This window comes from Pleurodeles waltl, chromosome 10 (assembly GCF_031143425.1).
Source record: "Pleurodeles waltl isolate 20211129_DDA chromosome 10, aPleWal1.hap1.20221129, whole genome shotgun sequence".
Taxonomy (NCBI): Eukaryota; Metazoa; Chordata; class Amphibia; order Caudata; family Salamandridae; genus Pleurodeles; species Pleurodeles waltl.
Genome location: NC_090449.1, coordinates 14,092,943 through 14,381,300, shown reverse-complemented (window position 1 = coordinate 14,381,300; position 288,358 = coordinate 14,092,943). Strand labels below are relative to the sequence as shown.

The 288,358-nt window shown below is 50.6% G+C and overlaps 1 protein-coding gene across 1 annotated transcript; it reads right to left on the bottom strand.

Moving 5' to 3' along the window:
- Nucleotides 1–65,427: 65,427 nt before the first annotated feature.
- Nucleotides 65,428–216,954, bottom strand: SLC6A8 (solute carrier family 6 member 8). Its single transcript, XM_069209413.1, has 13 exons — nt 216,181–216,954; nt 196,472–196,603; nt 161,638–161,899; nt 140,797–140,929; nt 119,136–119,270; nt 117,452–117,555; nt 109,532–109,656; nt 109,302–109,414; nt 104,796–104,933; nt 96,921–97,023; nt 83,031–83,131; nt 82,704–82,874; nt 65,428–75,632 (listed from the first exon to the last, which is right to left on the bottom strand). Exons 1-13 carry the CDS (start codon nt 216,449–216,451, stop codon nt 75,495–75,497), a joined length of 1,926 nt encoding a protein of 641 aa, XP_069065514.1. The 5' UTR covers nt 216,452–216,954; the 3' UTR covers nt 65,428–75,494.
- Nucleotides 216,955–288,358: the final 71,404 nt, after the last annotated feature.

The window sequence follows — 288,358 nt, the reverse complement described above, 5'->3', positions numbered from 1 at the left end:
TCTTTAAGGGATAGGTCTCCTTCTGTCCATTCTCACCATACTTCTGTTTCAAGGCATGTCCCACCCACCCACCCTGATGACAGATTGTTAGAAAGGGAGCTCAATAGATTGAGAGTGGAACAAACCAGACTGAAGCTCAAGAAGCAACAGCTGGATTTGGATAGACAGTCCTTAGAAGTAGAGAAGGAGAGACAGAAATTGGGTTTAGAAACCCATGGTGGCAGCAGCAGTATTCCCAATAGTCATCCTGCAAAAGAGCATGATTCTAGGAATCTGCACAAGATAGTTCCCCCTTATAAGGAGGGGGATGACATTAACAAGTGGTTTGCTGCACTTGAGAGGGCCTGTGTTGTACAGGATGTCCCTCAAAGTCAGTGGGCTGCTATCCTATGGCTATCATTTAGTGGAAAAGGTAGGGATAGTCTCCTTACTGTGAAAGAAAGTGAAGCCAATGATTTCAAAATTCTTAAGAATGCACTCCTGGATGGTTATGGCTTAACCACTGAACAGTACAGGATAAAGTTCAGAGAGACCAAAAAGGAGTCTTCACAAGACTGGGTTGATTTCATTGACCATTCAGTGAAGGCCTTGGAGGGGTGGTTACATGGCAGTAAAGTTACTGATTATGACAGCCTGTATAACTTGATCCTGAGAGAGCATATTCTTAATAATTGTGTGTCTGATTTGTTGCACCAGTACCTGGTGGACTCTGATCTGACCTCTCCCCAAGAATTGGGAAAGAAGGCAGACAAATGGGTCAGAACAAGGGTGAACAGAAAAGTTCATACAGGGGGTGACAAAGATGGCAACAAGAAGAAGGATGGTAAGTCTTCTGACAAGGATGGGGACAAATCTAAAAATGAGCCTTCATCAGGCCCACAAAAACACTCTGGTGGGGGTGGTGGGCCCAAATCCTCTTCTAATCAAAACAAAGAAAAGAAACCATGGTGCTATTTATGTAAAATAAAAGGCCATTGGACAACAAATCCCAGTTGTCCAAAGAAAAGCACCAAGCCTCCTACCACTACAACCCCTACTGCTACACCTAGTGTCCCTACTAATAGCAGTGGTGGTGGGAGCAAACCTACTAATAGCCAATCCAAGGGAGTAGCTGGGCTCACTTTTGGTAACTTAGTTGGGGTTGGTCTTGTTAGGGAGACCACAGAGGCTGTGTTAGTCTCTGAGGGGGCTATTGATTTAGCCACCTTAGTTGCTTGTCCCCTTAACATGGATAAGTACAAGCAGCTACCCCTAATAAATGGTGTTGAGGTTCAGGCCTACAGGGACACTGGTGCCAGTGTTACTATGGTAATAGAGAAACTGGTCCACCCTGAACAACACCTACTTGGTCACCAGTACCAAGTAACCGATGCTCACAACAACACACTTAGCCACCCCATGGCTGTTGTAAATCTCAACTGGGGGGGGTTACTGGTCCAAAGAAAGTTGTGGTAGCCTCAGATTTACCTGTAGACTGTCTACTAGGAAATGATTTGGAGACATCAGCTTGGTCAGATGTGGAGTTGGAGGCCCATGCAGCAATGCTGGGCATTCCAGGGCATATTTTTGCTTTGACAAGGGCTCAGGCCAAAAAGCAAAAAGGACAGGGTGACTTGGATCCTGGAACAATGGACCAAGTGCTCCCTAAAGCTAGGGCTAGTAGAAGTAAAACACTACCTACTATCCCTCCCTCTACAGTGGATTCTACTTCTGAGGAAGAAGAATTTCCACCCTGTGCAGAACCTACACCAGAGGAGCTGGAAGCAGACACTGCTGAGCTTTTGGGTGAAGGGGGGCCTGCCAGGGAGGAGCTGAGTGTGGCACAGCAAACCTGTCCCACACTAGAGGGTCTAAGACAGCAAGCTGTCAAACAAGCTAATGGGGATGTCAGTGACTCTCACAGAGTTTACTGGGAGGACAACCTCTTGTACACTGAAGCAAGGGATCCTAAACCTGGAACTGCCAGGAGGTTAGTGATTCCTCAGGAGTACAGAAAGTTCCTCATAACTCTAGCCCACGACATTCCCCTAGCTGGACATTTGGGACAAATGAAAACTTGGGACAGACTTGATCCCTTGTTTCATTGGCCTAGAATGTCAGATGACACAAAAGAATTTTGCAAGTCCTATGAAACCTGGCAAGCCAGTGGCAAGACAGGTGGCACTCCAAAGGCACCCCTTATTCCACTGCCTGTGGTTGGGGTTCCCTTTGAAAGGGTAGGGGTTGACATAGTTGGCCCCCTTGACCCTCCTACTGCTTCAGGCAATAGGTTTATCTTGGTGGTAGTGGACCATGCCACAAGATATCCTAAAGCTATACCTCTAAGGACCACTACAGCACCTGCAGTGGCAAAGGCCCTCCTGGGAATATTTTCCAGGGTGGGCTTCCCAAAAGAGGTGGTATCAGACAGGGGAAGCAATTTCATGTCTGCTTACTTAAAGGCCATGTGGAAGGAGTGTGGTGTGACTTACAAGTTCACTACACCCTATCATCCACAAACAAATGGACTGGTGGAGAGATTTAACAAAACTCTCAAAGGCATGATTATGGGACTCCCTGAAAAACTCCGCAGGAGATGGGATATCCTTTTACCATGCCTCCTTTTTGCCTACAGGGAGGTACCCCAGAAAGGAGTGGGCTTCAGCCCCTTTGAACTCCTCTTTGGACACCCTGTGAGTGGTCCACTAACACTTGTCAAGGAGGGTTGGGAACAACCTTTAAATTTAAAAGCTCCAAAGCAAGATATAGTGGATTATGTACTTGGCCTCAGATCAAGGATGGCTGAGTACATGAAAAAGGCCAGTAAAAACCTTCAGGCCAGCCAAGAGCTCCAGAAGCAATGGCATGACCAGAAGGCTGTTTTGGTTCAGTACCAACCAGGGCAGAAAGTGTGGGTCTTGGAGCCTGTGGCCCCAAGAGCACTCCAAGATAAATGGAGTGGACCCCACACAATTGTTGAGAAAAAGGGTGAAGTCACCTACTTAGTTGACTTAGGCACTGCCAGGAATCCCCTTAGGGTGCTCCATGTCAATCGCCTGAAACCCTACTATGACAGGGCTGATCTCACCCTGCTCATGGCAACTGATGAGGGACAGGAAGAAGAGAGTGACCCTCTCCCTGATCTCTTCTCTTCCACAGAACAAGATGCTCTAGTGGAAGGTGTAGTTTTGGCTGATTGTCTTACTGCTGAGCAGAAAGACCATTGCATAAATCTCCTGGGTCAGTTTTCTGAACTCTTCTCTACTGTGCCAGGTACCACTTCTTGGTGTGAGCACACTATAGATACTAGAGACAGCTTGCCTGTCAAAAGTAAAATCTGTAGGCAGCCTGACCATGTCAGAGACTGCATAAAGCAAGAGGTACAGAAAATGTTAGAACTGGGAGTGGTTGAGCACTCTGAAAGTCCATGGGCTTCTTCTGTGGTGCTTGTACCAAAACCTCATTCCAAAGATGGAACGAAGGAAATGCGGTTTTGTGTTGACCACAGAGGTCTCAACCAGGTAACCAAAACTGATGCTCACCCTATACCCAGGGGAGATGAGCTCATAGATACACTGGCATCTGCCAAGTATCTAAGCACTTTTGACTTGACTGCAGGGTATTGGCAGATCAAATTATCAGAAGATGCAAAAGCAAAAACTGCATTTTCAACCATTGGAGGCCATTACCAATTCACAGTAATGCCTTTTGGATTGAAAAATGCACCTGACACTTTTCAAAGGTTGGTGAACACAGTCCTGCAAGGGCTGGAAGCTTTTAGTGCAGCATATTTGGACGATATAGCTGTCTTTAGCTCCAGCTGGGATGATCACCTGGTCCACCTATGGAAAGTTTTGGAGGCCCTGCAAAAGGCAGGCCTCACTATCAAGGCTTCAAAGTGCCAGATAGGGCAGGGGAAGGTGGTTTATCTGGGACACCTTGTTGGTGGGGAACAGATTGCACCACTTCAGGGGAAAATCCAAACTATTATAGATTGGGTTCCCCCTATTACTCAGACCCAGGTGAGAGCCTTTTTAGGCCTCACTGGGTATTACAGGAGGTTCATTAAGAACTATGGCTCCATTGCAGCCCCTCTTAATGACCTCACATCCAAAAAAATGCCTAAGAAGGTATTGTGGACAGCTAGCTGTCAGAAAGCTTTTGAGGAGCTGAAGCAGGCCATGTGCTCTGTACCTGTCCTGAAAAGCCCTTGTTACTCTAAAAAATTCTATGTCCAAACTGATGCATCTGAATTAGGAGTAGGGGCAGTCCTATCACAACCTAATTCTGAGGGCCAGGATCAACCTGTTGCTTTTATTAGTAGGAGGTTGACCCCTAGAGAAAAGCGTTGGTCTGCCATAGAGAGGGAGGCCTTTGCTGTGGTCTGGGCACTGAAGAAGTTGAGGCCATACCTGTTTGGCACTCACTTCATTGTTCAGACAGACCACAAACCTCTACTGTGGCTAAAACAAATGAAAGGTGAAAATCCTAAATTATTGAGGTGGTCCATATCCCTACAGGGAATGGACTATACAGTGGAACATAGCCACTCCAATGCAGATGGACTCTCCAGATATTTCTACTTAGACAATGAAGACTCATCAGGTCATGGCTAGTCTTATTGTCCTTCGTTTGGGGGGGGGTTGTGTAGGAAAGTACCATCTTGCCTGGCATGTTACCCCCATTTTTCACTGTATATATGTTGTTTTAGTTGTATGTGTCACTGGGACCCTGCCAGCCAGGGCCCCAGTGCTCATAAATGTGCCTGAATGTGTTACCTGTGTTATGACTAACTGTCTCACTGAGGCTCTGCTAACCAGAACCTCAGTGGTTATGCTCTCTAATTTCTTTCAAATTTTCACTAACAGGCTAGTGACCAATTTTACCAATTTATATTGGCTTACTGGAACACCCTTATAATTCCCTAGTATATGGTACTGAGGTACCCAGGGTATTGGGGTTCCAGGAGATCCCTATGGGCTGCAGCATTTCTTTTGCCACCCATAGGGAGCTCTGACAATTCTTACACAGGCCTGCCACTGCAGCCTGAGTAAAATAACGTCCACGTTATTTCACAGCCATTTTACACTGCACTTAAGTAACTTATAAGTCACCTATATGTCTAACCTTTACCTGGTAAAGGTTAGGTGCAAAGTTACTTAGTGTGTGGGCACCCTGGCACTAGCCAAGGTGCCCCCACATTGTTCAGGGCCAATTCCCCGGACTTTGTGAGTGCGGGGACACCATTACACGCGTGCACTACATATAGGTCACTACCTATATGTAGCTTCACAATGGTAACTCTGAATATGGCCATGTAACATGTCTATGATCATGGAATTGCCCCCTCTATGCCATCCTGGCATAGTTGGCACAATCCCATGATCCCAGTGGTCTGTAGCACAGACCCTGGTACTGCCAAACTGCCTTTCCCGGGGTTTCACTGCAGCTGCTGCTGCTGCCAACCCCTCAGACAGGTTTCTGCCCTCCTGGGGTCCAGCCAGGCTTGGCCCAGGATGGCAGAACAAAGGACTTCCTCTGAGAGAGGGTGTTACACCCTCTCCCTTTGGAAAATGGTGTGAAGGCAGCCTCTGGAAATGCTTTCATGGGCACACATGGTGCCCATTTCTGCATAAGCCAGTCTACACCGGTTCAGGGACCCCTCAGCCTTGCTCTGGCGCGAAACTGGACAAAAGAAAGGGGAGTGACCACTCCCCTGACCTGCACCTCCCCTGGGAGGTGCCCAGAGCTCCTCCAGTGTGCTCCAGACCTCTGCCATCTTGGAAACAGAGGTGCTGCTGGCACACTGGACTGCTCTGAGTGGCCAGTGCCAGCAGGTGACGTCAGAGACTCCTTCTGATAGGCTCCTTCAGGTGTTGCTAGCCTATCCTCTCTCCTAAGTAGCCAAACCCTCTTTTCTGGCTATTTAGGGTCTCTGTCTTTGGAGATTCCTTAGATAACGAATGCAAGAGCTCATCCGAGTTCCTCTGCATCTCTCTCTTCACCTTCTGCCAAGGAATCGACTGCTGACCGCGCTGGAAGCCTGCAAAACTGCAACAAAGTCGCAAAGACGACTACTGCAACTCTGTAACGCTGATCCTGCCGCCTTCTCAACTGTTTTCCTGGTGGTGCATGCTGTGGGGGTAGTCTGCCTCCTCTCTGCACTAGAAGCTCCGAAGAAATCTCCCGTGGGTCGACGGAATCGCCCCCCTGCAACCGCAGGCACCAAAGAACTGCATCACCGGTACCCTGGGTCTCCTCTCAGCACGACGAGCGAGGTCCTTTGAATCCAGCAACTCTGTCCAAGTGACTCCCACAGTCCAGTGACTCTTCAGTCCAAGTTTGGTGGAGGTAAGTCCTTGCCTCCCCACGCCAGACTGCATTGCAGGGAACCGTGACTTTTGCAGCTACTCCGGCCTCCGTGCACTTCCGGCGGAAATCCTTTGTGCACAGTCCAGCCTGGGTCCACGGCACTTTAACCTGCATTGCACGACCTCCTTAGTTGTCCTCCGGCGACGTGGGACTCCTTTGTGCGACTTCGGGTGAGCACCATTTCACTTCACTTCGTAGTGCCTGTTCCGGCACTTCTGCGCATGCTGCCTGCTTCTGAGAGGGCTCCTTGTCTTGCTCGACGCCCCCTCTGTCCCCAGACGCAATTGGCGACATCCTGGTCCCTTCTTGGCCACAGCAGCATCCAAAAACCCTAACCGCACGATTTGTAGCTAGCAAGGCTTGTTGGCGGTCTTTCTTCAGGAAAACACTTCTGCACGACTCTCCACGGCGTGGGAGATCCATCCTCCAAAGGGGAAGTCTCTAGCCCTTGTCGCTCCTGCAGAACCTTCAGCTTCTACTGTCCAGTAGCAGCTTCTTTGCACCCACAGCTGGCATTTCCTGGGCATCTGCCCATCTCCGACTTGCTTGTGACTTTTGGACTTGGTCCCCTTGTTCAACAGGTACCCTTGACCGGAAATCCATCGTTGTTGCATTGCTGGTTTGTGTCTTTCCTGCAGAATTCCCCTATCACGACTTCTATGTCCTTTGGGGAACTTTAGTGCACTTTGCACTCACTTTTCAGGGTCTTGGGGTGGGCTATTTTTCTAACCCTTACTATTTTCTAATAGTCCCAGCGACCCTGTACAAGGTCACATTGGTTTGGGGTCCATTCGTGGTTCGCATTCCACTTTTGGAGTATATGGTTTGTGTTGCCCCTATCCCTATGTGTCCCCATTGCATCCTATTGTAACTATACATTGTTTGCACTGTTTTCTAATACTATTACTGCATATTTTGGTATTGTGTACATATATCTTGTGTATATTTGCTATCCTCATACTGAGGGTACACTCTGAGATACTTTGGCATATTGTCATAAAAATAAAGTACCTTTATTTTTAGTATATCTGTGTATTGTGTTTTCCTATGATATTGTGCATATGACACTAGTGGTACTGTAGGAGCTTCACTCGTCTCCTAGTTCAGCCTAAGCTGCTCTGCTAAGCTACCATTATCTATCAGCCTAAGCTGCTAGACATCCTGTACACTAATAAGGGATACCTGGGCCTGGTGCAAGGTGTAAGTACCCCTTGGTACTCACTACAAGCCAGTCCAGCCTTCTACAGGGATGGGCTATCCGTCACAGTTGTGACAGAGTAAGCCATCTGCTGAAATCCAAATCAGGCCCCAGTGATTTGCCCAGAATCACAGGATGTTGAGCCGAAGCCGATATTCAAACCTTGTTCCCCAGCTCCAAAGTCAGCAGCTCTGGCTGTTCCACCACATCCTCTCCCCTTTCTTGATACAGACCACTGGAGGGGCCTGGCCCGGCAGTTCGGGTGGGCTGTTCCCATGAGAGAAGGGTCAGTACTGATTTGCAGTAGGTGGGTCTCTGTCTAGGGTGGCGCACTCGGTGGAAAACAATGGTTTGGAATTTACACCCAGAGTGATTTCCAGTGGCTTCGACTGTTTGTGGGCAATCCTCCCATCACCATTTGAGTGACTTTTGTCTGCCAGCCCTCAGGTTCAACAGTTTAAGCCTATATTGTGGCTCAGCCATAAGCTGCACATTCTCTTTATTTGGAGGGGCCGTCTGGAGTCCAGCTGTGATCCATCTGGGACTTAAGGGGCTAACGCAGTGCATGTGTTTGATATATCAATCCATCAGGAATTATAAAGCAGGAGAAATCCCTCGTGAGGGACATATTCTGGGTGAATATTGGCTTAACAGGTTTACAAGGTTCCATGCAATCACAGAGTCCAGTGTTAAGATCTCACTTCAGCTAATTCTTTTTGGGGTAGAAACCTAAATTGTAACTTTACCTACTATGCTTCTACTTCCATGGCCATAACCAGGTTATGTATTGCAAAGTCCTGGATCTGGAGGGACCCCCCCTCAACATTTGAGAAGTGTCATGTTAAGGTGCTTAGAAGCTGTTTTGTATGAAGCTATGGGTTGAGTCAAATCTACCTTTGCAGATCCCTACTGACACTGTGGCGCTAAATGCAGGATGCAAAGAGAGTGAAACGCATTCACTTTATCATCTACTATCATGTAACATAGAATGTTGAAGTCTCTTATGTATATTCATAACTATTTTTCTTCACACAAACAAGATTCCGGGCCAAATTTATGAACTTTTGGCACAGGGTGCAAGGTGAATTGCTGCGCTCCGCTGCGTCAGAGGGAAAGGGCAAGAATATGCTGTTGTTAAGCGATACAACATATTTCTGTCCTTTCCCACTGCGCTGGCACCCTTATGCCTGCCTGCGCCAAAGCAGGCACCCTCGCACCATGGTGCAAGGGTGTCCGCGTTGTAGGCAGGATTGTTTTTGTGCAGAAATGGACACCATCCTGCTCAAATACAATCCTGGGAGGCGCTTTCCTCTTACTATAGAAAGAGGAAAAAACGAGGACAAATAAAGATGCTTCTCCTCACTGTGCCTCCCTTACACCCCCGCTGGGGAGGCACAGGCTTCTGACCTATTCCCAGGTTTACAAAATCTCGTAAATCTGGGAATGTGTCAAATGCCACGGGTGTAACTGGGAACACCCACCGTAACGCCCATGGCACGCCTCCCTGTCACAGGGTGAGTCAAGGCGGCATCTTGCTCTGTGTTGCCTCACTCCATATCTACCAGGCCGTGAAAGCCTCATAGGGGGCTTTAAATGACCTCGTAGATATGGCTCTACAGTGTGCGCCACATGAGCGTCAAAAAAGTGGCGGTCTGGTGGCGCACGGGGTTTGTAAGTAAGCCCCTGAGTATGACCACAATCCGTACAGAGCAGTTGTGGGCCGTCCTTGTACGCACAAGCGTTAATACTCAGATTTTTCTGTTCGGCGCTACACCTCAAAAAAGGTCCTCACTGCTCACAAACCTTGTACTGTACAAAAAAATGGAAATGTGAGTGCTGCCAGACTAATCGCTGGAGCATTAATATGGATATTTTCACAATGCCCCAGTGATTATTATGGCAATGCGCCTCATTTCCACATTTTTGTTGAGTATGACCAGATCCCATGAGACATCTCAGGCAGTTGTTCACCTTGGTCAATTACTCCATATTGATAGAGTGAGATAGGTGGTAACCAATGCCTTAAACTGAGTAGGACTAACTAGTGGTTAATTTGTAAAAAACCTAGGTTCCAGGGCCCTTCATGTAAGGCCACTGCAGCCTGCCCTACACATTGCCCCTGCCTTGACCTCCGCTAGGAATGGGACCATCCCTCTTCTCAGCAGGCAGTCCCCAATCGGGGAGATTAGATGAAGCACCCACTGCCCTGCCGGTGTAGTGGCATGAACCGAGGGCAAAGGTAACATTCGGCCAGTAGCAGCTGCAAGGATAATGTCTGGCCAATGACATTTGTAAGGGTAATGTCCGGCCAGTGACAGTTGGAAATGTAATGTTTGACCAATGACAGTTGTAAGTGTAATGTCCGGCCAGTGACAGTTGGAAATGTAATGTCCGGCCAGTGACAGTTGTAAGTGTAATGTCCGGCCAGTGACAGTTGGAAATGTAATGTCCGGCCAGTGACAGTTGTAAATGTAATGTCCGGCCAGTGACAGTTGTAAGTGTAATGTCCGGCCAGTGACAGTTGGAAATGTAATGTCCGGCCAGTGACAGTTGTAAGTGTAATGTCCGGCCAGCGACAGTTGGAAATGTAATATCCGGCCAGTGACAGTTGTAAGTGTAATGTCCGGCCAGTGACAGTTGGAAATGTAATGTCCGGCCAGTGACAGTTGTAAGTGTAATGTCCGGCCAGTGACAGTTGGAAATGTAATGTCCGGCCAGTGACAGTTGTAAGTGTAATGTCCGGCCAGTGACAGTTGTAAGTGTAATGTCCGGCCAGTGACAGTTGGAAATGTAATGTCCGGCCAGTGACAGTTGTAAGTGTAATGTCCGGCCAGTGACAGTTGTAAGTGTAATGTTCGACCAATGACAGTTGTAAGTGTAATGTCTGGCCAGTGACAGTTGGAAATGTAATGTCTGGCCAGTGACAGTTGGAAATGTAATGTCCGGCCAGTGACAGTTGGAAATGTAATGTCTGGCCAGTGACAGTTGTAAGTGTTATGTCTGGCTAGTGACAGCTGTAAGTGTAATGTTCGACCAATGACAGTTGTAAGTGTAATGTCCGGCCAGTGACAGTTGTAAGTGTTATGTCTGGCTAGTGACAGTTGTAAGTGTAATGTCCGGCCAGTGACAGTTGGAAATGTAATGTCCGGCCAGTGACAGTTGTAAGTGTAATGTCCGGCCAGTGACAGTTGTAAGTGCAATGTTCGACCAGTGACAGTTGTAAGTGTAATGTCTGGCCAGTGACAGTTGTAAGTGTAATGCCCGGCCAGTGACAGTTGTAAGTGTAATGTCCGACCAGTGACAGTTGTAAGTGTAATGTCCGGCCAGTGACAGTTGTAAGTGTAATGTTCGACCAGTGACAGTTGTAAGTGTAATGTCTGGCCAGTGACAGTTGTAAGTGTAATGCCCGGCCAGTGACAGTTGTAAGTGTAATGTCCGGCCAGTGACAGTTGTAAGTGTAATGTCCGGCTAGTGACAGCTGTAAGCGTAATGTCTGGCCAGTGACAGTTGTAAGTGTAATGTTCGACCAATGACAGTTGTAAGTGTAATGTCTGGCCAGTGACAGTTGTAAGTGTAATGCCCGGCCAGTGACAGTTGTAAGTGTAATGCCCGGCCAGTGACAGTTGTAAGTGTAATGTCCGGCCAGTGACAGTAGTAAGTGTAATGCCCGGCCAGTGACAGTTGGAAATGTAATGTCCGGCCAGTGGGGTTTGTAAGTGTAATGTCCGGCCAATGACAGTTGTAAGTGTAATGTCCGGCCAGTGACAGTAGTAAGTGTAATGTCCGGCCAGTGACAGTAGTAAGTGTAATGTCCGGCCAGTGACAGTAGTAAGTGTAATGTCCGGCCAGTGACAGTAGTAAGTGTAATGTCCGGCCAGTGACAGTTGTAAATGTAATTTCCGGCCAGTGGCGTTTGTAAGTGTAATGGTCAGCCAATGACAGTTGTAAGTGTAATATCCGGCCAATGACAGTTGTAAAGGTAATGTCCGGCCAATGACAGTTGTAAGTGTAATGTCCGGCCAGTGACAGTTGTAAGTGTAATGTCCGGCCAATGACAGTTGTAAGTGTAATGTCCGGCCAGCAACAGTTGTAAGTGTAATGTCCGGCCAATGACAGTTGTAAGTGTAATGTCCGGCCAGTGACAGTTGTAAATGTAATGTCCGGCCAGTGGCGTTTGTAAGTGTAATGTTCGGCCAATGACAGTTGTAAGTGTAATGTCCGGCCAATGACAGTTGTAAATGTAATGTCCGGCCAGTGACAGTTGTAAGTGTAATGTCCGGCCAATGACAGTTGTAAATGTAATGTCCGGCCAGTGACAGTTGTAAGTGTAATGTTCGGCCAATGACAGTTGTACGTGATATGTCCGGCCAGTGACAGTTGTAAGTGTAATGTCCGGCCAGCGACAGTTGTAAGTGTAATGACCCACCAATGACAGTTGTAAGGGTAATATCCGGCCAGTGACAGCTGTAAGTCTAATGTCTGGCCAATTACAGTTGTAAGGGTAATGTCCGGCCAGTGACAGGTGTATGTGTAATGTTCGGCCAGCGACAGTTGTTCACGGTTAGGTGATCCGTCATACCACATACGTTGGTGTCGCGAATGCATCTTCTTAATAATTTTATTTCTTTTAAATCTGGAAAGGCAAAAATGAGGAACGCGTGTAAAGAAGTACCTAATATATATAAAATAAAGAAAAGAAAAGGAGTAGAAAGAAGAAAAGGAAGGGTTGCAGGTGAAAAAGAATAGATTTAGGGAGGGACTGAATAGTTGAGGTGGGACAGAAGAGAGACAGAAACAGTAGTGTGTGGTGATAAATGGGAAGCAGGAGAGATAGAGGTACAACAGTGATAGACAAATGCGAATGAGAGTGTAGGAATATGGCTGTACTATATGGTAAGTTTGGGTCTTATTGTGCAGTACACTCTCATTTGTGCTCTTGGGTCTAGTCGGAGTTATTTACTTAACCTTCAGCTCAACCCCTTGGTAGCTATGGCACAGAGCAGCAAGGCTAAGCGAAGGAACAATATGTAAAGCATTTAACTGCACCAAACAACAAAATAAGAAAGTCACCAAATAGGAAATAGACATGTGACCAATTTGTTAAAATAGAGCATATTATGAATTTTTAGTGTCCTTGTTGACTAAAATCCACCAGAGGGTTCAGTAGATAAAAATTTGTAAAGTATTAAAAAACTTTAGCATCATGCGCAAGCAAGCATTGGCAAGTCAAAACTTTGAAAACTTTGTAAAAGTTTGTAACACTTAGTTCAACGACTCTGACCCAGGTTCGGTGACCAAATCCAACAGGATAGGGATCTAGAAGTCTAGAATAGAAACTTTGGAAAGTTACCTGGCCACCAGAGCATTTTTAAAGTGAGTTCCAAACTTTAGAAGACAACTGCCATTGACTTCAATAGAGTGCTCCTGATGCTGAGGGATGCAGGCTTAAAAATGTTCAATGAATGCTCCTGATGCTGTGCAGTCTACAGGGGTGAAGTCCAGTCTTCGTTCCACAGGTGAGGGAGGGCAGCTCTGACCATGGATCCCGGGGTCCCACTAAGTCTTCTAGGCAGGGGTCCAAGGGCTGTCGATGTAGACCTCTCATTCTTGCAACACAGCAGTTTTGGTGCAAAGCTTTGGTGGGGCTAGTGTCCCTTCGGTTAGACCAATTCGGCCAACACCCACAGGTCCAGCAGACTCGGGTGCAACTTATGAACTATTTCCAAATTGTCTGCTGGAGTGCCCGGTGTCCAGTAGTAGAAAAACAGTTGCAGTGGCTACCAGGAATGCAGTTTGGGCTCTATCAGCTTTAATGCCCCCAGTACTGTTCTGGGAGGTCAGCTACACAGACCCTCGGGTTCACTGCTTTAGATTGAGGCCAGGAATCAACTTTGCCCAGGGCCAGGCACGCAGTTTAGGGTCCAAACTGTACTAGCCCAAAGTTCAGCAGGTGCAGTCACTCCGGCATTGCAACCTCGCTTTGTGGGCTTCCAACAGGTGCAGAGTGGTCTTCTTCTCATCCTTCTTCCAATTCCAGCAAGTACTAACTTCTCGGGTGCCAGGGGTATCCATTATGTCTCAGTAAAGTGCCCTGAGGGGACAATGCGGTCACTAGCCAATGGGCTAGTAGGTTCCGTCCTGTCTGGTGACACATTTCCGGTGACGTGTGGCTTCTGGCTATCCCAGATTGCACTTGTATGCCACAACCAACATGGTTGATGTCTTCCTCGAGTGTGAGGACTTGGTAGGCCACTCCTAGTGGAAAAATGGTTCTAATGCCAGTTTTCCCTTCCTTGGCCCTGACTCTTCCTGCGCAGGAGTGTTGTCACAGCAACCCTTCAAAGACTGCATCACCCTTTGATGCTTGCCTTTTGGCCTAACTCTCTTTGGAGCCCATCCTGTGGGTCGCACCTTCAGTGCATCAACTTTGTCCTCTGCCTGGGAGTTGCTCACACGTCTCCCCAGGTGGGCAGAAACCTGTCTCAGTCCCTGAGACTCTGTGAAGTCACTGTGGCTACTTTCGTAAAAGTGGCCTGCATTAAATTGGACATAAATGTTGACTGCACCATTGAGTCGCATTTGATGCACACTTTAATTTGATACCTTGCATGGCATAGCTAGGTAGCCTCTGTCAGACGTTAGATGCATTGGAGTGTCAATCGTTAACTCTGCATTTACTGTATAACGCTACTTAAGTGTCCTCAGCAAACACCAACACTTTAGGGCCTGGCTGTATAGACATACTGAAAATATATGTCTATCTTAGTATACAGCTCCTTGCCATAGGACTACATAGGCCTGCCTTAGAGGAGACGTATATAAATAGTAAAGGGACTTTGGCATTAGTGGTAATAGCAAAGGCAGTTGTTCAGTGCATGCACAGCCTCTTCAGTCTGCAATGGCAGCTGAAAGTTGTGTTTTTACTTTGTCACACACAGAGTGGCACAGCCAATGCTGCAGCTCTTGTGTGAGCAGCCAGCCTTACATGCCCTTGGTACCTGGTACCATGTGCTAGGGACCTATAAGAAAGTCAGCATATGCCAATTGGGGGTATCCAGTTACATCTATCATTTGAAAAGGGGAAAGGACACTGTCACTGAGGTCTGGACAACAGGCCTCAGTGCCATTTTAGATTTGAAAACCAGCAGCTAATAGCCCAAAATGGGGAAAAAAATTGGGGGAACCTGCAAAAAAGCCTGTTTTCTTACAGAGAGTGAAGCTCAGAAAGTGGAAGTGAGGCACACAGAAAGTACATGATTGAATGAGAGAGGTCGGGACAATATCTACCCAAGGCCATCTTCTGTGCCATCGTGTGCAGTGGACAGTGAGGGCCTGATTTAGATGTTGGCGGTAAAGGTTACTTTTTCGATGAATACCCCATCCGCCGGCTTTGTGGTCCGTCCACCCGAATTAGATGTTGGTGGTCCCATAGACTATAACCTGCTCGAGTCCCGCTGACTCCGCCAAGGATTCCCATCCTCTGTGGCAGCGCCATAGGAAATGCTGGCTGGCGGTGAGACTCCTGTCACAGTTACCGCCGTGCAGATTTGGATGTACCTTACTGCCAGGCAAAATGTGGCAGTCCAACCTCCACTTCTAGCTTGACAGATTGGGGGTGGGAAAGGGGTGAAAGCTCACCTTTTATCCCCGTTACACTTCTGTTTTAAGCAGGAAATGAATGGACAATGCCCTCAGTCACTGCTGCCACTGGAGCACAGAGAAAACATGATCCCCCACCTGTCAAGACGGGGCCACTCACCCGAAAAGCAGGATGTCTGAAGGGACGATGGTATGCCCCCGACCTCCTGGAACACCTCTCAGCACTTCCTGGTGGGCACAGAAACCCCGGCAGGTGTCCCAAAAGGAAAGGGGGAATGGAAGAGAAAGAGACAAAACACTGCCACATCTTGCCGGTCCAGCCAGGCACTGTGTATCTTCGGGGAGGCAGGTTGTTGTTGACATTGTGATAGTAGAGATGGTGCACTCAACTTCCTTGAAACTGAATCTCTCTTCCTGATATGGGCACAGGAGCGGTAGAAGAACACCAGGATGCTCCAGCACTTATCTTGGATAATAATAACTGTTGGCACAATTACTGACAATGCATTACCAAAAACCCAAACTGAGTACCATAGCAATAAGTACTACAACACTAGGGCTGGCTTCAAAGAGATTCACTGTTGCACACTACCATTAGAACTGTGGTTGCACTTATCATGCACAAGAAAGACAAACAAGGGCATTAATTACATCACGCATAACTTTCCTGCATGCATAGGGTTAAACTAAAAGGAACAAAAACAATCCAAAAAATACAAATGTCCACTCTGGGTTTAAACAGTTAGGGTGGCATAGTTTGATTTGGTTTCACTGTGTGTGTGAAAAACCCTTCAAAAGCAAATTCCTCAAACCTGAAACAGAGGCATGAATGGCACAATTTAAATCCAAGAGTTATGCTATTAGAGAAAGAAAAGTCACGTGAATGCTCTTTTAAAATTGCACTGTCACTTTTTGTAGTACTTGAGCTCAAGCAGATTTCCTGAAGCACATTTAGGCAAGTAACTACAATAATAATGTAGAATGTTCAGAAATGCATTTGTCTGTTCAAGATAAGCACTCTGCCAAAATACGAGGTCTGAAATACACCAACTGTTCTAGGAAAGTGCAGCGCTCAAAGAACAAACTCCCTGGAGAAAACTAATCACATAGCTGCAGTTTTGTCCGGGGTGCTGGAGGAATGCCTGGTGTCAGCTGGTACAGGAACGAAGAAAAGAATTGCCTCAAAAGTCCTGAATACGAGGATGACAGCAAGGGCTGGACTGCCAAATCAGATGCTGAGATCAGGAAGCAAAACAAAGCCAAGCAGGGAGGCATGCTTCACTCTGCTATTTATAGCCAATCAGGAAAGCAGTTAAGTTTCCACATGTGGATGAGTCACCACACCCAATTAGAAGCACATGTCTACACCACCCACAATTAGAAGCACATGTCTACACCTGCTCACATTAGCAAACAAGCATTGGTAAAACAAGCAATGATAAAACCAATTGTGTAACACAGCACATTAGGTTTACTTACAAACATGAAGCTTTAACCAAGAACAGAGATATGATTTAACCCTAATCCCTGGGGATGCTGACAGATAACGCAGGAGGCACCTCCGGGATTCCTGACACTACCCCCCTGTCGCTGGACTCAAAGGTAGGAATCCCACATTGGCTGTGCACGTTGGAGGGTCGCTGCATATGAGCTCGGACCACTGGAGACATATACTTGTCACAATCATTTTTTTAAATTACTGTGACATGCATATATCGGGGACACAAGTGGGTCAGACATGGATGGGGATGCACTGGTACACAAAACATATCACACACATACACGGCTGTCATTTTGGTGTCAGTATTTATTGTCAAATGAATGCTGGCACCACGATGACTGTACAATCACACCTGTCAACTGTGTCCAAGTGTGCACATTGCAGGGGGACCTGTACCTGTTGTGTTGTGTGCTTCGCGTTGTGTGTATGAATCAGTACGTGTAGGAAGCTGGCTCTGTATATACTATATCAAAGTGAGATATAGTATGCACAGAGTCCAGGGGTTCCCCAAGAGGCTTGACAGAGGCAATAATAGATAATACTAATGCTCTATTTGTGGTAGTGTGGTCGAGCAGCTAGGCTGATCAGAGGGTAGTGTTAAGCATTTGTTGTACACACACAAACAATAAATGAGGAACACACACTCAAAGACTTAACTCAAGACCAATAGGATTTTATATAGAAAAATATATTTTTGATACTTTATTACTAGAACCACAATACTCAGTTCGGAAGTAAATACTGTTGCAGGTAAGAACTTACCATAGACATCAATGTAACTTTGTTTCACTTTAGTCAAGTAAACAGTTTTTTGAGAAAACAGAGAATATCTATTTAAAAGTGGACACTGCATTTTCAGAACAGTTCCTGGGGGAAGAAAATAAAGTACAGCTTTAGAGGTAAGTACACGACTTACAGTTTCATTCTCCGGGTTTTAGGTAGTCAGTCATTGGGGGTTCAAGTTAACCCCAAACACCCACCACTAGCAACACTGGGCTGGTCGGTGCAGAGGTCAAAGTTCAGCAATTTTAACGTGGGCTTCAATGGAGACAGGGGGTACTCGGAATTCAGTCTACCAGCAGGTAAGTACCTGTGGCTCGGAGGGCAGAGCAGGGGGGATTAGAGGAGCACTGGAGGGACCCCAAGTAGGCACTAATCCCACACCCTCAGGGTCACTGGGGCGGCCAGGTTCAGGGTGCAAATAGGGCATGGGTTTCCAATGAAACTCTATGAGGGGACCCCGGGGGTCACTCAGGCGCTACAGGCGAGGTCTAGGAGGGTGTCTCGGGCACACCACCGGTTGGACAGGGTGTCGTCTTCTCCAAGGCCTGGGGGCTGCGGGTGCAGTGGGTCCTTTGGTGTTGGTTATCTTCGTCCAGGGGAGTTACGGTCAGAAGGGTCCTCGGGATTCCCTCTGCAGGCTCCGTCGTGGAGGGGTGGAGAGGTCAACCCAGGGTGGGCTCTTGGTCACCGTGGCCTGGGGGTCCTCTCTGGTCAGTTGGGCCACCGGGACTCTGGCCGTGGGCGTCGGGTGCAGAGTGGTTATGACTCACGCTTCTGGAATGAGTTGGGAGTCCCTCGGAAGAGGTTTCTTCTTCTGTTCTTCTTTGGACAGGGCCATTGTCCATGGGAGTTCTTGATCCTCTGTGGTGCAGGCAGTCTTCTGGAGGGTTTTCAGAGGTTGCTGGACCTGCAGGATGTGTCGCTTTTCTTCTGCAGGTTCTTTGAAGCAGGAGACAGGCCGGTAGGGCTGGGGCCAAGTCACTTGTTGCCTCCTTTCCCTCTCTGCTGGGGTTTCCGCTAAGCAGTCCTTCTTCTTCTGGTGAGGTCGTCGAGAATCTGACTAGCTTGGTTCACGGAGCCCTTAAATACAAGATTTAGGGGCGTTTTTAGGGTTCAGAGGGCAGTAGCCAATGGCTACTGTCCCTGAGGGTGGCTACACCCTTCCTGTGCCCACTCCCTTTGGGGAGGGGGACACATTCCTAACGCTACTGGTCCCTGTCCTCCAAACCAACATGGAGGATTCTGCAAAAGGGGGTCACTTCAACTCTGGACACCTTAGGGGTGTTCCTGGCTAAGGTGGTGACTCCTCCTTATTTTTCCTAATTATCCCTCTGGACGTGCCGCCAAAAGTGGGGCTTTGTCCGGGGGCTGGGCATCTCCACTAGCCGGAGTGCCCTGGGGCATTGTAACACGAAGACCGAGTCTTTGATGCTCACTGCTAGGTGTTAGTTCCTGCAGGAGGGTGGTGTGAAGCACCTCCACCCAGAGCAGGCTTTGTTTCTGGCCCCAGAAAGCACAAACGTTCTCACCTCAGGGGGTCAAAAACTCATCTCTCAGTGGCAGGCTGGCACAGACCAGTCAGTCCTGCACTGAAGGATTAGGTCAAATACAGGGGGCATCTCTAAGATGCCCTCTGTGTGCATTTTGTAATAAATCCAACACTGGCATCAGTGTGGGTTTATTATTCTGAGAAGTTTGATACCAAACTTCCCAGTATTTAGTGTAGCCATTATGGAACTGTGGAGTTTGTTTTGACAAACTCCCAGACAATATACTTAATATGGCCACACTGTACTTACAATGTCTAAGAATGGACTTAGACACTGTAGGGGCATATTTCTCATGCAGCTCTGCCTTTGCCTGTGGTATAGTGCACCCTGCCTTAGGGCTTTAAGGCCTGCTAGAAGGGTGACTTACCTATGCCACATGCAGTGATTTGTGTGCATGGCACCCTGAGGGGGATGCCATGTCGAATTTGCCTTTTTCTTACCACCAACACACACAATCTGCAATGGCAGTGTGTATGTGTTAGGTGAGGGGTCCCTTAGGGTGGCACAACATATGCTGCAGCCCTTAGGGACCTTCCCTGGTCACAGGGCCCTTGGTACCACTGGTACCTTTTACAAGGGACTTATCTGTGTTCCAGGTTTGTGCCAATTGTGGAAACAATAATACAATTTTGTGAAAGAACAATGGTTCTGGGGCCTGGTTATCAGGGTCCCCGCACATTCTGTCAAGTCAGCATCAATATCAGGCAAAAAGTGGGGGTTAACTGCAAAAAGGGCCATTTTCCTACAGTACGTGTATGTGTGTGTGTGTGTGATGTGATTGGCTGGGTGAGGTGGAGAGAGCTGGAGTGTGTAATGTGGTTGCATCAGTATGTGTGCCACTTGCACATGGCATTGATGTTGTTGTGTATGTTGTGTATTGTGTTGCTGCATGATTGTTATTGTTTGGAAATCATTGTGATGTGTGTAGTTGTGATGTGTGTGAGTGTGTGTGGATGAGTGTGTAGCTGTATTGGCTGTTGCAGTAGTGTCATGTGTGGGTAGAGTGTCAATAGTGCGTGTATGTTGTGCCATGGATGTATGGCAATGTGTGTTTTTAGCATGTAGTGTTATGTTGTGGTGGAATGGCAATAGATAATAGTGTGTATGTGGTGTGTTGTGTGTGATGCAGGGAGACACATGTGGCTAAGGTACAGTTTGTGTGTGAAACTTACCTATATTCCATAGCACTGCCGTTGTACGATGTTCATTGAGTCCTGCGACAGCCTCCTCCGTCAGAAATCTGCCGCCAGTACACCCCCTGCAGGACTGTAACATCTGAATATGGCCAGTGGGAACCCGCCAGCCTGATGGCAAGGAAGAGCAATCCGTCATGGCGGTCGGCGGCTCAGCCACAATACATCTAAATACAGATGTAGGAACACCGTCTTCTTGACGGAGTACTCGGATCTGCCGCTGCTTGGTGACAATACCATTAAAATCAAAATAAGGCCCTTAGTTGGCAGAGGGGTGGTGAGTCTTCTCATCAATCAGTCTGTGCAGCAATATTAGCTGCTAGCCAGGACACAATGCTGAGAAAAGCACTGATAAAGACCAGCTTGTGTAGCGCTTTGATACGGCTGTGCCATTAGAAAGGCGCTGGCACTCCAGTCATCACTGCTTACAAAAGGAGGCAAGGACTGGACAAATACCTTCATTGTGTGATTTAGAAATGTCTGACGCATTCCAATGAGATAAGCTCCCCATTGACCCACCTCGTGAGACAAGCCCCTGATCCAACCAATGAGACAAGCCCCTTGCTGACCCACCTGATGAGACAAGCCCCTGAGGACCCAACCATGAGACTAGCCCCTGCTGGCACACCCTTGAGGCAAATCCCCTCCTGAGCCAACCCATGAGACAAGCTCACTGGTGTCCCAGCCTATGAGACAAGATTACTGCTGACCCACTCATGAGACAAGGTCACAGCTGATCCACTCATGAGACAAGCCCCCTGGTGAACATCTTATGAGACAGGCTTCTACCATCCACAGTACATACTGTGGGGGGTCCCCTCAGGAGTGTCAGAGGAGCGGTCCTTAGGAGGGGGCATGGTAATAGGCACATCAGAGCCAGCATTCATATATGTCCTGAGCAGGACACATATGAGCAGCAGAGAGAGATCCCATCACGCCATATCCTTACTATCTGCCTGACGATACTTCCTGGGGCTGCAGAGAGATCCCATCATGCAACATCTTTACTGTACACCTGATGGTCCCACCTGGGGCCACAGAGAGATCCCATCACGCAACATCTTTACTGTACACCTAATGGTCCCACCTGGGACCACAGAGAGATCCCATCACGCGACATCCTTACTGTACACCTCCTGGTCCCACCTGGGGCCACAGAGAGATCCCATCATGCGGCATCCTTACTGTACACCTCCTGGTCCCACCTGGGGCCGCAGAGAAATCCCATCACGCAACATCCTTACTATACACCTGATGGTCCCACCTGGGGCCGCAGAGAGATCCCATCACGCAATATCCTTACAATACTCCTGATGATCCCACCTGGGGTCACAGAGAGATCCCATCACGCAACATCCTTACAATACTCCTGATGATCCCACTTGGGGTCACAGAGAGATCCCATCACGCAACATCCTTACCATACTCCTGTTTGTCCCACCTGGGGCCGCAGAGAGATCCTATTACGTAACATCCTTACTGTACACCTCCTGGTCCCACCTGGGGCCACAGAGAGATCCCATCACGTGACATTCTTACAATACTCCTGATGATCCCACCTGGCGCCACAGAGAGATCCTATCACGTAACATCCTTACTTCATGGCTGATGATCACACCAAGGAGCAGCAGGGAGCATGCCCAATTAATGGACATTATTCAAACCAGCCTCAGTGTATGTCTCCAGAGACCAATCAGCATGGCAGGGGATCAACTTTTACAAATGTTTATTTGATAACTACCCATAGCATGTCCTCTAAGGTGTCCATTCAAAACCAGCAGCCGAGCAAACATGATGGAAGCAGTCATAGTATATGCTGCATGGAGCTGCAGACGAGCAGCCATGATGGAAGCAGTCGTAGTATATGCTGCGCTGAGCAGCAGCCGAGCGGCCATAATTGAAGCAGTCATAGTATGTGTAGTATTTGCCGTGTAGAGCTGGAGGTGAGCAGCCATGATGGAAGCAGTCGTAGTATATGCCATACAGAGCTGCGGACGAGCAGCCATGGTGGAAGCAGTCGTAGTATATGACATGCAGAGTTGCAGATGAGCAGCCATGATGGAAGCAGTCATAGTATATGCCGCAGAGCTGCAGATGAGAAGGCATGATGGAAGGAGTCGTAGTATGTGCTGCGTGTAGCCACAGACGAGCGGCCATGATGGAAGCAGTCGTAGTATATGCTGTGTCAAGCTGGAGGCGAGCAGCCTTGATGGAAGCAATTGTAGTAAATGCTGCTTGGAGTAGTAGAAGAGCAGCCATGATGGAAGCAGTCGTAGTATATGCCGCTTGGAGCAGTAGAAGAGCAGCCATGATGGAAGCAGTCGTAGTATATGCTGTGTGCAGCTAGAGGTGAGCAGTCATGATGGAACCAGCCGTAGTATATGCTGGGTGGAGCTGTAGACGTGCAGCCATGATGGCAGCAGTTGTAGCATATGCCGCGCAGAACTGCAAAGAGCAGCCATGATGGAAGCAGTTGTAGTATGTGCCGCATGGAGCTGCAGACAAGCAGCCCTAAGGGATGTGGAATTCCTATCACCCGGCGCCCGGGACATATTGTTTGGGGTGAAGGGCAACACGTTTTCATGTTTATTTTGTCCTTGGACAAGTAGGCCCTATCCCTTGCAGCACAAACACTTTGCCTGCCAGTTTACAGAGAAGGGAACTCCCTGAAGTTGAAGTAATATTTGTGTCCATTTGTTAATCCTGCTCAAACTTTTATTTAAGGTTCATTGATGAAAAGCCTTCATTATTGGGGTGAGCACTGTAAATAAACATTTTAAGGTCACACTGCACTACTAACAGTTTAACAATATGAGGCTAAGTATAATGCTCACAGAATTCTCTCTGATTAGATGCAAATGTTTTTAGAAGCTTTTAAGCAAGAGTTATGATTCATTGCTTTCAAAATAAAATGTTCCCAAAAAGAATGCGTAGGAAGTAGGAAATGTAAGGTGCTATTTCTTTGAAGCGTCACATAGTTAAATGTGTTGATGCAGGCTACTATTTCCAAAAGATACTCCTACTGGAAAATCAATGTAACCGTTTTCAGCAAGATTATGGGAAGAATGAAAATAAACAAGCACTGTCAAAGCCAACCTATCCGACATTTCTTGTGAGTCTTTTGGTTACATCAATGCGTGTCTTGTTTTGACATGGCTTTAGTTACACGTTACTGTTGTGGGAGCTGCCAGGCCTTCACCGTTGTAACAAACACTGTCAAAAAGAGAAAAACAAAGCTTTTGGTTTCAAAAAGCACACATTTCCACCAGTGGCGTAACAGAGACCCCAGAGCCCCCCTCGAAGGGGCCCCCTCAGCACAGCACCTGCCCTGAGTGAGTCTGGATGGGGGCCCTCCGTGTTCTTTACAGGGGGGCCCCCTCCAGTTTCGTTACACCACTGATTGCCACAGTAGTTTCTGGCACTGAACAAACCTTTGTGTGACAATATGCTCCTTGTGAAGAGCAGAATGCAATCACTCACAGTAAAGCCAGTAGACAGAGAGATAAATAGAAGTATAACAAAACAAAATGTCTTTGTTAACGCCAGCCCTAATTAAGGACCATATTCTTAAAGAAAGTCACAAACGTACACCCATGGTATTTGTCTTTGAATTAGTGCCTTTCATGAATTCAGAAGAACTTACAGAAGTAGACCAGGAAAATGCACTCCTAGAAAATATTTGTGAACTGTATTTTAGCACGAGCAAATATGCATGTGTAGATTTGCGCATGTGAAAATCTATTGAGCGTTTACAAGTTAATTTTCCCTCCAACCACTTTTTTGCCCAACCCTGAAAGAACTTCTACTTCTGCCATTGTCAGGAGTAAATTTCCAACCTTTCTCATTATGGGAAAATATTAGAGAAGAGTTGGTGATAATCTTTACAACATGCAAGTTAGTAGGTTTGCAAACTTAAAGGCATTCCAGCCCTGGAACTATTGCTTACTGCTTCTTCCAGCCCCAGGATGTAGATCTGTGGAAAGGTGGCAAAATAAGGAAAGTGCTGTAGTAGGATTGAAAGTGTAAGTATTCAAGCCCTACTATAGTAATAGCCTTGGCATAATCAGAGAGGCTATTATCAGAGCTCTTCGCTAGAGAGATTGCTGCCATAATTTGTCGCCACACTACATAGCACCAAAGGGACAAGTAGATTTAAGAAGCAACCTGTCCCATGGACAAGTAGATATTTTATGAAATTCCACACCCATGAGCTATGATGGAAGTAATCGTAGTATATGCCGCATTGAGCTGCAGATGAGCAGCCATGATGGAAGCAGTCGTAGTATGTGCTGGGTGTAGCTGCAGATGAGCGGCCATGATGGAAGCAGTCATAGTATATGCCATGTGGAACTGGAGGCGAGCAGCCATGATGGAAGGAGTCGTAGTATATGCCACTTGGAGCAGCAGAGGAGCAGCCGTGATGGAAGCAGTCGTAGTATATGCCGTGCGGAGCTGCAAACGAACAGCCATAATAGAAGCAGTCGTAGTATATGCTGCATGGAGCAGTAGAGGAGCAGCCATGATGGAAGCAGTCGTAGTATATGCCGTGCGGAGCAGCAAACGAACAGCCATAATAGAAGCAGTTGTAGTATATGCCGCTTGGAGCAGTAGAGGAGCAGCCATGATGGAAGCAGTTGTAGTATATGCCGTACGGAGCAGCAGAGGAGCAGCCGTGATGGAAGCAGTCGTAGTATATGCCGCTTGGAGCAGCAGAGGAGCAGCCGTGATGGAAGCAGTCGTAGTATATGCCGTACGGAGCAGCAGAGGAGCAGCCGTGATGGAAGCAGTCGTAGTATATGCCGCATGGAGCAGCAGAGGAACGGCCAAGGTCACCCTCCAGATCATAGGATGTGGCTTGCTCTAGTCATTGAGGCGTCCTGTTCGCTGCCTCACCACAGTTTGTAAGGGTTGTGAAAAGCGGGACCTGGGACTGGAGTAATGAAGGTTATTTGTAATAAATAAGGATACTTGACTGTCAAGAGGTGCGGACATTCCATGGATATTACCTTTTTTCAAAAAAATCCTAGCAGATGAGAATTAAATAAACAATTTGGACTGAGCTGAAATTGAACACTTCAAAATCTAACCTGGCTCTGGCTGGCTGTCTGGAGAGCATTTCTAGGTCCGCAGAGCTGCTTGTTAAACATTTTTCAGATGTCTGTGGTACACGAGCTTCGCCTCAAGGACAGGCAAGGAGCCTTGGAGGGGCTGCAGCTGTCTGCGGACTGACTGTCTCAGCACTATTGCTCAGCCTTCTCTCTGTATGCTTACATCAGTTTCGAAATCTGGTAACTCACTGCTATAACCTACAAACTTTGATAACAAAACGTGGTGCCCACTGCTGTGGTGCCATGAAGGCCTTGGAGGCCGGGGTGCCAGGGCTCTCTCAGAGCCTCTGGGCGCTACCAGCTTTGAGAGCAGAAAGCACAGCTGCGGGGGGGGGGGTGGGGGGGGCATGGAGGTGGGGGGCTGCTTAAGCAGGCAGGTGTGGTATTTTCTTTTCACTTTTGGGTCAGGGGGGAGAGGCCATGTTACAGGAGGCTCCCCTTCCTCCCCTGCCTCAGCCCAGCAGCTTACAGAGGGGCAGGTGATTTTGGGGGGCATTCATGACATAATATGAGTAAAAAGTGAATGGCAGAGGTGTTTTTCACGCTGGGGTTCTGAGTGATATCATAGACAACTCCAGCCTCGCTCCGGTCTGTTTGATGTCACTCAACGCCCTTTGTGAAACATTTCCCGTAACTCAGTTACTCGTCTGTAATTGTATACGTGAGACGCACTCATTGTTTATTCATTCACTTTTCTAGGTAATGCCGCTCACCCCTAGTGCTGGTGACAGTACAAGGATAAAACACCAACATCTCAGGAGCAGGTATATATGTGCCTGACTCCTGAAATAGGGGTGTCAGCCCACCCGCGGCAGATGGGGTCACCCCAGACCAACCCCACCACCCCCTGAAAACAACACAACAAAGTCCATGGTTCGGGCATTGCCCCTGGCCTGCTAGAAGACGATGTTGGCGCACTCTCTATGAAGATCCCCCCCCCCCAGCAAGAAGTACACTATTTCCGCCTCAGAGGGCTCCCCATACAAACATGAGAAGGGCAGATTTTGCCCAGATTGCCCTCGGTGGGTACTTTGCTGCCCTCTGGAGGAGGGCAACACTCCTTCCACAGGTGAGGGATTCCACAGCAGGGGCAGCAGGGGTGCGCAGCCCTGCCACCTGCAGCCCCGGGCCAGACCGCACAGATGCCCCCAGCAGGGCAATACTTCAAATTCCAAAAACACAAAACACAAAAAGAGACGCGCGTGGCCGCCGCTGGTTACCGCCGCGGTCTCCAGGCCCCGGAGGAGGAACAAAGGATGCGTGAAGGAGCCCTTCATTACTGCAGCTCCGGGCCTCGGGCGTCAGCATCCTGGGGACCCACGCGAGGGCAGGCACGCCTCCAAGCACCCCCCGCCTTACCTGCCACTGTGCTCTACGTGCCACAAGCATTGGCAAAGCCAGTCATTCTGGGGACTGCTTTATGTGCAACATTAACAAGCATTGGCAAAGCCATTCATTCTGGGGACTGCGCCACGAGACACATTAACAAGCATTGGCAAAGCCACTCATTCTGGGGACTGCTCTACGTGCAACATTAACAACCAGCCACATTAACTAACAAGCATTGGCAAAGCCATTAATTCTGGGGACTGTTCCACGTGTCACATTAACAAGCATTGGCAAAGCCAATCGGTCTGGGGACTGCTCCAGGTGCCACATTAACAAGCTTTGGCAAAGCCAATCATTCTGGGATGACTGCCAGGGTTTGGCCTTATCAATGTTTGCTTTGTTTAGCCATTTTTTCAATAAAAACCTTGTTGGTGAAGCTGCCAGGCCCTTGCCATTTAAAAAAAAAATTGTAAGAAAAAAGCAAAATTATTTTTTTGTCTAAAAAACACACACTGCCATAGTAGTATCTGTCACTGAAGAGGTCTGCTTTGAGTGTGAATGTGCACTTATGAAAGAGTGCAGACTCACAGAGAAGCTAGCCAATGGCTGAAGTGGGCTGGCCCATTGCACCAATGCTGTACACTGTAGTGCAGTGGTTCCCAACCGTTGGACTTCTGTGGACCCCCACTTTACCATTACTGGAACCTGGGGACACCCAATGAATCTTTTTTGGAAGACAAGGACACCCCCCCCTCACTGAGTCATTACTGGAAGCCAGGACCCCCACTGGGAAACTACTGAAAGCCGGGGTCCCCGGCCTAAACATTGTCGATGATTTGAACCACAAAACCATACACAAAAAAATACAGAAACAAGTGCTCATCAAACAGATACACAAATTCTAACACATTTTATTTAATGTGCAAACAAATATAAAAAATAAAATATTTAATTTTAATAGGAAGGTTGGAGCTTTTCTAAATTCAATCGAAGCTACACATCGCCCATACTATATTCTGTTTGATGCACCCGCACTGCTCCAACACATCATTCTGAGGATACTGATTTAACTTTTAGCCTCCAATTTCCAATTCCATTACATTTACAGTACATTTTAAAATTTTCAATTGTACATTTAGCCACTTTATTTATATACACTTTATTTATCTGTTAATATTAGTTAATTTTCTAAGCAGTCACGGACACCCTGAGGAGGCTTCACAGACCCCATTGGTCCCCGTACCACAGGTTGGGAATCACTGGTGTAGTGGGAGAAAGAAATATATGAATGGCACAATCACAGACCAATAGTTAAAGAGGGCATAGTGAAGGCCCCTGTAGGTAAACTACAGTTATTACTAAAATCAAACGTTCTTGGCTAACAACAGAGTTCAAAAATTACAGCTTTCAGCCACTGAAATCCCTTCCTCTAGCAAGGAGGTCAGGAATTTTAGACAAGAGCAGGAACACTGTCAATCACTCCCATCAAAATGACATTTTTCCGATTAGAGTGCTCCCCAACCAACATGAAACAGCCCATGTTTCAGCCTGTGTGCACATTCCTCCTGGAGCCGGAAAGCCAGGAACCATTAGGCACTACAAGCAACACACGTGCCCCTGCTCCTCTGGTACTAACATCAGTAATCTTGCACAATATTCAAGGATCTGGTGTACGTTCAAGAACTAGCAAAAAATATTTCCCCAGTTACAGGGCTCCACATAACAACATAAAAAAAGTCTCTGTCTGCTGGACGTCACGCAAGATGGCTGCTGCTCTTTAGAGCTCCCTGGGGCTTCAGCACTTCCTGGAAGGAACAAGATGTTTTCACATTAAAATGATTAATTTCTCCAGTATTTTGGAGCACAAGAGCCCTGCTGCTGCATAAATATGTCTGTATCTTACAGACACATGGAGTTTTTAAGTCATTTCAGAGACTTCAATGTGACACCCACTCATGTCACCCTGAGAGTCTGAGGTAATTATGTATCTGAGTCATTTGCATTCCACTTCAGAAGCCTCTGCACAAATTTAAACTTTCACTGAGAGGTTTCTATTTGACTTTTAAATGCTTGCCTGGATGTCAGTCTACAAATTTAATTTCCTCAGCAATGAAAATATTTATTACCTTCTGACAGCAACTTTAAATATTGACCTCTCTCTCACTCCTAGATCAGTGGCTTTTAACCTTTTGACCCACTGAATCATTACTGGATTCTGGAGACCCCTACTGAGTCATTTTGGAAGCTGTGTACCCCTGTCCTAAGCAATTTCTAAGATTTAAACCACAGAATAATACACAAAGAATACAAAAATAGATACACAGCAAAGAAATGCTAATATATTGAAATATTATGTTTAATTCACAATGAAATATATGAAAATGTTTAAACGTTTCCAGTTTTTCTTCTTTATATGTATATAGTTTATGAATTTTAATATTATTTGATTTTGTAACACAGTCGTGGACCCCGTGATTAGGCCACAGACCACAGGTTAAGAACCACTGCCCTAGATTGGAGCACAGAGGCTGCTGTGCTCTGAAGGGATGTAGCAACAATCCTGAAGTAAGAGATTCAAAAGCAGAAACAAACAGGAAGAACTTTGTGCCACAGGCCTGTCACGAGGACACAAGTGGGCTAGATACATGTTCACCCAGGCCATCTGAGTTAAGATTCGTCTGCTCGACAGTGCAAGCTGCCTGGGTGTGAAAGACTTATTGTGGGTGTAGCTAGAACTTACAGTGGGCAACAAGCCATCCCATACAGGACCATTGGTTGGATTTATTGTCACTCTCTTTGCCATGCTTCTTAATTGAAGGACTTGCTTTCCATATTGTGTTTGCCCCACCCCTGGGGAGTATCCTGTGATTGGCTGGCTTCTAACCTACTTGTAACTTTTAGAGAGCTATGTTTTTGTTATTGGTTAAGCACTCCTATAGAGTGCATGTGTTTTCCAGCTGGCTCCCTCATGTGCTTCTCTTCCCCCGGCGGGCTGAGTTGCTCTTTCTGTGTGCTTCTCTGGCTCCGCTCATGCTCCATGTTACATGTCTCCTGTGCTTCTCTCATCACCCTCTGAGTTGATCTCTCTCTAGTGTTCTTCTCCCTTGCCCTCCATATAGCTGTCTTCCTTATGTACTGTTTTTTTCTTCCCTATCTGCTTTTATTTTTACATTAATCTCCCCAAACATTCCCCCAGTCACTTTTTCATTGCCCCCCAGACCACACAGTTGTTATTTATTTATTCTTTTGAAGGGCCAGGCAGAAGTTTGCAGCCAGCCCCTCCTCTTTAAAAAATGGTGCACACACACACATGGTGACACCTGCGTGCTTACATGATGGCACATACCCACAAACACGTCTTGACCACACCAATGGGCCTTTTTCCCCTTTTGACCATGCGTCACAGCATCACCAATAGGCAGTGGTGAAACTAGTATGTCCCAATGGTGAGCCCTATTGGCTTTGCCATCACTTGCTTGCAGAAGAGGCTGATGCTGTGTGGTGTGGTATGATCCTGTGTGGTGTGGTGCTGTGTGATGCTGTGTGGTGTGGTATGATCCTGTGTGGTGTGGTGCTGTGTGATGCTGTGTGGTGTGGTATGATCCTGTGTGGTGTGGTGCTGTGTGATGCTGTGTGGTGTGGTATGATCCTGTGTGGTGTGGTGCTGTGTGATGCTGTGTGGTGTGGTATGATCCTGTGTGGTGTGGTGCTGTGTGATGCTGTGTGGTGTGGTATGATCCTGTGTGGTGTGGTGCTGTGTGATGCTGTGTGGTGTGGTATGATCCTGTGTGGTGTGGTGCTGTGTGATGCTGTGTGGTGTGGTATGATCCTGTGTGGTGTGGTGCTGTGTGATGCTGTGTGGTGTGGTATGATCCTGTGTGGTGTGGTGCTGTGTGATGCTGTGTGGTGTGGTATGATCCTGTGTGGTGTGGTGCTGTGTGATGCTGTGTGGTGTGGTATGATCCTGTGTGGTGTGGTGCTGTGTGATGCTGTGTGGTGTGGTATGATATTGTGTGGTGTGGTGCTGTGTGATGCTGTGTGGTGTGGTATGATCCTGTGTGGTGTGGTGCTGTGTGATGCTGTGTGGTGTGGTATGATCCTGTGTGGTGTGGTGCTGTGTGATGCTGTGTGGTGTGGTATGATCCTGTGTGGTGTGGTGCTGTGTGATGCTGTGTGGTGTGGTATGATCCTGTGTGGTGTGGTGCTGTGTGATGCTGTGTGGTGTGGTATGATATTGTGTGGTGTGGTGCTGTGTGATGCTGTGTGGTGTGGTATGATCCTGTGTGGTGTGGTGCTGTGTGATGCTGTGTGGTGTGGTATGATCCTGTGTGGTGTGGTGCTGTGTGATGCTGTGTGGTGTGGTATGATCCTGTGTGGTGTGGTGCTGTGTGATGCTGTGTGGTGTGGTATGATCCTGTGTGGTGTGGTGCTGTGTGATGCTGTGTGGTGTGGTATGATCCTGTGTGGTGTGGTGCTGTGTGATGCTGTGTGGTGTGGTATGATCCTGTGTGGTGTGGTGCTGTGTGATGCTGTGTGGTGTGGTATGATCCTGTGTGGTGTGGTGCTGTGTGATGCTGTGTGGTGTGGTATGATCCTGTGTGGTGTGGTGCTGTGTGATGCTGTGTGGTGTGGTATGATCCTGTGTGGTGTGGTGCTGTGTGATGCTGTGTGGTGTGGTATGATCCTGTGTGGTGTGGTGCTGTGTGATGCTGTGTGGTGTGGTATGATCCTGTGTGGTGTGGTGTGGTGCTGTGTGATGCTGTGTGGTGTGGTATGATCCTGTGTGGTGTGGTGCTGTGTGATGCTGTGTGGTGTGGTATGATCCTGTGTGGTGTGGTGCTGTGTGATGCTGTGTGGTGTGGTATGATCCTGTGTGGTGTGGTGCTGTGTGATGCTGTGTGGTGTGGTATGATCCTGTGTGGTGTGGTGCTGTGTGATGCTGTGTGGTGTGGTATGATCCTGTGTGGTGTGGTGCTGTGTGATGCTGTGTGGTTTGCCACCATGGTCAGTATTTGTTGTTCAAATCTCTCCACCTTGGAGCACCGAGTCCCCTCCTTTATCCTGATAGACATCATCATCACAGCCTGACACTGCCAGGTGGACTTTAGAAATGATCCTTCATCCTCAGCTGAAGGAAGCCATTGGATTCTTTTCTCTTGGGGGGGTTACCAGCCCCTCCCTCCCAGTGCAACAGCTCCTTACCCCAGCTGCTGGTGGCTGGAGTGCTTGCCTCTGAGTCACTGGTTACCAGTACAGGTTTGCCCAGTGGACATTACAGGAACTGGAGGTGTGTGGGGAGGTGGAGTGTGGGGGGGGGGGGGTAGATGCAGTTTTTAACCTGTTCCTACGAAGAAATGAATCTGCAGCTAGTGATGGGGGTGACACAGTAAGTCTTCTCTCTATAAGTGACTGAGTAACACTGATTTATATATTGTGCTCATGCCCTTCGAACATGCGTATTTGAGTCGGTTACCTTATATGATTTACTGACTTACAAAATTACACCATGGACCTTTTAAATAAAGGGTTCAGCCCCAATGTGTAACCCACAAATGTAGTGCAGTGGGAATTGTTACAGAGTGTCATTGTATCTCAGGAAGTACAGTGAAATGATGCATGTAAAAGGTCCAGGATATATTAAAACAAACAAAAGATACGATTTTCTGGGCAGTTGTTTCAGTTTCTTTTACAGATTATGGGGGTCATTCCGACCCTGGCGGTCAAAGACCGCCAGGGCCGCGAATGACGGAAGCACCACCAACAGGCTGGCGGTGCTTCCCAGCCCATTCTGACCGCAGTGGTAAAGCCGCGGTCAGAAAACCGGGTCCGGCGGTTTCCCGCAGGATTTCCCCCGGCTGGGTGAATCCGCCATGGGGATTCTGACCCCCTTACCGCCAGCCTGTTTCTGGCGGTTTACACCGCCAGGAAGAGGCTGGTGGTAATGGGTGTCTAGGGGCCCCTGGGGGCCCCTGCACTGCCCATGCCACTGGCATGGGCAGTGCAGGGGCCCCCTAACAGGGCCCCAGCCTGCTTTTCACTGTCTGCCTAGCAGACAGTGAAAAGCGCGACGGGTGCAACTGCACCCGTCGCACACCTGCAACACCGCCGGCTCCATTCGGAGCCGGCTTCAGTGCTGCAGGCCCCCTTCCTGCTGGGCCGGCGGGCGGTAACAATGTTAGTGCCCGCCGGCCCAGCGGGAAGGTTGGAATGGCTGCAGCGGTCTTTTGACCGCGGAGCGGCCAAATGGCGGTTCCCGCCAGGCGGGCGGCGACCGCCGGGGTCAGAATGACCCCCTCAGTGAGAACAAGAACTGATTGCTTTGCCACTAGCAGATAAGGATGCCATTGGGCTTAACAAGAGGTTGCTATTGCTGCCTCCTTTGTATTGGTTGACACATTTCGGCCTCCTGTATGGTAATTTTTCACATCATCAGGACACCCACCACAACACCCATGGAGCGCCCCCTGGTGCAGTTTAAGGCACCACAGTGACTTGCACTGCATCGCCGTACACCATCTCTACAAATGGGCTTTGCGTGGCCTTTTAGATATGGGCCTGCACTATGCGCTGTGGGTGCGTCACAAAAGTGCCACACAGGCGGCACGCGGGGCTTGCAAATAAGCTGCCCGTGTTTGCTGATTTCATCTCCATTAAAGCGGAAAAGTACCAAACATGGCTCTGGAGAGCAAGCTCCGCTGCCTCGAGCTAACTGTAGCCAGTTTCTATCATATTTTGGCTCTTGCCCCAGAATACACAATATTCATACGTGTGCTGCGGGTTTCCTGTGACATGGAATGTGACCACAGTGGGCAGACTGAGAAAGAAATGTGGACAATAATATACTACCGACCAACACTAGTTAACACATTGCTAAGCAGATTTCCTTTTTCGTCAGAGGCATTGTCTCATTGAAGGTACAATCTGGAATTCTCAGTCCACTCAGATCAATTGTAAGAAAGTGTATTCACCTGAGGGGCACAAGTTAGTTAAAAATCAATAAGCTAAGAAAGTACAGCGAACTAAAGTGTTGCCAAAACACAAGTAGTGGAACACGTATGCTGGTCAGGAAATGACACCTCGCTCAGCAGTCATTGTTGAAAGACATCAAAAGAGTCCACATAGACTTGAAGAGAGACTTTGGTGTGAGCAAACCCTTCATCCAGTTAAAACTACCTTCACGTTCATTGGTGGACAAAGCAATAGTTTCAACAGGTATTATCAAAGGTTTAGAGAGGCTTGTAGGCAGCGTCACACTCCACGCACTCTCAAAATCCCCTGATACTGTACACATTTGATCTCAAGATTTGCACGGCGGCCTCACGTCCTCGCCTCCATACTGAATATTGATGCTAGATTGAGGCCAGTTTTCTGGATAAAGCAGTTTTATGTGCTGCGTGAACAATCTCATGTTGTCTTCTTGTGGAGGACTCACCACTTTAGTGCTGATTTGGGATGATTTTGTGGTGGAAAATCTTGTGTTTAAGTTTTCAGCTCGGCTCCTAAGGAATTGAGCTGCATTTATTGCTGGAAATGTGCCCTTTTCATGCAGGTCTAGACCTCTGAAAGTAATGCTGCTGCGGGCTTCCCGGGATCTGTAGTGTATGCGCCATGGTTGGTATTCATGGATTCTATACCCTGGCGCCCTTGTCAGCAATCTCTCAGCATCGGGAAGACTTGTACCGTGGCCTTGACGTTGGTGAGAAAAGTCACTCAACTCTACCAGAGCATCCAACATAACACCAATGGTCGGATTGAGCACGATGTGAGAATGCTGTCAAGGCCGGCAGGTTACCGTATTTATACTTTTTTTGCGCCGCATTTGCGTCGTTTTTTTACGCAAAAACGGCGCAAACTTGCAAAATGCCATTGTATTTTGTAGGTTTGCGCCGTTTTGCGCCAAAAAGCGGCGCAAAAGCGGCGCTAAAAAAAGTATAAATACGGGCCAGAGCGTCTAGAGTCATGTGTTTGGTCAGCAGCAGTGGTTGTGAAGTGCTCGTGTAGTGGAGAAAAGCTTTGCCCAGCAGCCTTTGTACTCCCCCCACTGGAAGCAATCCAGTAAATGTAAAGGAACCATTCAATCACACGAAAACTCTCTTCAATATCTTTATCGCTCCGCCTCAGTTCTATGGTACAGGAAATATAACTTCTCAAAGAACATTTCAAAGTGATTTATCCCAGCAATTTCCCGCTGCTAACGCCACATGATGATTGCTACAGTGGCAGCAGACACACCTGGATAGCCATTGTGAAGCTGTGTCCTGACTCCGAACTATAATAGATGGAGCGTCAGAAGCCAAGACAATCAAACATTCCCGAAGAAAGTCCTCATGAAAAGCACGCTGTGTAGACATTCTTTAACAAAGGTAATGATTTCGGTGCCATCAAGGTCAAGTAAGGGGACAAAAACAAAGTGCACATCGGATTCCTTTGCAACAGCAGCACGCACAGGACAAGCACTGATTTCCCGGTAAATGTGACTGATTCATCATCCACATTGTTGACATTTATTTTCCAATATGGCCTCTGTAGGTTTTCCCTTCATGCCCGCAGTCGTCTGATCTGAAAGTCAGCACTTGAGTTGTGACTGGGAAGAACGTGGCCCATATTTAATCCGTTCAGTTCTTTCACATCCACTTTAAGTGACCTGTCAACATAAAGCCGTCCACACTTCCGTATTTTGCACGCGGAACACGCCACACGTCGTTTCCTGTTCTGCAACATACATCACATGTGCATGGTTTCCATGCAGGGAGTCTTCTGCAATTCTTTTTGTAGCTGTAGAGAATCTATGCTCTCTGATTTTTTCCGCAGAAACATTTATTGCCCACATTTCTCCTTTCCGTGATGAGTAACATTACAATCTGACTGCTGCAATGCAAGTCTTAAGCTCTAGGTTTGGTTTGCACCCGGCGTGTTACCCGTATAACTGTGGAGCAACCCAGTTTTTTATTTCCAACTATCAGCCATCTATAATCTTAGCAAAAATACAGCATTTGCTCGAGATCCCATCACTCAGGGATGTCCACCTCTTTAGAGATATAGCAGTGGACAGCAAGGTTTTGTGTGAGAAGGGGGGAGACTGTTACTGGCAGTATGCACAGTACTGTTAGTTAATCAACACAGAAAGATGAACAGCATTACTCCCTTCGAGTACCACTGCTTCAATGGCCTGGCTCTCTCCGGCCCCATCTGCTTCCGTTCAGTACCCTGAGCCATGGACAGGCAGTGCTAGCGGGGCAGTGTCTGTTCATTTAAAGTCTCAGTACCCCCCTTTAGAAATGCCTGTCCATTTAAAGTGCCAGTACTCTCCTATTAGAAATGCCTGTCCACTTAAAGCACACAAGTACTCTCCTATGGCAATTGTCCATTAAAAAAAATATAAGCACTCTACTATTAGAAATACCTGTGTATTTAATGCACCCATGCTCTCCATTAGAAATGTCTAGAATTATCTGTTCATTTAAAGTACCAGTACTCTCCTACTGGAATTGTCTGTCTGTTTAAAGTACGATCACTTTTCTGTTGGAAATACCTGTCCATTTAAAGTGCCAGTACTCTCCTATAGGAAATGCCTGACCATTTAAACTACCAGTACTCTCCCACTTAAATTGTCTTTCCGTTTAAGGTACCAGCCCTCTCCTATCAGAAATGTCCACCATTTAAAGTACCAGCACTCTCCTACTGGAATTGTCTGTCTGTTTAAAGTACGATCACTCTTCTATTGGAAATACCTGTCCATTTAAAGTGCCAGTACTCTCCTATAGGAAATGCATGTCCATTTAAAGTGCCAGTACTCTCCTATTAGAATGTCTGTACACTTAAAGCACACAAGTACTCTCCTATGGCAATTGTCCATTTAAAAAATATTTAAGTACTCTACTATTAGAAATACCTATTTATGTAATGCACCCATGCTCTCCATTAGAAATGTCTAGAATTATCTGTTCATTTAAAGTACCAGTACTCTCCTACTGGAATTGTCTGTCTGTTTAAAGTACGATCACTTTTCTGTTGGAAATACCTGTCAATTTAAAGTGCCAGTACTCTCCTATAGGAAATGCCTGACCATTTAAACTACCAGTACTCTCCCACTTAAATTGTCTTTCCGTTTAAGGTACCAGCCCTCTCCTATTAGAAATGTCCACCATTTAAAGTACCAGCACTCTCGTTATTCAAAATATTTGTCCATTTAAAGTACCAGTACCCTACTATTAGAAATGTCTGCCATTCAAAGCATACAGGTACTTTCATATTACAATTATCTGTCCATTTAAATCATACAAGTACTCGCTCAGTAGAAATGTCTATTCTTTTAAAGTACCAGAACTCTCTTCCTATAAATATCTGTCCATTTAAAGTACCAATGCTCTTCCATTAGAAATGTTTGCCATTTAAAGTACCAGTACTCTCCTATTACACATGTCTACCCTTTAAAGTCCCAGTAATCTCCTATTAGAAATGTCTATCCATTTAAAGTACCAATACTCTCTCATTAGAAATGTTTGTCCAGTTAAAGTACCAGCCCCCCTCCATTAGAAATGTCTGTTCAGTTAAAGTACCAGTACTCCCCTATTAGAAATGTTTTCTATTCAAAGCATACCAGTACATTCCAATTACAATTGTATGTCCATTTAAAACATACATGCACTCTCCTATTAGAAAATATCTGTTTATTTATTGTACCCAAGCTCTGCTATTAGCAATATCTCTCCATTTAAAGCATACACGTACCCTCTCATTAGAAATGTCTGTTGAGTTAAAGTACCAGTACTCTCCTATTAGACATGTCTGTCCATTTAAAGTATCATTAGAAATATCTGCCATTTAAAGTACCAGTAATCTCGTATTAGAGATGTCTGCCATTTTAAGTATCAGTACTCTCCTATTAGAAATGTCTTTCCATTTGAAGTACTAGTACTCTCCCATTAGAAATGTCTGTCCATTTAAAGTACCAGTACTCTCCCATTAGAAATATCTGCCATTTAAAGTGCCCGTACTCAGCTACTGGAAATGTATGTCCATTCAAAGCATCAGTACTTTCCTATTGGAAATGTCTGTCTATTTAAAGTACCAATACTCTCCTATTGGAAATGTCTGTCCGTTTAAAGGGCCAGTTCTCTTCCATTAGAAATGTTTGCCATTAAAGGCCCATTACTCTTCTGTTCGAAATGTCTATTTCAACTGCAAGTACTCCGATTAGTAATATCTGTCCATTTAAAGTACCAGTGCTCTCCCATTATAAATGTCTGCCATTTAAAGTACCAGTACGCTCCCGTTAGAAATATCTGTCCATTTAAAGTGCCAGTACTCTCCCATTCGAAATGTCTGTCCATTTAAACTACCAGGTCTCTCCTATTAGAAACAAACACGATCTGCTGCTCCGGGGTAGGAAAGGGTTTTTCTGGTTGCAGTTCCTGCCTGCAGGGTCTTCATGGGAGCAGGCACCATGCTTAAACTCCCCTGCTAGATTATGCTTTGAATGGGCAGGAACTGTCAAGCACTGAGTACCTTTAATTGATCTTTTATTCAGCGCCTGCACTTCTCGGCACTGGTGCACTATTTTTAATGAACAAGTATCTGCATGTGTTGTAGCGCACAGGTACTCTGAGACAGTGAGTACCTGCATGTCATGAAACACACTGGTACTCTGGGACAGTGAGTACCTGCACGTCTTCAGCACACTGGTACTCTGAGATAGTGAGCACCGGAATGTCTTGTAACACACAGGTTCTTTAAGACAGTGAGTACCTGCACGTCTGCAGCACACTGGTACTCTGAGATAGTGAGTGTCTGCATGTCATGTATCACACTGGTACTCTGAGACAGTGACTACCTGCACATCTGCAGCACACTGGTACTCTGAGACAGTGAATGTCTGCATGTCATGTATCACACTGGCACTCTGAGATTGTAAGTACCTGCATGTCATGTAGCACACTGGTACTCTAAGACAGTAAGTACCTGCACGTCTTGTAGCACACTGGTACTCTGAGATAGTTCATCCTTGCACACCTTGCAGCACACTGATACTCTGAGATAGTGAGCACCGGAATGTCTTGTAACACACTGGTACTCTGCAGTGAATACCTGCACGTCTGTAGTAGACTGGCACTCTGGGATTGTGAGTACCTGCATGTCTTGTAGGACACTGGTACTTGAGATAGTGAGTACCTGCATGTCTTGAGGCACACTGGTACTCTGAGATAGCGAGTATCTGCATGCCTTGTACCACACTGGTACTCTGAGACAGTGAGTACCTGCACATATGCAGCACACTGGTACTCTGAGATATTGAGCGTCTGCATGTCATGTATCACACTGGTACTTTGAGATTGTGAGTACCTGCATGTCATGTAGCACACTGGTACTCTGAGACAGTGAGTACCTACACGTCTTGTAGCACACCGGTACTCGGAGATAGTGCATCCTTGCACGCCTTGTAGCACACTGGTACTCTGAGATAGTGAACACAGGAATGTCTTGTAACACTGGTACTCTGCAGTTAGTACCTGCACGTCTGTAGTACACTGGTACTCTGGGATTGTGAGTACCTGCATGCCTTGTAGGACACTGGTACTTGAGATAGTGAGTAGATAGTGAGTACCTGCATGCCTTGTACCACACTGGTACTCTGAGGTAGTAAGTACCTGCATGCCTTGTACCACACTGGTACTCTGAGATAGTGAGTAGATAGTGAATACCTGCATGACTTGTACCACACTGGTACTCTGAGATAGTGAGTACCTGCATGCCTTGTACCACACTAGTACTCTGAGATAGTGAGTACCTGCACGCCTTGTACCACACTGGTACTCTGAGATAGTGAGTACCTGAATGTCATGTAACACACTGGAACTCTGAGATAGCGAGTACCTGCACATCTTCTAGCACATTGGTACTCTGAGTTAGTGAGTACCTGCATGTCTTGTACAACACTGGTACTCTGAGATAGTGAGTACCTGCATGCCTTTGAACACACTGGCACTCTGAGAAAGTGAGTAGCTGCACATGTACTATACTGGTACTCTGAAATAGTGAGTACTTTCACCTCTTGTGGCACACTGGTACTCTGAGATAGTGAGTATCTGCACATCTTGTAGCACACTAGTACTCTGAGATAGTGAGTACCCGCACACCTTGAACCATACTGGTACTCTGAGATAGTGAGTGCCTGAATGTCATGTAACACACTAGTACTCTGAGATAGCGAGTACCTACACATCTTCTAGCACACAGGTACTCTGAGATAGTGAGTACCTGCATGTCTTGTACCATACTGGTACTCTGAGATAGTGAGTCCCTGCATGTCTTTTAGCACACTTTACTCTGAGATAGTGAGTACCTGCACGTCTTGTACCACACTAGTGTAGGAGGCTGGACTGGCTTGTAGTGAGTACCAAGGGGTACTTGCACCTTGCACCAGGCCCAGTTATCCCTTATTAGTGTATAGGGTGTCTAGCAGCTTAGGCTGATAGATAATGGTAGCTTAGCAGAGCAGCTTAGGCTGAACTAGGAGACGTGTGAAGCTACTACAGTACCACTTAGTGTAATATGCACAATATCATAAGAAAACACAATACACAGTTATACTAAAAATAAAGGTACTTTATTTTTATGACAATATGCCAAAGTATCTTAGAGTGTACCCTCAGTGAGAGGATAGGAAATATACACAAGATATATATACACAAGAGCAAAAATATGCAGTATAGTCTTAGAAAACAGTGCAAACAATGTATAGTTACACTAGGATGCAATGGGGAAACATAGGGATAGGGGCAACACAAACCATATACTCCAAAAGTGGAATGCGAACCATGAATGGACCCCAAACCTATGTGACCTTGTAGAGGGTCGCTGGGACTATTAGAAAATAGTGAGAGTTAGAAAAATAACCCTCCCCAAGACCCTGAAAAGTGAGTGCAAAGTGCACTAAAGTTCCCCTAAGGACAAAAGAGTCGTGTTAGAGGAATAATGCAGGAAAGACACAAACCAGCAATGCAACAACTGTGGATTTCCAATCTAGGGTACCTGTGGAACAAGGGGACCAAGTCCAAAAGTCACAAGCAAGTCGGAGATGGGCAGATGCCCAGGAAATGCCAGCTGCGGGTGCAAAGAAGCTTCGACTGGACAGAAGAAGCTGAGGTTTCTGCAGGAACGAAAAGGGCTAGAGACTTCCCCTTTGGTGGACGGATCCCTCTCGCCGTGGAGAGTCGTGCAGAAGTGTTTTCCCGCCGAAAGGACGCCAACAAGCCTTGCTAGGCGCAAATCGTGCGTTTGGCGTTTTTGGACGCTGCTGGGGCCCAGGAGGGACCAGGAGGTCGCAAATTGGACCTGAAGAGAGAGGGGACGTCGAGCAAGACAAAGAGCCCTCACTGAAGCAGGTAGCACCCGGAGAAGTGCCAGAAACAGGCACTACGAGGATGCGTGAAACGGTGCTCGCCGAAGTTGCACAACGGAGTCCCACGTCGCCGGAGACCAACTTAGAAAGTCGTGCAATGCAGGTTAGAGTGCCGTGGACCCAGGCTTGGCTGTGCACAAAGGATTTCCGCCGGAAGTGCACAGGGGCCGGAGTAGCTTGCAAAGTCGCGGTTCCCAGCAATGCAGCCCAGCGAGGTGAGGCAAGGACTTACCTCCACCAAACTTGGACTGAAGAGTCACTGGACTGTGGGGGTCACTTGGACAGAGTCGCTGGATTCGAGGGACCTCGCTCGTCGTGCTGAGAGGAGACCCAAGGGACCGGTAATGCAGCTTTTTGGTGCCTGCGGTTGCAGGGGGAAGATTCCGTCGACCCACGGGAGATTTCTTTGGAGCTTCTGGTGCAGAGAGGAGGCAGACTACCCCCACAGCATGCACAAGCAGGAAAACAGTCGAGAAGGCGGCAGGATCAGCGTTACAGAGTTGCAGTAGTCGTCTTTGCTACTATGTTGCAAGTTTGCAGGCTTCCAGCGCGGTCAGCGGTCGATTCCTTATCAGAAGGTGAAGAGAGAAATGCAGAGGAACTCGGCTGAGCTCATGCATTCGTTATCTAAAGTTTCCCCAGAGACAGAGACCCTAAATAGCCAGAAAAGAGGGTTTGGCTACCTAGGAGAGAGGATAGGCTACTAACACCTGAAAGAGCCTATCAGCAGGAGTCTCTGACGTCACCTGGTGGCACTGGCCACTCAGAGCAGTCCAGTGTGCCAGCAGCACCTCTGTTTCCAAGATGGCAGAGGTCTGGAGCACACTGGAGGAGCTCTGGACACCTCCCAGGGGAGGTGCAGGTCAGGGGAGTGGTCACTCCCCTTTCCTTTGTCCAGTTTCGCGCCAGAGCAGGGGCTAAGGGGTCCCTGAACCGGTGTAGACTGGCTTATGCAGAATTGGGCACCTCTGTGCCCAACAAAGCATTTCCAGAGGCTGGGGGAGGCTACTCCTCCCCTGCCTTCACACCATTTTCCAAAGGGAGAGGGTGTCACACCCTCTCTCAGAGGAAGTTCTTTGTTCTGCCATCCTGGGCCAGGCCTGGCTGGACCCCAGGAGGGCAGCTGCCTGTCTGAGGGGTTGGCAGCAGCAGCAGCTGCAGTGAAACCCCAGGAAGGGCAGTTTGGCAGTACCAGGGTCTGTGCTACAGACCACTGGGATCATGGGATTGTGCCAACTATGCCAGGATGGCATAGAGGGGGCAATTCCATGATCATAGACATGTTACATGGCCATATTCGGAGTTACCATTGTGAAGCTACATATAGGTAGTGACCTATATGTAGTGCACGCGTGTAATGGTGTCCCCGCACTCACAAAGTTCAGGGAATTGGCTCTGAACAATGTGGGGGCACCTTGGCTAGTGCCAGGGTGCCCTCACACTAAGTAACTTTGCACCTAACCTTTACCAGGTAAAGGTTAGACATATAGGTGACTTATAAGTTACTTAAGTGCAGTGTAAAATGGCTGTGAAATAACGTGGACGTTATTTCACTCAGGCTGCAGTGGCAGGCCTGTGTAAGAATTGTCAGAGCTCCCTATGGGTGGCAAAAGAAATGCTGCAGCCCATAGGGATCTCCTGGAACCCCAATACCCTGGGTACCTCAGTACCATATACTAGGGAATTATAAGGGTGTTCCAGTAAGCCAATGTAAATTGGTAAAAATGGTCACTAGCCTGTCAGTGACAATTTGGAAGTAATGAGAGAGCATAACCACTGAGGTTCTGGTTAGCAGAGCCTCAGTGAGACAGTTAGGCACCACACAGGGAACATATACATGCACACCTATGAGCACTGGGGCCCTGGGTTACCAGGGTCCCAGTGACACATACAACTAAAACAACATATATACAGTGAAAAATGGGGGTAACATGCCAGGCAAGATGGTACTTTCCTACAACTAGTACTCTGAGATAGTGAGTACCTGCATGTCTTGTACCACACTGGTACTCTGAGATAGTGAGTCCCTGCATGTCTTTTAGCACACTTTACTCTGAGATAGTGAGTACCTGCATGTCTTGTACCACACTAGTACTCTGAGATAGTGAGTACCTGCATGTCTTGGCCTTATAGATATGGTTGAGAGGCTTCGCCGCCAAAGCATAAAAAAAATTAACGCTTTAGTGGCGCAAGCCTCACATAAATATGCCCCTTCGTTTGCATGCTTTAGCGCATTAAAGCCAGACTATTGGCTTTTCCAACATTTTTTTTGTTGATGCTTTTATTATCGGTAAGCAATTATTTTTTGCCAATGGAGGACAACATGCTTGTGTTTTTAATGTCACATTATATATAATTCCAAGGAGCAGTCGAGCGCTTTACCTATCAGCTCTTTATGATGGCGGAAGCGTCTTAGGTGTGAGGTACAGGACTTAGAACATTGTTTTATTGGGGGGGGGGGGGGCGCTAAAACCATATTACAGACCTCAGGAGGTGAAGAAGGGTGAGAGATGCCAACAGGTTGTTAGACCGTTTCTCCAGGTAGGGGGCCGGAAGCGAGACCCAGGGCCAGTTAACATGCTGCCTGTTCCACCAGTGCCCTCATTAACAAAACAGAAAGGTGCATTTGTAGTTTACAAGTCACCCACTCATGGCCCCCACACCCAGCTACCAAGCCCGACAATGCAGTTACTTAGTGAGGTTGGCACCCACCCCTCCCCCTCTCCTCACTCTTGGACCACTGGTCAGGCAATATCTCGATGGACAGTAGCAGAGACTTAGGGGTATATTTATTAGGATTTTACGCTGTGCCTGTGTCACAAAAGTAACGCAATTTTATCTATTTACTGGAAAATCACTTAAAAGTATCCCACAGCACTGCTTTGCACTACATAGCGCAAGGGGGCGTACCACGGGTAGTGCGTGGGCGTTCCCATGCAACCACCCAAGGTTTATGATGCAAAACCCTATTTACTAAATAAAGGAGCGCCAAAAAATGGTCCCATTCCAACTAGGCGCTATCACAGAGAAATGCTTTTATTTCTCCTTTCTTTCCCAACTTTGCATGTAGGTGGGAAAAGTTTCAAAGTGTGTCTACGCATAGTATTTTGTGCTAGAAGGGGACCCTTCCTGTACAAATCGTATGCTAGACTTGCGCGCGCACCCTTGCACTATGGTGAAAGTTGTGTCCGTGAGGCGCGGCAGCTAACCGGCGCCAAGGGGAGGGGAGGAGCGGGCCAGACTGCTATCACTATGGCTCTCTCGTGCTCTCTCCTCACGCAGCACTTTACGCTGCACTTTACGCTGCTACACTGCGCTGCGTGACTATTTGGTAAATCTGGGCCTGGCCACGGTCCCCACCAGAGGCGACCCATCGGAGTGGCCAGGAGTGTGCCCTGAGTCACGTGACCACACCTGCGCGGACTCCGCCATACAGGGCTTACATACGGGGTGCACACTGGATGGGTCGGTGCTCCGGGCACCTCTCTTGGTGGGCGGGACTTCTTCCGTGCAGTCATTTGCATAATTACACTATTTTATTATCCTTCATCGTCCAGGTACGCGCGGCCTAAGTCTTTACCCACATCATTTGCATATTAATGTATAGTTCTGAGGTGCGAACATGACAGTATTTAGGCACTGCCCCCTCTCACACGTCCTTGAGCCACCCCTGGCGGGCGGCGACCACCCTGCCTCGAGGGGCCCTGCTCAGGTTTCAGCCCTCTCACACCTCGGCTCTTAATTTAGGTCTGTGAGGGGCTGACCTCGGGGCCCTCCTCTGACTTCTGGCACAGCTGGGGGGCCCTGGGGGCGGTGCATCCGCTCCTGGCACCGGCCGGTGCCCATACAAGCTTCCCCAGCAGCAGGTGGCCACGCTACGCCCAGGGCACATGCAGAGAGGCCTTACAGGGGTGACGGCTTTCTGCTGCAGTTAAAGTGCCCTGGCGGGACCTTTGACCCCTGACCTCAGGGCACTCATTTATAGATAGTGGGTGATGATCTGGTGACTCACGCTGCAGGGCCATATTTTAGGCACCCTGCTGGGCCATATTTACAAGGCCATGTAAAGCCACCCTCATGTCCTTGTAGATATGGAATGAGGCACCCTATGGAATGAGGCACCCCAGCACAAGCCACTGCCTTGCCTCACCCTGCGATAGGGATGTGGGTGTTCCTCATAACACCCTTGGCGTTTGATGCATTCCTAGATTTACAAGATTTTGTTGCGCTGGGAATACATCAAAAGCCTAAGGTAAGGGAGGCACAACGAGAAGAAATACCTTTATTTATCCTCGCTTTTCCCCTTTTCTTTGCCTGCTTCAGAGGAAAACGCAGCTTGTGACTGTTTTTGTGCAGGGAGGTGACCCTTCCTGCACAAAACAACCATCCCCGCAGCACAGGCATCCTTGCACATCGGTGCAAGGGTGCCGGTGTTGGCAAATGGCAGCCCATTGTGCACCTGTGGACAGGAAAGGACAGGAATATGCCATATCTTATCGATACAGGGCATTCCTGCCCTTTTCTTTTGACGCAGGGCAGCACAGCCAGAAGGCTTCCAGCGCTGTCTTGCACCAAAAACGTGTAAATATGCCCCAGTGTTTTGGGCACAGGAGAGTGGCTGCTCCATTCGGTGTACCCTGCTGACAGAATTTTGTCACCCCTTTTGTGTCCTCTGTCTCTTTCTGTCCTAGCAGTGTCATGTGCTGATATGTGGATCCCACACTCTGTGCCATACTCAGCCAGGCGATCAGTGCCCCTGAAGTTATCTCGCTGGCACATGGTGCCCTGCACGGACTATTGGCATTAGGAGTAAATGCCACTGACTTACCATTTAGGTTCATGTCCAGGGAAATACCCCACTAAACTGCCCTTTAGTAACATATTCTGCATTAAAAGCAACAAGCATGTGACATGCTTGATTCATGTGAAAGGTATCCCACAGACCACCAGTGGTAGTCACAAGCCCCACCCACCAATTGGTCTTTGTGTACAAACTCATCCATGGTTCAGTGAGTGAAGGGATGAACTCCCAGTGTTTACACTGGGGTCAGTGTGAAGGGATGAACTTCCAGGGTGTATACAGGGGTTAGTGAGGGGAGGGATGAACTCCCTTCGTTTACACTGGGGTTAGTGACGGATGAACTCCCAGGGTTTACACCGGGGTCAGTGAGGAGGAATGAACTCCCAGGGTTTATACTGGGGTTTGTGAGGAGTGATGAACTCCCACTGGGGTTAGTGAGGGAAGGGATGAACTCCCTGTGTTTACACTGGGGTTCGTGAGGAGTGATGAACTCCCACTGGGGTCAGTGAGAGGAGGAATGAACTCCCTGTGTTTACACTGGGGTCGGCAAGGAGGGATGAACTCCATGTGTTTACACTGAGGTCAGTTAGTGAGGGGTGAACTCCCGGTGTTTACACTGGAGTTAGTGAGAAGGGATGAACTCTCTGTATTGACACTGGGGTTAGTGAGGGGGGATGAACTCCCTGTGTTTCCACTGGGGTTAGTGAGGGATGAACTCCCTGTGTTTACACTGGGGTTAGTGAGAGTGATCTCCCAGTGTTTACACTGGGGTTTGTGAGGAGTGATGAACTCCCACTGGGGTGAGTGCGGAATGATGAATTCCCTGTGTTTACACTGGGGTCAGTGAGGAATTAACTCCCTGTGTTTACACTGGGATCAAAGAGGAGGGATGAACTCCCTGTGTTTACACTGAGGTCAGTTAGTGAGGGATGAACTCCCTGTGTTTACACTGGGGTTTGTGAGGAGTGATGAACTCCCACTGGGGTTAGTGAGGGGAGGGATGAACTCCCTGTGTTTACACTGGGGTTGGTGAGGAGGGATGTACTCGCTGTGTTAACACTTGGGTTTGTGAGGAATGATGAACTCCCTGTGCTTACACTGGAGTTAGTGAGGGATGAACTCCCTGTGTTTACACTGGGGTTTGTGAGGAGTGATGAACTCCTTGTGTTTACACTGGGGTCAGTGAGGAGGGATGAATTTGCTGTGTTTACACTGGGGTTAGTGAGGAGGGATGAACTCCCTGTGTTTCCACTGGGGTTAGTGGGGGATGAACTCCCTGTATTTACACTGGGGTCGGTGAGGAGGGATGAACTTGCTGTGTTTACACTGGGGTTAGTGAGGAGGGATGAACTCCCTGTGTTTCCACTGGGGGTAGTGAGGGATGAACTCCCTGTGTTTACACTGGGGTTAGTGAGAGTGATCTCCCAGTGTTTACACTGGGGTTTGTGAGGAGTGATGAACTCCCACTGGGGTTAGTGAGGGGAGGGATGAACTCCCTGTGTTTACACTGGGGTCGGTGTGGAGGGATGAATTCAATGTGTTAACACTGGGGTTCGTGAGGAATGATGAACTCCCTTTGTTTACACTGGGGTTAGTGAGGGATGAACTCCCTGTGTTTACACTGGGGTTTGTGAGGAGTGATGAACTCCCACTGGGGTTTGTGAGGGGAGGGATGAACTCCCTGTGTTTACACTGGGGTCGGTAAGGAGGGATGTACTCGCTGTGTTAACACTGGGGTTTGTGAGGAGTGATGAACTGCCACAGGGGTTAGTGAGGGGATGGATGAACTCCCTGTGTTTACACTGGGTTCGGTGAGGAGGGATGAACTCCCTGTGCTTATACTGGGATTCGTGAGGAGTGATGAACTCCCACTGGGGTTAGTGAAAGGAGGGATGAACTCCCTGTGTTTACAATGGGGTCTGTGAGGAGGGATGAACTCCATGTGTTTACACTGAGGTCAGTTAGTGAGGGATGAACTCCCTGTGTTTACACTGGAGTTAGTGAGAAGGGATGAACTCTCTGTATTTACACTGGGGTTAGTGAGGGATGAACTCCCTGTGTTTACACTGGGGTTAGTGAGAGTGACCACCCAGTGTTTACACTGGGGTTTGTGAGGAGTGATGAACTCCCACTGGGGTTAGTGAAGGGAGGGATGAACTCCCTGTGTTTACACTGGGGTCGGTGAGGAGGGATGTACTCGCTGTGTTAACACTGGGGTTTGTGAGGAATGATGAACTCCCTGTGCTTACACTGGAGTTAGTGAGGGATGAACTCCCTGTATTTACACTGGGGTCGGTGAGGAGGGATGAACTTGCTGTGTTTACACTGGGGTTAGTGAGGAGGGATGAACTCCCTGTGTTTCCACTGGGGTTAGTGAGGGATGAACTCCCTGTGTTTACACTGGGGTTAGTGAGAGTGATCTCCCAGTGTTTACACTGGGGTTTGTGAGGAGTGATGAACTCCCACTGGGGTGAGTGCGGAATGATGAATTCCCTGTGTTTACACTGGGGTCAGTGAGGAATGAACTCCCTGTGTTTACACTGGGGTCAATGAGGAGGGATGAACTCCCTGTGTTTACACTGAGGTCAGTTAGTGAGGGATGAACTCCCTGTGTTTACACTAGGGTTAGTGAGGACTGATGAACTCCCTGGGTTTCCACTGGGGTTAGTGAGGGATGAACTCCCTGTGTTTACTCTGGGGTTCGTGTGGAGGGATGAATTCCCTGTGTTTACACTGGGGTTAGTGAGGGGAGGGATGAACTCCCTGTGTTTCCACTGGGGTCAGTGAGGAAGTAAACTTAGACCAAAAGTCTAGCTTTACTACGAGTAAAGTTAGACTTGAGGTCTAAACTTAGACTTTTGGCCTACGTTTACCTTCCTACCCCCAACAACAATGTCATCAGTGAGCTCAGAGGGACGTCAGTGGTCACTTCTACCCTTTATGTGGCCTAGGTTCGTATCTAACATTGATCAACATTCTTTTTTTATTAAATATACAGAAGAGGTTGTTGTCCATTGTACGCCCTCAATGTATTTGAAGGCGAAAACGAAGAAAAAGAAGGGTCGGTAAAATAACACGTTTGCCTAGGATCACACTATTTAATTAAGTGGGGAAGCCAGGATTGATTCCAGGTTTTCTGATTTCACTTAAAGCAATTCTGCTACTAGGTGGCTATATTTTGTTTCCTTTTACATCAAAGGTTTATGCTTTATTTTTAATTCTAATTCGTTCTGGGCTTGAGAGCTACAGAGGACCTCGAGGTGAGCCACAGCCAGGCCTCTGGCTCAAACCTGGCTCGAGCGATCAGTGGCCCGCCTCCTCTACTTAGTGCCCCCCCTTACCAAACGAGCCACATTCCTCGCACCAGTACTTAATTTGTAACTAAAAACGTACGGGTGCCCAAAGCCCTCCTCTTAAATACTCGGCTGCTGCAATTAAATGTGCAAACACGGAATATGAGGCAGCGTAATCCTGAAGCCATTTCAGGCCTCTTTAATCCATTTACAGCCACTCCCGCCCCCTTCAGCTCACTCTTGCAGCTTTCTGCTTTCTCCCTTTGTGACGCTTTTTCGTTTTTCTCTTCCTCCATCTTTCCCAAATGTGTCTTTTGCTCACAATAAATGCTTGAGACAGAAAATTAAGCGCCGGCCCTCAAAAATAAGTGCCGGTGCCCAGCACCGGACACAACAAGCACAAATTAAGCACTGCCTCGCACTGAAATACGTAGAATTTTCACAGCCAAGTTTACCACAGCAACGAGATTCCCAACAGCCACTGCAGCTTAACTACAGGACTCAAAGCCCATCTTACCAAACCAAACACATTTCTCACACTCACTGCAGCTCAAACTGAAAACTCCGGGCCTGTATTACAAAACCAGCCACTTTACAAACACCCACTGTAGCTTAAGTGCAGCACTGAGAGCTCATATTATCAACCCAACTACACTCCTAATATTTACTGCAACTTAACTACACCCTTATTACCAAATACACTACACCCCTAACACTCACCATAGCATCAACACAACACTCAGTGCCTCTGTTACTAAACCAACCACATTCCCAACTCCCAAAACAGCTCAACACAAACTAAGGGTCCATATTACCAAATCAACCATCTCCACAACATTCAAATGAATAAATTAACTAACACTCACTGAAGGTTAAACAGGCCTCTTAGAGTGCCTTTTGCTAAATTATCTGCTTTCCCAAAACCCACTTCAGCTCTAAAATAACACTCAGGACCAATCTTACCACCTCAAACACAATCCTAACAACCACCCCACTTAGACAGAACATTCAGTGCCTACATTAAAAGTCACCTACATTCCCACACTCACTGCTGCACAACTACAACATTAGATGTGCAGTTCATTCACATCCTTAATACTTACTGCAGCTTAAGTACAGAAACTAAATGGACTACAAAACCACCCACATTCCCATCACCCACTCCAACTAAACCACAACCGCCAGAGCCCATATTACCAGAGGAACCACATTCTGAACACACACTGCAGCTCCCTGCCATCAATGACCCACATTCCCAACAGCCTCTGCTGCATAACTACAGCACTCAGAGCCCAGATGTGCAATCCAGTCACATTGTTAATTATTACTGCAGCTTAAGTACAGAGATCATGATATCAAAAGCAGCCACATTCCCAACACCCACTGCTGTGTAGTATAAGAGCTGAAAGCTCATTTTGCAATAACATTCTCATCATGCACTGCACTTCTGCCTAATTACAGCATTTAGAGCTCAAGCCATCAGCTTTACAGTGAAGCCATCTGATTAAAATAAGAGGTTTCAGCGAGATCCCTGTATCAGAGCAGATTTTCCTGTTTCTTAGAGAAGGTACCAGAACTCAGTCTGGTCTAGGCCCCACCCTTGCTCAGAAGCTCCACCTACAATGGCCACGTCCATTTGGCCATGACTCCCTACAATCCATGTTCCAAGTGGATCACACCTCACTCTCACCCCAAGGCCCAGAATTACAAAACTGTCACGCAACGCAGTGCATCAGCCAAAAATGCTGTGCTGTGTTGCGTGACAGGAGGGAGCAGGAGAGCGCAATATCTACAGAGACAAAGCTATGTCCTCCGCTCTTCATAGCGCCGGCACAGATTTGTGCTGCAGTCCGCCACGCACACACCTATGCGCCACAGTGCAAGGGTGTGTGTGAGAGACTAGCATAGGTTTTGTTCTGGAAGGGTACGCTTCCAGTACAAAATACTATGCCTAGATTTAATTTAAACGTTTGCTTCATTGTAAGTGTGCTGTACCGGCAGCATGTATGCAAAGTCGGACAAGATATGAAAATGAAAGCATTTCTCCTTTTAACACCTCCATTCAAATGGTGTTAATTTTTTGGCACAAAACCCTGTTTCTAATGTTAGTAGAAAGAGTTTTGTGTCAAAAAGCATGGGTGGTTGCATGGGAACGCCCACGTACCACCCATGTAATGCTCCCTGGCTCGAAATAATGCAAACCAGTGCTTCACAGTGTTTTGGTTACTTTTAGGGCACTTTACAGCACCAAATAATTTTGTGCTGGAAAGTAAATTAGAAAAAAAACATTTTGATGTTAGTGTTTTGTTCCCCAGGGGTATAGTAAATGCTCCTCTTGGCTACAGACTGTTGCTCATCCAGACATCAATTCAGGCCCCCCCACCAATGTTAGAGACTGGGTCTCTGGTTGGCAGAGGCATGCACCCTGTTCAAGTAGGGGCCACACTCCTAGTCAGGGTAAGTCACAAACACACCCCAAATTATCCAGTGCTGACCCCATTGTAGCGTGACACGGAGCAGGCAAACCCTGGGTACAGGGGATACCACTTTACCAGGGTTGTACCAATAAATTAAATGTGCTGATTGGGAGAAGCCAATGTTACCATGTTTAGGGGAGCAAGCACAAGCACTTTAGCACCAGTTAGCAGTAGTAAAGTGTGCAGAGTCCTAAAACCAACAAAAACGAGATCAGAAAAATGGTAGGAGGCAGGTACAAAGCTGGGAGAATACCACCCTAAGGCTGTCGGGTCTAACAAGGCCCCCCATAGAGTTCTCTCCACAGTTAGGAGACCTCTGATTTGTGAAGTCTGCTCCACCTTTGTCAGTGCACAATTGTAGGGGCTCTCACAATGCCGGGGTAGTTTATATGGGGTAACACTGTTTTCTGGAGGAATGGTTGACAAACCCTGTCCATTTTTGGGGTTTGAGTCAGACTGGGTGATGACGTGAACCCATGAACTTCTGATTTTGCTGCATATATAGCCTTCCAGACTCCAACCACTGCCTGATTGCTGAGCCCTTCACACTCCGGAGAGAGGACCTTTGGAATGGACTGTATATGGCACTAGAGTGGACATTGCTTGGTGCCTCCAACGCCTACAGAATGCATCGATTAAACTTATTCATCAAAGTCAGTGGTGCAATCACCGGTCGCCTGTACTGGCTCCATGCATGACCTTGAAGGGCCTTACAATACTGCACAAGACGCACCAGGGCAAGGCTATGGCTTCCTGATCAATGTGTTTCAACTCTGTTGGCCTGTGTGGAGCCTACATTCTTCAGGTCACTGTCTTTTTCCGGTGGAGTCTGTTGTTAGGGTTTGATCCGTGGACACTACTTAAAGTTTTCCTTGCAGCAATATATTACTTGCTTGTTGGTGTACTTAGAAGGAATATGACAACACTTCATCTTACAAACGAAGAAGCCGTCACCAGAACTCTGTAAGGTAGCCTGTGCATCCAGTAGGGGCCGAGAAGCACTGTAACAGTAGAGGGATAGTGAATGACCTCTCCCCCAAGATCTGTGGTAGGCACCACATATCTATCAGATGGATGGGTGAGACCAACACAGGACCTTCTGAGTTAACAAACACCCTTCTGTTGGGTATGTCTTGGAAGTAACTATTCTCCTTCCTCGACTACCTGCACATGTGAGTCCTACCTGTGAGTACAGTCGTGGACCTCCCTACTGCGCATTCACCATATTGCAAACGTAGGCGCCATAAACTTAGTACTTAAAGCAGAAGACGTTCTGTTGGCATTCAGCAACTGTCTGCTAGTAAATTCACCCCAAAGCCATGTCCTGTTGGCAGAAAATCCTCCAGCTCTGCATTGGGTCACTCATGGGTTGGAGCCGACACACCCAGAAACCCCTAACCATGGATTGCCAGAGTAGCATGCTACTCACCATAAAGCACTTCGATGCCCTGTCGCGGTAGTAAGCGCCATATAAATAAAATTTCAATACTACAGTCAACTCCCTATTCCAGTGGTTTTCTACTTTTTGACTTCTGTGGAACCTCACTTATCATTACTGGAATCCGGGGACCCCCCAATGAATTATCATTGGAATCCCCAGACCCCGCACAGTCTCATTACTGGAAGCCCGGGACACCGGCTTAAAATTTTTCGATGATTTGAACCTCAAAAAAATACACAAAAATGTAGAAACAAGCAGTTATCAAACACATACAAAAATGATAACGCATTTTATTTAATTTTCAAACAAATATAAATAAAAAATATTTACAAAAATAAATCAATAGGAAGGTTGGAGCTTTTCGAAATTCAATTGAAGCCACACATCGTCCATAGTATATTCTGTATGATGCCCCTGCGCTGCTCCCAGAAATCAATCTGAGGATGCTCATTTAATTTTTAGCCTCAAATTTCAAATTCCTTGACATCTACAGCACATTTTACAATTTTCAATTGTACATTTAGCCACCTTATTTATATACATTTTATTAACCTGTTAATATTATTTAATTGTCTCTGCAGTTGCAGACCCCCTGAGGAGGCTCCGTGGACCCCCAGGGGTCCCTGGACCACAGGTTGGAAACCACTGCTCTATTCTATCTGAGGTGTTCAATCCATCCCATTTCTGCTGGTGTCAGCAAAGTGAAAGTCTCCCAGGTAAACCATGGCTGTCTTACAGAATACATGCATTCCTGGCAGGCTGAGAAATAAATCTCCAGCGGGGTAAAGTCACTTGAAATGTGGGCACGAATGTGGAGGTTAGTACCCTCACTTTAAGGGTATATTCCCAGTGCCCAAATATTTTGGCTCAAATTCCACCATTCCATATGGTGATGGGAAATTTAAACCATGGATATTTCTCTTGGCAGAGGCACCCTCTTTAGTAGAATCACTCCCATGCTGCCATGGTGCAGACCACAAGATAGACTGGACTTCTCACCACCAGCTTAACTCGGTGGGACCTCCTCAACAACAGCGACAACAGATTTATACGTAATTTGCCAATTACATGCACAGAAGACAAGTGACTCAAACCAAAGATCTCCCACACACTGGAGTATGTGGTACGGTGCAACACCAGGACCCAGCCCCCCAACAGAGCCCTGAGTATTGATGCTGTAAAACAGTCTGGATTACGCTGCAGACGCTGGGAGTAAAGACAGACCTGCTCCGCCTGGACCCCCATGGAGTGCTGTTCCAGGGAGCCCCCCGGCAGGAGCTGTAGCTCCGGGTGATGGGAGATGTTGGAGTTAAGGAGGTGAATCAGCAATAAAGATACTTTTCAATCTTGTTTTTATCTTGTCACATTTGCTATGTACTCAAAGACAGAGATCGAAGGTCATGCTCTGCCTTCTGACAAACTGCAGCTTATTCTTTTATATGGACATTTTCTTTTCTCTGGCTGCAAAGTGAAACAATTTTGTAAAGTGAATTATCTGACAATCTTGCTTAGCTACAGGGAGTATGAAAGGAAACGCTGCGTGATGTCAGTGTTTTTTCAACAGCCAACAGTTGTTACCTGTAGAATAACTCTAAAAATAATTCAAAATACCCCAGCAGTTAGGGAAGCTCAAACTAAGTTCGGCTGTGGGCTGCAAGTGCGCCTTGGAGTTGGAGGTTGGGTTGTTTTTGGTGCTTCAGTGCGTCTCTGAATAGGGACTTGGGTAGGTTGGGTTGGAGCCCAGCCAGCTTTTTGGGCCCTACTGATTAAGGAAGTAGGCTCAGGGTCGGATTGGGACACAAAATAGGCCCTAACATAAAACTCACCCCATCAGTCAACTAGATAGCTAAAAAGATGACCCATGTTTGCAAATTGGGGCAGTTTTGAACCTGTAAAGGCACGCTGTATAAGTTTCTTGCAAGTCATGGAAGACCTCATGGTTTTGAGCTTGCAGTTGGCAATATTTGTTTTGTTATCAGGGAAATCAACACTAAAAACCAGCCCAGCATACCATAAAACAGGCCCACGCACAGACAAAAGTCCGGTCCACATTTGACCTGTCAGGCCAGCCCATGGGGCACTGTCTGATTGCCCGATAGGCCAGTCCGATCCTGAGTTGGCCTCCGCCTTTGAGGAAGGGTTAAGGCATACAGAAGCCTCGGCCTCATCCTTTGACTTCCACCAAGCTGCAGGTTGGGCTTGATAAGGGTGAAAGCAGCTCCCAGAGCAGGAAGGGGGTACCAACAAATCCCTGAGGGGGTGCAGTGTGCAGTGTTGCCGAATCATGGCTCATGGCTCCTGCTCGGGCTACTGGGGGGCTGCTTGCACCACGCTGAGGTGTCTGCTGAGGTTAACACCAGCCCAAGGGGGGCACATGCCATTCTAATGCATGGGCAAAGTGGGCAATTGCCCAGGGACCCCACTTTCCAAAGGGGCCCCTGGAAAAGTGAACTTTCTTTTTAACATCGGTCTATTCTAATTTGTTATTGAAACATCTCTGCCTACCTTTTCTTCTGGCTCTCTCTCTCTACCTAGCATCATCTTTAGGATTTTTGGGGTCTCAGGCAAGACATATTTTAACAATCTTTACCATATAATTTAGTGTTGTTGGCATCATGTGAGCGTGAGCTGGCAGCACATTGGTAATAAAATTCAACGTTTTTCTGAGCAGGGGCCCCTAAATGTTGTCTTTCCCCGGCCCCCCCAAATCTTTGAAATATCCCTAAGTAGGGGGAGACATAGCAGCCTTCATGTGAGTTGAGACAGGAGCAGTGAAAGGCTGATGATGTATAGAAAGCCAAACACAAGGAAACAAGATTAATACAAAACAACTGTGATTTTTAATAAATGTATCAGGAAGTGGGTTTGGGAGCATGAGCTGTGCACAGTAGTTTATTTGTGTGATTTGTAGAATACAAGAGACCACATGGACCTCATGTTTATGAATGTGTGATGTAATTCCGTCTTACACAATCAACAAAGGCCCCCGTGTGATGGTGAGTGGAGCCGTACAAGCAGGCGATTGGGTTGAGAAAGCAACGTGCTTGAGAAACCAAGAAAAACATCACCTTGGCTACCATCCTGAATTCTTAAAGTCACTGGCTTCTTGTGCTCGTTACTGTCTCCCATTCATGAGGTTGTTAAAGGTCTCCCTCTAGACAACTCAAAATATTGACCTCTGGTGCAACACAGAATGAAACCCCCCCCAGCTGCAGAACGTGTTGAGGGGCCTCTAGGACCCCTATATACACATTCAAACATGTTGATCCGAATGGCCCCCTGAAGGGTGGAGGTCCCTTGTGCCACAGGGGCTGAGGGGCTTGGTGTTCCTTTCTGTGCCACAGCTGTAACAGAAGCAAAGTGTGTCCAACCTCTTGACTCCTAATGGCTGCTCAAGGGGAACAAAGGTGGATTTTCCATCTTTCCTCACACAGGGAGGGGCTGAATGATGACGTCCACTGGGCAGAATCATTCCAAGTACAAAAAATCAGCAGGTAGGGACCAATACACACGTTGATTTAAGAAACCAGTGCTCGATCCTGATCTCTAGGGTCAATTTCTTTCCCTTATTTATTTAAATTATTTTGATAACAAAGGTCAGCAGTGGTTAATCGGTAGACATTCTGTAACATAAATATATCCATAACATAAAAATACACATGACATCACAAACAATTATGACAAGAGACCAACTCCCTGAGTAATGGCGGTGCATCAAAGGAGGGATGTGCCCCTCGGTATTTCTTTACAATGTGGTCACTATCATGGAATTAAAGTTGTAATCCACTGAAAATGCAACGGCTGAGGGCCTTGGCTGCACCCAGCTGTCTAATACCTATCCATTTATTTCCACAGGTATTGTATAGTGCATGATTCATTTCTTAATGCAAATACATTGACTTGTAAGCCCTCAGTCCCGCACAAGATGTGTTGACGCGTTTCGGCCTCTCCAGTCGGGGCCTCATCAGGACTCGAGAAGGGCAGTTCTGCCTCTATTATTCTGTAGGCATCAAAAATATTTGCAATTAGCCACATGAATTTGCCAGAGGGTACTTCATCTTCTAGTCTTAGGAGGCACAGCGTGACCTCTGAACTTCTGGTGCTCCTATTGTCTGGCACGCTACTGTTATCGGGAGAAAAATTCCCTTACTCAGCTGGCACGCAAATGCGCCTTTTGTCAATCCCGTCGGGGTCTATTGCTCGTGCCTCCTCGCATGTACCCAGTATCCACTGGGCAGAAGTCTCATCACGATCCCCCATCCGGTACCCCTGTCCTTGAATGATGCACATCTGGACAGTGTATAGATTGTAGGCACGACTAGTGCAGGACAGGAGGGCTGCATGGACGATCACGGCAAGATTTTTTTTTTTTTTTAAGGTGGTAACATCCCATGCACCCACTGCTGTTTTTGGTGTCTCTTTGGGATTTCATTTTCACCCTGTAATGTTGTCACACAAACAGTGTCGCATGTGGTACCATTTTAATGAGCTACAACTGGTGAATGTTGACTGCCCGACCATTGTTGTGCTGCTTGATTAACCATCCGATTATAACCCATAGATAATACTCTGCGAGTTATGAGTGATAATATCAATGAGTCATTTCTGGGACATATTCATGCCAGCCGATCTTTTTCATAATCGTATTGTTTCCATGTCTGATTATCAGATTCTCATTGGGACATGACATGTGCACCATTGATGTATGATGAACCCCCTTTCCAAGATGGCTGCTGGATTGCCCCTTTGGCTCGATACTTTTTAGACGTGCCTTTTGGAAACAAAGAAAAGCTCACAGCTGACGCTAGTCTCAAGATGGCGGCCATACTTTGAACACGAGATCCAGTCTAGTCTTTTTAGGAGCCAAAGTGTTCACGAGTCTCAGCTGATCCAGTTTAGGCAATCGGAACAAGCTTTAAAAGCCTACCACCGGTTCCTGCCTTTACTCCGGTGAGGGCAGAGGACAGGGTCGGTCTCTGGCAAGATGCTCTACGGGACTCAAGTGAGTCTCTCCCCTTGTGGGACAGGCGGTGCGAATGACTGCCTTTTTAGATTGTTTAATCCTTGGGCATAGTTTAGTTTGCTTCACTTTCATTACCTTCCTTTTCAAACTTTTTATTCGAGATGCGAAAGGGGCGTCGCCTCTGCCACTCGATTGAACTTTTTAAGCAATCAAGCTGGTAAGCCAGGTTTAGCCTTGTTAATATTCTGCCTGCTGCTCTTTCATGACTGACCGCATGAGGATTTCTTTGCTGTATGTCACCACTTTGCTTTGTGAGAATTTCCTCATTTGATTGTTTCTCTGCTTCTTTGCAGGCCAGCTTTTTTACAGAACAGGTAGACACTACACATTTATTTTGCAAGGGGTGTATTACATAGGGATATCCATTAAACACAACCCCCTGAGAGGAGGTTAGGTTTCTGGTCCTGAAGAATTGTCATGATCTATGTGGGACATTAAATAGGCAAGAGACATGTTGACTTTATTCCATTCATACACCTGAGTCAGAAGAATTATTACGCCCATTACTGACTCGCTCTGTTGCTTTTAATCAGGACAGCGGCTCCTACATAATAAACTGATTTGGGATCGCCCGAAAAGTCATATTTAATTTACCTTTCCTACACCAATCTACTCACTCTCATAACACTAGAACTCCACTGCACCTCACCATTCACATTGGCAACCAGAAAAGATCTCCGGCAAAGAGCCCCCCAGTGGGGTCCATTGGGCACTGTAGCCCGGCCCAACGTGGAGCTGCCCGATGATGAAGCATGATACCCCTCGGGTCTGTGCGGGCTCTTGCTCCTGAAAGGGGCTACCCCGTGTGGAGTTCTGACCCGCAAGCAGTGCTTTTGGTTTTTGTAGGACCTGCATAGTTACCTTTAGTTATGCTCAAGGGGAGCACCCTGTGCCCAGTTCTGGCTTGTTGCCGGCACCATCCGTGCAATCTTCACCGCCCTCGTGTTCATTTTCCAGCGCTGAGGTCCTCATGCTGGAGCATGCAGTACAGGGAAACTCCCTTCTGACTGACATTCTGTTCCCTTACACCGATGCATTTTATTACAAGATGGAGGTTCATCTTATGCACTCTCTTTTCTTACTGTTTATTTTATCAACTCAATGTAAAGTACTGCATTTCCCATAAGGAGCTGATTTTATCTGAGTGAGACTATTGGATTGTGACTGTGGTTTTCGCTATTCTGTAGTTTGTTGCTGTGACTGCCACCGCTGGTGGCGTGGAGGTTTTCCAAGGAGAATCTATGTAGTTTGTTGCAAGGCCTACCTGTCTACTGTTGTTTCAGGAGTGAAAGGGGGCAATAGGCAGGCTGCTTTCGCTGCAACGGGTGAAAGTGTTTCTTATTTGTCTATAAGTGTGCTGGCAGCGTCTCTTCCTTTAAATGCGTTGCTATGCGTAGTCCAGATTCGTTTGGTTGGAGGCGTGTGAGCGGTGCGTCCCGTTGGGGCTATATTGCTTCAGCGCAACGGGCCAGAGAGAACGGTCCCACTTTGGTCTAACTGGCATCAATCAGGGGCAGAATTACAAGAAAGTGGTGCATCGCTCTGGTTTTGCCACTTCTCCTGCGTCGCCTGCGCCCCACCTAACGACAGCGGCGCATCAGCTGTAATGCGCCACTTTTCTTGCGCTCCCCTCCCGGCACCTAACAACGCCGTGGTTGCACTGTATTTACAATACAGCGCAGCATGGCGGTTGTTAGCAGAACAGAGTCAAAAATGTTTACGCTATTGTGGCACTTTGCAACACTTTTGTCAAAAATGTTCACATTGGTGCAGCAAAGCACAGGGAGGCCCTTTGAATATAATGGGTGCGTCATTTTAATTCCTGTTCTCAGCAGGCATTAAAAATTACAGGAAAAATGGCGCAATGAAATGTAAATTTCACTGCGCCATTTATTCAGGCCTCCCTGCGTCGGAACGCCCCCGTGCATACATGATGCCTGACACAAGTGTAATGTGCCAGAAGGGGTTGTAAATTGGCCCAATGCAACCATCGCCGTAGCGTAAAAAATAACAAAGCTATTGCGGCGCTAAGGTGGCACAAGGGCTTGTAAATTTGCCCCGTAGTTCTTTCAAGCTACACCTTTGGTCCCACCCCGTGCTCACTGACCCCGCCCCCACTGCACTCAGGCTCACAGTTCCCAAACTTTTGTTAATGCACTTCCAACGCTGGGTCCCACGCTTCATCTGAATCTTTTGTCTGCTCAGTAGAGAATTCCAGCAGGAGGACTCGGGTCTCCAGCATCTTATCTTGGCAGGAAGCCCAGGCTCTGTCCACCCCTGTCCTGGGGGCTCGCCCCCTCTGCTCAGAAGAGTCATAACCTTGGGGCATTCTGCCTCGTTTTGGTCCTCACCTGGACTGCAAGGAATCTCCTAGAGGTGGTGGTGGGAGTCGTTCCATGGAGTTGAGGTGCTACAGCGACGCAGGATCGAACGGGGGGTCACCCCCCACAGTCACAACACTCTATGGGCTTTATCCCCCTTTGATTTCTTTGCCACATTTATCTTATCATCCTCAGAAGCACAGTAACAATAAATCATTCATCTCTTCAATGCATCCTTCACTGTGACCTGCCCCTGGATTCATGTAGGAATCATACCATAAGGAAGAGAAATCCATTCCACCGTATGAATCCAACAGCCACCACGTCCATGCTCAGCCATGTGTCGCTGCATCACCAGGTGCTTGCTTTTGGACAATTGCTTGCTCCCTCAGCCACAGTCAAGGACTGAGATGTACCACTTACCACAGAGAGACCTTTATCTGTGGCCACATTGTGAAAAGAGCTTGAGACCACCTTTGAAATCCAATTAGACATAGAAGTGTCTAAAATTCACAGAGGTTCCTTTTAAATGGTTTCCCCTCTGACTCCTTGTTAACTGTGCCACATTCTCTGTTTTCTTGATCATTCATTGTGTTACATCTTTTAGGGAATTGAACCCCCATAAACAAAAGGGTTAAACAAAAAAAAAAACCGAACACCTGAGAATATATCTCTTCTTTAAGACTGCAGTATTGTAAGAGCGATAAACAATAAACACAGGTTGTAGCTGAACATTTTCTCTTTGCGTAAAAAGGCAACACAGTATTTCTTTCAGTCGCTAGCGTGCGCTTTAAACTCTTGCCAGCCACAACAGTGTCTTTGAAATAAGATGTGGCGCTCGCCAGCTTCTCAAACGAAATTGGGAATAGCCAAACCCAGCGGGACGCGTCCTCTCAAGAGCGCGATACGCTGCTCGCGGGCCTCTACACAAACTAAAGCCCCTCTGCCACCTCGCACTGCCCTAGATCCATTGTCTTTTACGCTAAGGCGGCGTTAAGGAGGCCTTTCTCCCGCAACGTATTTACCAAGTGGCAGAATACATGCATTGCGCCACTTTGCAACCTCTTGCATTACATTATGCCTGCACCAGGCACCCGGTTCCCCCACAGGGAGGCCCAAAACAATGGCGCAGTGAAATTTACAAGATTTCACTGAGCCATTTTTACCGTCATTTTTTACGCCTGCTCAGACCAAACGTTAAAATGACTCACCCACATTAATCAATGGGCCTCCCTGTGCTTCGCTGCACTAGCGTCAACATTTTTGATGCTAGTGAGGCAAACTAGCACAATAGACTCAAAAATGTTGATGCTATTGCCCTAACGACCGCCGTGCTGCGCCTTATTGTAAATACGGCACAACTATGGTGTTGTTAGGTGGCGGTAGGGAGACGCAAGAAAAGCGGCGCATCGGGACCGATGCACACTTCCTTGTAAATCAGCCGCTAAGTTTTATGATATATTTACAAAAGTCGGACCTAGTACCACCAAAGAGGATGGCTTCATCTGTTTTTTTTGTTGTTGGTGGATTCAGACAGTGGAGTGTTAATTTTCCCGGGTTCAAAGCTACAAGTAATGAAAAGGGACTTAGGAAACACAGTGGGTAACCATCAGACAGCCATGAGGGGTGGCGGGCCTCCTATTCTTTCCAATCCAGGTATTATTTCCAGGGCCCCTCTATTACAGGACCCTCCCAGGTTAAAGCTAAGGCTCTTACAAAGAGGTTTATCTAACTCACAGATTATTCCTTTGGATATTGAAGCACATGGAGAGGTAGGGTGGTGGTTAAGCCATGTGGCGGCCTGGAACCATCGGGCTATCTTCCTGAGTCACGCAGATCTATTATTAGAACCAAAGGCAGGTCTCTGGGAGGAGTGCCACCTTCTGGACTGGAGGAAGATGGTTCAGCAAGGGGTATTTTAATGCAAATTAATTGTTTAGAGCTTCTGCAGTCTCCTTTGCAATTCAGAGTGTGCTAAAAGGAAAAAGAAACCTACTGTACTCCTTCGGATGGATAATCTGACTGTGGTCAGGTACGTCAACAAGTTAGGAGTGACAAGGTCAAGCCCACTAGCAGAGTTGGCTGAGGTGCTGTAGGAGTTTTGTTTCCACCACAGAACTTCTTTGAAGGCGGAATATCTTTCAGGACAGTCTAGCATAGTAGTGGACTGGTATTTGCTGAGTCTTGGTTTTCAGAGAATTACTGAGAAGTTGGTGGCTGATCGATATACATCTCTTTGAGTCCAGATTGACAACGCATGTTTTATAGTTGGAGACCAGATCCAGAAGCTTTCGCTGTGGATGCTTTTCTACAAGATTGGTGAAGACCCATTATGCATTTATTTACCTTTTGCAGTGATTTCCAGGTGTCGGCGAAGGTAGAAGTGTTTACACCACTGTGGACGAGTCAGCCTTGGTTCCCCATTCTGCTGGAATTGCCAGTGGATTGCCCAATGCTGCTTCAAGTCTTCCCCCGGATATTGATGAACCCTTATGGACACAGTCACAGTATAACAACTCAAGACAGAATAGGTCTGCAGGCTTGGAATCTTTCAGGGTATTCACAGATGTGCCAGGAGCATCGGTGGTGGTGTAAAGGTATATCAGTGCCTCCTGGACCAAGGGCACAATCAAGGCATATTACTCAACCTGGGAGTACTGGAGTAGGTGGCGTATGGAGCAGGTTGGAGATTGCATTTCAGCGGATGTCACAGTGGTTTTACACTTCTAGGTGCATAGCAGTCAGACAGAAGTCTTACAGAACCATTGATGGACTCAGGTCGTCAGTATCCTCTGGGCATGAAAGGGTGGATGGTAAGCCAGTGGGGCAACATCCTTTGGTGTGGATGTTGATGAAGAGGAAATGATACACAATTCTCTCTACACCCAGGTATTCAACTATGTGGGATGTAAGTCTGGTGTTCAGGTTATTTGAGTCACGGGGGACGACAGCTCTTTGCCTGTTGATTGGCTGCCTGCTAAGTTGGTGACACTTCTGTCACTCTTGTCCTTCAAGAGGGCGTCAGATGTCGGAGCTCTGGATTTTTCTGACATTAAGGCTTTCTCCAGCGGGCATTTGTTTTAACATTACAGACATACCAAGAACATGTCCACGTTCATGCAATGTCCAGGTTTTGAATCACATCCTAGGCTGAATGTGTGGTAAGGTGTCTTCAGCTGCATGAGAACATCACTGACGATGTGAGGACTTTAGCCCCACGGTGCTCAATATTCTCTGCAGAAGGCATTTGCGACTGAGGGTTCAACTACACTGAGAAGATGGGTTAGGGGAATGATGGCTTTAGCAGGAATAGATACAGCTGGTTTTGGGGCCCATTGACCTTAGGAGAGCTGTGCCCCCCAAAGCTTTTTGGGCTGGAGCTAGGTTGGGTGATATTCAGAAGTCTGCAGATGTGTCTGGGGTGTCAGCTTTTAAGGCCTTTTATTGTAAACATGTAGAGCATGTGCCAATGACTGTGGTTAATATGCTTTGAACGTGCATCATATCAGCCTCTGGCTTGTAATGCAGCTGCAGATTCTCCTGGCCAGTTACAATGGAAGGTCCTGGTTTTATTAAAGGCAAGGAGCTGGGACCAACCCTCCAGGGAAGTGATGTTTGATGTGTGTTTCTGGTTAGTTCTAGTGCCAGTTTCAATCAGTCAAGCCTCAAGCTGAGATGAAGGGACGCAGAAGGCTGGTCTTACCTCCGGCAGACATTTCAAGCAGGGAATGGTAACCAGTGGAGTAAGTGATGAGCCTCCTACTGGGAGTGCGTCTACTTCTCATGGTGAGGTTTACACACCGCGCTTGATCTGTGTGAACACATCAAGAGGGGAGGAAGTTGCGTAGGATCTGCCCTATTTATACTGTGGACTTCCTGTGGTTGCATGAATTGTCATTTCCTGTCAGAACCAACAGGATTATGGGAAACATACTTTAAGTTGCTGTGATAACAGTCAGAAAAGAGGCTGCGTAATACTCACCCCTTGCCTTTGATCAAATCAGGCCTCTCTGGCACAACTGGCTCGGGGGATCGCCAACTGATCTGCCCTGCAGTGAGCAGGGGAAGGCAACTCAAACTCATGCTTTCATACTCTCCCGCTGCAGTCAGTGGAGCCAGTCACATCCATACAGTCACTCCACTTCAGACGGGAGGTGGGGCGCCCGGTTTTAAGGTATCTATTTTTTTTAAACATTTCCATCTGTATTTATTCATATTTATTTTGAGAATAAATGGAGTCATAAAACGATATATTTACACTTTGTTGATCTGATGAACATGCGCCCATACTTTGCTGCCTGTCGCAGTTTACAAAGTGAAACGCTATACCCACAGGTAAATATCAGCATTATAATTAGGGATCCTGGTTTTATGATATTATTTTTTTTAAACATTTCTGTCTGTATTTATTCATATTTATTTTTTGGCCATCTTACTGGTATTTATCCATATTTATTTTGTGGTTTGCAAATAAGTGGAGTCAAAAATGGTACATGTCCACATTTATTTAATGGATAAACATGCACTCGTACTGTGATGGCTGTTGTGTTTTAGCAAATTCAACAGCCAACTCTACTAAAACAATATTCCCACAGGTAAATATTAGCAATATTAACATATGCCTGTATTTAAAGATATCTTAATTTGTTTTTAACACCCCGTGCTGTCTATCTGCTCATCTGTTCTCTTGGAATTCACAACAGACTGCATGGAAAGTTACACAATATTAGCACAATTTTCAGTATTTTTCTGCTTTTACAAATAAATACAGAGAGGAAACACCTTGTTTTTTTGTCTGTATTTATCTTTAAAAATCAGTAAAAACAGAAAGCTTGGAGCCTCAGCTGTAGGCCAAGAGGCGGGTACCGCCTGGAGTCTGTGCCACAGGACCCCCTCCAGTGAGGAGTGATAAATGAACTCAGTGGCTACAATGATGACCACACAGTCCCCAGCAGACAGTACCAGATGAAGCCCTCGCCACCCCCCACAGACTGAACCCCACCACCCACACCCTGCACACCTTGTGGTGGAAAAGAGAAGAGACACACCAAAGGGAAGTTCTGAAAATCACATTCTTTATTACTGCGGTATCATCTCTCATTATTGCATGTTTGAGTGAATTTTGCGCGCAATCACAGTGTAAAAGCGTGGAGCCTTTTATGTTTGCTTTCTTCATTATAATACAAAGAGGTATGATTCAAGCTCCTATGGGAAGACCATGATCTGAGTCCGCATGAGACAACGCAGCGACAACGACAAGGAGGCACCACAATGTGCGGATAGCTCCTCGAAGGTACACTGCAGGCGCCCCATAGAGGAAGAGCGCATATAGGCAACAGGAATGGGGGTGACGGCTTGTCATTGTATGCTACACAATGGCACGTGTGGGGAGTTAGGGAGCACATGCTTTGAACACGGACACCACACAATGTACACAGCCTCACGCAGGAAACTACAGACATCTACTCAAGCGAGGCAGGCATCTGGGCGAATGGTGAATTGTGTCCATGTGACCTCAGCAGTTCTTTTTGGTGATGTGCCAGCTGTACTGTGGCCAAATGGCTCTTGAAGGAAACACGTTTCCTGACCGGCAGGTTGTATGAGGCTGACCCAGTCCCCTGCCACAAACAACAGTGACAGGTGAGAGACTCTTCCCCAGACCACCCTGTCCTCTAGAGATGTTGGCCTATCAGCACAGTGTTTGATTGCATCAGAGGCCACCTTAGTAGTACCCACTGACACTACAGTCGTTGACTTCTGGTGAAGCCGATGGTTGTATACTGTGGCATGATTTACCCAAGAACTCTGCTGTAGTCGTATCTGCTGCAGAAGCAGGTAGGTAAAGCCGATGATCGTATATGGTGGACTCCGGCCAGCTATCCACAGAAGCCTTGATTCACACAAGAATTTTTCTGTACTCATGTCTGCTTGCGGAGCGGGTAGCTCTTTTAATAAATAGGACATAAGAGCGGTAGCATATACGCATAATGTCCAGTGCATCCCGCCAGTGATAAACCAGAGGAGACGTGGGCCTGATTTAGAGGTTGGTGGATGGGGTCACTCCGTCACAAACGTGATAGATATACTGTCCGCCGTATTACGATCCCATTATATCCTACAGGAATTGTAATATGGCGGAAATTATATCCGTCAGGTTTGTAATGAACCGGTCCGACAAACCCTATATCAGGCCCTTGGTGTAGGGCTCTGGGTGAAAAGTTAAGGCTCACAACTACGACTGGGCTTGCAGCACTGAGTGATGAGAAGCCACGTGCTAAACATTGATGAGAACCAGCGGCTAGCAAGACCACGTTCAATGTTATTCATGCTCGTGATAACTAAAGCTACATTAATCTCCCACCTAAGACTAAACTCTAAAGACACAAAACTCCTCAACTTCCTCCAGTAGTTTAAGGTGCATAAGTGATTGGCAAAGTCTGAGCACAAATGGTTGTATTACTCTGGCATGCATTGATAGAAGATGGCTTCAATGCTAAGACAGTTTTTACAGTACCCTTCGGAGGCCCAGCTCTGTGCTTCCCACTAACCCAGTGCACGTTGAGTCACAGGGGTTGAGACGTGTGATGTAGTGGACGCAGCTGAGGGAGGCTCATAGTATAAGACTGGGGGACACATTGTATTACGCGAGAGCAATCAATCGACAGAACTGCTGAGAGGTACCATCTCAAGGACCTAACTAGGCATTTGCATAGCAGTTTGCATCATCGGTCGCCATGTCGAAGAGGGCAGACTTGACTGATCAGCTCCCGACCAAATCCAAAGGGCTGTGACATTGTCGCAACCATACTCGGACCAAATAGTGCATCGGACTGTGTGACGACGACAGGAATAGATCCAGTCACATAGCCTTCAGCATCTTCATCAAGCAGGAGTCTTGTGAGATCTCCAACTTGTGGCCTCCAGAAGAGGTCACTTTGTAGCACTGGTAAACTTTGGAGTAGAAAGAAATTATATTATTCAAGGTACATTGTCTTTGCTTGTCATTCCTATTTTATGTGGTTTTCAATGGACAGAACTGGGTTTGCACAAATTTCAATAGATATGTTATGTAAGGCTATGCAAAATTGCATTTAATTCACAAAGTGTGTTAATGTCCCAGAACTTGGCCAGCAGATTAAATTTTCCACTAATAATTGTTTTGCAGAATTCTTAGTAGGTGTATCTGTCATTTCTCCTGCAAAGTCCTTCTTTTGATGCTTTGAAATTTCATAAAGTTACCCAAGTTTTCACAACACCTACATATATAGCACATGCAGTGATTTCTCCAGGACCCCGGAACCTTCTGCCTTAATGTCACTGGTTTGCATCAGAAATGTCTGGCGGACAGAAATGTAGTGTTAAGGGATCCTTGACATTAATACGTGGCTTTTTGATTTTAGCGCCGACGTAAATGAATAATCAAGTATATTTTATAATGGCACACTAGGTCTATAAAACTAATTTTATCACAAATCAGTATCAAAATGGAACAGCCTTTGACTCTCTAGCTCCAAATGCAGCACAAATCTTGTTTTACGAGGTGGGGCGAACAATGAATCATTATAACCTGCTGGAGAAGGGAGATCCTGGGCACTAGACCGAGAGTGGTGAGAAGCTCACAGTGAATTGGTTAAAGGCTGAAGAAGCAATGACCGCTTTGGATGATGACACAAAACCAGCCTGGTTTACATTTTGGAATGTCATCAGAGGCATCTAAAGTTAAATCTTCTATATTTGTTAGAAAATCTTAGACACAACAACCACGTGTTCCATGCTCAACTAAAGCAAGGGACACAAATATTAACTCTCAGGTCCTGGAGGCCCAAGACTTCAAGGCTCAACCATCAGGACTCACAAGTCCTGCAGAAGCAAGCCGTCAAGGAACGACATTCAAGAACTGAGAGTCCTGCAAAACCAATCTCAAGGAAGAACTTGAGCCCTGGAGTACCAAGGCATGAAGGAATAACATTTAGGGCTTGGGAGTCCAAGAGAACCAATTTTCAAGGAACAAAAGTGAGGACTTGAGAGTTTTAGAGAACCAATCTTCATGGAACGTCTTTCAGGGCATGTCAGAGAACCAATCTTTAAGGAGGGGCCGGCAGGATGTCAGGGTTTTGGAGAAGCAATCTCCATGGAACAACACTGAGGAGTTTAAAGTTTTAGAGAAGGCGCAACAGTGAAGAGTTGAGAGATTTAGAGATCCAATTTTCAAGCGACAACAGTCAGAACTAGAGGCTTTTAGAGGTCCAGTCCATAAGGAACATCAGGACTTAAAAACCCGGGAGAACAAAGCTGTCGTGGAATACCAGAGCTACCCTCCCCTCCAGTCTAGAAGATATTGCCGAGCCTCACACCCTTAAAAGAGAGTGTCTGAGGCGGAGAGTCTGAACTATGTGATGTACATTGTTTGACTGGCTGAAGGAATTGGCGTCAGACACTCCAGGTACAAAGATGAGAAGAGAGGAGGGGGCTTGACATCAACTTCTTGGTCAATCCGTCCAAAAACCTGTTCCTGGAGTCCTTTCTTTTTTGTCAGTCAAGCCTCACCACCCTGTCAAGATCACAAGACACAAAAGAGCAAAGATCGCAAGACACAAAAGAGGCCCTGAAGAGTCCTGAAGAGAGATGCTGCAGTCACCCTTAGAAATGGATTTTGGAGATTGGAAAGGTGACTAGAGATTGACAAAGAAGTCTGAGTTTTATTTTGCAGTTTCTCATACGATGAGCCTCCAACTCTCAAAGGTGGAGCCGGGACAGTTTTGTTGTCATGAAAAGTGTGCAAATCCAGCAAAAAGAGTACACAAGTGGGTTTCTAGCCGGACTGGACAATGTATACCAGGTACCACTAAATGTAGTCTGTACTCAGTGCCACACCTGTGCAATATCCCTCTAGGGATAACCCACCCTGCATTTCCTTAAACCACCGCTTTCACCAAGACAAACGAACTCAGGAGAGAATAAAGCTTACTCTTTGCCAACTGATTGGCATGTCCCTTCTGAAGGATAACAGACTTCAAGGGGGTGAGTGAGTGCCTCGGCACCTGATAAGACATTTGGTGAGCCCCCAGTAAAGTATAGAGTGTCAGTCAAATAGCACCTCACCAACTGATGAGATGCAAAGTGTCAGTCAATGAACGTCGCAAACCTCTAATGAGATGTATTGCGTCAGTCAAAAGGTGCCTCGCCGTCTGATAAGATACTTAGGCCCGAATTTAAGAAACGTGGTGCTGCATCCAGGGCCGTGCCTCTTTTCTTGTGCCCCTTGGCGCCCCCCTACCACTACCATGTGTGCGCCGTATTAAAAATAGAGGGCGCACAATGGCGCAGGGTAGGGGGAATAGCGTCAACATTTTTGGTGCTATTGATGTACTAGGCAGGATTAGCTAATCTTGCACCGAACACAGGGGCCCATTGAAAATAATAGAAGCCCCTTTTTAACGCCTGCTCTGTGCAGGCATTACAAATGGCTACTAAAAATGGCGCAGTGGAATCTCTTAGATCCACTGCACCATTTTTGCGGACCCCCTAATGGGGGAACGCCTCCCTTGCATACATTATGCCTGGCGCGGGCATAATGTGGCGCAAGGGGTTACAACGTGGTGCAGTGCATGCGTTTCACCACCTTGTAAATATGGTGCGGCCATCTGGCCTCGTTGGGCCACATTAGCATCATAAAAAATGATGCTAATCTGGCACAAGGAGGTGCTTGCCATCCTAAATCTGGGCCCTAGTGTCAGTCACTGAGCAGCAGCTGGTTGGTGGAGACGACTGGCACCGACACTGAGGTATCCAGTTGCTCCATATCAAGGGCACATGGCTTCTCCAGTTCTAGTTTTCTCTTTGCATGTCTGCACTGGTCCAAGCAGATTTAGATTTGTATACTTTTCAGCCCTATTTATACATCAGAATAAAAAGAAATAAAAAGAACTGGGGGAGCTCCTCACTCACGAAAGGGGTTTTGGGGGCCCTTTGGTCAATCAGTGGGCCCCCTGTCTGTGGACAAACTTTCAACTCCATTAGTTGGAGATAGTGCAGTGCTTGTAAGCCTGACGCCTATTGGCTCGTGTCAATGTTTGTAAGCCCCTCACCCATTGGTCCGGGCTTGTAAGGCTCATGCCCATTGGCCCAGTGCTTGTAAGCTAAGCTTCCTTCCTATTGGCTGTTTGCATCTTGTGGTTTTGGACTTTATCATGCTTTCATTCTTCTCAGTGACATTGAACCCTGCTGGCCGCAGTCCAGGGCAGAGGCATGGCTCCTTATGCTGTCATGCCACCGTGTTATCACCCTGTAGAAGCTCTGTGTCCTTGTGATGGCCCCCGTTTCCTCCCTTCAGGTCTACATCCGCAGGAACATTCCATCACACATCAACATGTTCACAAACGTTACAGCAATATACAATCAACAAAAAAATACATGTGACGTAATTTTATCTTCTTCATTGTAGCAGGACTCGAAAATAAATTGTTCATGAAAATACAAGTATTAATCTCTGCCGTTGTGCACCACAAACCACCCTGTTTACTAAAAAGATTTCTTCCCCCCAAAATCCCCTTGGTAAGCAAGGTTTTGTGAGCTGCTCTCCAGGCCAAGCTGGCGAGGTTCTTGGTTTCATTTTATTTACATATTTACAGCTTTATTTTTACTGAGACACACCCATCTCAGCCAGGATATTGCTACAGCACCAGCGATAAGCGTAGACACCCTCCCAACCCCGTTTTAAAAAACAATTTATCTATGGACGATCAGTTTATACAGCTCAGGAAGGGACAGTAACACTGACCTCAGCGTTTGAAGGTGCTGACAAAGCCTATGCTAGCTAATCGGGGCATCTACCATCTTATGGTAGAACTACAAGTCCCAGAGTGCAAAGCGAAAAGCAGGGCTGGGCGAGGTAAACGGACCGTGGCCTGGTCAAGACCTCGGCGTTGGCAGTCCGGGGAGACTTGGGGTAGCCCTTCCCAAAAACACCTGTTTTTTCAGTACCTCAGAATAGAAGGTTGAGAGGGGAGATCATTTGAGTCTGAGCCTGGTGCAGGTTCAAACTCTCAAAATAATACTTAGTAGAAATGCATATGCTTGAAATACTCCGTGAGACGCCATAATTAAGGAATTATACACCCGTGCCTAATTGTAGGTGCCACCACGGCGCTGGCACCGAAAAGAAAATCAGAAACCACTTCACGCGCGAATGAGAATTTGTACAAAAACCGAAAAATATATATAAACAAGGAAAATAGAAGAGGAGACATGTTATAAAATGAAAAAATAGCGTTCTCCACTTCCTCCTCCCAGCGGAAGTGTGTAGGACCCGCGAGAGAAGCACCCACCTCAAAGGGGCAGCACTGGGCACACCATGTCGCGATATGTCACAATATCCGGCGCCTCTGCTGGGCAAGGGTTCTCTGTCCACCTGGCCAGCTGGCACCCAGTGGAACGCCCTAGGGCATGGCAGCGCTGCCCCCGGCTGGCACTGGCCCTTGGCACGGGTCCTACAAACTGCCACTGGAAGAGCAATGTCGTATATAAATATATAATTCTCTCTGTACATATGTATATCTGCATATATAGATAGAGCTATACATACTTGTAGTAATAGCCTCTTCCTATAAAAAGAAATGTGCAAATTCTTCCTTGGCTACAGTATGGCAGGAGGCGGGGCCCACACCCGCATCCGTCAGAAAAGGGCATCTCCAGGGCTCTGGGTAAGACCCAGAACAAGCCTCCAGGATTAATGTCCAAGCCTTGCTATGTGGTGCTTTGAAATAAAAGTTTTTTTTTAGTGGGAGGGGGGATGGGTTCCCCCTCTGTTGGAAAGGTCTACACAGTCGCCATTTTGAACTGGGGCACAAAATGTAGAAACATCAAAGTTGCCTCACCTGGATGTCTGAATGGGGCCTCTGCTACTGCGGTGAGTGGAGTGTGCGCCCTAGCCTACGTACACGGATGCTGGCTACCCCAGGCCTCTGTCAGGTAACGTGCAGAATGGCCTACGGGGTCACTCATCTCGTCACGAGTGTCAGCACGTGCAGGGAAACAGCTGTGGCCCTGGCCAAGGGTGCAACTTGTTTTTTTGAGGCACTCCCTACTCTGGCATGGATAATGGTAGAAGTTTACAAATAGACTGATATGATCCCATGACCCTCCTCTCCATGTTCCCCATTGGCCCATCACTGAAGGACCCATCCTGGTGCCAAAGACCTGATGCGCCCTCTGGAGTGTGCCAGAGGGAAGAGGAATAACTGCTTGCTGCCCTGGGTCAGCTGCCAGGAATGTGCCCTCGCCCCCTGTAAGCAGACCCCAGAGCTATTCCGGCCATGGTTAAGAACCATCCCAAAGGTGTCAAGATAAACGTCTTTCCAACTAAAAATATACCCAGCAAGGGGGATCCGAGCATCCAAACAAAATATCTCAGATGTACTTAGCTATGCGGCATGCGGTGCCAGCCAGTGCCCACATGGCACAGCATGTACTGGTCTCAGAAAGAACCAAATATCTTGGCCCATCAAGCTGAGACGGAGTACATGGGGTGCACCCTGTCCTCTGAGGACTGGGCCCAGAGCACCTATTATATGGACACATGTGCCCCTTGGCACACAGAGGAAGCGTCAAGCTTGGCACAGACCCCATCATCCGCAGAGCCCTCTTACTGAAGGTATATCCCATTGGTATGCCCACGTGCAACCCGCCTTGCACCACAGGTTCTGATGTCACGGAGAGGTCACATTGAATGACAGTGTGCTCTTCAGTCGTGGGCTAGTGAGATCACAAGGTGGCCGTGGATCACTTATGGATACATCTATCCACCAAACCTAGGATGCATAATGTACTCCCAGGTGTCCCATGCCAGGCGTGGCCGGCTCACCCAATCCGTTGTATTCTTTCTTGCGACCTGCACACCTGAATTTGTAAGGGACAAGCACGCCTGCGCGCACCAGAATGCGCATTCAATCTCAGGACTTGATCAGAGTCACAACTGACGTGGAGCACCTTAAAATGTGTGGGTGAGTGAAAGTACCCCTCCTTTGACAAGTAAGTGACCCCTGACTCCCAGAAGCGTGCGGTGCAGACCGTGCTGGGAACACAGCGCCTGCGTAAAGCACCGCTGTTGACTGACTCTGCATCGCAAGGCGTTCTGGGACGACTGATGGTGGGCTTTGGTACTGTCTTCATGAGACGGGTGTACCTGAGCTGCTGCCTGTAGTGCGAGGCAGGCGGCCTCAGTCTGTGGAGAACTTCAAAAATATTTTCATGGCAGACTTCAGTCTGTAGCGGAGCCCACAGTTGGCAAAGTGGCGGCCTCGTGAGAGGTGGGTGCAACTCTCTTAGGAACAAGATGGAGAGTTGGGAAACCAATGCACCAGCCTCAGGCTCACAATCCTCAACCAGATGCTGCCTTCCGGCTCCCTGCAGGTGGCGAGCTTTGGTGGCCCCATTCTGAGGACATTGGGCCAGCCGCTGACCCTTGCAAGCCGCCGCCCACTGGCCACCTTCAGCCTGCGACCTTTGGGCCCATGGACATGCCAAAGAGGAAGTGGACATTCTCCTGGACCGCAGAGCATTCTCCAAAGCCTCTTGTGCACTTCCCATGTACCTGGGAGGTGCACGCGCTCCCGTCTGGGACAATGAGCCAGAGGTGACCAGGGCAGTCAGTCAAAAGACTTTTCCAGTGACCCGCACACATGGGGCCATCAGTCAGCGGTGGGGGTCTTTGGTAAGCCCAAGGGATCCTCCAGGCAGTGCGGGACGAGCCATTATCACCTCGACTTTCTGGCAAATCTGTTTCATTTTACTTGGAGACTTCCAAGATGTTGGCCACTGCTACTTTTTCTAAAAACTTTGATGGCCCTCCAGCAACTCTCCAACTGCTGAAAACAACAATAAACAACTGTGTGGAGGGTCTAGAGGCCTGGAGGCAAAACCAGTTTGATTCTGGAAGACGGGGAGCAGATGAGCAGGCCGCATGGAGAGCCATGCTTGTGGTCGCGCCGCCCCGCCTTTAGAAAACGCCTAACTGCTGATGACGTAGCGCCTCCCCTCTCCAGATCACACCAGATGTAGGCGCTTTCCCGTGCAGCAATTGGAGCCACAACAGAAGGCAGAGGGAGTGATATGCATTCCAGGTTGAGGCAGAGGCAATATGGGGGGCTGTAAGTGTGGTAAAGTGGGCAGCAGTGAATCCGAGGCCTCCCCTGGTGATCAGGGCCCATGGCTGGCAGGACTAGGTTCCATCGCACACACTTTTCTGTTGCATTATCTGAATTCCTGTGGCCTTCTTCCGACGTCACGTGCTCCCTCTCTGTCCTCCATCTACCCCCTCTTTGCACTGTCAGAGGCGCCATGTGTCCTCCTGTGGGCTCCGCCATCTTGTGGTTGGCGGGAGAGAACCGACCCTCTTCCTGACACCCTGGGGTCTGCAAGAACTCCACCGCTAAGAAGGGCCCCTGGCTGTGCTTTTTCAACGTTGTTTTTTGTAATTAAAAAAATTAACAATCTAGTGTTTTTCCTTGGGGACAAAAATGAAAAGGCTGTCTCTTACCCCCCAGAATACTGGGGCCACTCACGGTACTACTGGTTCCTTCAAGTTTTTTTTTTTCTTCAAATCAAACACTGAACAGTTTTCATAAAATAGCAGCAAAATGCGTCAGCAGGCGAGTCGGGATTAGGCCTGGGCCTGCCATTTCAGAAGTACAGGAAGTGGGTGTCCTGGGGTACAGATGAGGGGAGACAGGGGAACCCTCACACACACACACACACACACACTCAGCGCAGGACCAGGGCTCTGGAGGTTCCAGGTCCCACTTGGCACAGCCACACCACTCCGAGCCCCCCAAACCTTGGCTCTGAAGCAACTACCTGTGGACGGAGAGTGTGGGGTCGCGGTGGCACACCTAGACACTGGGGGCACAGTGTGTGGCGCTGGGGTGTCGGCTCAGGGTGCACGGGAGAAGGGTGGGGAGCCGCGTCACTCATGAGATGTGGGGGGCACAGTCACAGTGCTTGGAGTTCGAGGGGTGTTGGTGGGGTTTCGTGACAAGAGTGGCCCCGTTTTCTCAGTTTGGATGTTGGGTGGGTGATGGACACTCGCAGAGGCGCGGGCCCTGTGTGCCTTGATGCCTCGTCTTGCTTCACATGACGCTTTCGAAGATGATCACCTTGCTGTCGGGTAGGGAGTCCACCCTTGTCAAACCCTTGATGTCCGTACAAGGCGCTAGGTACTCCAGATGGTGGGCGCTCCAGATGGGCTCTGTCAGAGTTTGCCAACGCTGAAACAAGGTGAGAGTGAAAGGGTGAGAATCTACAGCAGTCTCGCTCCCGCCATCCTAGGTGAAGCCACCCAGCGGCCCTCCCCGCCCCCCTCCTCTGCCGTGCACAGCCCTCCCTGATGGCCCTCGACCCATGCACCACACTTCTATGCTCTGCAAATGACCAGCAGGCTGTAGATTCACTCAATGTATCCTTTTTTAGTGATTCCCATCTGTGACTGTCCCTCAAAGATGAAGAACTACTTCCTTCTCTGACGTCAGAGGGTGTTGAAAGAATCTGAGATTCAGACAAGTATTTTTAGGTCTGGGTTTTGACAACAAAACTGACCTATAGTTAACAATATACCTGGAATGTGCCCTGGCTCCGCCCATTTAACCCAGTGGCTTCGATCTCTTTCAGACATTGGCTTCCGACTTTGTCAATCACGTCTCGGTTCAGCCCAGAGGATGATTCGTCTCTCACCAAACGTCATTAAACCCAGACTGATTAGCTTTACCAATGCTTGTTTTCTTTAGCATTCTATGCTGCTGGCAGTGTGAAGTGTAACTGGGCTGCTTCAGGCTTCACCTTAGGGTGTGAGGTAACTCTAAGGCAGAGCATCATTCCTGCCTTTCCCGGAACCACACCCCCACCTCCTCTCCGACCATATTCACCACCAGTAACTTAAAATCAACACAGCAGCCAATGAAAGCAGAGAGGAGGAGGACGAGGAGGCTTGTGCTCCTCAGAGGTGGATTCCTGCGGGAGGAGGGCGCAGCAGGGACAGAGCTTGTGGTGCACAGAGGTGGATTCCTGCGGGGAGGAGGGCGCAGCAGGGACAGAGCTTGTGCTCCTCAGTGGTGGATTCCTGCGGGAGGACGGCGCAGGAGGGACGGAGCTTGTGGTGCACAGAGGTTGATTCCTGCAGGGAGGGCGCAGGAGGGACGGAGCTTGTGGTGCACAGAGGTGGATTCCTGCGGGAGGAGGGCGCAGCAGGGACGCAGCTTGTGCTGCTCAGAGGTGGATTCCTGCGGGAGGAGGGCGCAGCAGGGACGGAGCTTGTGGTGCACAGAGGTGGATTCCTGCGGGAGGAGGGCGCAGCAGGGACGGAGCTTGTGGTACACAGAGGTGGATTCCTGCGGGAGGAGGGTGCAGCAGGGACGGAGCTTGTGGTGCACAGAGGTGGATTCCTGCGGGGAGGAGGTCGCTGCAGGGACAGAGCTTGTGCTCCTCAGAGGTGGATTCCTGCGGGGAGGAGGGCGCAGGAGGGACTGAGCTTGTGGTGCACAGAGGTGGATTCCTGTGGGATGAGGGCGCAGCAGGGACGGAGCTTGTGGTGCACAGAGGTGGATTCCTGCGGGGAGGAGGGCGCTGCAGGGACAGAGCTTGTGCTCCTCAGAGGTGGATTCCTGCGGGCAGGAGGGCGCAGGAGGGACGGAGCTTGTGGTGCACAGAGGTGGATTCCTGCGGGAGGAGGGCGCAGCATGGACGGAGCTTGTGGTGCACAGAGGTGGATTCCTGCGGGGAGGAGGGCGCAGGAGGGACGGAGCTTGTGGTGCACAGAGGTGGATTCCTGCGGGAGGAGGGCGCTGCAGGGACGCTGCGGGAGAAGGGCGCAGCAGGGACGGAGCTTGTGGTGCACAGAGGTGGATTCCTGCAGGGAGGGCGCAGCAGGGACGGAGCTTGTGGTGCACAGAGGTGGATTCCTGCAGGGAGGGCGCAGCAGGGACGGAGCTTGTGGTGCACAGAGGTGGATTCCTGCGGGGAGGAGGGCGCTGCAGGGACAGAGCTTGTGCTCCTCAGAGGTGGATTCCTGCGGGGAGGAGGGCGCAGGAGGGACTGAGCTTGTGGTGCACAGAGGTGGATTCCTGCGGGAGGAGGGCGCAGCAGGGACGGAGCTTGTGGTGCACAGAGGTGGATTCCTGCGGGAGGAGGGCGCAGCAGGGACGGGGCTTGTGGTGCACAGAGTTGGATTCCTGCGGGAGGAGGGTGCTGCAGGGACGGAGCTTGTGCTACTCAGAAATGGACTCCTGCGGGAGGAGGGCGCAGGAGGGACGGAGCTTGTGGTGCACAGAGGTGGATTCCTGCGGGGAGGAGGGCGCAGGAGGGACGGAGCTTGTGGTGCACAGAGGTGGATTCCTGCGGGGAGGAGGTCGCTGCAGGGACAGAGCTTGTGCTCCTCAGAGGTGGATTCCTGCGGGGAGGAGGGCGCCGGAGGGACTGAGCTTGTGGTGCACAGAGGTGGATTCCTGCGGGAAGAGGGCGCAGCAGGGACGGAGCTTGTGGTGCACAGAGGTGGATTCCTGCGGGGAGGAGGGCGCTGCAGGGACAGAGCTTGTGCTCCTCAGAGGTGGATTCCTGCGGGCAGGAGGGCGCAGGAGGGACGGAGCTTGTGGTGCACAGAGGTGGATTCCTGCGGGAGGAGGGCGCAGCATGGACGGAGCTTGTGGTTCACAGAGGTGGATTCCTGCGGGGAGGAGGGCGCAGGAGGGACGGATCTTGTGGTGCACAGAGGTGGATTCCTGTGGAGAAGAGTCCTGCACGGACGGAGCTTGTGCTCCACAGAGGTGGATTCCCGCATCCTGCGGGGAGGAGGGCGCTGCAGGGACGGAGCTTGTGGTGCACAGAGGTGGATTCCTGCGGGGAGGAGGGCGCAGCAGGGACGGAGCTTGTGGTGTACAGAGGTGGATTCCTGCAGGGAGGAGGGCGCTGCAGGGACGTTGCGGGAGGAGGGCGCAGCAGGGACGGAGCTTGTGCTGCTCAGAGGTGGATTCCTGCGGGAGGAGGGCGCAGCAGGGACGGAGCTTGTGGTGCACAGAGGTGGATTCCTGCGGGAGGACGGCGCAGGAGGGACGGAGCTTGTGGTGCACAGAGGTTGATTCCTGCAGGGAGGGCGCAGGAGGGACGGAGCTTGTGGTGCACAGAGGTGGATTCCTGCGGGAGGAGGGCGCTGCAGGGACGTTGCGGGAGGAGGGCGCAGCAGGGACGCAGCTTGTGCTGCTCAGAGGTGGATTCCTGCGGGAGGAGGGCGCAGCAGGGACGGAGCTTGTGGTGCACAGAGGTGGATTCCTGCGGGAGGAGGTCGCTGCAGGGACGGAGCTTGCGGTGCACAGAGGTGGATTCCTGCGGGAGGAGGGCGCTGCAGGGACGGAGCTTGTGGTGCACAGAGGTGGATTCCTGCGGGGAGGAGGGCGCAGCAGGGACGGAGCTTGTGGTGTACAGAGGTGGATTCCTGCAGGGAGGAGGGCGCTGCAGGGACGTTGCGGGAGGAGGGCGCAGCAGGGACGGAGCTTGTGCTGCTCAGAGGTGGATTCCTGCGGGAGGAGGGCGCAGCAGGGACGGAGCTTGTGGTGCACAGAGGTGGATTCCTGCGGGAGGACGGCGCAGGAGGGACGGAGCTTGTGGTGCACAGAGGTTGATTCCTGCAGGGAGGGCGCAGGAGGGACGGAGCTTGTGGTGCACAGAGGTGGATTCCTGCGGGAGGAGGGCGCAGCAGGGACGCAGCTTGTGCTGCTCAGAGGTGGATTCCTGCGGGAGGAGGGCGCAGCAGGGACGGAGCTTGTGGTGCACAGAGGTGGATTCCTGCGGGAGGAGGGCGCAGCAGGGACGGAGCTTGTGGTACACAGAGGTGGATTCCTGCGGGAGGAGGGTGCAGCAGGGACGGAGCTTGTGGTGCACAGAGGTGGATTCCTGCGGGGAGGAGGTCGCTGCAGGGACAGAGCTTGTGCTCCTCAGAGGTGGATTCCTGCGGGGAGGAGGGCGCAGGAGGGACTGAGCTTGTGGTGCACAGAGGTGGATTCCTGTGGGATGAGGGCGCAGCAGGGACGGAGCTTGTGGTGCACAGAGGTGGATTCCTGCGGGGAGGAGGGCGCTGCAGGGACAGAGCTTGTGCTCCTCAGAGGTGGATTCCTGCGGGCAGGAGGGCGCAGGAGGGACGGAGCTTGTGGTGCACAGAGGTGGATTCCTGCGGGAGGAGGGCGCAGCATGGACGGAGCTTGTGGTGCACAGAGGTGGATTCCTGCGGGGAGGAGGGCGCAGGAGGGACGGATCTTGTGGTGCACAGAGGTGGATTCCTGTGGAGAAGAGTCCTGCACGGACGGAGCTTGTGCTCCACAGAGGTGGATTCCCGCATCCTGCGGGGAGGAGGGCGCTGCAGGGACGGAGCTTGTGGTGCACAGAGGTGGATTCCTGCGGGGAGGAGGGCGCAGCAGGGACGGAGCTTGTGGTGCACAGAGGTGGATTCCTGCGGGAGGAGGGCGCTGCAGGGACGCTGCGGGAGAAGGGCGCAGCAGGGACGGAGCTTGTGGTGCACAGAGGTGGATTCCTGCAGGGAGGGCGCAGCAGGGACGGAGCTTGTGGTGCACAGAGGTGGATTCCTGCGGGGAGGAGGGCGCTGCAGGGACAGAGCTTGTGCTCCTCAGAGGTGGATTCCTGCGGGAGGAGGGCGCTGCAGGGACGCTGCGGGAGAAGGGCGCTGCAGGGACGGAGCTTGTGGTGCACAGAGGTGGATTCCTGCGGGGAGGAGGGCGCAGCAGGGACGCTGCGGGAGAAGGGCGCAGCAGGGACGGAGCTTGTGGTGCACAGAGGTGGATTCCTGCAGGGAGGGCGCAGCAGGGACGGAGCTTGTGGTGCACAGAGGTGGATTCCTGCAGGGAGGGCGCAGCAGGGACGGAGCTTGTGGTGCACAGAGGTGGATTCCTGCGGGGAGGAGGGCGCTGCAGGGACAGAGCTTGTGCTCCTCAGAGGTGGATTCCTGCGGGCAGGAGGGCGCAGGAGGGACGGAGCTTGTGGTGCACAGAGGTGGATTCCTGCGGGAGGAGGGCGCAGCATGGACGGAGCTTGTGGTGCACAGAGGTGGATTCCTGCGGGGAGGAGGGCGCAGGAGGGACGGAGCTTGTGGTGCACAGAGGTGGATTCCTGCGGGAGGAGGGCGCAGCATGGACGGAGCTTGTGGTGCACAGAGGTGGATTCCTGCGGGGAGGAGGGCGCAGGAGGGACGGATCTTGTGGTGCACAGAGGTGGATTCCTGTGGAGAAGAGTCCTGCACGGACGGAGCTTGTGCTCCACAGAGGTGGATTCCCGCATCCTGCGGGGAGGAGGGCGCTGCAGGGACGGAGCTTGTGGTGCACAGAGGTGGATTCCTGCGGGGAGGAGGGCGCAGCAGGGACGGAGCTTGTGGTGCACAGAGGTGGATTCCTGCGGGAGGAGGGCGCTGCAGGGACGCTGCGGGAGAAGGGCGCAGCAGGGACGGAGCTTGTGGTGCACAGAGGTGGATTCCTGCAGGGAGGGCGCAGCAGGGACGGAGCTTGTGGTGCACAGAGGTGGATTCCTGCGGGGAGGAGGGCGCTGCAGGGACAGAGCTTGTGCTCCTCAGAGGTGGATTCCTGCGGGAGGAGGGCGCTGCAGGGACGCTGCGGGAGAAGGGCGCTGCAGGGACGGAGCTTGTGGTGCACAGAGGTGGATTCCTGCGGGGAGGAGGGCGCAGCAGGGACGGAGCTTGTGGTGCACAGAGGTGGATTCCTGCGGGAGGAGGGCGCTGCAGGGACGCTGCGGGAGAAGGGCGCAGCAGGGACGGAGCTTGTGGTGCACAGAGGTGGATTCCTGCAGGGAGGGCGCAGCAGGGACGGAGCTTGTGGTGCACAGAGGTGGATTCCTGCAGGGAGGGCGCAGCAGGGACGGAGCTTGTGGTGCACAGAGGTGGATTCCTGCGGGGAGGAGGGCGCTGCAGGGACAGAGCTTGTGCTCCTCAGAGGTGGATTCCTGCGGGGAGGAGGGCGCAGGAGGGACTGAGCTTGTGGTGCACAGAGGTGGATTCCTGCGGGAGGAGGGCGCAGCAGGGACGGAGCTTGTGGTGCACAGAGGTGGATTCCTGCGGGAGGAGGGCGCAGCAGGGACGGGGCTTGTGGTGCACAGAGTTGGATTCCTGCGGGAGGAGGGTGCTGCAGGGACGGAGCTTGTGCTACTCAGAAATGGATTCCTGCGGGAGGAGGGCGCAGGAGGGACGGAGCTTGTGGTGCACAGAGGTGGATTCCTGCGGGGAGGAGGGCGCAGGAGGGACGGAGCTTGTGGTGCACAGAGGTGGATTCCTGCGGGGAGGAGGTCGCTGCAGGGACAGAGCTTGTGCTCCTCAGAGGTGGATTCCTGCGGGGAGGAGGGCGCCGGAGGGACTGAGCTTGTGGTGCACAGAGGTGGATTCCTGCGGGAAGAGGGCGCAGCAGGGACGGAGCTTGTGGTGCACAGAGGTGGATTCCTGCGGGGAGGAGGGCGCTGCAGGGACAGAGCTTGTGCTCCTCAGAGGTGGATTCCTGCGGGCAGGAGGGCGCAGGAGGGACGGAGCTTGTGGTGCACAGAGGTGGATTCCTGCGGGAGGAGGGCGCAGCATGGACGGAGCTTGTGGTTCACAGAGGTGGATTCCTGCGGGGAGGAGGGCGCAGGAGGGACGGATCTTGTGGTGCACAGAGGTGGATTCCTGTGGAGAAGAGTCCTGCACGGACGGAGCTTGTGCTCCACAGAGGTGGATTCCCGCATCCTGCGGGGAGGAGGGCGCTGCAGGGACGGAGCTTGTGGTGCACAGAGGTGGATTCCTGCGGGGAGGAGGGCGCAGCAGGGACGGAGCTTGTGGTGCACAGAGGTGGATTCCTGCGGGAGGAGGGCGCTGCAGGGACGCTGCGGGAGTAGGGCGCAACAGGGACGGAGCTTGTGGTGCACAGAGGTGGATTCCTGCAGGGAGGGCGCAGCAGGGACGGAGCTTGTGGTGCACAGAGGTGGATTCCTGCGGGGAGGAGGGCGCTGCAGGGACAGAGCTTGTGCTCCTCAGAGGTGGATTCCTGCGGGGAGGAGGGCGCAGGAGGGACTGAGCTTGTGGTGCACAGAGGTGGATTCCTGCGGGAGGAGGGCGCAGCAGGGACGGAGCTTGCGGTGCACAGAGGTGGATTCCTGCGGGAGGAGGGCGCTGCAGGGACGGGGCTTGTGGTGCACAGAGGTGGATTCCTGCGGGGAGGAGGGTGCTGCAGGGCTGGGGTTGCTGCATGCCGGGTGCCAGGAGAGAAGCAGTGGACTCCATGGAGATGCCCCCCTGGACCAGCACTCACCTCCTTCAGGGTCCCCTGGGCCCCGGCGAGCTTGTAGATGAAGGTGAGCGGGACGCAGAGCATGGAGGACATAGCGAAGGCCCACCCGATGGCCTCCCCCCACCAGGGGTACGTGTAGGTGTTGTTGTAGGTCAAAGGCTTGTAGTTCACCAGGTGGAAGATGAAGATGGCCTGAGGAGAGAGAGGACAAGTGTTCAAAGCGAGGACACGTCTCCTCGGTGCGCAGCATCTCTTGCAGGCCAACCAGTGAGCCACTTGCCAGCGCCTTGAGACCCTCACGGGTGAGTAGTGCGCTTTACAAATGCTCTGATTGATTGATTGACTCACCATGCAGACGGCGGGAGTGATGTAGGACCAGCACCACTTCATCCAGGGGAAGGGGCGGTACCCAATCATGCGGGCGACGTCATCCATGAAGCGGTCGGCACCTGGGCGGGAGAGAAACCAGAGGGTTGGTGGTCTGAGGGAGATGGATGGATCCGTCCTCATGTCTATGCACGGGCTCAAGTCCTGGGCGCAGACCACCTTACCGTCCACCCAGACCCTCTAGGAAGTCCTCACTGTGGGGCCCCTGGGCACTTTTAGGGGTATCATCAACAGATCTGGAGATCCCCCAGGACCTAAAGGCAGGCATGGCATGACAAGGCAAAGCAAGGCAAGCTAACGTACTGCATGACAAGGCAAGGAAAGGTAAGGCAAGGTAAAGTAAGGCAAGGCAAGGTAATAGGAGGCAAGGTAAGGCAAGGCAAGGTAGGGTAGGGTAAGATAAGGTAAGGCATGACAAGACAAGGCAAGGTAAGGCAAGGTAACCTAAGGCAAGGCAAGGTAATAGGAGGCAAGGCAAGGTAATAGGAGGCAAGGCAAGGCAAGGTAATAGGAGGCAAGGCAAGGCATGGCATGGCATGGCAAGGCAAGGCAAAGCAAGGCATGGCATGGCATGGCATGGCAAGGCAAGGCAAGGCAAGGCAAGGTAATAGGAGGCAAGGCAAGGCATGGCATGGCATGGCAAGGCAAGGCAAGGCAAGGCAAGGCATGGCAAGGCAAGGCAAGGTAAGGCAAGGCAGGGTAGGGTAAGATAAGGTAAGGCATGACAAGGCAAGGAAAGGTAAGGCAAGGTAACCTAAGGCAAGGCAAGGTAATAGGAGGCAAGGTAAGGCAAGGCAAGGCAAGGCAAGGCAAGGCAAGGCATGGCATGGCATGGCATGGCATGGCAAGGCAAGGCAAGGTAAGGCAAGGCAAGGCAGGGTAAGATAAGGTAAGGCATGACAAGACAAGGCAAGGTAAGGCAAGGTAACCTAGGGCAAGGCAATGTAAGGTAAGGCATGGCATGACAAGGTAATGGAAGGCAAGGTAAGGTAGGGTAAGATAAGGTAAAGCAAGGTAAGGTAAGGCATCACAAGGCACAGCAAGGTAAGACAAGGTAAGGCAAGGTAACCTAGGGCAAGGCAAGGTAAGGTAAGGCAAGATAACCTAAGGCAAGGCAAGGTAATAGAAGGCAAGGTAATAGGAGGCAAGGTAAGGCAAGGCAAGGCATGGCAAGGCAAGGCATGGCAAGGCAAGGCAAGGCAAGGCAGGGAAGGGTAGGGCAAGATAAGGTAAGGCATGACAAGACAAGGCAAGGTAAGGCAAGGTAACCTAAGGCAAGGCAATGTAAGGTAAGGCATGGCATGACAAGGTAATGGAAGGCAAGGTAAGGTAGGGTAAGATAAGGTAAAGCAAGGTAAGGTAAGGCATCACAAGGCACAGCAAGGCAAGGTAAGACAAGGTAAGGCAAGGTAACCTAGGGCAAGGCAAGGTAAGGTAAGGCAAGATAACCTAAGGCAAGGCAAGGTAATAGAAGGCAAGGTAATAGGAGGCAAGGTAAGGTAAGGCAAGGCAAGGCAAGGCATGGCAAGGCAAGGCAAGGCAAGGCAAGGTAATAGGAGGCAAGGTAAGGCAAGGCAAGGCAAGGCAAGCTAACGTACGGCATGACAAGGCAAGGAAAGGTAAGGCAAGGTAACCTAAGGCAAGGAAAGGTAAGGCAAGGTAACCTAAGGCAAGGTAATAGAAGGCAAGGTAATAGAAGGCAAGGTAATAGGAGGCAAGGTAAGGCAAGGCAAGGCAAGGCAAGGCAAGGCAGGGTAGGGTAGGGTAAGATAAGGTAAGGCATGACAAGACAAGGCAAGGTAAGGCAAGGTAACCTAGGGCAAGGCAAGGTAAGGTAAGGCATGGCATGACAAGGTAATGGAAGGCAAGGTAAGGTAGGGTAAGATAAGGTAAAGCAAGGTAAGGTAAGGCATCACAAGGCACAGCAAGGCAAGGTAAGAAAAGGTAAGGCAAGGTAACCTAAGGCAAGGTAAGGTAAGGCAAGATAACATAAGGCAAGGGAAGGGAATGTAAGGTAAGATAAGGCAAGGTAACCTAAGGCAAGGCAAGACGAGGTAAGGTAACCTAAGGCAAGGTGAGGCAAGGCAAGGTAAGGCAAGGTAACCTATGGCAAGGCAAGGTAAGGCAAGGCAAGGTAAGGTAATCAAGGCAAGGCAAGGTAAGGTAAGGCAAGGTAAGGTAAGGCAAGGTAACCAAGGGCAAGGTAAGGTAAGGCCAGGCAAGATATGGCATGGCAAGGGTAGGCAAGGGAAGACAAGGTAACAGAATGCAAGGTAAGGTAGGGTAAGATAAGGCAAGGTAAGACATGACAAGGAAAGCTAAGGTAAGGCATGACAAGGCAAGGCAAAATAACAAAAGGCAATGGAAGGTAAGGTAAGGTAAGGCAAGGCAAGGTAAGGCAAGGCAACCTAAGGCAATGCACGACGAGGCAAGGTAAGGTAAGGCAAGGCAAGGTAACCCAAGGCGAGGCAAGGTAAGGTAAGCTAAATCAAGGTAAGGCAAAGTAACTAAAGGCAAGGCAGGGTAAGTTAAGGTAAGGCAAGGCAAACTAACGTAAGCCAAGGTAAGGTAACCTAAGGCGAGGCAAGGTATGGGAAGGCAAGGCAAGGCATGGGAAGGCAAGGCAAGGCACAGGAAGGCAAAGCAAGGCAAGGCACAGCATGGCAGGTAAGGCAAGGTAAGATAAGGTAAGGTAAGGCAAGGTAACCTAATACAAGGCAAGGTAAGGTAAGGTAAAGCATGGTAAGGCAAAGTAAGGCAAGGCAAAATAACGTAGGGCAAGGTAAGGTAACGTAAGGCAAGGTAAGGTAAGATAACGTAAGGCAAGGCAAGGTAAGGCAAGGTAAGGCAAGGTAAGGCAAGGGAAGGCATGGCCTGGCATGGGAAGGCAATGCAAGGTAAGGCAAGGTTTTGTCCTTGTTGTTGCTCAGTCATGACTGGTGTGGTGCCTGCAGCATGCCAGCATACCACAGGTGTATCTGCCAACACATGGGTGGTACAGGTAACCAGACCCTCTTGCCCAGGTGACATTGGTGCGGTGCCTGCCTTTGCCCTCACAGGCAGGATAAACTCACCCTCACAGTTAGTGTAAACTCACCCTCACAATTAGGATAAACTCCCCCTCACAGTTAGCATAAACTCCCCCTCACAGTTGGTGTAATCTCACCCTCACAGTTAGGATAAACTCCCCCTCACAGTTAGGATATGCTCGCCCTCACAGTTAGTGTAAACTCGCCCTCACAGTTAGTGTAAACTCGCCCTCACAGTTAGGATAAGCTCGCCCTCACAGTTAGGATACAGTCACCATCACAGTTAGTGTAAACTCGCCCTCCTAATTAGGATAAACTCACCCTCACAGTTAGGATAAACTCGTTCTCACAGTTAGGTTAAGCTCGCCCTCACAGTTAGGATAAGCTCGCCTCACAGTTGGTGTAAACTCACCCTCACAGTTGGTGTAAACTCACCCTCACAGTTGGTGTAAACTCCCCCTCACAGTTAGGATAAACTTGTCCTCACAGTTAGGTTAAGCTCACCCTCACAGTTAGGTTAAGCTCGCCCTCACAGTTAAGATAAACTCGTCCTTGCAGTTAGGATACAGTCACCATCACAGTTAGTGTAAACTCCCCCTCACAGTTAGTGTAAACTCCCCCTCACAGTTAGTGTAAACTCACCCTCACAGTTAGGATAAACTCGTCCTCACAGTTAGGTTAAGCTCGCTCTCGCAGTTAGGTTAAGCTCGCTCTCGCAGTTAGGTTAAGCTCGCTCTCGCAGTTAGGTTAAGCTCGCCCTCGCAGTTAGGATAAGCTCGCTCTCGCAGTTAGGTTAAGCTCGCCCTCGCAGTTAGGATAAGCTCGCCCTCGCAGTTAGGTTAAGCTCGCCCTCGCAGTTAGGTTAAGCTCGCCCTCGCAGTTAGGATAAGCTCGCCCTCGCAGTTAGGTTAAGCTCGCCCTCGCAGTTAGGTTAAGCTCGCCCTCGCAGTTAGGTTAAGCTCGCCCTTGCAGTTAGGATAAGCTCGCTCTCGCAGTTAGGTTAAGCTCGCCCTCACAGTTAGGATAAACTCGCCCTCGCAGTTAGGTTAAGCTCGCCCTCGCAGTTAGGTTAAGCTCGCCCTCGCAGTTAGGATAAGCTCGCTCTCGCAGTTAGGATAAGCTCGCTCTCGCAGTTAGGATAAGCTCGCCCTCGCAGTTAGGATAAGCTCGCCCTCGCAGTTAGGTTAAGCTCGCTCTCGCAGTTAGGTTAAGCTCGCTCTCGCAGTTAGGTTAAGCTCTCCCTCGCAGTTAGGATAAGCTCGCCCTCGCAGTTAGGTTAAGCTCGCTCTCGCAGTTAGGATAAGCTCGCCCTCGCAGTTAGGTTAAGCTCGCTCTCGCAGTTAGGTTTAGCTCGCCCTCGCAGTTAGGTTAAGCTCGCCCTCACAGTTAGGATAAGCTCTCCCTCACAGTTAGGTTAAGCTCGCCCTCACAGTTAGGATAAGCTCGCCCTCGCAGTTAGGATAAGCTCGCCCTCGCAGTTAGGTTAAGCTCGCCCTCGCAGTTAGGTTAAGCTCTCCCTCACAGTTAGGATAAGCTCGCTCTCGCAGTTAGGATAAGCTCGCTCTCGCAGTTAGGTTAAGCTCGCTCTCGCAGTTAGGATAAGCTCGCCCTCGCAGTTAGGTTAAGCTCGCCCTCGCAGTTAGGTTAAGCTCGCCCTCGCAGTTAGGTTAAGCTCGCTCTCGCAGTTAGGATAAGCTCGCCCTCGCAGTTAGGATAAGCTCGCTCTCGCAGTTAGGATAAGCTCGCCCTCGCAGTTAGGTTGAGCTCGCCCTCGCAGTTAGGATAAGCTCGCCCTCGCAGTTAGGTTAAGCTCGCCCTCGCAGTTAGGATAAGCTCGCCCTCGCAGTTAGGTTAAGCTCGCCCTCGCAGTTAGGTTAAGCTCGCCCTCGCAGTTAGGATAAGCTCTCCCTCACAGTTAGGATAAGCTCGCTCTCGCAGTTAGGTTAAGCTCGCTCTCGCAGTTAGGTTAAGCTCGCCCTCGCAGTTAGGTTAAGCTCGCTCTCGCAGTTAGGATAAGCTCGCCCTCACAGTTAGGATAAGCTCGCCCTCACAGTTAGGATAAGCTCGCCCTCGCAGTTAGGTTAAGCTCGCTCTCGCAGTTAGGATAAGCTCGCCCTCGCAGTTAGGTTAAGCTCGCTCTCGCAGTTAGGTTAAGCTCGCCCTCGCAGTTAGGTTAAGCTCGCTCTCGCAGTTAGGTTAAGCTCGCCCTCGCAGTTAGGTTAAGCTCGCTCTCGCAGTTAGGATAAGCTCGCTCTCGCAGTTAGGATAAGCTCGCCCTCACAGTTAGGATAAGCTCGCTCTCGCAGTTAGGATAAGCTCGCCCTCGCAGTTAGGTTAAGCTCGCTCTCGCAGTTAGGATAAGCTCGCCCTCGCAGTTAGGTTAAGCTCGCTCTCGCAGTTAGGTTAAGCTCGCCCTCGCAGTTAGGTTAAGCTCGCCCTCACAGTTAGGATAAGCTCGCCCTCGCAGTTAGGTTAAGCTCGCCCTCACAGTTAGGATAAGCTCGCCCTCGCAGTTAGGTTAAGCTCGCTCTCGCAGTTAGGTTAAGCTCGCCCTCACAGTTAGGATAAGCTCGCCCTCGCAGTTAGGTTAAGCTCGCTCTCACAGTTAGGATAAGCTCACCCTCGCAGTTAGGTTAAGCTCGCTCTCGCAGTTAGGATAAGCTCGCCCTCGCAGTTAGGTTAAGCTCGCCCTCGCAGTTAGGATAAGCTCGCCCTCACAGTTAGGATAAGCTCGCCCTCGCAGTTAGGTTAAGCTCTCCCTCACAGTTAGGATAAGCTCGCCCTCGCAGTTAGGTTAAGCTCTCCCTCACAGTTAGGATAAGCTCGCCCTCGCAGTTAGGTTAAGCTCGCTCTCGCAGTTAGGTTAAGCTCGCCCTCGCAGTTAGGTTAAGCTCTCCCTCACAGTTAGGATAAGCTCGCCCTCGCAGTTAGGTTAAGCTCGCCCTCACAGTTAGGATAAGCTCGCCCTCACAGTTAGGATACAGTCACCATCACAGTTAGTGTAAACTCGCCCTCACAGTTAGTGTAAACTCGCCCTCACAGTTAGTGGAAATTCTCCCTCACAGTTAGAGTAAACTCCCCCTCACAGGTAGGATAAACTCCCCTTCACAGGTAGGATAAACTCCCCCTCACAGTTAGGATAAACTCCCCCTCACAGTTAGGGTAAACTCCCCCTCACAGTTAGGATAAACACCCCCTCGCAGTTAGGTTAAGCTCTCCCTCGCAGTTAGGTTAAGCTCGCTCTCGCAGTTAGGTTAAGCTCGCCCTCGCAGTTAGGATAAGCTCGCCCTCGCAGTTAGGGTAAGCTCGCCCTCACAGTTAGGTTAAGCTCGCCCTCGCAGTTAGGATAAGCTCGCCCTCACAGTTAGGATAAGCTCGCCCTCACAGTTAGGATAAGCTCGCTCTCGCAGTTAGGATAAGCTCGCCCTCACAGTTAGGGTAAGCTCGCCCTCACAGTTAGGATAAGCTCGCCCTCGCAGTTAGGTTAAGCTCGCTCTCGCAGTTAGGTTAAGCTCGCTCTCGCAGTTAGGTTAAGCTCGCCCTCGCAGTTAGGTTAAGCTCGCTCTCGCAGTTAGGTTAAGCTCGCTCTCGCAGTTAGGTTAAGCTCGCCCTCGCAGTTAGGATAAGCTCGCCCTCGCAGTTAGGATAAGCTCGCCCTCACAGTTAGGATAAGCTCGCCCTCGCAGTTAGGATAAGCTCGCCCTCGCAGTTAGGTTAAGCTCGCTCTCGCAGTTAGGTTAAGCTCGCCCTCACAGTTAGGATAAGCTCTCCCTCACAGTTAGGATAAGCTCGCCCTCGCAGTTAGGATACAGTCACCATCACAGTTAGTGTAAACTCGCCCTCACAGTTAGTGTAAACTCACCCTCACAGTTAGGATAAACTCCCCCTCACAGGTAGGATAAACTCCCCCTCGCAGTTAGGATACAGTCACCATCACAGTTAGTGTAAACTCACCCTCACAGTTGGTGTAAACTCACCCTCACAGTTAGGATAAACTCCCCCTCACAGGTAGGATAAACTCCCCCTCACAGTTAGGTTAAGCTCGCCCTCGCAGTTAGGATAAGCTCGCCCTCGCAGTTAGGATAAGCTCGCCCTCGCAGTTAGGTTAAGCTCGCCCTCGCAGTTAGGTTAAGCTCGCCCTCACAGTTAGGATAAGCTCGCCCTCGCAGTTAGGATAAGCTCTCCCTCACAGTTAGGTTAAGCTCGCCCTCGCAGTTAGGTTAAACTCGCTCTCGCAGTTAGGTTAAGCTCGCCCTCGCAGTTAGGATAAGCTCGCCCTCGCAGTTAGGATAAGCTCTCCCTCACAGTTAGGTTAAGCTCGCCCTCGCAGTTAGGATAAGCTCGCTCTCGCAGTTAGGATAAGCTCGCCCTCGCAGTTAGGATAAGCTCGCCCTCGCAGTTAGGATAAGCTCGCCCTCGCAGTTAGGTTAAGCTCGCTCTCGCAGTTAGGTTAAGCTCGCCCTCACAGTTAGGATAAGCTCTCCCTCACAGTTAGGATAAGCTCGCCCTCGCAGTTAGGATACAGTCACCATCACAGTTAGTGTAAACTCGCCCTCACAGTTAGTGTAAACTCACCCTCACAGTTAGGATAAACTCCCCCTCACAGGTAGGATAAACTCCCCCTCGCAGTTAGGATACAGTCACCATCACAGTTAGTGTAAACTCACCCTCACAGTTGGTGTAAACTCACCCTCACAGTTAGGATAAACTCCCCCTCACAGGTAGGATAAACTCCCCCTCACAGTTAGGTTAAGCTCGCCCTCGCAGTTAGGATAAGCTCGCCCTCGCAGTTAGGATAAGCTCGCCCTCGCAGTTAGGTTAAGCTCGCCCTCGCAGTTAGGTTAAGCTCGCCCTCACAGTTAGGATAAGCTCGCCCTCGCAGTTAGGATAAGCTCTCCCTCACAGTTAGGTTAAGCTCGCCCTCGCAGTTAGGATAAGCTCGCCCTCGCAGTTAGGATAAGCTCTCCCTCGCAGTTAGGTTAAGCTCGCCCTCGCAGTTAGGTTAAGCTCGCTCTCGCAGTTAGGTTAAGCTCGCCCTCGCAGTTAGGATAAGCTCGCCCTCGCAGTTAGGATAAGCTCTCCCTCACAGTTAGGTTAAGCTCGCCCTCGCAGTTAGGATAAGCTCGCTCTCGCAGTTAGGATAAGCTCTCCCTCACAGTTAGGTTAAGCTCGCCCTCGCAGTTAGGATAAGCTCGCCCTCGCAGTTAGGTTAAGCTCGCCCTCGCAGTTAGGATAAGCTCGCCCTCGCAGTTAGGTTAAGCTCGCCCTCGCAGTTAGGATAAGCTCGCCCTCGCAGTTAGGATAAGCTCGCCCTCGCAGTTAGGTTAAGCTCGCTCTCGCAGTTAGGTTAAGCTCGCCCTCACAGTTAGGATACAGTCACCATCACAGTTAGTGTAAACTCGCCCTCACAGTTAGTGGAAATTCTCCCTCACAGTTAGAGTAAACTCCCCCTCGCAGGTAGGATAAACTCCCCCTCACAGGTAGGATAAACTCGCCCTCACAGTTAGTGGAAATTCTCCCTCACAGTTAGAGTAAACTCCCCCTCACAGGTAGGATAAACTCCCCCTCACAGGTAGGATAAACTCCCCCTCACAGGTAGGATAAACTCCCCTTCACAGGTAGGATAAACTCCCCCTCACAGTTAGGTTAAGCTCGCTCTCGCAGTTAGGATAAGATCGCCCTCACAGTTAGGATACAGTCACCATCACAGTTAGGATACAGTCACCATCACAGTTAGTGTAAACTCGCCCTCACAGTTAGTGGAAATTCTCCCTCACAGTTAGAGTAAACTCCCCCTCACAGGTAGGATAAACTCCCCCTCACAGTTAGGATAAACTCCCCCTCACAGGTAGGATAAACTCCCCCTCACAGGTAGGATAAACTCCCCCTCACAGTTAGGATAAACTCCCCCTCGCAGTTAGGTTAAGCTCTCCCTCGCAGTTAGGTTAAGCTCGCTCTCGCAGTTAGGTTAAGCTCGCCCTCGCAGTTAGGATAAGCTCGCTCTCGCAGTTAGGTTTAGCTCGCCCTCGCAGTTAGGTTAAGCTCGCCCTCGCAGTTAGGATAAACTCGCCCTCACAGTTAGGATAAGCTCGCCCTCACAGTTAGGATAAGCTCGCCCTCACAGTTAGGATACAGTCACCATCACAGTTAGGATACAGTCACCATCACAGTTAGTGTAAACTCGCCCTCACAGTTAGTGGAAATTCTCCCTCACAGTTAGAGTAAACTCCCCCTCACAGGTAGGATAAACTCCCCCTCACAGTTAGGATAAACTCCCCCTCACAGGTAGGATAAACTCCCCCTCACAGGTAGGATAAACTCCCCCTCACAGGTAGGATAAACTCCCCCTCACAGGTAGGATAAACTCCCCCTCACAGGTAGGATAAACTCCCCCTCACAGGTAGGATAAACTCCCCTTCACAGGTAGGATAAACTCCCCCTCACAGGTAGGATAAACTCCCCCTCACAGGTAGGATAAACTCCCCCTCACAGTTAGGATAAACTCCCCCTCGCAGGTAGGATAAACTCCCCCTCGCAGGTAGGATAAACTCCCCCTCACAGTTAGGATAAACGTAGAGTCTGAGCAGGAGGGTCAGTGTGGACAGGATGATCTGAAGAGAGAGCTTTGGGCTTAGAACCAGGAAGCACCAGGACCCGACTGGCTCCAAGGTCCCCGGGCTGCAGGGGGTGCAGGGTGGGGGCATGTCTGCTCAGGTCTTCAATGGAAGAAGCAATCTTCTATCAGGCAGCAAATGTAGTGAGGTGAAAGAAACCAACATGTAGGGTAATTAGGCAGGCACTGCGTGCAACGTGGTGCACACTAGTGTGAACCCTGCACACACTGTGCACACGCTCTGTGCACACTAAGGAGTTCACATATGTCTTAGCCGTGTGCCCACATGTTTCTGTACATGCGCTCTCTGTGCACTAAGGAGTTTATACATGTCTTATTCGTGTGCCCGCATGTTTCTGTGCATGTGCTGTGTTTGCACTAAGGAGTTTATATATGTCTTAGTCATGTGCCCGCACGTTTCTGTGCATGCGCTCTGTATGCACTAAGGAGTTTATATATTTCTTAGTCGTATGCCCGCATGTTTCTGTGCATGTGCTGTGTTTGCACTAAGGAGTTTATATATGTCTTATTCGTGTGACCACGTGTTTCTGTGCACGCGCTCTGTGTGAACTAAGGAGTTTATATATGTCTTATTCGTGTGCCCTCATGTTTCTGTGCACGCACTGTGTGAGCACTAGGGAGTTTACATATGCTTTAGGGGTGTGCCTGCATGTTTCTGTGCACGCCCAGTGTGCGCACTAAGGTGTTTACATACACGTTAATGTGAACGCAATGTGTGCACAGTAAGGAGTTTACATCTGGATTAGTAGTGTACCTGCATGTTTCTGTGCACACAGTATGTGTGCACTAAGAGATTTAGCCACCACAAGGGAAAGCAGACGTGTATTTAGTGGCCACATGGTAATTCTGACTGAGGCCACATGCTTGTACACAGCTTGTGCCAACCAGTGTGTGGTCTATAGTGTGTTCTGACAAGGCCAGAGTGAAGCCCGTACACAATCTGGGCCACGAGTATCTACAATGTAGCTGTGCACAACCAGTGCCTGCGTGTAACTAATGCTGGATAGTGTGGGCAACTGAACACACAATCTTCTGGTTGGCAATGCCAGAGTTAGGGGTGGCCAAAACATCCACTCTGCCGGCAAAGTTCGCAGAGTTTTGCCCACTCTGTGCCCTGCTTGGCGCATGGAGTTCTGGCAAAACTCCACCACTACTGCGTGGTGGACTTTTTTCTTGCGTGTGAGAATTTGCATCCCCTAGCTTCATTTTAGGGCTTAGAACGCCTCAGGGTGAGATTTCTCAACACGGGCTGTCATAGCAGGTCGCGACCTTTGGCGCTGCGAACGCTGCAGCTGAAATAGAAAATCTACTCGACCAGCAGAAAGAAGCAGCGCTCTATGGCGTGTCGTGTGGTGCCATGACGTGTCAGCGTGAGCTGCGCGGTGCACCGAAACCTTGCAGAGTTTATATGTAACTACGTGGAATTCCGCAGAGTGAAACTCCATGAGTTAAGCTCACCCCTAGCCAGAGCGCAAACTTAATACACTCAATCTCACCTTCACCAGTGTATCAAGGACAAAAGATACACTCTTCTCTAGTCTGAACTCACTGCCCTACCAGTGTACAAGAACCAACCCAGCAGCCTCCCCACCCAGCAGCTTCTCCACCGAGCACCCCCACAGTAAGCACCCTCCTCACTCAGCAGCCACATCACCCAGCTGCATCCTCACCCAGAAGCCACATCACCCAGCAGCCAAATCACCCAGCAGACTCCACAGTAAGCACCCATCTCACTCAGCAGCCTCTTCACCCGTAACCACCTCACCCATAAGGCACTTCACCCAGCAGCACCTCACCAAGCAGCCTCCACAACTAGCAGCACCTCACCCAGTAGCATCTCACTCAGCAGCACCAACAGGCTGGCGGTAAAAAATGTGGAATTATGACCATGGCGGTTACCGCCATGGTCATCCGCCACTTCTCCGATCAGACCGCCATGGCGGAGACGACCGCCGGGCTGGAGACTTGGATCTCCAGCCCGGCGGCCGTCACAAGACCGCCGGCGGTATCATGACCCGGCTGACGGCCATGGATTTCATGGGGTTTGTAACCGCCATGAAATCCATGGTGGTGAGCACTATCAGTGCCAGGAAATTCCTTCCCTGGCACTGATAGGGGTCTCCCCCACCCCCCTCCCCGAGTCCGTCCCCAACACCCCCCACCCCCCAAAGGTGGCAGGACCCCCCTCCCCACCCCTGCCCCCGACATCACAACACAGAAACACCTGACACGCACGCAGGCACCACCAACACACATTCCCGCACACACACAAACAAACATGCCAACAGACACACACACAGTCATACACGCACACCCACATTCAGACATACATGCACACATCCATACAGACATACATACAGACAGACATGCACACATTTCCATTCACACTACACCCCCGCATGCATACACGCACTCACACACCCCCTCTACATACTCACACGCACACCCCCATGCACCCACACATCACACAATACCCCCCCACTCCTCTCCCCTAACGGACGATCAACTTACCTTCTCCGTTGATCTTCCGGGAGGGGACGGGATCCATGGGGGCTGCTCCGCCGCCAGCACACCGTCAACAGAACACCGCCATGGCGAATCACAGAACGTAATTCAGTGGGCAGTGTTCTGATGATGTGGCGGTGGAGCAACCTCCACTTCCCCGCCGCACGCCAGTATGGCTGCTGGCGGCTCTCCGTCCGGAAAAGGACAGAGGGCAGCCAGCAGTCATAATACGCCGAGCGGAAAACCGCCACCACTGGCGGTCTTCAGCACGGCGGTCCCTCGGCGGTCTTGTGAAAAGACCGCTGAGGTCGAAATGACCCCCTAAGTAGTCTCAACCCTCAGTAGTCTCAACACTCAGTAGTCTCATACTCAGTAGTCTCATACTCAGTAGTCTCAACACTCAGCAGTCTCCACAACCAGCAACCTCCACAACCAGCAGCCAACTCACCCAGCAGCCACCTCACCCAGCAGCCACCTCACTCAGTAGCCTCCACAACCAGCAGTACCTCACCCAGTAGCATCTTATCCTGCAGCCACCTCACTCAGAAGCCTCCGCAGTAAGCGCCCATCTCGTCTAGCAGCCTCTTCACTCGTAGCTGCCTCACCTAACAGCCTCTACACCCAGCAACACCTCACCCAGCAGCCACTTCACTCAGCAGCCTCCACAGGAAGCATCCATCTCATCCAGTGGCCTCTTTACCCATAGCCGCCTCACCCAGCAGCCACCTCGCCCAGCAGCCACCTCAATCAGCAGCCTCCACAACCAGCAGCCACCTCACCCAGCAGCACCTCACCCAGCAGCCTCCACAACAGCAGCACCTCACCCAGTAGCATCTCACCCAGCAGACACCTCACCCTGGAGCACCTCACCCAGCAGCCACCTCACCCAGCAGCCACCTCACTCAGCAGCCTCCACAAACAGGAGCCACCTCACTCAGCAGCCTCCACAACCAGCAGCACCTCACCTAGTAGCATCTCACTCAACAGACACCTCACCCAGCAGCACCTCACCCAGCAGCAACCTCATCCAGCAGCAACCTCACCCAGCAGCCTCTAAAACCAGCAGCCTCTAAAACCAGCAGCCTCCATAACCATTAGCACCTCACCCATCATCATCTCACCCAGCAGCACCTCACCAAGAAGCCACCTCACCCAGCAGCACCTCACCAAGAAGCCACCTCACTCAGCAGCCACCTCACTCAGCAGCCTCCAGAACCAGCAGCATCTTACCCAGCAGACACCTCATCCTGCAGCACCTCATCCACCAGCACCTCACCCACCAGCCACCTCATTCAGCAGCCTCTACAACCAGCAGCCACCTCACCCAGCAACCACCTCACCCAGCAACCACCTCATTCAGCAGCCTCCAGAACCAGCAGCACCTCACCCAGTAGCATCTTATCCAGCAGACACCTCACCCAGCAGCACCTCACCCACCAGCACCACACTCAGCAGTCTCCACACTCAGCAGCCTCCACACTCAGCAGCCTCCACACTCAGCAGCCACCTCACCCAGCAGCCACCTCACCCAACAACCACCTCACCCAATAACCACCTTGCTCAGCAGCCTCCACACCCAGTAGCATCTCACCCAGCAGACACCTCACTCAGCAGACTTCACATCCAGTAGCACCTCACCCAGCAGCACCTCACCCAGCAGCCTCCACATGTCACCCAACCTACCGTAGACCCAGGCGATGACCACGCACTGCCAGAAGGCCTGCCACAGCAGCGTCATCCCGCTGGCCGAATAGTAGTCGAAAAGCTGGAAGACGTACATTCCTCCCTGGGCACAGGACAGAGAGGGAGAGGGTTAGCACAGGGGACAAAGAGAGGTAGCGAGGGGACAGAGGGAGATAGGAGTAGCACAGGGGACAGAGAGAGGTAGCGGGGGACAGAGGGAGATAGGGGTAGCACAGGGGACAGAGAGAGGTAGCGGGGGACAGAGAGGGAGAGGGCTAGCACTGGGGACAGAGGGAGAGGGCTAACACTGAGGACCGAGAGGGAGAGGGTTAGCACTGAGGACCGAGAGGGTTAGCACAGGGGACAGAGAGGGAGAGGGTTAGCACTGGGGACCGAGAGGGAGAGGGTTAGCACGGGGACAGAGAGGGAGAGGGTTAGCACTGGAGACAGAGAGAAAGAGGGTTAGCACTGAGGACAGAGAGGTAGCGGGGGACAGAGAGGGAGAGGGCTAGCACTTGGGACAGAGAGAGAGAGGGTTAGCTCTAGCGACAGAGAGAGATAGCGGGGGGCAGAGAGGGGGAGGACTAGCACTGGGGACAGAGGGAGAGGGCTAGCACATGGGACAGAGGGAGAGGGCTACACTGGGGACAGAGAGAGAGAGGGTTAGTTCTGGGGACAGAGACGGGTAGCGGGGGGACAGAGAGGGAGAGGGCTAGCACTGGGGACAGAGAGAGAGAGGGTTAGCTCTGGGGACAGAGAGAGATAGCAGGGGGGACAGAGGGAGATAGGGGTAGCACAGGGGACAGAGAGAGGTAGCGGGGACAGAGAGGGAGAGGGCTAGCACTGGGGACAGAGGGAGAGGGCTAGCACTGAGGACCGAGAGGGAGAGGGTTAGCACTGAGGACCGAGAGGGTTAGCACAGGGGACAGAGAGGGAGAGGGTCAGCACTGGGGACCAAGAGGGAGAGGGTTATCACGGGGATAGAGAGGGAGAGGGTTAGCACTGGGGACAGAGAGAAAGAGGGTTAGCACTGAGGACAGAGAGGTAGCGGGGGACAGAGAGGGAGAGGGCTAGCACTTGGGACAGAGAGAGAGAGGGTTAGCTCTGGCGACAGAGAGAGATAGCGGGGGGCAGAGAGGGGGAGGACTAGCACTGGGGACAGAGGGAGAGGGCTAGCACATGGGACAGAGGGAGAGGGCTACACTGGGGACAGAGAGAGAGAGGGTTAGTTCTGGGGACAGAGACGGGTAGCTGGGGGACAGAGAGGGAGAGGGCTAGCACTGGGGACAGAGAGAGAGAGGGTTAGCTCTGGGGACAGAGAGAGATAGCAGGGGGGACAGACGGAGATAGGGGTAGCACAGGGGACAGAGAGAGGTAGCGGGGGGACAGAGGGAAATAGGGGTAGCACAGGGGACAGAGAGAGGTAGCGGGGGACAGAGAGGAGAGGGCTAGCACTGGGGACAGAGGGAGAGGGCTAGCACTGAGGACCGAGAGGGAGAGGGTTAGCACTGAGGACCGAGAGGGTTAGCACAGGGGACAGAGAGGGAGAGGGTTAGCACTGGGGACCGAGAGGGAGAGGGTTAGCACGGGGACAGAGAGGGAGAGGGTTAGCACTGGGGACAGAGAGGGAGAGGGTTAGCACTGGGGACAGAGAGAAAGAGGGTTAGCACTGAGGACAGTGAGGTAGCGGGGACAGAGAGAGAGAGGGCTAGCACTGGGGACAGAGAGAAAGAGGGTTAGCTCTGGTGACAGAGAGAGATAGCGGGGGGCAGAGAGGGGGAGGGCTAGCACTGGGGACAGAGGGAGAGGGCTAGCACATGGGACAGAGGGAGAGGGCTACACTGGGGACAGAGAGAGAGAGGGTTAGCTCTGGGGACAGAGACGGGTAGCGGGGGGACAGAGAGGGAGAGGGCTAGCACTGGGGACAGAGAGAGAGAGGGTTAGCTCTGGGGACAGAGAGAGGTAGCGGGGGGACAGAGAGGGAGAGGGCTAGCACAGGGGACAGAGAGAGGTAGCAGGGGGACAGAGAGGGCTAGCACTGGGGACAGAGGGAGAGGGCTAACACTGGGGACCGAGCGGGAGAGGGCTAGCACTGGGGACAGAGAGGGAGAGGGCTAGCACTGGGGACAGAGGGAGAGGGCTATCACTGCGAACGGAGAGGGTTAGCACAGGGGACAGAGATGGGTAGCAGGGGGGACAGAGAGAGAGGGTTAACACTGGGGACAGAGAGGGAGAGGGTTAGCACAGGGGACAGAGAGAGAAAGAGGGTTAACACTGGGGACAGAGAGAGAGAGGCTTAGCACGGGGACAGAGAGGGAGAGGGCTAGAACTGAGGACCAAAAGGGAGAGGGTTAGCACGGGGACAGAGAGGGAGAGGGTTAGCACTGGGGACTGAGAGGGAGCGGGTTAGCACTGGGGACAGAGAGGGAGAGGGCTAGCACTGAGGACCGAGAGGGAGAGAGTTAGCAAGGGGACCGAGAGGGAGAGGGTTAGCATGGGAACAGAGAGGGAGAGGGTTAGCACTGGGGACAGAGAGGGTTAGCACTGGGGACAGAGAGGGAGAGGGTTGGCACTGGGGACAGAGAGGGAGAGGGTTAGCACGGGAGACAGAGAGGGAGAGGGTTAGCACGGGGACAGAGAGGGAGAGGGTTAGCACGGGGACAGAGAGGGAGAGGGTTAGCACTGGGGACCGAGACGGTTAGCACAGGGACTGAGAGGGAGAGGGTTAGCACGGGGACAGAGAGGGAGAGGGTTAGCACGGGGACCGAGAGGGATAGGATTAGCACTGGGGACAGAGAGGGAGAGGGTTAGCACTGGGGACAGAGAGAGAGAGGGTTAGCACTGGGGACAGAGAGAGAGAGGGTTAGCACTGGGGACAGAGACGGTTAGCACAGGGACTGAGAGGGAGAGGGTTAGCACGGGGACCGAGAGGGAGAGGGTTAGCACTGAGGACCGAGAGGGTTAGCACGGGGAGGGAGAGGGTTAGCAAGGGGGACCGAGAGGGTTAGCACGGGTACAGAGAGGGAGAGGGTTAGCACGGGGACCGAGAGGGTTAGCAGGGGGGACAGAGAGGGAGAGGGTTAGCACTGGGGACCGAGAGAGAGAGGATTAGCACTGGGGACCGAGAGGGAGAGGGTTCGCACGGGGACAGAGAGGGAGAGGGTTAGCACTGGGGACAGAGACGGTTAGCACAGGGACTGAGAGGGAGAGGGTTAGCACGGGGACAGAGAGGGAGAGGGTTAGCACGGGGGACCGAGAGGGTTAGCAGGTGGGACAGATGGTAATAGGATTAGCACTGTAAACGGAAATGGGCGTTTTGTTCCAGATCCTGGGTGCACAGATGTGAAAGGCCTGCTGTGTTGTATTTTCTTGTTTGCACTTCTCAGTCTGCACCCCTGGCTGTGGGGGTGTCATGCACCATCGGTGATGGCGAACTTGTCTGCAGGATAAGCTGGAGTGCTGGTCGCGATGGCTTTGTGAGTGATGCTGCTGGTTTTTAAGATGGCGCACCGGCAGGGGGAGCCAATGGAGCCCCATCAGGATGGGGGTGATGTGATCATATTTCTTCGGGCCCTGGATGAGACGTTTGGGATAGATATCTTGAATAAGCTGTTTTCATCGAAGGGCAGCTGACAGTAATTGTCACTGATTGGATTTAGTGAGTTAAGGCTTCCCTTGGACAATGCTGTTTCTGGCTAAAAGGGCTGACAAATATATGGGCAGACAGTGAGCATTCTTTGCTGCATAATTTAGAAGAACCATACCACATAATTTGGTCATCCATGCCACATAATCCTAGTAGCACTGACAACAGTAAACCTGCGTGGAGTGGCTTAGGGGCTGTCATTATACTGATCACAGTCAACTTTTAAATATTTCTTATTTAACGTGGTTTCCAGTGTATTATGAGTTCGTATTCATTTACATATATGTTGTATGGGCTGTAAGTGTGTATGGACCCTGAGGGAGGTCACAGTGTATGTGACACAGGTCTTGGACCAGGTGACCAGTGTGTGCTAGGGAGAGATCCACAGACAAGGATTGCGGTCCCTACTTCATATTTGAACCACAAAGTGGTGGGTTTTTCAGAAACCAAAATGGTTTGCCCTCTATCAGACAAGGCGGAACTGGAATGAAAATAAATACACCTTTTTAATAATAAATAGGGAGTGAAAGGAGGGTGGCGAGTGTCACATTACATCTCTATAAATAGAGGAATTAAAAACATTCAAGAGTACTTTGTGTTACGCGCATTTTACACTGCTGTGGAAGGCCCGTACTTTCACCACAGCCCCCTTTCTGTGCTCATTTATACAACTTTTTTTTAATTAACTTCACAATAGCTTTCCCGTGAATGAACTAACAGGAAGGGATACCGCAGAAAACCCTCCCTCCCTGGCTGTGGCTTAACAAAGTCCACCAGCTGCTGAAAGCTCAAGGTTTTGTTTCATTGTTTTCTTGACAGAGGTCAGAGGTCACAGGAAAAGGGTCTGAACTCTGAAGTGCCTTAAGAAAAGAATTTAGCTGTAAATTATGAGCAGGAGGGCAAGAGTGACCACAGTCCAGGGGGGGGGGGACGGAAGCGCCCATCTGTGCAGCTTTCTGGGGTAAGGAGGAAGAGCTTATCTGACCCTGGAGCAGGGGTGGCATGCTGACATTGCCTTTTTTTATTTACTGAGTCTGTAGTACTGCAGAATATGATAGGCACGTGCACAAAAATATCACTGTTTGGGATTCTATTTAAAAGATTATTTTAGATTGGTCAGGTCAGGCTTTCATGTCTCTGTGTCTGAAGCACAGACAGGGTTCACCTGCGAGGGTGGATGGTAACATCCTGCTATCAGTGTGCAGGATGGGCCATGCCCTGTGGACTTAGCACAGAACTAATTAATACCTACATCTCTGTCCAGGTGCACGCGTGCCTGCCTGCATGTGTGTCTGATGTAAGCACCAAAATACATGACACATGATCAATAATTAAACGTTTTAGATTCTACCATGTATCTTTCACATTTTTCTATTTATTGTTTTGGCAACCTTGCATAAATTGTAAAACTTTCACAGATGGTGAATTCTTTAGAGGGGCCACTGTCCTGAAAAAAGGACAACCTGGGGGCCGTGTAAAGGGTGTGAGTGTTGTCAGAGCCCTGGACCTCTAAAGCTGGAGGTTAAACTGAGCCCCCTCCTCGCTGGCCCATTAGGACATTTTTGAGGTGGCAGCCTACTAAACTGCTCCTGTCTGGTTTACTGAAGACATTATAGGGACTTTCAAAAAGTTGACCTCGGAATGTATTCCACCCCTTGATTCCCACTGGCTTTGTGGTTTGTAACTCACACTTTCTGGCTTTTCATTTACTGGCTTTATTTGCTTTAGGTTCTCCAGGTTCAGTTCTTCCCTCCCATTGCCTAAACCGTGTTTTCTATATCCTTCCATGAACTCGTTTTCTGAATGCACGAACGAAGCCTATTTTTGTTATTTCTGAAGCGTGTTGGAAACAAATACTTTAATGTGATCAAAACACATCATTACATGAGGTGATGCAAGTTCCACACATTTTCGTCTGTGCACTGTGTAGTTTTATTAGTAAAACGGTATGTCTGTGTAAATATAATTATCATTTCAATTGGAAATGTGTTGTCTGTAATGGCAGTGCAGTACCACTCCAAGAATACTTCACTCTACTTTTTACCACTCCGTGCCACTGCTCTCTGAACCACTCCATGCCAATCCACTCCACTCCACGTCACGCTACGTGTGTCTACTCTACCCTGTACCACTCTATGCCAAAGCACTCTTTACCACTCTACACCACTGCACTCTTCGCCACTGCACTATACATCACTCCAGCCTAGGACACACCAATCTACTCTGCACAACTACACTGTGCCACTGTACTCTACTACACCACTGCACTCTTTGCCACTGCACTCTGTGCCACTGTACTCTACCCAACTCTGCAGCACTGCACTCTGTGCCACTGCACTCTACACCACTGCACTCTATGCCTCCCGACTCGAATCTATGCCACTGCTGTCTCTGACGCTGCATGTCTGCGACGCTGTACGCTGCTGAATTCAATGGCACTGTACTCAATGGTACTGTACTGTACGCCACCAAATGCCAGTTCACTCTACACCACTGCACTCTTCGCCACTGCACTACACATCACTCCAGCCTCGGCCACACCAACCTACTCTGCACAACTCCACTGTGCCACTGTACTCTACGCCGCTCTGCAGCGCTACACTCTGTACCGCTGCACTCTACACCACTGCACTCTGTGCCTCTCAACTCTGCGCCTCTCCACTCCGCGCCACTCCACTCTACTATGCATCACTCTAATCTATGCCACTGCAGTCTCCAACGCTGCATGTCTACCACGCTGTACACCGCTGAATTCAATGGCACTGTACTCAATGGTACTGCACTCTACGCCACCATACTCTGCAACACTCTATGCCAGTGCACTCTATACCAGTCCACACTCTATGCCACTCCAGTGTATGCCACTGTATGCAACGCTACACTATGCCACTCCAATTCACAACACTATCACTCATCTCTACAGCACTCTACTCCACTCTTCGCCATTCCACTCCACGACAGTCCACACCATTCTCTCCTAGTTTTTAGCCACGCTGAACAGCAGCCACTCGGGTGTACAAAATGGCTAAAACACATTGACAAAGCCAATAGCTCTTGCATAGGCGAGGCCTATTGGCTTTGCCAATGCTTGTTGTGTTAGTCTCTAGCAGCTTAAGTCCTGTACTCATGTGTTTGCAAGCCTGAAATCGGTGATCTGGTTATATCTGTGAATATCCCAATAATCTATAATGTGTGGTGTGTGATTCCAAGCTCGTGGTACAGATGGAAGTGCCAGGGCGGTCTGTGAGGCGAGGGAACGTGCACCCAGCTGGAGACTAAGGTGTGGTGGAATACTGAGAGTTAATCCGGAGATGCTCTGGAAATCAGCCAGGCCACCTATTTACAGCACAGCAATCTACTTTTCCCGATTTAAAAAGGATGTAATCCTGCAGGATTATGAAGCATTAATGTAGGAGTTAAGTCACACACGGTTCCTAAGATTTCATTCATGAAGAGATCTTTACAAATTAGACTACAGCGGTTGACAGACAGGGCCAGCTAACATATTATTATTAGGGCTCCCGGTTTTATCGCATTTAGGGGGTTATTCTAACTTTGGAGGAGGTGTTAATCCGTCCCAAAAGTGACGGAAAAGTGACGGATTTACCACCAGCCGTATTACGAGTCCATTATATCCTATGGAACTCGTAATACGTCTGGTGGTATATCCGTCACTTTACCGTCACTTTTGGGACGGATTAACACCTCCTCCAAAGTTAGAATAACCCCCTAAGTTTTGAACATTTCCAACTGTATTTATTTTTTGGCCATCTTATTTCTTTTCATCCATAATAATTTTGTGTTTTGAGAATAAATGGAGTCATCAAATGGTACATTTCCTCATTTAATGGAAAAACATGCACTCATACTTTGATGTCTGTCGCATTTAGCAAATTAAGCAGCCAAATATGACAAGCACTATAGCCACAGGTCAATTTTAGCATTATATACAAATGTATGATAACAAATTTAAGAACATCTCATCCTTGCTTTTAACTCCCCTTGCTGTGTATCTGTTCAGTTGGCCTGGAATTCATGAAAGACAGCATGGAGAGACACAATTTTTGGTAGTTTTCCACCTTTAACATATAAATACAAACAGGGAACACATTGTTTTTTGTGTATTTATCTGTAAAAATCAGTAAAAACGGAAAACTGGGAGCCTTAATTATTATATGTGAGTGTTTCATGCTGTCTGCAAAGATGGAGTCTTGTCGTGAGAACCTTACCTCCGTCAGCATGCTGAGGTCGATGAAGAACATCAGGGCGCAGCACAGAGCCACCCCCACTTCCCGCTGGAACCGGAAGTTGTACCTGGCGGGTATTAGATCCAGGAGAGCTGTGATGAAGCCTTCCACGCCCACAAACTGTCAGGAGAGATGGCACAGGGTCAGAGGCAATGCACCAGGCATCAGATATAGGACCAGGTTGGTGATAGGTCCTCTTCGGACACCCTCTGTAAGTCCAGGATGGACGGGCTCCCAGAAAGGCCCGATGGCGACGGGGACTGAGTTTGAGAGAGCAGTGTTAGGACTGGCTTGGAAGGCCCTACTCTGGCCACAAGATCTGGGGACGGGGATTCACATTCATGGCCCTTTCTTTGCAACAAGAGAATTTTGCTATATCCAGGTGTATTTATATTCAATCGTGCAAGACGACACACTCTGAGTAGCTGCCCAAAATGGATCGATTAGGCGCAACTGTATAACTAGCAACAAATGTATGTTATGTGGCTATCTCAAGCTAAAACAGTAACTATATCAATTGTGTGACTATATAAACTATGTAACAATGTCATGCTACAATAACTTTCCAACTTTATTAGGTATGTATACATAAAACAATTGTGCTATACTTAATCTAGGACAGCCATGTAGTTCTAATAAGTATGCTAATTGTGTAAATAAAATAGCCATACATTTATAAATTGTTCTTTTGTGTGGAGTGCCGATGCCTCTCTACTGTAGTGTAACGCGCAGCCTGACCAGTGACTCAGCTCTGACGTTGTAAGTACACCTATCACTATTGAACTCTCAGCCCTGGACACTTCTGCACTGACTTTCTAACTACATTTACTCTCTGTTTATCATATAGCTATAATAACTCAAACATACATTCGTGGTAATAACCACGCCACTTTCCATGCTATATTGCTGTACTGACTGTGTTTGTACGAACTACAAGCTGGATTTGCACCAGTGGCAGCATTTATGAATGCTAATTTGAGTTCATGCGTCACAAAATGTGAATTTACACTTCTAAATTGAGTTACTCGCGTGTAAAATTACAACAGTGTAGTTTAATTTTATGCATGTGTAAATCTTCTCACAGCGGGGTGCCTAGGCGTGGACCCCTGCGAAAAATAGTGTACACCCACAAATTTGCAAGTTTGCTCCAACTGTATCAAAGTTTCTCGATCAATTGGAGTTCAAGAAATATAACTTATTCAAATACAAGAATGAAGAGGTTTTTCTAATGAGTATTTAAGTATGATAAGTCTTGGGATGAGTCACAGTGTCAGGGAAAATTGGATATTTGGTCTTTTAGGTTCAGTTCTACTTTTGGGGTAATTTTCAACTTTTCTGTGATTAATAAAAACTTCCACTTGGAAAATATCTATCTGGTGAAACATTTTTCTTAATCATACTTGACATAAATGTGAATTTGCGAATTTAACTCTTTTTATATCCTCATAAGGAAAATATTATCCCTGGGAATGTATTCATTCCATGTGTGATCAAACAAGTTACAAAACATCAGTAGAATCTACAAGTATTCAAATTGCATTTGCAAGGGCACAGTTCTGTCACTCCTGATTGTGTAAAATGGGATTGGGATTTTCTTCTCACAGATGTATTGACCCCTCAGTAAGCACAGTTTTTCCAATGGTGCCATCTTACGTCAATGGCTTGGCCCAGGTATGTGTGCGGAAGACCTGTTAGAATCAATACCATATAAATGAGGCAATGTGCCCTGATTTAGAGAGCTGGTGCCCTGTCAGATGGAGCCAGACATGATAGAGTGAAACAGTACCCCGATGAGGCGCTGGGGGGCAGTGCTCTGGGAGAGAGACCTGTACCCTGGAAGGGAGAGACCATACCCTCACAGAGAGTGCCTTACTCTGGCAGAGAGAGCCCATACCCCAATGGAGAGAGCCTGTACCCGGACAGCGAGAGCCTGTACCTTGGCAGAGAGAGCCAGTACGCCCGTATAGAGAGAATGTACCCAGGCAGAGAGAGATGTCCCCCCCATACTGAGAGCCTGTACCCAGGCAGAGACAACTCGTACCCTGGAAGAGAGAGCCCGTACCCTGACAGAGAGAGAGGGTACCCTAGCAGACAGAGGGTGTACCCTGGTAGAGAGAGAGCGTAACCTGGCAGAGGGAGCCGGTACCCTGGCAGATGGAGCACAAAGCATTGAAGAGAAAGCCAGTACCCTGAGCGAGCCTGTACCCTGTCAGAGAGAGAGAGAATATGCTAGCAGAGAGAACGAGTACCCTAGCAGACAGAGGGTGTACCCTGGCAGAGGGAGCCGGTACCCTGGCAGAGAGAGCCCGTACCCTGGCAGATGGAGCACAAAGCATTGAAGAGAAAGCCAGTACCCTGAGCGAGCCTGTACCCTGTCAGAGAGAGAGAGCATATGCTAGCAGAGAGAGCGAGTACCGTAGCAGACAGAGGGTGTACCCTGGCAGAGTGAGAACCGGTACCCTGGCAGATGGAGCCCGTACAAAGGCAGAGAGATACCATACCCTGGCAGAGAGAGCCCGTACCCTGACAAAGAGAGAGGGTACCCTAGCAGACAGAGGGTGTACCCTGGTAGAGAGAGAGCCGGTACCCTGGCAGAGAGAGACCGTGACCTGGCAGATGGAGCACAAAGCATTGCAGAGAAAGCCAGTACTCTGAGAGAGCCTGTACTCTGTCAGAGAGAGGGCATATCCTGGCAGAGACAGACCATACCCTGGCAGAGAGAGCTCGTACCCTGACAGAGAGAACCCTTACCGTGGCAGAGAGAGCCCATAACCTGGAGGAGAGGACCCATACCCTGGCCGAGAAAGCCCACACCCTGGCACAGAGATACCATACCCTGGCAGGAAGAGCCTGTACCCTGACAGAGAGAACTCTTACCTTGGCAGAGAGAGCCCATTCCCTGGCAGAGAGAACCCGTTACCTGGCAGAGAAAGCCCATAACCTGGCAGAGAGAGCCCATAACCTGGAAGGGAGGACCCATACCCTGGCAGAGAGAGCCCATAACCTGACAGAGAGAGCCTATACCGTGGCAGAGAGAGCATGTACCCTGGCAGAAAGAGTCTGTACCCTGACAAAGAGAACTCTTACCGTGGCAGAGAGAGCTCATACCCTGGCAGAGAGAGCCCGTAACCTGGCAGAGAGAGCCCATGCCGTGGCAGAGAGAGCCCATAACCTGACAGAGAGAGCCTATACCGTAGCAGAAAGAGCATGTACCCTGGCACTGAGAGCCCATACCACGGCAGAGAGAGCCCATAACCTGACAGAGAGAACCCTTACCACGGCAGAGACAGCCTGCACCCTTTTAGAGAGCCCGTATCCTGGCAGATGAAGCACATAGCATAGCAGAGAGAGCCCTTACCATGGCAGAGAGGGACAGTACCCTGGCAGAGAGAACCTATAACCTGGCAGAGAGAGCCCATACCTTGGCAGAGAGAGCCCATACCTTGGCAGAGAGAGCCCATAACTTGGCAGAGAGAGCCCATACCATGGCAGATGGAGCCTATACCCTGGCAGAGAGAGTCTGTACCCTGGCACTGAGAGCCCGTACCCTGGCAGACATAGCCCATATCCTCAGAGAGAAACCCCTTACCGTGGCAGAGAGAGTTTGCACCCTAGCAGAGAGAAACAGTAACCTGGAAGATGGAGCACATAGCATGGCAAAGAAAGCCCTTACCCTGGCAGTGAGAGCCCGTAACCTGGCAGAGAGAGCCCATAACCTGGCAGTAAGAACCCTTACCCTGGCAGAGAGAGCCCGCACCCTAGCAGAGAGAGACTGTACCCTGGCAGATGGAGTAAATAGCAAGGCAGAGAGAGACCATACCCTGGCAGATGGAGCCCATACCCTGGGAGATAGATATTGTACCCTGGCAGATGGAGCCCGTATCCTGGCACAGAGAGCCCGTATCCTGGCACAGAGAGCCCATACCCTGGCATAGAGAGCCCATACCCTGGCAGAGAGACCCCTTACCCTGGCATGTGGAGTCCGTACCCTTGCAGAGAGAGCCCATCCCCTGGCATATGGAGCCCATACCCTGGCAGAGAGAGCCCGTACCCTGGCAGAGAGAGCCCGTACCCTTGCAGAGAGAGCCCGTACCCTGGCACAGAGAGCCCGTACCCTGGCATTTGGAGTCCGTACCCTTGCAGAGAGAGCCCATATCCTGACAGAGAGAGCCCGTACCCTGGCAGAGAGAGCCCATACCCTGGCATGTGGAGTCCGTACCCTTGCAGAGAGAGCCCGTACCCTGGCAGAGAGAGCCCATACCCTGGCAGAGAGAGCCTGTACCCTTGCAGAGAGAGCCCATACCCTCGCAGAGAGAGCCCATACCCTGGCATATGGAGCCTGTACCCTTGCAGAGAGAGCCCTTACCCTCGCAGAGAGAGCCCATACCCTGGCATATGGAGCCTGTACCCTTGCAGAGAGAGCCCTTACCCTCGCAGAGAGAGCCCGTACCCTCGCAGAGAGAATCGATACCCTTCCCCTTCACCTACCTGGCTATCCAGTCCAAGAACCAGAAGCATGAAGAAGAAGAGGGCCGACCAGAGCGGGGCCACGGGCATCAGGGTTACAGCCCGGGGGTAGGCGATGAAGGCGAGGCCGGGTCCTAGGGAGAGACATGGGTGAGAGTCAGTTCGGGGCAGGGCAGGGCCTGGTGGAACAGGCCCCTGTCAGGACAGTACTGGGCCACATTCATCCCTGAAGCCCCCACAGCTGCGCCTACCGGACTCGGCCACCTTGGAGATGTCGACGCCCTGCTCCGTGGCCATGAAGCCAAGGATGGAGAAGACCACAAAACCGGCAAAGAAGCTGGTCCCACTGTTTATCAGCGCCAGGACGAAGGCATCCCTGGAGGGGGAGAGGAGACAGAGGGTGGGAGGGGTTAATAATGTCACTCTACAGACAGACATCACCCTAACTGCATCCCTGGAGGGGGGGAGGAGACAGAGGGTGGGAGGGGTTAATACTGTCACTGTACAGACATCATCCTCACTGCACCCCTGGAGGAGGGAGAGAGGAAACAGAGGGTGGAAGCGGTTAATACTGTCACTGTACAGACAGACATCACCCTCACTGCATCCCTGGAGGGGGGAGAGGAGACAGAGGGTGGGAGGGGTTAATACTGTCACTGCACAGACAGACATCATCCTCACTGCATCCCTGGAGGAGGGAAGAGATGAAACAGAGGGTGCAAGGGGTTAATACTGTCACTGTACAGACAGACATCACCCTCACTGCATCCCTGGATGAGGGGAGAGAGGAAATAGAGGGTGGAAGGGGTTAATAATGTCACTGTACAGACAGACATCATCCTCGCTGCATCCCTGCAGGGGGAGGGAGAATCCAGAGGGTGGAAGGGGTTAATACTGTCACTGTACAGACAGACACCACCCTCACTGCACCCCTGGAGGAGGGTGAGGTGAAACCGAGGGTGGAAGGGGTTAATACTGTCACTGTACAGACAGACATCATCCTTACTGCATCCCTGGAGGGGGAGAGAGGAAACAGAGGGTGGAAGGGGTTAATACTGCCACTGTACAGACAGATATCACACTCACTGCATCCCTGGAGGGGGAGAGGAGACAGAGGGTGGAAGGGGTTAATAATGTCACTGTACAGACAGACATCACCCTCACTGCATCCCTGGAGGGGGGAGAGGAGACAGAGGGTGGAAGGGGTTAATACTGTCACTCTACAGACAGACATCACCCTCACTGCATCCCTGGCGGGGGAGAGGAGACAGAGAGGGTGGAAGGGGTTAATACTGTCACTGTACAGACAGACACCGCCATCACTGCATCCCTGGAGGAGGGAGAGAAACCAGAGGGTGGAAGGAAGTATTACTGTCACACAGACAGACATCACCCTCACTGCATCCCCGAAGGGGGGAGAGAGAAACCAGAGGGTGGAAGGGGTTAATACTGTCTCTGTACAGACAGACATCACCCTCACTGCATCCCTGGAGGGGGAGAGAGGAAACAGGGGTGGAAGGGGTTAATACTGTCACTGTACATACAGACACCACCCTCACTGCATCCCTGGAGGGGGGAGAGAGGAAACAGAGGGTGGAAGGGGTTAATACTGTCACTGTACAGACAGACATCATCCTCACTGCATCCCTGGAGGGGGGAGAGAGGGAACAGAGAGGGTGGAAGGGGTTAATACTGTCACTGTACAGACAGACATCATCCTCACTGCATCCCTGGAGGGGGGAGAGAGGAAACAGAGAGGGTGGAAGGAGTTAATACTGTCACTGCACAGACAGACATCACCCTCACTGCATCCCTGGAGGGTGAGAGAGGAAACAGGGGTGGAAGGGGTTAATACTGTCACTGTACAGACATCACCCTCACTGCATCCCTGGAGGGGAAGAGAGGAAACCGAGAGGGTGGAAGGGGTTAATACTGTCACTGTACTGACAGACATCACCCTCACTGCATCCCTGGAGGGGGGAGAGAAACCAGAGGGTGGAAGTGGGTATTACTGTCACACAGACAGACATCACCCTCACTGCACCCCTGGAGGGGGGAGAGGAGACAGAGGGTGGGAGGGGTTAATACTGTCACTGCACAGACAGACATCATCCTCACTGCACCCCTGGAGGGGGGTAGAGTTCAGTGAGGGTGGAGTGGGGGGGAGCTAATGTTACTGCCCAGACAGATACCACCCTCAGTGCATACCTGGCGGGCGGACTTCAGAGGGGTGGGCAAAACACCAGACCTGGCTTTTGTGACCCTCTAGAGGGGGGCTGAAGGCCTCCGAGTGGATTAAGCCTTTCTAGATTTGAGCAAACGGCTGCTGAATACCATGGAGTCAGGACAGTAAATACCCATCTTTTGGCCTCCAAACACGTAAACGATGTTTATTTAATCAGGCAACACGGCGGAGCCCTCATTAATGAGGTGATTAGATGCCCCATTCTCCAGTCCTGGGCTTTCAGTTCACAACATAATGCATTGTGGTAGTTGTAGTCTTATTTATCACGAATAATCACAACTGCCCATTCTGCTGGGTAACAAGTGTTTCTGAAAGGAGAGTTCAGGACTGGAGTTTTCTCTCTTTTGTGAAGAGGGGTCCTCGGCTAACCTCACATCGGAACTGGTGGCGTTTGTGTTGTAGGCAGAGCTTGAATGCTTGAAGTTAAACATGACAACATTACAAAGCGCCAAATAATCACCAGACAAAACACCACAACACGTGCTGCCTTTATTTTTATATTGGACACTACAGACCCAGCATCTCTTCAGTGCCCCATCTCTCCACAGCCCCTCCATCTCTTCACTGCACCATCTCTTCACTGCCCCAGCGCCCCTTAACTATCACATCTCTCTAGATCCTCCTCAACTCTTCACAGCCCCATCTCTCCAAAGCCCCTGCATCTCTTCACTGCCCCATCTCTCCACAGCCCCTGCACCTCTTCACCGCCCCCTCTCTTCACTGCCCCATCTCTCCACAGCCCCTGCATCTCTTCACTGCCCCTGCGCCCCTTAACTGTCACATCTCTCTAGATCCTCTACAACTCTTCACAGCCCCATCTCTCCACAGCCCCACCTCTCCAAAGCCCCTGCATCTCTTCACTGCCCCATCTCTCCACAGCTCCTGCACCTCTTCACTGCCCCCTCTCTTCACAGCCCCATCTCTCCACAGCCCCTGCATCTCTTCACTGCCCCTGTGGCCCTTAACTGTCACATCTCTCTAGATCCTATACAACTCTTCACAGCCCCATCTCTTCACAGCCCCATCTCTTCACAGCCCCATCTCTCCATAGCCCCTGCATCTCTTCACTACCCATCTCTCCACAGCCCCTGCACCTCTTCACTGCCCCCTCTCTTCACAGCCCCATCTCTCCACAGCCCGTGCATCTCTTCACTGCCCCATCTCTCCACAGCCCCTGTGCCCCTTAACTGTCACATCCATCTCTTCACTGTCTCCACATCCCCTGTATCTCTTCACATCTCTACACACAGACCCAGCTTTGGTACTTCCTATCTCCACAGCCCAAGCATCTCTTCACTGCCCCATCTCTCCACAGCCCCTGTGCCCCTTAACTGTCACATCTCTCTAGATCCTCTACAACTCTTCACAGCCCCATCTCTCACAGCCCCATCTCTCCACAGTCCCATCTGTCCATAGCCCTTGCATCTCTTCACTGTCCCATCTCTCTACAGACCCAGCATCTCTTCACTGCCCCATCTCTCCACAGCCCCTGCATCTCTTCACTGCCCCATCCCTCCACATCCCTGGCATCTCTTCACTGTCTCCACATCCCCTGTATCTCTTCACTGCCCTTTCTACACACGGACCCAGCATCTCTTCGGTACTTCCTGTCTCCACAGCCCCAGCATCTCTTCACTGCCCCCATCTCTACACAGCCCCTGCATCTCTCCACAGCCCCATCTCTTCCCAGCCACATCTCTCCACAGCCCCTGCATCTCTTCACAGCCCCATATCTTCACTGCCCCATCGCTTCACAGCCCCATCTCTCCATAGCCCCTGCATCTCTTCACTACCCCATCTATCCACAGCCCTTGCACCTCTTCACTGCCCCCTCACTTCACTGCCCCATTGCTTCACTGCCCCTGCGTCCCTTAACTGTCACATCTCTCTAGATCCTCTGCAACTTTCACTTCCCCCTCTCTTCACTGCCACATCACTCCACAGCCCCTGCATCTCCCCACAGCCCCATTTCTCCACAGCCCCATCTCTTCACAGCCCCATCTCTTCACAGCCACATCTCTCCACATCCCCTGCATCTCTCCACAGCCCCATTTCTTCACCACCCTTCGTCTCTTTACTGTCCCACCTCTCCACAGTCCTTGCATCACTTCACTGCCCTTTCTATACACAGCCCCTGTATCACTTCACTGCCCTTTCTATACACAGCAACTGCATCACTTCACTGCCCTTTCTATACACAGCCCCTGCATCCCTTCATCGCCCTTCTACACCCCCTTTATCTCTTCACTGCCCTTTCTACACCCCCTTCATCTCTTCACTACCCTTTCTACACACAGCCCTTGCATCCCTTCACTGCCCTTTCTATACAAAGCCTGTGCATCTCTTCATTGCCACACCTCTCCACAGCTCTTGAATCTCTTCACTGCCCTTTCTATACACTGCCCCTGCATCCCTTCACTGCCCTTTCTACACACACACACACCCTGGATCTCTTCACTGTCCTTTCTACACACAGCCCTTGCATCCCTATACTGCCCTTTCTACACCCCCTGCTTCTTTCACTGTCCTTTCTACACACAGCCCCTGCTTCTCTTCCCTGTCCTTTCTGTACACACCCACTGCATCTCTTCACTGCCCTTTCCACAAACAGCCCCTGCATTCCTTCCCTGCCCCACCTCTCCACAGCCCCTGCATCTCTTCACTGCCCCACCTCTCCACAGCCGCTGCTTCTCTTCACTGTTCTTTCTACACACAGGCCTATAGCTCAGGGGTAATTTGGGGTGGGGGGGGGACACCGTGATATTTCTGGGGAGACAGAGGTGTCCCTATTATACCCTCCACAGGGGCTTGTAAGGGGGGGGGAGGGACACTGGCAGGCAGGGGACACCGTGATATTTCTGGGGAGACAGAGGTGCCCCTATCATACCCCATGAGGGGCATGTAAGGGGGACACTCTTGCAGGCAGACAGGACACATAGATTGGTGTTTCTCCAGAGACGGCCGCCTCCAGCCCCTGGCACACAGAGGGCTCCGTTGATTGGAGCCTACAGGGGCTCAACATGTTTATTCTCGTGTCCCTTTTCGGGCCCCACTGCGGAGAAAAACCTCCCCTTACTTCCCGAGAGCGTTAAGTTCAACTAGGATCTCAAAAGCATTCATCAGGCTGTGTGGGAGTGGAAGAGGAGTGGGGGAGGGAGACTGTCTTTGGGCCCATCTGAGCTAGAGGGCCCAATGGGGAGACATGGCAGAAGGAACACATCGGATTTACCAATGAACAGTCACAGGGGCCACATTCCAGCCCATCATTTTTCACTCACCATCTATCTTTAGAATGGAGCAGCCATATGCAAATCAGACTCAGTCCCCCAATAGGAACACTCCCTTCTAGACCACATCCCCTCTCAACAGGAATAAAAGCAGCCTTTCTTTCAGCCTCAATGGTGAGGTGAGCTTGAGTCACCCGGCACAGTGAGCACAGAATACACATCTGGGCATGTCTGTTACACCTAGGGCATTGCACTGAGGAATAAGCATTGGCAATGCCAATAGGCCTGGCTTATGAATGAAAGTGCCTTTTGTGTCATTTACGGTTTTAGGCACTTCGTAAGTCATTGTGCACACATTAGGTCATTCATTTTTGCACTTCGCATTCATTCATCTAGCCACTGACCTATTCTTGCATTCACCCTCTGACACAACTGCAATGAAACTCACACAAACGCAATGACATATGCAAGAGTAATTTAAAGAAACAAGTAGAACAAAAGAAACATGCAGCCATCTTAACAGGGTGGACATTTCCTTGTAATAAAAAACTAAACGTAGCAGCTAGTGTCCATCCTCAAGAGGGATTGTAAATAGTCTCTCTTTGTTGTAAAGTTCCAACATGGCTGCCACATTTAGAAGCATCTGTTGGCCATCTTTGTATGGTAAAATGCTAAAGACCACAGCATTCCGCAGTGGTCTCCTGGTTTAGGGAAAGTGGCCACATGGGATGCGGCACACTGCAAATGAAATGAGTAGCAAGCAGGTCACCCATTACTGCTGCCTGCAGAGCTGCGGTGCCCTCATAAGAAAGATTCAAATAAAAAGAAGCTAATAAATGAAAGGGGAAATATGAAAGGAGGAAATTGAAGACTAAAGGACTGGCCACACCAGCACTGAAACCGAAGCACACTCATTTCAGGTGGATGTGCACTTGTGATCAGAAAATGGCGTAAAGCACAGGGCAAGAGAGCCAATGACTAATGTAGACTTAACCATTACCCCATGCGGTAACCTGTCATGCAAGGAAGCAGAGTGTAAATGACAGTCAGACAGACCAATGGCAGAGCAGAGCTGAGCCAAAGGCCCTCTATGGATCCATATGTGTCTGTATATGTATAGATATGGATGTATGCATTACTTAATGTTGTGTTATTGCAGATTTCTGGCAGACAGCTATAAAGAGATTCTAGCAAAAATGATTACAGTGTAAACCTTCTCCTGCTAGCGCATGTAAGAGGGTGTAACCAACATCAAAATCCTTCCCTATAAAGGTAATCTGTGGCATTCCATGTGGCCAAATACTTACCTGTAGGCTCTAATACAGAGTAATAACAGTCCACCCTTAAATGCCTATTGACTTTAACATATACTTTTCACAACAAATATGTCAGGCTTTATCATAATATTTCATAATAAACAGATCAAGGCTATAGCCATTATCTTTGGCTTTCCACCATAACCAACTCACTCCTGCCGTGTCAAGAATAAGCTTTGCCACAAGCCAAAAAGTGCAGTAGAAGCAGTCTTGTTGGCGGAAGAAGACAAATAAGGCACAATCAAATCATGTACTCAGGGGAACAAACATGTGGGTGGAGCCTAACCCCCCCTCTCAGTAGTACTATAAAAGCTATTTTTATTGATCCATAAGGTCAAGGGACAGTTGCGCTGCCAAACCAGACCTAAAAATCTATATAGGTTAGTGTAGCCCTGGGCATGCCATACTGCTATAAACGCAAACGTGGACTCTGAAGTCTAACAATTAATGATGGGCGGGTCCTTTGACTGCAAAACATTCCTCATGACTGCCTTCTTCCCTTCTGTGCTGGTCACAGAAACACTAACAACTTGAGTTATTTAGCTATCTAAGACACATTACAATGTCATGTGTGTGGCCTTGAAGTTCAAGCCCAGCAGCCATACTGCTGCTGGCCCAGGCAACTTTTTACTGTGAAAGCACACAACGTCTGTCCAATCAAAACATGTATTTCTGGCTACCAACATGTGAGCGGAGCCAAAGCCCTTCTCGGCGCTACTCCTGAGGGCGCGTGTGCGGTTGATTACATTACATCAAAAACAAAGATGACGAGTGGAAAATGTGGAGAGGCGTCAACAACTTTCAGTTGCTCAGGCCCATGTTACAGGTCGCTGTTTTTCACCTACGGTTCCATCCAGACACAAACCAGCTTACGCCCTTCTGCAACAGGAACACTACAGTCCGGACGGCCAGGTCCCTTCTGAAACGGAACCAAGGGCAGATGTACCAAAGGATTTTACCCATTCTGTGTCTATGGGAAAAAGCTTTCGTACATATGGCCCCAAAATGAACCAAAATGCGGATTTGTTCATTGCCAATGACCGCACCTCAGTCATTGATGTACCACTAAGGAATTGGATGAAATGCATGGAATGGATTCTTTAAGAGCATATGTCTAATCGCAATAACCAATAAATGGGCCACTAACTTTGGGCTCCCAGGTAGTGTGCTATCCACCGTAAAGCACTTCAGCACCTCGGCAGGGGTAGTTAGTGCTATATAAATGCAACTTCAGTCTAGGCCCTCGGCCGAACCCAGACTGAACCACCACTACGTGCCGCTGCATCGATGCCTTTCTGCACGCCTTGAATGGACCAAGTTATTCATAGCGGTACAAGTGCTACGAATACAAGAATTAATGAATGAATGAATGGGAGCACTTACTTGTAGCAGTCGTTGTTGAAGCGGTTGTAGCTTCCCAGTGCTGTTAGGGCCCCGAGGCCGATTGCATAGGAGAAGAAAATCTGTGTGCCGGCGTCTATCCAGACCTGGGGGAAACGTGGTAGGGAGAGGGACAGAGTTCACAAAAGAGTGCCCACAATGCACAGGTGCATCAGCCTAGCTAGCCACTGACTCCAGCCCAGCTCTGCCAGTGCTATGAGGAACTGGTTAGATATGTTCCTGACCTTGCCCCAGCACTACCAGCCTTTAGAAGGTACTGGTGTGGAATGTGAGTGCATTCATCCCAGCACCACCAACATTGCACACGGTATGGCTTGTGCTTTAGGCATGCGACTGACTGAACCCCAACCCTTGTCTTTTCAGAGGAACTGGTAAATGGTCAATTGTATTTATATAGCACTTACTACCCCTGAGGAGGCGTTGAAGCACTTTGTGGCGAGTAGCAAGCTACTCCGGAGCTAAAGGTTAGATGTAAAAAGGTAATAGATTAGAAAACACGCTTCAAGTTTGTGCGCTTGAGATTTCATGTAGATACTCAGGGGCTTTGAGCGGGGTAAATTATTCAAAGCGGGTCAGTAAAGGGAAGGTGTGAGATCAGAGACATCTTAAGGATTTCGGGGCCTGGGCCCAAATATTTGTTAGAGGCCCCCTGTTCGGAACAACTTTGAATTTATGATCCAATGTCAGCTCTTTCCTGCCCTCCTTGCCCAGGTCACTGACAGTGACAGACACACTGGGCCAAAGTCTAACTGTGTCTACATCTAATACTCAGGAATAGGGATGTGTACTTTCAATATTGTAACACGGCAGCAGCTCAACAATATCACTGCAAATCATCTCTCTGACCCCCTCCCATTTCTCATATGTGAGGCTCTGTTTCGATCTAAAAGAAACCTTTTATGTATGTTGCATGCAACATAAATATAACATTTCTCAGCAAAATGTCTATAATAGATTCCCAGACATCACCCACATTAAAAATAAATTAAAGGAAAACTGTATTTAAAACAATCTGTTTACAAATCCTTCAAGGTCATCAGGGCAAGACTCTCTGCAGAACAGACATGGCTTTATCAGGAGCTCTGGAGGCTGGAGCCCGGGCCAGACCCCACTTTGTCTAGGCTTTAAAACATCTCAGTGTGAGATGTTATATGGGGTGATGGATATGTGTGTGTATTAATGGGATGTGTTGCATACGAGCACTGTCAGAAGCAGTGTCTGACCTCAGCTTCCTCTCTCCCAGTCCTGTAGGTATCTATCTGACATGTTACTGACACCACACCAGCCCAACTAGCCTTTCAAGGGGGGGCCAATGCAATATATGGAAGGGTTTGTCCATCCCTGGTTAGCTATGAAGTGGATAGGTCTGACATGTGACTGACTCTGACCCAGCCCCTTTGGCATTTCAGAGACACTTGTCAGACAGGTGGCTGACTCCACACCAGCCCTACTAGCCTTTCAAGGGGACCAGTACAATGTGTGGATGAGTCTGTCCACCGCTGGCTAGCTATGAAGTGGATAGGTCTGGCATGTGACTGACTCTGCTCCACGGCCACCGGTCCTTCCCATCTTCCGCTATAGCCAGTCCACCTCTGGTGAGAGCGGTGCCCTTCATGTGAGGCTGTGCCAAGAGGAGGGTCCTGAGCTCACGTGGGCCGTGCCTTACCTGTGCGTTGGCCAGTTTGGACCAGTCTGGCTTCAGGTAGAAGATGATGCCATCCAGGGCCCCGGGCAGCATGGCCCCCCTGATCAGGAGGATGAGGAGCACCACGTAGGGGAAGGTGGCGGTGAAGTACACAATCTGTCAGAGAAAGGGAGAGTACATCTCTTAGAAAACGTGCTCAGCATAGGCCTAATGTCAGCAGATAACTTAGGTGCAGAAAGGGAACATTGTTTGCCCAGGATCAAACAATTTGGTGACCAACCCCTGGAACATATCTCCACTGACAACAATTTCACCTTACTAGAGGGCTGGTAGGGCGGAGGTAGAGTCTAACTTCTCTCTGGCTCTAGCGGGACTTCAACAGCCAGCCACGATATCTACACAAGCACCAGTTCAATTGCCCATTCAACCCTTCTCTCTCCTATCCCTCTCTGCATCCATCAGTAGGGTGGCCTATACTTCACCCTTTATTATATATAGCCTTATAGCCCTCTGTAGCGGGCTGTACCAGCCACTAAAGGCCCACTCCAGCGTTAAAGCCGTTAGCGAAGGCCTTTAACAAGGGAGCGGGACTTTAATGCCTGTATAGCCCAGCTACAGCAGGCTATAAGACTATTAGAAAATTCTGCCACTAGAGGGCAGAATGTTCTAATAAATAAAACAAAGGCTTACGGAGACCGATGGGGTTGAAACCCATTGGAATATTGGAGCACGGGGATTTTACTAGGCAATAGAAGCCCAGAGCACTCCATTTTTTTCACTAGAGCTCCTAACATTCTAATGTTCTAAAACATAGATGTTCCATGTAGGAAAGTGCCACTGTTGGCATGGTTACCCCCCATGCCACTCCCCGCCCCTTAACACACACACACTTTTTGCCTAGCGTTAAGCTTCTGGGGAACCCCTGGACTCTGTGCACACTATATCTCATTTTGATATAGTATATACAGAGCCAGTTTCCTTACATTGGTGGATGAGCGGTGGGGTCTACCACTTTGCATTTGCTGGGCTACTCAGCCAATACCTGATCACACAACAAAATTCCAAAATTGCCTTTAGAAAATTGATTTTTTTAAATTGGCATATTTTTCTAACTTTGTAAAAGTCCTACTAGGGCCTTGGTTAAGTCCCCTTAGCATCTCTTTTGTGATTTAAAAGTTATTTTTAAGTTAGGATTTAGTTACTAGAAGTAGTTTTTAGTTTCTAAAAAGTAATCCCCACTTTTAGTAACATAATGATCAGCTCAGAGGAAATAGTGGTGGAACTCAACCTCACCCCTTACCTCCATCTTGGGGTGGCAGAGTTAAGGTCCCTCTGACAGCTGAAAAAGATTAAAACAGGTTCCAACCCTACCAAGGTCAAGCTCCAGGAGCTCTTGGCAGAGTACACCAGGCACCACCCTGCCGAGGAGGAAGAACTCCACTCAGACAGGGAAGATGTTAGAGATGAGGACAACCTCTCTCCTCCTCACTTAACTAGGGAGACAAGGGTCCCAAGATCCCTGTCTCCAAGGATAGAACTCACTGGATTTTCCGCAGGGGAGTCCAGCTCCTCTGGGAACATTGGGGACAGCCACAATGAAGAAGACATCCGTTTAGCAAGGATGGCCAAAAGGTAAGCCTTGGAGCAGCAATTCCTGGCTATAGAAAGGGAGAGAGCAGAAATGGGCTTAGCACCCATTAATGGAGGCAGCAATACAACTATGGTCAGAGAGAATACTGACATCCTAAAAATCCCCAAAGGGTGTGTCTCAAAAAATGAAGAGAGTGATGATATCACCAAATGGTTCACAGCCTTTGAGAGGGCCTGTGCAACCACAGAGTTAAACAGATCTCACTGGAGAGCTCTCATTTGGGAAATGTTCACTGGAAAGTGTAGGGAAAGACTCCTCACACTCTCTGGAAAAGATGCAGAATCCTATGACCTCATGAAGGCTACCCTGATTGAGGGCTTTGGATTCTCAACTGAGGAGTACAGGATTAGGTTCAGGGGGGCTCAAAAATCCTCGAGCCAAACCGGGGTTGATTTTGTTGCCTACTCAGTAAAAACACTAGACGGTTGAATAACTGGCAGTGGAGTGCATGACTATGATGTTCCTTCATAAAGAAATTATAAAGCCCACCTGTTAAGTAACTGCTTCAATGACAAGTTGCATCAACATTTGGTGTACCTAGGTTCACTTTCTCCCCAAAAATTGGGAAAGAAGACAGACCATGGGGTCAAGACTAGGGTGACCAAGACTTCAACAGGGGGTGACCAAAAGAAAGGGGTTACAAAGCCTCCCCAGAGGAAGGGTGGTGAGACACTAAAGGTCAAAAACAAAGAGTCTTCACAAGGGCCCCAAAACCCTGCTCAGGAGGGTGGGCCCCAAACCTCTTCACAGTCCACAAATGGGTACAAGTGTAAAAACTTTGATCCCAAGAAGGCCTGGTGTCAGAACTGTAAACAGCATGGACACCAAACTGGAGACAAGGCCTGTCCCACGAAAAATCCCACAAGCACTGCTCCAGTTAGTACTGGAATAGCCAGTCTCCAGGTGGGATCAACAATGGGCCCAGAGCACAGTGAAGCTGTCTCTGAGGGTGGGGTGGTTATAGCCACAATGGCTGCCTGGCCGCCTAACATGCAAAAATACAAGCAGCAACTCTTAATCAATGGGACAAAGGTAGAAGCCCTGGGGGATACAGGTACCAGTGTCACCATGGTGACAGAGAAACTGGTTTCTCTAGGACAGTATTTGGCTGGACAAACATATCCAGTCACCAATGCTGACAATGACTAACGTCCATCCCACGGCTACGATAACTTTAGAATGGGGAGAGGTTACTGGCCTGAAACAGGTAGTGGTCTCTTCTGCAATTCCAGTAGAATGCTTGCTAGGGAATGATCTGGAGTCCTCAGCTTGGGCTGAGGTAGAGCTCAAAACCCATGCAGCCATGCTGGGTATCCCTGAGCTGGTGTGTGTAAAAACAAGAGCACGGAGCAGAGCACAGGGTGAAAAAGAAGTGTTGGAGCCTGGAATAATGGCCCAACCTTCCAACAGAAAAGGTAAGAGGACTGGGGGACCAGCCTCTGTTCAGCAAAAGAAACAGGACCTATCTTCCCAGGAAAATGTTTTATCCCCTGAAGTCCATGGAGCTGGAGCCTTACCAGGTAGAGCTCTTGGGCCCAGGGGGGCCCTCAAGGGAACAGCTGTGCCAGGGACAAAAGACTTGTCTCACTCTTAAAGGCCTGAGGCAGCAAGTTGGTGTACAGGAGAAGGGAGGTGTCAGTGGCTCCCACAGGGTCTATTTTGGAGGCTGGACTCCTTTACACTGAGGCTGGAGACCCCAAACCTGGTGCCACTAGGAGAGTGGTAGTGCCTCAGGAGTTTAGAGAGTTTATCCTCGCTTTGGCCCACAACACCATCCTTAGCTGGGCATTTGGGACAGACCATAATGTGGAGCAGACTTGTCAACCACTTTTATTGGCCCACTATGTCCCAGAAAGTGAGGGAGTTTTGTAGCTCCTGTGTCACCTGTCAAGCCAGTAGCAAGACAGGTGGCCACCCAAAGTCCCCCTCATTCCACTTCTGTGGTGGGGGTTCCCTGTGAAAGGGTTAGTGTGGACATTGTGGGTCCACGTGAACCACCCACAGCCTCAGGGAACCAGTACATACTGGTAGCAGTGGATCATGCTACCAGATACCCTGAAGCAATTCCCCTTAGGTCAACTACTGTCCCTGCAGTAGCCAAGGCCCTGAATGGTATTTTTTAACAGAGTGGATTTCCCTAAGGAGGTGGTTTCTGACAGAGGTACATGATTCACGTAAGCTTACCTGAAACACATGTGGAATGAGTGTTGGGTGACTTACAAATTCACCACACCATACCATCCACAAACCAATGGACTTGCTGAGAGATTCAATGACATTGAAGGGCATGATCATAGGGCTCCCTGAAAAACTCAAAAGGAGATGGGATGTATTTCTACCATGCCTGCTTTTTGCCTACAGAGAAGAGTCACAGTAGGGAGTGGGGTTTTCCCCCTTTGAGCTTCTGTTTCGCCATCCTGTAAAGGGACCACTAGCACTTGTTAAAGAAGACTGGGAGAGACCTCTCCATGAGCCTGAACAATATGCTCTGTGCTTAGCCTCTGCTCTAGGGTGGCTGAGTACATGGAAAAGGCATCGAAAAACCTTGAGGCCAGCCAGCAACTCCAGAAGTTGTGGTACGACCAAAAGGCTGCACTAGTTGAATTTCAGCCAGGAATGAAAGTCTGGGTTCTGGAGCCTGTGACTCCCAAGGCACTTCAGGACAGATGGAGTGGCCCCTACCCAATCCTAGAAAAGAAGAGTCAGGTCACTTACTTGGTGGGCCTGGGCACTAGCAGGACCCCCAAGAGGGTGATCTATGTTAACCGCCTTAAGCTCTATGATGATAGGGAAGATATAACCATGCTGATGGTTACTGATGAGGATCAGGAAGCAGAGAGTGAACCTCTCCCTGACCTCCTCTCAACTGACCCTCAGGATGGATTAGTAGATTGTGTGGTTTATTCAGACACCCTCTCTGCCCAACAGCAAGCTGACTGTAGGCAAGTCCTGCAACAGTATGCTGAGACTTCTCTTTGACTCCTGGACAGACACATCTGTGTACCCTTGATGTGGACACAGGAGACAGTTACCTGTCCCAAACAAAATATACAGACAGTCTGACCAAGTCAAAGAGAGCATCAAAGTGGAAGTCCACAATATGCGGGAGTTAGGGGTAATAGAGCACTCTGACCAGCTTGCCCAGTGCTCTTGGTCCCCAAACCTCATACCAAAGAAGGCAAGAGAGAACTGAGGGACTGTGTGGACTACAGAGGACTCAACTCTGTTTCTGAGACAGATGCAACCCCCATACACAGAGCAGACGAGCTGATTGACAAATTGGGTGCTGCCAAATTCTTAAGTACCTTTGACTTAACAGCAGGGTACTGGCAAATTAGGATGGCACCAGGAACAAAAGAGAAAACAGCATTCTCTACACCTGATGGGCATTATCAGTTCACTGTGATGCCCTTTGGCTTAAAGAATGCCCCTGCCACCTTCCAAAGGTTGGTGAGTCAAGTCCTTGCTGGCTTGGAGTCCTTTAGCACAGCTTATCTTGATGATATTGCTGTCTTTAGCTCCAACTGTCAGGATCACCTGGTCCACCTGGGGAAGGTTTTGCAGGCCCTGCAAGCAGCAGGCCTCTCTATCAAGGCATCCAAATGCCAGATAGGGCAGGGAACAGTTGCATACCTGGGCCACCTGGTAGGTGGAGGCCAAGTGCAACCTTTACAACCCAAGATCCAAGCAATTCTGGACTGGGAAGCTCCAAAAACCCAGACCCAAGTCAGGGAATTCCTTGGCTTGACTGGGTACTACAGGAGGTTTGTGAAGGGGTATGGATCCATTGTGATTCCCCTCTCCTCACTGAACTGACCTCAAAGAAGATGCCAAAGAAGGTAAACTGGACCCTTGACTGTCAAAAGTCCTTTGACACCTTAAAAGAAGCGATGTGCTGAGCACTAGTTCTAAAAGTTCTAGATTATTCTAAGCAATTCATTGTTCAGACAGATGCCTCTGAACACGGGCTAGGAGCAGTCCTGTCCCAAACCAATGGTGATGGCCATGACCAGCCTGTTGCTTTCATTAGCAAGAGGTTACTCCCCAGGGAGCAGCGTTGGAGTGCCATTGAGAGGGAGGCCTTTGCTGTGGTTTAGTCCCTGAAAAAGCTGAGACCATACCTGTTTGATGCTCACTTTGTTGTTCAAACTGACCACAAACCTCTCAGATGGCTAATGCAAATGAAAAGTGAGAACCCTAACATTTTGAGGTGGTCCATATCCCTACAGGGAATGGACTTTGTAGTGGAACACAGACCTGGGACTGTCCATGCCAATGCAGATGGACTTTCCAGGTTCTTCAACTTAGATAATGAAGACTCTCTTGGGAAAGGTTAGTCTAATCCTCTTTCGTTTGAGGGGAGGGAAAGTGCCACTGTTGGCATGGTTACCCCCCCCACACACACATTTTTTGCCTAGTGATGATGTCAACTTTGATTGAAAGTGTGCTGGGATCCTGCTAACTAGGCCCCAGCACCAGTGTTCTTTCCCAAAATCTGTACCTTTGTTTCTACAACTGGTACAACCCTGGCACACGGTTAAGTCCCTTGTAAAAGGTACCCATGGTACCAAGGGCACTGTGGCCAGGAAAGATCCCCAAGGGCTACAAGCATGTATTATGCCACCCTGAGAGACCCCTCACCAAGCACATGTACACTGCCTATGAAGACTGTTTGCTGGTGGGGGGAAAAGGCAAAGTCAACATGGCACTCCTCTCAGGGTGCTATGCCCGCAAACCACTGCCTGTGGCATAGGTAATTCACCCCTCTAGCAGGCCTTACAGCCCTAGGGCAGGGTGCACTATACCACAGGTGAGGGCATAGCTGCATGAGCAATATGCCCCTACAGTGTCTAAGTCCATTCTTAGACATTGTAAGTGCAGTGTAGCCATATTGACTATATGGTCTGGGAGTTTGTCATTACGAACGCCACAGTTCCATAATGGCTTCACTGAATACTGGGAAGTTTGATATCAAACTTCTCAGCACAATAGACCCCCACTGATGCCAGTGTGAGATTTATTGAAAAATGCACACAGAAGGCATCTTAGAGATGCCCCCGTATGTTTACCAAACTGCTAGTGTAGGACAGACCGGTCTGTGCCAGCCTGCTACTTTCAGATAAGTTTCTGAACACATAGGGTGAGAGCCTTTGTGCACTCTGTGGTCAGAAACAAAGCCTGTCCTGGGGGGAGGTGCTTCACAACGCCCCCTACAGGAACTGTAACACCTGGCCGTGAGCCTCAAAGGCTCAAACCTCGGGATACAGTGCCCCAGGGCACTCTAGCTAGTGGAGATGATCGCCCCCCCCCCTCCTCCCCTCCCGGACAAAGCACTACTTTTGGCAGCAAGTCCGGCAGGAAAATTAGGGAAAACAGGGAGGAGTTACCACTCTAGCCAGGACCACCCCTAAGGTGTCCAGAGCTGAGGTGACCCCCTCCCTGCAGAATCCTCCATCTTGGTTTGGAGGACAGGGACCAATAGGATTAGGGTTGTGCCCCCCTCCCCAAAGGGAGTGGGCACAAGGAGAGTGTAGTCACCCTCAGTGACAATATCCATTGGCTCCTGCCCTCTGACCCTAAAACGCCCCTAAATCTAGGATTTAAGGGCCTCCCTGAACCCAGCTCACCAGATTCTTGGCGACCTGACAAGAAGAAGGGCTGCTTAGCTGAAACCCCCAGCGGAGAAGAAAGAAGATGACAACTGCTTTGGCCCCAGCCCTACCGGCCTGTCTCCTGCTTCAAAGAACCTGCAAAAGAACAGCGACGCGTCCAGTGAGTCCAGTGATCTCTGCCAAGCTCCAGAGGACTGCCCTGCACCTAAAAGGACCAAGAACTCTTGAGGACAGCGGCGCTGTCCAAGAAAAACCAACCAAGGATTCCAGCCTCACTCGGAATGTGGGAGTCCTGACCACTCTGCACCCGACGCCCACGGCCCATGTCCAGGTGGTTCACCCAGCTAGAGAGGATCCTCAGGCAATTGCAAGCCAGTGCCCACCCTGGGTTGACCTCTCCACCCCTTCAAGCTCTGGACGAAGATATCTCACACATAAAGGCATACTACACCTGCAGCCCCCAGGCCTTGGAGAACCCGACCTCCAGTGCAGCAACATTCAGCAGGTGGCCCTCCTCCCTGTTCAGTCTGTAGTCTGCCTGATATGACCCCCTGGACCTTGCCTGCAGCCTCTGAGTGACCCCCAGGGTCCCCCCCTAGACAAACATTGGAAACACGACGTCCTGTTAGCACCCTGAACCTGGCTGCCCCTGTGCAGCTGAGGGTGTGCGTTTGGAGCCTACTTGTGGCCCTCCAGTGCTCCTCTAACCCCCACTTGTCTGCCCTCTGAGTTGCGGGTACTTATCTGCAGGCAGGCCTGATTCCGAGTACCCCGTCTCCATAGGTGCCCGCGTTAGGGTTGGTCATCTTTGACCTCTGCACCTGGCCGGCTCTGTGTTACTGGTGGTAGGTGTTTGGGGTTAACTTGAACCCCAACCTGTGGACTTCCTAAAACCCAGAGACTGAAACTGTAAGTGTAGTACTTACCTGTAAATCGAACTAACGTTTCTTCCCCTCTGGAACTGTTTCTGAAAATTAAAGTGTTCATTTTTAAAACAGATTTTTGCCAATAAATCAAAAACTGTATGACTTATTGATTTCAAACAAAGTACTGTTGATACAGGTGTGAAATACAAATCTATTGAAGTACTTGCCTGCAACTTGAATCTTGTGGTTCTAAAAATAAATTAAGAAAATATTTTTTTGCTATATAAAAACCATTGGTCTGGTTTTGAGTCATTGGGCGTGTGCTTCATCTATTGTCTTTGTGTGTACAACAAATGCTTTGCACTACCCTCTGGTAAGCCTAACTGCTGGACAACACTACCACAAAAGAGAGCATTAGTATTTTCTACTTTAGCCTCTGTTAAGCCTCTTGGGGAACCCCTGGACTCTGTGCACACTATGGGGGTCATTCTGACCCCGGCCAGGGTCGGCGGGAGCACCGCCGACAGGCCGGCGGTGCCCCGCAGGGCATTCTGACCGCGGCGCTTCGGCCGCGGTCAGAAGAGGCAAACCGGCGGTCTCCCGCCGGTTTACCGCTGCCCTTTGAATCCCCCATGGCGGCGCAGCTTGCTGCGCCGCCATGGGGGATTCTGACACCCCCTACCGCCATCCTGTTCCTGGCGCCTGAGATAGGTGGGGTGATGGCAACCACGGAGAGCCACGTGCGCTCAAGGGTGCCAGAAGGGGGCGCCATTTCATGATCACTAGATGTAAGGGTGTGTCTAGGAGCTGTCAAGGGGCCACTAGGGGGCCCGTGGGAAAGCCCCTCCTCTCCATCGGCCTGCCAGTGTTGAAGATGTCTTTAAAGCAAGCCTTCGCCGGTAGTCGGTGTTGGGGTCGGGAAGGCTCGATGCCCTCGGAAGCCGCGAGGGGTCCTGGTTGCACCAATTTATTCCGTGTGGGACGGAGGAGGGCGCGGGAAGAGGCAGCAGAATGTCACAGGTCAAGGGTAAAAGGTCAAAGATAGAATGACGTGCATGCCAACATTTCAAAGGAGGAAAGTGGGAGATGTTAAAATACATAATCAGGAGAAATAATACTTCTCCCATGGACTTCTATTGAAGGAGAGGGAATTTCAGGAGGGAAACGGAAAAAATAGTAATTTTGGCATAGAAAATCGGGAGTCTCCCGTCTGAATCGGGTCTGTAGTCATGTATGTAATGAAAAGGCCGCCTCTCGAGGCATCGTGGGCAGATGGGAGAACAGAGATCTGAATCCTAGCGGGGGGGGTCAGTCGGGCATAGTGTATGATGCAAAAGAATGTGTACATGGTACGGGTGCCCGTCTGTAAAAAGACGTGCAGTGCGTGTCACGCCAGGAGGTTGGCGCCTATAGTGTATGATGCACAGAATGTGTACATTGTACAGCTGCCGGTCTGTAAAAAGACGTGCAGTGCGTGTCACGCCAGGGGGTTGGCGCCTATAGTGTATGATGCACAGAATGTGTACATTGTACAGCTGCCGGTCTGTAAAAAGACGTGCAGTGCGTGTCACGCCAGGGGGTTGGCGCCTATAGTGTATGATGCACAGAATGTGTACATTGTACAGCTGCCTGTCTGTAAAAAGACGTGCTATGATGCACAGAATGTGTACATTGTACAGCTGCCGGTCTGTAAAAAGACGTGCAGTGCGTGTCACGCCAGGAGGTTGGCGCCTATAGTGTATGATGCAAAAGAATGTGTACATGGTACAGGTGCCCGTCTGTAAAAAGACGTGCAGTGCGTGTCACGCCAGGGGGTTGGCGCCTATAGTGTATGATGCACAGAATGTGTACATTGTACAGCTGCCGGTCTGTAAAAAGACGTGCAGTGCGTGTCACGCCAGGAGGTTGGCGCCTATAGTGTATGATGCACAGAATGTGTACATTGTACAGCTGCCGGTCTGTAAAAAGACGTGCAGTGCGTGTCACGCCAGGGGTTGGCGCCTATGGTGTTTACATGATGCATGATGCACAGAATGTGTACATTGTACATCTGCCTGCGGCCCCTCCCAGCCCAGGGGGCGCCCCAGGCGTGGGTGTGGGGTGGGGCGGGGCTGAGCATCCTTCGGTGAATAGCGCTTCTTTCCCTTTCGGTCGCTAGGGGCGGTGCAGGGGGGAGCCGCGCAAGGTACGAGCAGCTCTGCACGTCCGCAGCCCCCCCACAGGCACCGCCCCTCCGACCATAGGATGATGAAGGGGAAGGGGGGCAGCCCCATCGTCTCCAAGACACGCCTCGTGCAACCCCTGGGCAGCCTTCTATTTTTTTACAGTTTTATTTAGCAAACTATTGGAGCGTGAGTGCCAAGAAGCCGCCCGTTCATAGAAGTTCGATGCTTTCTAGTCCCGTGTCTGCCAAGGATCCGTTCTTAGAAGTGAAAGGTTCCTTGTCCCCATGGCTGCTTGCGAGCCGCCCATTCATAGGAATGCAAGGCTTGGTTTCCCCGAGTCTGCTAGGGAGTTATCCCTTGTTAGGCATCAAGGTTTGTAGCTTCGTGTGTACCACAGAGCCACCCATTCTCAGAAGTGAAGGGCTCAGGAGCCATGTGACCGGTAGAGGACCTTCCATTCATAAATATGAACGGCTTCATAGCAGTCTGTCTGCAATAAGGCCATCAAAGAAGTGAAAGGCTCTGCAGCCCTGTGTCTGCTAGTGAACCAATCGTTAAAGAAGTGAAAGGCTCTGCAGCCCTGTGCCCGGCAGGGAGTCATCCATTCTTAGAAGTGAAAGGCTCCACAGCCTTGTGCCTGGGAGGGAGTCATCTATTGTTGGAAGTGAAACGCTGGACAGCCTTGTGTCTGCTAGTGAGCCATCAGTTCATAGAAGTGAAAGGCTCTACAGCCCTGTGCCTGCTAGTGACCCATCAGTTCATAGAAGTAAAAGGCTCTACAGCCCTGTGCCTGGGAGGGAGTCATCTATTCTTAGAAGTGAAAGACTCCATAGCCTTGTGTCTGCTAGAGAGCCATCAGTTCATAGAATTGAAAGGCCTTGCAGCCCTGTGCCTGGGAGGGAGTCATCTATTGTTGGAAGTGAAAAGCTCCATAGCCTTGTGCCTGCTAGTGAGTCATCAGTTCACAGAAGTGAAAAGCTCTGCAGCCCTGTGCCTGGGAGGGAGTCCTCTGTTAGAAGTGAAAGGCTTCATAGCCTTGTGTTTGCTAGTGAGCCATCAGTTCATAGAAGGGAAAGGCCTTGCCGCCCTGTGCCTGGGAGGGAGTCATCTATTGTTGGAAGTGAAAGGCTCCATAGCCTTGTGTCGGCTAGTGATCCATCAGTTCATAGAAGTGAAAGGCTCTGCATCCCTATGCCTAGAACAAAATCATTCATTCTCAGAAGTGAAAGGCTCCATAGTGTAGTGTCTGCTAGTGAGCCATCAGTTCATAGAAGTGAAAGGCTCTGCAGCCCTGTGCCTGGGAGGGAGTCCTCTGTTGTTGGAAGTGAAAGGCCCCATAGCCTTGTGTTTGCTAGTGAGCCATCAGTTCATAGAAGTGAAAGGCTCTGCAGCCCTGTGCCTGGGAGGGAGTCCTCTGTTGTTAGAAGTGAAAGGCTTCATAGCCTTGTGTCTGCTAGTGAACCATCAGTTCATAGAAGTGAAAGGCTCTGCAGCCCTGTGCCTGGGAGGGAGTCCTCTGTTGTTAGAAGTGAAAGGCTTCATAGCCTTGTGTTTGCTAGTGAGCCATCAGTCCATAGAGGTGAAAGGCCTTGCAGCCCTGTGCCTGGGAGGGAGTCATCTATTGTTGGAAGTGAAAGGCTCCATAGCTGTGTGTCTGCTAGTGAGCCATCAGGTCATAGAAGTGAAAGGCCTTGCAGCCCTGTGCCCAGGAGGGAGTCCTCTGTTGTTAGAAGTGAAAGGCTTCATAGCCTTGTGCCTGCTAGTGAGCCATCAGTTCATAGAAGTGAAAGGCTGTGAAGCCCTGTACCTGGGAGGGAGTCATCCATTCTTAGAAGTGAAAGGCTCCATAGCCTTGTGTCTGCTAGTGAGCCATCAGTTCATAGAAGTGAAAGGCTCTACAGCCCTGTGCCTGGGAGGGAGTCATCCATTCTTAGAAGTCAAAGGCTCCATTGCCTTGTGTCTGCTAGTGAGCCATCAGTTAATAGAAGTGAAAGGCCTTGCAGCCCTGTGCCTGGGAGGGAGTCATCTATTGTTGGAAGTGAAAGGCTCCATAGCCTTGTGTCTGCTAGTGAGCCATCAGTTCATAGAAGGGAAAGGCTGTGAAGACCTGTGCCTGGGAGGGAGTCCTCTGTTGTTGGAAGTGTAAAGCTCCAAAGCCTTGTGTCTGCTAGTGAGCCATCAGTTCATAGAAGTGAAAGGCTGTGAAGCCCTGTGCCTGGGAGGGATTCATCTATTGTTGGAAGTGAAAGGCTCCATAGCCTTGTGTCTGCTAGTGAGCCATCAGTTCATAGAAGTGAAAGGCTGTGAAGCCCTGTGCCTGGGAGGGAGTCATCTATTGTTGGAAGTGAAAGGCTCCATAGCCTTGTGTTTGCTAGTGAGCCATCAGTTCATAGAAGTGAAAGGCTGTGAAGCCCTGTGCCTGGGAGGGATTCATCTATTGTTGGAAGTGAAAAGCTTCATAGCCTTGTGTCTGCTAGTGAGACATCAGTTCATAGACGTGAAAGGCTGTGAAGCCCTGTGTCTGGGAGGGAGTCATCCATTCTTAGAAGTGAAAGGCTCCATAGCCTTGTGTCTGCTAGTGAGCCATCAGTTCATAGAAGTGAAAGGCCTTGCAGCCCTGTGCCTGTGAGGGAGTCATCTATTGTTGGAAGTGAAAGGCTCCATAGCCTTGTGTTTGCTAGTGAGGCATCAGTTCATAGAAGTGAAAGGCTCTGCAGCCGAGCCTGGGAGGGAGTCATCTATTGTTGGAAGTGAAAGGCTCCATAGCCTTGTGTCTTCTAGTGAGCCATCAGTTCATAGAGGTGATAGACTGTGAAGCCCTGTGCCTGGGAGGGAGTCATCCATTCTTAGAAGTGAAATGCTCCATAGCCTTGTGTCTGCTAGTGAGCCATCAGTTCATAGAAGTGAAAGGCCTTGCAGCCCTGTGCCTGGGAGGGAGTTATCTATTGTTGGAAGTGAAAGGCTCCATAGCCTTGTGTTTGCTAGTGAGGCATCAGTTCATAGAAGTGAAAGGCTCTGCAGCTGAGTCTGGGAGGGAGTCATCTATTGTTGGAAGTGAAAGGCTCCATAGCCTTCTGTCTGCTAGTGAGCCATCAGTTCATAGAGGTGAAAGGCTGTGAAGTGCTGTACCTGGGAGGGAGTCATCCATTCTTAGAAGTGAAAGGCTCCATAGCCTTGTGTTTGCTAGTGAGGCATTAGTTCATAGAAGTGAAAGGCTCTGCAGCCGAGCCTGGGAGGGAGTCATCTATTGTTGGAAGTGAAAGGCTCCATAGCCTTGTGTCTGCTAGTGAGGCATCAGTTCATAGAGGTGAAAGGCTGTGAAGCCCTGTACCTGGGAGGGAGTCATCCATTCTTAGAAGTGAAAGGCTCCATAGCCTTGTGTCTGCTAGTGAGCCATCAGTTCATAGAAGTAAAAGGCCTTGCAGCCATGTGCCTGGGAGGGAGTCATCTATTGTTGGAAGTGAAAGGCTCCATAGCCTTGTGTCTGCTAGTGAGCCATCAGTTCATAGAGGTGAAAGGCTGTGAAGCCCTGTACCTGGGAGGGAGTCATCCATTCTTAGAAGTGAAAGGCTCCATAGCCTTGTGTCTGCTAGTGAGCCATCAGTTCATAGAAGTAAAAGGCCTTGCAGCCATGTGTCTGGGAGGGAGTCCTCTGTTGTTAGAAGTGAAAGGCTTCCTAGCCTTGTGTTTGCTAGTGAGCCATCAGTCCATAGAGGTGAAAGGCCTTGCAGCCCTGTGCCTGGGAGGGAGTCATCTATTGTTGGAAGTGAAAGGCTCCATAGCCTTGTGTCTGCTAGTGAGCCATCAGTTCATAGAAGTGAAAGGCTCTGCAGCCCTGTGCCTGGGAGGGAGTCATCTATTGTTGGAAGTGAAAGACTTCATAGCCTTGTGCCTGCTAGTGAGCCATCAGTTCATAGAAGTGAAAGGCTCTGCAGCCCTGTGCCTGGGAGGGAGTCATCTATTGTTGATAGTGAAAGGCTCCACAGCCTTGTGCCTGCTAGTGAGCCATCAGTTCATAGAAGTGAAAGGCTGTGAAGCCCTGTGCCTGGGAGGGAGTCATCTATTGTTGGAAGTGAAAGGCTCCACAGCCGTGTGTCTGCTAGTGAGCCAATAGTTGAAGAAGTGAAAGGCTCCACAGCCCTGTAACCGCAGACAGCCGTCTTTCCACCACCCCCTCCATCTTGGTGCCACTTGTTCAGTGTCTAACATAGAGAGCTGGGTTTAAAGTGCACATGTTGGTGGCCCCACCATGACACGCCGCAGGGTGACCTCGTAACACACCACCCCTGACTCTGAAGCTGACTCTCTCTGACTCAGCCCACTGAATCCAGATCCCCGTGACACCCGCTTCCGGTGAAGATGTCCACCGCAGCTTGTGCGCTGCGCCTGCGCAGTGAGGTGACAGCAGCACTTGGCGGTTCCTGGCAGGGCCTGGAGAGGACTGCACCACAGGCAGGTGACCCAGAGACACACAGGCACTGTGCTGCAGGCCTGGAAGGCAAACATGCAGGCAGCATTATATTGCATCGAAAAACAGGGCCGGTGACCCAAGAAACATTACACTGAGAGTGTTAATATGCAGTTTGCCTTGTTTTTCAATAATTAAACTATATGATTGGAGATTCTCTCTCAGGCACGAGGTCTGCTTTGGATCAATACAAAACCAGGCTGAATGCAGGAGGCGACCACAAATAGAGACAGAAATACATTATATTCTGGACTGTCTTTAAGGGCACAGAAGCCCCCACAGCTGCAGCAGCGATGGAACAAAATAAGCAACAGGGTGAAAGAAGCCTTGGCAAGAACAAGACCACAAACTCAAGCAAGAGACGGAGACAAGAGCCTCAACACACATTCAGTCTTTGGCAGTGCTTTAAATGGGCCGGTACTCACCGGTACTGAGTACCGGCACTTTTTTATTTTGAGAGGGAGAGTACCGGCATATCTCAAGATAAACGTAATACTTTTAATTGGGGAGTACCGGCACTTCTCGGAAACAAGCAGGTACTCGATCACAGAGTACCTGAACTTCTATTTTTCCATTTAAAGCACTGGTCTTTGGCTTCCCATGGGATGCACCATTTTTGCTACATGAGGGATAATTCATTCACCGTGCCCATCTAGTCCGTGCCCCTCTTGGAAGGGTCAGTTCTAGGTAAAACCTGGGTTACATCCTTGGCCTCGCTACCTACAACTACTGAGAAGTAACATATGCCATCTTTAGAGTTGATAGACTGCTGTATGTATGTCAAGACCTGCACCTCCAGGCCTCGGCTTTCATTTTAGAACATTTGGTAGCAAGTATTCAGTTAGTTTAACCCTCAGAACAGATTGCTTAGTTAAACAAGCATTGGCAAAGCCAATAGGTTTCACCGCTGCGGAATCCACTGGCATCCTCATCGCTGTAGTGGTCTCTGTTAGTTAAGGGAAGAACTTTGTGCTTGGATGTGCTCTTATGAAAGTGCAGGATCCTGTCACTCACAGTGAAGTTAGACGATAGTTGAAGACACTAACCCACTGCCCCACGCTATAGGGAAAAATGTGAATGACGCAATAGCAGGCCAGTAGATCACAGGGACCAGCTAAAAGCCCTATAAATCACATACTGTGCATATAGTTTTAGTCAAACGAAAAGCTGATTGCTAGACTAGACATCATTCATCCTGTACCACCGCCCACTGCAACTTTTTGATGTGACGAGTGCCACAGGCTTCATGTTAAAGGCCTATCGTGAAAATATGGTCCTCGGCTTTTTAAAAAAAATCTTTTTATTTGTTTTTGATAAACAATACAGAGTACAATACTCAAACATTTCATCCTGAGGAGGGCGTTTAACATCAATAATGAGAAATTACAGCTGGTGAAGTCATAATATTGATTCATTGAATGTCCGGAGATCTGTCCGGACTGATAGTCATAAATGTTCTGAGATTTTTATCATGCCTGAGTTTTCAAGTGAGGTGGAGCCAGGAATGAGCATTGTTTTAAAACCTTTCACTTGCTTCTGCCCTGTGTTTCCCTCCCAAGAGGATTAAACCTCCCCCTCCCCTCTTTCTTTCCCTATTGCCGCTCGGGTGCCTGCTGGATGCAGATTATCAATGGGTGTCTAGTTATTTGTAGTTTGGTGTGAGGTGATAAGTCACGTATTCCATTGTTGTGTAAGAGAAATAAGTCTCTTTTTGGCTGCACTATTGCTATCTCGTAAAATGTGTGTTGTCGGAGTGTTGCTCTACCATGTTAGTGGTCTTACAGTCGTTCAGGTGTCTGTGCCTCTTCTCCCTGTTGTACCCATTCGTTCACCAGGGCGCTCCAAGCTCTGGCTCTTTCCATGGGTCCCTGTCCTCTCCGTGCCTCTCTGTGTCTAATCATCTCCTCGGTGTATTTGTGGTCCTGCAATTGCTTTCCACGTCATTGCGATCTCCCTTTTGGCCAATACTAGGGCTCGATCTTGGAACTGATTAGTATACTTATGCTTGGGTTGATGTCTATATCCCTCCAGAAGGCAGTGTTTGGGGCTATCCGGCACTTCCTGGTCAACAATCTCAGATAAAAGTTGTGTTATCTCTCGCCAATATTCCTTTATGTTTGGGCAATTCCAAAACATATGTATAAATTCTGCACCCTCTTCTTGGCTTCTGGGGCATCCAGTTCCCAGGGCCCGAAGTGCCTCTTAATTCTACCCGGGGTCAGATATGCTCTGTGTAGGACATATGTATTAATCAATTTGAATCTTGCATTCCTGGAGGCCCTCGGGATCCAGGTCAATATTTCCTCCCAGTCCCTGTCCTCTATGGGGATCCCCAGATCTGTTTCCCATTTTTGTTTGAGCGCTGTTAGTGGGAGTGTCAGTGTGTTTCTTATTTTTCTATAGAGATGGGATACTGTTGTATTTGTCTCTGCTGTGTAACTGAGGGATTGTGTTATTTCGGATATAGGTGGCTCCGATCTATCGATGTGCCAGTGCTTGTTAATTATGATTGTGATTGCTCTGTGGAGCAGGAAATTCCCCCTTGGGATCTGATATCGGCTTTGAAAGTCTTCGAAGGGTAATAGGGCGTTTGCCTCACACAGGGTGCCCAGTGTGGTGGCTCCTGTTCTCTCCCAATTTTCCATTTCACTCCAGTAGCCCTTATGTGGAAGTGTCAACAGGCATCGCATTGGCATCTCGGGGGCTAAGGCCGGGGGCACTTCGTCCTACAAAGGTGTCGTTTCCAGCATTTATGGATTACTTCTAGTGCCTGGGATCTAGGAAGCGCAGGGGGGCCAAGGCCTAAAATAGCACTGCTCAGTGCTGGTAGTTCGGGGGTAAATGGTAATATGTCGTGACTGGCCGTCACACGGTCTGTCATCCAGCTGCCCAGCCATTGAGCTGCTAAGTAATATACTTCGAGATCTGGCACAGCCAGTCTTCCCTCTTCAGTAGGCCGTTTCCTTACTGTCAGTGCTAGTCTCCTCCTGCCCGTCCCCCAGATAAATCCTGTTATCAGTGAGTCCAAGTCTTTAAAGAAACTCTGTGGGAGCCATACAGGCAGTGTCGTAAAGAAATATAATAGTCTGGGTAGGGTTACCATCTTCAGGAGTGCTATTCTGCCCGCAACCGAGATGGGCAGTGTTGCCCAAAACTCCATTGAGCCCTTAATACCCCTCAGCGCCCGCTCAATATTTCCGTCAAATAGATTTTGGCAGTCGTGGTATACGTGGACCCCCAGATATTTTAAACATCTGGGCTCCCATTGTAGTTCTCCTATAGTCGGGAAGGAATCCTCCTCTCCTCTAGCGGGAAAAGACTGGATTTCTGCCAACTGACTCTTAATCCAGATAAATCGCCAAATTCCTTTACTAATATCTGAGCGGTCTGCAGATCGCTCCCCGTATCTTCTAAGAAAAGCAGATCATCTGCGTTCAATGCTATATGATGGGTCTGATCCATCGTAGTGATACCTCCATATGTACCGCCCTCCCGGGCTCTGCAAGCGAATGGTTCAATTGCTAATGCAAATAGCAGAGGGGCAAGGGGGCAGCCCTGCCTAGTGCCCCTCACCACCCTGTAGCTATTGGAGATGGTGGTGCTCGTTCTAACTCTAGCCGTCGGGCCAGTGTATAGTAATTTAGTCCAGGCTATAAAGCGGTCTCCCAGCCCAAACCTGCGGAGGACCTCGTACAGATATCGCCACTCCAAGCTGTCGAATGCTTTTTCAAAATCAATAGCGAAGACTGCCGCTCTACTTTTTCAATATCCATCATCTTGCATTAAGGCTATGAGGCGCCGTATATTCTGCGCAGTTTGGCGTCCTGGTATAAATCCAGCCTGGTCCGAGTGTATTAAATGTGGCAGGTGATGCATGAGTCGGATCGCTAGTATTTTACTCAATACATTGTAATCTGTTGCGAGCATCGACAACGGGCGGTATGAGGCCACGTCCGTCGGTGCCCTCCCTGGTTTTAAGAGTGGATGGTCCTCGGCTTGTTTTTGATATTTCCATCGCTCATCGCTTATCAATGGCGTTTATGCAGCGTGCTCAACGGAGCACTCCTACTGAGGCGTTAAGAAGCATATTGATCAAACACTCACCCGTACTTTATATTACAATTAGCATTCCGGGTTCAAGGGTACTTATTATTTCGACTTTTCAGTCTGTATTTATTCATAATTGTTTTTTGCTCATATTTCTGTATGCATCCATTTTTATTTTGTGTTTACTGTATAAATGAAGCTGCAATAGGTATTTTTCCAGATTTATTTAACTGATAAATGTGTACTTGCGCTTGAATGTCCAAAAGGTTTCAGCAGTATACTATGTAATAGTGTTATCTGAAAACACGTACATTGTAGAATAGCACAAATATCTATAGATCTGCAGATAATTAAGCTTAATTAGGAAATCTATTGTCTTTTTTCATCTCCCCATCGCACAATCTGTACCTGGCATTCATGATTGACAGTAGAAAGAATCACCCAAAGAAGGCCTATTTTCCATATTTGTCTGTGTTTCATAGGAAAATAAATTGTTTTCTGTCTGTATTTATCTGTAAAAATCTGTTAAATTCGGAAAACTGGGAGCCCTAATTATAATACATCGATGTCAGATTCATAAGAAGTGCATCAGATTCACCTCCTGTAAAGAACACCTGTCTACCAGAACCTGTCAGAATGTTTTTCTGCCCTGCATGCCTCCATCGATTGATAAAACATAGCCCGAAGGTGGGTGATTTACATCCATCCATCTGTATATCTGCAGCTAGAAATTGTAATTTATCTCTGTAATCCTGGTTGGCGCTAAGCCATACCATTGACATGAATACAGTGACGGTGCAGCGGAAAACCGTGCTAGTAAATATCGAGTGTTCCTGCCTATGCAAGCCGCATGTGACTACCAAACACTTCCAGGCGCTTCTGGTTATCATATGTGATGCAGCACTCACAACAGAGACTGGCCCACACTGCTGACTTGTAGAAAAAAACTTTGTATTGATAACAAGCTATTCAGGTGCAGTTCCTTTGTTCCGCTCTTATGCAAGGGGTTTCTTACAGGTAAACTTTTTTGTAAATTGTAGATTGACTCATGTTACTTGCTCTCTGTCTCTCTCATATAGGATGAGATGGTAGAGGATGTGGCTTAGTGAGAGAGGATGTGGCTTAACGGCCACAGCTGCCGACTTTGAAGCTGGGGTGCCAGGTTCAAGTCTCGGCTCAACATCCTGTGATTCTGGGCAAATCACTTTATCTTCCAGTGTCTACCAAAAATGAATGTGTCCTTGTGTATCGCAATTGGTGCTCAGGTAAAGCGCTTCAATAGCTTTGGGTCACGTTTGCGCTGTATAAAACCCCACAGGAAGAAAAGAAAAATACCCAGGAGGGTCTGTCGGACATAAAAAAATTCTGCATTTGCATGAATTTGAAAAGACAAAGCAACTGTCAAAGCAGCATTTAGAATTAACTTTACCAGGCATGAGATCCACGAGTCATGGTGACACATGATGAGTGGTGTACATGACAATATCATGCAAGACAGCGTGCAATTAAAAAAAGAGTCCCTTGAGAAGCATGCGGCTGCAGAAGGCCACAGGCTGCCAGCTGGAAACTGTACTAGGTCCCGAGTCGCAGAAGAAAGCGGAAGGAAACCTTGCTAACTAGACCTTGATGCTGCTGACCAATGAGAAGCCCGAAATGCGAGTGACTGGGAAGCCTACAAATAGTAAGAATGGGGGTGGGTTCTAAGCCTCTTTTGAGATTTTTTTTCTTAAAAGATTTTGCAAGCACAGCAGGCGTGCATGCATTCGACGTGCAGGCGAAACCTAAAAAGGTGTCTAAAATATGGAGAGATTTGAAAGTAGGAAGCAATCGGGCAGATCTAATCACGCTGCAGCCTGAAGGAATCAATGTTATCAGGATTTCTTTCCCCACTAAAAAAGACATTTGTTTTTTATGATGGGGACAGTTACACTTATTTTCATTCCCTGGTTTGTAAGAAATTGAATTTGTTTCCTTTTGACATTTGCAAAAGTTTAGATGAACAAAGCCTGTCGTTTGAAATATGGCTCCAACATGCTTTTATCAGCCTGTGATTACATTTCCCTGCAGACAGAGTGGGTCCCTTGCAATAACTTGTTGCTTTGGAATGTGAGCAAGACAGCCGAGTCAATTGATAAATTATATTAATCAGTTAATGCAGACATTTACATACAAGTTGCTTACAATAGGTATCTGGTTATAACATAGTTTCTGGAGGACAGGACTCATCACAAAAGTGTGCATGCCCATTAGCACAAGGAGCAAGTAGCCAAACTTCACCTGTTATATTAGACACAAGCATACTAACCACAAAGCACACAATTGCACATTGCACACAATATGAGCTAAATTTACTAAGAGTTGAGCAGGTCGTTGGCTGGCTATGTGCAATTTTGCACTCCGCCTGCAGCCTTTGTAATGGTCAGTAACGGTTCACAATGCTTTGCGTCACGCTGTGGTATGTGAGCACCCACGCAAACATTCGTACGAAACCGTCTGAATCCCTCTTTGCTATGTCGCGGAAGGATTTGTCCGTAAGTCGAATCTGCTGAGCTAGATAAGACAATGGCTGTCAGAGAAATGAATGTACATTAGCCCGCTGCACTCTACTTCAAGGTAGTGGAAATCTAGCACTGTCCCAATATGGGGTGTTTCGGGTACCCCCATGACCCTGTACCACACTGTCATGGAAGCCTTCTGTTTGCCTCTGTGGTCTCCTGTGCTGCTCTTTAAGGCACTGTGCTCTACCAGGCATGGCTCTTTAACAGGAAGTCACCAAATGCTGCTCTACGAGTGAACATGGCTAGTGCCCTGTAACAAGACCACCTTTACGGAGTGGCAACCATACCATAGAAAGGGGCTGGCGCTATACCTACCTTTCCAGTTGACTTGACGCCCTTCCAGACACAGAAGTAGACCAACACCCAACAGGCCAGAAGGCAGAGCAGCATCTCCCAGTTGATGGCGCCTACGTCGTCCAGACCCGTGGAGATGCGTAAGACCTTATTCCTGAAAGAAAGAGCACAGGGTACACATGGTTAGGCAAGGAGGAGAATAACACTGAGGGCAGGCTAGGGGTACCAGTGAATTCCTAGGACAAGCCAAGTTTCATGAATAGAATGTGGGGACCTCACCCAAGCCGCATAGACAGGGGCGGCCCCAAGGGGATAGGCCAGGGAGTAGCCCAAAGAAGAGGGAAGCAAGCAAAAACAGTGTCAGTGCCCTATGCTGGTGTGCATAGCACATGGATGGGCTGAAAAGTGGTTGAGAACCGATGAGACTGCCCCCCAACTTTTTAGAGTAATATAGAAAGTGCCCCCCAAATCCAGGTGCTGGGATCCAAAAATCATGCATCTGACACTTGGCTTTCACCACATACCCACCGCCCACAGTGTAGACCACCCAACTTAGCAATCTGTCCTTGGGGAGGGACATACACATCATCTAAACATGTACCCAGTCAGGGGGTGGGGTGAGTGGTGTCCACTCTAGAGCGAAGAGTGAGTTATGTTAACCCTTAAAGTCAGTGTTGCAGAGATGTTGAGCCAGTCCAGGAGACTCGCCCGACTTCTACGAGTCTGTGATTCTGTCTGTACCACCACTGAGTGGCGAGGGAATCCTTTGTCAAAGAAGTAGGGAGCATAGTTTCGGGAGCCACCATGGGGGGATGGTCGAATCCTGGCGTGCGTATGAAGAACGTCTTATACGTTGTGGTACATTGAGTGCGTGAGTTGAGCGTGTTAGTGGCCAACTAAAGTTGCGTAACTGTGGTAACGGGACACAAATCCTTAAGTAACCATTGGAAAGACCTCAATGGCACCCATTGCTTATTAGAGATCTAACCCTCAAATGCCACGAGGATCTTAAGAGATTTTTGGGCACGTGTAGCCTCCCGTGGCTTCGCAAGGGAGCAGGGAAAGGTCCTGAGATGGAGTGAGATTGGCTCATTTTCTATTTCATTTTGGACTTTTTTTATCTAGCTATAGTGACAGCTCTTCAGTGCCCTTCCTCGGTGTGTGGTTGTGTGTGGTTGCTTCTCCTCTATTCAGGTTGTGGGCCTGATTTAGGTTTTGACGGAGGGGAGTACTCAATCGCAAACGTGAGGGATGTCACGTCCGCTGTATAACGATCCCATTATATCCTATTGAGAGAGTAACACAGCGGGCGGGCTACTAGGCGTATTCCCTCCACCAAGGTATGAATCAGGCCCTATGTTGGAATGTGTTCTGTAAGAGTTATTCCTTAAGGTATTTCGTCCAACGGTAGACGTTTGGGTGTCCACCTTACGTCTGGTTGGGCGTGCTCAGTAAGTGACCTCCCACAGAAAATAATGCCCTTTTAGCAGTGTTCTAATAATGCATTATCTCAGTGAAGAGGCTTTTTATTGTGTACAAAGTGTTAGGAACGTTGGACTTGCCAATATGTTGGAGTTAAAAAGAGACTTTATAAGGAGGTTGAATCTCCAAAGATGACGCCAGTGGCTGGGCGTTGGACAAAGTGATTAACGCATTCAACATTGAAGCTCTGATTACGCCAGTTGGGAAGCCACCGCTCCTGATACTGTAATTGTATGTATATAGCGCTTACTACCCCTGACCAGGGTCGGCTGCTGAGGTTCCTCAGCAGCACGTCTGGAGCCTTCTATCACTGAATTATGACAAGGAATCAGTTGAGAAATGGTCTCTCTTTTCTACGAGATGTGAATTATCCCCCCTGTCTGAAAGGAGGCAAACATTACATGTCCTCACTTTAAACCAACCAACTCCTCTTCTTCATGACAGCTGCTGTGAAGTTGGAAGGCATTTGGTAGGGTGGAGTTGCCCTGACATATTCCAGAGTTAGAGTGTTTTTTTGGTTTCATAAACTACTTCAAACATTTATTAGAAACCTTTCATTTTGAATACTTTATTTCTGTAAGTGGCTGTTTCGGACTATAATTTCAGTTGAAAGATGTCAAGTGTGTCTGTTGTCACAGGTCTATTTTGAAGACAAAACAAGTCCCATGCATCACCTTTAAGAGAAAACCCTAATATTCCGGATTTAATAATGTGCAGCGCTAATTCTACCTGTACAGCTCTTCCCAAGAGGAATTCTGGTCAGCATTAATCAGTTCTTCTTGCCACCGACACTAACTGATGCTGTGGGACCTGAGGCCTGGGTCATGTCTCGTGGCTCAGGCCACCCCCTCTTGGAGCTGCCATCAGTGATGTTTTACTCTTTGGCTCACAGGGAGAACCCTCGAGTCTCTCCAGCCTCTAGGGATCACTGGAGATCTGGCACAACGCCTGCTTGGGGTGGGGGGGGGGGGGGGGCTGATCATGGAATGATCTAGGATTAATGACTACTTGTCTGAATGACTTATGGAGATAGTTGTATTGTCTACATATAATTGTCGTATCTTCATGTAGAAGTGCTGTCAAATATTCTCGGAATGTTAGGACATTTTTGTGAAGACACAGCTGACCTTTAGGGAACTTTATTGATTTGTGAAATGCCAGTGCGTTTGAAAGTTTATTTCAAGGTCAGAAATTAGTCACATGTGATAGCGTCTTTCCATTATTTAATTATTTGTTTGGTGTGACCTTAAAGACACGATAAAATACATTTTTATGTCACTTCTTGGTCTATGCGGGCGTCTGGTTCATTGCTACAGGACATAGTTAAAGATGGCGCCCCATTATCTAGTAATTTCTGCAAGGTTCTACTATTTGCCAATGGGCTATTGTGAAAGCTCCCTTCCCATAGGTTGTCTTTCCATTCTGTAATCATGTGACTCTATCAACCATTTTTAAAGCTCCTTTCCCATTGGTCCTGATGCTGCTAAGGGCTTTTGTTGTGGCTGTCTTTTCATTGACGAATAGTGTACGAGGAGTTTTTCTACAATGCAGGGTATATGGTTAAAGATCCTTCCCACTGGTTGACAACTTACATGGCATTTTCACAAAGCTGTAACCTAATAATGGCCTGATAATAGCTGCCTTCCCGTTGGTTAGTTTTTACTGGTGCATTTTGACTTCTCATAGGGAGGCCTTAGTAAAGCTGCCTTTTTTAGGGTCGCGCATGCGTATCGCAGCGAGACGCTTTAGTGTTTAGAAAAGGGCTCGGAGCCCTGTCGACGTCACGTCAGTGTTTTTCATTGGTTCGTGGGCTTGCCTAATAAAATCTGCTTGCTTTCATTAGTCGAAGGCGTGCATACGTCATGCCCTTTCCGGTGGCTAGCCCTCCTCGAGCGCATCGACCAAGTACAGAAAGCATGCGCGGCTCACTGTTTTCTGTCTGGCTCGTGGACTACTTTTACTCTGATTTACGAGCGCGATCTCGCTTGGCAGAAGTCAAGCGCTTTACATAGTTAATTGCACTTTTTCAGGTTACGTACATAAATGCACTTTTGCCGATAGGTGAAAAGTCGGGTTAGGAGTTTACAACGCTATCAGTTCTAACATGAGCAAACTCGAGACCCGTTGCATTGCAAATGCTTGTTTTTAGGTTGAACGTGCAAGTGCTCTGACATGTTGCAATCTAGCTGTGGGCTTTTAACCACGCCCACTTGACACCCATCACTATCACTCGTTCATGGGCTTGCCTTTCAAAAATCCTTTCTTATCATTGGTAAATGCTTAACGTTTGTCCCTCCTTGGACGGTTTTGTTACCGCCTTGGCCATGGACCCTGTTACATGGATAATTGCACGTTTGCTGATACGTTTGACTGCGAGCAAACTTCTTTTTCCTTTTGTTTCTCTCCTTCGCGCTCATGCTCAAAGCGGCCATAGCGCTATGAATCGGCTTGTTTGGGTTAGCGGAGTATGAAATGTTCTTGGGACTACACTGGCTTCTCATTACTCAGCTTTTATGGTACCAGAGTATCATTGTTGGAATATGTCTGTCCTTATTATCATTTCCAACAATATCACCTCATAGCAGTCACTAGCAGAAACTCTACCCCAGTGGGTGGATATTCTGACACACTGCCATCATGTCTCGAGGGCCAGGGCTAAAGGTGCCATGTATTTGCCTAGTTGTAAGCAGCGCTACATGTGGGAGCCATGTGAACACGTGGAAGCTGGCTGGAGGTTGCTGAGGCATGAGTTAGCCAGGAGGTTGGAGGCTGGTGATGTGGAAATCCTTCAGTGAGAGAGGAGGTTGGGCAGCTGGGCCGGTGGTTGGTGGTACAAGGTTGAGATTTGCTAGAGACTGTTGGTTGGGATTGACATTGGGCAGAGGTTGGCGACTAGTGTGGGTGTTGTGGGTCTGAAGGGTGGTTGGCGAGCAGGGAAGGAGGTTGGGGTGCAGGCCTGAGGTTGTGTGGAGGTGGTAGCTTGGGGTAGACCTTTGATGGAGGATGACAAGGTGGGAAGTGGCTGGTGAGGAAGGCTTGAGGTTGTGTGTAGGCCAAAGATGGCGCGGAGGCCATTTAGGTGGAGGTGAGGTGCTCCCGCTCCCTCCTGTTCAACCGAAAGTGCACACCCCATTATCACAAGAGGAAAACAATGCAGAACAACACCAAGACAACGATAGAAATAAGAAAAGAACATAACAAAATCCAGAGAGGCTGGGGTCAAGCTCACATGTTCGAGAATCATGCTAACAAGACCACCCGCGGCTGGCGGCGAGGGGTCATGTGATCCGCTCCTCTCCTGCGATTGGCTGGGCTCCCTACTACCGCCATTTACTCATACCACTGCAAAAAAACATCACAGCGACAGAGAACAAACAGGAACCAGAGACATTGTGGGCAGTACAATGTTATTGCGTTATTGTTACACACATTTCAGTGAGCTCCGGCAGCGCCCAGGGGAATGAACATCTTCGTGCCCAGGGGTCGGGAGGGCAGCGGTGCAGGCTCCCCTGCACCACCCCCTGCCTGGACCCTCAGACCTGCCAGGGGCTGGTGCCATCTCTGAGGGTCCGCACTGTACCCAGACCCCACCGGGCATTGGCCTCTTCAGCGGGGAAAGGTTCTGGGAGGAATGGCGTCTCAGGCCTCCATTTCTGTTTTATCTCAGAAGGTGGGGGTGGGAGGGAGGAGAGGTTACATGCACATTCACCCATTCATTCCGTGGCCTCTCTCTAGAGGAGTCCGGGTGGTCTGATCATTCAGTCCATATCCTTGCCACACAGTGGGTGAGCAGGTGGGGTGTACTAAATCTACTCCATGGCATCTGTCTTGGGACAACAGGAGAGCCAAGTTACCTGCCCATGCACTCCATGGCCTCTCTGTTTCTAGGTTACCTGCCCATGCACTCCATGGCCTCTCTGTCTCTAGGTTACCCTGCCCATGCACTCCATGGCCTCTCTGTCTGTAGATTACCTGCCCATGCACTCCATGGCCTCTCTGTCTGTAGGTTACCTGCCCATGCACTCCATGGCCTCTCTGTCTGTAGGTTACCTGCCCATGCACTCCATGGCCCCTCTCTCTCTCTAGGTTACCTGCCCATGCACTCCATGGCCTCTGTCTCTCTCTCTCTAGGTTACCTGCCCATGCACTCCATGGCCTCTCTGTCTCTGGGTTACCTGCCCATGCACTCCATGGCCTCTCTGTCTCTAGGTTACCTGCCCATGCACTCCATGGCCTCTCTGTCTCTAGGTTACCTGCCCATGCACTCCACGGCCTCTCTGTCTCTGGGTTACCTGCCCATGCACTCCATGGCCCCTCTCTCTCTCTAGGTTACTTGCCCATGCACTCCATGGCCTCTCTGTCTCTAGGTTACCTGCCCATGCACTCCATGGCCCCTCTCTCTCTAGGTTACCTGCCCATGCACTCCATGGCCCCCCTCTCTCTCTAGGTTACCTGCCCATGCACTCCATGGCCTCTGTCTCTCTAGGTTACCTGCGCATGCACTCCATGGCCTCTGTCTCTCTAGGTTACTTGCCCATGCACTCCATGGCCCCTCTCTCTCTCTAGGTTACTTGCCCATGCACTCCATGGCCTCTCTGTCTCTGGGTTACCTGCCCATGCACTCCATGGCCTCTCTGTCTCTGGGTTACATGCCCATGCACTCCATGGCCTCTCTCTCTCTAGGTTACCTGCCCATGCACTCCATGGCCTCTGTCTCTCTAGGTTACCTGCCCATGCACTCCATGGCCTCTCTGTCTCTAGGTTACCTGCCCATGCACTCCATGGCCCCTCTCTCTCTCTAGGTTACCTGCCCATGCACTCCATGGCCTCTCTCTCTAGGTTACCTGCCCATGCACTCCATGGCCTCTCTGTCTCTGGGTTACCTGCCCATGCACTCCATGGCCTCTCTGTCTCTAGGTTACCTGCCCATGCACTCCATGGCCCCTCGCTCTCTCTAGGTTACTTGCCCATGCACTCCATGGCCTCTCTGTCTCTGGGTTACCTGCCCATGCACTCCATGGCCTCTCTCTCTCTAGGTTACCTGCCCATGCACTCCATGGCCTCTCTGTCTCTAGGTTACCTGCCCATGCACTCCATGGCCTCTCTCTCTCTAGGTTACCTGCCCATGCACTCCATGGCCTCTCTGTCTCTGGGTTACCTGCCCATGCACTCCATGGCCTCTCTATCTCTGGGTTACCTGCCCATGCACTCAATGGCCTCTCTCTCTCTCTAGGTTACCTGCCCATGCACTCCATGGCCTCTCTGTCTCTGGGTTACCTGCCCATGCACTCCATGGCCTCTGTCGCTCTAGGTTACCTGCCCATGCACTCCATGGCTACTGTCTCTCTAGGTTACCTGCCCATGCACTCCATGGCCTCTCTCTTTGTAGGTTACCTGCCCATGCACTCCATGGCCTCTCTGTCTCTAGGTTACCTGCCCATGCACTCCATGGCCTCTCTGTCTCTAGGTTACCTGCCCATGCACTCCATGGCCTCTCTGGGTTACCTGCCCATGCACTCCATGGCCTCTGTCTCTCTAGGTTACTTGCCCATGCACTCCATGGCCTCTCTCTCTCTGGGTTACCTGCCCATGCAGTCCATGGCCTCTCTCTCTCTAGGTTACCTGCCCATGCACTCCATGGCCTCTCTCTCTCTAGGTTACCTGCCCATGCACTCCATGGCCTCTCTGTCTCTGGGTTACCTGCCCATGCACTCCATGGCCTCTCTGTCTCTAGGTTACCTGCCCATGCACTCCATGGCCTCTGTCTCTCTAGGTTACTTGCCCATGCACTCCATGGCCCCTCTCTCTCTAGGTTACCTGCCCATGCACTCCATGGCCCCTCGCTCTCTCTAGGTTACTTGCCCATGCACTCCATGGCCTCTCTGTCTCTGGGTTACCTGCCCATGCACTCCATGGCCTCTCTCTCTCTAGGTTACCTGCCCATGCACTCCATGGCCTCTCTGTCTCTAGGTTACCTGCCCATGCACTCCATGGCCTCTCTCTCTCTAGGTTACCTGCCCATGCACTCCATGGCCTCTCTGTCTCTGGGTTACCTGCCCATGCACTCCATGGCCTCTCTATCTCTGGGTTACCTGCCCATGCACTCAATGGCCTCTCTCTCTCTCTAGGTTACCTGCCCATGCACTCCATGGCCTCTCTGTCTCTGGGTTACCTGCCCATGCACTCCATGGCCTCTGTCGCTCTAGGTTACCTGCCCATGCACTCCATGGCTACTGTCTCTCTAGGTTACCTGCCCATGCACTCCATGGCCTCTCTCTTTGTAGGTTACCTGCCCATGCACTCCATGGCCTCTCTGTCTCTAGGTTACCTGCCCATGCACTCCATGGCCTCTCTGTCTCTAGGTTACCTGCCCATGCACTCCATGGCCTCTCTGTCTCTGGGTTACCTGCCCATGCACTCCATGGCCTCTGTCTCTCTAGGTTACTTGCCCATGCACTCCATGACCTCTCTCTCTCTAGGTTACCTGCCCATGCAGTCCATGGCCTCTCTCTCTCTAGGTTACCTGCCCATGCACTCCATGGCCTCTCTCTAGGTTACCTGCCCATGCACTCCATGGCCTCTCTCTCTAGGTTACTTGCCCATGCACTCCATGGCCTCTGTCTCTCTGCGTTACCCTCCCATGCACTCCATGGCCTCTCTCTCTCTAGGTTACCTGCCCATGCACTCCATGGCCCCTCTCTCTCTAGGTTACCTGCCCATGCACTCCATGGCCTCTCTGTCTCTGGGTTACCTGCCCCTGCACTCCATGGCCCCTCTCTCTCTAGGTTACCTGCCCATGCACTCCATGGCCTCTCTGTCTCTGGGTTACCTGCCCATGCACTCCATGGCCTCTCTCTCTAGGTTACTTGCCCATGCACTCCATGGCCTCTGTCTCTCTGCGTTACCCTCCCATGCACTCCATGGCCTCTGTCTCTCTAGGTTACATGCCCATGTACTCCATGACCTCTTGGTGGCTTGGTGGGGGGGGGGGGTGCTGGGTTAGCAGTCCATGTAGTGCATAACCTCTCTTTCTTGGGGGTGGGGGAGGGCAGAATAGATTCCCATTCACTCCACAACTTGTCTCTGGAGCGAGCAGGAGCTAAGCACCTCCTCATTCGCTCCATGGCCTCTCTATGGAGGGGGACATGTTACCTGCTCCCTCAGTCTATGTCCTCTTTCTGAAGTGGGGTGCATTGTTACCTGATCACTCACTCCAGAACTGGCCTCTTTCTGCAGAGGGAACCGGGGTGATGTCTCAGTGCATCCATTCCAGGGAACTGCGCTTGACGGCATGGTCACAGGTTTCAGTCCTGTTGCGAATGGTTAGCATTTCATCCTTCTGAGGACAAGTGAATGTGTACCGCGACTTTGGTAACGCACATGCCAACATTTTGTAACTAAAACGAGGCAGTTTTGGAAAAACAAATCGGGAGAAGTAACTTTTTGAATTGACTTACGTGGTCTGAAGGAGGCAACTAAAATAAAATTATTTTGGGCTCAAAAAATCGTGAGTCTCGCACCTGAATCGGGTTGGCATGTATATGGTAATAATAAACAACTATTATCTGTCGATAGCGCCAAGAAACCTTCTTGGGCGTGAGCATGCGCTCTTCACATACACTGCTGCCTCTTGGCCTGGACCCACCCAGTTGGCCACATTTCCTCCTTCTGGGTCTTAAGAACCAGAGCCCACGAGGTCTCCAGCTTTCCCCTGTGAGACACACAGCGCTGTTAGCTGCTCGCCTGCTGCAGCGCCCTTGATTGCATCTCACTCAAGTCTCCTCGAGGAGCTATATTGATTTCCCTTGGCACAGACAATGACAGTAGGCCTTGTCGGAGGACAGACCCAAATACAATGGCGCGGTGACATGGGGGGGGGAGCGCCCCGACCTCAGAGACGGCTTTTGAAAGCCCCGATCCAGCGTTAAATCCTCTCTGTAAGAGCCGAGCCTCAGAGCACACAAACAAAAGAAGTACGCGCCGGGCGCAGCGCCAGCCGCCTGGGGAACTGCTTCAGAGCTATTCACCTTCAAGGTCAGGTCAATGTCAGAGCGCCCTCTGAAGGCGGAAGTCAGCGGCCTGCCAGCACCGCAGCGGCCCTGCCATGGCCGGCCCCAGAAGTGAGATCTGAGGATGAGGCGCCCTCTGGCCCTGGCATGCCAGGCCCAGAAGTGAGATCTGAGGATGAGGCGCCCTCTGGCCCTGGCATGCCAGGCCCAGAAGTGAGATCTGAGGATGAGGCGCCCTCTAGCCCTGGCATGCCAGGCCCCAGAAGTGAGATCTGAGGATGAGGCGCCCTCTGGCCCTGGCATGCCAGGCCCAGAAGTGAGATCTGAGGATGAGGCGCCCTCTGGACCTGGCATGCCAGGCCCCAGAAGTGAGATCTGTGGACGGGGCGCCCTCTGGCCCTGTCATGCCAGCCCCAGAAGTGAGATCTGAGGATGAGGCGCGCTCTGGCCCTGGCATGCCAGCCCCAGAAGTGAGATCTGAGGATGAGGCGCCCTCTGGCCCTGGCATGCCAGCCCCAGAAGTGAGATGTGTGGATGAGGCGCCCTATGAAGGCGGAAGTCAGCAGCCTGCAGTGCCCCTGGCATGCCAGACCCCAGAAGTGAGATCTGAGGATGAGGCGCCCTCTGGCCCTGGCATGCCAGGCCCCAGAAGTGAGATCTGTGGACGGGGCGCCCTCTGGCCCTGTCATGCCAGCCCCAGAAGTGAGATCTGTGGACGGGGCGCCCTCTGGCCCTGTCATGCCAGCCCCAGAAGTGAGATGTGTGGATGAGGCGCCCTCTGGCCCTGGCATGCCACAATTTAGGGCAGAAGGGGCACATTACCTCGACACGTTGTCATTTGTACACATTGAGACTGGGCACAGGTTTCCCCTCATTCGCACCAGACGTACAGGTAGGCACGGCTTCCGGCAGGTGACCAGTTACCCTCCGCAAAGGGTCGCCACTGCGCGGCGGGACGTGTGCAGCGTTTTTAGTAACTTTTGATCCGCTCGAGCTGGAAACACGACATGTTTTGAAGATCTCCCGATGATGGATTGCGTGACAAGCGAGGGCGCGCAGCTATGAGTACAATTCTGCGGGGCCACATAACTCCAGTGGCGCTGGTCTGTAGTTAGGGAGGTGGTGAGTGGACAGACACGCGTCGTGACGAAGCTTGCAGGAGTGAGGACGGGCGCCTTTCCCTTCGAGGCTCTCCCATCACGGTAGCCCATAGTTACAGTTCGGTTTTGTGTGTTGTGTGAGTCGCCAGAAGCTCCCGGCCAGCTGCGTATTTACTGGTACACACGGTGGCGTGCTCGTGGCTGGGCAAAGCTATCAACCAAACTTGTATAGAGCTGCAAATCACCCGTGAGGGTCTCGAGGCGCTGGAGCTCTCGTGAGCTGCTGCTGTATGGAGCTGTGATCATTCGAACAGATGTCCTCTGAGGAGCTCTGATGGAGAATAAACATGCGCCAGGAGTTACTTTTAGTCTATTCCACGTGGGCTTTGATGCCACTAAACCACAAGCAGTAATATTTTGCGCACAGTTGTAATGCTCATGTGTGCTGTGTACCACTGCAGTGCTCGGAGACTGCTAGGATCCAGACATGGCTGAGTGCACTCACTGGGTGGATGCTGCCAGGCTCTGTTCTCTGCGGGATCCTAGCCAGGGCTCTCTCTTCAGCTTTGCATAATTTATGCATCACTCTACGCTTCTGAGGGGCTGAGTTTGCATGCAGATGTGAGCTGGCAGGCCTTCCAGGGTGAACTGGTAGTCTACCCAGGGGGTGTGCTTGAGCAAGCTGGGTCTATTTCATGGAAGCGTACCAGAATGGGCACCAGACTGATCTAGGCTGGCACGAGGCAGCGAGCGGCGGGTTCATTTGTGAAGAGCGCCACCCGCAGCCGATGAAGACCAGGGTTCATTCTGAGTGAGTGGGCAGAGCATGCTGGCATGCTACCAAGGGGGGCTAGAGGGAGGTACATCTGTATTGAGGGACTGTGATGACTGGGCTGGTGGTCCATCACGAGGGAGCTCGCGAGAGTGAGTTGGTGGTCCATCATGAGGAGCTCGCTAGAGTGAGCTGGGGGCCCATCACATGAGAGCCAGCTAGAGTGAGCTGGTGGTCCATCACGAGGGAGCTCGCTAGAGTGAGCTGGTGGTCCATCTCAAGGGAGCGTGCTAGAGTGAGCTGGTGGTCCATCACGAGGGAGCTCGCTAGAGTGAGCTGGTGGTATATCACGAAGGAGCTTGCGAGAGTGAGCTGGTGGTCCATCACGAGGGAGCTTGTGAGTGTGAGCTGGTGGTCCATCATGAGGGAGCTCACGAGAGTGAGCTGGTGGCCCATCACGAAAGAGCCAGCTAGAGTGAGCTGGTGGTCCATCACGAGGGGGCTCGCTAGAGTGAGCTGGTGGTCCATCATAGTTCCCTAGAGTGAGTTGGTGGTCCATCACGAGGGAGCTCGCTAGAGTGAGCTGGTGGTCCATCATGAGGAGCTCCATAGGGTGACACGAGGGAGCTTGCGAGAATGAGCTGGTGTACCATCACGAGGGAGCTCGTGAGAGTGAGCTGGTGGACCATCACAAGAGACTCAGTTAGAGTGAGGTGGTGGTCCATCACGAGGGAGCTCGCTAGAGTGACCTGGTGGTATTTCACGATGGAGTTTGCGAGAGTCAGCTGGTGGTCCATCATAAGGGAGCTTGCGAGAGTGAGGTGGTGGTCCATCACGAGAGAGCCAGCTAGAGTGAGCTGGTGGTCCATCACAAGGGAGCGTGCTAGAGTGAGCTGGTGGTCCATCATGAGGAGCTCCCTAGAGTGAGCTGGTGTCCATCACAAGGGAGCGTGCTAGAGCGAGCTGGTGGTCCATCACGAGGGAGCTCGCTAAAGTGAGCTGGTGGTATATCGCGAAGGAGCTTGCGAGAGTGAGCTGGGCGTCCATCACGAGGGAGCTTGCGAGAGTGAGCTGGGCGTCCATCACGAGGGAGCTTGCGAGAGTGAGCTGGTGCTCCATCACGAGGGAGCTTGCGAGAGTGAGCTGGTGGTCCATCACGAGGGAGCGTGCTAGAGCGAGCTGGTGGTCCATCACGAGAGAGCCAGCTAGAGTGAGCTGGTGGTCCATCACAAGGGAGCGTGCTAGAATGAGCTGGTGGTCCATCACGAGGGAGCTCGCTAGAGTGAGCTGGTGGTATATCACGAAGGAGCTTGCGAGAGTGAGCTAGTGGTCCATCACGAGGGACCTTGCGAGTGTGAGCTGGTGGTCCATCATGAGGGAGCTCACGAGAGTGAGCTGGTGGCCCATCACGAGGGAGCTCGCTAGAGTGAGCTGGTGGTCCATCACGAGGGAGCTCGCTAGTGTGAGCTGGTGGTCTATCACAAAGGAGTTTGCGAGAGTAAGCTGGTGGTCCATCATGAGGGAGCTCACGAGAGTGAGCTGGTGGCCCATCACGAAAGGCCAGCTAGAGTGAGTTGGTGGTCCATCACGAGGGAGCTCGCTAGAGTGAGCTGGTGGTCCATCACGAAGGAGCGTGCTAGAGTGAGCTGGTGGTCCATCACGAGGGAGCTCGCTAGAGTGAGCTGGTGGTCTATCACAAAGGAGTTTGCGAGAGTAAGCTGGTGGTCCATCATGAGGGAGCTCACGAGAGTGAGCTGGTGGCCCATCACGAAAGGCCAGCTAGAGTGAGTTGGTGGTCCATCACGAGGGAGCTCGCTAGAGTGAGCTGGTGGTCCAACACGAGAGAGACAGCTAGAGTGAGTTGGTGGTCCATCACGAGGGAGCTCGCTAGAGTGAGCTGGTGGTCCATCACGAAGGAGCGTGCTAGAGTGAGCTGGTGGCCCATCACGAAAGGCCAGCTAGAGTGAGTTGGTGGTCCATCACGAGGGAGCTCGCTAGAGTGAGCTGGTGGTCCATCACGAAGGAGCGTGCTAGAGTGAGCTAGTGGTCCATCACGAGGGAGCTCGCTAGAGTGAGCTGGTGGTCCATCACGAGGGAGCTCGCTAGAGTGAGCTGGTGGTCCATCACGAGGGAGCTCGCTAGAGTGAGCTGGTGGTCTATCACAAAGGAGTTTGCGAGAGTAAGCTGGTGGTCCATCATGAGGGAGCTCACGAGAGTGAGCTGGTGGCCCATCACGAAAGGCCAGCTAGAGTGAGTTGATGGTCCATCACGAGGGAGCTCGCTAGAGTGAGCTGGTGGTCCAACACGAGAGAGACAGCTAGAGTGAGTTGGTGGTCCATCACGAGGGAGCTCGCTAGAGTGAGCTGGTGGTCCATCACGAAGGAGCGTGCTAGAGTGAGCTGGTGGTCCATCACGAGGGAGCTCGCTAGAGTAAGCTGGTGGTCCATCATGAGGAGCTCCATAGAGTGACACGAGGGAGCTTGCGAGAATGAGCTGGTGTACCATCACGAGGGAGCTCCATAGAGTGAGCTGGTGGTATATCACGAGGGAGCTCGCGAGAGAGAGCTGCTACTCCATAAAGGCAGAGACTGGCGGGGAGAGTTAGCGGTCACTCCTGGGGGCCGTGGCCAGCATGATGAGGGATTCACACCTGCGTCTCCCGTCTCTTCATGAACTCGGTAGGTGCAGTGGCACCAGGGCCTGGGAAACGATGGGACCCGGCACCCCAGTTTTGGCCTCCTTGTTCTGTCCTCCCCTCGGGGCCCCGTTCCCTGGCTCACACTAGGGCCCCTGGTAACACTGGCACCCTGCCCATCTATGAGTCATTCTCTCTCCTCCACCTCTCCATTCACTCCCTCACCCCCCTCCGGTCATAGCCCCCCTCACCCCCTCCATTCAATCCCTCGGCTGCTGCAGAAAGGGGGGGGGGGGTACACATCACTCCTCGGTGTTTCCAAGGCAACAGACGTCAGAGCACGAAGCATGCAGACGTAGCCGGTCTGCTGATGGGGATGACGAGGCTGCAGCCCCCCCTCCCCCCTCCGCACCTGGGGAGGTGGGGGGGGGGGGCAATGCGGCGAGGGCGGGCCTCTGCGACAGCACGGGATTGGTGCAGGAGCCCCCCCAACACCCCCTCACCGCCCGGCCCATGCGGCTGCTGCTGGTCCATCCCTCTCTGTGCCACTGGACACCAGTGTCCCGGACTGTGACGTCACACTCAGCTACTGGAATGGACCAGTCCTCGATAATGACGTCACAAGCGACCTCTGGAACAGCAGCGTCCCCGGTCTGCGACATCACAAACCAGCTGATGGGACAGGAGCGTCTCTGTCTATGACATCACAAGCCAGCTGTTGGAACAGGGCCGTGTCTGTTTATGACATCACAAACCAGCTGTTGGAACAGGGCCGTGTCTGTCTATGACATCACAAACCAGCTGTTGGGACAGGACCGTCTCTCCGACATCACAAATCAACTTCAGGGAGAGGAGGGTCTCTATGATATCACAAACGAGCTGTAGGGAGAGGAGCGTCTCTGCCTATGACATCACAAACCAGGTATTGGCACAAGAGCGTCTCTATCTGTGACATCACAGCATGCCGTGCAATAGGAGCGCTTTCTGTCTATAACATCGCAAACAACTACAATATGACATCACAAACCAGCTGTTGGGACAGGAGAGTGTCTGTCTATGAAATCGCAAACCAGCTGTTGGGACAGGGCTGTCTCTATGACATCAGAAACCAACTGCAGGGACTGCAGTGTCTCTGTCTATGACATCACAAACCAGCCATTGGGGCAAGAGCGACGCGGTCTATGGCATCACAAGCATGTGGTGCTACAGTATGACATCACAAACAGTTAATTCAACAGGTTTGTTCCTAGCCTGTGACATCACAAACCAGCTGTTGGGACATGGCCGTCTCTGTCTATGACATCATGCACCAACTATTGGGGCAAGAGCGCCGCTGTCTATGACATCACAAGCATGACGCGCAATAGGAGCGCTTCCTGTCTATGGCATGGCCAACAGCTACAGTGTGACATCACACACAGTTAATACAACAGGTGTGTTCCAAGTCTCTGGCATCACAAACAGTTGAACATGAAATTTCTCTCTATGACATCACCGAGTAAATTGAGTTGGCTGCAGCTAATCGATGACGTCACTGCAGTAAGTTAAACGTTACTAGACCAACCAGCGCCATGCCTTGGACCAGACAGCGTTAATCGAAGGGCATTTTGGAAGCCTCCTGTGGGCGTCTCAGTGACACAAACAGTGACGCCTAATGTGTCCTGCAGGCACAGCCCACCCACGCCTGGCACGGTGGTACTGGGCACGCTGGGAGCCCGGGGTGGGTACTGCCACCCGGACCCAGGTGCCTTGTGGACTTGTAGGACATTCCAGAAGTTTATTCCGCAGTGCCAGCGTGCGTTCATGGAGCATTCACTGCCCTGCAGGGGCTGCGCCCAGACCGGTACTGGAAGGGCATGCCCTCTCCGTGCCAGCTGTGGGTTTATTCACTGTCCAGTTTGTCCTGCAGGGCTGGCCTGCTCAAGGGCACCAGAAGGACATTCATTCTGCAGTGCCTGCTGCCCTCCCAGCCGTGGGTACATTTACTGTCCAGTCTGCCCTTTAGTACCAGCCTTCGCAAAGGCAACTCAGGGGCATCCATTGTGCAGTGCCTGCTGCCCTCCCAGCCGTGGGTACATTCACTGCACCCATCGCAGTCTGCAGAAGGGAACGGAAGGGCATCCATTCTGCAGTGCCCGCTGCCCTGCCAGCCGTGGGCACATTCACTGCACCCAGCGCAGTCTGCAGAAAGGAACGGAAGGGCATCCATTCTGCAGTGCCCGCTGCCCTGCTAGCCGTGGGCACATTCACTGCACCCAGCGCAGTCTGCAGAAAGGAACTGAAGGGCATCCATTCTGCAGTGCCCGCTGTCCTGCAGGACTACTCTTCACAAGGGCACCAGAAGGGCATACAGTCTGCACTGCCGGGCCGGCCGACTGTGCCAACCATAGATGCGTTCACTGCACCCATGCAGCCTGGAGAAAGGCAAGGGAGGGGCATTCATTCTGCAGTGCCCGCTGCCCTGCCAGCCGTGGGCGCATTCACTGCACCCAGCGCAGTCTGCAGAAAGGAACTGAAGGGCATCCATTCTGCAGTGCCCGCCGCCCTGCCAGCCGTGGGTGCATTCACTGCACCTCCGGCCTGGCCGGCTGTGCAAACCGTGAGCGCATTCACCCTCCAGGGGGCGTCGGGGGCCCGCTGGGGTCCTTTTCACATCACACCCGCTGCTGCAGAGCCCCCGCCTGCTCCAGAAGGTGAGATGGCGGGGCCCCCCACAAGCACCTCCCAGGGGCGGGGACCAAAGGCCGCGGGGGCCCCAGCCCGTGAAGAAGAGTTGTTCGGCGTCCTTTAAACCAGCCAATCTCCCCGATGGTCGGCGGGCTCTTAGATGGTTTGAAAAGGGGGCACCGAACCACCTCTCCAGCGTTCTCCCGCACCCCCACACCCTGAGAGCGGGGGTCCGAGGGGCTGGGAACGAGGACGAGGTGAACGCAGCGGGAGGGGGAGCACAAGAGCCTCAGAGAGAGCTGCTGAGGAGTGTCCTTGGGGTGCCTCAGAGCTGCTGAGGAGTGTCCTTGGGGTTCCTCAGAGCTGCTGAGGCAGTGTCCTTGGGGTGCCCCAGGGCAGGGCAACCGGGAGAGCACGGGAGCCTCTCGGGAGAGCTGCTGAGGAGTGTCCATGGGATGCCTCAGAGCTGCTGAGGAGTGTCCTTGGGATGCCTCAGAGCAGCTGAGGCAGTGTCCTTGGGGTGCCTCACGGCAGGGAGACAGGGAGAGCACGGGAGCCTCTCGAGAGAGCTGCTGAGGAGTGTCCTTGGGGTGCCTCACCATGGAGACGGGGGAGAGCACAATAGCCTATTAGAGAGCTGCTGAGGAGTGTCCTTGGGGTGCCTCATAGCTGCTGAGGAGTGTCCTTGGGGTTCCTCAGAGCTGGTGAGGAGTGTCCTTGACTTGCCTCAGAGCTGCTGAGGCAGTGTAATTGGGGTGCCTCGCGGCAGGGAGAGAACAGGAGCCTCTCGAGAGAGCTGCTGAGGAGTGTCCTTGGGGCGCCTCAGAGCTGCTGAGGAGTGTCCTTGGGGGCGCCTCAGAGCTGCTGAGGAGTGTCCTTGAGATGCCTCAGAGCTGCTGAGGAGTGTCCTTGGGGTGCCTCACGACAGGGAGAACACAGGAGCCTCTCGAGAGAGCTGCTGAGGGGTGTCCTTGGGGTGCCTCACCAGGGTGACGGGGGAGAGCACAATAGCCTATGAGAGAGCTGCTGAGGAGTGTCCTTGGGGTGCCTCACGGCAGGGAGACAGGGAGAGCACGGGAGTCTCTCGAGAGAGCTGCTGAGGAGTGTCCTTGGGGTGCCTCACCAGGGAGATGGGGGAGAGCACAAATAGCCTGAGAGAGAGCTGCTGAGGAGTGTCCTTGGGGTGCCTCATAGCTGCTGAGGAGTGTCCTTGGGGTGCCTCATAGCTGCTGAGGAGTGTCCTTGGGGTGCCTCACCAGGGAGACGGGGAAGAGCACAATAGCTTAAGAGAGAGCTTCTGAGGAGTGTCCTTAGGATGCCTCAGAGCTGCTGAGGCAGTGTACTTGGGATGCCTCATGCGAGGGAGACAGGGAGAGCACAGGAGCCTCTCGAGAGAGCTGGTGAGGAGTGTCCTTGGGGTGCCTCACCAGGGGGAGTGCACAATAGCCTAAGAGAGAGCTGCTGAGGCAGTGTACTTGGGGTGCCTCACAGCAGGGAGACAGGGAGAGCACGGAGCCTCTCGAGAGAGCTGCTGAGGAATGTCCTTGGGGTGCCTCACCAGGGAGACGGGGGGAGCACAATAGCCTATGAGAGAGCTGCTGAGGAATGTCCTTTGGGCGCCTCAGAGCTGCTGAGGAGTGTCCTTTGGGTGCCTCATAGCTGCTGAGAAGTGTCCTTGGGGTGCCTCGCCGGGGAGACGGGGGAGAGCACAATAGCCTATGAGAGAGCTGCTGAGGAGTGTCCTTGGGATGCCTCAGAGCTGCTGAGGAGTGTCCTTGGGGTGCCTCAGAGCTGCTGAGGAGTGTTCTTGGGGTGCCTCGCCAGGGAGACGGAGGAGAGCACAATAGCCTAAGAGAGAGCTGCTGAGGAGTGTCCTTGGGATGCCTCAGAGCTGCTGAGGAGTGTCCTTGGGGTGCCTCAGAGCTGCTGAGGAGTGTTCTTGGGGTGCCTCGCCAGGGAGACGGAGGAGAGCACGATAGCCTAAGAGAGAGCTGCTGAGGCAGTGTCCTTGGGGTGCCTCAGGGCAGGGCAACCGGGAGAGCACGGGAGCTTCTCTCTCTCGAGCTGCTGAGGAGTGTCCTTGGGATGCCTCAGAGCTGCTGATGAGTGTCCTTGGGGTGCCTCAGAGCTGCTGAGGAGTGTCCTTGGGGTGCCTCACCAGGGAGACGGGGGGAGCACTAGAGCCTCAGAGAGAGCTGCTGAGGAGTGTCCTTGGGATGCCTCATAGCTGCCGAGGAGTGTCCTTGGGGTGCCCCAGAGCTGCTGAGGAGTGTCCTTGGGTTGCCACAGAGCTGCTGAGACAGTGTACTTGGGGCGCCTAAGAGCTGCTGAGGAGCGAGTGTCCTTGGGGTGCCTCAAAGCTGCTGAGGAGTGTGCTTGGGGCGCCTCAGAGCTGCTGAGGAGTGTCCTTGGGGCGCCTCAGTGCTGCTGAGGAGTGTTCTTGGGATGCCTCAGAGCTGCCGAGGAGTGTCCTTGGGGCACCTCAGAGCTGCCGAGAAGTGTCCTTGGGGTGCCTCAGAGCTGCTGAGGAGTGTCCTTGGGGCGCCTCAGAGCTGCTGAGGAGTGTCCTTGGGGTGCCTCACCGGGGAGACGGGGGAGAGCACAATAGCCTATGAGAGAGCTGCTGAGGAGTGTCCTTGGGATGCCTCATAGCTGCCGAGGAGTGTCCTTGGGGTGCCTCAGAGCTGCCGAGGAGTGTCCTTGGGGTGCCTCAGAGCTGCTGAGGAGTGTCCTTGGGGTGCCTCAGAGCTGCTGAGGAGTGTCCCTGGGGCGCCACAGAGCTGCTGAGGAGTGTCCTTGGGGTGCCTCAGAGCTGCTGAGGAGTGTCCTTGGGGTGCCTCACCGGGGAGACGGGGGAGAGCACAATAGCCTATGAGAGAGCTGCTGAGGAGTGTCCTTGGGATGCCTCATAGCTGCCGAGGAGTGTCCTTGGGGTGCCTCAGAGCTGCTGAGGAGTGTCCTTGGGTTGCCTCAGAGCTGCTGAGGAGTGTCCCTGGGGCGCCTCAGAGCTGCTGAGGAGTGTCCTTGGGGAGCCTCAGAGCTGCTGAGGAGTGTCCTTGGGGTGCCTCAGAGCTGCTGAGGAGTGTCCTTGGGTTGCCTCAGAGCTGCTGAGGAGTGTCTTTGGGATGCCTCAGAGCTGCTGAGGAGTGTCCTTGGGGCGCCACAGAGCTGCTGAGGAGTGTCCTTGGGGAGCCTCAGAGCTGCTGAGGAGTGTCCTTGGGATGCCTCATAGCTGCCGAGGAGTGTCCTTGGGGCGCCTCAGAGCTGCTGAGGAGTGTCCTTGGGGCGCCTCACGGCAGGGACACGGGGTTCGCAGTGGGCGGGCGGCACTTGCAGTGGGTACCGCCAAGGGCCCCCTCTGTGGTGTGGCAGCGAGTGAAGCCGAGCCGCACAGTGCGGAGTCCCTACCCAGAGCCAAAGGACCCTCGGGGAGAGGCTGAGGGAGCACCGGGCCAGGAAGGATGAAGAAACCTCCTGTGCACTGATGTTCAGGAGTAACATTGCGGTGCGCACGTGTTGATGAGACGCACGTTGATAAAACGGCGACCATTTGTATGCCAAGGGCGTCCCCCTTAGGTTGTGTCGCAGAGGAGGAGGGCGGAACGAAATAAGGGTAATTGGTGGAACGACCAGGAGCGGAGATGGTCCCTTGGCATGTCTGGGAGGGGTTTGATCTCTGATGCATGTTTATTTTTACACCCAGTTTGTGTCCCCAGAGGATCCATGTGCGTATTCAGCCCCCACGCACCGGGGCTGCCCCGTGAAAAGGGGGCATCACACTGGTTCGCATACATCGCACCAATCCTCACACACAAACACACAACATCCCTCACTCACACACAGGCGCGCGCACACGGACACACACACCTCATTACAACCCCCCACACACACCGCACATTTCTTACACCACAGAGAGGAGGGAGTGGGGGGCGCAACTGCAAGCTCCAGACTCGGAAGGAGGCTGGGGAGCCACGCTGAGGCCGCGGGGGGCTGGTGGACAGGAGCATCCCTTGTTACCACCAGCCTCCACCCCCGGAGGTGGGCAGCCTCTAGCGCCTGGGGCAGGGTCAGTAGCCTTCAGGCGAGCCTCCCTCTGCCCACCACCCGGGTCCCACTCCCTACAGCACCCGACGAAAACCCTCACCCCCCCAGAGCCCACCCACAGGCGCCGGAAGGATGAAGGCCAGAAGTACTCACTCCCAGAACTCGGTGATGGGGGAGACCTTGTCGGACAGCTGGTCGCAGGTCAGGTTGCCGAAGGTGGAGTTGGCGGAGGCGTTGGCGCAGTCCTCATGGCGGAAGACCTCCACGCACTCGGGCGTGTTCCAGGGGTGGCCGCACGTGGACCAGGGCAGGGTGGCTGTGAAGGACTTCACCAGGTAGTACACGGCCCAGGCCAGGATCATGATGTAATACGTGTTGCAGAAGAAGACGATGACCACGGAGGCGAAGCCGATGCCTGCGGAGAGAGAGAGAGCGTGGCGTCACAACACAGGCCCAAGGGGGCGCCAAGCGCTGCGAAGCAGGCCGCAGGTTCCCTGGGCTAGCGTGCAATGCTGGTGTGAGGCAGTTGGTGGGAGCCCGGGTGGAAGGGAGGTGGAGGGCGGGTGCCCTGTCCGGGTGAATGGTGGCCCCAGGGGGTTGGTCTGAGGAGACGGTCTTGGGGAGCAGGGCAGGACTCTGTCAGTGTCTGGGTGCCTCCAACTGGCCCTGTGTTATTCACTAATCTGAGGGCACTACGGAAGTCAGTCTGTGTCATCCACAGTGCTGGGTTGGAAATGCGGGGGTACTCCAGGCGCCCTCCCCCATGAGTGACCCCGGTTGTAGGTTATCCGGTACCCTGCTATTTTCTTGGCCCAGCACACAAGATAATCAGTGGGGCACTGAGGCCCAGGCTTTGTAACTGACCATGAGACGGAGAGCCTGACTCGGACGTCTGAAGGGAGCTCTGCGTGGGGCCACCGTCCGTGTCCCGGGGCTTGTACAATATGTGGTGGTGGTAGAATACTTTTTTTATGGTTGACAGTGCCACAAAGAACCTTTGTTAGGCAGAGCCTAGGCACTGCACGCATGCGCTGTCTCTGACATGCTGTAATCTACTCCTGTGGGCTTTCACCACGCCCATCACTTTCACTGGTTCCTTGGCCTGCCCTTCAAAATTCCTTTGGTTTCTTAGGTAAATGCTTAAGTTTGTCCGCCTTGCGGCTGTTTTGTTACCGTCTTGGAGACTGACCCTGTCACATGGATTGTTGCACGATCGGCCATATACCTTAGTGTCGGCACACTACTTATTTCTTGTGCGCTCCCTGGCGGTTTGTTGTTTGGGCATTTCACGGTTTGTTGTCGCTGTTTCTTTGCGATGTCTGTGCCCAACGACTAAACATATTGGAGCGTTTTACATGAGCACCAGTTGCATTAGAGAAGGAGAGGTTCATTTTTTGGTAGGCACGGGGCTAGGTGATTTGCACAGAATCACAGGATGTTGACCTGGCTCCGAAGTGGGCAGCTCAGGCCGTTAGGCCATATCCTCTCACCTAGGGTTTGCGTGCAACAGGCCTACGATTACTGTTATTACACAATGCTTTTACTCCGTCTTTGATCTCTTTCTGCAGCCTGTGTTATCCCATACGGTATTGCCTCTTGTTTTATACTTCGAGCACTGATGGCGCTTTGTTCTTGTTTAACATTCGTTTTGAAACATCAATATTTGCCGGAAGAATGGTTGAAGAAGGGGTACACTGTACATATACCAACAATTCGGAACAGCTAACAGAGAATTTTTTTTAAAAAAAGTAATTACATTTCTAGTTTAACTTTTAGCAAAGCAGAACAAGTTTTGAGCTGGAGGAGCTCCTTTGCTGAAAAAATGTTATGTATCACCTAAATCCAGGATTATAGCAACTACAATATTTTCTTGAAGTTTCGCTGCAAATTTGCCATTAACACATTCAATAACGTGTCCAAAACATTATGTGGGCTGGTCTTGTTTCAGGCATCTTTTGAAGGGTAGTGGTCCTTCTTTTCGGACACTGCGCATGTCGCCGAGTTACTTCTCAGTTAGCAAAGAAGCACACAACTGAGTTAATGAGGAAGTATGCTGGTTGTTCATTGTTTGTAAATAAATAAAGAAAGAATGTATGTGCTTCATTTTCAAGTGGCAGGTTTACTACAGGAACTCAAAATGCAGCAAATAAATCGGTTGCCTTTAATTCCCAGTTATTTCCTAACCCCACTATATCCATTTCGTTCTTAGTAACCTTTCTTCCAGTTCAGAAGATTGTTTTCTAGAGGCATCTTTGATGGCTCATGAACCAATTCACAAATGGTCAGAAATTGCTTGTATAAATGGAATTAATAGTAGCTTGTAACACAGCTTTACCTAATAGCTAATGACGATGTTCCTACTTTTGTAAAAAAAAAGAAAAAATAAAGTCCAGTTTCTTGCTGAAACTCTTCAAATAGTTTTTGTAGCGCTGTAGTTCAAGTGAAAGCATATTTACTTTTTGGTAAATCCTGTGAAGGTTTCTGGAGTTACCTGGTACATTTCCACTAAGTTCACCAAGATGCACAGATAACATAAATAATATTTTGCTATTTTTTTAATCATGTTCACTGTGTCTACATAGCACATAAAATGATCACTATTTTAAATAAAAAAAATTAAGAAGTCAGCCTGATTTCATGTCCGCACAGCAGGGCACCGGGTGAAGTTTTGCGTAGCGTCAGCCTACACTTCTATGGGCCATGATCACAAGTTGGTACCACGGTCTGTGTTTTTTTCCGCTAGATACCCCACACTCCACAGTTGGGTATTTAGTTGGCCACAGTGTACTCTGCTGCTTTTGTAAACGCGCCTGCTTGTGTGCTGTGAATTTTCAGGCGCCCACAATTCTTTGTAGCCTACCCTATGACTCTCCTTCTCGGGAACTGAGCCTCCCACATCATGAACACGACCGTGGCCCCTGACTTGTTTCTTCACAGATCAGACATCACCCCTTCGCTGGCACGTTCTTGACGTGAGGGCTACACGCGTGAACTACTTTAATAACATTTTCTGTATGGTAGCGCAGCATAGGCTGTGAGGCTCTTTTTTCTTGGTTCCCGAGTTGATGGTTAACTTGTGAGAATGACATGCTCCATTGACCCCGCCCGCCCTCCTTGTTGCTTCACCCCTGTTATGCTTCATCCCCAATGAGTCCTCTGTGTTACTCTCTCCTAAAAAATGGTTTTGTGCTACATTTTGTAGGTCGAGCGCGCAAGCACTTTGACTTGTTGTAAGTATTGTGGGCTTTTAACCACGCCCACCACACGCCCATCACTTTCATTCGTTCATGAGCTTGCCTTTTAAAAATCCTTTGTCATCATTGGTAAATGCTTTACATTTGTCCCTCCTTGGGCGGTTTTGTTACCGCCTTGCAGACTGCCCCTGTGACATTGATAACTGCACGATTGCCGATACGTTTGACTGTGTGTGAACTTCTTTTTCCCTTTGTCTCTCTCCTTCGCACTCACGCTCATGGCAGCCGTAGCGCTCTGAATCGGCTCGCTTATGTCAACTGTTTTACTTTTCATTTTCAATTTATGTGGCACGAAAAGTCCAGTTAGGAAGTTACAACACTAATAGCTCTAACTCGAGCAAACGCAAGACTCATTGTATTGCAAATGCTTGTTTTATTTACCAATCCAACTTGGATCGATAAATAAAAAGAAAAAACAGCAAAGCCATTCCGAGTTGATTGGCTTTGCCAATGCTTGTTTTGATTAGGTATGAGTGTGGTGCCTCTATACCCCACTCGAGTAAAGTTACATTACACTGGAATGTAATGTCCAGACCCTGTGCTGACATCACCGTGTCACATCATGAATGAATGGATTAATGAATGAATGAACAGCAGGATTTATTAAGTGTGCGGCTAGTCCCAGGAGTGTCCCGGCGCTAGTTGAAAAGTAAGAGGGAAAGACAAGCGAGCTGCAATTAGGAAGTGAAAAGCCATGACTTCAGTCCTTGTTTTTAGAAGAACATTTGTTGACTGCTTGAGGTAACTCGGCCGGCAAGCTGTCATGTGGGCGCTCTTGGTGGGATGACGGCTAGGAGGACTCTATGGTTCTTCTGGGTGTATGATTGCACAGACCAGTGCACTCCATTTTGGATGTCGCTGGTACAACATGGCACACGATGGAGGTTGTGGTATGTAGTATATCACTCGGAAGGTTGTAGTCTTAGACACTGAAGTGTGGGAGGATGGAGAGAGGGCGCTTTAGCAATACCACATTGAACTTTCTTGGCAAAGGCGTGTTGAACCTCCCTTCCTGAGCGCTGCTGTTTGGCATATGTTGCCCCCTCGCTCTCACATAAGACAAAACCACCACAGGTCATGTTTAAGGATGCTGTGGAATTTGCTTTTCCATCATTATGTGAAATTTCAGAAAACATATGTGTAATTATGTGCAATCATGTTAAATGCACATCTGTCACTTAGTTATACATTAGAGCACAATGAGTTGTGTCAATTATTGATGCAAGGATGCATGTCACACTAAACAATAGCGTGAAAAACACAATTGGGATAAACAACTGCCACTCGTGTCGTGGTTGTTTGCTTTGTTCACCACTATAATTTTGCTGCCAGTGATGGTGTGATTACAAGATCTGGGATAATGCTCTCATTTTGGTAAATTTTCGTAACAAGGGTAAGAAGCAATTACTGAAATGAAACAAATCATGACAGCTCAGTCTAAATTTCACCCGGGTGTAATGTCTGTCACCCAGTCCACAGAAAGAATCCAGCCATCATCAGCTGAACATGCAAAAATAACCGAGGATATCTGCCACATGCCACTGCAGGACTTCAATTTACTCCATGACTACATCGCCAAGTTATACATACTATGGACAGTGCTTAATTTGTGCTTGTTGCTTTCGCTGCTGAGCCCCAGCACTTATATTTGAGGGCCGGCGCTTATTTTCCTGCCTCAATCATTTACTGGGAGCAGAAGACACATATAGGATTGGCAGAGGAAGAGAAAAACGAGAAAGCGTCACAAAGGTAGAAAGCAGAAAGCTGCAGGAGTGAGCAGAAGGGGCAGGGAGTGCCGGTAAATGGATTGAAGAGGCTCTAGTTGGCTTTAGAATTACGTCACCTCAGTAGTCTGTGCTCGTACATTTAAATGCATCAGCAGCCTGTTTCAAAGGGGAGCTTTGGGCACCAGCATGTTTTTATTTCCAAATTAAGAACTGACTATGGACATCCACTTGCCATCTCCCAATGAAAAGCGGATGTGGAAGAATATTAACAAAGTCCATCCCAGCAGATCTCTCTGCCACTTCTCTCTCCATCCTAAGCCTGCTCAGGACCATAAACTTTAAACAAAATATCTCAGAATGGACAACCAGTGAAGTAACCAGCAAAGTGGACCATGGTCACAGAAATGCCATAAAGGGACCTGCAGAGCTGTGCAAAGCTACCACCGCACTGAAAACCATAAACTGCCTGCCTGTCTCTCGCACCTCCTATCCATTACAGTGCTAAGCATTGCATCCCATAACATGCTAACGTCTCGGCGGTCCTCATGCATGACATGGGAACACGCCCCACACTAGGCCAAAACAAAGACAGCACCCTTCCAACCACACACCATACATGGCCTAGCTTGCTGCCCCAGAAGGCAAGCGCTTCAGTGCCCCACCTAGGGTTAGTAAGCGCTAGATAAATGTTGCAGTACAGTACTGTGATAGAAGCACTTGCTGTCAGTACAGTGCAGAACTGGCTCTCATGACAGTAAAATCCAGGCTCTCGAGAGAGGGCAGCACCGGCTCTCAGGACAGAGCCGCCGAGCTCTCAGGGTGCTGCAGCATGGGTTCTACTGCACTCGTAGCCATGTCCCGCTTTTGAGGTAAGGCCGCAACACTCCCTCCAATAGTCATTCAAACAAGCAGTTATTCCATAGTGCTCCAGGCCTGCATAGCAGAGCCATGTCCGACATGGGCCATAAACATTCCCAGCTCCATTGGACACGCTTGGCTGAGGCCACCCTGCGCTCCACCACCCCCTGCGGTGCAGGACCGCTCGCGACCTCCCACCGCCCTCTGGTGGCCCGGCCGTTTAACATGCTACCCTGTTTCCAGCTTGACCGGTATTCCTTGTACACAATGGTAATATGCTCTCCGTATACTTAATGCATGATGTGCTCCCTCATCCGTCGCTTATAATTATGGCTCCTGGCTTTATGATATTTCTTTTTCTAAACATTTCCGTCTGCTTTTATCCATATTTGTTTTTTGGCCATCTCATTTGTATTTACCCATATTTATTTTGTGTTTTGAAAATAAATAGATTTGTAAAATGGTACACTTCCACATTTATTTTACTGACAAGCATGCACTCCTACTTTCATGCCTTTTGCGTTTTAGCAAAGTAAGCAGCCAAATAAAACAAAATACTACGCCTTCAGATAAATATTAGCATTATATATAAATCTATGCCAACATAAGCCTGTATTTATGGAAATCTCATCCTGTTTTTAACTCCTCATCCTTGAATGTGCTCAGCTCTTGGCCTTGCATTCATGAAGGACAGCACGGAGAATCACTCACATGAATCAGAAGTTTCTGCATTTTTCTGCTTTTAAAAGTAAATACAGACAGAAAGCATATTGTTTTCTGTCTTCATTTGTCTGTAAAAATCTGTAAAAATGGAAAACTGGGAGCCTTACGTAAAATATGCTTTCCTCACATCACCACTTATATTGTGCTCCTCTTAGCCCAGTTTGTCAACAGTTTTTTAAAGCCCCACATTTCTCTAAACACACAGATCTTCACATCCAGGGCTAGTGCACATAGAACCAGACAGTGCAGTGTAAGCAGAAAAGTTGGAGTAGTAAACCATTTTATAGTAAAACTTTACTTATCACACCTGACTGGGGAGCAGACAATTCACAATTATTAAATAGAGCGGCTCAATTTCCACAGAACAGCCGTATATTTCACACCTCGAGCAGTGCTTTACAATGACTTATACTACAGCTTTTCAGAGGCAAAGGGTGTAAATGAGAACCACGTCACCTTGCCGCAATCAAAGTGCTCCTCGTCGTTCGTCAACACCTTACATATCAATCCAGACTTGTAATATGAGGGATCTTTAGCTGACGTGTAATATTCTCTTTAATACTGGATATGTAATATGCTGTCTTTATACCCAACTTGTAATATTCTCTCTTTATACCAGATTTATAATATCCCTTCATTGCACCTCACTTGTCAAATTCTCTCATTCTAACAATCAATTAAGATTTATAAAGCGCGGCAAATCACCCGTGAGGGTGTCAAGGCGCTGGGGTTGCTGGCTGCTTCGGGGCGCTCTGTTCATTCGAACAGCCAGGTCGAGTCCTTTCCTGAATACCTGAATTACACCAGATTTGTAATACGCTCTTCTCTTAACTTGTAATATTCTTTCTTTATATCAGATTTGTAATATGCTCTCCTTACCTACCTTGCAATACCCTTTTTTAAGTGGGATTTCTAATATGCATTCCATAGACACAAACTTAAACAACCTAACAGAGATGTTGGCTGTCGCCACAGCGACTAAAAAGAACACAGTTTGTCAAAGAGAAACTAGTGATTCCCAGAGACAAAACTCCAAAAATAATGTTACTCATATTGGAGCAACACTTAACCTTCAGCAGAAGGTAATTAAACACATCTAACTCTCCAGGGCCAAAGCAATCTGGATACCTGTGATATAAGATCTCAGGAACCATTATCTGCCAAAAAAGGAGAAACTCAAGATGGGAAACAGCAGAAGATACAGAAAACTGAGCGTGAGTCTCGCAACTCTGAGTTAAATGCACCCTTTCACCCATCACAGTCCACTTTGTAAGAAGTCATTGCACATTATAACCCCTTCATGACGACCACAGACCTCACAAGTTATACAAGGCCAAGTAAACTTGGAAACTTACAGGAAAGGAAAGTCTAACATAGAAAATCTCTTTTATGCAAGAAATGTCTCTGTGGTTTGTGTGCAGTGTACAAATGGTCAGGATTTGGAAACACACCACCGAGTGGCCACCACAGATGCTTCGGAAACAAATGAGATACTGTCCCTGTGGTACAGCACTTTCTAAACCTGAACACCCCGAGGGTGGCACAAAGAGAAGACTTGGAGAAGGGGTGAAAGAACCTGTGCGAGGTGTTTCTATTGCACAACACTTGGACTCTGTAGAATAAAGAGGAGTGTTCAGCCCAACGAATGGTTGAAAGGAGAACATTGAGTGGCACAACCTTAACCTCGATGGATACTGCACCCAATAGGATAGGAACGGTTTCATGCCACACACAGGAAACCTGGGGAATTTGTACCCTGGTCACGTTGCCCTATTTGTGTAAACATGCAAGAACTTTGGACCTGATTTAGATATTGACGGACAGGTTACTGCGTCACAACAGTGACGGATATCCTGAACGCTGAAATCTAAATTCCCTTATTTCCTATGGGATTTAGATTTTGGCGGACGGGATGTCCGTCACTGTTGTGATGGAGTAACTCGTCTGCAGAGTTCTAAATCAGGCCCTCAGTCCTCTAACATTCAGTTTTATTCTCTGCTAGCATCTGTTTTCTAGGCAATGCCACTATATTAGTTCATTCAGCCCTCTTCACTGTTAGGCAGAGACGGGTGATACTGAAATATAAACCAGCTTAGGAGATCTCACCATTTCAAGTGAATAACAACCAGCTCCCTCCGTACACCGCGTGGTCAGTAGGAGCGGTCCCGACTGCGCCATTGCTGAAAGGCGCTGCCACTGTATTACACAGGCAGAGCCGCACCTTTGTAAAATAAACGCTAACTGGCAGATAAAGGTAGGTGAACAAGCAGAGCAGAGCTGCGGGACTTTGTACCTGCCGACAGGTATACAAAACCACTGGGTGCGGGGGGGCGCCCTGGCAGTCATGTTGAGAGTCTGATTATAGCCGTTGTGCATGAGTGACTGGGGCACCTTGAGTTCCATGAAAACAGGATCCAATCCAGTTCTTTATTTGGTTATATAATATTAACCATAAATCACATAAATACATAACATCTAAAATACAAAACATTAAAAAAAAGAATAAAAGCTCACATATTTAAAATCTTAAAAGCTGCCAATTTAATTTACAGTCAAAATTCGAAAAATACAAATATTTAATAATTAAAAAGAATTTACACTGTTCAGCCAGCTTATAGCTCCTTTTAAGAAGGACCCCACCCCCAGACACACCAACGCATCCGGGACCATGCGTATACGCAACCACAAATAGGCTGGGAGGTACTGCACAAAACCCTTTTTTCCTCAGTGGAGGGGGGGTTAAAAATGTTCATCTAAATAGTGCATAAATATCACAAAATATGGTAAAATATATTAAAGACTGTAAGGACACCCCATGACATGGGCAAATTTGTATAGATTTCAAATCATACTGGGCAAGCGGGAAGCACAAATTACCTCTGATTACTCCTAATGGGACGTGAGTAATGAGTGACCTTTCGCACACATTTTGCACCATCAAACGATACAGCCCCGGACCCACCTGCCCCTTTAGCATTAAGAAATCCCTCACCATTGGTTTTCTTAAAACCTCTGCCTCCCTTTGTGGTCCTAGAATTTTAAAAAAGTTCTCCTTTGCCAATCGTTTATCGTTAGACATTGTGGGGCATTAAACATTTCTGGGCGACCAAGGGATGTGGCAACCTCTTTTTATATATGCCAACCAGGGGGATATCCAGAGCTCGATCGCATGCCAAAAGTCACGCAACAGTTCTCTATTTAGGGAGGCACAATCATTTGACCATATGGAAATTCACAGTATAAGGGGCGTAATCTTAATCCCATCCCCTACTAACTCCAGATTCAATTCCTCGTGTAGGCAAAACCCGGAGATATTTTGCCCCACGCCCAACAACCTTCTGCAGAAGCAATTTTCCTCTATCTGAGGGGCCGGGCTACCCCAATAGCTCCAGAGTGGTGCCCCATACATAAGAACCGGGAGGCATTTACGTCTATACACCTCAAGCAGAGGCTGTATAGGTTTATTTCCCACTCTTAACTCAACAGTAGCCCCTAGAGTGGCATTAAAGCGCGCACATTGCCTTGAAATGTAGGGCTTCCATGTTCCTTTGTCATCAAAAGTTACCCCTAGATAGGAAATTCCTGCACACGGCTGATGATCTGGTCATTGATCTTCAAAGCGCCCACTTTGCTCAGTGGCTTGGCACAGACCATAAAATGGGACTTACCCCTAAATCTAAATCCGACATAAAATCACCATATGCCTTAACCATCTCGCGGAGACTGTTCATAGTACAGGCCATAAGCACCGCATCATCCGCATATATCAGGGCTGGAAAACTCTTTCAATTTATTATAGGGACAGCCTTACATCTTTACACCAGAAAATTGTGCAAACCATTTATAAATGAAAGAAACAGGGTGGGGGCCAGAACACACCCATGCCTCACACCTCTTTTAAAATTAAAAAATTCCGTGCATTCCCCATGGGTCCCATATCTCGAGGTTGCGTTTGTCCCCGAGTGTAAGTATCAGAGCAATTCCACAATATGAGGCTCCATACCCATCTAGGTTAAACGTTCCCATAACTTGCTGCGGTTTACTTTGTGAAAAGCACAGCTAAGATCCTTTACCGATCAACATGAGCAAATTCAAACACTGCTCCTAAGCCCCAAGCCCTTCCCTAAAACCATACTGCATCTTACTCAGCACATCATGCTCTCTCGCCCAATCCTCAATACGCCGTAAAACAATCTGTCCCAATATTTTCACAGAGGAGTCAGAGTGGGATCGGGCGGTAGGATTTGAGATCACTCCGGTTTCCCTTTTTGAACACGGGGACGATACACGCAGATTTCCAGGAGGAAGGGATTCCTGCACTCATTGCTGCATTTAAGACATTAAGCATTATAGCTGTCCAAAACTGAGGATCACTTTTATATAGGTCCATTGGGTTTGCATGAGGGCCTGGCGCTTTGTGGCTTGAGCTGTCCTGCATAGCCGCCAACAACTCATCAAGTGTAAATCTAATGGCCAAATTTAAGATATAACCTGCCAGCTCATCCATTCCCTCCCCTTGGGTTCCTCCCAGGAAAACCCTGCAAAAATGACTCCCCCTCACGTCAGGGGGAATATTATAGCCCAGCCCTTCTGATGTTTCTGTCTCAAAGATATCCCTGTTAACTATCTTCCAGAACAGTCTTGAGTTTTTAGTGGGTGACGCACGCTCCAAATCCTCCCAAGCCGGCCCCTTGAGATGCTATTGTCTTTCCTTCAGAGCAAATATATACTGATCCGCACACCACTCCCACTTATCCCTGGGCTGTGCCTTCAATGCCCTCTTCAGGGATCTCCCCGCCACATAACAGCGTTTGCTAAACCATCCTCCCTCATGCTTAGGAATGGCCTCTTCATTTTTGGCCATGAATTCCTTGATGGCGTCAATTACTTTATTTGCAGCATCAATCACTTCCCCAGGTGAGGGGGATTCAGCCAAAAGAATCCCTATCACCAGATTTAGATTTTGTCTCACCACCCTCTTCACTACCTGTGGGATGCTCACCTGTCTCCAACCAAGTCTCCTGCCCTGATCCTTTATTCTCAAACCTACCGCCCCCCGATCACTGATGTGCACATATTGTATGGGAAGTTTAGGGAGGACGTGAGGGGGTTGTGATCACTAAAGTACTGCCTTTTCACCTCTCCATGCTGAACCAAATTTGTCACTGAAGGGGACACAAAGATATAATCAATTATCGACCCTGCCCCTCTCCACACAAAATGTGGTACCTGTTTTTCACACGCAGATTCCAGGTCAAAAGTATTCTGCAAACCCAGGCTCTGTAACCCCTTAATAAGGGACATTCCCCTCGCATCCTGTATATCCTCAAGTGCAAGCATACTATAATCCCGCTCAAAATGATTCTCAACAGTGTAATAGCCCCCTATCTTTGCATTAAAGTCTCCAGGTACAATTGCATGGAATCCCATACCCCAGGCCCTTCCCTTCAATATCTGCAACGCCGAGAAAAGGGCCCTGATTTGGCAACCAGAATCCCATATTGCATTGTAGAAGTTTACCAAAAGGACGTTATAATTATTTGGGAATACCACCCAAATGCTGAGGAGACCCCGATGACTACAATTAAACTGATATGCTCTAGCAATCTCAGAGCTGCGAACCAGGGTGACTAAACCCCCTTTTGGGCGACAACCAGACACCCATTCACCCGGAACAGAAAACCTTTGGAATCCATTCCATACCGCAGCACCTTCTGATCAGGTTTCCTGAAGTAAAATGAAATCATAGCCTGAAATAAACTTTACCCATCTTGCAGCTTAGCGTCATAACCTGCCACATTCCAAGAGATTAGCCGAGTCAGAGAAGACACATCACCCAACCCTCCCAGACCTGGGTTTGTAATAGGCGACCTCCATGAAACTATCTTATCTTTTTTCTCCTGCGTTAACGGATGCACCCGCTCATACCATCAGTCATTCTCCTCCAGGTCTGAGAGTACAACAAATCTATTTTCCACTGCAAGTGGTTGCCGACCCTCCTGCATTTTGGGAAGGTCCCTGGCTCGGAAACCATCTGGGGGCCGGGTGTGCCTATAAAAGAAGCCTAGAGGGGCCATACCAGTCTTTTCACTCGCCTGGGGATCAGTGTATCGTACAAGAGCAGACGCTGGGCGAGACCCGGGTATCTACAATTCACTATAATACACTCCCCTTGTGCTTCCTTTTCCAGGGGGCCTATCCACCCAATCCTTCTAAGAAATAAAATATCCGTAATGTCCTTGCAGTTAAAATCATAGTTTTCATTCAGCCAATGTCCTGTCTTGTTCTTTAGCTGTTCAGTGGATTCGCTTACACCCGAAGCTAACAGTGGAACATTTGTAGGTATTACCACATATGAGCACAGTCAAGGGGAAGCTCCAAAAGGGCGAGAGGGAGAACTTACAACAGTTGAAAGTTTGACCCCTCTTCCGCTCTTGACCCGTCACTGCATTCTCTCCGGTCCAGCTCACGGGTCTTTCTCTAATACCATCTCTACTAGATTCACCTGCAGTTCTACACAAATTTTCCTGGGCCGTCTTTACATGCTTTACAAGGTTGCCTGTATTTGGATGGTGTGGGGACTGCTGGGTAACACTTTCCTGAATTGCTGGGTTTTCCTTTTCCAGGATAGGGCCGTAACATTCAAGATTCAAAGTCCCACACTTTTTTGGTGCTGTACTGCCCCCTCCCCCAGGAATACAACAGGGAAACTGCTGCTTCCAAGGCCTGCAATTTCTCCTTTACCGGCAAATGGCATGCCTTAACCATCTCCTTGAATTTTACCAAGAGATTCTTAAAGCCGGGGACTTGACACTGACTGGCATGAATACCTTCCTTGATACCAGAGCCACTTTGGGTTTTCTCCCAGGTTTCTTCTGAGGTTCTCTCAACCTGAGTGGAGGGCTACTACAGCCAGGAGGGGAGTCAGACAAAGTCCCCTTGCCCTTTCTTGGGAGATCTTCCACAACATTATTTCCAGCTGCTGCCAGGGATGATTTAAGCAAGTCATCTTGATGTACCACAGGCCGACTGTCTTCATTACCAGAGAGGTCATAAACCTCATCATTGGCTGATACTCGCTACCAGTCACTCATTTCCATTGAAAGGCACCTCTCTGCCAAATCTAACTCCTTTGAAACTACCCCAACCGCTCGGGAAAGGAGTCTAAAGTTGAGTTTGGTGACCCCTGCCCCCTACTGTTTATTCACCATTCTGTACAGTCCTCTTCCTATCCATTCTGCCAATTTATCCAGCCACTGTTTTCCATCCAATGCACTTCTCAAGCGCTAGACAGTTACAGCTTTGGGAGGGTGAGTCAGAAATCCCCCTCCAGCTATGATTTGATAGAAATATTTGAAGTTACCACTCACCCTGCTTTTGCCAGATGTCAGAAAGGTGGCCCAGCTCAGCCTCTTTCGGCTGCAGATGGGCCTGCCCTTGGCCCGGGCCTGCCCCACGTGCGTCCCGTGCTGCGGAGTGCTCCCAGGTGCTTAATAGCGTTCATTAATGTCCAGTGTGAGCAGCTGTGGGAAGGAATGGCCGCCTCGTGGGGCCAGTCTAGGATGTGTAGTCCCCCCTTGAGAGTCTAGCGCATTGCGCTGCGGAGACCTCCCAGGCACTTTATAGCACTCAATGGTGATTGTGAGCAGTTGTGGCAAGGAATGACCGCCTCCTTGGGCCAGAGAGCAGTCTGGGAGGTGTAGTCCCCCCTTGAGAGTCTATTGTGTCCCGCACTGCAGAGTGCTCCCAGGCACTTTATATCGCTCATTGATGTCGAGTGTGAGCAGCTGTGGCAGGGAATGGCTGCCTCCTGGGGCCAGAGAGCAGTCTGGGAGGAGTAGTCCTCCCTTAGAGTCTATTGTGTCCCGCGCTGCGGAGTGCTCCCAGGCGCTTTATATTGCTCATTGATGTCGAGTGTGAGCAGCTGTGGCAGGGAATGGCCGCCTCCTGGGGCCAGAGAGCAGTCTGGGAGGAGTAGTCCCCCCCTTGAGAGTCTAGCGTGTCAGGATCAGCCAACCAGTGATTTGCTTTGTAGTCCCCACATCACATCCCTCTTGTATCGCTGCCCTTCTCTTCCGGGGTGAGGTTCTGTTTCATTTTCTCGGTTTCACCCTGCCTTATAATTGGTATCACTGTACCCTTCTTTTGGCTGCCTCTGTTCAGATACTCTGCTGCCTAGATCTGTCCCTAAACCGCTTGTGCCTAGGTAAATTAATGAATATTTCTACAGGAAGACCCCACCAGGGCCCTGCCTGCATCCATCCTTCCCTTTGGAACTATCTTGTAGACTTTAAGATCACAAGACAAGGGAGCGACTGCTGTGGGGTCACCTCCCCAGTATACACGCCATACGGAGGAGTTTACACCCCTCCCTGGTCACTGCAGACAAGAGGGTTCGTGAGTTCTAGTACATCATGAGATACCAGGGCCCGGGGAATTAAATGTGTCCCCTCACTGGTCACTGCAGACAAGAGGGCTCAGGAGGTCCTGGTGGACCTTGAGATACCAGGGCCCCGGTAGTAAATATGTGCCCCTCCCTGGTCTGCAGGGTAGTAAATATGTGCCCCTCCCTGGTCACTACAGACAAGAGGGCTCAGGAGGTCCTGGTGAACCCTGAGATACCAGGGCCCGGGGTAGTAAATATGTACCCCTCCCTGGTCTGCAGGGTAGTAAATATGTGCCCCTCCCTGGTCTCTGCAGACAAGAGGGCTCAGGAGGTCCTGGTGGACCTTGAGATACCAGGGCCCGGGTAGTAAATATGTACCCCTCCCTGGTCTGCAGGGTAGTAAATATGTGCCCCTCCCTGGTCACTACAGACAAGAGGGCTCAGGAGGTCCTGGTGGACCTTGAGATACCAGGGCCCGGGTAGTAAATATGTACCCCTCCCTGGTCTGCAGGGTAGTAAATATGTGCCCCTCCCTGGTCTCTGCAGACAAGAGGGCTCAGGAGGTCCTGGTGGACCTTGAGATACCAGGGCCCGGGTAGTAAATATGTGCCCCTCCCTGGTCTGCAGGGTAGTAAATATGTGCCCCTCCCTGGTCTGCAGGGTAGTAAATATGTGCCCCTCCCTGGTCTCTGCAGACAAGAGGGCTCAAAAGGTCCTAGTGGACCTTGAGATACCAGGGCCTGGGTAGTAAATATGTGCCCCTCCCTGGTCTCTGCAGACAAGAGGGCTAGGGGTCCTGGTGGACCTTGAGATACCAGGGCCCGGGGTAGTAAATATGTACCCCTCCCTGGTCACTGCTGACAAGAGGGCTAGGGGTCCTGGTGGACCTTGAGATACCAGGGCCCGGGGTAGTAAATATGTACCCCTCCCTGGTCACTGCTGACAAGAGGGCTAGGGGTCCTGGTGGACCTTGAGATACCAGGGCCCGGGGTAGTAAATATGTACCCCTCCCTGGTCACTGCTGACAAGAGGGCTAGGGGTCCTGGTGGACCTTGAGATACCAGGGCCTGGGTAGTAAATATGTGCCACTCCCTGGTCTCTGCAGACAAGAGGGCTCAGGAGGTCCTGGTGAACCCTGAGATACCAGGGCCCGGGTAGTATATTAGCACCCCTCCCTGGTCACTGCAAGCAAGAAGGCTGGTGAGGGGGGTACCCGGGTGGACCCTGAGATGTCAGGGAGCCCGGGTATTAAGCATGTACCCCCTCCCTGGTCACTACAAGGGAGTGATAACAAAGGCCCCTTCATTGTGAGCTGAAAGGGGGCACGTTTAATCCCCCCACTCAGCAGCCACCGTCGCTTCCACCCTGTGTCCTTCACCTCTGACCCTCTCAGAGCTTATGAAAGACAACGACCCTCGCCCACCGCAGCCCGGGGGTCCCATCCCGCCTCCATCACTCTAGCCTCACCTTCGGCCCCTCCCTTCAGTCTCAGGAAACACCCCGCCCACCCCGCACAGAAAATGTTCAAATGCAAACGGACTTCACTGCGTGACAAGTTACCCTCTTACCAAGGTCAGTAACTGACTAGAAACAAGGCAAACCGGTAGTCCTGGGACATAGGTATTTTGAAGCAGTGATAAAAATATGCGCATGCGCACACACATCCTCACACATAGCAACACACACAAACACACAACAGAGCGCAACTCAAACACACAACTGTACAGAAAAGACCCCCTCCCCCACACACACCACAGAAAGGAACACACAGCGCAATTCATATGAAAAACACACAACTAACGCCTTGGTGTGTCTTTCTATGCAGAGGCTGAGTGGACATGGTGTGGAGGGTTGAGTGTGTATGCGGGGTCTGAATCCACATGGTGTGGAGGTTTGAGTGTGTATGCGGGGCCTGAGACCGCATGATGTGGAGGGTTGAGTGTGTATGCGGGGTCTGAGTCCACATGGTGTGGAGGTTTGAGTGTGTATGCGGGGCCTGAGACCGCATGATGTGGAGGGTTGAGTGTGTATGCGGGTCTGAGTCCACATGGTGTGGAGGTTTGAGTGTGTATGCGGGGCCTGAGACCGCATGATGTGGAGGTTTGAGTGTGTATGCGGGGTCTGAGACCGCATGGTGTGGAGGTTTGAGTGTGTATGCGGGGTCTGAGTCCGCATGATGTGGAGGTTTGAGTGTTTATGCGGGGTCTGAGACCACATGATGTGGAGGTTTGAGTGTTTATGCGGGGTCTGAGACCACATGATGTGGAGGGTTGAGTGTTTATGCGGGGTCTGAGACCACATGATGTGGAGGGTTGAGTGTGTATGTAGGGTTTGAGTTCGCATGATGTGGAGGTTTGAGTGTGTATGTGGGGTCTGAGACCACATGATGTGGAGGGTTGAGTGTGTATGCGGGGTCTGAGACCGCATGATGTGGAGGGTTGAGTGTGTATGCGGGGTCTGAGACTGCATGATGTGGAGGGTTGAGTGTGTATGCGGGTTCTGAGTCCGCATGATGTGGAGGGTTGAGTGTGTATGCAGGGTCTGAGTCCACATGGTGTGGAGGGTTGAGTGTGTATGCGGGGTCTGAGACAGCATGATGTGGAGGGTTGAGTGTGTATGCGGGGTCTGAGTCCACATGGTGTGTAGGGTTGAGTGTGTATGCGGGGTCTGAGTCCACATGGTGTGGAGGGTTGAGTGTGTATGCGGGGTCTGAGACCGCATGATGTGGAGGGTTGAGTGTGTATGCGGGTCTGAGTCCACATGGTGTGGAGGGTTGAGTGTGTATGCGGGGTCTGAGTCCGCATGATGTGGAGGGTTGAGTGTGTATGCGGGGTCTGAGACCGCATGATGTGGAGGGTTGAGTGTGTATGCGGGGTCTGAGACCGCATGATGTGAAGGGTTGAGTGTGTATGCGGGGTCTGAGTCCGCATGATGTGGAGGGTTGAGTGTGTATGCAGGGTCTGAGACCACATGATGTGGAGGGTTGAGTGTGTATGCGGGATTGAATGAACAGGATGTGGGGGACTAAGTGTGCCTGGGCTGACTTGACGTCTGTCGGGGGCTTGTGTGTGCAGGGTTGAGTGTGCATGCCTGGGCGGTGTGGACATCTGGTGGGGGATTGTGTGTTGAGGGTTGAGGGTGCATGCCTGGGCTGTGTGGACATGCAGAGGGGGTTTGCGTGTGGAGGGTAGAGTGTGCATGCCTGGGCTGTGTGGACATGCGGAGGGGGCTTGCGTGTGGAAGGTAGAGTGTGCATGCCTGGGCTGTGGGGACATGCGGAGGGGGCTTGCATGCCTGGGCTGTGTGGACATGCAGAGGGGACTTGTGTGTGGAGGGTAGAGTGTGCATGCCTGGGCTGTGTAGACATGCTGAGGGGGCTTGCATGTGGAGGGTAGAGTCTGCATGTCTAGGGGGTGTGGACATACGGAGGGGGCTTGCGTGTGGAGGGTATAGTATGCATGCCGGGGCTCAGTGGACATGCGGAGCTGGCTTGCATGTGGAGGGTATAGTGTGCATGCCTAGGGGGTGTGGACATGCAGAGGGGGCTTGCGTGTGGAGGGTATAGTGTCCATGCCTAGGGGGTGTGGACATGCAGAGGTAGTTTGCGTGTGGAGGGTATAGTGTGCATGCCTGGGCTGAGTGGACATGCGGAGCGGGCTCGCGTGTGGAGGGTATAGTGTGCATGCCTGGGCTGTTTGGACATGTGGAGCGGGCTTGCGTGTGGAGGGTAGAGTGTACATGCCTAGGGGGTGTGGACATGAGGAGGGGCTTGCGTGTGGAGGGTAGAGTGTGCATGCCTAGGGGGTGTGGACATGCGGAGGGGGCTTGCATGTGTAGGGTATAGTATGCATGCCTGGGCGGTGTGGACATCTGGTGGGGGCTTGTGTGTTGAGGGTTGAGTGTGCATGCCTAGGCTGTGTGGACATGTGGAGGGGGCTTGCGTGTGGAGGGTATAGTGTGCATGCCTGGGCGGTGTGGACATGCGGAGCGGGCTTGTGTGTTGAGGGTTGAGTGTGCATGCCTGGGCTGTGTGGACATCTGGCAGGGGCTTGCGTGTGGGGGGTAGAGTGTGCATGCCTGGGCTGTGTGGACATGCGGAGGGGGTTTGCGTGTGGAGGGTAGTGTGCGCATGCCTGGGCTGTGTGGACATGCAGAGGGGGCTTGCGTGTGGAGGGTAGAGTGTGCATGCCTAAGGGGTGTGGACATGCGGAGGGGGCTTGCGTGTGGAGGTTTGAGCTTGTATGCCTGGGCTGATTGGACATGTGGAGGGGACTTGTGTGTTGAGGGTTGAGTGTGCATGCCTAGGGGGTGTGGACATGCGGAGGGGGCTTGCGTGTGGAGGGTGTGTGCATGCCTGGGCTGTGTGGACATGCGGAGCGGGCTTGCGTGTGGAGGGTAGAGTGTGCATTCCTGGTCTTTGTGGACATGAGGAGAGGGTTTGCGTGTGGAGGGTAGAGCGTGCATGCCTGGTCTTTATGGACATGAGGAGGGGGTTTGCGTGTGGAGGGTAGAGTGTGCATGCCTGGGCTGTGTGGACATGCAGAGGGGGCTTGCGTGTGGAAGGTAGAGTGTGCATGCCTGGGCTGTGGGGACATGCGGAGGGGGCTTGCATGTGGAGGGCTGAGCGTGCATGCCTGGGCTGTGTGGACATGCAGAGGGGACTTGTGTGTGGAGGGTAGAGTGTGCATGCCTGGGCTGTGGAGACATGCGGAGGGGGCTTGCGTGTGGAGGGTAGAGTCTGCATGTCTAGGGGTTGTGGACATACAGAGGGGGCTTGCGTGTGGAGGGTATAGTATGCATGCCTGGGCTCAGTGGACATGCGGAGCGGGCTTGCATGTGGAGGGTATAGTGTAGATGCCTAGGGGGTGTGGACATGCAGAGGGGGCTTGCGTGTGGAGGGTATAGTGTGCATGCCTAGGGGGTGTGGACATGCAGAGGTAGTTTGCGTGTGGAGGGTATAGTGTGCATGCCTGGGCTAAGTGGACATGCGGAGCGGGCTCGCCTGTGGAGGGTATAGTGTGCATGCCTGGGCTGTTTGGACATGCGGAGCGGACTTGCGTGTGGAGGGTAGGGTGTGCATGCCTAGGGGGTGTGAACATGAGGAGGGGCTTGCGTGTGGAGGGTAGAGTGTGCATGCCTAGGGGGTGTGGACATGCGGAGGGGGCTTGTGTGTGTAGGGTATAGTGTGCATGCCTGGGCGGTGTGGACATCTGGTGCAGGCTTGTGTGTTGAGTGTGCATGCCTAGGCTGTGTGGACATGTGGAGGGGGCTTGCGTGTGGAGGGTATAGTGTGCATGCCTGGGCGGTGTGGACATCTGGCGGGGGCTTGCGTGTGGGGGGTAGAGTGTGCATGCATGGGCTGTGTGGACATGCGGAGGGGGTTTGCGTGTGGAGGGTAGTGTGCGCATGCCTGGGCTGTGTGGACATGCAGAGGGGGCTTGCGTGTGGAGGGTAGAGTGTGCATGCCTAGGGGGTGTGGACATGCGGAGGGGGCTTGTGTGTGTAGGGTATAGTGTGCATGCCTGGGCGGTGTGGACATCTGGTGCGGGCTTGTGTGTTGAGTGTGCATGCCTAGGCTGTGTGGACATGTGGAGGGGGCTTGCGTGTGGAGGGTATAGTGTGCATGCCTGGGCGGTGTGGACATCTGGCGGGGGCTTGCGTGTGGGGGGTAGAGTGTGCATGCATGGGCTGTGTGGACATGCGGAGGGGGTTTGCGTGTGGAGGGTAGTGTGCGCATGCCTGGGCTGTGTGGACATGCAGAGGGGGCTTGCGTGTGGAGGGTAGAGTGTGCATGCCTAGGGGGTGTGGACATGCGGAGGGGGCTTGCGTGTGGAGGGTTGAGCTTGCATGCCTGGGCTGATTGGACATGCGGAGGGGACTTGTGTGTTGAGGGTTGAGTGTGCATGCCTAGGGGGTGTGGACATGCAGAGGGGGCTTGCGTGTGGAGGGTGTGTGCATGCCTGGGCTGAGTGGACATGCGGAGCGGGCTCCCGTGTGGAGGGTATAGTGTGCATGCCTGGTCTGTGTGGACATGCGGAGCGGGCTTGCGTGTAGTGTGCGCATGCCTGGTCTTTGTGGACATGAGGAGAGGGTTTGCGTGTGGAGGGTAGAGTGTGCATGCCTGGTCTTTGTGGACATGAGGAGGGGGTTTGCGTGTGGAGGGTATAGTATGCATGCCTGGGCGGTGTGGACATGCGGAGCAGGTTTGCGTGTGGAGGGTAGAGTGTGCAAGCCTAGGGGGTGTGGACATGCGGAGGGGGCTTGCGTGTGGAGGGTTGAGCATGCATGCCTGGAGTGTGTGGACATGCGGAGCGGGCTTGCGTGTGGAGGGTAGAGTGTGCATGCCTGGACTTTGTGGACATGAGGAGGGGGCTTGCGTGTGGAGGGTAGAGTGTGCATGCCTAGGCTGAGTGGACATGCAGAGGGTGCTTGCATGTGGAAGGTAGAGTGTGCATGCCTAGGGGGTGTGGACGTGCGGAGGGGGCTTGAGTGTGGAGGGTATAGTGTGCATGCCTGGGCGGTGTGGACATGCGGAGGGGGCTTGCGTGTGGAGGGTAGAGTCTGCATGCCTGGATGGTGTGGACATGCGGAGGGGGCTTGCGTGTGGAGGGTATAGTGTGCATGCCTGGGCTGTGTGGACATGCGGAGCGGGCTCGCGTGTGGAGGGTGTAGTGTGCATGCCTGGGCTGTGTGGACATGCGGAGCGGGCTTGCGTGTGGAGAAGTAGAGTGTGCATGCCTAGGGGGTGTGGACATGCGGAGGGGGCTTGCGTGTGGAGGGTAGAGTGTGCATGCCTGGGCGGTGTGGACATGCGGCGCGGGCTTGGGTGTTGAGGGCAGTGTGGACATGCAATGGGGGCTTGTGGGTGATGCTGTGAGAATGTGACAATGCCTGGGATGTTGGTATCCGTGTGTTGGGTGAAGTTTGAAGTTACACACAGCTAAAGGGAGGCTGCCCCCTGTCATCCTTGTCAGGAGCTACCAGGGTGCCACTGTAACCTGAGGGCCTAACATGAAATAAAGAACATACCTTCCACCTGTGTGAATCCACCCCTTGCCCCTCAACTACGACACAGTATACATTATAGAGACATGATACATTCTGTACTTGTCAGGTACGTCCTTGTTTCCCAACAAACAAACATTTTTGTAAGTTTTCTCGTTCACAGAAATATTTGTAAGGTGTGGTTATTTCATACCTCTGTGCCTTGTAGAGAACAGAATGAAACACCCCTCAGTTTCTTTCTCTCGTTCTGGGACACAGTCTGAGGATGAAAAATAAGTCCAGATCCCCAGGTGGGGAGTGGCACACACCCTGTTGTTTTCATGCTTCATCGTCGGGTCTCATCATGGTTCCTAAAAACCAGGATCGCTCCAGCACATCCCAGGGAGCACTTTGGATACTCTCCTGCCGAGGTCTTCGAATAAAATACCTCAGAACACCTAGGTATCCCTTTATTTGTGGTGTTCATGGTATGAGAGGGGTGCCTATGGAAATAACAATCCTAAAGTGTAATGGCCTTAGGGTCCTGGGATTCCATCGGGACTTGATGAGCGACATGCCACAGAAAAATGTCATTTGAAAATGTCAGTGAACCTAACACAATTGTGTCGGGACAAATACACAACATCTGACGGACACAATCAGCCTTTTCCCCACAATATTTTCATTCTGGGTCCCTGGGTTATCAGGATAATATGCTACGTAGGAGGAGTCAGGGACATGCCTTTGTAGTCACATATCGATCCAGGGTGTCATTTCACCTGTTCCACATACTTTCCCGTATATTTCTGACCCTCTTTTTGTTGCCTTTAGGACTCAGGGCACTTCACCACTGCTAATCACTGCTAAAGTGCATGTGCTCTCTCCCCTAAAACTTGATATGTTTGGCTTATTTCATTTATCTGTAGATCCCTTGTAAGGTGATATACAATATACCCAGGGCCTGTACATTAAATGCTACTAGTGGGCCTGCAGCACAGTTTACTGCCACAGTGACTTGGCATTTCAAACTACTTGCCAAGACCTAAGAGCAGATGTATCATTCTTCACAATAGCGATTACCTAATTGCGAAGTTTGGCGAATCACAATTAAGTAATAGCTATTGGAATGTATGAAACTCCAGGAGTTTCATACTGCAATTCGCAACAGATCTCAAATGGACCTGCCTCATTAATATTCATGAGGTAGGTCGCAGTTTGCGAGCCATTGTGAATGGCTACAATCACAGGGATGGTGGCCCGCTGGGCTCAGCAGACCACCATGTCTGTGATTGCTTTTCAATAAAGCAAGCTTTTTTTAAAATTTATTTTAAATGCAGCCCGTTTTCCTTACAGGAAAACGGGATGCATTTAAAAATGTAAAATGAAACGTTTTCGCATGCATTGACAAGGGGAAGAGGTCCCGTAGGGACCCCTTCTCCTTTGCGAATGGGTTACCACCAGTGTGACACTGGTGGTCACTGCGATTGTGTTGCGACCGCATTCACGGTCACAAAATAATCCTACATACTTCTGCGATTCGGTATTAGGAATGGACGCCCTCGACACGTCCCTTCCTAATACCGAATCGGTATGTAGTCCAAATCCAGTTTGCAATTTGGTAACAAGTTACCGAATCGCAAAGTGGACTTGTTATATACCAAAATACATTTTCGCGATCGCAAAAATGTTTGATACATCTGGCCCTAAATTCCCTTTTAGTACATCTAAGTCACCACTAAGGTAGGCCCTAGGCAGCCCTATGTGCAGGGTGTTGTGTAGGTAAAAGGCAGGACATGTACTTTTATGTTTTACATATCCTAATAGTCACAAACAGCCTAATTCGTTTTTCAATACAGTGAGGGCTGCTCCTGTCATAGGTTAGCACTGGGAATTCCTTTATATATTTTTGAGTGGTAATTTTTCATCTAAATAGAGTAATGTGGGTGTGTCAGCAGCTGTCACTGGGTCAGACAAAGACAGTCGGAGAGCAGCGGCCCAGAGGATAATGTCAGCGGCTCTCACAGGCTCAGGCAGAGAGACAGGGAGCACAGGCCCCCAAGATCACAGGATAATGTCAGCGGCTCCCACAGGATCAGACAGAGAGACAGGGAGCACAGGCCCCCAAGATCACAGGATAATGTCAGCGGTTCTCACAGGATCAGACAGACACAGTGAAAGAGCACAGGCCCCGTGATCATAGGATAATGCCAGCAGCTCTCACAGGAGCAAGCAGAGACAAAGAGCAGAGGCCATAGGCTTACAGGATAATGTCAGCAGCTCTCACAGGCTCAGCCAGAGAGACAGGGAGCACAGGCCCCCAAGATCACAGGATAATGTCAGCAGCTCTCACAGGCTCAGACAGAGAGACAGGGAGCACAGGCCCCCAAGATCACAGGATAATGTCAGCGGCTCCCACAGGATCAGACAGAGAGACAGGGAGCACAGGCTCCCAAGATCACAGAATAATGTCAGCGGTTCTCACAGGATCAGACAGACACAGTGAAAGAGCACAGGCCCCGTGATCATAGGATAATGCCAGCAGCTCTCACAGGAGCAAGCAGAGACAAAGAGCAGAGGCCATAGGCTTACAGGATAATGTCAGCAGCTCTCACAGGCTCAGCCAGAGAGACAGGGAGCACAGGCCCCCAAGATCACAGGATAATGTCAGCAGCTCTCGCAGGATCAGACAGAGACACAGTGAAAGAGCACAGGCCCCCGTGATCATAGGATAATGCCAGCAGCTCTCACAGGAGCAAGCAGAGACAAAGAGCAGAGGCCATAGGCTTACAGGATAATGCCAGCAGCTCTCACAGGATCATGAAGAGAGACAGTCAGAGAGCAGAGACCTCCGGGATCATAGGATAACGTCATAATCTCTCACAGGGTCAAGCAGAGAGACAGTCGGAGAGGATATTGCTATAATGCCTGCAGTTGTCGCAGTGGGGGTCGGGGAGGAGTCAGTGACAGCTGCCTCTCGCGGAACGTGTAAACAGCTGCCTCAGTGGTTGGGGAGGGGCAGGAGTGAATGACAGCTGCCTCTCCCATAATGTGTAAGTAGCCGTCACACACCGAGGGGGACATGGCTCAGGAGACTTTGATCAAGCCTTGGAGAGCTTCTTACATAACCGCAGACAGAGGGTGGGGCTGGAGGGGGTGGGCAGGTCGAGAAGGGGGGAGCGACGTACAAGGAGAGAAGGAGGGGTATATTGACGGAAAGAGGCAAAAAAGGAACAGAGTGGTGATAGAATTAGAGGAGGGGTGTGTATATATATATATATATATATATATATATACATATATATATATATATATATTTATGTATAAACCAAAGTTTACAGGGACGTTATAGCTACAAAGTAGAATTTTAAAAACCCACAGAAATTCACTGAAAAAACAAAGGTTACAGCGACGTTATAGTTAGGCTCACATTTGAAACGTACAAAACCATAGATATATTCACCAATTATATTTAAAGTTATCTCAACTAACTATAACTCATGCCCTAAGGTAATTATAACTCGCGCCCTTGCCATGCACTGGTAATTGCCCACAAATTATGGCACTTATGACATATTTGATACATCATTGATGATATCAATGCACTATTTGCAGTAAAATTTTCGACAACAAAACTGTGCATGGCAGGGGCACGAGTTCTAGTTACCTTAAGGCACCAGTTATAGTCAGTTAGTTAGCACCCAGCCAACCTTGCACCATGCCCAGCCTTCACCCGTGTGCAGCAGAGTTTTCCCGCAAGGGCTGGCCTGCAGCCAGTTCCTGCGGCCAACCCCCCCTAACCACCCAACCCCATGTTATGCATTGCCCTTTGGCCGTGCGCGGCAAAGATTGGCAGCGGCCTCTCAGGGTGTCAGAATAGGTGAGAGGAGGTATATCAGGGGGTGAGAGTGGCTGTGAGAGTGTATGTCTGGGAGTGAAAATGCATACATCAGTGTTTTAGTGGGTGCGTCAGTGTGCGTGCTGGTCTGTGAGTGGGCACATGAGGGTGTCAGAAGGTCTGTGAGTGGGTGCATGAGTGTCTGAGTGGGTGCGTAACTCTGTGGCTGCATGAGGGGCTGACTAGGGCTGTGAGTGGGTGCGTGTGTGTCTGAGTGGGTTTGTGAGTGCGTGCATAAGTGTCTAAGTGGGAGAAAGAGATTGAGAGAGAGGGAGAGAGATAGAGACTTTTTTAGGCTTAGATGATTGATATACTTAGAATGAGATATTTCTGTACAATTTAAAAAGAAAAATTTATTGGTCATTTAAAAATAAAACAAGTCCAACTGGACTCAAACCCTCAATGCAGAGCTATTCATTTTTTTTCCTCAACCAACTTTTTTAGCCCTTTATGGGCTATCTGGGACTGCGAGGGAGCCCTCAAGAGCTTTCACCGTGGTCTCTACATGTTTTTTTTTTTTAAAGTTAGAAGTTGCCCTTTACTGGCTATCTGGGACCGCAGGGGAAGCCTCGAGGCCTCCCCAGGGGTCCCACTGCTTCAGCAGGCAAGGAACTGCTTTTAACAGCAGCTCCATGGTTGCTAAAGCAAACCTTTCATGTCTGTTCCCTGCACTCACACCTGTGTGCAGGGAACATAGATGATAGATCTGCTTTCTGACAGCAAGACCTGACAAACAGGTCCCGCAGTCAGAAACAGGAGTGTTTGCTGTGGCCTGGCTGCAGCTTTAAAGCTGCAGCCAAGCCACAGAAAACAACTATGTCCAGTGGGTGGTCCCCCCGGGACATAGCAGGAGCCGGCACAGAGGGGTGGCGATCCCCTGGGCCATCAATGGCTCCATAAGGGGGAGTCACGTGGCCCCCCTCCAATGTGCACAAGCCGCGGGAAGGTGATGGTCCTCGGGCCTACAGGGGTTCCGAAATGGACCACCTTCACTTTACTAACTCTTTGCCCCAGGGAGGTGGTGATCCCTGGGGCAACAGGGGGCCATGCGGCCCCCAGTGCACACAATTTAAATATAGTCCAGGGAGGTGGTGGTCCCTTGGGGAGCGGGGGGGCCACTCAGCACTCCTGCACTCAATATTAACAAAGACCCAGGGAGGTGGTGGTCCCCATGGTTGCCGTGTGCGGTATGGGCATGTGCCCCCGCACAGAATACAATATATGCCCCGGGGGGTGGTGGACCCGCGGGTGCAGGGGGGAGGCTGATGGACCTCCCCAATACCATGCACGCATTTTGCTCCGGGAAGGTGATGGTCCCCGGGGCGCGGGCCCCCCCCCACATAAATGACATAAATCGCCCTGGGGAGGTAGGGGGCCCCCGGGCTGTCAGGGGGGCTGTGTGTCCCCTACACCCCCACATTCAAAATTATCAATGCCTCCGGGACCTGGCCCACCCGGGGGCTTATCAAAAAACAAGCACGTGAGCCTGCGCTTGTTTTTTTTTCCCACAAATTCATCAATATCGTGATTTTGCTGCAAAAAAATGCCTTTTTGCTCTGAAGGGGAGGTCCCTCTGGGACCCCACCACCAGAGGTAAGGGGTCCTTTTTTAAACTTTTTTATAGGGATTCTGCTCAAGACAAGTCCCAAGATGGCTGTCAACACTTCCTGGCCAATCAGAGCTGTGCATTTCTCTGCATGAGCTCATCTTTTCTCTCGAATACTTTGTGGCCAGAGATATACAAATTCGGATTTCCCTCAATCTCTCAAAAACTACTGAATGGATTTACACCAAATAAGCAGAAGATCAGTCTGTGTACCGAAAGCTAGCTTTCTGCCAAAGTTGGTGTAATTCCGCCCAGTGGTTCGGGGTGTAGACATGTCTATGGGTCCTATGGGAATTAGCAGGGGAAACACAACTGTTTTGACCACTCCTTGTTCTTCTGCTCCCCCACTTCATGGATCACCCCAAAACTTTCTGTGCGCAACAAGAATCACTGCAACACTTTTTATGGAAAATTTTGTGAAGATTCGTCAAACGGTGTCAAAGATATAGGCAATTCAAAAAACGCTTTTCTATGGAAACATGGCCCCAACAATAAGTACCTACTGGTGACCGGCACTTTGAACGTAAGAGCCCTTGAGGACGATCTTGTATAGATCGAAACGCATTGCCATTGAATCTTTGCATGATAACCGGGCTCTGCACTTCGAGTTTCCTTTGTTTTTGGAAAGGGGGGTTGTTTTTGTATATTATTGGTGTTGCTGATGGCCGCACTGCGCGTCTTTCACGTTGGTGGATGCAGTCAAGACACGACGGGATCCGTATATTTTTATATATATATAAGACAGAGAGAAGGCGGATAAAATACAGAAAGAGGGGGCTGAGAGACAGATATAGACAGAAAATGAGAATACCAGGGAGAAGGAGAGAAGGGGAGAGAGAGAAACAGAGCTGCCCTCAAAGAGATAGAGGGAGGGGTGTGTAAGGTGTGCAGTAGCGTAATAGACTCAGAAGAGAGAGCGGGGTGGGTAGAGAGAGGTAGAGTGACGGGAAAGAAGGTCTACAAGGAAGGAGAAATAAAGATATATATGTAGAGAGAAAGGGAATGAGTGATTGGGAGAGAAAGGTGAAATACATTGAAATGACATAACTAATGCCCTAGTGCCCAGGAAACTGGGTCTAACAAAGAGGTACATTTATAAGGCTTGGGTGATCTGCTCCTGCGCACTCTGTCACATGGGAATGAGGTCCAGGGACGACCTGTCAGCTAAACAGTGCTTAGAGTACAATCCAAGCGCTCTATGATTAAATACAGAAACCTGGACAATTAAGTCAAGTAGACTTGACTATGGAAAACACCCGCTAAGTCGGAATCCCAGCCCATCTTCTATGCTGACTTCAATCCACCAAAAACACCACTGCCAAACTCATCCTGAACATCCCACGAAATAACCACATCTCTCTGCACCTCAACAGTGTCCACGGGCTCGCAGTCCGGGAAAGATGTAAGTTCAATCTACTCACCCTCTCCTACAAAGCTCTCCACAATACCGGCCCAGCCAACCTCAACCCACCAGACACCTTCGACCTGCATCCCAGGCAAGAGCACACCTCCCTCGCATCAAGAAAACCAGAAGCGGAGGACGCTCCTCCTCATACCTCGCAGCCAAGACCAGAAACAACCTCACAGACTACCCCAGAACCTGCCCCTCCCTCAGGGGGCTCTGAGGACCCTCAGGACATGGCTCTTCCAGACGAAACAGGCACTATGCATTCCTCACTCTCCAGGTCTGCCCTACTCAGCGCCTCGAAACCCTCACAGGTGATCTCCACGCTCTGCAAGTCCACATAACAGAACATCACGTAGGATTCTCCGGGGTGAAACACAGCAGCTCAACAAACCTCCCTACTGAAAACATAAATAACATCTAATTACGTTGGTGACCGCCACCAACACTGGTGCAAAGAGAGAGAACAAAACTTATGGAATCTCGGTTATCTAAAGAACTGAATGATAAAAGGAAAGCTGTGAGAGCTCTGAAAATATAAGGTGAAAAAATCTATCTAAAATCTAAACAATCTTACAACAGCTGAGAAACAAGACAAAAAGAACTCTGTAAAGGCCCAAGCATCTGATTTCCAGAACAAGGTGTGCACAGGAAACAACAGAACGAAGACCCTCATAAGATAATCAACAAAAGGCAAACCTCCTGAACCCACTCTTAAGGCACCTCTAAAGTTAGCCTTATGAGGAGAGGGGTGGACATCCACCCCAAGGAGAGAGACCACCATCAAAAGAAGTGCAAGGGAGATAATCATATGGGAGACTTTGGACCAGTCTTTGAAGACTCTCTGAAGAAAACACTGACACCTGAGCCCCCCCCTCACAGGACGATGGTGCCTCCTCCTCTCAAACTAAAGCTGAAGTGACTGATGCTCACCACAGTGGTGAAAGACCTTTAACTGCTCCCTTGGGTGGACTATTCCCAGACTCCCTGGAAAGAGGCCAGGTGACACCTCTGCTAAACAAGCCCGTGGCAGACCTAGAGCCAGTCAGTTCATTCTGACCAATAACTGAGCTCCCTTTTAAGGATAAAATGTTAGAATTCACCATAAGCGTGCAACTGAAGGAGCTTTCAGACAAAAACAAGCTCCTAGACTCGAACCAATCTGGCTTCAGGGAGAGTTGCAGTACAGAAACAGCAACTTTCATGGTCACTTAGGAGATCTTTAGGCGCACGGACAAAGCTAGCGCCTGCCTCCTGGCGTTTCATCCTTACCACAACCTTTGATGGCGGTGTCTTCCACTGGCCCAGATCTTACCTCAGAAACAGATCTAATGTAGCTGAGATCAGAGACTATTCCCCGGCTCCCCCACCTTTCCCTCGTACGGTTCCAGAAAGTTCCATATCTGTCCTTCACGCCTTACCAACAAACGAAGACCTCGAAGAAGTGGGTCAGAGTGAACATCAATGTACTGATGAAACTCATCTCTACAAGGTCTGCACTAGGGACAGAATCACTGAGAAGTGTCCCTGCGATGACCCCATCCTGACTTCCCAATCACTTCCTACCACTTACATCTCACAAGACAAAGGGCCTGATTTCGAGTTTTGCAGATGGGGGTCCCACATGTGCTGATTATTGCCTCAAACCTTCTTGGAAGCTTGTCAATGACTGAAAATAATTCAAATCTTCGACTTTTGTTCTAGGTGATAGACCTCACTGATGTGCCAGAGAAGCTACATAGCAAAGACCGCCCAATGGAGACTTCTCACCTTAATCAACTCGAAGAACGTGATCTGTACCCAAGGCCTTCAGACCTCAGTTCAGTCCCTATGACCATCCAGACAAGACTGTGGGATTGCACTTCTCACAGACACCCCCAAATTTAGGGCCTGGCTTACAAAGCTGTTTTGCAGGGCAAAGAGTATGATTCACAAAAGCACAAAGATTGCAACAGAAACATGTTTTTTTAATGTCCTAAATGCATGCATGTATGTTATGGAATTTCAAAATGGATTTAGAAAGGCATAAGTAATCACTATTTGGATGGGGCATGTCTGGGGCACCTTTTCTAAAAAAGGGATTTACTATGGTATGTGTCAATGTTTTGCTTCTGAAAACCTGTTGCAAATATTGAAAATTACAGATCCCCAAGTTGCGGTCGTAAGACATTTGCGAACCCTTTTCCTTAATTATATTAATTACATGATCATGGACCCAGTGGTCTGCTGAGCACAGCAGGCCACCACCCGTTTAATGATATCCAATCACAATGAGTCACAATTTGCAACCTAACTCATGAATATTAATGAATTAGATTGTGACTCACCACCATTCACAATTTTGTGAACTGCCCTATTAATACTTAACTCACATTGCAAAATTCTTGTCCATTCTCAAAAATGTAGTGCACAATTTTCGACTACTCTTCGTGAAAAGAAAATTTTATGTGTCAGTCCGTAGTCTTTCACCCTAAAAATAGTCCAGAAGTCAGCGGCGAGGCTGATCTATGATTTGAAAAAGTGTGCTCATATCGCTCCAGTTTTAAAATGACTAACCTGGCTTCTGATGGTTAGATGAGCCATTCTTAGAACTGCCTGCCTCACATACAAATCCCTCCACCACACCTCTCCAACATACATGGGATAGAAATTATGAAGCTATGTATGAATAAAAGCTCAAGGAACAAATGGAAGTGCTTTGTTTAAAAGTCCTAAATGTAAAGAAATAAAAACTGCTCGACCAGTTCTCTGGGACCCCGATACAATCTAAAGCAGGGGTTCCCAACCTGTGGTCCTGGGACCCCTGGGGGTACGCAAAGCCTCCTCAGGGGGTCCGCGACTGCCTAGAAAATTTAATAATTTTAACAGATTAGGTCCCCTGCTTTCAGTAATGACTCCGCGGGGGTCCCCAGATTCCAATAATGATTCAGTGGGGTTCCGGGGTTCCAGTATTGATAAAGTGGGGGTCCACAGAAGTCAGAAGGTTGGAAACCACTGATCTAAAACACATCTCAGCGTCCAGAACGAACTTTTAAACTGAATTGAAGAAAGCGATGGAAGATTTCCTACTAAACTGACTGAAATGTACAGAGGGCCAGAGCCCTGCTCCCTGGATCTAGCCTTCCCCAGGAGAGTTCATAGCTCGGTTGGAGCTCCCTCTCTGCCCTCCATCAGCTGGAAGACTCGCTTGAAGTTTGGAAACACAAGGAGCTCGCCTGATAATGAACTATCTCTTCAGTCTGTTGTCCTTGTCATACCTGTAAACAGTACCCTTGGACTGAGAACCCTTGCATGGGTACCTACATGTATGTAAAGCGCTCTGACGTCAAGAATGGTGGGGCCCTTGCAATATAAATATTTAAATTTAAAAAGCATGCTAAAATATGAGGAAAGCGGTGGACTTATCGTTGGTTCCCTGCGCAATGTGAAGTTATTTGATTTATTTACTCTTGGAGAGTGTATCCTGGAGCTATTCTCGACCTGAACTATATTTGTATCACGATGAATGATGCTTGCCTTGTTAAACATAACAACCATTTGGTGATGCAAAAATTAAAAACTGATAAAAATAAAATAAAAGTAGTAATCTGTCTGTTAGAGCCCGGTCCTGTGAGGAGAACGTCACACCTGCGTTGTTCGGACTCACATGCCGAGGATCACGGGCTGTCCGCCGTGGAGCCGGGAGCACGTCGGGCTCGGCAGGGTTACTCCGCTCACTTTCTGTCCTATATGTTGTGTATTCGTGAGTGAATACTACGGTAGGAGGTCCCACGGCTCAAGGTGACCCGGGGGTGGCATGCTCAGGGCCAGACACACCCCCGGCTTGCAATACATATGCACCCCCTGTAGAGCAGACTGACTAATCCTAAGAAGTGCAACAGGGAGAGTGGAGCTCAGTCATACTCTGGGTCGCCCCGTGTGGGAGTATATTGGACATTTGGGGGGGAGGGGGGTAGCATTAAGAATAAATACTGCTCTGGTTCCGTCATCCTTTCTGGGCCGCCTCTCAGTGTTACTCCAGTTCTTTAGCCCTGGAGAGAGAAGAAAGAGCCTGAAGGGGCAGCTGGGGTATTCACCCATTGTCCACCCTTTCACGCCACAAATGCCCCACAGAAGCCGGAAGTATGAGGTACCGGAAGTTCAATGGAGGCAACTAACACAGTCACCCTTGCCCTCTCCTCCATCTAGAACCCACCTTCGGTGCCCACCAAGCATCCTTGCCCTCTCTCCATCTACAACCCACCTTCGGTGCCCACCAGCCACCCTTGCCCTCTCCTCCATCTAGAACCCACCTTCAGTGCCCACCAGCCACCCTTGCCCTCTCCTCCATCTAGAACCCACCTCCGGTGCCCACCAGCCATCCTCGCCCTCTCTCCATCTAGAACCCACCTTAGTGCCCACCAAGCATCCTTGCCCTCTCTCTATCTACAACCCACCTTCGGTGCCCACCAGTCACCCTTGCCCTCTCTCCATTTAGAACCCACCTTGGTGCCCACCAGCCATCCTTGCCCTCTCCTCCATCTAGAACCCACCTCCGGTGCCCACCAGCAACCCTTGCCCTCTCCTCCATCTAGAACCCACCTTCAGTGCCCACCACCAGCCACCCTTGCCCTCTCCTCCATCTAGAACCCACCTCCGGTGCCCACCAGCCATCCTCGCCCTCTCTCCATCTAGAACCCACCTTCGGTGCCCACCAGCAACCCTTGCCCTCTCCTCCATCTAGAACCCACCTTCAGTGCCCACCACCAGCCACCCTTGCCCTCTCCTCCATCTAGAACCCACCTCCGGTGCCCACCAGCCATCCTCGCCCTCTCTCCATCTAGAACCCACCTTGGTGCCCACCAAGCATCCTTGCCCTCTCTCTATCTACAACCCACCTTCGGTGCCCACCAGTCACCCTTGCCCTCTCTCCATTTAGAACCCACCTTGGTGCCCACCAGCCATCCTTGCCCTCTCCTCCATCTAGAACCCACCTCCGGTGCCCACCAGCCATCCTCGCCCTCTCTCCATCTAGAACCCACCTTCAGTGCCCACCACCAGCCACCCTTGCCCTCTCCTCCATCTAGAACCCACCTTGGTGCCCACCAGCCATCCTTGCCCTCTCCTCCATCTAGAACCCACCTCCGGTGCCCACCAGCCATCCTCGCCCTCTCTCCATCTAGAACCCACCTTGGTGCCCACCAGCCATCCTCGCCCTCTCTCCATCTAGAACCCACCTTGGTGCCCACCAAGCATCCTTGCCCTCTCTCTATCTACAACCCACCTTCGGTGCCCACCAGTCACCCTTGCCCTCTCTCCATTTAGAACCCACCTTGGTGCCCACCAGCCATCCTTGCCCTCTCCTCCATCTAGAACCCACCTCCGGTGCCCACCAGCCATCCTCGCCCTCTCTCCATCTAGAACCCACCTTGGTGCCCACCAGGCATCCTCGCCCTCTCTCCATCTAGAACCCACCTTGGTGCCCACCAGGCATCCTCGCCCTCTCTCCATCTAGAACCCACCTTGGTGCCCACCAGGCATCCTCGCCCTCTCTCCATCTAGAACCCACCTTGGTGCCCACCAGGCATCCTCGCCCTCTCTCCATCTAGAACCCACCTTGGTGCCCACCTGGCCACCTTTAGGGGAGTGTAAAACAGAAAGTGGGAAAGAGTGGAGAAAGAGTGAAAATGATAAAGAGGGATTTATAAAGAAAGTGGCAAAGAGAAGAAAAAACAATAGAGGAAGAAACATAGTGCAAAAAGAGGGGAAATAGAAAGAAAGAGGGAGAGAGCATAACATGAAGGATAGATGCGCTGGCACCCGAACTAGAGAGTGAGTGAGACGGTGAGACAGACAACAAGTGCACGGGATGGAGAGAGCGAGAGAGGGCAGACAGACAGAGAGCGAGAACAAGAGAAATACTGGAAGTGCAACACAGAAAACATACAAAGGGAGAGACGTCGTGCAAGTGGAAGAAAGAGACAGCAAGAGATCAAAGGGAGGGAGAAAGAGAGACCATGTGAGTGGGAGAAAATGAGGGAGCGAGAAGAGAAAAAGAGAGCAAGAGAGAGACAGAGCGAGTGGGGACAAGAGAGAGATTGAGGGAAAGAAAGAGAGGGAATGAGATTGAGACACCGCCCTACAGAGTTGCAGCTCCAGATAGCGCTTACCTTGGAAGAGAGGCGCTATGTTCCAGACCGCGATGCTGCCCGCCTTCATAAACTGGCCCAGCGCGATTTCCAGGAAGAAAATTGGGATTCCACCAAGTATGGCAATCAGGATGTAGGGAATGAGGAAGACTCCTGTGGAGGAAGGAGAGAGAGTCAATGTATATAAGAATGTGTAAGGAGTGAGGAAGACTCCTGTGGAGGAAGGGGAGAGAGTCAATGTAGGTGGGAGTGTGTAAGGAATGATGAAGACTCCTGTGGAGGAAGGAGAGAGAGTCAATGTATATAAGAATGTGTAAGGAGTGAGGAAGACTCCTGTGGAGGAAGGGGAGAGAGTCAATGTAGGTGGGAGTGTGTAAGGAATGATGAAGACTCCTGTGGAGGAAGGAGAGAGAGTCAATGTATATAAGAATGTGTAAGGAGTGAGGAATACTCCTGTGGAGGAAGGAGAGAGAGTCAATGTATATAAGAATGTGTAAGGAGTGAGGAAGACTCCTGTGGAGGAAGGGGAGAGAGTCAATGTAGGTGGGAGTGTGTAGGGAATGAGGGAGACTGCTGTGGAGGAGGGGGAGAGAGTCTATGTAGGTGGGAGTGTGTAAGGAGTGAGGAAGACTCCTGTGGAGGAAGGGGAGAGAGTCAATGTAGGTGGGAGTGTGTAAGGAATGAGGGAGACTCCTGTGGAGGAAGGGGAGAGAGTCAATGTAGGTGGGAGTGTGTAAGGAATGAGGGAGACTCCTGTGGAGGAAGGGGAGAGAGTCAATGTAGGTGGGAGTGTGTAAGGAATGAGGGAGACTCCTGTGGAGGAAGGAGAGGGAGTCAATGCAGATGGAAGTGTGTAGGGAATGATGGAGACTCCTGTGGAGGAAGGGGAGAGAGTCAATGTGTATAAGAGTGTGTAAGGAATGAGGAAGACTCCTGTGGAGGAAGGAGAGAGGGTCAATGTAGGTGAGAATGTGTATTGAGTGAGGAAGACCCCTGCGGATGAAGGAGACAGTGGTATGAAGAAGAGAATGGAAACGGACCACCCTAGCAGAAATCCTCGGTCCTGTAAGCCCCCCAACGCCCCCCCGCCCCCCCATCCCCTGTTTCAGAAGATGTAGACGGGGCGTTCACCTTTCCTGGTGCGTCCCGCCAAAATATGGAATCAGCTCCCATTGCAGCTGACAACAAGCACAGGAAATGCATCTGCCTTCCGTAAGTGCACGAGGACACATCTCTCCAGTAAGTAGTGTCCCCCCCACCCCGTTAGACTTATTACAGCGCTGGGACACTCTTTCTGACTAGTGGTCGCGCTTTACAAGTAACATCATTCATTCATATATTCATATTCTGACTGGAATTGTGTGGGGACACATCTATGAGTCTGTGGAAGGTGAGAAGTTGGTTAACAGAGCCAAAACCTTTCTGCCCATTGACCCACTAGTACCTGGTCAGGAGTACCATTGCACTGGGTCAGCAGTACCACTATACTCGGTCAGTAGTACCACCATACTGAGTCGGTAGTTCCACCGTACCGGGTAAGTAGTACCACCGTACTGGGTAAGTAGTACCACTGTACTGGGTTGGTAGTAACACTGTACTGGGTAAGTGGTACCACTGTAGAAGGTCAGGAGTACCACCATACTGGGATGGTAGTACCACCGTACTTGGTAAGTAGTACCACTGTACTGGGTAAGTAGTACCACTGTAGTAGGTCAGGAGTACCACCATACTGGGTTGATAGTACCAACATACTGGGTTGATAGTACCACCATACTGGGTTGGTAGTACCACCGTACTGGGTAAGTAGTACCACTGTAGTAGGTCAGGAGTACCACCATACTGGGTTGATAGTACCACCATACTGGATTGATAGTACCACCATACTGGGTTGGTAGTACCACCGTACTGGGTAAGTAGTATCACTGTAGTAGGTCAGGAGTACCACCGTACTGGGTTGGTAGTCCCACCGTACTGAGTAAGAGTACCAATGTAGTAGGTCAGGAGTAGCACCATACTGGGTTGGTAGTACCACCGTACTGGGTAAGTAGTATCACTGTAGTAGGTCAGGAGTACCACCATACTGGGTTGGTAGTACCACCGTACTGGGTTGGTAGTACCACCGTACTGAGTAAGAGTACCAATGTAGTAGGTCAGGAGTAGCACCATACTGGGTTGGTAGTACCACCGTACTGGGTAAGTAGTATCACTGTAGTAGGTCAGGAGTACCACCATACTGGGTTGATAGTACCACCGTACTGGGTTGGTAGTCCCACCGTACTGAGTAAGAGTACCATTGTAGTAGGTAAGGAGTGCTTGCACGAGGGCGGTTCACCAGGGCCCACCTGCCACGACACACCTGTTAATGGTGCAGTCTCTGGGCCGGTGCAGATTGTGAGACGGAAACCAGTGCACATCACAACGCGCGCACTGCTACTAACTCACCAACGCACGTGCATCGAGGGCCTACATCAGCCGCTTGTGTGCACGTGCACACCCGTGTATGCATGTCATATGCCAATCCTAGCGTAAGTGCACACTAATGGCATCCGTGTGCATATGGCAGCATCCCTCTCCCATGGTCACAGCACGTTTTGTCTCACTCGCCCTTGCACGAGTGCGGATGCTCAGTCCTGACATCAGTGGTCCTTAGGATTCAGACACAAGGTATGTCAAGACATGAATTATATTGTTCGTGGGCCCTAGCACTCACTCACAGGTGTCAGGGCGATTACCTGTGTCGTGGACTCCAACACTCACGAGTCCCAGTGTTGTGAACTTTAGAGCTCACTCACTGTCCGTGCTATTCACTGTCACGAGTGTCAGGGGCGTGGAGTCCAGCACTTTACTCACGAGTGTCAGGTTGGCAGAGTCCAGCACTCACTCACGAGTGTCAGGGGCGTGGAGTCCAGCACTTTACTCACGAGTGTCAGGGGCGTGGAGTCCAGCACTCTATCACGAGTGTCAGGTTGGCAGAGTCCAGCACTCACTCACGAGTGTCAGGTTGGCGGAGTCCAACACTCACTCACGAGCGCTCCCTCCCCCACACAGACACCCTCCCTCTGCTCAGTCAGTAATCTCTCTGATGAGTGAGGTTACTACCCAGGGATTAGTGCGGCAATCCCTCCTCAATCCTCTGCGCTTCATTAGGAGAGCGGCCCCGACTCTGGATACAGGCATTCATTCCTTCAGGACTGAGCACAGCTCCAGCCCTGGTACAGACGACGGCACAGAGGCAGCCATGTTACCACAGGTACTGCCATGTGTAACACAGTGGTATTCATCTTTAGCACAGCGGCAGCCATGAATAACACAGTTTACAGCCATGTGTAAAACAGAGGCGGACGCATAAAAGGGTGGCAGCCATTTTTACCACAGTGGCAGCCATCTATATCAGAGCGGTATCCATGTTTACTACAGTGGTATCTATGTTTACCACAGTGGCAGCCATCTATATCAGAGCGGTATCCATGTTTACCACAGTGGTATCCATGTTTACCACAGTGGTATTCATGTTTACCACAGTGGCAGCCATCTATATCACAGAGGTATCCGTGCTTACTACAGAGGTATCCATGCTTAGCACAGTGGCGGCCATGTTTAACCCAGTTGCAGCCACAGTGGTATCCATGTTTCCACAGTGGCGGCCATGCTTAGCACAGTGGTATCCATGTTTACCACGGTGGCAGCCATGCTTAGCACAGTGGCGGCCATGCTTAGCACAGTGGTATCCATGTTTACCACGGTGGCAGCCATGCTTAGCACAGTGGTATCCATGGTTACCACGGTGGCAGCCATGCTTAGCACAGTGGTATCCATGTTTACCACGGTGGCAGCCATGCTTAGCACAGTGGCGGCCATGCTTAGCACAGTGGTATCCATGTTTACCACGGTGGCAGCCATGCTTAGCACAGTGGCGGCCATGCTTAGCACAGTGGTATCCATGTTTCCACAGTGGCGGCCATGCTTAGCACAGTGGTATCCATGTTTACCACGGTGGCAGCCATGCTTAGCACAGTGGCGGCCATGCTTAGCACAGTGGTATCCATGTTTACCACGGTGGCAGCCATGCTTAGCACAGTGGTATCCATGGTTACCACGGTGGCAGCCATGCTTAGCACAGTGGCGGCCATGTTTAACAGGTATGGCCTTCAAGGCTGGGAAGCTCTGAGTGGCTTGCGCAGATCTCTATGAACACACCGAAGGGCCCCGACAGGGCCCATAAACCAGGTAATAGTCATTTGAGATGCAATATAAGAAAATCAATTTTCCCCCCACGTCACCTATTCGAGAAACGCCACCTTCGAGTGCTTTAAGTGGAATGAAAAAGGGGAGGGGGTCTCTTTAATAGGGGCCATGGCCAAAGAGACTTCCTACAAATACTTCCCAAGAGGCGTGGCCTATGTAAGTAAGAGCATGGTTTACAACATGTGAATTCAAATCTTATGCTGGAGGGTGTGCCTGTGCCCCCCGGGGCTGCACTTGGGTGCATCTCCGTGGGGTTTCTGTTATTGCATCCAGGCATGTCACATAACAATAAGCACTTGCACCTGAAACAAGCCAGGCCTATTGGATTTGTCAATGGTTGTTTGCTGTATCAGATAAATAAACAACGATCACCTTGCTTTGAATAGTTATAGTTAAAAGCGTTTCCATTCTGAACCTCTGAGAATGTGAATTAAACATGACCAGGGTCTGAGGAAGGGGTGTCTCACACCTCGGTCACATGCTTGTGCAGTCTCTGTGAGACACACGCCCCCCTGCTCCCCTCACACACGTCTTTGATTGGTGCCCATGTAGAATGCACTCCCCTCTGACCCACAAGGTGAAGCTGGCACTGCCCCGTGCCCCTAAACACCCACCCACACCCCGGAGTCACCAGACACCTGGGCGCTACCCTGCTCAAAGTAGGCGCTATGCAGGCCTCAATTGCAGCCTCAAACAACTACAGAAACACAGCAGCTGGAAAACAGCGAATAAGTACTTTTAATAGATACATGATTGTTTATCCTAAAAGTACCCGTTCGCACAACTACAGCCAGTGTGGTTTGGACAGGAACTAGAGCAGAAGAGTGTGAAAAGGGAGAGCCCACGAGCGAGACAAGAAAGAGAGCCGAAGAGCGAGACAAGAAAGAGAGCCGAAGAGCGAGACAAGAAAGGGAGGAGAAGAGTGAGACAAGAAAGGGAGGAGAAGAGTGAGACAAGAAAGAGATACAAAAAGAGAGACAAGAAAGAGAGCCGAAGAGCGAGACAAGAAAGAGAGCCAAAGAGCGAGACAAGAAAGAGAGCCGAAGAGCGAGACAAGAAAGGGAGGAGAAGAGTGAGACAAGAAAGGGAGGATAAGAGTGAGACAAGAAAGAGAGACAAAAAGAGAGACAAGAAAGAGAGGAGAAGAGCGAGACAAGAAAGAGAGCAGAAGAGCGAGAGAAGAAAGGGAGGAGAAGAGCGAGAGAAGAAAGGGAGGAGAAGAGCGAGACAAGAAAGAGAGCCGAAGAGCGAGAGAAGAAAGGGAGGAGAAGAGCGAGACAAGAAAGAGAGCCGAAGAGCGAGACAAGAAAGAGAGCCGAAGAGCGAGACAAGAAAGAGAGCCAAAGAGCGAGACAAGAAAGAGAGCCGAAGAGCGAGACAAGAAAGGGAGGAGAAGAGTGAGACAAGAAAGGGAGGAGAAGAGTGAGACAAGAAAGAGAGACAAAAAGAGAGACAAGAAAGAGAGGAGAAGAGCGAGACAAGAAAGAGAGCCGAAGAGCGAGAGAAGAAAGAGAGCCGAAGAGCGAGAGAAGAAAGGGAGGAGAAGAGCGAGACAAGAAAGAGAGCCGAAGAGCGAGACAAGAAAGAGAGCCGAAGAGCGAGAGAAGAAAGGGAGGAGAAGAGCGAGACAAGAAAGAGAGCCGAAGAGCGAGACAAGAAAGAGAGCCGAAGAGCGAGACAAGAAAGAGAACAGACAAGCGAGACAAGAAAGAGAGCCGAAGAGCGAGACAAGAAAGAAGATGGAAGAGCGAGACAAGAAAGGGAGGAGAAGAGTGAGACAAGAAAGAGAGACGAAAAGAGAGACAAGAAAGAGAGGAGAAGAGCGAGACAAGAAAGAGAGCCGAAGAGCGAGACAAGAAAAAGAGCCGAAGAGCGAGACAAGAAAGGGAGGAGAAGAGCGAGATAAGAAAGAGAGCCGAAGAGCGAGACAAGAAAGAGAGCTGAAGAGCGAGACAAGAAAGGGAGGAGAAGAGCGAGACAAGAAAGAGAGCCGAAGAGCGAGACAAGAAAGAGAGCCGAAGAGCGAGAGAAGAAAGGGAGGAGAAGAGCGAGACAAGAAAGAGAGCCGAAGAGCGAGACAAGAAAGAGAGCCGAAGAGCGAGACAAGAAAGGGAGGAGAAGAGCGAGACAAGAAAGAGAGCCGAAGAGCGAGAGACGAAAGGGAGGAGAAGAGCGAGACAAGAAAGAGAGCCGAAGAGCGAGAGACGAAAGGGAGGAGAAGAGCGAGACAAGAAAGAGAGCCGAAGAGCGAGACAAGAAAGAGAGCCGAAGAGTGAGACAAGAAAGGGAGGAGAAGAGCGAGACAAGAAAGGGAGGAGAAGAGCGAGACAAGAAAGAGAGCCGAAGAGCGAGACAAGAAAGAGAGCCGAAGAGCGAGACAAGAAAGGGAGAAGAGCGAGACAAGAAAGGGAGGAGAAGAGCGAGACAAGAAAGAGAGCCGAAGAGCGAGAGACGAAAGGGAGGAGAAGAGCGAGACAAGAAAGAGAGCCGAAGAGCGAGACAAGAAGAGACCACACAGTAGAGCATCAGAGTCAGGGAGCATCTCTAGGTCCTGATGAATGACATATTCACCAGTTTAGGGCTGAAATGTGTTGACAGGAGTGCTAAGGAGGCAAAATAATAATGATCTAAGTTTCCCCACTGCTTTTTATTTTTAATCTCGTACAGGATAGGATCTTATTAGTATTGGTAATGAAACTGATGTGTATTTCACCCGTCCGAATACAATTCTAACAGGTGACACTGAGAGCCTTCATTGTCGAGACCCTTATTCCTCATCCTAGTACAGGGCTCCAAGGGCTCAGGTGACCCTGCCTGGCACCAGCTGCAGCTGGCGAGAGAGCAATCTCGATGATGAAGCATGACACCCGCTGTGGGCGAGGGGTGGCATCTTTTGTGGGTATTTCAATCCTTTGCAATAAAATGCCATTAATCAGTCTGAAGTCATTATTCAACATTTGTTGTATGAACCCTGTTGTGCGCTAGGAGCGCAGGTGGGGTTCTTATAGCGCTTGCAAATGTAACACATGTGTCTTATATAAAGGTGTAAAGGGGGGCTACATAAAGTTCTCACAAAACCTCTTTTGGTTGCGTTTTCCCAGGTGGGATGTGAGCGGTTCCCCCAACCCTAGTTTTAGGAGTCAAGTTTCCCAATGACCCGTCTTAGGTGTGAGTAAATCCTGCCAGCTTTATTAGGGCTGAAACAAACCAAGACCTTTCGTTTGGACTAAGATTTTATCTACACTCTGCATACTTAAAGGGCTTTCTGCCAACCCTCTTCAATCATTGGTCCACTTCTGTGCCATTCACATCTTTCTTCCGCCCACTACGGTACGCAGCAAGGGCAGCAGGCCAGCCCTCTTCAGCCATTGGCTAACTTCACTTTCAATGACAGACAATGGTCCTTTTACAAGGAGCTCATCCACACACAAAGTAGTCCTCTTTAAGTTTCAGGGTAGTATGGCAACACTTGCTTTTCAAGCCCAAAAAATTGTTGTTTTCAGTCAGTGTGTTTTTATGACTGATGTGGTGGTCCGACATCTACCCCAATACTAACGTTTTCCAAAAACCGGACAAAACCAAAGCAACCACTGCTGTAAGACAGGTGGCTAGAGCCGGACCTATTGGCTTTACCAGTGTTTGTTTTTAGCTTACACTCTACTTTTCTAAGCGTACACCCAAACCAGCCGACAGACTAAATAAGCACTAATTAAGCAGTGTGACGTGCCTGGAAGTCCCAGCGGCTTGGCGTCAGCACTACACTCGCACCCAGTGTTCTAGAAAGCGAAAAGTTCACTGTGGACACCTCTGGGGCAGGCAGTGGGTGAATACCGGGGGTCCAGGAAGCTAAAATCCTGGGTGTGTTATACTCTGTGCAAAGTGCATGCAAACATAACTGTATCCGCTCAGTCGCCTTCAATATAGGAGCGAATGTATAGCGGTTGGACGCAGAGAGCGCTATGTGAATACCCCACTCACCCAGTTACATTTTCGAACCCTCTCGTTCTCTTTCTTTTCCCCTGAGCACTACCTCCCCCCCACCCCCCAGCCAACTTTCCCTCCCCTTATTGCTTCGCCGATGTATGCTGCTGCCAGTGGCTGTCTAACATTGTTCTTGAGCACGGCTGAGACCACTGATGCCCCGTGTGCTCTTGTACATTCCTCTATAGATGCACGGCCACTGATGCCCCGTGTGCTCCTGTACATTCCTCTATAGATGCACGGCTGAGACCACTGATGCCCCGTGGGCTCTTGTACATTCCTCTATAGATGCACGGCTGAGACCACTGATGCCCCGTGTGCTCCTGTACATTCCTCTATAGATGCACGGCTGAGACCACTGATGCCCCGTGTGCTCTTGTACATTCCTCTATAGATGCACTGCTGAGACCACTGACGCCCCGTGGGCTCCTGTACATTCCTCTATAGATGCACGGCTGAGACCACTGATGCCCCGTGTGCTCTTGTACATTCCTCTATAGATGCACGGCCACTGATGCCCCGTGTGCTCCTGTACATTCCTCTATAGATGCACGGCTGAGACCACTGATGCCCCGTGGGCTCTTGTACATTCCTCTATAGATGCACGGCTGAGACCACTGATGCCCCGTGGGCTCCTGTACATTCCTCTATAGATGCACGGCTGAGCCACTGATGCCCCGTGGGTTCTTGTACATTCCTCTATAGATGCACGGCTGAGACCACTGATGCCCCGTGGGCTCTTGTACATTCCTCTATAGATGCACGGCTGTGACCACTGATGCCCCGTGGGCTCCTGTACATTCCTCTATAGATGCACGGCTGAGACCACTGATGCCCCGTGTGCTCCTGTACATTCCCCTATAGATAGATGCACGGCTGAGACCACTGATGCCCCGTGGGCTCTTGTACATTCCTCTATAGATGCACGGCTGAGACACTGATGCCCCGTGTGCTCCTGTACATTCCTCTATAGATGCACGGCTGAGACCACTGATGCCCCGTGTGCTCTTGTACATTCCTCTATAGATGCACGGCTGAGACACTGATGCCCCGTGTGCTCCTGTACATTCCTCTATATATGCACGGCTGAGACCACTGATGCCCCGTCTGCTCCTGTACATTCCTCTATAGATGCACGGCTGAGACCACTGATGCCCCGTGTACTCCTGTACATTCCCCTATAGATAGATGCACGGCTGAGACCACTGATGCCCCATGTGCTCCTGTACATTCCTCTATAGATGCACGGCTGAGCCACTGATGCCCCGTGGGCTCTTGTACATTCCTCTATAGATGCACTGCTGAGACCACTGATGCCCCGTGTGCTCTTGTACATTCCTCTATAGATGCACGGCTGAGACCACTGACGCCCCGTGTGCTCCTGTACATTCCTCTATAGATGCACGGCTGAGACACTGATGCCCCGTGTGCTCCTGTACATTCCTCTATAGATGCACGGCTGAGACACTGATGCCCCGTGTGCTCCTGTACATTCCTCTATAGATGCACGGCTGAGACCACTGATGCCCCGTGTGCTCCTGTACATTCCTCTATAGATGCACGGCTGAGACCACTGATGCCCCGTGTGCTCTTGTACATTCCTCTATAGAATCACGGCTGAGACCACTGATGCCCCGTGGGCTCCTGTACATTCCTCTATAGATGCACGGCTGAGACCACTGATGCCCCGTGGGCTCCTGTACATTCCTCTATAGATGCACGGCTGAGACACTGATGCCCCGTGGGCTCTTGTACATTCCTATATATATGCACGGCTGAGACCACTGATGCCCCGTGTGCTCCTGTACATTCCTCTATAGATGCACGGCTGAGACCACTGATGCCCCGTGTGCTCTTGTACATTTCTATATAGATGCACGGCTGGCTGAGACCACTGATGCCCCATGTGCTCTTGTACATTCCTCTATAGATGCACGCCTTGAGACCACTGATGCCCCGTGTGCTCCTGTACATTCCTCTATAGATGCACGGCTGAGACCACTGATGCCCCGTGTGCTCTTGTACATTCCTCTATAGATGCACGGCTGAGACCACTGATGCCCCGTGGGCTCTTGTACTAGATGCACGGCTGAGACCACTGATGCCCCGTGTGCTCTTGTACATTTCTATATAGATGCACGGCTGAGACCACTGATGCCCCGTGTGCTCTTGTACATTCCTCTATAGATAGATGCACGGCTGAGACCACTGATGCCCCATGTGCTCCTGTACATTCCTCTATAGATGCACGGCTGAGCCACTGATGCCCCGTGTGCTCTTGTACTAGATGCACGGCTGAGACCACTGATGCCCCGTGTGCTCCTGTACACTCCTATATAGATGCACGGCTGAGACCACTGATGCCCCGTGGGCTCTTGTACTAGATGCACGGCTGAGACCACTGATGCCCCGTGTGCTCCTGTACATTCCTATATAGATGCAAGGCTGAGACCACTGACGCCTCGTATGCTCGTGTACATTCCCCTTTAGACGCACGGGTGAGACCACTGTCCTCGTGTACACAGGTGCATGGCGTCAGCCCCTCCCCTCCCCCAGTGACAGAGCACGCTCGCTTCCCTCTGATCTATGATGTCACCTGCATGTCACCCCACCGATGCCACATGTGATGGTGTCCTCTATAGATAGATGGGTTAATTTGAGCCCTGCATTGGTGGTGTCAGTGTATGTGGCGCGTGACGGGTGGGGGAGTTCCATGAAATGCAGGAAGCCCTGTCTCAGTTTACAGGACTCGGGGACACCTGTCATGTTAGTCTCTGGGGCATGTCCAGCCCCCCATCACCCTCCCCCCCCCCCGCCCCGTCCGGAGTCCAGTCCTGGCAACGAAGAGAGAGCTGAATGGGAGACCCCGTGTGTCCAGGCACCTCATACAAGGGGTACCTAATCCCCGGGTAGGAACGCTGCTGGGGTGCCCAGTGAAATAATGGGGTTCACTTCCCACTCCCCCACCCTCCCGCCCTGGAGACAAGGGCAGTTCATGGGCACCTCGTGCCAATCACGCCGTTTGAAAGCTGAGGTGCGTTGTGAGTGGGTGGGGCAGCCTGGGGGACGGGCGGTGGAGGAGTCGGTCAGTCCCTGCCCCAGCCTCACAGGCCTTCAAAAGGACCGGCCTGAAACCCCTCCACCCCCCTGGACACCAGGACAGTTATTGTTCCAGTTCAAAGGCAGCTAGTGAGGTCAGAGTCTGAGAGGGGAGGAGGATGGGCCACTGGTGACATGTCAGTCTCTGCCCAACCCTACCGGCCTTCGGTAGGACTGACCTGTACCCTGCCCCCTGCCCTGCCCCTCCCAGGGCAGTAACTGTTCCTAAGGCAGCTCCTGGAGTCACAGAGTCTGAGGGAGGAGGGGCCACTGGTGACATGTCAGTCTCTGCCCCAACCCTACCGGCCTTCAGTAGGACTGACCTGTACCCCGCCCCCTGTCCTGCCCCCCAGGGCAGTCACTGTTCCTAAGGCAGCTCCTGGAGTCACAGAGTCTGAGGGAGGAGGGGCCACTGGTGACATGTCAGTCTCTGCCCCAACCCTACGGGCCTTCGGTAGGACTGACCTGTACCCTGCCCCCTGTCCTGCCCCCCCAGGGCAGTCACTGTTCCTAAGGCAGCTCCTGGAGTCACAGAGTCTAAGAGGGGAGGAGGATGGGCCACTGGTGACATGTCAGTCTCTGCCCCAACCCTACCGGCCTTCGGTAGGACTGACCTGTACCCCGCCCCCTGTCCTGCCCCCCCAGGGCAATCACTGTTCCTAAGGCAGCTCCTGGAGTCACAGAGTCTGAGAGGAGAGGAGGATGGGCCACTGGTGACATGTCAGTCTCTGTCCCAACCCTACCGGCCTTCGGTAGGACTGACCTGTACCCTGCCCCCTGTCCTGCCCCCCCAGGGCAGTCACTGTTCCTAAGGCAGCTCCTGGAGTCACAGAGTCTGAGAGGGGAGGAGGATGGGCCACTGGTGACATGTCACGTCCCCAACCCTACCGGCCTTCAGTAGGACTGACCTATACCATTTCTCCTTTTTGTTGCAGTACAAGGGCATCTAGGGAACAAGAGCGGGTGTCTAACATACATTGTGATATGAAGACGATAGTCGGAGAAAAACACACATCAAAAACTTGCATGACATTTGGGGGGCATCCACATAAAGGCATGAAGCATACATGTTTACTGCAGAGTACCTGTACATGTTTACTGCAGAGTGTCTTTACATGTTTACTGCAGAGTACCTGTAAATGTTTACTGCAGAGTGTCTTTACATGTTTACTGCAGAGTGCCTTTACATGTCTGCAGCAGAGTGGCTGGTGATCCACACAAAGGCAGGAAACATACATGTTTACTGCAGAGTGTGTCTCATAGAGGCAAGAACTGTACATGTTTACCGAGTGGCCGGTGTGTCTCATGGAGGCATGACCTGTACATGTTTACAGAGTGGCCAGTGAGTCTCATGGAGGCATGAACTGTACATGTTTACAGAGTGGCCAGTGAGTCTCATGGAGGCATGATCTGTGCATGTTTACAGTGTGCCGGTGAGCCTCATAAAGGCATGAGCTGCACATGTTTACAGAGTGTCTAGTAGTTCATATTATGGAATGCATTGTACGTATTTGCAGAGAGGCTGGTGAGTTTCGTGTAGGCATGAACTGAACATGTTTACAGAGTGGCCGCTGAGTCTCATGAAGGAAAGAACCTTACATGTTTTCAAAGTGGCCCGTGAGTCTTATGAAAGCATGAACCATACATGTTTACAGAGTGTCTAGTAGTTCGCATTATGACATGAACTGTACATGTTTACAACAGAGTGGCGGTTGATTTACATAAAGGCACGAGGTGTGTACATTTACAGGAAAGTGGCCAGTGATTTGCATGAAGGAATGAGTGGTACTTGTTTACAGCCAAATTGCACGTGATTTATCTGAAGGCATTAATTGTACTTGTTTACAATGTTTATGGCAGAGTAGCTGGTGAGTCTCATGTAGTCATGAACTGTACATGTTTACAGAGTGGCTGGTGAGTCTTATGTAGGATTGAACTGTACATGTTTACAGAGTGACTGCTGAATCTTATGTAGGATTGAACTGTACACGCTTACAGAGTGGAAGGTGAGTCTCATGTAACCATGACCTGTACATGTTTACAGAGTGAAAGGCAAGTCTTATGTAGTATTTAACTGTACATGCCTTACAGAGTGGCTGGTGAGTCTTATGTAGGATTGAACTGTACATGTTTACAGTGTGGAAGGTGAGTCTTATGTAGGATTGAACTGTACATGTTTACAGAGTGGCTCCTGAGTCTTACGAAGTAATGAACTGCACTTGTTCAAGGGGCCGAGGAGGCTCGTGAGGCATGAACAGTACATGTTTACAGAGTGGAAGGGGAGTCCATTGTAAACATGACCTGTACATGTTTACAGAGTGGAAGGTGAGTCTTATGTAGGATTGAACTGTACATGTTTACAGAGTGGCTAGTGAGTCTTATGTAGGATTGAACTGTACATGTTTACAGATTGGAAGGTGAGTCTCATGTAAGCATGAACTGTACATGTTTACAGAGTGGAAGGTGAGTGTTATGTAGGATTGAACTGTACATGTTTACAGAGTGGAAGGTAAGTCTCATGGAAGCATGAACTGTACATGTTTACAGAGTGGAAGGTGAGTCTTATTTAGGATTGAACTGTACATGTTTACAGAGTGGAAGGTGAGTGTTATGTAGGATTGAACTGTACATGTTTACAGAGTGGAAGGTAAGTCTCATGTAACCATGACCTGTACATGTTTACAGAGTGGCTGCTGAGTCTTATGTAGGATTGAACTGTACACGTTTACAGAGTGGCTGCTGAGTCTTATGTAGGATTGAACTGTACATGTTTACAGAGTGGAAGGTGAGTCTCATGTAAGCATGAACTGTACATGTTTACAGAGTGGCTGGTGAGACTTATGTAGGATTGAACTGTACATGTTTACAGAGTGGAAGGTGAGTCTTATGTAGTATTTAACTGTACATATTTACAGAGTGGAAGGTGAGTCTCATGTAACCATGACCTGTACATGTTTACAGAGTGGCTAGTGAGTCTTATGTAGGATTGAACTGTACATGTTTACAGTGTGGAAGGTGAGTTATGTAGGATTGAACTGTACATGTTTATAGAGTGGCTAGTGAGTCTTATGTAGTATTTAACTGTACATATTTACAGAGTGGAAGGTGAGTCTCATGTAACCATGACCTGTACATGTTTACAGAGTGGCTAGTGAGTCTTATGTAGGATTGAACTGTACACGTTTACAGAGTGGCTGCTGAGTCTTATGTAGGATTGAACTGTACATGTTTACAGAGTGGAAGGTGAGTCTCATGTAAGCATGAACTGTACATGTTTACAGAGTGGCTGGTGAGACTTATGTAGGATTGAACTGTACATGTTTACAGAGTGGAAGGTGAGTCTTATGTAGTATTTAACTGTACATATTTACAGAGTGGAAGGTGAGTCTCATGTAACCATGACCTGTACATGTTTACAGAGTGGCTAGTGAGTCTTATGTAGGATTGAACTGTACATGTTTACAGTGTGGAAGGTGAGTTATGTAGGATTGAACTGTACATGTTTATAGAGTGGCTAGTGAGTCTTATGGAGTATTTAACTGTACATATTTACAGAGTGGAAGGTGAGTCTCATGTAACCATGACCTGTACATGTTTACAGAGTGGCTAGTGAGTCTTATGTAGGATTGAACTGTACATGTTTACAGTGTGGAAGGTGAGTTATGTAGGATTGAACTGTACATGTTTACAGAGTGGAAGGTGAGTCTTATGTAGGATTGAACTGTACATGTTTACAGAGTGGCTAGTGAGTCTTATGTAGGATTGAACTGTACATGTTTACAGATTGGAAGGTGAGTCTCATGTAAGCATGAACTGTACATGTTTACAGAGTGGAAGGTGAGTGTTATGTAGGATTGAACTGTACATGTTTACAGAGTGGAAGGTAAGTCTCATGGAAGCATGGACTGTACATGTTTACAGAGTGGAAGGTGAGTCAAGGGGCCGATGAGTTTCGTGAGGCATGAACAGTACATGTTTAAAGAGTGGCCTGTGATTTGCATATCGGCATGAACTGTACACGTCTACAGCAGAGTGTCCAGTGATTCACGTACATACGTGAACTCTACACGTTTACAATGAATCGCATGTTTTTCATTTACAGTGATTCATTTGAGATGTGTGCTCTTGTGGGGCGCGTGGGCCCATCGTTCCATGTGAGATAGTTCCAGTGCAAGCGCCTGAAGGTCGGCGTCCTGGCGCTTTGCGGCGGCGCAGGGTGAACTCAGTGTGGCTACAAGTCTGCACTGGTGGTCTCAGTTTGGGAGTCGGTGTATTTCGTGACAGGGCGTCAGAGAGGACTTTGGGCCATTGCATTTACTCCTGTGACAGCTTTACACTGCGCCTAGCGCCTTGTAACCCACTTCTTGTTTCTCTCCACAGCTCCGCCCTGCACTCGCTGTCACTTGAGACACTCACACACTTCTAATAACAACCTCGAGCCCCCCTCGTGGTGACCTTGAATTCTAGGAAGTCGAGGCATCCGGTGCGTGTTCACAGCAGGAAGGGATCTCCTTCCGCCTCTTCAGGGCTTCTTAGCGCATAGAGCTAGGACGAATCCCGGCATCGGAGCTAGACTCGGCAGAATGTGATCCTGGGCGGATCACTTCATTTTCATGCGCCTAAATGATCTTATAGATAGGAGTCTTTCTGGGACACTCTCGTCCATCCAACGTGCCAAATTGACCATGTCGTATCCACGTTGGTTAGAGCTGCAAGGCAGGGGTCAAAGGTCTACCATATGCGGTGGATGACCTTGCTACTACCACTGACCCCCCAGCCCCCACCCGCCCGTGCACACAGATGCCCAAGCCTAGCCCTGCCAAGTGCACCTAGAGTTGGTGCCCAAGGGACGTGCTTTGCGCCTCCTGCAACTACCCGGGGGGGAATCAGGAGAGATCACAACAGGCCGGGAGGGCCGGGACAGAGTCAGTGACATGGCTTGAGGGGCTCCCTAGACGTCTGTCACCTTCCTCGATAATAGATCGGAGTGAGGTATCATCACAGGGGTCATTTATAACATCCCCACCATATGTGTGTAAAGTACTCTGCCTCGAGCTGGAGGGACCCCCATCAGGTAGGAGCTAAGCCTCAAGGCGCCTCAGTGAGTTACTCGTCGCGCCTACAGGAAGATCTCCTTGTAACCAGCTGGTCACAGGTCCCAAGGCTAGTCACACAGCTTCCCGAGACAGTAATCCTCCTGGAGGGATCTTTTTTGGGCGAGCATAGCAGCGCGCAAACGCTGGTCTTCTCGACGTGTTGTGATCTAATCTGTGGGCTTTAACCACGCCCATTTTATGCCCATCGCTTTCATTCGTTCCTAGGCCTGTCTTTCAAAAATCCCTTGATGTCATTGGTAAATGCTTTACATTTGTCCCGCCTTGAGGCTGTTTGGTTACCGCCTTGGTGGATGACCCTGTTAAATGTATTATTGCACGTTTGTGCATGTACCTTAGCGTGGCGCACTACTTTTCCTTGTGCCTCACCACTTCGCGTACGGCGGTATGCGGTTTCTTCCTCTTCCTTGGTTTCAGGCATCCTGTTGTTTCTTTGCAATGTCTGCAAGGGACTTTTTATTTTTTTGCTGTTTTATGTAGCGCAAATTCGTCATGAAGGTATTGGAGCATTTTATTTATTTATGTTGCAGTTTTATATAGGACAAACTTGATACTAAGGTATTGCAGCGCTTTACATGAGCAACGGTTACATTACACAAGAACGCATTCATTAATGGTAGCGAGGGGGAGATTACGTGATTTGCCCAGAATCACACGATGTCGAGCTGGCGCCGAGACTTGAGCTATGTTCCCCAGCTCCAAAGTCGGTAGCTCTGGCCCTCACGCCACATCCTCTCCCCTAGGGTTCTTGGTCTGGCGTGTGTTGGGGCAGTCTGGGAATAACTCTTTTTTTTTAAATAGAGTTTAGTAATACAGCTTCTGCTATTTCACAATGCTGCAAAGCAGGTGCCATGCTTAACAAAATTGCTATTATTAATTTGCATCGACCTTGCAGAGGTGAAAAAGCTCTGTCAGGATTATTATGCGTTGTTTTGGCAGTTTTATGTACTGTTTGCTTGACACGAAGGTGCTGGAGCACTTTATTATTTTGCAGTTTTACATAGCGCAAACTTGATACAAAGGTATTACAGCGCTTTCCATGAGCACCGGTTACATTACGCAAGAAGACATTCATTTTTGGTAGCGAGGGGAGATTAAGTGATTTTCCCAGAATCACAGGATGTTGAGCCGGTGACGAGACTTGAACCGCGCTCCCCAGTTCCAAAGTCGGCAGCTCTGGCCTCATGCCACATCCTGTCCCATAGGTTTCTTTGTCTGGGGCGTGTTGGGGCAGTCTAGGGATAACTTGTTATTTTATATAGCGCTTGGTTGCGGCGAAGCAGGTGCCATTCTTAACAAAATTGCTATAATGCATTTGAGTTAGGCTGCCTCTTTGCTACTTCTCTTTGTATCCAGTCAATGTTTTTAAAAGTTAGGCTGCTTTTGCCAATGTAGAGGAATAATTCCTTTAAAAGTTGAACACAGAAATATATGGCTGCCCCGTTTTCTTAGCTCCTAACTCTTTTGACCCTCTCATACTCTGGGTTAAATGCAACAAAAAGGTGCCTCTCTGAGGTATGTTTGGTGCTATAAAAGTTTAGGTGAACGCACTAGAAGGGGTTGCACCTCCAGGTATCACAGCCCATCTGTAAGAATGAGGCAAAAACACTCCCAAGATGGCGGCCTTGTTGTGTCCTCTCTCCTGCAGTGACGGGCATGGGAGGGCTGCTGTGGCACCTGGCTTACATCCACTACACTCCTAACCAAAACACATTGGTAAAAGACATTGTCACTTGCAACGCCAATAGCTCTAACTCTCACAAATGTGAGACCTATTGCATTGCAAATGCTTGTTTCAGACCTGCAGGCTCCTGACCTTGAAGGAATTGCTCTGCCTTTCATCCTCCTCAAGGAGATAAAGCAAGAGGCATGCATTAGCGTCACAACCCCTCATTTACAGATTTGATTGGTCCGGAGCCAGGTCTCAGTGGTTTAAGCCTGCTGGCTGCCAACACGGACCACAATGTTTGGAGCACGAACAGCACACCACAGACCTCCTAAAGGGCACCCTAGAAACCGATAAAAAGCATAGTGCTTTGTGGCTCCCCAGGAGTATGAGGCGCTATGCAAGTGCTCCTGTAAAATAAATTGTTCAACTACTGTCTGCAGTGGAAAAATGCAAAACAGGGGGTCCTTGCCGAACATTTTGAGGGGCCCTTGAGCCTTGCACTCTTCAATGCATTTAATCAAGGAGGGCGTGAAAACCCCTCACACCCCAGGAACATTGACAGCAGGGCCTAGACGCAGAGAGGTATTAGGGGTGGGCTGTGGCCCGGGGCCCCAGTCTTTCAGGACCCCCGATAGACCCAGGTCTGTTCCGCAGACTCTTGCCCCGAAGACCATGAATAATTCTTAGATAGTTTTAAATACCGTTAGCCTTCAATTTAATTTTAAGGTGGGTGATGTCTGAGAGTCAATTACAGACAATTTGCAGAGAAATGTGTTTGTTTCATGTAAGATCCATTTTTTTTTTTTAGGCCAAAACAGGACCTCGGGTATGAGAGACGGGGGTGCCCAAGAGATTATTTTCAGTAACATTACTAAGCTGCTACTGGGTTACAGTATTGAAGACACGTCACTGCCCCTGAATATTAGGTGTAGACACATTTAGAGTTTGGCCCAGTGTGTCTGTCACTGTCAGTGACCTGGGCAAAGACGGCAGGAAAGAGATGAAACTGGATCATAAATTCAAAGCAGTTCCGAATAAGGTCCCAAAATATGTTTGGCCCCGGGCCCCACTAAACCTTAAGGGGTCCCTGCTCTGGTGTCTGGGTGGTGGTGATTGGGGGAGGGGGTTATAGGGTGCCCTCTGCACGTGTCACCAGGATGTGCACGACTTAAAGCAGGTTCGTTAACAGGGGCACAGGTTGTGAGACACCTCCAAGGAGCCCCGGCCGGAGAGAGACGAGCACATGAGACACTGCGACTCTCTCCTGGTGGGCGGGGCTGAGGGTCTCTTTGTCAGCGGGGTTCTCTGCACGTAGGAGGGACAAGCACCCAATCAGAAGGCAGGACGGGCAGTGCGTGTGGCACAGTGTAGGGGAAGCACTTAATAAGGGAAGCGAAAGACACGATAAAGACTGTCGGATAGCCCCGGGGGTCGTGCGCTTGCTGCGGAGATGTTGGTGACCCCAGAAGGGGCGAGACCCCCTTTCACTCTCCGAGGCTGGCATCATGCATACAGACCATTGGCGGTGCTGTGGCACCACACGCCTATGGTAGAGAAGAAAGCGCTATACACGGCACAAGTGTGAAATAAAGGCCTCGAAGCGCCCAGAGGCGGACCCCTACCTCCTCCGTTCTTGTAGCACAGGTAGGGGAAGCGCCAGACGTTGCCCAGGCCCACGGCGAAGCCCACGCAGGACATGGTGAAGTCCAGCTGTCGGGTCCAGGTGGCGCGCTCGGTGGTGGGCTCCCGCAGCCCCGGCGGGGGGTACCCTCCGGGCACCTTGGCACACAGGTCGGCCTCATGCCCGCCCCCGTTGGGAATCAGGTGCCCGTTCTTCTCCTCCAGCGAGATGTGACAGGTCCCATTGGACAGCGACCCCCGGCACTTCTCCATTAGGAAAGCCACTTGCAAGGTTTTTGTAGCGCTTTTTTTTCCTCCGGGAGGCGCTTCAGTTGGTCTTCCTGCCCTCCACAGGGGGCACCCTGTCTGTCGCTGGATGGAGGGGTCGGGTGGGAGAACGCAGGACCCACAGAATTAAAATATAACACTTCCGAAGGAGGGGGTACAAAAATATACAAAATAAATGGAGGTAGGGGTGGGGATGGAGGGAGCAGCGAGCTGGATGTCAGCAAAAATCCCCAAAGTGTAGTCAAATTGAGGATAAAGCGCCTCAGAAACCGTCCACGAAGCACTTGAAAGTCAGCCTGAAAAATCTCATGGATTAAAGGTGCGGGGGAGCGGAGAGAGACGCGGGGCCGCTCTCCAGTCCGTGCGGGTAGCGCCGCGGGTAGCAACGATGCTTCTGGCGGCGGTAGCGCTGCTCAAGGGCTTCGAGGCGCTCTGTTCTCCCTCGACGGTCGGCGGTGCTCCGGCTTCCTCCTCGCTCTGAGCTGAATGAAGCTCTCCCAGGGAGGCGGCAGCTTAAAGCATCCGATGAGGTCAGAGCGCCGCCTCCGCCGCCTCCGCAGCGCTACACTGGCCGGGAGCAGGCGTGACGCGCCCGCAGAGGCGCTATTTTCAGCTGCGGGATTCCGACCTTTCACCCGGTGCGCCCCCCCCCCCCCCCCCGTGTGTGTGCGTGACCGTCAACAAATCTACTTTTTTATTTTAAATGTAATTGCATTTTTTTATTTCTACATTTTCACATTGACCAGGGGAGTGATTCTTTCGATATGCGCTTTATATCCCGCGCGGGGCCGGCTCGCGCTTCTTAAAGAATGTATTGCATTTTAAAGATGTGTGTGTATAAACACATTCACCAATGCACACGTCGCCCCCTGCTCGGTGCAAGGCAGAAGGAGCCTGCAGCCGGGGTGAATGCTAAGGAGGTGTTAGGCCTGGCCCCCCAGTGAACGTCTGTAGTATTACAGGCGTCCTCGGGCTGGGCTAGGTTGTCTCCCACCCAACAGCATTTAAAAATGGAGCCATTTTTATAGAATACAACTTCTTTTGTGGGTTTTTTAAAGTGTTAATATTATTCTAACTTTCCAATTATTTGCGAGAGAACAATGCTTTTTAAAGTTGGGAATAATTTAGGATTTTTTTGAAAATGGAAACACATGCCAAATGGTGTTTTGAAAGCAACCATGTCCACTTAAATTGCTGAGTTCTGGCGAGAACATAAATACACTTTTGAATTAGGCCGAGCGTTCTACCTAGAATGCTTGTTTCCGGTCCAGGGAGGACCTGGCCTGGCAGTCCGGGCTGGACTGGTCCCATGGGCAACAGGGTCAAGACTTATTTGCATATGGCTGGGTCCAAACTGGGGTAGCATGGTGAACAAAAGAATTGATGGATTAAACCCAGATCTGTGACTTGGGGTGAATGTTTGAAAAGTTTCAGCAGTTCTGTTTGCTTTGGTTGCCCTAAGTGCGCCAGGTATGCCCAGACATGGGTCGCAGGCCCAGACAAGGGTCCCGGGCTCACTGCCCCCCCAGCCTGACTGATGAGGGGTGGTAATTGCCCTAAGTGCGCCAGGTATGCCTAGACATGTGTCCCAGGCTCGTCCCAGGCTCACTCTGCCCCCAGCCTGGCTGATGAGGGCTGATAGTCCCAGGATGCCTAGACATGCGTCCCAGGCTCGTCCCAGGCTCACTCTGCCCCCAGCCTGGCTGATGAGGGCTGATAGTCCCAGGATGCCTAGACATGCGTCCCAGGCTCGCCCCAGGCTCACTCTGCCCCCAGCCTGGCTGATGAGGGCTGATAATTGTCCTAAGTGTGCCAGGTATGCCCAGACATGGGTCCCAGGCTTACCGCGCCCCCAGCCTGACTGATGAGGGGTGATAATTGCCCTAAGTGCGCCAGAATGCCTAGCCATGCGTCCCAGGCTCATCCCAGGCTCACCGCGCGCCCAGCCTGGCTGACGAGGGCGGATAGTCCCAGGATGCTTGCTTCGATGGTTGTTTCCGCCCAGGGAGGACCTGGCCTGGCAGTTTGGGCTGGACTGTTCACAGAGGACAGGGTTCAAAGTGGCACACACGGGAGCAAAAAGATGATGGGTTTAGGCCCAGATTAATACTGGGGGTGAATGTTTGACATTGTTCAGCATTCCCAGTGCATTGTTGTGACTGCAAGGACATGGTACACATACAGACATGGCACCTGTCAGTCATTGTCCTCAGTTGGCAGCACAGCCTTGCATGTTATCACGCCCATGACCTAGTGTCTCCTGTCTACCTCCATGGGCTATTGTATGTATGCACGAAGTATTGTCCCTGTGTTCTCTTCCCCAGTGCCACTGCAAACATTTCAGTGCCAGTCTGTTGTATTCCCATGTCCCAATGTCCATATGTCAGTGTATCGATGCCCACATGCTTCTCTTTGCCAGGTTCAAGGTCCCTGTGTCAGTGTACCCATGGCCACTGGCTTCTCCGTGCCAGGTTCAAGGTCCCTGTCTCAGTGTGCCAGGTTCAAGGTCCTTGTGTCAGTGTACCCATGCCCACTGGCTTCTCTATGCCAGGTTCAAGGTCCCTGTGTCAGTGTACCCAAGCTCACTGGCTTCTCCATGCCAGGTTCAAGGTCCCTGTGTCAGTGTACCCATGCACACTGGCTTCTCCATGCCAGGTTCAAGGTCCCTGTGTCAGTGTACCCATGCCCACACGCTTCTCCATGCCAGGTTCAAGGTCCCTGTGTCAGTGTACCCATGCCCACTGGCTTCTCCATGCCAGGTTCAAGGTCCCTGTGTCAGTGTACCCATGCACACACGCTTCTCCATGCCAGGTTCAAGGTCCCTGTGTCAGTGTACCCATGCCCACTGGCTTCTCCATGCCAGGTTCAAGGTCCCTGTGTCAGTGTATCCATGCCCACACGCTTCTCTATGCCAGGTTCAAGGCCCCTGTGTCATTGTACCCATGCCCACTGACTCTATGCCAGGTTCAGTGTCGCTGCATCAGTCTCCCCACACCCACAACAGTCTCTTTACCAGTTTCAATGTCCCTACATCTGTGTCTCCATGCCCACATGTGTGTTTTTGCCAGTTTCAGTTTCCCCATCAGTGTCCCATGCCCTCTTGCATCTCTGTGCCAGTTTCTAGTGTCCCTGTACCCACACATATCTCTTTACCAGGTTTAATGTCCCTCTGTCAGTGTCCTAGTGCAAATATCCCCATCCCAATGTCTGCGTCACTGTCCCAGGGCAACATTCCAGTGTCAGTGTCTCTGACTAAGAGCAACTCTCCCACAGTCAGTGCTTCCTGGAGTCTGTGGCTCTCTCCCGGTGCCAACGATGCTTCCCAATGTCTGTGCCAGTGCTCCAGAGTCAATATAAATAGCCGGTTTCCCTGCGTCAATGAGCCAATGTGTCCTTATCAACGTCTTCATAATACCCTCAATATTATTCATGTTAAAGCTTTGGTACCCCAGTAATGGATCGCCGTTGGTGGGTTCTCTGTGTGAGAGTTGGTGCTGTGGTGCCTTTGACCCAACACCTGTATCCTGGGACCCTTGTGTTTTGTCAGTTTTTGGTAGTGCCAGGATGGGTGGGCCATAGCACTCCTATGCCAGTGTCCCTTGTGTCAGTGTCTCAGCGGACGTGCCAGTGTTCCTGGGTAAGAAGTGTCCCGCGGCAGTGTTAGTGCCCATTTGCCAGGGCTCCTGCTGGTTCCCCCCTCAGTGCTCCTGTATGACTGCCTGTTCATGTGCTGCCCCATCCACCCCAGGCCCAGAGCCCGGGCCCCGGTGCCAGCATCCCCGAGTCAGGGTCTACATGTCATTTCTTCTGTGTCATTGTCCATGTGCCAATGTTAGCATCTCAGTGCCAATCTTGCCATCTTAGTTTCAGTGTCTCTGTGCCAGTGTCTTCTTGCCCCTCTGTCGGTGTCTGAGTACCCAAGCAGTGCACTGGAGCAGTAACCTATGGAAGTGTTGAACTGCCCAGTTTCCATGCTGGTTTCCCAGTGACTTTGTCATGCCCGTGTCTCCGTTAGTGCCTCCATGGCAGTGCCCTTGTGTCAGTGACCTATGTCAGTAACCACAGTGTAGCTCCCCAGTGCTGTGTCCTCACAAACAGTCATCTCTAGCAGTATACCCATGACAGTACCGGTCTGTGCACCAGTGTTGTGCCCTCACCCCCAGTCAATGTCCTTGTGTCAGGGTCCCTGTGTCATGTCACTGTCCTGGTGTCTCCACGCACCAGTATCTAAGTATAAGCTGACCGTGTCCCCGTGTCCTAGTGTCAGGGTCCCCATGTCATGTCACTGTCCTGGTGTCTCCACACACGGTATCATAGTATAAGCTGACCGTGTCCCCGTATCCTAGTGTCAGGGTCCCTGTGTCATGTCACTGTCCTGGTGTCTCCACACACGGTATCATAGTAAAAGCTGACTGTGTCCCCGTGTCCTACTGTCAGAGTCCCTGTGTCATGTCACTGTCCTGGTGTCTCCACACACCAGTATCTTAGTATAAGCTGATAGTGTCCCCGTGTCCTAGTGTCAGGGTCCCCGTGTCATGTCACTGTCCTCGTGTCTCCACGCACCCGTATCTTAGTATAAGCTGACCGTGTCCCCGTGTCCGGGTCCCTGTGTCATGTCACTGTCCCGGTGTCTCCACGCACCAGTATCATAGTATAAGCTGACCGTGTCCCCGTGTCCTAGTGTCCGGGTCCCTGTGTCATGTCACTGTCCTAGTGTCTCCACTCACCAGTATCATAGTATAAGCTGATAGTGTTCCCGTGTCCTAGTGTCAGGGTCCCCGTGTCATGTCACTGTCCTGGTGTGTCCACGCACCAGTATCTTAGTATAAGCTGATTGTGTCCCCGTGTCCTAGTGTCAGGGTCCTAGTGTCCGGGTCCCTGTGTCATGTCACTGTCCTGGTGTCTCCACGCACCAGTATCTTAGTATAAGCTGACCGTGTCCCCGTGTCCTGGTGTCAGGGTCCCCGTGTCATGTCACTGTCCTGGTGTCTCCACGCACCAGCATCATAGTATAAGCTGATTGTGTCCCTGTGTCCTAGTGTCAGGGTCCTAGTGTCCGGGTCCCTGTGTCATGTCACTGTCCTGGTGTCTCCACGCACCAGTATCTTAGTATAAGCTGATCGTGTCCCCGTGTCCTAGTGTCAGGGTCCCTGTGTCATGTCACTGTCCTGGTGTCTCCACGCACCAGTATCTTAGTATAAGCTGATCGTGTCCCCGTGTCCTAGTGTCAGGGTCTCTGTGTCATGTCACTGTCCTGGTGTCTCCATGCACCAGTATCATAGTATAAGCTGATCGTGTCCCCGTGTCCTAGTGTCCGGGTCCCTGTGTCATGTCACTGTCCTAGTGTCTCCACGCACCAGTATCATAGTATAAGCTGATCGTGTCCCCGTGTCCTAGTGTCAGGGTCCCCGTGTCATGTCACTGTCCCGGTGTCTCCACGCACCAGCATCATAGTATAAGCTGATTGTGTCCCCATGTCCTAGTGTCAGGGTCCTAGTGTCCGGGTCCCTGTGTGATGTCACAGTCCCGGTGTCTCCACGCACCAGTATCATAGTATAAGCTGATCGTGTCCCCGTGTCCTGGTGTCCGGGTCCCTGTGTCACGTCACTGTCCTGGTGTCTCCACGCACCAGTATCTTAGTATAAGCTGACCGTGTCCCCGTGTCCTAGTGTCAGGGTCCCTGTGTCATGTCAGTGTCCTAGTGTCTCCACGCACCAGTATCTTAGTATAAGCTGACCGTGTCCCCATGTCCTGGTGTCAGGGTCCCTGTGTCATGTCACTGTCCTGATGTCTCCACGCACCAGTATCATAGTATAAGCTGATAGTGTCCCCGTGTCCTAGTGTCAGGGTCCCTGTGTCACGTCACTGTCCTGGTGTCTCCATGCACGGTATCTTAGTATAAGCTGATTGTGTCCCCGTGTCCTAGTGTCAGGGTCCCTGTGTCATGTCACTGTCCTGGTGTCTCCACGCACCAGTATCTTAGTATAAGCTGATCGTGTCCCCGTGTCCCTGTGTCAGGGTACCTGTGTCACGTCACTGTCCTGGTGTCTCCACGCACCAGCATCATAGTATAAGCTGATTGTGTCCCCGTGTCCTAGTGTCGGGGTCCCTGTGTCATGTCACTGTCCTGGTGTCTCCACGCACCAGTATCTTTGTATAAGCTGGTCGTGTCCCCGTGTCCTAGTGTCCGGGTCCCTGTGTCATGTCACTTTCCTGGTGTCTCCACTCACTAGTATCTTAGTATAAGCTGACCGTGTCCACGTGTCCTAGTGTCAGGGTCCCTGTGTCATGTCACTGTCCTGGTGTCTCCACGCACCAGTATGTTAGTATAAGCTGATCGTGTCCCCGTGTCCTGGTGTCAGGGTCCCCGTGTCATGTCACTGTCCTGGTGTGTCCACGCACCAGTATCTTAGTATAAGCTGATAGTGTCCCTGTGTCCTAGTGTCGGGGTCCCTGTGTCATGTCACTGTCCCGGTGTCTCCATGCACCAGTATCTTAGTATAAGCTGATCGTGTCCCCGTGTCCTAGTGTCCGGGTCCCTGTGTCATGTCACTCTCCTGGTGTCTCCATGCACCAGTATCTTAGTATAAGCTGACCGTGTCCCTGTGTCCTAGTGTTAGGGTCCCTGTGTCACGTCACTGTCCTGGTGTCTCCACTCACTAGTATCTTAGTATAAGCTGATCGTGTCCCCGTGTCCTAGTGTCGGGGTCCCTGTGTCATGTCACTGTCCCGGTGTCTCCACGCACCAGTATCATAGTATAAGCTGATCGTGTCCCCGTGTCCTAGTGTCCGGGTCCCTGTGTCATGTCACTCTCCTGGTGTCTCCACGCACCAGTATCTTAGGATAAGCTGATAGTGTCCCCGTGTCCTAGTGTTCGGGTCCCTGTGTCACGTCACTGTCCTGGTGTCTCCACTCACTAGTATCTTAGTATAAGCTGATAGTGTCCCCGTGTCCTAGTGTCAGGGTCCCTGTGTCATGTCACTGTCCTGGTGTCTCCACTCACTAGTATCTTAGTATAAGCTGACTGTGTCCCCGTGTCCTGGTGTCAGGGTCCCCGTGTCATGTCACTGTCCTGGTGTCTCCACGCACCAGCATCATAGTATAAGCTGATTGTGTCCCCGTGTCCTAGTGTCAGGGTCCTAGTGTCCGGGTCCCTGTGTCATGTCACTGTCCTGGTGTCTCCACGCACCAGTATCTTAGTATAAGCTGATCATGTCCCTGTGTCCTAGTGTCAGGGTCCCTGTGTCATGTCACTGTCCTGGTGTCTCCACGCATGGTATCTTAGTATAAGCTGATCGTGTCCCCGTATCAGGGTCCCTGTGTCACGTCACTGTCCTGGTGTCTCCACGTACCAGCATCATAGTATAAGCTGATTGTGTCCCCGTGTCCTTGTGTCGGGGTCCCTGTGTCATGTCACTGTCCTGGTGTCTCCACGCACCAGTATCTTAGTATAAGCTGACCGTGTCCCTGTGTCCTAGTGTCAGGGTCCCTGTGTCATGTCACTGTCCTGGTGTCTCCACGCACCAGTATCTTAGTATAAGCTGATCGTGTCCCCGTGTCCTAGTGTCAGGGTCCTTGTGTCATGTCACTGTCCTGGTGTCTCCACGCACGGTATCTTAGTATAAGCTGACCGTGTCCTGTGTCCTAGTGTCAGGGCCCCTGTGTCATGTCACTGTCCTGGTGTCTCCACGCACCAGTATCATAGTATAAGCTGATCGTGTCCCCGTGTCAATGTCCTGGTGTCAGGGTCCCTGTGTCATGTCATTGTCCTGGTGTCTCCACGCACCAGTATCTTAGTATAAGCTGATCGTGTCCCCGTGTCCTAGTGTCCGGGTCCCTGTGTCATGTCACTGTCCTGGTGTCTCCACGCACCAGCATCATAGTATAAGCTGACCGTGTCCCCGTGTCCTAGTGTCAGGGTCCCTGTGTCATGTCAGTGTCCTGGTGTCTCCACGCACGGTATCTTAGTATAAGCTGATCGTGTCCCCGTGTCCTAGTGTCGGGGTCCCTGTGTCATGTCACTGTCCCGGTGTCTCCACGCACCAGTATCATAGTATAAGCTGATCGTGTCCCCGTGTCCTAGTGTCAGGGTCCCTGTGTCATGTCACTGTCTTGGTGTCTCCACGCACCAGTATCTTAGTATAAGCTGATCGTGTCCCAGTGTCCTAGTGTCGGGGTCCCTGTGTCATGTCACTGTCCTGGTGTCTCCACGCACGGTATCTTAGTATAAGCTGACCGTGTCCCGTGTCCTAGTGTCGGGGTCCCTGTGTCATGTCACTGTCCTGGTGTCTCCACGCACGGTATCTTAGTATAAGCTGACCGTGTCCCCGTGTCCTAGTGTCAGGGTCCCTGTGTCATGTCACTGTCCTGGTGTCTCCACGCACCAGTATCATAGTATAAGCTGATAGTGTCCCCGTGTCCTGGTGTCAGGGTCCCTGTGTCATGTCACTGTCCTGGTGTCTCCACGCACCAGCATCATAGTATAAGCTGACCGTGTCCCCGTGTCCTAGTGTCAGGGTCCCTCTGTCATGTCACTGTCCTGGTGTCTCCACGCACCAGTATCATAGTATAAGCTGATAGTGTCCCCGTGTCCTGGTGTCAGGGTCCCTGTGTCATGTCACTGTCCTGGTGTCTCCACGCACCAGCATCATAGTATAAGCTGACCGTGTCCCCGTGTCCTAGTGTCAGGGTCCCTGTGTCATGTCAGTGTCCTGGTGTCTCCACGCACCAGTATCATAGTATAAGCTGATTGTGTCCCCGTATCCTAGTGTCAGGGTCCCTGTGTCATGTCACTGTCCTGGTGTCGCCACGCACCAGCATCATAGTATAAGCTGACCGTGTCCCCGTGTCCTAGTGTCGGGGTCCCTGTGTCATGTCAGTGTCCTGGTGTCTCCACGCACGGTATCTTAGTATAAGCTGATCCTGTCCCCGTGTCCTAGTGTCGGGGTCCCTGTGTCATGTCACTGTCCCGGTGTCTCCACGCACCAGTATCTTAGTATAAGCTGATTGTGTCCCCGTGTCCTAGTGTCAGGGTCCCTGTGTCATGTCCCTGTCCTGGTGTCTCCACGCACCAGTATCTTAGTATAAGCTGACCGTGTCCCCGTGTCCTAGTGTCAGGGTCCCTGTGTCATGTCAGTGTCCTGGTGTCTCCACGCACCAGTATAAGCTGACCGTGTCCCCGTGTCCTAGTGTCAGGGTCCCTGTGTCATGTCACAGTCCCGGTGTCTCCACGCACCAGTATCTAAGTATAAGCTGATAGTGTCCTCGTGTCCTAGTGTCAGGGTCCCCGTGTCATGTCACTGTCCTAGTGTCTCCACGCACCAGTATCATAGTATAAGCTGATCGTGTCCCCGTGTCCTAGTGTCCGGGTCCCTGTGTCATGTCACTGTCCTGATGTCTCCACGCACCAGTATCATAGTATAAGCTGATCGTGTCCCCGTGTCCTAGTGTCAGGGTCCCTGTGTCATGTCACTGTCCCGGTGTCTCCACGCACCAGTATCATAGTATAAGCTGATCGTGTCCCCGTGTCCTAGTGTCCGGGTCCCTGTGTCACGTCACTGTCCTAGTGTCTCCACGCACCAGTATCTTAGTATAAGCTGATCGTGTCCCCGTGTCCTAGTGTCAGGGTCCCTGTGTCATGTCACTGTCCCGGTGTCTCCATGCACCAGTATCTTAGTATAAGCTGATCGTTTCCCCGTGTCCTAGTTTCAGGGTCCCCGTGTCATGTCACCGTCCTGGTGTCTCCACGCACCAGTATCATAGTATAAGCTGATCGTGTCCCCGTGTCCTAGTGTCAGGGTCCCTGTGTCATGTCACTGTCCCGGTGTCTCCATGCACCAGAATCTTAGTATAAGCTGATAGTGTCCCCGTGTCCTGGTGTCAGGGTCCCTGTGTCATGTCACTGTCCTGGTGTCTCCACGCACCAGCATCATAGTATAAGCTGACCGTGTCCCCGTGTCCTAGTGTCAGGGTCCCTGTGTCATGTCAGTGTCCTGGTGTCTCCACGCACCAGTATCATAGTATAAGCTGATCGTGTCCCCGTGTCCTAGTGTCAGGGTCCCTGTGTCATGTCACTGTCCTGGTGTCTCCACGCACCAGCATCATAGTATAAGCTGACCGTGTCCCCGTGTCCCCGTGTCCTAGTGTCGGGGTCCCTGTGTCATGTCAGTGTCCTGGTGTCTCCACGCACGGTATCTTAGTATAAGCTGATCGTGTCCCCCTGTCCTAGTGTCGGGGTCCCTGTGTCATGTCACTGTCCCGGTGTCTCCACGCACCAGTATCTTAGTATAAGCTGATTGTGTCCCCGTGTCCTAGTGTCAGGGTCCCTGTGTCATGTCCCTGTCCTGGTGTCTCCACGCACCAGTATCTTAGTATAAGCTGACCGTGTCCCCGTGTCCTAGTGTCAGGGTCCCTGTGTCATGTCAGTGTCCTGGTGTCTCCACGCACCAGTATCTTAGTATAAGCTGACCGTGTCCCCGTGTCCTAGTGTCAGGGTCCCTGTGTCATGTCACAGTCCCGGTGTCTCCACGCACCAGTATCTAAGTATAAGCTGATAGTGTCCTCGTGTCCTAGTGTCAGGGTCCTCGTGTCATGTCACTGTCCTAGTGTCTCCACGCACCAGTATCATAGTATAAGCTGATCGTGTCCCCGTGTCCTAGTGTCCGGGTCCCTGTGTCATGTTACTGTCCTGATGTCTCCACGCACCAGTATCATAGTATAAGCTGATCGTGTCCCCGTGTCCTAATGTCAGGGTCCCTGTGTCATGTCACTGTCCCGGTGTCTCCACGCACCAGTATCTTAGTATAAGCTGATCGTGTCCCCGTGTCCTAGTGTCCGGGTCCCTGTGTCACGTCACTGTCCTGGTGTCTCCACGCACCAGTATCTTAGTATAAGCTGATCGTGTCCCCGTGTCCTAGTGTCAGGGTCCCTGTGTCATGTCACTGTCCCGGTGTCTCCATGCACCAGTATCTTAGTATAAGCTGATCGTGTCCCCGTGTCCTAGTTTCAGGGTCCCGTGTCATTTCACTGTCCCGGTGTCTCCACGCACCAGTATCATAGTATAAGCTGATCGTGTCCCCGTGTCCTAGTGTCAGGGTCCCTGTGTCATGTCACTGTCCCGGTGTCTCCATGCACCAGTATCTTAGTATAAGCTGATCGTGTCCCCGTGTCCTAGTGTCCGGGTCCCTGTGTCATGTCACTCTCCTGGTGTCTCCACGCACCAGTATCTTAGTATAAGCTGATCGTGTCCCCGTGTCCTAGTGTCAGGGTCCCTGTGTCATGTCACTGTCCCGGTGTCTCCATGCACCAGTATCTTTGTATAAGCTAATCATGTCCCCGTGTCCTAGTGTCCGGGTCCCTGTGTCACGTCACTGTCCCGGTGTCTCCACGCACCAGTATCTTAGTATAAGCTGATCGTGTCCCCGTGTCCTAGTATTAGGGTCCCTGTGTCATGTCACTGTCCTGGTGTCTCCACGCACCAGTATCTTAGTATAAGCTGATCGTGTCCCCGTGTCCTAGTGTCAGGGTCCCTGTGTCATGTCACTGTCCTGGTGTGTCCACGCACCAGTATCTTAGTATAAGCTGATCGTGTCCCCGTGTCCTAGTGTCAGGGCCCCTGTGTCATGTCACTGTCCTGGTGTCTCCACGCACCAGTATCTTAGTATAAGCTGGTTGTGTCCCCGTGTCCTAGTGTCAGGGTCCCTGTGTCATGTCACTGTCCTGGTGTGTCCACGCACCAGTATCTTAGTATAAGCTGATAGTGTCCCCGTGTCCTAGTGTCAGGGTCCCTGTGTCATGTCACTGTCCCGGTGTCTCCACGCACCAGTATCTTAGTATAAGCTGATCGTGTCCCCGTGTCCTAGTGTCAGGGTCCCTGTGTGTTACTGTTCTGGTATTGTGTCCCGGAGCCACTATCTTGGTGTCAGTATCCTTGTGTTCAGTGTCCCTGTGCGGTATTCTTCTGGTATTGTGTCCCGGTGCCACTATCTTGGTGTCAGTATTCTTGTGTCCAGTGTCCCTGTGCGGTATTCTTCTGGTATTGTGTCCCGGTGCCACTATCTTGGTGTCAGTATCCTTGTATCCAGTGCCCCTGTGCCAGCGTCCCTGTGTGTTACTGTTCTGGTATTGTGTCCCAGAGCCACTATCTTGGTGTCAGTATCCTTGTGTTCAGTGTCCCTGTGCAGTATTCTTCTGGTATTGTGTCCGGGTGCCACTATCTTGGTGTCAGTATCCTTGTGTCCAGTGTCCCTGTGCGGTATTCTTCTGGTATTGTGTCCCGGTGCCACTATCTTGGTATCAGTATCCTTGTGTCCAGTGTCCCTGTGCGGTATTCCTCTGGTATTGTGTCCCGGTGCCACTATCTTGGTGTCAGTATCCTTGTATCCAGTGTCCCTGTGCCAGCGTCCCAGTGTGTTACTATTCTAGTATTGTGTCCCGGTGCCACTATCTTGGTGTCAGTATCCTTGTATCCAGTGTCCCTGTGCCAGCGTCCCAGTGTGTTACTATTCTAGTATTGTGTCCCGGAGCCACTATCTTAGTGTCAGTATCCTTGTGTCCAGCGCCCCTGTGTCAGCCTCTGTTTGCGTCTCTTTTCTTTTATTGTGCCTGGTGCCACTATCTTAGTGTCAGTATCCCTGTGTCCAGCGTCCCTGTGTATTACTGTTCTTTTATTGTGTCCCGGTGCCACTATCTTGGTGTCAGTATCCTTGTGTCCAGTGTCCCTGTGCGGTATTCTTCTGGTATTGTGCCCCGGTGCCCCTATCTTGGTGTCAGTATCCTTGTGTCCAGTGTCCCTGTGCGGTATTCTTCTGGTATTGTGTCCCGGTGCCACTATCTTGGTGTCAGTATCCTTGTATCCAGTGCCCCTGTGCCAGCGTCCCAGTGTGTAACTATTCTAGTATTGTGTCCCGGTGCCACTATCTTGCTGTCAGTATCCTTGTATCCAGTGCCCCTGTGCCAGCGTCCCAGTGTGTTACTATTCTAGTATTGTGTCCCGGAGCCACTATCTTAGTGTCAGTATCCTTGTGTCCAGCCCCCCTGTGTATTACTGTTCTTTTATTGTGTCCCGGTGCCACTATCTTGGTGTCAGTATCCTTGTGTTCAGTGTCCCTGTGCGGTATTCTTCTGGTATTGTCTCCCGGTGCCACTATCTTAGTGTCAGTGTCCCTGTGTCCTGCGTCCCCGTGCCAGTGTCCCTGTGAAGCATTCTTCTGGTATTGTGTCCTGGTGCCAATATCTTAGTGTCAGTATCCCTGTGTCCTGCGTCCCAGTGCCAGTGTCCCTGTGAAGCATTCTTCTGGTATTGTGTCCTGGTGCCAATATCTTAGTGTCAGTATCCCTGTGTCCTGCGTCCCCGTGCCAGTGTCCCTGTGAAGCATTCTTCTAGTATTGTGTCCCGGAGCCACTATCTTAGTGTCAGTATCTCTGTGTCCAGTGTCCCAGTGCCAGTGTCCCTGTGCAGTAGTCTTCTGGTATTGTGCCCGGTGCCACTATCTTGTTGTCAGTATCCTTGTATCCAGTGTCCCCATCCCAGTGTCCCTGTGAATTATTCTTCTAGTATTGTGCCCTGTGCCACTATCTTGGTGTCAGTATCCTTGTATCCAGTGCCCCTGTGCCAGTGTCCCTGTGTGTTTCTGTTCTGGTATTGTGTCCCGGAGCCACTATCTTGGTGTCAGTATCCTTGTGTTCAGTGTCCCTGTGCGGTATTCTTCTGGTATTGTGGCCCGGTGCCACTATCTTAGTGTCAGTGTCCCTGTGTCCAGTGTCCCTGTGTATTACTGTTCTTTTATTGTGTCCTGGAGCCAATATCTTAGTGTCAGTATCCTTGTGTCCAGCATCACTGTGCCAGTGTCCCTGTGCAGCATTCTTCTGGTATTGTGTCCCGGTGCCACTATCTTAGTGTCAGTGTCCCTGTGTCCTGCGTCCCAGTGCCAGTTTCCCTGTGCAGCATTCTTCTGGTATTGTGTCCCGGTGCCACTATCTTAGTGTCAGTGTCCTTGTGTCCAGTGTCCCTGTGCAGCATTCTTCTGGTATTGTGTCCCGGTGCCACTATCTTAGTGTCAGTATCCCTGTGTCCAGCTCCCTGTGCGAGTGTCCCTGTGAGACTGGGCCATGCCACATCATACATTAATGCTTGTACCGCGTGTCAGAGTTTCACTGGCATTGTTCGCACGTCAATACTGGTGCCCCGTTTCAGTGTCTGCTTTGCCAGTGCCCTGGTGGCCCCTCCATGTACCACGGCCCACGCATTAGTGTCCTCTTGTCAGTGTCCCTATTGATCACCACTCGCAAGTCAATATCCCGATGTCAGTGTTTGTGGTCCTGGGCCAGTCTGAGTGGTAGTGTCTTTTTTGTTGGTGCCTGGTGTCATTTTTGGTGCACCTGTGTCAGTTTCTTAGTGTCAGTGTGAACACCACTGGGTTTGTGCACTAGTGCTTGTAGCCAAATGGTGTCATCTGGTGTCATCGCTTGCTTATAAATTACTTTTACCATCTACGAGTATTCCAAAGCTCTAACAGCACTCTACTATACCTCACTCTACTCCACGCCACCCTAGACCATTCTACACCACTATGCCAGTCCGTGCCACTCTATGCCACTGCACTCTACACCCAGGGAACCCTTCCCCTTTCTGAATGTATGCAAAAACTTTTTTTAAGAGCAGGCAGTGGTCCCACGGACCACTGTTTACTCCTAAAAAATGAAACTAAACTGTTTCATTTTTTTCCTTTTAAACGTCCCGTTTCCTTTAAGGAAAACAGGCTGTGGTTTAAAAACAAGCATTTTCAATGCAACGGGTCTCGCATTTGCTCGAGTTAGAGCTATTAGCGTTGTAAAGAAAAAAAACGTAGCGCGATTGCGCTATGTAAAATGCAGCGCGATCGCACTGTGTGGAAAAAAAACAGATAAAGTAGTCCGGACCCCAGGCTGAAAACATCGGGCCTCGTATGTTTCTAGTAGTTTACCGGTGCTGTGTAGGTGGGCTAAACACCGGAAAAGGCATGACCTATGCCTGCCTTTCACAAATGAAAGCAAGCGGATTTTAAAAGGCAAGCCCACGAACCAATGTAAGTGACTGACGTGGCATGGGTGTGGTTTCAAGCCCAAAGAGAGATTACAGAACGGACGGAGCGCTTTGCGCTCACCCATAAAAAGGTTGCTTTATTAAAAAGCAGTCACAGACGTGGTGGTCAGCTGACCCCAGCAGGCCACCATCCCTGTGGTTTTCGTGATTCCCGTTATTAAAGAGCTGGGCCTATTTGTAACCCACCCCGGACTCGCAAAAGAAACTCAATGGAGTTTCTCACATTTGGATTTCCTAATTGCCATTTGCATGGATTCGGATTTTGGAATTAGCAATTTCAAATGTTGGTGCATGTGGCCCTAAATGAGTTATTTTCAAAGGTCTTTCTGTGAGGTGGACCTCCCCTGGGTCAGTGCACGCAGTGCACATTGTCCGGGCGTGGCAGGCGCCGCCCTTCGGCCTCACACCCTCGTGACGGGCTTTGTCATCTGCTTCCTGGTGCTTGCGGACTTGGAGGAAGTTGTGTACCCGGGAGAACAAGCCAAAGAAACCTTGTGCACGTAGAAGGTTCGCGACAGCAAAGCGTTGTTGAAAAGTCTGCGCAAGTCTTGTCTCCCACAGCGGCGCTGGCCGACGGCCGGACGCGGCCAGACTGCGGGGTTTGCAAAGAGCAGAGTTTGCAAGTTTGCTGGTGAAGTTTAAACTTTTCACACCGGTAATGTTGCCCACGGATTGTGGCTTCTAACGGGCAAGGCCTTGTACAGATTCACATTTTCCTTGTTGGCACAAAGGTGCCAGAGCAGAGATGTGCCCCTGGGCACACGGCTGATGGGCAGTCCCCGGCATTGTGCAGAGGGCCACAGGGCTTCCACCGGCTGCCACCAATGCAGCCGGGATTCCGACTGTAGCCACACAGTGTAGCCTCTGACAAGGGGCTCCGCGGTCCGCGCTGACCCATGCAGAGGGTGGAGGGCGCCCGCTGCGGGACTTGAAACGGGTCCTTTTATGTAGTGAACAGAACTTCCAAGAAACATTGGCAAAGGCAATAGGTCGCACCTATGCAAGACTACTGGCTTTGCTAATGTCTTTCAGCCAGTTTGTAGAGCGCCGTGGCTGCTGTTCTGCGTGGCTGCAGGTCAGTGATGTGACGTGGCATAGAGGACAGTGAAGTAGAGTGGGGTAGAGTGGCGTAGAGTGGCCTTGCATAGAGTGAACGGGCATAGATAGAGTGGCATTGAGTTGCATTGTGTCGACTGGACTGGCGTAGAGTGCTATAGAGTGCATTACGTGGCGTGAAGTGGAGTGCCATGAAATGACGTAGAACAGAGTGGCGTGAGGTGGCACAGATTGGAGTGCATTAGAAGGTAGTGCCATGGAGTGGAGCAGAGTGGTGTAAAGTGGCAGAGAGTAGAGTGCTGTGGCATACAGTACAGAGGCGTAGAGTACAGTGGAGTGACAGATTATAGTGGTGTAGAGTAGATTGGAGTGGTGTAGAGTAGATTGGAGCAGTGCAGAGTGGCATAGAAAGGCACAGAGTGCAGTGGAACGGAGTGGCATGGCGTAGAGTCAAGTGGTGTACAGTGAAGGGCACAGAATGGCATAGAGTGGTCCAGTTGTAAATGTATGCAACTTCTTTTTATTTTACTTGGAGGTGTAGCCAATAGATGCAGGTACGAATAAACAATTTCCAAAACTACGTTTGAAAACAGAACGGATAAAAAAAGCAGCACAAGGACTGGAAACAGGTGAAGTGTCATGAAACATGTACCTTAATCACAGTGCGAGCAGTGGACTGCCACTAATTTGGTTGAATAAATCTATGCTTAGTCCATGCTCCATAGAAAGAAAGAAAAGGAAGTGCTGCCCGGCACTTGCCGGGCCAATTAGAAGGCATCAAAGTAGAGTGACAGTGATGGCAATGAATGGTAAGCAGTGGGTGGGCTCAAAGCACTTTATAGTAAACAACACCCCTCGCAAGCAGCAGCACATGTGCTGTCACAGGTGAGACCTAAAAAGCAAAGAGGGCCGCACGAGTCCTTCATACCTGGCTTTGGGAAGGTCCAGGGCTCTGCACCCTCTTCCACATTTACCCAGGTGGCTCTCTTCATGATCTGGGTAGGGGCCAGACATGCGGTGCTCCTGCACCCCCTCCTGTGGTCATCCCCATCCCACAGAGAGTCTGGGAAGCTCTGGTCCTAAACTGGGGAGAAGGAGGGAAGCTGGTCACAGTGTTCCTGCCAATGCATTTATCTGTTGGGTGCAGGGCTGCGTCAGGATGATGGAGCCCTGCACCAAAGTGTTTCCTTTTTTCAGTAAGAAAAATAAAAAAGAGAATGCCAACATCGCTATAGGAGTCATCTCCCACAGCGAGGGGCATTATTTATTTTTACTGTCCCTCATGGCCAGGGCTTGTCTGGCGGCGTGGGCAGTAAAAAACAGCTATTTCTCCGCCCATCCTATTTGGGCGAATGGACATATAAACAATTTTTTGATGGGCCTCACTCTGTTGTGCCATTGGGGTAGTTTGGCCCTGGCACTGACAGGATAATCACCGCCGTAGCCAAACTTAAGGTCGGCTCACATCTAAATCGGGCAGGCGGACCACTGTGTTGGCAGGGAGGGAACCCTGTCACTGTTGCAAAGTAGTTCCCTCTCCGCAAACATGCAACTTGCACCGTGACTCCTTTGTCACATGCCCATAAGTAACTCTGTGCTCGAGGGCACTAATGCCTTGGCCCCTTACTCATGAGTAAGTATGCGCGAGAGTGCAACCTCCTTCGTTGTTCCATTCCCACAAGTTTCCCACTCACAGACCTATCTCCTTCATATCATTCCCATAACTGTCTTCCTGCAAGTAGTAACTCACTTGAGGCATACCCGTAAGTAAGCCTAAGCCTTGGAATTCCATTCCTTTGCTGCATTCCCAAAAGTAAGTCTGAGCCTCAGAGTACAGCTCCTTCACTGCATTCCCAAAAGTAAGTCTGAGCCTTAGAGCACTGCTCCTTCGCTGCATTCCCAAAAGTAAGTCTGAGCCTCAGAGTACAGCTCCTTCACCGCATACCCGTAAGTAAGTCTAAGCCTTAGAATTCCATTCCTTTGCTGCATTCCCAAAAGTAAGTCTAAGCCTCAGAGTACAGCTCCTTCACTGCATTCCCGTAAGTACTTCTAAGCCTCAGAGTACGGTTTGCTCACCCCACTTCTGTGAGTAAGTCTAAGCCCCAGAGTACAGCTCCTTTGTCACATTCCAATAAGTCTAAGCCTTAGAGCAGAGATCTTCAAACTTTTTGATGCTGGGACCGCCTCTCAAAGATTTTTAGGTGTAAGGACCCCCTCCTGACAAACATTTCTAGAATCTGGTACTCCTCATCATCGACAATAATGAATGTCCTCATTTCCCAGAGCAAATCATCTTTACGGTGAAGAAATAATATTAATATTAAACAGTGTTTAGCAAACCAGAGGTCAGTGAGTGTGGGTGCGTGGTCAAAGGTGCAGCTACAAACAAAGGCCCTCATTTATGAGGCCTTGGCGTAGGACAGCGCCTCAAGTCTTCTTGCCACACTGCCCCACGCCAGTATAAAAGGGCAGGAATGAACCATATTTATGAAATACAGCGCATTCAGTCCTTTCCCCCTGCGCTGGCGCACAATTGCTGCCTAGTGGCAACATGGGCAGGATTGTTTTTGTGCAGGAGGAGGCGTCTTCCTACACGAAGACAATCCTGAGAGGCACTGTATCTCTTTCTGTATGTGCGGCAGAACACAACACACATTGAAAGAGGAAAAACAAGGAGAAATTAAAAATTTCTCCTCATTATGCCTGTTCTGGGGAGGCGTACGGTTTTGGCACTGCTCCAGTTTACGTGATTTTGACAATCTGGGGCAGCGTCAAAATCCTGTTTGTTGCGTGGGAAAACCTACTGCAGTGACCATGGAACGCCTCCTTGACGCAAAGTAAGGCAACGCATCGGCTTGTGCTGCTTTGCCTTAATCCATATCTATGACTCCATGCAAAGCCACGCAGGGCGGCTTTGCATCACCTCATACGTATGATTGAGGGGCCTGTGCCGCTGGAGCGTAAAAATAAAGTAATGCTCCAGCAGCACAAACCTCTCATAAATAAACCCAAAATATCCTGTAAGTTGTTTTTAAATCTTTCACCGTCCGGTAGCTACATATAAAATAACAGCCAGCGTAAATGAAAAATAAATGAAAGAAAGATGTTACTCACTGGGAGATACACTGAAGTGCATTACGAGACCTATATTAGTTAATGCACTGCAGAGGACTGCGTGTAACCGGAGAGCAACAGATTTAAATCCTGGTTGGTGCAGTGGAGAATAGTGACGTGTATTTTCAGTGCCACGAGGTCACAGCCTGTGACAGAAAGCACTGTGAATATGTAATGCATTATTTTATTCTTCACCACATTCCTCATTGTAAGTAAGTCTAAGCCTTAGAGTACAATTCCTTCCCTGCATTCCTGTAAGTCTAAGCCTTAGAGTACAGCTCCTTCACTGCAATCCTGTAAGTAAGTCTAAGCTTTAGTGTACAGCTCCTTCACTGCAATCCTATAAGTCTAAGCCTTAGAGTACAGCTCCTTCACGCATTCATGTAAGTCTAAGCTTTAGTGTACAGCTCCTTCACCGCATTCCTGTAAGTAAGTCTAAGCATTAGAGTACAGCTCCCTCACTGCATTCCTGTAAGTAAGTCTAAGCCTTAGAGTACAGCTCCTTCACTGCATTCCTGTAAGTCTAAGCCTTAGAGTGCACCTCCTTCACTGCATTCCTGTAAGTAAGTCTAAGCCTTAGAGTACAGCTCCTTCACCACATTCCTGTGAGTAAGTCTAAGCCTTAGAGTACAGTTCCTTCACTGCATTCCCGTACGTAAGTCTAAGCTTTAGAGTACAGCTCCTTCACTGCATTTCCATAAGTCAGTCTAATCTTTACAGTAAAAATCTTCCATCACATTTCCATATGTGAGTCTAAGCCTTAGAGTACAGTTCCTTCACTACATTCCCGTACGTAAGTCTAAGCTTTAGAGTACAGCTCCTTCACTGCATTTCCATAAGTCAGTCTAATCTTTACAGTAAAAATCTTCCATCACATTTCCATATGTGAGTCTAAGCCTTAGAATACAGCTCCTTCACCGTGTTCCCATAAGCAAGCCTAGCATAGGCGGAGAAGCCCAGGACCCCAGACCAGACCCCGCCTCACACATGCAATGGCCGCTGCTCCAGTCCCACCAATTGTAAATAAAAGCTGTGTAGATTACTAACGTCCTTAATGGGACCAGGGTTGATCCTGAGTCAGAAGGAACATCGACGTTTCTAATTATTGATTGCGCGTCTTCGAAAAAAACACAGCTCTCTAATATTCATGATGGAGAATTATTGGCACTGCACAAACACTTCCATGAGATGTTTTCGAAACTCGACATTTAGAATGATTTTCAGTGTAGCACTCAGTTCAATGATTCAAACAATCATTGGAAAATTGAATTTTACTTCTTGGGTTCCGGTATATCAGTCATGCAGTTTTTTTAATCAAATCAACTTTGGTGTGTGTGAAAATTTCTCTGTTATGTTGTCAGGAGGGTCATCATAGCGAACCCTCATCAGCACACATGGTGATAGATCGGTTTACGTCTATTAAATCCCATTGTTGAGTGTTATTTATGTCTATAATATCCCATCCTTGTGTGTTACTTATGTCTATTAAATCCCATCCTTGTGTGTTACTTATGTCTACTAAATCCCATCCTTATGTCTATTAAATCCCATCCTTGGGTGTTACTTATGTCTACTAAATCCCATCCTTGTGTGTTACTTATGTCTATTAAATCCCATAGTTGTGCGTTACTTATGTCTATTAAATCCCATCATTGTGTTTTACTTATGTCTATTAAATCCCATCCTTGTGTGTTACTTATGTCTATTAAATCCCATCCTTCTGCGTTACTTATGTCTATTAAATCCCATTCTTGTGCGTTACTTATGTCTATTAAATCCCATCCTTCTGTGTTACTTATGTCTATTAAATCCCATCCTTGTGCGTTACTTATGTCTATTAAATCCCATCCTTGTGCGTTACTTATGTCTATTAAATCCCATCCTTGTGCGTTACTTATGTCTATTAAATACCATCCTTGTGCGTTACTTATGTCTATTAAATCCCATCCTTGTGCGTTACTTATGTCTAATAAATCCCATCCTTGTGCGTTACTTATGTCTAATAAATCCCATCCTTGTGCGTTACTTATGTCTATTAAATCTCATCGTTGTGCGTTACTTATGTCTATTAAATCCCATCTTTGTGTGTTACTTATGTCTATTGAATCTCATCGTTGTGTGTTACTTATGTCTATTAAATCCCATCCTAGTGCGTTACTTATGTCTATTAAATCTCATCGTTGTGCGTTACTTATGTCTATTAAATCCCATCTTTGTGTGTTACTTATTTCTATTAAATCTCATCGTTGTGCGTTACTTATGTCTATTAAATCCCATCTTTGTGCGTTACTTATGTCTATTAAATCTCATCTTTGTGTGTTACTTATGTCTAATAAATCCCATCATTGTGTGTTACTTATGTCTATTAAATCCCATCATTGTGTGTTACTTATGTGTATTAAATCCCATCCTTGTGCGTTAGTTATGTCTATCAAATGTCATCGTTGTGCGTTACTTATGTCTATTAAATCCCATCTTTGTGTGTTACTTATTTCTATTACATCTCATCGTTGTGCGTTACTTATGTCTAATAAATCCCATCCTTGTGCGTTAGTTATGTCTATTAAATCCCATCCTTGTGCGTTACTTACGTCTATTAAATCCCATCCTTGTGCGTTACTTATGTCTATTAAATCCCATCCTTGTGCGTTACTTATGTCTATTAAATCTCATAGTTGTGCGTTACTTATGTCTATTAAATCTCATAGTTGTGCGTTACTTATGTCTATTAAATCCCATCCTTGTGCGTTACTTATGTCTATTTAATCCCATCCTTGTGCGTTACTTATGTCTATTAAATCCCATCCTTGTGTGTTTCTTATGTCTATTAAATCCCATCCTTGTGCGTTACTTATGTCTAATAAATCCCATCCTTGTGCGTTACTTATGTCTATTAAATCTCATAGTTGTGCGTTACTTATGTCTATTAAATCCCATCGTTGTGCGTTACTTATGTCTATTAAATCCCATCGTTGTGCGTTACTTACGTCTATTAAATCCCATCCTTATGCGTTACTTATGTCTATTAAATCCCATCGTTGTGCGTTACTTATGTCTATTAAATCCCATCCTTGTGCGTTACTTACATCTATTAAATCCCATCCTTGTGCGTTACTTATGTCTATTAAATCCCATCATTGTATGTTACTTACGTCTATTAAATCCCATCCTTGTGCGTTACTTATGTCTATTAAATCTCATAGTTGTGCGTTACTTATGTCTATTAAATCCCATTGTTGTGCGTTACTTATGTCTATTAAATCCCATCATTGTGTGTTACTTATGTCTATTAAATCCCATCCTTGTGCGTTACTTATGTCTATTAAATCTCATAGTTGTGCGTTACTTATGTCTATTAAATCTCATAGTTGTGCGTTACTTATGTCTATTAAATCTCATAGTTGTGCGTTACTTATGTCTATTTAATCCCATCCTCGTGCGTTACTTATGTCTATTAAATCCCATCCTTGTGTGTTTCTTATGTCTATTAAATCCCATCCTTGTGCGTTACTTATGTCTAATAAATCCCATCCTTGTGCGTTACTTATGTCTATTAAATCCCATCGTTGTGCGTTACTTACGTCTATTAAATCCCATCGTTGTGCGTTACTTATGTCTATTAAATCCCATCGTTGTGCGTTACTTATGTCTATTAAATCCCATCCTTGTGCGTTACTTACGTCTATTAAATCCCATCTTTGTGCGTTACTTATGTCTATTAAATCCCATCATTGTATGTTACTTACGTCTATTAAATCCCATCCTTGTGTGTTACTTATGTCTATTAAATCTCATAGTTGTGCGTTACTTATGTCTATTAAATCCCATTGTTGTGCGTTACTTATGTCTATTAAATCCCATCCTTGTGCGTTACTTATCTCTATTAAATCCCATAGTTGTGCGTTACTTATGTCTATTAAATCCCATCGTTGTGCGTTACTTACGTCTATTAAATTCCATCCTTGTGCGTTACTTACGTCTATTAAATCCCATCCTTGTGCGTTACTTATGTCTATTAAATCCCATCATTGTATGTTACTTACGTCTATTAAATCCCATCCTTGTGCGTTACTTATGTCTATTAAATCTCATAGTTGTGCGTTACTTATGTCTATTAAATCCCATTGTTGTGCGTTACTTATGTCTATTAAATCCCATAATTGTGTGTTACTTATGTCTATTAAATCCCATCCTTGTGCGTTACTTATGTCTATTAAATCTCATAGTTGTGCGTTACTTATGTCTATTAAATCTCATAGTTGTGCGTTACTTATGTCTATTAAATCTCATAGTTGTGCGTTACTTATGTCTATTTAATCCCATCCTTGTGCGTTACTTATGTCTATTAAATCCCATCCTTGTGTGTTTCTTATGTCTATTAAATCCCATCCTTGTGCGTTACTTATGTCTATTAAATCCCATCCTTGTGCGTTATTTACGTCTATTAAATCCCATCGTTGTGCGTTACTTATGTCTATTAAATCCCATCATTGTGCGTTACTTACGTCTATTAAATCCCATCCTTGTGCGTTACTTATGTCTATTAAATCCCATCATTGTATGTTACTTACATCTATTAAATCCCATCCTTGTGTGTTACTTATGTCTATTAAATCTCATAGTTGTGCGTTACTTATGTCTATTAAATCCCATTGTTGTGCGTTACTTATGTCTATTAAATCCCATCATTGTGTGTTACTTATGTCTATTAAATCCCATCCTTGTGCGTTACTTATGTCTATTAAATCTCATCTTTGTGCGTTACTTATGTCTATTAAATCTCATAGTTGTGCGTTACTTATGTCTATTAAATCCCATCCTTGTGTGTTTCTTATGTCTATTAAATCCCATCCTTGTGCGTTACTTATGTCTAATAAATCCCATCCTTGTGCGTTACTTATGTCTATTAAATCTCATAGTTGTGCGTTATTTATGTCTATTAAATCCCATCATTGTGCGTTACTTATGTCTATTAAATCCCATCCTTGTGTGTTTCTTATGTCTATTAAATCCCATCCTTGTGCGTTACTTATGTCTATTAAATCCCATCATTGTGTGTTACTTATGTCTATTAAATCCCATCCTTGTGCGTTACTTATGTCTATTAAATCTCATCTTTGTGCGTTACTTATGTCTATTAAATCTCATAGTTGTGCGTTACTTATGTCTATTAAATCCCATCCTTGTGTGTTTCTTATGTCTATTAAATCCCATCCTTGTGCGTTACTTATGTCTAATAAATCCCATCCTTGTGCGTTACTTATGTCTATTAAATCCCATCGTTGTGCGTTACTTACGTCTATTAAATCCCATCCTTGTGCGTTACTTATGTCTATTAAATCCCATAGTTGTGCGTTACTTATGTCTATTAAATCCAATCGTTGTGCGTTACTTATGTCTATTAAATCTCATAGTTGTGCGTTACTTATGTCTATTAAATCCCATCTTTTTGCGTTACTTACGTCTATTAAATCCCATCTTTGTGTGTTTCTTATGTCTATTAAATCCCATCTTTGTGTGTTACTTATGTCTATTAAATCCCATTGTTGTGCGTTACTTATGTCTATTAAATCCCATCCTTGTGTGTTACTTATGTCTATTAAATCCCATCGTTGTGCGTTACTTATGTCTATTAAATCCAATCGTTGTGCGTTACTTATGTCTATTAAATCTCATAGTTGTGCGTTACTTATGTCTATTAAAACCCATCGTTGTGTGTTACTTATGTCTATTAAATCCCATCTTTGTGTGTTACTTATGTCTATTAAATCCCATCTTTGTGCGTTACTTACGTCTATTTAATCCCATCTTTGTGCGTTACTTATGTCTATTAAATCCAATCGTTGTGTGTTACTTATGTCTATTAAATCCCATCTTTGTGTGTTGCAAACTATTAAAGACCGGGTACTATTTCCTACAAGAGCTAGTCTAAGGGAAGCAAGAAGAATCATCCGAATAACAACTTTTTTTATTTTTTTATTTTTCGTGTAAGACTTCTGTTTGGCTGAGCATAGGGGTGTTGGGGATGCCAAGGTTTTCGCTTAATTAGAAAAACTCCAAAGAGAAATTTGAAAAGGGTCCGTTTCGCGATCAGAATAGGCACACAGGGTAACAATTTAGCATTGTAATATTTTGCTATAGTGAACTGCGGGAACTCTCTTTGCCTTTTGCTCAGGAATGGAGCATCCTCATGTGCTAAGAGCTCTGGAACCGTAGGCCTCAACGCTCGCACCTCCCTGATATTAAATGCCCCTTGCCCGTAGACTGCAGTGGGGTCATACATAAGTATATATTTACATCGGGGGTTTATAAAGCGCGCGGACATCCTTTTGCGTCTTGGTAGTTTATTGATGCGGCTGGGAAGTTTTGCACCTCGGTTTTGCTCTTTGTAGTGTGTAATTTATTTCTGTATAAGTTGTTCTTTCATAATGACGCTTTGTGTTTTGTTTGACATACTTTGTTCGATAAACTTTTTTTCACTTGAGTTTGAGTTTGTGGATTGTGAGAGATCACAAAATGCCGGGCCTGGAAAGTTAGGCACAAAGGGGATAAAATAAAACTTCAACAGCAACACGTGGGAAGACACAAACATTTTATTCGCCTCGTTACGTTTTAGTTGAACTTGCACCTTACTCTGATACAATTGTCTGCGGTGTAATCCAGAAAATAACAGTAAAAACGCTCAAAAAGATTTCTGGGAGCATTGGTACTAGGGCGTACCTCAGGGGCACCTCCTAAAGCCAGAAGCTGCGGGTTCTCTTCCAGGCGCCCCCGGGGGACTCACAGACCTCCATGGTTAGTTCTTTCAGTGCTTCAGAGCTTTGGAGGTGTCCATGGTGCTGAAACCCCATTGATTTCCCTCAGCTGGCTGAAGCCACAAACTGGTTATCACATCACTACCAACCCAGAAATGATAACCATAGTACTCGAATCATAAAACTTTCACTGCTCAATGTGCTGATTTTGAGGTCTTATTAAAGTGTGTTTGTTCCCCTTTTCAAGGTGGCAGCCTGCCCGGAGAAGCCTCTTTGTTTGCTGACTCTGCTGAGGTCAGACTTCACTTGGGCGTCCCCTTCCCTGCTGGACCAAGGTACCTTGTGCAGGGGTCTTCAAACTGGAGGTGGGCCCCATGGGGGGAGGAGGGGGGAGGGGTGCTAAAGTTATGGAGAGGAGAGGGGTTGAAACAGGCTGAAGCATTATGCTGATAACAGGGCTTTGTTTTCAGATGAATAAAGTGATCAGCAGTGACCCCTCGGTACTGGGCCATCACTGACACGTTGTGTCATTCATATCCAAGATGGGGTCTGTGACTAAAGGGGAGGGGCTCAAATACTCCTCAACCCCCCTCCCCCACTTCTAATAGTCACTCTGCGGACACTTCTACACATTAGGAAGGCCCGTCTGACCAGAGTGGTATGTTTGGCATCATGTACTAGACTGCATTGTTAAAACAGTAACAGAACTTATGTGCAATGTTTAAATAACCCTGGACATATTTAAACATTGCCAATTTTATAGGAAAAAATGTGAAAAATTCAGGGGGTGGGCGATTTTTTTTATCCACTATGGGGCGCAGCATTAAAAAGCTTGATGACCACCGAATGGAGGTGTCGGGACCTGGCAGGTCAGAAGAGAACACATGCGGCCTCACTTTCGGTATTGCAAGGACGGCCCTGCTGCTTCATAGCGCCCAGAAACGGCCAGTTAGCGCCCTGCAGCAGCAAGACGTGAACGAGTAACCGGGCAGGGGGTGGCAGGTCCCCGGTTTACACTGGACTTGGGTCACCCGGGTCAGAGGGCGAGGGTGGTCGTGAGACTGCGGTGTTACCTACACAGAGAGTGGAATAGACTATTCACCCACAATCTTGAATCCTGTCCCTGAAGGCTGAAGTGTGAAACACGGAAACCTACCGTGGCATTCCTGCCTGTCAAGGGATGATGACATGTGTTTGTCAGACCGTTTATATACATTTGGAAAGCGATTTATTGGTTTTTACGAGGCTCTGTCTCTCATGAACACACCCACGCGAAGCTCGCCGGCTCCATTCAGTTCACAAGCGTGTGATACAGACACACAACGTGCGTGTGTTATTACACCCCAGTTTAATGATCCAGGCACTCAGTGCCTGCTCTGGACGCTGGCACTGGGTTACTGACAGCGCAGGCCGAGGCGGGCACGCGCTTTCACTATCAGTGCCTGCTGCGCGTGCACTGTGCCAGGCCGGCCTGGTGCCTCCAGAAAGGCCACGAAAGGGGTGCGTGTCCGATGCCTGTGAATCATACATGGCTGTGGTGCGTGTCTACCGACGCCCCGTCCGCACCCCGCTCTCTCACACTAACAGGAAGTGGTGTGCTGGTGTCACAATGCCACCACCACGGGGTTGTTTTGTCACATGTCCACTACAAGGAAGCGCTCGGACTCTGATGTCGCTGCACTTGCAGGGTCACTACCACGCCGTCCACTGTCGTGTTCATTTATCAGACTGGCACACTCACTCCGAGTGTCACGAGGTGCACAGACGTTAGCATAGATTCACACATTCTCACACTCACTGTCACGAGGTGCACAGAGGCGCATTGCTAGCCTCAGTAGGGCCGCTGCTCCCAGTGTTTCACACATTCTCATACTCACTCTCACTGTCAGGAGGTGCACAGAGGTGCATTGTTAGCTTCAGTAGGGCTCGCATGTGGTGCACAGAGGTGCACAGAGGTGCATTGGTAGCCTCAGTAGGGCCGCTGCTCCCAGAGTTTCACACATTCTCATACTCACTCTCACTGTCAGGAGGTGCACAGAGGTGCATTGTTAGCTTCAGTAGGGCTCGCATGTGGTGCACAGAGGTGCATTGCTAGCCTCAGTAGGGCCGCTGCTCCCAGAGTTTCACACATTCTCATACTCACTCTCACTGTCAGGAGGTGCACAGAGGTGCATTGTTAGCTTCAGTAGGGCTCGCATGTGGTGCACAGAGGTGCACAGAGGTGCATTGCTAGCCTCAGTAGGGCCGCTGCTCCCAGTGTTTCACACATTCTCATACTCACTCTCACTGTCAGGAGGTGCACAGAGGTGCATTGTTAGCTTCAGTAGGGCTCGCATGTGGTGCACAGAGGTGCACAGAGGTGCATTGTTAGCCTCAGTAGGGCAGCTGCTTTTAGAGTTTCACACTCACTCTCACGAGGTGCACAGAGGCGCATTGCTATCCTCAGGAGGGCCGCTGCTCCCAGTGTTTCAGACTTACTCTCACGAGGTGCACAGAGGTGCATTGTAATCCTCAGTAGGGCCTCTGCTCCCAGAATTTCACACTCACTCTCATGAGGTGCACAGAGGTGCATTCTTAGCATCAGTAGGGCTGCTGCTCCCAGAGTTTCACACTCACTCTGACGAAGTGCACTGAGGTGCATTGCTATCCTCAGTAGGGCCGCTGCTCCCAGAGTTTCACACTCACGCTCACTGTCACGAGGTGCACAGAGGTGCATTGCTAGCCTCAGTTAAGCCGCTGCTCCCAGTGTTTCACATTCGCTGTCACTGTCATGAGGTGCACAGAGGCACATTGCTATCCTTAGTAGGGCCGCTTCTCCCAGTGTTTCAGACTTACTCTCACGAGGTGCACAGAGGTGCATTGTAATCCTCAGTAGGGCCTCTGCTCCCAGAATTTCACACTCACTCTCATGAGGTGCACAGAGGTGCATTCTTAGCATCAGTAGGGCTGCTGCTCCCAGAGTTTCACACTCACTCTCACGAAGTGCACTGAGGTGCATTGCTATCCTCAGTAGGGCCGCTGCTCCCAGTGTCTCACACATTCTCACACTCACTGTCAGGAGCTGCACAGAGGTGCATTGCTAGCCTCAGTAGGGCCGCTGCTCCCCGAGTTTCACACTCACACTCACTGTCAGGAGCTGGGCTGCTGCTCCCAGTGTTTCACACTCACTCTCACGAAGTGCACAGAGGTGCATTGCTATTCTCAGTAGGGCCGCTGCTCCCAGAGTTTCACACTCACGCTCACTGTCACGAGGTGCACAGAGGTGCATTGCTAGCCTCAGTTAAGCCGCTGCTCCCAGTGTTTCACATTCGCTGTCACTGTCATGAGGTGCACAGAGTTGTATTGCTAGCCTCAGTAGGGCTGCTGCTCTCCGAGTTTCACACATTCTCACACTCACTCTCACTGTCACGAGGTGCACAGAGGTGCATTGTTAGCATCAGTAGGGCCACTGCTCCCAGTGTATTGCGCTCACACTCACTGTCACAAGGTGCATACAGGTGCATTGCTATCCTCAGTAGGGCCGCTGCTCCCAGTGTATTGCACTCACACTCACTGTCACAAGGTGGATACAGGTGCATTGCCAGCCTCAGTAGGGCCGCTGCTCCCCGAGTTTCACACTCACAATCACTGTCACGAGGTGCACAGAGGTGCATTGCTAGCCTCAGTAGGGCCGTTGCTCCCCGAGTTTCACACTCACTCTCACTGTCACAAGGTGCACAGAGGTGCATTGTTAGCCTCAGTAGGGCTGCTGCTTCCTGAGTTTCACACATTCTCACGAGGTACACAGAGGTGCATTGCTAGCCTCGGTAGGGCCGCTGCTCCCATTGTTTCACATTCGCTGTCACTGTCATGAGGTACACAGAGGTGCATTGCTAGGCTCAGTAGGGCTGCTGCTCCCCGAGTTTCACACATTCTCACACTCACTCTCACTGTCACGAGGTGCACAAAGGTGCATTGTTAGCTTCAGTAGGGCCACTGCTTCCAGGGTTTCACACTCACTCTCACTGTCACTAGGTACACAGAGGTGCATTGCTATCCTCAGTACAGCCGCTGCTCCCAGAGTTTCACACTCACATTGTCACGAGCTGCAGAGAGGTGCATTGCTAGCCTCAGTAGGGTCGCCCTCCAAGAGTTTCACACATTCTCACACTCACTCTCACTGTCAGGAGGTGCAGAGGTGCATTGCTAGCCTCAGCAGGGCCGCTGTTCCCATGGTTTCACACTCACTCTCATGAGGTGCACAGAGGTGCATTGCTAGCCTCAGAAGGGCCGCTGCTTCCAGAGTTTCACACTCACATTCACTGTCACGAGGTGCACAGAGATGCATTGTTAGCCTCAGCAGGGCCGCTACTCCCAGTGTTTCACACTCACTCTGACGAGGTGCACAGAGGTGCATTGCTATCCTCAGTAGGGCCGGTGCTCCCAGTGTTTCACACTCACTCTCACTGTCACAAGGTGCAGAGAGGTGCATTACTAGCCTCAGTAGGTCCGCTGCTTCCAGAGTTTCACACATTCTCACACTCACTCTCACTGTCAGGAGGTGCAGAGAGGTGCATTGTTAGCTTCAGTAGGGCCACTGCTTCCAGGGTTTCACACTCACTCTCACTGTCACTTGGTACACAGAGGTGCATTGCTATCCTCAGTACAGCCGCTGCTCCCAGTGTCTCACACAATCTCACACTCACTGTCAGGAGCTGCACAGAGGTGCATTGCTAGCCTCAGTAGGGCCACTGCTCCCCGCGTTTCACACTCACACTCACTGTCAGGAGCTGGGCTGCTGCTCCCAGTGTTTCACACTCACTCCCACGAAGTGCACAGAGGTGCTTTGCTATCCTCAGTAGGGCCGCTGCTCCCCGAGTTTCACACTCACACTCACTGTCAGGAGCTGGGCTGCTGCTCCCAGTGTTCCACACTCACTGTGACGAGGTGCACAGAGGTGCATTGCTATCCTCAGTTGGGCCGCTGCTCCCAGAGTTTCACACTCACTCTCACTGTCACGAGGTGCACAGAGGTGCATTGCTAGCCTCAGTAGGGCCGCTGCTCCCAGTGTTTCACATTCGCTATCACTGTCATGAGGTGCACAGAAGTGCATTGCTAGGCTCAGTAGGGCTGCTGCTCTCAGTGTCTTACACATTCTCACACTCACTGTCATGAGGTGCACAGAGGTGTATTGCTAGCCTCAGTAGGGCTGCTGATCCCCGAGTTTCACACATTCTCACACTCACTCTCACTGTCACGAGATGCACAGAGGTGCATTGCTTGCCTCAGTAGGGTCGCTGGTCCCAGTGTTTCACGCTCACCCTCACGAGGTACACAGAGGTGCATTGCTAGCCTCAGCAGGGCCGCTGCTTCCAGTGTTTCACACATTCTCACACTCACTCTCACGAGGTGCACAGCGGTGCATTGGTAGCCTCAGTGGGGCCGCTGCTCCCAGTATTTCACACATTCTCACACTCACTGTCACGAGGTGCACAGTGGTGCACTGGTAGCCTCAGTAGGGCCGCTGCTTCCAGTGTTTCACACTCACACTCACTGTCACGAGGTGCACAGAGGTGCATTGCTAGCCTCAGTAGGGCTGCTGCTCCCAGTGTTTCACACTCACTCTCACTTTCACAAGGTGCACAGCGTTGCATCACTAGCCTCAGCAGGGCCACTGCTCCCAGTGTTCCACACTCAGTGTCACGAGGTGTACATAGGTGCATTGTTAGCCTCATTAGGGCCGGTGCTCCCGGTGTTTCACACTCACTGTCATGAGGTGCACAGCGGTGCATTGCTAGCCTCAGTAGGGCCGCTGCTCCCAGTATTTCACACTCACTCTCACTGTCACGAGGTGCACAGAGGTGCATTGCTAGCCTCAGTAGGGCCGCTGCTCCCAGTGTTTCACATTCGCTGTCACTGTCACGAGGTGCACAGAGGTGCATTGCTAGACTCAGTAGGGCCGATGCTCCCGGTGTTTCACACTCACTCTCACTGTCACGAGGTGCACAGAGGTGCATTGGTAGCCTCAGTAGGGACGGTGCTCCCCGAGTTTCACACTCATTCTCACTGTCACGAGGTGCACAGAGGTGCATAGAGGCGCATTGCTAGCCTCAGTAGGGCCGCTGCTCCCAGTGTTTCACACTCACTCTCACTGTCACGAGGTGCACAGAGGTGCATAGAGGCGCATTGCTAGCCTCAGTAGGGCCGGTGCTCCCAGAGTTTCACACTCACTCTCACTGTCACGAGGTGCACAGAGGTGCATTGCTAGCCTCAGTAGGGCCGCTGCTCCCAGTGTTTCACACTCACTCTCACTGTCACGAGGTGCACAGAGGCGCATTGCTAGACTCAGTAGGGCCGGTGCTCCCAGAGTTTCACACTCACTCTCACTGTCACGAGGTGCACAGAGGTGCATTGGTAGCCTCAGTGGGGCCGCTGCTCCCGGTGTTTCACACATTCTGACTCTCACTGACTGTGTTTCCACGCATCCCTCACGCTCTCTTTGCTCCCTTCTTGAACTGTCACTCCTTGATACCGGAAGTATTGTCAACTTTGACCCCGACCTCTCCCGGCCATTTTCTCACGTGGGTGCTGCTCCGAGCCTTACTTTCTGTTTCTAAATGTCTCTCTTTCCTCTTTCTGATAAGCTGAGCCACCACTTTTCACCAACTTGGAATAAGCCTTTCCCGCCTCCGAGGGAGCTTGAGGAATGTTCGAGAGGCTGCATATGGGGGCTGGGGGTGACATGATGTGAAAGTCAGGCCGGCGTTTCTGGCAGACTGCTAGTGCCTCTGCTTGGAGTCAGCAGCACTCACACTTCCGGAGAAGGTGGGGCCGCTGTCAAGATGGTCTGCAGTGGTCTTCAGTGAGTTCGTGATGTCACTTCCGCTGTACATGGCATTAGGTGAATCCATGCCCCTACTCTGAAGTGTTCAGGCATCGCTGCTGATTGTGTGCTCAGGTGTGGGGACTGTTTTTTCTGCCTTCCTGCGAGAGTTGTGTGCTCTTAACCAGTGCTTGAAATGGAAAACTTAAAGTGCAGGTACTCTGTGCCAGGGTACCTGCTTGTTTCCGAGAAGTGCCGGTACTCTCCAATTAAAAGTATTAGGTGGTTCTGCATGCACGGGAGACTGCTTGTTAGGTGGTCTGTGGATGCCTGAGGGTGCGCATGCATGGGAGACTACTTGTTAGGTGGTCTGTGGATGCCTGAGGGTCTGTATGCATTGGAGACTACTTATTAGGTGGTCTGTGGATGCCTGAGGGTCTGCATGCATGGGAGACTACTTGTTAGGTGGTCTGTGGATGCCTGAGGGTCTGCGTGCATGGGAGGCTACTTGTTAGGTGGTCTGTGGATGCCTGAGGGTCCGCATGCATGGGAGACTACTTGGTAGGTGGTCTATGGATGCCTGAGGGTCCGCATGCATGGGAGACTGCTTGTTAGGTGGTCTGTGGATGCCTGAGGGTCCGCATGCATGGGAGACTACTTGTTGGGGGGTCTGTGGATGCCTGAGGGTCTCCATGCATGGGAGACTACTTATTCGGTGCTTTGGTGGATTCCTAAGGGCCTGCATGCATGGACGACTGATTGTTAGGTGGTCTGTGGATGCCTGAGGGTGCGCATGCATGGGAGACTGCTTGTTAGGGGGTCTGTGGATGCCTGAGGGTCCGCATGCATGGGAGACTGCTTGTTAGGGGGTCTGTGGATGCCTGAGGGTCCGCATGCATGGGAGACTGCTTGTTAGGTGGTCTGTGGATGCCTGAGGGTGCGCATGCATGGGAGACTGCTTGTTAGGGGGTCTGTGGATGCCTGAGGGTCCGCATGCATGGGAGACTACTTATTTGGTGCTTCGGTGGATTCCTAAGGGCCTGCATGCATGGACAACTGATTGTTAGGTGGTCTGTGGATGCCTGAGGGTCCGCATGCATGGGAGACTGCTTGTTAGGGGGTCTGTGGATGCCTGAGGGTCCGCATGCATGGGAGACTGCTTGTTAGGTGGTCTGTGGATGCCTGAGGGTGCGCATGCATGGGAGACTGCTTGTTAAGTGGTCTGTGGATGCCTGAGAGCCTGCATGCGTGGGAGGCTACTTGTTAGGTGCTCTGTGGATGCCTGAGGGTCCGCATGCACGGGAGGCTACTTGTTAGGGGGTCTGTGGATGCCTGAGAGCCTGCATGCACGGGAGGCTACTTGTTAGGTGGTCTGTGGATGCCTGAGGGTCCGCATGCACGGGAGGCTACTTGTTAGGTGGTCTGTGGATGCCTGAGGGCCTGCATGCACGGGAGACTAATTCCTAGATGGTCTGTGGATGCCTGAGAGCCTGCATGCGTGGGAGGCTACTTGTTAGGTGCTCTGTGGATGCCTGAGGGTCCGCATGCACGGGAGGCTACTTGTTAGGGGGTCTGTGGATGCCTGAGAGCCTGCATGCACGGGAGACTACTTGTTAGGTGGTCTGTGGATGCCTGAGGGTCCGCATGCACGGGAGGCTACTTGTTAGGTGGTCTGTGGATGCCTGAGGGCCTGCATGCACGGGAGACTAATTCCTAGATGGTCTGTGGATGCCTGAGAGCCTGCATGCGTGGGAGGCTACTTGTTAGGTGCTCTGTGGATGCCTGAGGGTCCGCATGCACGGGAGGCTACTTGTTAGAGGGTCTGTGGATGCCTGAGAGCCTGCATGCACGGGAGACTACTTGTTAGGTGGTCTGTGGATGCCTGAGGGACCGCATGTGTGGGAAACTACTTGTTAGGTGGTCTGTGGATGCCTGAAGGTCTGCATGCATGGGAGACTGCTTGTTAGGTGGTCTGTGGATGCCTGAAGGTCTGCATGCATGGGAGACTGCTTGTTAGGTGGTCTGTGGATGCCTGAAGGTCTGCATGCATGGGAGACTGCTTGTCAGATGCTCTGTGGATATGTGAAGGTCTGCATGCATGGGAGACTGCTTGTCAGGGGGTCTGTGGATGCCTGAAGGTCTGCATGCATGGGAGACTGCTTGTTAGGTGGTCTGTGGATGCCTGAGGGTCCGCATGCATGGGAGACTGCTTGTTAGGTGGTCTGTGGATGCCTGAAGGTCTGCATGCATGGGAGACTGATTGTTAGGTGGTCTGTGGATGCCTGAAGGTCTGCATGCATGGGAGACTGCTTGTTAGGGGGTCTGTGGATGCCTGAGGGTCCGCATGCATGGGAGACTACTTGTTAGGGGGTCTGTGGATGCCTGAAGGTCTGCATGCATAGGAGACTGCTTGTCAGATGCTCTGTGGATGCCTGAAGGTCTGCATGCATGGGAGACTGCTTGTTAGGGGGTCTGTGGATGCCTGAAGGTCTGCATGCATGGGAGACTGATTGTTAGGTGGTCTGTGGATGCCTGAAGGTCTGCATGCATGGGAGACTGCTTGTTAGGGGGTCTGTGGATGCCTGAAGGTCTGCATGCATGGGAGACTGCTTGTTAGGTGGTCTGTGGATGCCTGAGGGTCCGCATGCATAGGAAACTGCTTGTCAGGTGCTCTGTGGATATGTGAAGGTCCGCATGCATAGGAGACTGCTTGTCAGGTGCTCTGTGGATATGTGAAGGTCTGCATGCATGGGAGACTGCTTGTTAGGGGGTCTGTGGATACCTGAAGGTCTGCATGCATGGGAGGCTATTTGTTAGGTGGTCTGTGGATGCCTGAGGGTCCGCATGCATGGGAGACTACTTGGTAGGTGATCTATGGATGCCTGAGGGTCCGCATGCATGGGAGACTGCTTGTTAGGTGGTCTGTGGATGCCTGAGGGTCCGCATGCATGGGAGACTACTTGTTGGGGGGTCTGTGGATGCCTGAGGGTCCGCATGCATGGGAGACTACTTATTCGGTGCTTCGGTGGATTCCTAAGGGCCTGCATGCATGGACGACTGATTGTTAGGTGGTCTGTGGATGCCTGAGGGTGCGCATGCATGGGAGACTGCTTGTTAGGGGGTCTGTGGATGCCTGAGGGTCCGCATGCATGGGAGACTGCTTGTTAGGGGGTCTGTGGATGCCTGAGGGTCCGCATGCATGGGAGACTGCTTGTTAGGTGGTCTGTGGATGCCTGAGGGTGCGCATGCATGGGAGACTGCTTGTTAGGGGGTCTGTGGATGCCTGAGGGTCCGCATGCATAGGAGACTGCTTTTTAGGTGGTCTGTGGATGCCTGAGGGTCCGCATGCATGGGAGACTGCTTGTTAGGTGGTCTGTGGATGCCTGAGGGTCCGCATGCATGGGAGACTACTTGTTAGGGGGTCTGTGGATGCCTGAGGGTCCGCATGCATGGGAGACTACTTATTTGGTGCTTCGGTGGATTCCTAAGGGCCTGCATGCATGGACAACTGATTGTTAGGTGGTCTGTGGATGCCTGAGGGTCCGCATGCATGGGAGACTGCTTGTTAGGGGGTCTGTGGATGCCTGAGGGTCCGCATGCATGGGAGACTGCTTGTTAGGTGGTCTGTGGATGCCTGAGGGTGCACATGCATGGGAGACTGCTTGTTAGGTGGTCTGTGGATGCCTGAGAGCCTGCATGCGTGGGAGGCTACTTGTTAGGTGCTCTGTGGATGCCTGAGGGTCCGCATGCACGGGAGGCTACTTGTTAGGGGGTCTGTGGATGCCTGAGAGCCTGCATGCACGGGAGGCTACTTGTTAGGTGGTCTGTGGATGCCTGACGGTCCGCATGCACGGGAGGCTGCTTGTTAGGTGGTCTGTGGATGCCTGAGGGCCTGCATGCACGGGAGACTAATTCCTAGATGGTCTGTGGATGCCTGAGAGCCTGCATGCGTGGGAGGCTACTTGTTAGGTGCTCTGTGGATGCCTGAGGGTCCGCATGCACGGGAGGCTACTTGTTAGGGGGTCTGTGGATGCCTGAGAGCCTGCATGCACGGGAGACTACTTGTTAGGTGGTCTGTGGATGCCTGAGGGTCCGCATGCACGGGAGGCTACTTGTTAGGTGGTCTGTGGATGCCTGAGGGCCTGCATGCACGGGAGACTAATTCCTAGATGGTCTGTGGATGCCTGAGAGCCTGCATGCGTGGGAGGCTACTTGTTAGGTGCTCTGTGGATGCCTGAGGGTCCGCATGCACGGGAGGCTACTTGTTAGGGGGTCTGTGGATGCCTGAGAGCCTGCATGCACGGGAGACTACTTGTTAGGTGGTCTGTGGATGCCTGAGGGTCCGCATGCACGGGAGGCTACTTGTTAGGTGGTCTGTGGATGCCTGAGGGCCTGCATGCACGGGAGACTAATTCCTAGATGGTCTGTGGATGCCTGAGGGACCGCATGTGTGGGAAACTACTTGTGAGGTGGTCTGTGGATGCCTGAAGGTCTGCATGCATGGGAGACTGCTTGTTAGGTGGTCTGTGGATGCCTGAAGGTCTGCATGCATGGGAGACTGCTTGTTAGGTGGTCTGTGGATGCCTGAATGTCTGCATGTATGGGAGACTGCTTGTCAGATGCTCTGTGGATATGTGAAGGTCTGCATGCATGGGAGACTGCTTGTCAGGGGGTCTGTGGATGCCTGAAGGTCTGCATGCATGGGAGACTGCTTGTTAGGTGGTCTGTGGATGCCTGAGGGTCCGCATGCATGGGAGACTGCTTGTTAGGTGGTCTGTGGATGCCTGAAGGTCTGCATGCATGGGAGACTGATTGTTAGGTGGTCTGTGGATGCCTGAAGGTCTGCATGCATGGGAGACTGCTTGTTAGGGGGTCTGTGGATGCCTGAGGGTCCGCATGCATGGGAGACTACTTGTTAGGGGGTCTGTGGATGCCTGAAGGTCTGCATGCATAGGAGACTGCTTGTCAGATGCTCTGTGGATGCCTGAAGGTCTGCATGCATGGGAGACTGCTTGTTAGGGGGTCTGTGGATGCCTGAAGGTCTGCATGCATGGGAGACTGATTGTTAGGTGGTCTGTGGATGCCTGAAGGTCTGCATGCATAGGAGACTGCTTGTTAGGGGGTCTGTGGATGCCTGAAGGTCTGCATGCATGGGAGACTGCTTGTTAGGTGGTCTGTGGATGCCTGAGGGTCCGCATGCATAGGAAACTGCTTGTCAGGTGCTCTGTGGATATGTGAAGGTCCGCATGCATAGGAGACTGCTTGTCAGGTGCTCTGTGGATATGTGAAGGTCTGCATGCATGGGAGACTGCTTGTTAGGGGGTCTGTGGATGCCTGAAGGTCTGCATGCATGGGAGACTGCTTGTTAGGTGGTCTGTGGATGCCTGAAGGTCTGCATGCATGGGAGACTGCTTGTTAGGGGGTCAGTGGATGCCTGAAGGTCTCCATGCATGGGAGACTACTTGTCAGGTGCTCTGTGGATATGTGAAGGTCTGCATGCACGGGAGACTGCTTGTTAGGTGGTCTGTGGATGCCTGAAGGTCTGCATGCATGGGAGACTACTTGTCAGGTGCTCTGTGGATATGTGAAGGTCTGCATGCACGGGAGACTGCTTGTTAGGTGGTCTGTGGATGCCTGAAGGTCTGCATGCATGGGAGACTACTTGTCAGGTGCTCTGTGGATATGTGAAGGTCTGCATGCATGGGAGACTGATTGTTAGGTGCTCTGTGGATATGTGAAGGTCTGCATGCATGGGAGACTGCTTGTTAGGGGGTCTGTGGATGCCTGAAGGTCCGCATGCATGGGAGACTGCTTGTTAGGTGCTCTGTGGATATGTGAAGGTCTGCATGCATGGGAGACTGCTTGTTAGGTGGTCTGTGGATGCCTGAAGGTCTGCATGCATGGGAGACTGCTTGTTAGGGGGTCTGTGGATGCCTGAGGGTCTGCATGCATGGGAGACTGCTTGTCAGGTGGTCTGTGGATATGTGAAGGTCTGCATGCATGGGAGACTGCTTGTTAGGTGGTCTGTGGATGCCTGAAGGTCTGCATGCTTGCACGACTGATTGTTAGGTGGTCTGTGGATGCCTGAAGGTCTGCATGCATGGGAGACTGCTTGTTAGGGGGTCTGTGGATGCCTGAGGGTGCGCATGCATGGGAGACTGCTTGTCAGGTGCTCTGTGGATATTTGAAGGTCTGCATGCATGGGAGACTGCTTGTTAGGTGGTCTGTGGATGCCTGAAGGTCTGCATGCATGGGAGACTACTTGTTGGGGGGTCTGTGGATGCCTGAGGGTCTGCATGAATGGGAGACTGCTTGTTAGGGGGTCTGTGGATGCCTGAGGGTCCGCATGCACGGGAGACTACTTGTCAGATGCTCTGTGGATATGTGAAGGTCTGCATGCATGGGATACTGCTTGTTAGGGGGTCTGTGGATGCCTGAAGGTCTGCATGCATGGGATACTGCTTGTTAGGGGGTCTGTGGATGCCTGAAGGTCTGCATGCATGGGAGACTGCTTGTCAGGTGCTCTGTGGATATGTGAAGGTCTGCATGCTTGCACGACTGATTGTTAGGTGGTCTGTGGATGCCTGAAGGTCTGCATGCATGGGAGACTGCTTGTTAGGGGGTCTGTGGATGCCTGAAGGTCTGCATGCATGGGAGACTGCTTGTTAGGGGGTCTGTGGATGCTTGAAGGTCTGCATGCATGGGAGACTGCTTGTCAGGTGCTCTGTGGATATGTGAAGGTCTGCATGCATGGGAGACTGCTTGTTAGGTGGTCTGTGGATGCCTGAAGGTCTGCATGCATGGGAGACTGCTTGTTAGGGGGTCTGTGGATGCCTGAAGGTCTGCATGCATGGGAGACTGCTTGTTAGGGGGTCTGTGGATGCCTGAAGGTCTGCATGCATGGGAGACTGATTGTTAGGGGGTCTGTAGATGCCTGAAGGTCTGCATGCATGGGAGACTACTTGTCAGGTGCTCTGTGGATATGTGAAGGTCTGCATGCATGGGAGACTGTTTGTTAGGGGGTCTGTGGATGCCTGAAGGTCTGCATGCATGGGAGACTACTTGTCAGGTGCTCTGTGGATATGTGAAGGTCTGCATGCATGGGAGACTGCTTGTCAGGTGCTCTGTGGATATGTGAAGGTCTGCATGCATGGGAGACTGGTTGTTAGGTGGTCTGTGGATGCCTGAAGGTCTGCATGCATGGGAGACTGCTTGTTAGGGGGTCTGTGGATGCCTGAAGGTCTGCATGCATGGGAGACTGCTTGTTAGGGGGTCTGTGGATGCCTGAAGGTCTGCATGCATGGGAGACTGATTGTTAGGGGGTCTGTGGATGCCTGAAGGTCTGCATGCATGGGAGACTACTTGTCAGGTGCTCTGTGGATATGTGAAGGTCTGCATGCATGGGAGACTGCTTGTTAGGTGCTCTGTGGATATGTGAAGGTCTGCATGCATGGGAGACTGCTTGTTAGGTGGTCTGTGGATGCCTGAAGGTCTGCATGCATGGGAGACTGCTTGTCAGGTGCTCTGTGGATATGTGAAGGTCTGCATGCATGGGAGACTGCTTGTTAGGTGGTCTGTGGATGCCTGAAGGTCTGCATGCATGGGAGACTGCTTGTCAGGTGCTCTGTGGATATGTGAAGGTCTGCATGCATGGGAGACTGCTTGTTAGGAGGTCTGTGGATGCCTGAAGGTCTGCATGCATGGGAGACTGCTTGTTAGGGGTCTGTGGATGCCTGAAGGTCTGCATGCATGGGAGACTGCTTGTTAGGGGGTCTGTGGATGCCTGAAGGTCTGCATGCATGGGAGACTGATTGTTAGGGGGTCTGTGGATGCCTGAAGGTCTGCATGCATGGGAGACTACTTGTCAGGTGCTCTGTGGATATGTGAAGGTCTGCATGCATGGGAGACTGCTTGTCAGGTGCTCTGTGGATATGTGAAGGTCTGCATGCATGGGAGACTGCTTGTTAGGGGGTCTGTGGATGCCTGAAGGTCTGCATGCATGGGAGACTGCTTGTTAGGGACTCTGTGGATGCCTGAGGGTCTGCATGCATGGGAGACTGCTTGTCAGGTGCTCTGTGGATATGTGAAGGTCTGCATGCATGGGAGACTGCTTGTTAGGGGGTCTGTGGATGCCTGAAGGTCTGCATGCATGGGAGACTGCTTGTTAGGTGGTCTGTGGATGCCTGAAGGTCCGCATGCATAGGAGACTACTTGTCAGATGCTCTGTGGATATGTGAAGGTCTGCATGCATGGGAGACTGCTTGTTAGGTGGTCTGTGGATGCCTGAAGGTCTGCATGCATGGGAGACTGCTTGTTAGGGGTCTGTGGATGCCTGAAGGTCTGCATGCATGGGAGACTGCTTGTCAGGTGGTCTGTGGATATGTGAAGGTCTGCATGCATAGGAGACTGCTTGTCAGATGCTCTGTGGATGCCTGAGGGTCTGCATGCATGGGAGACTGCTTGTCAGATGCTCTGTGGATATGTGAAGGTCTGCATGCATGGGCGACTGCTTGTTAGGTGGTCTGTGGATGCCTGAAGGTCTGCATGCATGGGAGACTGCTTGTTAGGGGGTCTGTGGATGCCTGAGGGTGCGCATGCATGGAAGACTGCTTGTCAGGTGCTCTGTGGATATGTGAAGGTCTGCATGCATGGGAGACTGCTTGTCAGGTGGTCTGTGGATGCCTGAAGGTCTGCATGCATGGGAGACTACTTGTTGGGGGGTCTGTGGATGCCTGAGGGTCTGCATGCATGGGAGACTGCTTTTTAGGGGGTCTGTGGATGCCTGAGGGTCCGCATGCACGGGAGACTACTTGTCAGATGCTCTGTGGATGCCTGAAGGTCTGCATGCATGGTATACTGCTTGTTAGGGGGTCTGTGGATGCCTGAAGGTCTGCATGCATGGGAGACTGCTTGTCAGGTGCTCTGTGGATATGTGAAGGTCTGCATGCATGCACGACTGATTGTTAGGTGGTCTGTGGATGCCTGAAGGTCTGCATGCATGGGAGACTGCTTGTTAGGGGTCTGTGGATGCCTGAAGGTCTGCATGCATGGGAGACTGCTTTTTAGGGGGTCTGTGGATGCCTGAAGGTCTGCATGCATGGGAGACTGCTTGTCAGGTGCTGTGTGGATATGTGAAGGTCTGCATGCATGGGAGACTGCTTGTTAGGTGGTCTGTGGATGCCTGAAGGTCTGCATGCATGGGAGACTGCTTGTTAGGGGGTCTGTGGATGCCTGAAGGTCTGCATGCATGGGAGACTGCTTGTTAGGGGGTCTGTGGATGCCTGAAGGTCTGCATGCATGGGAGACTGATTGTTAGGGGGTCTGTGGATGCCTGAAGGTCTGCATGCATGGGAGACTACTTGTCAGGTGCTCTGTGGATATGTGAAGGTCTGCATGCATGAGAGACTGTTTGTTAGGGGGTCTGTGGATGCCTGAAGGTCTGCATGCATGGGAGACTACTTGTCAGGTGCTCTGTGGATATGTGAAGGTCTGCATGCATGGGAGACTGCTTGTCAGGTGCTCTGTGGATATGTGAAGGTCTGCATGCATGGGAGACTGCTTGTTAGGTGGTCTGTGGATGCCTGAAGGTCTGCATGCATGGGAGACTGCTTGTTAGGGTGTCTGTGGATGCCTGAAGGTCTGCATGCATGGGAGACTGCTTGTTAGGGGGTCTGTGGATGCCTGAAGGTCTGCATGCATGGGAGACTGATTGTTAGGGGGTCTGTGGATGCCTGAAGGTATGCATACATGGGAGACTACTTGTCAGGTGCTCTGTGGATATGTGAAGGTCTGCATGCATGGGAGACTGCTTGTTAGGTGCTCTGTGGATATGTGAAGGTCTGCATGCATGGGAGACTGCTTGTTAGGTGGTCTGTGGATGCCTGAAGGTCTGCATGCATGGGAGACTGCTTGTCAGGTGCTCTGTGGATATGTGAAGGTCTGCATGCATGGGAGACTGCTTGTTAGGTGGTCTGTGGATGTCTGAAGGTCTGCATGCATGGGAGACTGCTTGTTAGGGGGTCTGTGGATGCCTGAAGGTCTGCATGCATGGGAGACTGCTTGTTAGGGGGTCTGTGGATGCCTGAAGGTCTGCATGCATGGGAGACTGATTGTTAGGGGGTCTGTGGATGCCTGAAGGTCTGCATGCATGGGAGACTACTTGTCAGGTGCTCTGTGGATATGTGAAGGTCTGCATGCATGGGAGACTGCTTGTTAGGTGCTCTGTGGATATGTGAAGGTCTGCATGCATGGGAGACTGCTTGTCAGGTGCTCTGTGGATATGTGAAGGTCTGCATGCATGGGATACTGCTTGTTAGGGGGTCTGTGGATGCCTGAGGGTCCGTATGCACGGGAGACTACTTGTCAGATGCTCTGTGGATATGTGAAGGTCTGCATGCATGGGATACTGCTTGTTAGGGGGTCTGTGGATGCCTGAAGGTCTGCATGCATGGGATACTGCTTGTTAGGGGGTCTGTGGATGCCTGAAGGTCTGCATCCATGGGAGACTGCTTGTCAGGTGCTCTGTGGATATGTGAAGGTCTGCATGCATGCACGACTGATTGTTAGGTGGTCTGTGGATGCCTGAAGGTCTGCATGCATGGGAGACTGCTTGTTAGGGGGTCTGTGGATGCCTGAAGGTCTGCATGCATGGGAGACTGCTTGTTAGGGGGTCTGTGGATGCTTGAAGGTCTGCATGCATGGGAGACTGCTTGTCAGGTGCTCTGTGGATATGTGAAGGTCTGCATGCATGGGAGACTTCTTGTTAGGTGGTCTGTGGATGCCTGAAGGTCTGCATGCATGGGAGACTGCTTGTTAGGGGGTCTGTGTTTGCCTGAAGGTCTGCATGCATGGGAGACTGCTTGTTAGGGGGTCTGTGGATGCCTGAAGGTCTGCATGCATGGGAGACTGATTGTTAGGGGGTCTGTGGATGCCTGAAGGTCTGCATGCATGGGAGACTACTTGTCAGGTGCTCTGTGGATATGTGAAGGTCTGCATGCATGGGAGACTGTTTGTTAGGGGGTCTGTGGATGCCTGAAGGTCTGCATGCATGGGAGACTGCTTGTTAGGGACTCTGTGGATGCCTGAGGGTCTGCATGCATGGGAGACTGCTTGTCAGGTGCTCTGTGGATATGTGAAGGTCTGCATGCATGGGAGACTGCTTGTTAGGGGGTCTGTGGATGCCTGAAGGTCTGCATGCATGGGAGACTGCTTGTTAGGTGGTCTGTGGATGCCTGAAGGTCCGCATGCATAGGAGACTACTTGTCAGATGCTCTGTGGATATGTGAAGGTCTGCATGCATGGGAGACTGCTTGTTAGGTGGTCTGTGGATGCCTGAAGGTCTGCATGCATGGGAGACTGCTTGTTAGGGGTCTGTGGATGCCTGAAGGTCTGCATGCATGGGAGACTGCTTGTCAGGTGGTCTGTGGATATGTGAAGGTCTGCATGCATAGGAGACTGCTTGTCAGATGCTCTGTGGATGCCTGAGGGTCTGCATGCATGGGAGACTGCTTGTCAGATGCTCTGTGGATATGTGAAGGTCTGCATGCATGGGAGACTGCTTGTTAGGTGGTCTGTGGATGCCTGAAGGTCTGCATGCATGGGAGACTGCTTGTTAGGGGGTCTGTGGATGCCTGAGGGTGCGCATGCATGGAAGACTGCTTGTCAGGTGCTCTGTGGATATGTGAAGGTCTGCATGCATGGGAGACTGCTTGTTAGGTGGTCTGTGGATGCCTGAAGGTCTGCATGCATGGGAGACTACTTGTTGGGGGTTCTGTGGATGCCTGAGGGTCTGCATGCATGGGAGACTGCTTTTTAGGGGGTCTGTGGATGCCTGAGGGTCCGCATGCACGGGAGACTACTTGTCAGATGCTCTGTGGATATGTGAAGGTCTGCATGCATGGGATACTGCTTGTTAGGGGGTCTGTGGATGCCTGAAGGTCTGCATGCATGGTATACTGCTTGTTAGGGGGTCTGTGGATGCCTGAAGGTCTGCATGCATGGGAGACTGCTTGTCAGGTGCTCTGTGGATATGTGAAGGTCTGCATGCATGCACGACTGATTGTTAGGTGGTCTGTGGATGCCTGAAGGTCTGCATGCATGGGAGACTGCTTGTTAGGGGTCTGTGGATGCCTGAAGGTCTGCATGCATGGGAGACTGCTTGTTAGGGGGTCTGTGGATGCCTGAAGGTCTGCATGCATGGGAGACTGCTTGTCAGGTGCTGTGTGGATATGTGAAGGTCTGCATGCATGGGAGACTGCTTGTTAGGTGGTCTGTGGATGCCTGAAGGTCTGCATGCATGGGAGACTGCTTGTTAGGGGGTCTGTGGATGCCTGAAGGTCTGCATGCATGGGAGACTGCTTGTTAGGGGGTCTGTGGATGCCTGAAGGTCTGCATGCATGGGAGACTGATTGTTAGGGGGTCTGTGGATGCCTGAAGGTCTGCATGCATGGGAGACTACTTGTCAGGTGCTCTGTGGATATGTGAAGGTCTGCATGCATGAGAGACTGTTTGTTAGGGGGTCTGTGGATGCCTGAAGGTCTGCATGCATGGGAGACTACTTGTCAGGTGCTCTGTGGATATGTGAAGGTCTGCATGCATGGGAGACTGCTTGTCAGGTGCTCTGTGGATATGTGAAGGTCTGCATGCATGGGAGACTGCTTGTTAGGTGGTCTGTGGATGCCTGAAGGTCTGCATGCATGGGAGACTGCTTGTTAGGGTGTCTGTGGATGCCTGAAGGTCTGCATGCATGGGAGACTGCTTGTTAGGGGGTCTGTGGATGCCTGAAGGTCTGCATGCATGGGAGACTGATTGTTAGGGGGTCTGTGGATGCCTGAAGGTATGCATACATGGGAGACTACTTGTCAGGTGCTCTGTGGATATGTGAAGGTCTGCATGCATGGGAGACTGCTTGTTAGGTGCTCTGTGGATATGTGAAGGTCTGCATGCATGGGAGACTGCTTGTTAGGTGGTCTGTGGATGCCTGAAGGTCTGCATGCATGGGAGACTGCTTGTCAGGTGCTCTGTGGATATGTGAAGGTCTGCATGCATGGGAGACTGCTTGTTAGGTGGTCTGTGGATGTCTGAAGGTCTGCATGCATGGGAGACTGCTTGTTAGGGGGTCTGTGGATGCCTGAAGGTCTGCATGCATGGGAGACTGCTTGTTAGGGGGTCTGTGGATGCCTGAAGGTCTGCATGCATGGGAGACTGATTGTTAGGGGGTCTGTGGATGCCTGAAGGTCTGCATGCATGGGAGACTACTTGTCAGGTGCTCTGTGGATATGTGAAGGTCTGCATGCATGGGAGACTGCTTGTTAGGTGCTCTGTGGATATGTGAAGGTCTGCATGCATGGGAGACTGCTTGTCAGGTGCTCTGTGGATATGTGAAGGTCTGCATGCATGGGATACTGCTTGTTAGGGGGTCTGTGGATGCCTGAGGGTCCGTATGCAGGGGAGACTACTTGTCAGATGCTCTGTGGATATGTGAAGGTCTGCATGCATGGGATACTGCTTGTTAGGGGGTCTGTGGATGCCTGAAGGTCTGCATGCATGGGATACTGCTTGTTAGGGGGTCTGTGGATGCCTGAAGGTCTGCATGCATGGGAGACTGCTTGTCAGGTGCTCTGTGGATATGTGAAGGTCTGCATGCATGCACGACTGATTGTTAGGTGGTCTGTGGATGCCTGAAGGTCTGCATGCATGGGAGACTGCTTGTTAGGGGGTCTGTGGATGCCTGAAGGTCTGCATGCATGGGAGACTGCTTGTTAGGGGGTCTGTGGATGCTTGAAGGTCTGCATGCATGGGAGACTGCTTGTCAGGTGCTCTGTGGATATGTGAAGGTCTGCATGCATGGGAGACTTCTTGTTAGGTGGTCTGTGGATGCCTGAAGGTCTGCATGCATGGGAGACTGCTTGTTAGGGGGTCTGTGTTTGCCTGAAGGTCTGCATGCATGGGAGACTGCTTGTTAGGGGGTCTGTGGATGCCTGAAGGTCTGCATGCATGGGAGACTGATTGTTAGGGGGTCTGTGGATGCCTGAAGGTCTGCATGCATGGGAGACTACTTGTCAGGTGCTCTGTGGATATGTGAAGGTCTGCATGCATGGGAGACTGTTTGTTAGGGGGTCTGTGGATGCCTGAAGGTCTGCATGCATGGGAGACTGCTTGTTAGGGACTCTGTGGATGCCTGAGGGTCTGCATGCATGGGAGACTGCTTGTCAGGTGCTCTGTGGATATGTGAAGGTCTGCATGCATGGGAGACTGCTTGTTAGGGGGTCTGTGGATGCCTGAAGGTCTGCATGCATGGGAGACTGCTTGTTAGGTGGTCTGTGGATGCCTGAAGGTCCGCATGCATAGGAGACTACTTGTCAGATGCTCTGTGGATATGTGAAGGTCTGCATGCATGGGAGACTGCTTGTTAGGTGGTCTGTGGATGCCTGAAGGTCTGCATGCATGGGAGACTGCTTGTTAGGGGTCTGTGGATGCCTGAAGGTCTGCATGCATGGGAGACTGCTTGTCAGGTGGTCTGTGGATATGTGAAGGTCTGCATGCATAGGAGACTGCTTGTCAGATGCTCTGTGGATGCCTGAGGGTCTGCATGCATGGGAGACTGCTTGTCAGATGCTCTGTGGATATGTGAAGGTCTGCATGCATGGGAGACTGCTTGTTAGGTGGTCTGTGGATGCCTGAAGGTCTGCATGCATGGGAGACTGCTTGTTAGGGGGTCTGTGGATGCCTGAGGGTGCGCATGCATGGAAGACTGCTTGTCAGGTGCTCTGTGGATATGTGAAGGTCTGCATGCATGGGAGACTGCTTGTTAGGTGGTCTGTGGATGCCTGAAGGTCTGCATGCATGGGAGACTACTTGTTGGGGGTTCTGTGGATGCCTGAGGGTCTGCATGCATGGGAGACTGCTTTTTAGGGGGTCTGTGGATGCCTGAGGGTCCGCATGCACGGGAGACTACTTGTCAGATGCTCTGTGGATATGTGAAGGTCTGCATGCATGGGATACTGCTTGTTAGGGGGTCTGTGGATGCCTGAAGGTCTGCATGCATGGTATACTGCTTGTTAGGGGGTCTGTGGATGCCTGAAGGTCTGCATGCATGGGAGACTGCTTGTCAGGTGCTCTGTGGATATGTGAAGGTCTGCATGCATGCACGACTGATTGTTAGGTGGTCTGTGGATGCCTGAAGGTCTGCATGCATGGGAGACTGCTTGTTAGGGGTCTGTGGATGCCTGAAGGTCTGCATGCATGGGAGACTGCTTGTTAGGGGGTCTGTGGATGCCTGAAGGTCTGCATGCATGGGAGACTGCTTGTCAGGTGCTGTGTGGATATGTGAAGGTCTGCATGCATGGGAGACTGCTTGTTAGGTGGTCTGTGGATGCCTGAAGGTCTGCATGCATGGGAGACTGCTTGTTAGGGGGTCTGTGGATGCCTGAAGGTCTGCATGCATGGGAGACTGCTTGTTAGGGGGTCTGTGGATGCCTGAAGGTCTGCATGCATGGGAGACTGATTGTTAGGGGGTCTGTGGATGCCTGAAGGTCTGCATGCATGGGAGACTACTTGTCAGGTGCTCTGTGGATATGTGAAGGTCTGCATGCATGAGAGACTGTTTGTTAGGGGGTCTGTGGATGCCTGAAGGTCTGCATGCATGGGAGACTACTTGTCAGGTGCTCTGTGGATATGTGAAGGTCTGCATGCATGGGAGACTGCTTGTCAGGTGCTCTGTGGATATGTGAAGGTCTGCATGCATGGGAGACTGCTTGTTAGGTGGTCTGTGGATGCCTGAAGGTCTGCATGCATGGGAGACTGCTTGTTAGGGTGTCTGTGGATGCCTGAAGGTCTGCATGCATGGGAGACTGCTTGTTAGGGGGTCTGTGGATGCCTGAAGGTCTGCATGCATGGGAGACTGATTGTTAGGGGGTCTGTGGATGCCTGAAGGTATGCATACATGGGAGACTACTTGTCAGGTGCTCTGTGGATATGTGAAGGTCTGCATGCATGGGAGACTGCTTGTTAGGTGCTCTGTGGATATGTGAAGGTCTGCATGCATGGGAGACTGCTTGTTAGGTGGTCTGTGGATGCCTGAAGGTCTGCATGCATGGGAGACTGCTTGTCAGGTGCTCTGTGGATATGTGAAGGTCTGCATGCATGGGAGACTGCTTGTTAGGTGGTCTGTGGATGTCTGAAGGTCTGCATGCATGGGAGACTGCTTGTTAGGGGGTCTGTGGATGCCTGAAGGTCTGCATGCATGGGAGACTGCTTGTTAGGGGGTCTGTGGATGCCTGAAGGTCTGCATGCATGGGAGACTGATTGTTAGGGGGTCTGTGGATGCCTGAAGGTCTGCATGCATGGGAGACTACTTGTCAGGTGCTCTGTGGATATGTGAAGGTCTGCATGCATGGGAGACTGCTTGTTAGGTGCTCTGTGGATATGTGAAGGTCTGCATGCATGGGAGACTGCTTGTCAGGTGCTCTGTGGATATGTGAAGGTCTGCATGCATGGGATACTGCTTGTTAGGGGGTCTGTGGATGCCTGAGGGTCCGTATGCACGGGAGACTACTTGTCAGATGCTCTGTGGATATGTGAAGGTCTGCATGCATGGGATACTGCTTGTTAGGGAGTCTGTGGATGCCTGAAGGTCTGCATGCATGGGATACTGCTTGTTAGGGGGTCTGTGGATGCCTGAAGGTCTGCATGCATGGGAGACTGCTTGTCAGGTGCTCTGTGGATATGTGAAGGTCTGCATGCATGGGAGACTGCTTGTTAGGTGGTCTGTGGATGCCTGAAGGTCTGCATGCATGGGAGACTGCTTGTTAGGGGGTCTGTGGATGCCTGAAGGTCTGCATGCATGGGAGACTGCTTGTTAGGGGGTCTGTGGATGCCTGAAGGTCTGCATGCATGGGAGACTGCTTGTCAGGTGCTCTGTGGATATGTGAAGGTCTGCATGCATGGGAGACTGCTTGTTAGGTGGTCTGTGGATGTCTGAAGGTCTGCATGCATGGGAGACTGCTTGTTAGGGGGTCTGTGGATGCCTGAAGGTCTGCATGCATGGGAGACTGCTTGTTAGGGGGTCTGTGGATGCCTGAAGGTCTGCATGCATGGGAGACTGATTGTTAGGGGGTCTGTGGATGCCTGAAGGTCTGCATGCATGGGAGACTACTTGTCAGGTGCTCTGTGGATATGTGAAGGTCTGCATGCATGGGAGACTGCTTGTTAGGTGCTCTGTGGATATGTGAAGGTCTGCATGCATGGGAGACTGCTTGTCAGGTGCTCTGTGGATATGTGAAGGTCTGCATGCATGGGATACTGCTTGTTAGGGGGTCTGTGGATGCCTGAGGGTCCGTATGCACGGGAGACTACTTGTCAGATGCTCTGTGGATATGTGAAGGTCTGCATGCATGGGATACTGCTTGTTAGGGGGTCTGTGGATGCCTGAAGGTCTGCATGCATGGGATACTGCTTGTTAGGGGGTCTGTGGATGCCTGAAGGTCTGCATGCATGGGAGACTGCTTGTCAGGTGCTCTGTGGATATGTGAAGGTCTGCATGCATGCACGACTGATTGTTAGGTGGTCTGTGGATGCCTGAAGGTCTGCATGCATGGGAGACTGCTTGTTAGGGGGTCTGTGGATGCCTGAAGGTCTGCATGCATGGGAGACTGCTTGTTAGGGGGTCTGTGGATGCTTGAAGGTCTGCATGCATGGGAGACTGCTTGTCAGGTGCTCTGTGGATATGTGAAGGTCTGCATGCATGGGAGACTTCTTGTTAGGTGGTCTGTGGATGCCTGAAGGTCTGCATGCATGGGAGACTGCTTGTTAGGGGGTCTGTGTTTGCCTGAAGGTCTGCATGCATGGGAGACTGCTTGTTAGGGGGTCTGTGGATGCCTGAAGGTCTGCATGCATGGGAGACTGATTGTTAGGGGGTCTGTGGATGCCTGAAGGTCTGCATGCATGGGAGACTACTTGTCAGGTGCTCTGTGGATATGTGAAGGTCTGCATGCATGGGAGACTGTTTGTTAGGGGGTCTGTGGATGCCTGAAGGTCTGCATGCATGAGAGACTGCTTGTTAGGGACTCTGTGGATGCCTGAGGGTCTGCATGCATGGGAGACTGCTTGTCAGGTGCTCTGTGGATATGTGAAGGTCTGCATGCATGGGAGACTGCTTGTTAGGGGGTCTGTGGATGCCTGAAGGTCTGCATGCATGGGAGACTGCTTGTTAGGTGGTCTGTGGATGCCTGAAGGTCCGCATGCATAGGAGACTACTTGTCAGATGCTCTGTGGATATGTGAAGGTCTGCATGCATGGGAGACTGCTTGTTAGGTGGTCTGTGGATGCCTGAAGGTCTGCATGCATGGGAGACTGCTTGTTAGGGGTCTGTGGATGCCTGAAGGTCTGCATGCATGGGAGACTGCTTGTCAGGTGGTCTGTGGATATGTGAAGGTCTGCATGCATAGGAGACTGCTTGTCAGATGCTCTGTGGATGCCTGAGGGTCTGCATGCATGGGAGACTGCTTGTCAGATGCTCTGTGGATATGTGAAGGTCTGCATGCATGGGAGACTGCTTGTTAGGTGGTCTGTGGATGCCTGAAGGTCTGCATGCATGGGAGACTGCTTGTTAGGGGGTCTGTGGATGCCTGAGGGTGCGCATGCATGGAAGACTGCTTGTCAGGTGCTCTGTGGATATGTGAAGGTCTGCATGCATGGGAGACTGCTTGTTAGGTGGTCTGTGGATGCCTGAAGGTCTGCATGCATGGGAGACTACTTGTTGGGGGTTCTGTGGATGCCTGAGGGTCTGCATGCATGGGAGACTGCTTTTTAGGGGGTCTGTGGATGCCTGAGGGTCCGCATGCACGGGAGACTACTTGTCAGATGCTCTGTGGATATGTGAAGGTCTGCATGCATGGGATACTGCTTGTTAGGGGGTCTGTGGATGCCTGAAGGTCTGCATGCATGGTATACTGCTTGTTAGGGGGTCTGTGGATGCCTGAAGGTCTGCATGCATGGGAGACTGCTTGTCAGGTGCTCTGTGGATATGTGAAGGTCTGCATGCATGCACGACTGATTGTTAGGTGGTCTGTGGATGCCTGAAGGTCTGCATGCATGGGAGACTGCTTGTTAGGGGTCTGTGGATGCCTGAAGGTCTGCATGCATGGGAGACTGCTTGTTAGGGGGTCTGTGGATGCCTGAAGGTCTGCATGCATGGGAGACTGCTTGTCAGGTGCTGTGTGGATATGTGAAGGTCTGCATGCATGGGAGACTGCTTGTTAGGTGGTCTGTGGATGCCTGAAGGTCTGCATGCATGGGAGACTGCTTGTTAGGGGGTCTGTGGATGCCTGAAGGTCTGCATGCATGGGAGACTGCTTGTTAGGGGGTCTGTGGATGCCTGAAGGTCTGCATGCATGGGAGACTGATTGTTAGGGGGTCTGTGGATGCCTGAAGGTCTGCATGCATGGGAGACTACTTGTCAGGTGCTCTGTGGATATGTGAAGGTCTGCATGCATGAGAGACTGTTTGTTAGGGGGTCTGTGGATGCCTGAAGGTCTGCATGCATGGGAGACTACTTGTCAGGTGCTCTGTGGATATGTGAAGGTCTGCATGCATGGGAGACTGCTTGTCAGGTGCTCTGTGGATATGTGAAGGTCTGCATGCATGGGAGACTGCTTGTTAGGTGGTCTGTGGATGCCTGAAGGTCTGCATGCATGGGAGACTGCTTGTTAGGGTGTCTGTGGATGCCTGAAGGTCTGCATGCATGGGAGACTGCTTGTTAGGGGGTCTGTGGATGCCTGAAGGTCTGCATGCATGGGAGACTGATTGTTAGGGGGTCTGTGGATGCCTGAAGGTCTGCATGCATGGGAGACTGCTTGTTAGGGGTCTGTGGATGCCTGAAGGTCTGCATGCATGGGAGACTGATTGTTAGGGGGTCTGTGGATGCCTGAAGGTCTGCATGCATGGGAGACTACTTGTCAGGTGCTCTGTGGATATGTGAAGGTCTGCATGCATGGGAGACTGCTTGTTAGGTGCTCTGTGGATATGTGAAGGTCTGCATGCATGGGAGACTGCTTGTCAGGTGCTCTGTGGATATGTGAAGGTCTGCATGCATGGGATACTGCTTGTTAGGGGGTCTGTGGATGCCTGAGGGTCCGTATGCACGGGAGACTACTTGTCAGATGCTCTGTGGATATGTGAAGGTCTGCATGCATGGGATACTGCTTGTTAGGGGGTCTGTGGATGCCTGAAGGTCTGCATGCATGGGATACTGCTTGTTAGGGGGTCTGTGGATGCCTGAAGGTCTGCATGCATGGGAGACTGCTTGTCAGGTGCTCTGTGGATATGTGAAGGTCTGCATGCATGCACGACTGATTGTTAGGTGGTCTGTGGATGCCTGAAGGTCTGCATGCATGGGAGACTGCTTGTTAGGGGGTCTGTGGATGCCTGAAGGTCTGCATGCATGGGAGACTGCTTGTTAGGGGGTCTGTGGATGCTTGAAGGTCTGCATGCATGGGAGACTGCTTGTCAGGTGCTCTGTGGATATGTGAATGTCTGCATGCATGGGAGACTGCTTGTTAGGTGCTCTGTGGATATGTGAAGGTCTGCATGCATGGGAGACTGCTTGTTAGGTGGTCTGTGGATGCCTGAAGGTCTGCATGCATGGGAGACTGCTTGTCAGGTGCTCTGTGGATATGTGAAGGTCTGCATGCATGGGAGACTGCTTGTTAGGTGCTCTGTGCATATGTGAAGGTCTGCATGCATGGGAGACTGCTTGTCAGGTGCTCTGTGGATATGTGAAGGTCTGCATGCATGGGATACTGCTTGTTAGGGGGTCTGTGGATGCCTGAGGGTCCGTATGCACGGGAGACTACTTGTCAGATGCTCTGTGGATATGTGAAGGTCTGCATGCATGGGATACTGCTTGTTAGGGAGTCTGTGGATGCCTGAAGGTCTGCATGCATGGGATACTGCTTGTTAGGGGGTCTGTGGATGCCTGAAGGTCTGCATGCATGGGAGACTGCTTGTCAGGTGCTCTGTGGATATGTGAAGGTCTGCATGCATGGGAGACTGCTTGTTAGGTGGTCTGTGGATGCCTGAAGGTCTGCATGCATGGGAGACTGCTTGTTAGGGGGTCTGTGGATGCCAGAAGGTCTGCATGCATGGGAGACTGCTTGTTAGGGGGTCTGTGGATGCCTGAAGGTCTGCATGCATGGGAGACTGCTTGTCAGGTGCTCTGTGGATATGTGAAGGTCTGCATGCATGGGAGACTGCTTGTTAGGTGGTCTGTGGATGTCTGAAGGTCTGCATGCATGGGAGACTGCTTGTTAGGGGGTCTGTGGATGCCTGAAGGTCTGCATGCATTGGAGACTGCTTGTTAGGGGGTCTGTGGATGCCTGAAGGTCTGCATGCATGGGAGACTGATTGTTAGGGGGTCTGTGGATGCCTGAAGGTCTGCATGCATGGGAGACTACTTGTCAGGTGCTCTGTGGATATGTGAAGGTCTGCATGCATGGGAGACTGCTTGTTAGGTGCTCTGTGGATATGTGAAGGTCTGCATGCATGGGAGACTGCTTGTCAGGTGCTCTGTGGATATGTGAAGGTCTGCATGCATGGGATACTGCTTGTTAGGGGGTCTGTGGATGCCTGAGGGTCCGTATGCACGGGAGACTACTTGTCAGATGCTCTGTGGATATGTGAAGGTCTGCATGCATGGGATACTGCTTGTTAGGGGGTCTGTGGATGCCTGAAGGTCTGCATGCATGGGATACTGCTTGTTAGGGGGTCTGTGGATGCCTGAAGGTCTGCATGCATGGGAGACTGCTTGTCAGGTGCTCTGTGGATATGTGAAGGTCTGCATGCATGCACGACTGATTGTTAGGTGGTCTGTGGATGCCTGAAGGTCTGCATGCATGGGAGACTGCTTGTTAGGGGGTCTGTGGATGCCTGAAGGTCTGCATGCATGGGAGACTGCTTGTTAGGGGGTCTGTGGATGCTTGAAGGTCTGCATGCATGGGAGACTGCTTGTCAGGTGCTCTGTGGATATGTGAAGGTCTGCATGCATGGGAGACTTCTTGTTAGGTGGTCTGTGGATGCCTGAAGGTCTGCATGCATGGGAGACTGCTTGTTAGGGGGTCTGTGTTTGCCTGAAGGTCTGCATGCATGGGAGACTGCTTGTTAGGGGGTCTGTGGATGCCTGAAGGTCTGCATGCATGGGAGACTGATTGTTAGGGGGTCTGTGGATGCCTGAAGGTCTGCATGCATGGGAGACTACTTGTCAGGTGCTCTGTGGATATGTGAAGGTCTGCATGCATGGGAGACTGTTTGTTAGGGGGTCTGTGGATGCCTGAAGGTCTGCATGCATGAGAGACTGCTTGTTAGGGACTCTGTGGATGCCTGAGGGTCTGCATGCATGGGAGACTGCTTGTCAGGTGCTCTGTGGATATGTGAAGGTCTGCATGCATGGGAGACTGCTTGTTAGGGGGTCTGTGGATGCCTGAAGGTCTGCATGCATGGGAGACTGCTTGTTAGGTGGTCTGTGGATGCCTGAAGGTCCGCATGCATAGGAGACTACTTGTCAGATGCTCTGTGGATATGTGAAGGTCTGCATGCATGGGAGACTGCTTGTTAGGTGGTCTGTGGATGCCTGAAGGTCTGCATGCATGGGAGACTGCTTGTTAGGGGTCTGTGGATGCCTGAAGGTCTGCATGCATGGGAGACTGCTTGTCAGGTGGTCTGTGGATATGTGAAGGTCTGCATGCATAGGAGACTGCTTGTCAGATGCTCTGTGGATGCCTGAGGGTCTGCATGCATGGGAGACTGCTTGTCAGATGCTCTGTGGATATGTGAAGGTCTGCATGCATGGGAGACTGCTTGTTAGGTGGTCTGTGGATGCCTGAAGGTCTGCATGCATGGGAGACTGCTTGTTAGGGGGTCTGTGGATGCCTGAGGGTGCGCATGCATGGAAGACTGCTTGTCAGGTGCTCTGTGGATATGTGAAGGTCTGCATGCATGGGAGACTGCTTGTTAGGTGGTCTGTGGATGCCTGAAGGTCTGCATGCATGGGAGACTACTTGTTGGGGGTTCTGTGGATGCCTGAGGGTCTGCATGCATGGGAGACTGCTTTTTAGGGGGTCTGTGGATGCCTGAGGGTCCGCATGCACGGGAGACTACTTGTCAGATGCTCTGTGGATATGTGAAGGTCTGCATGCATGGGATACTGCTTGTTAGGGGGTCTGTGGATGCCTGAAGGTCTGCATGCATGGTATACTGCTTGTTAGGGGGTCTGTGGATGCCTGAAGGTCTGCATGCATGGGAGACTGCTTGTCAGGTGCTCTGTGGATATGTGAAGGTCTGCATGCATGCACGACTGATTGTTAGGTGGTCTGTGGATGCCTGAAGGTCTGCATGCATGGGAGACTGCTTGTTAGGGGTCTGTGGATGCCTGAAGGTCTGCATGCATGGGAGACTGCTTGTTAGGGGGTCTGTGGATGCCTGAAGGTCTGCATGCATGGGAGACTGCTTGTCAGGTGCTGTGTGGATATGTGAAGGTCTGCATGCATGGGAGACTGCTTGTTAGGTGGTCTGTGGATGCCTGAAGGTCTGCATGCATGGGAGACTGCTTGTTAGGGGGTCTGTGGATGCCTGAAGGTCTGCATGCATGGGAGACTGCTTGTTAGGGGGTCTGTGGATGCCTGAAGGTCTGCATGCATGGGAGACTGATTGTTAGGGGGTCTGTGGATGCCTGAAGGTCTGCATGCATGGGAGACTACTTGTCAGGTGCTCTGTGGATATGTGAAGGTCTGCATGCATGAGAGACTGTTTGTTAGGGGGTCTGTGGATGCCTGAAGGTCTGCATGCATGGGAGACTACTTGTCAGGTGCTCTGTGGATATGTGAAGGTCTGCATGCATGGGAGACTGCTTGTCAGGTGCTCTGTGGATATGTGAAGGTCTGCATGCATGGGAGACTGCTTGTTAGGTGGTCTGTGGATGCCTGAAGGTCTGCATGCATGGGAGACTGCTTGTTAGGGTGTCTGTGGATGCCTGAAGGTCTGCATGCATGGGAGACTGCTTGTTAGGGGGTCTGTGGATGCCTGAAGGTCTGCATGCATGGGAGACTGATTGTTAGGGGGTCTGTGGATGCCTGAAGGTATGCATACATGGGAGACTACTTGTCAGGTGCTCTGTGGATATGTGAAGGTCTGCATGCATGGGAGACTGCTTGTTAGGTGCTCTGTGGATATGTGAAGGTCTGCATGCATGGGAGACTGCTTGTTAGGTGGTCTGTGGATGCCTGAAGGTCTGCATGCATGGGAGACTGCTTGTCAGGTGCTCTGTGGATATGTGAAGGTCTGCATGCATGGGAGACTGCTTGTTAGGTGGTCTGTGGATGTCTGAAGGTCTGCATGCATGGGAGACTGCTTGTTAGGGGGTCTGTGGATGCCTGAAGGTCTGCATGCATGGGAGACTGCTTGTTAGGGGGTCTGTGGATGCCTGAAGGTCTGCATGCATGGGAGACTGATTGTTAGGGGGTCTGTGGATGCCTGAAGGTCTGCATGCATGGGAGACTACTTGTCAGGTGCTCTGTGGATATGTGAAGGTCTGCATGCATGGGAGACTGCTTGTTAGGTGCTCTGTGGATATGTGAAGGTCTGCATGCATGGGAGACTGCTTGTCAGGTGCTCTGTGGATATGTGAAGGTCTGCATGCATGGGATACTGCTTGTTAGGGGGTCTGTGGATGCCTGAGGGTCCGTATGCACGGGAGACTACTTGTCAGATGCTCTGTGGATATGTGAAGGTCTGCATGCATGGGATACTGCTTGTTAGGGAGTCTGTGGATGCCTGAAGGTCTGCATGCATGGGATACTGCTTGTTAGGGGGTCTGTGGATGCCTGAAGGTCTGCATGCATGGGAGACTGCTTGTCAGGTGCTCTGTGGATATGTGAAGGTCTGCATGCATGGGAGACTGCTTGTTAGGTGGTCTGTGGATGCCTGAAGGTCTGCATGCATGGGAGACTGCTTGTTAGGGGGTCTGTGGATGCCTGAAGGTCTGCATGCATGGGAGACTGCTTGTTAGGGGGTCTGTGGATGCCTGAAGGTCTGCATGCATGGGAGACTGCTTGTCAGGTGCTCTGTGGATATGTGAAGGTCTGCATGCATGGGAGACTGCTTGTTAGGTGGTCTGTGGATGCCTGAAGGTCTGCATGCATGGGAGACTGCTTGTTAGGGGGTCTGTGGATGCCTGAAGGTCTGCATGCATGGGAGACTGCTTGTTAGGGGGTCTGTGGATGCCTGAAGGTCTGCATGCATGGGAGACTGATTGTTAGGGGGTCTGTGGATGCCTGAAGGTCTGCATGCATGGGAGACTACTTGTCAGGTGCTCTGTGGATATGTGAAGGTCTGCATGCATGGGAGACTGTTTGTTAGGGGGTCTGTGGATGCCTGAAGGTCTGCATGCATGGGAGACTGCTTGTTAGGGGGTCTGTGGATGCCTGAAGGTCTGAATGCATGGGAGACTGATTGTTAGGGGGTCTGTGGATGCCTGAAGGTCTGCATGCATGGGAGACTACTTGTCAGGTGCTCTGTGGATATGTGAAGGTCTGCATGCATGGGAGACTGCTTGTTAGGTGCTCTGTGGATATGTGAAGGTCTGCATGCATGGGAGACTGCTTGTTAGGTGGTCTGTGGATGCCTGAAGGTCTGCATGCATGGGAGACTGCTTGTCAGGTGCTCTGTGGATATGTGAAGGTCTGCATGCATGGGAGACTGCTTGTTAGGTGGTCTGTGGATGCCTGAAGGTCTGCATGCATGGGAGACTGCTTGTTAGGGGGTCTGTGGATGCCTGAAGGTCTGCATGCATGGGAGACTGCTTGTCAGGTGCTCTGTGGATATGTGAAGGTCTGCATGCATGGGAGACTGCTTGTTAGGTGGTCTGTGGATGCCTGAAGGTCTGCATGCATGGGAGACTGCTTGTTAGGGGGTCTGTGGATGCCTGAAGGTCTGCATGCATGGGAGACTGCTTGTTAGGGGGTCTGTGGATGCCTGAAGGTCTGCATGCATGGGAGACTGATTGTTAGGGGGTCTGTGGATGCCTGAAGGTCTGCATGCATGGGAGACTACTTGTCAGGTGCTCTGTGGATATGTGAAGGTCTGCATGCATGGGAGACTGCTTGTCAGGTGCTCTGTGGATATGTGAAGGTCTGAATGCATGGGAGACTGCTTGTTAGGGGGTCTGTGGATGCCTGAAGGTCTGCATGCATGGGAGACTGCTTGTTAGGGGGTCTGTGGATGCCTGAAGGTCTGCATGCATGGGAGACTGCTTGTTAGGGGGTCTGTGGATGCCTGAGGGTCTGCATGCATGGGAGACTGCTTGTCAGGTGCTCTGTGGATATGTGAAGGTCTGCATGCATGGGAGACTGCTTGTTAGGGGGTCTGTGGATGCCTGAAGGTCTGCATGCATGGGAGACTGCTTGTTAGGTGGTCTGTGGATGCCTGAAGGTCCGCATGCATAGGAGACTACTTGTCAGATGCTCTGTGGATATGTGAAGGTCTGCATGCATGGGAGACTGCTTGTTAGGTGGTCTGTAGATGCCTGAAGGTCTGCATGCATGGGAGACTGCTTGTTAGGGGGTCTGTGGATGCCTGAAGGTCTGCATGCATGGGAGACTGCTTGTCAGGTGGTCTGTGGATATGTGAAGGTCTGCATGCATAGGAGACTGCTTGTCAGATGCTCTGGTGATGCCTGAGGGTCTGCATGCATGGGAGACTGCTTGTTAGGGGGTCTGTGGATGCCTGAAGGTCTGCATGCATAGGAGACTGCTTGTTAGGGGGTCTGTGGATATGTGAAGGTCTGCATGCATAGGAGACTGCTTGTCAGGTGGTCTGTGGATGCCTGAGGGACTGCATGCATGGGAGACTGCTTGTTAGGGGGTCTGTGGATGCCTGAGGGTCCGCATGCATGGGAGACTGCTTGTTAGGGGGTCTGTGGATACCTGAGGGTCCGCATGCATAGGAGACTGCTTGTTAGGGGGTCTGTGGATGCCTGAAGGTCCGCATGCATAGGAGACTACTTGTCAGATGCTCTGTGGATATGTGAAGGTCTGCATGCATGGGAGACTGCTTGTTAGGTGGTCTGTGGATGCCTGAAGGTCTGCATGCATGGGAGACTGCTTGTTAGGGGGTCTGTGGATGCCTGAAGGTCTGCATGCATGGGAGACTGCTTGTCAGGTGGTCTGTGGATATGTGAAGGTCTGCATGCATAGGAGACTGCTTGTCAGATGCTCTGTGGATGCCTGAGGGTCTGCATGCATGGGAGACTGCTTGTTAGGGGGTCTGTGGATGCCTGAAGGTCTGCATGCATAGGAGACTGCTTGTTAGGGGGTCTGTGGATATGTGAAGGTCTGCATGCATAGGAGACTGCTTGTCAGGTGGTCTGTGGATGCCTGAGGGACCGCATGCATGGGAGACTGTTTGTTAGTGGGTCTGTGGATGCCTGAGGGTCCGCATGCATGGGAGACTGCTTGTTAGGGGGTCTGTGGATGCCTGAGGGTGCGCATGCATGGGAGACTGCTTGTCAGGTGCTCTGTGGATATGTGAAGGTCTGCATGCATGGGAGACTGCTTGTTAGGTGGTCTTTGGATGCCTGAAGGTCTGCATGCATGGGAGACTGCTTGTTAGGGGGTCTGTGGATGCCTGAGGGTCCGCATGCATGGGAGACTGCTTGTTAGGGGGTCTGTGGATGCCTGAGGGTCCGCATGCATAGGAGACTGCTTGTTAGGGGGTCATGGATGCCTGAAGGTCCGCATGCATAGGAGACTACTTGTCAGATGCTCTGTGGATATGTGAAGGTCTGCATGCATGGGAGACTGCTTGTTAGGTGGTCTGTGGATGCCTGAAGGTCTGCAGGCATGGGAGACTGCTTGTTAGGGGGTCTGTGGATGCCTGAAGGTCTGCATGCATGGGAGACTGATTGTTAGGTGGTCTGTGGATGCCTGAGGGTCTGCATGCATGGGAGACTGCTTGTTAGGGGGTCTGTGGATGCCTGAAGGTCTGCATGCATGGGAGACTGCTTGTCAGATGCTCTGTGGATATGTGAAGGTCCGCATGCATGGGAGACTGCTTGTCAGGTGTCTGTGTGCTTGGTTGTATGTCTGTTGGTCTGTGTGTATGGATTTTTATACCTGCTGGTCTGAATCAATGGGTGCCTGTATGCCTCTCGGTGATTGTCCATATGTGCCTTTACGGCTCTTTATGTGCCTTTTGGTTTGTGCGTAGCTGTGTCTGTGTACATCTTGGTCCATGTATGGATGCCTTTTTGTTGGGAGGTGTACCTGGCTGCTTCTACGTCTGTCAGTCATGGTGCATGGGGGCCTCTATGCCTGGCCTGTGTGCATGGGTGCCTCTATGTGGGGCCTGTGCGCATGGGGGCCTCTATGTGTGGCCTCTGTGCATGGGGGCCTCTATGCCTGGCCTGTGCGCATAGGTGCTTTTACGTCTGTCAGTCATGGTGCATGGGGGCCTCTATGTCTGGCCTGTGTGCATGGGTGCCTCTATGTGTGGCCTGTGCGCATGGGTGCCTTTATGCCTGGCCTGTGTGCATGGGTGGCTCTATGCCTGGCCTGTGCGCATGGGTGCCTCAATGCCTGGCCTGTGTGCATGGGTGCCTTTATGTCTAGCCTGTGCGCATTGGGGCCTCTATGTGTGGCCTCTGTGCATGGGTGCCTCTGCGCCTGGCCTGTGTGCATGGTGGCCTCTATGTGTGGCCTGTGTGCATGGGTGCCTCTATGCCTGACCTGTGCGCATGGGTGCCTCTATGTCTGGCCTGTGTGCATGGGTGCCTCTGCGCCTGGCCTGTGTGCATGGGTGCCTCTGCGCCTGGCCTGTGTGCATGGGTGCCTCTATGCCTGGCCTGTGTGCACGGGTGCCTCTATGTGTGGCCTGTGCGCATGGGTGCCTCTGCGCCTGGCCTGTGTGCATGGGTGCCTCTATGTGTGGCCTGTGCACATGGGTGCCTCTATGTCTGGCCTATGTGCATGGGTGCCTCTATGCCTGACCTGTGTGTATGGATGCCTCTATGTCTGGCCTGTGCGCATGGGTGCCTCTATGTCTGGCCTGTGCGCATGGGTGCCTCTATGCCTGGCCTGTGTGCATGGGCGCCTCTATGCCTGGCCTGTGTGCATGGGTACCTCTATGCCTGGCCTGCGTGCATGGGTGCCTCTATGCCTGGCATGTGTGCACGGGCACCTCTATGGGTGGCCTGTGTGCAAGGGGGCCTCTATGCCTGGCCTGTGTGCATGGGTACCTCTATGCCTGGCCTGTGTGCATGGGTACCTCTATGCCTGGCCTGCGTGCATGGGTGCCTCTTTGTCTCGTCTGTGTGCATGGGTGCCTCTGCGCCTGTCCTGTGTGCATGGGTGCCTCTGCGCCTGTCCTGTGTGCATGTGTGCCTCTGCACCTGTCCTGTGTGCATGTGTGCCTCTATGTCTGGCCTGTGTGCATGGGTGCCTCTATGCCTGACCTGTGTGTATGGGTGCCTCTATGTCTGGCCTGTGTGCATTGGGGCCTTTATGTCTGGCCTGTGTGCATGGGTGCCTCTATGTCTGGCCTGTATGCATGGGTGCCTCTACGTCCGGCCTGTGTGCATGGGTGCCTCTATGTGTGGCCTGTGTGCATGGGTGCCTTTATGTCTAGCCTGTGCGCATTGGGGCCTCTATGTGTGGCCTCTGTGCATGGGTGCCTCTGCGCCTGGCCTGTGTGCATGGTGGCCTCTATGTGTGGCCTGTGTGCATGGGGGCCTCTATGTGTGGCCTCTGTGCATGGGGGCCTTTATGTCTGGCCTGTGTGCATGGGTGCCTCTATGCCTGGCCTGTGTGCATGGGTGGCTCTATGTCTGGCCTGTGTGCATGGGGGCCTCTATGTCTGGCCTGTGTGCATGGATGCCTCTATGTCTGGCCTGTGTGCATGGATGCCTCTGCATCTGGCCTGTGTGCACCGGTGCCTCCATGTCTGGCCTGTGTGCACGGGTGCCTCTATGCCTGGCATGTGTACACGGGCACCTCTATGGGTGGCCGGTGTGCACGGGTGCCTCTGTGCCTGGCCTGTGTGCACGGGCGCCTCTATGCATGGCCTGTGTGCATGGGTGCCTCTATATCTGGCCTGTGAGCATGGGTGCCTCTATATCTGGCCTGTGCGCATGGGTGCCTCTAAGCTTGGCCTTTGTGCATGGATGCCTCTGCATCTGGCCTGTGTGCACGGGTGCCTCCATGTCTGGCCTGTGTGCACGGGTGCCTCTATGCCTGGCATGTGTGCACGGGCACCTCTATGGGTGGCCTGTGTGCAAGGGGGCCTCTATGCCTGGCCTGTGTGCACGGGCGCCTCTATGCATGGCCTGTGTGCATGAGTGTCTCTATATCTGGCCTGTGCGCATGGGTGCCTCTATATCTGGCCTGTGCGCATGGGTGCCTCTAAGCTTGGCCTGTGTGTATGGGTGCCTCTATGTCTGGCCTGTGTGCATTGGGGCCTTTATGTCTGGCCTGTGTGCATGGGTGCCTCTATGTCTAGCCTGTGTGCATGGGTGCCTCTATGCCTGGCCTGTGTGCATGGGTGCCTCTATGTGTGTCCTGTGTGCATGGGGGCCTTTATGTGTGGCCTGTGTGCATGGGTGCCTCTGCGCCTGGCCTGTGTGCATGGGTGCCTCTATGTGTGGCCTGTGTGCATGGGTGCCTCTATGTCTGGCCTGTGTGCATGGGTGCCTCTATGTCTGGCCTGTGTGCATGGGTGCCTCTACGTCTGGCCTGTGTGCATGGGTGCCTCTACGTCTGGCCTCGGTGCATGGGTGCCTCTATGTCTCTATGTGTGGCCTGTGTGCATGGTGGCCTCTATGTGTGGCCTGTGTGCATGGGGGCCTCTATGTGTGGCCTGTGTGCATGGGGGCCTTTATGTCTGGCCTGTGCGCATGGGTGCCTCTATGTCTGGCCTGTGCGCATGGGTGCCTCTATGCCTGGCCTGTGTGCATGGGTGCCTCTATGTCTGGCCTGTGTGCATGGGGGCCTCTATATCTGGCCTGTGCGCATGGGTGCCTCTAAGCCTGGCATGTGTGCACGGGCACCTCTATGGGTGGCCTGTGTGCAAGGGGGCCTCTATGCCTGGCCTGTGTGCATTGGGGCCTTTATGTCTGGCCTGTGCGCATGGGTGCCTCTATATCTGGCCTGTGCGCATGGGTGCCTCTAAGCTTGGCCTGTGTGCATGGGTGCCTCTATGTGTGTCCTGTGTGCATGGGGGCCTTTATGTGTGGCCTGTGTGCATGGGTGCCTCTGCGCCTGGCCTGTGTGCATGGGTGCCTCTATGTGTGGCCTGTGTGCATGGGTGCCTCTATGTCTGGCCTGTGTGCATGGGTGCCTCTATGTCTGGCCTGTGTGCATGGGTGCCTCTACGTCTGGCCTGTGTGCATGGGTGCCTCTACGTCTGGCCTGTGTGCATGGGTGCCTCTATGTCTCTATGTGTGGCCTGTGTGCATGGTGGCCTCTATGTGTGGCCTGTGTGCATGGGGGCCTTTATGTCTGGCCTGTGCGCATGGGTGCCTCTATGTCTGGCCTGTGCGCATGGGTGCCTCTATGCCTGGCCTGTGTGCATGGGTGCCTCTATGTCTGGCCTGTGTGCATGGGGGCCTCTATATCTGGCCTGTTCGCATGGGTGCCTCTAAGCTTGTCCTTTGTGCATGGATGCCTCTGCATCTGGCCTGTGTGCACGGGTGCCTCCATGTCTGGCCTGTGTGCACGGGTGCCTCTATGCCTAGCATGTGTACACGGGCACCTCTATGGGTGGCCTGTGTGCACGGGTGCCTCTATGCCTGGCCTGTGTGCACGGGCGCCTCTATGCATGGCCTGTGTGCATGGGTGCCTCTATATCTGGCCTATGCGCATGGGTGCCTCTATATCTGGCCTGTGCGCATGGGTGCCTCTAAGCTTGGCCTGTGCGTATGGGTGCCTCTATGCCTGGCCTGTGCGCATGGGGGCCTTTATGTGTGGCCTGTGCGCATGGGTACCTCTATGCCTGACCTGTGCGCATGGGTGCCTCTATGTCTGGCCTGTGCGCATGGGTGCCTTTATGCCTGGCCTGTGCGCATGGGTGCCTCTATGCCTGGCCTGTGTGCATGGGTGCCTCTATGTGTGGCCTGTGTGCATGGAGGCCTTTATGTCTGGCCTGTGTGCATGGGTGCCTCTATGCCTGGCCTGTGGGCATGGATGCCTCTATGCCTGGCCTGTGCGCATGGTTGCCTCTATGTGTGGTGCCTCTATGCCTGGCCTGTGTGCATGGGTGCCTCTATGTGTGGCCTGTGTGCATGGGGGCCTTTATGTGTGGCCTGTGTGCATGGGAGCCTCTATGCGTGGCCTGTGTGCATGGGTACCTCTATGCCTGACCTGTGTGCCTGGGTACCTCTGTGCCTGACCTGTGTGCATGGGTGCCTGATGTCTGGCCTGTGTGCATGGGGGCCTTTATGTGTGGCCTGTGTGCATGGGTGCCTCTATGTCTGGCCTGTGTGCATGGGTGCCTCTATGTGTGGTCTGTGTGCATGGGTGCCTCTATGCCTGGCCTGTGCGCATGGGGGCCTCTATGTGGGGCCTGTGCGCATGGGGGCCTCTACGTCTGGCCTGTGTGCATGGGTGCCTCTATGTGTGGCCTGTGTGCATGGGGGCCTTTATGTGTGCCTGTGTGCATGGGTGCCTCTGCGCCTGGCCTGCGTGCATGGTGCCTCTATGTCTGGCCTGTGCGCATGGGTGCCTCTATGTCTGACCCATGTGCATGGATGCCTCTTTATCTGGCCTGTGTGCATGGGTGCCTCTGCGCCTGGTCTGTGTGCATGGGCGCTTCTATGGCTGGCCTCTTTTCACGGGAGCCTACATGTCTGGCTTGTTCACATGTGTGCCTCTATGCCTGACCTATGTGCATGTGTCCACATATGTCAGGTGTTTGTGCATAGGTGTCTGCATGTTTCTGTGTGAGCGTGTGCCTTTATGTCGGGTCTGTGTGAAAATGTGCCTGTATGTCTGTGTACATGTATTGTATTGTATTGTAATAGTATTTATATAGCGCTTACTACCACTGACGAGGCGTCGAAGCGCTTTTCGGCGAGTAGCACGCTACTCCGGAACCCAACAAGAATTGGTGATGACTTAGTATCGGGAAATATGAGTACAGTTTTAATATTATTATGAGTTAATTTGAGCCGCGGATATGAGAGTTTGTTAGTTAGATTGACTGGAGTAATGGAGGGGTGGAAGAGGAAAGAATCCAGAAGTGTTAATTGGGAGTATATCCTTAATTTACTCAACCCAAAGGCATGGGATGAGTAAAGGGGGATGGAGGAGGGAAGAGTCTGTGGAAGGGGTTAAGATCATAGTAGCAGGGTGAGATAAATGAGGGAGAATTTAGTAGGGTTGTGTGGGAGGTCACGGTAGTAGAGTGAGGTTTGGTGAGTTAGATGTGGAAGCGGAGGGAGGAGCTTAGGCAGAGTTATTTAGGAGATGAAAGTGGTAGAAGGGATTTGGGAAGAGTCAGAGTGAGAATGGAGGATAGTTTGATAGAGACATGACATGAGTGATGAGTAGATAAGTGTCACTGTGTGGGGTCTGTAGGTATAGGTGTCTATGTGTCTGTGTGCACATGCACACATATGTCGGGTGTTTGTGCACAGGTGTCTGTATGTCTCTGCGTGAGTGTGCCTGTACGTCTGTGTGTGTATGGGCTCTGTCAGGCCTGCGTGCACACGGGGTTGTATGACTTTGTGTTGGGAGTGCGACTGTTTACTTCCCTGTGTGATGCTTGTATGCGTGTTGGTCTGTGTGCACAGGTAGTTTAAGATCTGGTTGTTGGTACAGGTACCTGTGTACTTGGGTCGTGTGTACAGGTGTCTGAATGTCGCTTTATGGCTGCCTGACTGTTCAGTGTCTGCATGTTTGTTGGCCTTTTGATGAGTGTGTTGGCCTGTGTGTTACGTGCTTGTGTCTCTGCGTGTCTGCATCGATGTGTGCTCGTGCACGCAGTGTGCATAAGGGCGCTTCTGGCTCAAAGCTTGCAGTAACAGGTCACAGCGCTATAGTCTCAGTGTTCACCTTCGTGTGACCTCAGGCGCTCTGCTACAAGACCCTCCTTTCGCTGGTGAACATGACTCTCCACGGGTAAAGTGTGTTTCACGAGAAAGGGGCTTTCCTCAGCCGGGAGGCGCGAGGCTTGAGAACCAGACATTCTCTAAAACACAAGCACATTTGTTTTACAAAGGCAGTTATTTTGTTTCCTCGTGAACACGTCAGTGTTGCGCAAATACTTGTAGTCACGCGAAGCTGCCACTTTTACACAAGATTCACGAGAAACCTTCCTTGTGCACGAGATGTCTGTTTTTCACCGGCGGTGATGTTCTAACATCGAAGCACAGAGTTCTTCGAGAACAAAATGTCCTTTCCAGGCTCGAGGTATCCTTGCTTTAGGCGCGTGCACCTTCCTGTGCACGAGTAAGTTACTGTTACTCAAGACTGGTGGAACTCACTTGACACATCAGTTGTAGACGAGACCAGCTGGTCCCTCAAGAGAAGGGAGCAAGTCATCATCACAGAACAGTCCCCCTCTCCCTGAGACCTGCCTGTCCCTCAAGAGAAGGGAGCGTGTCATCATCACAGAACAGTCCCCTCTCCCTGAGACCTGCCTGTCCCTCAAGAGAAGGGAGCGTGTCATCATCACAGAACAGTCCCCCTCTCCCTGAGACCTGCCTGTCCCTCAAGAGAAGGGAGCGTGTCATCATCACAGAACACTCCCCTCTCCCTGAGACCTGCCTGTCCCTCAAGAGAAGGGAGCAAGTCATCATCACAGAACACTCCCCCTCTCCCTGAGACCCGCCTGTCCCTCAAGAGAAGGGAGCGAGTCATCATCACAGAACACTCCCCTCTCCCTGAGACCTGCCTGTCCCTCAAGAGAAGGGAGCGAGTCATCACCGCAGAACAGTCCCTCCCTCCCTGAGACCTGCCTGTCCCTCAAAAGAAGGGAGCGAGTCATCATCACAGAACACTCCCCTCTCCCTGAGACCTGCCTGTCCCTCAAAAGAAGGGAGCGAGTCATCATCACAGAACACTCCCCTCTCCCTGAGACCTGCCTGTCCCTCAAGAGAAGGGAGCGTGTCATCATCACAGAACAGTCCCCTCTCCCTGAGACCTGCCTGTCCCTCAAGAGAAGGGAGCGTGTCATCATCACAGAACAGTCCCCCTCTCCCTGAGACCTGCCTGTCCCTCAAGAGAAGGGAGCGTGTCATCATCACAGAACACTCCCCTCTCCCTGAGACCTGCCTGTCCCTCAAGAGAAGGGAGCGTGTCATCATCACAGAACAGTCCCCCTCTCCCTGAGACCTGCCTGTCCCTCAAGAGAAGGGAGCGAGTCATCATCACAGAACACTCCCCTCTCCCTGAGACCTGCCTGTCCCTCAAGAGAAGGGAGCGAGTCATCATCACAAAACAGTCCCCACCTCCCTGAGACCTGCCTGTCCCTCAAGAGAAGGGAGCGAGTCATCACCGCAGAACAGTCCCTCCCTCCCTGAGACCTGCCTGTCCCTCAAAAGAAGGGAGCGAGTCATCATCACAGAACACTCCCCTCTCCCTGAGACCTGCCTGTCCCTCAACAGAAGGGAGCGAGTCATCACCGCAGAACAGTCCCTCCCTCCCTGAGACCTGCCTGTCCCTCAAGAGAAGGGAGCGAGTCATCATCCCAGAACAGTTCCTCCCTCCCCGAGACCTGCCTGTCCCTCAACAGAAGGGAGCGAGTCATCATCACAGAACAGTCCCCTCTCCCAGAGACCTGCCTGTCCCTCAAGAGAAGGGAGCGAGTCATCATCACAGAACAGTCCCTCCCTCCCTGAGACCTGCCTGTCCCTCAAGAGAAGGGAGCGAGTCATCATCACAAAACAGTCCCCACCTCCCTGAGACCTGCCTGTCCCTCAAGAGAAGGGAGCGTGTCATCATCACAGAACACTCCCCTCTCCCTGAGACCTGCCTGTCCCTCAAGAGAAGGGAGCGAGTCATCACCGCAGAACAGTCCCTCCCTCCCTGAGACCTGCCTGTCCCCTCTCCCTGAGACCTGCCTGTCCCTCAAGAGAAGGGAGCGTGTCATCATCACAGAACACTCCCCTCTCCCTGAGACCTGCCTGTCCCTCAAGAGAAGGGAGCGAGTCATCACCGCAGAACAGTCCCCTCTCCCTGAGACCAGACTGTCCCTCAAGAGAGGGGAGCGAGTCATCATCACAGAACAGTCCCCCCCTTCCTGAGACCTGAGGGGAGGAAGTCATCACCAGAGAACAGTCCCCCCTTCCCTGAGACCTGCCTGTCCCTCGAGACAAGGGAGCGAGTCAGCACCACAGAACAGTCCCCTCTCCCTGAGACCTGAGACCTGCCTGTCCCTCGAGAGAGAGAGAGAGGGGAGCGAGTCATCATCACAGAACAGTCCCTCCCTCCCTGAGACCTGCCTGTCCCTCGAGAGAGGGGAGCGAGTCATCATCACAGAACAGTTCCCTCTCCCTGAGACCCGCCTGTCCCTCGAGAGAAGGGAGCGAGTCATCATCACAGAACAGGCCCCTCTCCCTGAGACCTGCCTGTCCCTCAAGAGAAGGGAGCGAGTCATCACCACAGAACAGTTCCTCCCTCCCCGAGACCTGCCTGTCCCTAAAGAGAAGGGAGCGAGTCATCATACAGAAAACTCCCCTCTCCCTGAGACCTGCCTGTCCCTCAAGAGAAGGGAGCGAGTCATCACTGCAGAACAGTCCCACCCTCCCTGAGACCAGCCTGTTCCTCAAGAGAAGGGAGCGAGTCATCATACAGAACAGTCCCCTCTCCCCTCTCCCTGAGACCTGAGTACGGCTGATCTACACAAAGTGCTTGCACTATATTAAGTACGGCTGATCTACACAAGAGGTGCTTGCAATTCGGCTGATCTACACAAGAGGTGCTTGCACTATAGTAAGTACGGCTTATGTACACTAGAGGTGCTTGCACTATAGTAAGTACGGCACTAGAGGTGCTTGCACTATAGTAAGTACGGCTGATCTACGCAAAGTGCTTGCACTATGGTATGTAGGGCTGATCTACACTAGAAGTGCTTGCACTATAGTAAGTAGGGCTGATCTACACAAGAGGTTCTTATTCTATAGTAAGTACGGCTGATCTACACTAGAGGTGCTTGCAGTATAGTAATTACGGCTGATGTACACAAGAGGAGCTTGCACTATAGTAAGTAAGGCTGATCTACACAAGAGGTGCTTGCACTATAGTAATTATGGCACTAGAGGTGCTTGCACTATAGTAAGTACTGCTGATCTACACAAGAGGTGCTTGCATTATAGTAAGTACGGCTGATCTACACTAGAGGTGCTTGCACTATAGTAAGTACGGCTGATCTACACTAGAGGTGCTTGCACTATAGTAAGTACGGCTTATGTACACTAGAGGTGCTTGCACTATAGTAAGTACAGCACAAGAGGTGCTTGCACTATAGTAAGTACGGCTGATCTACACTAGAGGTGCTTGCACTATAGGAAGTACGGCTGATCTACACTAGAGGTGCTTGTACTATAGTAAGTACGGCTGATGTAAACAAGAGGTGCTTGCACTATAGTAATTACGGCACTAGAGGTGCTTGCACTATAGTAAGTACGGCTGATCCACACAAGAGGTGCTTGCACTATAGTAAGTACGGCTGATCTACACTAGAGGTGCTTGCACTATAGTAAGTACGGCTGATCTACACTAGAGGTGCTTGCACTACAGTAAGTATGGCTGATCTACACTAGAGGTGCTTGCACTATAGTAAGTACGGCTTATGTACACTAGAGGTGCTTGCACTATAGTAAGTACGGCACAAGAGGTGCTTGCACTATAGTAAGTACAGCTGATCTACACTAGAGGTGCTTGCACTATAATAAGTACGGCTGATCTAAACTAGAGGTGCTTGCACTATAGTAAGTACGGCTTATGTACACTAGAGGTGCTTGCACTATAGTAATTACGGCACTAGAGGTGCTTGCACTATAGTAAGTACGGCTGATCTACACTAGAGGTGCTTGCACTATAGTAAGTACGGCTGATCTACACTAGAGGTGCTTGCACTATAGTAAGTTCGGCTGATCTACACTACAGGTGCTTGCATTATAGTAAGTACGGCTGATCTACACAAGAGGTGCTTGCATACAGCTGATCTACACAAGAGGCGCTTGCACTATAGTAAGTACGGCACGGCTTGTGTACACTGGAGGTGCTTGCACTATAGTAAGTATGGCACTAGAGGTGCTTGCACTATAGTAAGTACAGCTGATCTACGCAAAGTGCTTGCACTATAGTAAGTAGGGCTGATCTACACTAGAAGTGCTTGCACTATAGTAAGTAGGGCTGATCTACACAAGAGGTTCTTATTCTATAGTAAGTACGGCTGATCTACACTAGAGATGCTTGTACTATAGTAAGTACGGCTAATGTACACAAGAGGAGCTTGCACTATAGTAAGTAAGGCCGCTCTACACTAGAGGTGCTTGCACTATAGTAAGTACGGCTGATCTACACAAGAGGTGCTTGCACTATAGTAAGTACGGCTGATCTACACTAGAGGTGCTTGCACTATAGTAAGTACGGCTTATGTACACTAGAGGTGCTTGCACTATAGTAAGTACGGCACAAGAGGTGCTTGCACTATAGTAATTACGGCACTAGAGGTGCTTGTACTATAGTAAGTACGGCTGATCTACACTACAGGTGCTTGCATTATAGTAAGTACGGCTGATCTACACAAGAGGTGCTTGCATGCAGCTGATCTACACAAGAGGCGCTTGCACTATAGTAAGTACGGCACGGCTTGTGTACACTGGAGGTGCTTGCACTATAGTAAGTATGGCACTAGAGGTGCTTGCACTATAGTAAGTACAGCTGATCTACGCAAAGTGCTTGCACTATAGTAAGTAGGGCTGATCTACACTAGAAGTGCTTGCACTATAGTAAGTAGGGCTGATCTACACAAGAGGTTCTTATTCTATAGTAAGTACGGCTGATCTACACTAGAGATGCTTGTACTATAGTAAGTA

What these genes read in the sequence shown, in the direction of transcription:
- SLC6A8 (XM_069209413.1), bottom strand. Translation starts at nt 216,451, where the DNA reads ATGGAGAAGTGCCGGGGGTCGCTGTCCAATGGGACCTGTCACATCTCG. An exon ending in GGTCATCGCCTGGGTCTACG is followed by an intron (nt 83,132 to 96,920) that starts GTAGGTTGGGTG and finishes TCTCCCGCCCAG; the next exon opens with GTGCCGACCGCTTCATGGAT. An exon ending in CCCAGGGGACCCTGAAGGAG is followed by an intron (nt 75,633 to 82,703) that starts GTGAGTGCTGGT and finishes ACCTTGTTTCAG; the next exon opens with CGTTGGCAAACTCTGACAGA.